At 44.4% G+C, this 244,351-nt stretch overlaps 6 protein-coding genes across 26 annotated transcripts; 3 read left to right on the forward strand and 3 right to left on the reverse strand.

Annotated features, from left to right (window-relative positions):
- Positions 1-25,128: 25,128 nt before the first annotated feature.
- Positions 25,129-155,301, reverse strand: celsr1a (cadherin EGF LAG seven-pass G-type receptor 1a). Of its 18 annotated transcripts, none has more exons than XM_036944454.2 (38): positions 151,456-155,300; positions 101,787-101,955; positions 101,386-101,566; positions 100,779-101,067; positions 98,893-99,115; positions 95,055-95,170; positions 89,005-89,093; positions 81,147-81,227; positions 66,439-66,596; positions 64,994-65,157; positions 64,711-64,836; positions 51,650-51,816; positions 51,365-51,550; positions 51,151-51,264; positions 50,825-50,999; positions 50,307-50,448; positions 49,033-49,153; positions 48,562-48,745; positions 47,719-47,820; positions 46,694-46,788; positions 40,674-40,883; positions 38,995-39,178; positions 38,625-38,774; positions 37,583-37,769; positions 36,787-36,954; positions 36,580-36,706; positions 36,187-36,387; positions 33,722-33,896; positions 32,772-32,884; positions 32,373-32,452; positions 31,954-32,080; positions 31,443-31,568; positions 31,105-31,199; positions 29,616-29,722; positions 29,297-29,455; positions 28,729-28,995; positions 28,256-28,520; positions 25,129-26,444 (listed from the first exon to the last, which is right to left on the reverse strand). In XM_036944454.2, exons 1-38 carry the CDS (start codon positions 155,000-155,002, stop codon positions 26,414-26,416), a joined length of 9,201 nt encoding a protein of 3,066 aa, XP_036800349.2. In that variant the 5' UTR covers positions 155,003-155,300; the 3' UTR covers positions 25,129-26,413. The 18 variants fall into 18 exon arrangements, with proteins under 18 accessions (XP_036800349.2, XP_090056375.1, XP_090056370.1 ...); XM_090200249.1 differs by having other exon boundaries at positions 25,129-26,474; positions 31,150-31,199; positions 37,583-37,766; positions 151,456-155,294; XM_090200244.1 differs by having other exon boundaries at positions 25,129-26,441; positions 37,583-37,766; positions 151,456-155,294.
- On the forward strand, positions 70,016-71,284 carry LOC149978083 (uncharacterized). Its single transcript, XM_090201276.1, has 2 exons — positions 70,016-70,972; positions 71,215-71,284. Exons 1-2 carry the CDS (start codon positions 70,104-70,106, stop codon positions 71,282-71,284), a joined length of 939 nt encoding a protein of 312 aa, XP_090057402.1. The 5' UTR covers positions 70,016-70,103.
- A 2,595-nt stretch (positions 155,302-157,896) lies between the features above and the next one.
- Positions 157,897-167,245, reverse strand: trmu (tRNA 5-methylaminomethyl-2-thiouridylate methyltransferase). Its single transcript, XM_021563385.3, has 11 exons — positions 167,052-167,245; positions 166,710-166,875; positions 165,579-165,685; positions 165,307-165,432; positions 163,546-163,718; positions 160,724-160,777; positions 160,527-160,593; positions 160,295-160,395; positions 160,008-160,152; positions 159,332-159,414; positions 157,897-158,602 (listed from the first exon to the last, which is right to left on the reverse strand). Exons 1-11 carry the CDS (start codon positions 167,131-167,133, stop codon positions 158,456-158,458), a joined length of 1,251 nt encoding a protein of 416 aa, XP_021419060.1. The 5' UTR covers positions 167,134-167,245; the 3' UTR covers positions 157,897-158,455.
- srr (serine racemase) lies at positions 166,609-170,721 on the forward strand. Of its 4 annotated transcripts, none has more exons than XM_021563386.3 (7): positions 166,609-166,758; positions 168,577-168,761; positions 168,936-169,117; positions 169,217-169,347; positions 169,480-169,628; positions 169,803-169,892; positions 170,105-170,721. In XM_021563386.3, exons 1-7 carry the CDS (start codon positions 166,751-166,753, stop codon positions 170,344-170,346), a joined length of 987 nt encoding a protein of 328 aa, XP_021419061.3. In that variant the 5' UTR covers positions 166,609-166,750; the 3' UTR covers positions 170,347-170,721. The 4 variants fall into 4 exon arrangements, with proteins under 4 accessions (XP_021419061.3, XP_090056385.1, XP_021419062.3 ...); XM_090200259.1 differs by having other exon boundaries at positions 166,665-166,758; positions 170,062-170,721; XM_021563387.3 differs by lacking the exon at positions 166,609-166,758 and adding an exon at positions 167,189-167,391.
- A 4,991-nt stretch (positions 170,722-175,712) lies between these two features.
- On the reverse strand, positions 175,713-181,230 carry tprkb (Tp53rk binding protein). Its single transcript, XM_021563390.3, has 4 exons — positions 180,800-181,230; positions 180,560-180,682; positions 180,280-180,456; positions 175,713-175,942 (listed from the first exon to the last, which is right to left on the reverse strand). The coding sequence occupies exons 1-4, from the start codon at positions 180,938-180,940 to the stop codon at positions 175,862-175,864; spliced, it is 522 nt and encodes a 173-aa protein (XP_021419065.2). The 5' UTR covers positions 180,941-181,230; the 3' UTR covers positions 175,713-175,861.
- alg10 (ALG10 alpha-1,2-glucosyltransferase) lies at positions 181,220-184,657 on the forward strand. The gene is made up of 3 exons (XM_021563388.3): positions 181,220-181,623; positions 181,975-182,172; positions 182,637-184,657. Exons 1-3 carry the CDS (start codon positions 181,459-181,461, stop codon positions 183,693-183,695), a joined length of 1,422 nt encoding a protein of 473 aa, XP_021419063.2. The 5' UTR covers positions 181,220-181,458; the 3' UTR covers positions 183,696-184,657.
- Positions 184,658-244,351: the final 59,694 nt, after the last annotated feature.

Below are 244,351 nucleotides of genomic sequence, written 5' to 3' on the forward strand. Positions count from 1 at the left end.
TTTATATATAAACTGCAACAAAACCATTTTTTTATGAAATAACCAAACAGTTGGCAAGTGTGTTTGGAATACAAACCATTGCATGTGTCCACTCAGATGAGCAAGGCAGAAATCTAAACATCCATCATCTACAGAAATGAGCTCCAAAACAATGTATAAGGCGTTTGTCCTGTATTACAGTTGTCGCAAAAACTAATGTAGACTAGTCAACATGCAATTGTCACCATACAATGAATGGTCTTCTCTATACTCTCCAGCAGCTGAAAGTAATTTGTTCTATTGTACAGGCTGAGACTTAGAACCCTGTGTCTGTCTGTCTGTTGTCAGTCTGCTGTGAGACAAGGTCTGTGACTCAGTGATGAGACTGTTGATACACTTCATGGCCAAAAGTACACAACATGACCAAAAGTATGTGGAGACCTGCTTGTCAAACATCTCATTCCAAAATCATGAGCATTAATATGGAGTTGATCCCCCTTTGCTGCTATAACAGCCTCCACTCTTTTGGGAAGGTTTTCCACTAGATGTTGGAATATTGCTGTGTGGGCTTGCTTCCATTCAGCCACAAGAGCATTAGTGAGGTCGGGCACTGATGTTGGGTGATTAGGCCTGGGTCGCAGTCTCGTTTCAATTCACCTCAAAGGTGTCCGATGGGGTTGAAGTCAGGGCTCTGTGCAGGCCAATCAAGTTCTTCCACAACGATCTCGACAAACCATTTCTGTATGGACCTTGTTGTGTGCACGGGGGCATTGTCATGCTGAAACAGGAAAGGGCCTTCTCCAACTGTTGCCACAAAGTTGGAAGCACAGAATGGTCTAGAATGTCATTGTATGCTTTAGCGTTAAGATTTCCCTTCACTGAAACTAAGGGGCCAAGCCCGAACCATGAAAAAGAGCCCAAGACCATTATTCCTCCTCACAACACTAGTGGGCCCTATGCATTGGAATAGGTAGCATTCTTGTGGCATCCGCCAAACCCAGATTTGTCCAGATGGTGAAGTAACTTCAAAGATCGCGTTTCCACTGCTCCAGAGTCCAATGGTGGTGAGCTTTACCCCACTCCAGACGACACTTGGCATTGCGCATGGTGATCTTAGGCTTGTGCGCAACTGTTCGGTCATGAACAGCATTTCATGAAGCTCCCGACTAACAGTTCTTGTGCTGACTCGGCAGTTCAGTTCGGTGAGCTTGTGTGGCCTACCACTTCGCGGCTGAGCCGTTGTTGCTCCTAGGCTTTTCCACTTCACAGTAACATCACTTACAGTTGACCGGGGTAGCTCTAGCAGGACAGACACTGACATCCTATGACGGTGCCACGTTGAAAGTCACTGAGCTCTTCGGTAAGGCCATTCTACTGCCAATGTTTGTCTATGGCGATTGCATGGCTGTGTGCTTGATTTTGTACACCTGTCAGCAACGGTGAGGCTGAAATAGCCACATTCACTAATTTGAAGGGGTGTCCACATACACTATATATACAAAAGTATGTGGACACCCCTTCAGTAGGCATATAGACTTACACTGGGGCATGTTCAGCAGGATGCAATGTTTTGGAATGTTCAGATAGTAATATGCTATGTAGAACAAACATGCCTCTCTGACATGTATACTGAGCAGTAATATGAACTCAACATGCAATAATTTCTTTTTTTTTTTTTTTCAAAGAGTTACAGTTCATATAAGGAAATCACTCAATGGAAATAAATAAATTAGGCCCTAATCTATGGATTTCACATGACTGGGCACCCACTCACCCACTGGGGAGCCAGACCCAGCCAATCAGACTGAGCTTTTCCCCACTAACGGGCTTTATTACAGAAATAAATACTCCTCAGTATTTCTTTCCTCAGCTGTCCGGGTGGCTGGTCTCAGACGATCCCGCAGGTGAAGAATCCAGATGTGGAGGTCCTGGGCTGGCATGGTTACACGTGGTCTGCGGTTGTGAGGCCGGTTGGACGTACTGCCAAATTCTCTAAACGCTATTGGAGGTGGCTTATGCTAGAGAAATTAACATTCAATTCTCTGGCAACAGTTTTGGTGGACATTCTTGCAGTCAGCATGCCAATTGCACACTCCCTTAAAACTTGAGTCATCTGTAACATTGTGTTGTGTGACAAAACTGTACATGGCCTTTGCAAGGTGCACCTGTGTAATGATCATGCTGTTTAATAAGTTTCTTGATATGCCACACCTGTCAGGTGGATGGATTATCTTGGCAAATGATAAATACTCAGTGACAGGAATGTACAGATTTGAGATAAATAAACTGTTTTGCGTATGGAACATTTCTGGGATCTTTTATTTCACCACATGTAACATGGGACTTTTGTTCAGTGTTTTGGCCCAGTCCAAAACCAGCCTCCTTCTGTCGCTTGTCTGTCCTGTAAACCTAGATCTGAGAATGGATTGCTAGGTGGAGCTGCTGTAATATTCATGATTTCATGATATGGCTTGCATCCATCTGATCCATTCAGACCAACAAAGTGTCTAGGCGAAGAGGGTTTGATTTTGGACTAGGCAGAAGTCTGGTCTCCCTCTCTCTCTCTTCCTACCCAATCTCTCTCTCTCCACTCTCTCTCTTTACTCTCTCTCCCTCTCTTTTAATGTCCTCCACGAGGTGATGCTCACTTAACAAACATGAAACAGATGGACCCCACTAAAATGTCACTGAGCTGTTCATCATTGCACTGGATGAGCAAAGCAAGCACTGTTTTGCAATTCAAGCATCTTGCAGTAAAACCAATCAGATAAAATGCCAGGTCATCCTCTCACAACACTATCTTACATTGTTAAGTAATACAGCAGATTAAGAGGAAAATTAAAATCAAGACTTAAAAACTTCAATCACCACTGTGCATATGCGTTGTGTTACGTAAATCCACTGAGACCATATTTGAGGTAATTCAATGACCGTCTTACAATATTGTAACACATTTTATTTGACACAATATCGCAGTACTATGACATAAAATCCTGATCCCAAATTTCCCATTGGACATGTAACAGTAGCAGGAGGTATGTTTTGTGGAAACTAAATTATTTTATACCATGGTTTTACAGTAAGTAATCCCTACTCTATTTCTGGCCTAAACACAACTCTCTCTCTTTTATTTATTTATATATATACTGTATATATTATATATATATATATCAGGGCTGAGGCGCCCAAATCCTCCCTCCATGTTATTAAGAAAAGTCCTAATCCCAATTGAGCGTTTTCTAGAGCGTTCATTGCACATGTTGTCTTCTTACGCAATCACAACTAACACACTTTGAGTCAATTATAGAACAGCTTGGAGGGGTTGGTGCTGCTTTAATGATGTAAACACACAATTGTATGAGGGGAAATGAGATTAGACATTTTGTAAGAGATAGAAAGGAGATCAGATATGAATTGATATGCATGTCAATTGTATTTTTGTTTTTTAAAGTTGATTAATTGAATTTTAATTCACTTTCTGAAATGATGGACCTGGACGTAAAGTGACCCCAGCCGTTGATAATGATATTTATTATTTTTTTTTGTATTTTTTTTTTTATCCCTTTTTCTCCCCAATTTCGTAGTATCCAATTGTTGTAGTAGCTACTATCTTGTCTCATCGCTACAACTCCCGTACGGGCTCGGGAGAGACGAAGGTTGAAAGTCATGCGTCCTCCGATACACAACCAACCAAGCCGCTGCTTCTTTAACACAGCGCACATCCAACCCGGAAGCCAGCCGCACCAATGTGCCGGAGGAAACACCGTGCACCTGGCCACCTTGGCTAGTGTACACTGCGCCCAGCCCGCCACAGGAGTCGCTGGTGCGCGATGAGACAAGGACACCCCTACCGACCAAGCCCTCCCTAACCCGGGCGACGCTAGGCCAATTGTGCGTCGCTCCACGGACCTCCCGGTCGCGGCCGGTTACGACAGAGCCTGGGCGCGAACCCAGGACTCTGATGGCACAGCCCTTAACCACTGCTCCACCCGGGAGGCCCTGATAATGATATTTGATATATCGATATCCTATTTCTATATCTTATGAGTTGACATTCATTTCACTTTTCACATTGTGAATTTTACAAAAAATCGAATGAGTTGTGTGTTTCTTTTAGGCTTATCTTGGGCTGACATTTTTGATAGACATGTAATTCTCTCTCAGACAAGGTGAGAATTCCCTGTCAAGAAGAGAACTTACACAAGCCACTGGGGAATCCACGCCCGCCTACTTTTTCTTTCTCTTCTACCCCAGTAGCTGGATGCCGCTCTGGTTTGGTGGAAGTGTCGCCGCCATGATGGGTCTGTCCGCAGCCGACTGGCCGGTACTTTGCAGGGATCCCTACCCAAAAGGGTCTCCAAGATGGCGTAGCAGTTCAGACGTCTTTGTCTTGTCCTGTCCCGTGTGTATATATTTTTTCCTTCGTATATATTTTAAATATTTTTAACCTCAGTTTCAACATACTCTCCTGCAACCCGCCTCACCCAATGTGGTATGGATCTGCTATTTTCTATATTTTAGAACCAGAACACCAAACAGAAGCTAGCCAGCTAACTAGCTAGTAGTCAGTTAGCCACTGCTAGCGGTCATCAGCTAGCCTTAGCCCGGTCAAGTCCTGACAGTCTGAACAGCGCGATTCAACCCAGAGCATATCGGACCGCTTTTTCTCCACATCTCCGGATTCCTATCGCAAGCTCTAAACCTTTTCACCTGGATCATCACAGCTAGCTAGCTGCTATCCGAGTGGCTAACGTCTCTGTCCAGAAGCAAGCACCAGTGAGCCTGGAACTAGCCTCGTGCTAGGCCCATCTCCCGGCTAGCTGAAGAGGTCCATCAGCCACTCCTTGGGCTACAATACATTTATATTTTGCCAATTTGCCTGAACCCCTTTTACTGCCGACACGGAGCCCCGCCGATCCATCACAACTGGTCTACCGTCATAAACAGCCCGAGGGGTATCAACAGGCTCCTCCGTCGCGACGTCCCCTGAAGGCCCACACGCTAGCCTGCTAGCAGCAGCCCGCTAGCTGTCTAGAGCATATCGGACTGTTAGCTGAAGAGGACCATCAGCCAATTTCTTGGGCTACAATACCTATTTTGCCAATTGGCCTGGACCCTTTTACTGCCTACACGGAGCCCTGCCGATCCAACACGACTGGTCTGCCGACGTAACCATCCGAGGGGGCTACATCAGACTCTTCCGTCGCAACGTCCCCCAAAGACCCTTCTGCTAGCCCCGGGCTGCTAGCTGTCTGAATCGCCGTGTCTCCAGCTACCCACTGGTCCCTATGATCACTCGGCTACACGTGCCTCTCCTTAATTTTAATTTGCCTTGTTCATTGCTGTTTTGGTTAGTGATTGTTGTCTTATTTCACTGTAGAGCCACCAGCCCTGCTCAATATTCCTTAGCTAGCCCTTTGTTTCACCTCCCACACATGCGGTGTCCTCACCTGGTTTAATTGATGTCTCTAGAGACAAAACCTCTCTCATTGTCATTCAATGCCTAGGCTTACCTCCACTGTATTCACATCCCACCATACCATTGTCTGTACATTACGCCTTGAATCTATTCTTCCGTGCCCAGAAACCTGCTCCTTTTAATCTCTGTTCCTAACGCACTAGACGACCAGTTCTAATAGCCTTTAGCCGTACCCTTATCCTATTCCTCCTCTGTTCCTCTGGTGATGTAGAGGTTAATCCAGGCCCTGCAGTGCCTAGCTCCACTCCCATTCCCCAGGCACTGTCATTTGTTAACTTCTGTAACTGTAAAAGCCTTGGTTTCATGTATGTTAACATTAGACGCCTCCTCCCTAAGTTTGTTTTATTCACTACTTTAGCACACTCTGCCAACCCGGATGTCCTAGCCGTGTCTGAATCCTGGCTTAGGAAGGCCACCAAAAATGTCCATCCCTAACTATAACATTTTCCGACAAGATAGAACTGCCAAAGGGGGAGGAGTTGCAATCTACTGCAGAGTTCTGTCTTACTTACAGGTCTGTGCCCAAACAATTTGAGCTTCTACTTTTAAAAATCCACCTTTCCAAAAACAAGTCTCTCACCGTTGCCGCTTGTTATAGACCACATTCTGCCCCCAGCTGTGCCCTGGACCCCATGAATTGATTTCCCCCCATCTATCTTCAGAGCTCGTACTGTTAGGTGACCTAAACTAGGACATGCTTAACACCCCGGCCGTCCTACAATCTAAGCTAGATGCCGTCAATCTCACACAAATGTATCAATGAACCTACCAGGTCCAACTCCAAATCCGTAAACACGGGCACCCTCATATATATCCTTCCGACCAACCTGCCCTCTATATACACCTCTGCTGTCTTCAACCAGGATCTCAGCGATCACTGCCTTATTGCCTGCGTCCGTAATGGGTCTGCGGTCAAACGACCACCCCTCATCACTGTCAAACGCTCCCTAAAACACTTCAGCGAGCAGGCCTTTCTAATCGACCTGGCCCGGGTATCCTGGAAGGATATTGACCTCATTCCGTCAGTAGAGGATGCCTGGATATTCTTTAAAAGTGCTTTCCTCACCATCTTAAATAAGCATGCCCCATTCATTTTTTTTTTAACCAAGAACAGATATAGCCCTCTCCAGACCTGACTGCCCTTGACCAGCACAAAAACATCATGTGGCGTACTGCATTAGCATCGAATAGACCCCGTGATATGCAACTTTTCAGGGACGTTTTTCAGGGAAGTTAGGAACCAATACACAGGCAGTTTTTCAAACAGAAATTTGCATCCTGTAGCACAAATTCCCAAAATATCTGGGACACTGTAAAGTCCATGGAGAATAAGAGCACTTCCTCCCAGCTGCCCACTGCACTGAGGCTAGGAAACACTGTCCCCACCGATAAATCCACAATAATTGAGAATTTCAATAAGCATTTTTCTATGGCTGGCCATGCTTTCCACCTGGCTACCCCAACCCCGATCAACAGCCCTGCAACCCCCCCCACAGCAACTTGCCAAAGCCTCCCCATTTCTCCATCACCCAAATCCAGATAGTTGATGTTCTGAAAGCGTTGCAAAATCTGGACCCCCACAAATCAGCTGGGCTAGACAATATGGACCCTCTCTTTCTAAAATTATCCGCCGATATTGTTGCATCCCCTATTACTAGCCTATTCAACTCCCTTTCGTATCGTTTGAGATCCCCAAAGATTGGAAAACTGCCGTGGTCTTCCCCCTCTTCAAAGGGGGAGACACTCCAGACCCAAACTGTTACAGACCTTTATCTATCCTACCCTGCCTTTCTAAGGTCTTCGAAAGCCAAGTTAACAAACAGATCACCAACCATTTCGAATCCCACCGTACCTTTTCCGCTATGCAATCTGGGTCCTGAGCTGGTCATGGGTGCACCTCAGCCACGCTCAAGGTCCTAAACCATATCATAACCGGCATCGATAAAAGACAATACTGTGCAGCCGTATTCATCGACCTGGCCAAGGCTTTCGACTCTGTCAATCACCACATTCTTATCGGCAGACTCAACAGCCTTGGTTTCTCAAATGACTGCCTTGCCTGGTTCACCAACTACTTCTCAAACAGAGTTCCGTGTCAAATCGGAGGGCCTGTTGTCTGGACCTCTGGCAGTCTCTATGGGGGTATCACAGGGTTCAATTCTCGGGCCAACTCTTTTCTCTGTATACATCAATGATGTCGCTCTTGCTGCTGGTGATTCTCTGATCCACCTCTATGCAGACGACACCATTCTGTATACTTCTGGCCCTTCTTTGGAGACTGTGTTAACTAACCTCCAGACAAGATTCAATGCCATACAACTCTCCTTCCATGGCCTCCAACTGCTCATAAATGCAAGTAAAACTAAATGCATGCTCTTCCACCGATCGCTGCCCGAACCTGCCCTCCCGTCCAGCATCACTACTCTGGACGGTTCAGACTTAGAACATGTGGACAGTTACAAATACCTATGTGTCTTGTTAGACTGTAAACTCTCCTTCCTGTAAACTCTCCTAGCCACTATTTCACAAAAATAATCATTCACTCATGCTGCCAAACATAGCCTCATAAAACTGACTGTCCTACCGATCCTTGACTTTGGTGATGTCATTTACAAAATAGCCTCCAAAACTCTACTCAGCAAATTGGATGCAGTCTATCACAGTGCCATCCATTTTGTCACCCAAAGCCCCATATTACTACCCACCACTGTGGCCTGTATGCTCTCATTGGCTGACCCTCGCTTTATGTTCGTCGCCAAACCCACTGGCTCCAGGTCATCTATAAGTCTTTGCTTGGTAAAGCCCCGCCTTATCTCAGCTCACTGGTCACCATAGCAGCACCCACACGTAGCACGCGCTCCAGCAGGTATATTTCACTGCTACTGGATGACTTGGTGGATGTTCGTGTTCTCGTCCTACCAACCATCCATGAAGATATGTCACTCACCGTGGAAGTCATAAACATCAAACTCTGGCAAAGGGGGCCTCCTGGCGGAGGTAAGCCTGGACCAGACACAGACTAGAAACAGCTTCTCCGCCCTAGATCCAGAGGTTCCGGTGCCTTGTTCCCTGGGGGCTTCTGATGCTAGGTTGGATCCTGAGGTACCTGTGCCTTCGTCCTCTGTTCCGTTTCCCTCTCCGGTGGCTTCTAGCTCGGGTTCAGATCCTCAGAGCTCCCCACTTCATCAGACCGCGAGGCCAAAACTACAGCTGGCTTGGGTCCATCGGGCCCCACCACTCTTCGGTCCTCGAGGAGTTTCAGAAACCACTCGAGGCAAAAGAACGGACGGACCTCCTCAGCCATTGCACCAGCTGTTATCATCGGCAGCTCTATGGTAAGAAACATCTTGGTTCCCGTGGTAAAAACCCTGTGCTATCCTGGAGAATGAGTACAGGACATTACAAGGCTGCTTCTGACCGTTCTACGACATCTGCCGGGAGCTGACACTGTCGACTGTCGATAGTCCATGTGGGGTCAAACAACATTAGGAGGGCCAGCTCGGAACTGCTGAAAATTGATTTCAAAGAACTGATTATAGCTCTGAAAGATTCCAGAAAGGTGGCCAATTATTTGTCACATGCCTCGAATACAACAGGTGTAGGTAGACCTTACAGTGAAAGGCTTAGTTACAAGCCCTTAACCAACAATGCAGTTTTAAGAAAAATGTGTTAAGTAAAAAATAGATAAGTAAAAAATAAGAAGTAAAAGTAACAAATAATTAAAGGGCAGCAGTGAAATAACATATAGCGAGGCTATATACAGGGTATTACGGTACATTGTCAATGTGGAGGTTATATACAGGGTATTACGGTACAGAGTCAGTGTGGAGACTATATACAGGAGGTACAGAGTCAATGTGGAGGTTATATACAGGGTATTACGGTACAGAGTCAGTGTGGAGGCTATATACAGGAGGTACAGAGTCAATGTGGAGGTTATATACAGGGGGTACTGGTACAGAGTCAATGTGGAGGCTATATACAGGGTATTACGGTACAGAGTCAATGTTTTTTTTATTTTTTTATTTCACCTTTATTTAACCAGGTAGGCTAGTGAGAACAAGTTCTCATTTGCAACTGCGACCTGGCCAAGATAAAGCATAGCAGTGTGAACAGACAACACAGAGTTACACATGGAGTAAACTATTAACAAGTCAATAACACAGTAGAAAAAAAGGAGAGTCTATATACATTGTGTGCAAAAGGCATGAGGAGGTAGGCGAATAATTACAATTTTGCAGATTAACACTGGAGTGATAAATGATCAGATGGTCATGTACAGGTAGAGATATTGGTGTGCAAAAGAGCAGAAAAGTAAATAAATAAAAACAGTATGGGGATGAGGTAGGTAAAAATGGGTGGGCTATTTACCGATAGACTATGTACAGCTGCAGCGATCGGTTAGCTGCTCAGATAGCAGATGTTTGAAGTTGGTGAGGGAGATAAAAGTCTCCAACTTCAGCGATTTTTGCAATTCGTTCCAGTCACAGGCAGCAGAGAACTGGAACGAAAGGCGGCCAAATGAGGTGTTGGCTTTAGGGATGATCAGTGAGATACACCTGCTGGAGCGCGTGTTACGGGTGGGTGTTGCCATCGTGACCAGTGAACTGAGATAAGGCGGAGCTTTACCTAGCATGGACTTGTAGATGACCTGGAGCCAGTGGGTCTGGTGACGAATATGTAGCGAGGGCCAGCCGACTAGAGCATACAGGTCGCAGTGGTGGGTGGTATAAGGTGCTTTAGTGACAAAACGGATGGCACTGTGATAAACTGCATCCAGTTTGCTGAGAAGAGTTTTGGAAGCAATTTTGTAGATGACATCGACTCTGTACCAGTACCCCCTGTATATAGCCTCCACATTGACTCTGTACCAGTACCCCCTGTATATAGCCTCCACATTGACTCTGTACCAGTACCCCCTGTATATAGCCTCCACATTGACTCTGTACCAGTACCCCCTGTATATAGCCTCCACATTGACTCTGTACCAGTACCCCCTGTATATAGCCTCCACATTGACTCTGTACCAGTACCTGGAGCCAATGTGGAGGTTATATACAGGGTATTATGGTACAGAGTCAATGTGGAGACTATATACAGGGTATTATGGTACAGAGTCAATGTGGAGGCTATATACAGGGGGTACTGGTACAGAGTCAATGTGGAGGTTATATACAGGGTATTATGGTACAGAGTCAATGTGGAGACAATATACAAGGTATTATGGTACAGAGTCAATGTGGAGGCTATATACAGGGGGTACTGGTACAGAGTCAATGTGGAGGCTATATACAGGGTATTACGGTACAGAGTCAATGTGGAGGCTATATACAGGGGGTACTGGTACAGAGTCAATGTGGAGACTATATACAGGGGGTACCGGTACAGAGTCAATGTGGAGGTTATATACAGGGTATTATGGTACAGAGTCAATGTGGAGGTTATATACAGGGGGTACTGGTACAGAGTCAATGTGGAGGCTATATACAGGGGGTACTGGTACAGAGTCAATGTGGAGGCTATATACAGGGGGTACTGGTACAGAGTCAATGTGGAGGCTATATACAGGGGGTACTGGTACAGAGTCAATGTGGAGGCTATATACAGGGGGTACTGGTACAGAGTCAATGTGGAGGCTATATACAGGGGGTACTGGTACAGAGTCAATGTGGAGGCTATATACATGGGGTACTGGTACAGAGTCAATGTGGAGGCTATATACAGGGTATTACGGTACAGAGTCAATGTGGAGGCTATATACAGGGGGTACTGGTACAGAGTCAATGTGGAGACTATATACAGGGGGTACTGGTACAGAGTCAATGTCACCGGTTAGTTGAGGTACTTGAGGTAATATGTACATGTAGGTAGAGTTAGTGACTATGCATAGATATTAAACAGAGAATAGCAGCAGCGTAAAAGGGGGGTGGGGGGCAATGCAAATTGTCTGGGTAGCCATTTGATTAGCTGTTCAGGAGTCTTATGGCTTGGGGGTAGAAGCTGTTGAGAGCCTTTTGGAACTAGACTTGGTGCTCTGGTTCCACTTGCCATGCGGTAACAGAGAGAACAGTCTATGATTAGCTGGAGTTTTTGACAATTTTTAGGGCCTTCCTCTGACACCACCTGGTGTAGAGGTCCTGGATGGCAGGAAGCTTGGCCCCAGTGATGTACTGGGCCGTACGCACTACCCTCTGTAGTGCCTTGCGGTCGGAGGCCAAGCAGTTGCCATACCAGGCAGTGATGCACCCAGTCAGGATACTCTTGATGGTGCAGCTATAGAACTTTTAGAGGATCTGAGGACCCATGCCAAATCTTTTCAGTCTCCTGAGGGGGAATAGGTTTTGTCGTGCCCTCTTCACAGCTGTCTTGGTGTGCTTGGAACATAATAGTTTGTTGATATTGTGGACTCCAAGGAACTTGAAGCTTTGACCTGCTCTACTACAGCCCCGTTGATGAAAATGGGGGCATGCTCGGTCCTCCTTTTCCTGTAGTCCACAATCATCTCCTTTGTCTTGATCACATTGAGGGAGCGGTTGTTGTCCTTGCACCACACGGCAGGTCTCTGACCTCCTCCCTATAGGCTGTCTCATCGTTGTCGTTGAGAGAGTAGCACCCACACCCATTGTTGAGCCATGGGTGTGAAAGATTCATCAGGCTACTGGCATGACACACCTGGCTAACAGATTACTGTAGCTCTGTTGGAATAACTTTTATAGATAACTTTGACACCTTCTAGAAACAGACGATGCTCTACAAGAATGACGGAGTGCATCCAAATCATCTTGGCTCCTGGACTCTGTCCACGCTTTTCAAGGCTGCATTGAGACAATGACTTATCAATGACCCAAGCCCAGATCAGATAATCCCTACCATTGTGTCGCTGAGTTGTCGTAATGCTGCAGGAAATGTACATTATCCCAGTGGGGTTGGCAGTCACAATGTAAGTAGCCTAATTCATGTCCCTCTAACTCCCCTGAATTCCTCTGTCGATCCTACAGATATTGTATACAATAATCATGTGCCTATGAACCAGAGTTATACTATTAGCACTGAGGCGGTTTGTCCTAGTAGGAAGTCCACTGTGTGAAGCCCACCCTGCACTATATGCTCAAACATAAATAACATTGTCATGTCTACTTCTGATAAGCTTCCAAGTAAAAGCAATAAAAACAACCAAGCATCCCAGAGAAGTGCTAGAAATAGCCCACATTAACATTGGACACACCTACTCACTCAAGGCTTTTTCTTTGTTTTTACTATGTTCTACATTGTAGAATAATAGTGAAGACATCAAAACTATGAAATAACACATGTGGAATCATGTAGTAACCAAAAAAAAGAGTTAAACAAATCAAAATATATGTTATATTTGAGATTCTTCAAATAGCCATCCTTTGCTTTGATGACAGCTTTGCACACCCTTGGCATTCTCTCAACCAGCTTCTCCTGGAATGCTTTTCCTACAGTCTTGGAGGAGTTCCCACATATGCTGAGCACTTGTTGGCTGCTTTTCCTTCACTCTGAGGTCCAACTCCTCCCAAACCATCTCAATTGGGTTGAGGTTGCGTGATTGTGGAGGCCAGGTCATCTGACGCAGCACTCCATCACTCTCCTTCTTGGTCAAATAGCCCTTATTCAGCCTAGAGGTGTGTTGGGTCATTGTCCTGTTGAAAAACAAATGATAGTCCCACTAAGCGCAAACCAGATGGGATGGCGTATTGCTGAAGAATGCTGTGGTAGCCATGATGGTTATGTGTGTCTTGATTTTTTTTTTTAAACAACAAGTGTCATCAGCAAAGCATCCCCACGCCATCACACCTCCTCCACGCTTCACGGTGGGAACCACACATGTGGAGATCCTCCGTTCACCTACTCTTCGTCTCACAAAGACAAGGCCGGTTAGAACAAACAATTTGGACTCATCAAAGAACAGATTTCCACCGGTATACTGTCCATTGCTCATGTTCCTTGGCCCAAGCAAGACTCTTCTTCTTATTGGAGTCCTTTAGTAGTGGTTTCTTTGCAGCAATTTGACCATGAAGGCCTGATTCACACAGTCTCCAATGGACAGTTGATGTTGAGATGTGTCTGTTACTTGAACTCTATGAAGCATTTATTTGGGCTGCAATCTGAGGCTGGTAACTCTAATTAACTTAACTCTGGTTCTTCCTCTTCTGTGGCGGTCTTCATGAGAGCCAGTTTCATCATAGCACATTATGTTTTTTGCGACTGCATTTGAAGAAACGTTCAGAGTTGAGTGCTGAAGCGCGTATTGCTTAAAAATTGTCTGTCTGTTACAGAAGTTCCAAACTGCCACTGGAAGCAACACCAGCACAATAACTCTTCGTTGGGAGCTTCATGAAATGGGTTTCCATGGCCGAGCATCCACACACGGCTGGGGGGGGGTGTAAAGCTCGCCACCGTTGGATCACACTTCACCATCTGGCAATCCTATGGACAAATCTGGGTTTGGTGGATGCCAGGAGAATGCTACCTTCCCAAATGCATAGTGCCAACTGTAAAGTTTGGTGGAGGAGTAATAATGTCCTGGGGCTGTTTTTCATGGTTCGGGCTATGCACCTTCGTTCCAGTGAAGGGAAATAATACTGCTCCAGCATACAATGATATTCTAGACGATTCTGTGCTTCCAACTTTGTGGCAACAGTTTGGAGAAAGTCCTTCTCTGTTTCAGCATGACAATGCCCTCGTCCACAAACCGAGGTCCATACTTAAATGGTTTGTCGAAATCAGTGTGGAAGAACTTGACTGGTCTGCACAAACATTTTGGAATGAGATATTCGACGAGCACGTGTCCACATACTTTTGGTCATGTAATGTAACTGCCTTAATGTTGCTGTACCCCAGGAAGAGTTGCTGCTGCCTTGGCAACCTTAATGAATGTAAATAGATTGTAAGATGTCAAGAGGATGGTGTGCAGAGATGGTTGAGTTTAGATCAGGGGTGTCCAACTCCGCATTCGGGCTTCAACGAGGTCGAGTCCCTGTCTATCTTCTGAAAACACCTGAAACAGTACCTCGTCAAAGAGCATCTTAAATGATACCCCCCCCCCCCCCCCCAAAAAAAAAAAAATATATATATATAATCCACAATGTCACTGACTGTTTAGCTTTAATTTCTGTGATTTAGACAGATGGATACAGTCAGAAATTGTATAAATGTATCTCCATTCTAGAGACTTTCCATTTGGTCTTTTTTTATATCTTGTTTTAGCTCAAACCACCTGTGGGCCAGATTGATCCCCCTCGCGTATGTTTGACACCCCTCGCTTAGAGGCAGAGGAAAGTAAAGAAGAAAGAGGTGGCAGGGGTGACTTTTTTAATTTCAGTGACACTAAGTGTGCGTGTGTGTGTGTTTGCGTGTGTGTAGTCTAGACTTCACACACGCCAGAGAAAATCCTAAAAGGGAGCCCTTAGTCCAGATTTAAGACAATTAGAGCCCTTACCCCTACCCATCAGCCCTGGTATCTATTGTTGCAGGGCAGGTGAGATGAATGTATCTGCAATAGAATGTACTTGTTGTGATACTATTTCACAACCAATAGATGGCAGTGTAGGATCATTGTCATGGACTTTTTTGAGCCGACAAGGAGGACAGTTTGCTGAAGTCTGTGTATCTGCTGTATGGCACTGTCTTCCAGTGGTGCCACCATGGGCCCGCCTACAGGAAGATGAATTACTAAAATGATAACAGTGCCTGAGAGATACTCAGGTGGGGCAGAGATAATTTAGAGAGGAAAGGTCAGTGCCAGTCTTCTGAGGAGGCTAAAGTGTCTCCTCTTGAACCCCCAACGATACACAAGGAGTGTGATTATACAGTGAACATATTATTCTGAAGAGTATTAAATAAAAGGAGTATTGGCTGATTGTTCATCTCAGACCGAAAAACACTCTGACATTTTGTACATTTTTTTTTTTTATCACGACTTCGAGAGCACAACATCTTGAGATTTATAAAGCTCTTGGTCTCAGGTGCCCCCAAGACTACCTCTATCCTTAACACCCCTCATTACTACCTGCACGCATCCTCACCTGTCTTTGTCCCACACCAGCTCTGTCACCTGAGGTAGAGCCTGTTGTCACTGGGCTGACTGACGTTCCCTCACTTTCCCTCACACAACGTACTGTACTTATTAGTGTGCCTTGCTTCAGCAAGACCATTCTAGCATTTCCACTTACTTCGTACTAATTGTGCCTTGCTAAGTGTGGTCCAGGTAAGTGTGGCCTTGCTATATATCTTGTTGGAATTACTTAGTAAAAAAATAAAATAATTCAAAATGAGATACTAAGTCGTTCCAACGAGATCGTAAGTCGTTCAGACGAGATAATTCCAAGAGTTCAATTCTTTTTTGGGGGGGTGGGGTGGACTTCAGGGCTTCTGTAGTAGACACAAATCTGCCGGGGAAGAGGATGGAGTTGGTCTTGTGTCTGGTGAAGAAGAGTAAGGGGTGGTCTGCATTGAGGCAGTACCTCTTTTTAGGATAACGTGATCTGCTTCGCATTAACCCCACTACATGTGTCAGCTTTTGTTCGGTTCATCCCAGACAGGTTTGCCTTGTCCTTGTCAAACATGTTAGTCACGTCTAGTTGAGACAGATGCTCCCTCAATTGGTTGTCCTCAACTTTAAAGACATCCTTCAGCGACGTTTTACTGTTGAAAAGCGATATCCCAAATATGAATACAGCAAAGTACACACACTAAAGGGTAAAAAAATACATTTTATACCAAAATATATATATTTTTGGCAAACTTCAAGAAGTAGAGCATTGAAGGAGTTGGTCTGATGGGAATAATTAGTGTCATTGGCCTCCCCCCTTGAGGAACAATAGACAAGCAATATAGAAGAAAAAAGGAAAGCCCTGGACCTATTGAGATGTCTTTAAAAAAAAAAAGTAAATCAGGTGTTAAATTAGGTGAAAGAGTGAATTTAGGAAGGTTGACGGTGACCTTAGTGTCGGCATCCATGTTTCTCCTGTCTGTCCACTAGTTAATTTTCTCTGGTGTCAGCTCTTTTTCCAGCTTTGACATAAGAATGGAAGAGACCACTTATAATAGAACAGGTTACCTTCAGAAAGTATTGACACCCATTCACTTTTACCACATTTTGTTGTGTTACAAAGTGGGAATAAAATGGATTTAATTGTCATTCATTTTTGTCAACGATCTATACAAAATAAATTTTTTGTTGTTGTTGTTATTAATGGAAAATAAAACACTAATACTATATATTACATTTATTCAACCCCCTGAATCAATTTGTGTTAGAATCACCTTTGGCAGCAACCACAATTGTGAGTCTTTCTGGGTAAGTCTTTAACAGGTTTGCACACATTATTCTTTTACAAATTCTTTAAACTCTGTCAAGTTGGTTGTTGGTCATTGCTAGCCAGCCATTTTCAAGTCTTGCCATTGATTTTCAAAACCGTAACTAAGCCACTCAGGAACATTCAATGTCATCTTGGTAAGCTCATGTTGAAATGTTGAATTTGTCTCCCAGAGTCTGTTGGAAAGCAGACTGCTGATGACAATCAAATCAAATCTTATTTGTCACATACACATGGTTAGCAGATGTTAATGCGAGTGTAGCGAAATGCTTGTGGTTCTAGTTCTGAAAATGCAGTAATAACCAACGAGTAATCTAAGCTAACAATTTTACACAAGTGTAAAGGGATGAAGAATATGTACATAAAGATATTTGAATGACTGATGGTCCAGAACAGCATAGGCAAGATGCAGTAGATGGTATCAAGTACAGTATATACATATGAGATGAGTAATGTAGGGTATGTAAACATTACATTAAGTGGTATTGTTTAAAGTGGCTAGCCACAATTCTTCAGCCTCCTGAGGTTGGCGCTGCTGCACCTTCTTCACCACGCTGTCTGTGTGGGTGGACCAATTCAGTTTGTCCGTGATGTGTACGCCGAGGAACTTAAAACTTACTACCTTCTCCACTACTGTCCCGTCGATGTGGATAGGGGGGTACCCATAACATGGCCCTTGAATGTTTTGGTACACCTACTGGATAGCTCTTCTTTGTCCACACCCATTCAGCACCATTCACATCTTCTTAAGCCTTAGCTCAACCCATCTCTTTAAGTATTCACGTAAGGCCATGTGTTAAACAGTGTAAGGTAGTGTAGTCAACAACCAAAGATGTCAAGTGTGAAAGTGATGTAGTAGCAAAAATCCACTTTATCTAGTCCAATAAATGACCCGTAATCACCCCAACTAGATTCAATGTTATCTATCTTTTTTTAACATTAGGCTATAACTAGAAATGCAAATGGTTTCTACACAGATCCTATACGTAATGTTAGCTAGCGAGCCAGCTAACGTTAGCTAGCCAGCTAACAGTACGCTTTAAACTTGCAATGAAAACAACTTTACAAGCATACCCATAACATGATGTGGCCACCACCATGCTTGACATATGAAGTGGTAGGTACTCAGTGATGTGTTGTGTTGGATTTGCTCTAAACATAATTCTTTGTATTCAGGACAAAAAGTTACATTGTTTTGAAGTATTTCAAACAGTATGCATGTTTTAGAGTATTTTTTTATCCTGTACAAGCTTCATTCTTCTCACTCTGTCAGGTGCCTTCGTAAATATTCCTCCAGTGTGTTAGAGTGCGCTCTGGGTAATTTGTGAATTCAGAGCGTTGTCTGTTTGCTAATCCAGAACACATACTGGACGCGCTGGCTGAAGAGAACGGTTGATCCAAGCCTTCTGATCTTACAACGGCAGTCAAGCACCCAAGCTAGCTGGCTAATTGACACATTTAACTAGTTGAACTCTATAGATGTTGTAAGGCTCTATACTTTCAGTATAAAGTCGTTGACGGAGTTGTACTTGGAGGTTATCAATCTTCAGTAGTGGTTTTATTAATGTTCTGTCTTCTATGTCAGTATAGGCTAACGGGAAGGTTCTGTACCTTTAGTAGTGGGGTCATTTGAAATGCCAATATACAGGATTTCAGATGTTTATTCTCTATTCCAGTGCTGCTTAAAGGGATAACACTCACCTGGTTGATTTTAAATGGATGGTCAGAGGTACGAGCACTGGAGAATGTACGTAACTAAGTTGCTTTAAAGTACAGAGCATTCACAAGAACCAGTCTGGTCATTTTGTTGACATTTCCTGGTTTAACAATCTTTCATTTTTATCTGTGGACAAACAATTACTTTTTGAGCGGGGAAACAGCTAACTTCCTGTATTTCAAAACATTTTGTCATTAGGCTAAAAGAATGTTGCCGTTTTAAAGCTAATTTCCTGCAATTCTACATATTTTGCCATGAGCAGAGCTCATCTCATGCCATTCCTCACAATATGCCATGAGGATGAAAGCACATTTTGCAGTTCATGTTGTCCTTATGACATGTTCATATGCTATCTGTGGGGGGGGGAGGGGGGGACCCTAACGAACATTGATTTTAAATCAATGATTGTAGGGGACGAATCGACCTGTTCTGAATATTGGGGGGCACATCCCCCCGTGGCTATTTTTCCTATGAAATTAGGAAATACTTTATTTCAGTTGTACGGAATAATTGTCTCATAGATAAATCGCTCCGAGACTGCTCAAAAAGTAGGACAAAGTTGTTCTGATGATAATACCCACCAGAGGGCAAAACATATCTTGAAACACTTCGGTAGCAAGCTTTTAAGGTAACACTAGCTTTTAGGGAGCGGAGATGAGGTCATGGTTGCAATTGAGATCAGCTGTGCGGATGAATTTAGCACATATTTATGTTTAACAAGAGATCTGCTGGTGATAATTTAGTGGCCATCGATGGTTACAATAGGCCCATAGAGTACTTCACACGCTACAATAAAACAATAAGCTCAACTGGACACCTAAATGAGGCAGTGAATGAACTGAGAAAGCACGCAGGGCATTCTACACAATAAAAAAAGCTAACTCAAATTGAAATTCAAATTTGGCTAAAACTAATTGAATGTGTCATTGAACCATTTGCACTTTATGCAGCGAGGAGTGGGTTTCCACTTGTAAAACAAGATTTCACCGACTGGGACAAACACCCCATGGAAATCCTGCACGCAGTTCTGTAAGATTCTCCTAAATGTCCAGAGGAAAACTACAAACAATGCATGCAGGGCAGAACATTTGAAAATCAATTAGCCTATACTTTAAATGCCCGGATGTCATCAGAGAGGCTCCCGAGTGGCGCAGTGGTCTAAGGCACTGCATTTCGGTGCTAGAGGCGTCACTACAGACCCTGGTTCGATTCCAAGCTGTATCACAACCGGCTGTGATTGGGAGTCCCATAGGGCAGTGCACAACTGGCCCAGCGTCGTCTGGGTTAGGGTCTGGCCGGGGTAGGCTGTCATTGTAAAAATGAATTTGTTCTTAATTAACTGACTTGCCTAGTTAAATAAAGAGAGGAATAGGCAAAGCGAGAGGATTTACACTGTCCGCATGAGACAAACCCTTTTTTGTATGGAGGTCTATGAGAGCGTGTCAAATTAGCATAGGCTTATTTGATTGAATAGAAGTTTGATAATGTTTAGGCTGTTACAAATGTACTGATATAAGTGGATGCATGTGGCATTTGTGAAAACGGACTAAAGCTGTGCCTGTTGTTCCACAGGAGTATCTGCCCTCTCATTGGCTAGAATGGCCCCACCTGATCTCGCCTGCTTTCAATCAATTGAGGACGTATATTTCCATTGTCAGAGAAGTCGCTTGGCTGTCAGAGGTGGGACCAAGTCTTTGTTTTACAAGTCACAAGTAAGTCTCAAGTCTTAGCACTCAAGTCCCAAGACAGGCAAGTCCGAGTCAAGTCTCAAGTCAAGACCGACAAGTCAAGTCTCAAGTCCTAAACTGACTTTCGAGTCCTAGACAAGTCATAATGTGCTCTTCACCAAATTTAATACCATTTCATATTTTTAATTTTAACAAGAATAATAGTTAGTATATTAAATTTACACAAATCATGAATGCTTTTAAAAATATCTACAGTATATTTATTTTCCAAATAAACTTTATCTCCATGGAAAACATGGGTAGCCATGAGAGAGACATCAATATGACAAAAACTAAATATTGTAGTGCTCTCTCTCTCCAGATATACTCTAGACACCTAAAATAATCCTGCCATAAAGTTACAATCATTTGCTAAAATGTACATCAAAACAACTGCTACTGAACTTCAAGTAGGCCTACAATTTGAACCCTTTCCTGATAGTCTGAAAAATATACAGATCCCAAAGATGGGAGATAAAACCTGCACTGCACCATACCCTCGACTATCGAGGATCGCTACGGGGCGGAATCGGGCGATGTAGGCATGTACACAATCGCCCAATCTTAACACACCCCTGTGTGGGGTTACAGTACAGTATGTCAATGGTTTTAGGAACAGCAGCTACCAGTTGTAGCTCAATTTTAGGTGCCAAGATTAGGTGCATCTTTCCAAGGGCTCCGTCTGAATTCACCCGCCGACGTTCCTCTGCAGTGTTGCCAACTCCTCAGTAAGGAATTGGCTGTCCAAAAAGTCGCTAAATGATGCCATCACCTAATTTGCATAATTGGCCATGTGCATGTAATTGTGATGGATGCTGTAGGAAAGAGGAGTAACGTCCTGGGAGAGACAAAAAGTGAGTAAAAAACACCCTAAATATGTTTAGAACAACAAATGAACTTTCTTCTGTAATTATTGTTTTTTTAATGTCACAATTCCAGCCCTCCTTGATTGGGGGCTTGAGACCAGCAAAAGTGACCCAAAACAGAGTTACTTATTTTAAAAAAAAATTTTTGGGCGGAGTTACTTATTTTTTGGGGGGGTGGAGTTACTTCTTTTTTAATTCTTTTTATTACATTTTTTTTTGTTTAGTTTTCTTAATTTGGTTTGGTTTTTACCCTTATGGTCCACTTAGGAGCCTACGACAAGTCACAGTAAAACATGAACGTTTTTAACCATAATTTTTTTTGTATACAATCTAAATGGACCAAAAAGAGACAATAGAAAAAACTGTCAGTGGCAATGTGAGAAAATGATGATAACCTAGCCTGGCCCTGATTCAGGTTAATTGTTTTTTTAAAATGTAAGCCAGGGCGGGCTTCCCGCATGCGCGATTCATTTGCAGTCTGAACGAGGAGGGGTGAACATCTCCAGCTCTGACTGCAGCTGGGAGGAACTGCTGCTCGAGGACTGGGCTGCCTGTGAGTGCTTCGGGACATGGGTGGGGCCATGCTCGTTGAGAAGAGTAAGAACGATACGTGCTTTCGCGTCAGTCTCCAATAACACCAGAAAAAGTCGCTGAATTTGTCGCTAGTCTCTTTTTTGAAAATGTGTCGCTAGAGGGGTCTGAATACTCGCTAAATATAGCGACAAAGTCGCTAAGTTGGCAACACTGTAGTCCTCTGCACTGCCATGCGCATTTTTTTTAAATCTGCTGGCACAATTTGATTGGCTGCTGTCCAATTCAAACTGTATCTGTTAAATGAAGAGTTGATGCGCTGCACACTTTTTTAAATAGCATTATTTTTCATATTTGGGCTTGGGGAGGGTATCAAGTCCGTTCAAGTCAAAAGGCCCAAATCCAAGTTGTCACAAGTCATTGGTGTTAAAGTCAAAGTTGAGTTGCAAGTTTTGATTTTGTCAAGTCGAGTCTAAAATCATCACATTGGCAAGTCGAGTCTGACTCGAGTCCAAGGCATGCGACTCCAGTCCACACATCTGTTATTTTGTCATTATTACAGATCATCTTTGACGTCGTCTTTTCATCTAGTAGAATTCACCGCACACTGGTGAGGAAGAAAATAGCTTTTCACACCCATGTGTGTGTTCGACAACAGCTGATAATCCGAATAATGTACGAATAACGGGGAACAAGCGCTATTTGGGCATTCGATGGGCCCGTTCTTCTGCCCTAGCGTTGAAGACGCAAACCAAGTATTACTACGCCTGGATAAGTATTTTACGTTTCAGTTTACCACATATGTTGTATCAATCTGTCAATCGATGATATATTGCGCATTCAATTGGCACGTTCCTCTGCCCAGGCGTTGGTGACTCATGCCAGATCTTGCATCGCCTGAATATGTATTTTACGTATCCGATTATCACATATTTTATAGCAATCTTGTCAGTCGATGATGTGGCATGCAACCATTGGTTTACGCACGCAATGTCTGAGCAGAGGAAAGTGACTAATTACGCATTCTCAAATGGATGAGTAGTATGTTGATATTAGTTGCTTTTTTTGCTAAATAGTACCTTCTATGCGCACAAAAAGTGTGTTTCTCTCAAATTTTGAGCACAAATTTGTTTACATCCCTGTTAGTGAGCATTTTCTCCTTTGCCAAGATAATTCATCCACCTGACAGGTGTGGCATATCAAGAAGCTGATTAAACAGCATGATCATTACACACAGGTGCACCTTGTGCTGGGAACAATAAGGTCACTCTAAAATGTCAATGTTGTGAACAGTGTCCCATGATGGATGTTGGGTTATGGTATGGGCAGGCATAAGCTATGGACAAGAAACACGATTGCATTTTATAGATGTCAATTGAATGCACAGAGATTCATTGCCGAGATCCTGAGGCCCATTGTTGTGCCATTCATCCACCGCCATCAACTCAGGCCCCATCTGTACACAATTCCTGGAAGCTGATCTGTACACAATTCCTGGAAGCTGAACATGTCCCAGTTCTTCCATGGCCTGCATGCTCACCAACCAGTGAGCATGTTTGGGATGCTCTGGATCGACATGTACGACAGCGTGTTCCAGTTCCCGCCAATATCCAGCAACTTTGCACACAGCCATTGAAGAGGAGTGGGACAACATTCCACAGACCAGAATCAACAGCCTGATCAACTCCATGCGAAGGCGATGTCGCGCTGGAGCTGAAATACCCAAAGCTGAAAAGGGCGAGGCGCTTGCCTTGGAATTCAGGTCTGAGATGATGTGGATAATTCTGCCTGCTTTTTAGTTGGGTTATAAAGTACACGAGCAGAATGTGTGATGTCACATGTTTAATAAAACGCGTGGCTTTACTTTAAAGTGGCAATCAGCAATTGAAACCAACAACACATGGTTTCCCAGCCTGTTTCGGTAAAAATGTAACCACTCAAATTCATATACAGAGCTACGGATGCAAAGACTGACCATCTATGGTATCGAAATTGTAGTTTTAACCATGGCATGAGGCTATACAGTCAGTGTTTGTTTAAATGTACAATGTTTATAAACATTGGAGAAAAACAAGCTTATATTTTGGGTTCTCATGGAGTGTGACAGTTGAACTAAGCTCATGAGGCATTTACAAGTTATATTCTTCAAGAATCAATGCGTACATATCATTAACTCACAGGTGTATTTAGCAACAGTAAATGCCCCTTTAAAGGGTGCTGTGAGTGTCACCATTTAGGTCAGGGCCAGGGGTTTTCCCTGACCTCCTCACCTGGTAAGGAACAACTCTGGGTCATAGTTAAAAGTCTATATAACTAGGAACCCGTTTTTTTCTTTCTGGGTCAGGGCCCGTTTTCACAAGGTGTCTCAGAGCAGGAGTGCTGATCTAGGCTCAGGTGCTCCCCGTCCTCTGAAGCTAAGCAGGGTTGGTCCCTGGATGGGAGACCAGATACTGCTGGAAGGGGTGTTGGAGGGCCAGTAGGAGGCACTCTTTCCTCTGGTAATATTTTTTATAATGCCCCAGTTCAGTGATTGGGGACATTTCCATGTGTAGGGTTCCACCTTTCGGATGGGACGTTAAACAGGTGTCCTGTCTCTCTGTGGTCACTAAAAATAAAGATCCCATGGCATTTATCGTAAGAGTAAGGGTGTTAACCCCGGTGTCCTGGCTAAATTCCCAATCTGGCCCTCATACCATCATGGCCACATAATCATCCCCAGCTTCTCCTAATTAATCTCCACTCCCCTGTAACTATTCCCCAGGTCATTGGTAAATGAGAAAGTGTTCTCAGTTAACTGAGTAAAATAAAATCCATATAACCCATTATGATATAAAATACAAAACTGATCCAAGATCAGCTATCCTAAGACGCTTTGTGAATACGGGGTCTGGTCTCAATCAGGACACATTCCTGCTCCTCCTCCTTGTCATCATCAATACTCATTGCTTAAACCTCAGGTCACCTACTCCATAAACGTTGAGCCATTTGTCCGAGAACGACTAAGAAAGTGTGATAAAATACCTAAACTCTTTATCAGGGTGTCAGGAAAAACTCAACGCACTTCAGAAATGTCTCTTCTATTACACACTGACTTTGCCCCTGTCAAGTGGATAACACAGTGTGTGTGTGTGTGTGTGTGAGTGAGTGAGAGAAAGTACGGTACCCCAGAAGGGTCACACACAGCAGGACCGGTAAGCACCATTGTTTCATAAAGGATTAGCCCTGGACCTCAGTCACTGTCTGGACTTTGGACCCCACAGCAGACAGTCCATCAGCCAGCCAGACACACACTCCCAGTTGTGCCTGGCACAGCACAGGACAGTATCAAGGAGTGTAAAGAGACAATACATTCCTTGGACAGTGTAATGATATACAGGGAGTCATTGAAGACATAGCTACACTACCTTTTTAAGGAAAATAAATCCATTCAAAGTACATCTCTTTTCTTTCCTCCGTTACCTCGTTCACAGTTATCCTCATTTCACAGTTTTATCTCCCTCAAGGGTATTTCTTTTCTTTATTTTGTAATGTGTCTGAGGTCGGAATTCAGACTGCTTTAAAAATAATTCAACATGTCCTCTTTAATTTTACAGTTACAATCATCGTTTTTTCCCCCAGTGTCTTGAAACCATAAAAATAAATATACATATGTTACAAAACAATTCCAGTGTCTTTGATCGTACAAAAAAAAATGACATTTTGTACAGTGCCGATCACATGATAGGAAGTGCTGTAAAGGTATTACTTATGTAGTGGTTAGCTTGACATTAGAGACTCCATACCATATATGTACTGCAGTGGTTCTTTACCTACTTTGGTAAGCAGAATAATGGGTGTGTGCTGCTGACCTGTGTTCAAATGTTTTCTTTAAATACTAAAAAATATTTTTTTTTTGGGGGGGGGGGGGGCATTGGGATGGGTATGGTTTGCACAGTGATAAGGCACAGGTTTGCTAGTCTGAGCCACAGAATAACATGTCCTATTACAGGGTGGGATTTCTCCACAATCAGAAAGGGATTCTAGAATTGTTGTTTTTACAAAAGCATTTTCTTTTCAATTTACAAACATGTATTTTTGTCTCTCATCCATGATGACACAGTTCAAATACAAAATATAGAATTTTTTGTTGTTGAAATATCTACATATTAATTACACTCTAAACACACTGGGTGAAAGGCTATATTCCTCTTTCTATGGGTAGCTTGGAGGAACAGGGCACATGGTAAGTCTCTGAGTTTCTCCTGAACTTCCTGTAGGCCTCTATAGGATTTGTAGTCTTGGAAGTCTTTCTCTGGACTACAACTGACTGTACCAGCACACAGTGGTCATATATCCATATCTGTATCAGCCCTGAGGCTCTTGAGTCTCTGTCCAACCAATGCGAGCCACTCATTCTGGGGGATGGACTCTTTCTTCACCTCCTCTTTAGTGGTTTGGCACAGGAGGTTACATTAGTCCTGTAGGTAGGACCTCCTCCTTTACTTGGTTTAGTCTGACACATACATTCCCTTGTCTTTAGTTCAGTTCGGCAGGTGTGGCTCTAAAGGAATACTGCTCTCCTTAGGAGATGAAGGTGAGAGGTCAAGGGTGAGAGGTCACTTCTCCATTGCACATAGGCATGAAACCTTCTCTCTTTTTCTTTATGCCTATCCTTTTCCCACCTCTATTTTCTCCTTTACTTTCTTGTTTTCTCCTCTTTTCCTTTTCATTGTCCTTTCTTCTGTTGTTCCTTTACTCTCCTCTACTCCAGAAAGAGGTCATCTTTTCTCCTCTCATAAGGGCAGAGAGACTCTGGTTTTCCTGCTGGGTCAGATTGAAGTTTCATTACTGCCGCTGTTCCGGGGAGAGAGAGAAAGGGATGGAGGGAAGGATAGAGGGAGGGGAGGGAGGGAAGGATAGAGGGAGAGAGAGAAAGGGATGGAGGGAAGGATAGAGGGGAGGGAGGGAAGGATAGAGGGAGGGGAGGGAAGGATAGAGGGAGGGGAAGGAAGGATAGAGGGAGGGGAGGGAAGGATAGAGCGAGGGGAGGGAGGGAAGGATAGAGGGAGGGAAGGATAGAGGGAGGGGAGGGAAGGATAGAGGGAGGGGAGGGAAGGATAGAGGGAGGGGAGGGAAGGATAGAGGGAGGGAGGGAAGGATAGAGGAAGGGAGGGAAGGATAGAGGAAGGGGAGGGAAGGATAGAGGGAGGGGAGGGAAGGATAGAGGGAGGGAGGGAAGGATTGAGGGAGGGGAGGGAGGGAAGGATAGAGGGAGGGGAGGATAGATGGGGGGGAGGATAGAGGGAGGGGAGGGGAGGATGGAGGGGAGGATAGAGGAAGGGAAGGATAGAGGGAGGGGAGGGAAGGATAGAGGGAGGGAAGGATAGAGGGAGGGGAGGGAAGGATAGAGGGAGGGAGGGAGGGAAGGATAGAGGGAGGGAGGGAAGGATAGAGGGAGGGGAGGGAAGGATAGAGGGAGGGGAGGGAAGGATAGAGGGAGGGAGGGAAGGATTGAGGGAGGGGAGGGAGGGAAGGATAGAGGGAGGGGAGGATAGAGGGGGGGAGGATAGAGGGAGGGGAGGGGAGGATGGAGGGGAGGATAGAGGAAGGGAAGGATAGAGGGAGGGGAGGGAAGGATAGAGGAAGGGGAGGATAGAAGGAGGGAAGGGAAGAATAGAGGGAGGGGAAGGAATGATAGAGGGAGGGGAAGGAAGGATAGAGGGAGGGGAGGGAAGGATAGAGAGAGGGAGGGAAGGATAGAGGGAGGGGAGGGAAGGATAGAGGGAGGGGAGGGAAGGATAGAGGGAGGGAGGGAAGGATAGAGGGAGGGGAGGGAAGGATATAGGGGATAAGGATAGAGGGAGGGGAGGATAGAGGAAGGGGAGGATAGATGGAGGGGAGGGAAGGATAGAGGGAGGGGAGGGAAGGATAGAGGGAGGGGAGGGGAGGATACAGGGAGGGGAGGGGAGGATACAGGGAGGGGAGGGAAGGATAGAGGGAGGGGAGGGAAGGATACAGGGAGGGGAGGGAAGGATAGAGGGAGGGGAGGGAAGGATAGAGGGAAGGATAGAGGGAGGGGAGGGAAGGATAGAGGGAGGGGAGGGAAGGATAGAGGGAGGGGAGGGAAGGATAGAGGGAGGGGAGGGAAGGATAGAGGGAGGGGAGAGAAGGATAGAGGGAAGGATAGAGGGAGGGGAGAGAAGGATAGAGGGAGGGAGGGGAGGATAGAGGGAGGGGAGGGGAGGGGAGACATGCTGGGTTAGATGTGTGCAGGTAGGGATGCAGGCTAACACCACTAGACAGTGTACAACCACGTGCAGCATTCATATGTGGGATGGGAACTTTCATTCATACGGTACATATAGACAACAGCGAAATATGTCCTCATGTAAAAACTTCACCTAATACATGCAGGTCAGCATCAATAGCCTCCATGATCAGCAGATACATGTCTTAATGAAATAACATTCAGATGCAGTCTGACATAAAGAAACTAATCTTCATCCTTCACTATTTAGGCTAAAAGGAATCATTCATCACTTTACGCCGAGTGACACTACATTCTCTGTTCCATTGAAAAACACCACACACAAGAATTACACTATGACATCATCATCACGTGACTACCCACTCACTCCGAGTCTGATTCGTGGCCTCCGTTGGTCGTCATCGCCTTCATGCTCATAGCCACGCCCCCATTCTGTGGTAATTGTGGCCGTGGGGCAAGCGGCGGCTTGATGATTGCGCTGTTGCCCACAGAGACAGGGTGCACCCCGTCGTTGGAGGCCACGGAGGGGGTCTTGGATGGAGGGTTGTAGTCACTCAGCTTCTCACGCAGCCGGTTCTTCATGTTCTTGTCGGTCAAGGGAGGAGGGTACGTGATCTTGTTCTTCAGGATGCCTGAGATGGGGGAAAATACAGAATCTTTTTACATTTCTTTTAGGTGTAATAACAAAGCTTTCACAAATCCATAAAGACTCAGTTACAGGGCCAATGTAGTGTATGCCTGGATGAATGAGTGAATGAACAAACAAACGAGTGAGTGAATGAACAAACACACAAACCAAAAAAATAAACAAATAAAAGATGTAATGTCTCCATCTCTCACCCTTCTTGGGCTCAGGCTGGTGGGTGCCCAGGCTGGGAGGCCCATTGGAGGGTAGACTGAGAGGTCCATTCTCCCTAGTGGGGGTCTCCCTGCCCTGGGGTGTCTCTCCTCTCTCTCCTACGTGGTTGTGTTTGTTCTCCTGGTGCAGCTCCACGTTCACCTTGGTCTCCACCCTCAGACGTTCTACACCCCCAGGATCCTCGCTGTCACTGGCTGTCATCGCCTCCTTGGGCCAGTGAGGCCTCACATGATTGGACACTGCTTCCACTAGGGTCAGAGGAAGAAGAAACATGAGCCAATCAGTATTTTGGTTGTAGGTAGTACTACCATACCACAGTACAATAATAAATAATGTTGATAACACTGTTGATAACATGGTATAATGCACTATAATCCAGCTCTAATTCTAATACTTATGTCATCTTACCAGTGAGTCATTAAGAATGAATAAAAAGCTAAATGAGAGAAACTGCAGTGCTTTCTGAGCAGTGAGACCATGGACGTTCCGGGTAACTGATAGGTTCCCGGTTAGGGTGAGCTGTGTTTTGGATGAGAAATGGATGGCTACCTTTGATGCTGGACCCTTTAGGTGTGCTGTGTAGAGGCGGTCTCTCGTTGTTCCACTTGGGCTTGATGTCCATGTCATCATCTTCGCTGTCCGAAGAGTGAGACGAGGCATAGGAAGAGCTGTGTTCGTCGACAGACAACTCACTGTCCGAGTCCGAGTCTGAGAGCGAGAGAGACCAAAAGACAAAAGGGAGAGAAAGAGCAACACATGAAGGCATTATGCAGACACGCAGCTCACTGCTGTGAAGACGACACAACATCTCCATCAACTCTTCTAACAAGGACAGTATGACGGAGTTTTGAACCGGATCACGGCTTACCGTCTCCTCCTTTAGTGCCGTTCCTATGGAACAGAGGTCCGTCCAGGTCAGTGTGACCTGCGTTAGCTGTCCCTGACGATACACTGTGCTTCTGGCCAGAGTCACCCCTACATCAGAGAGCAGGCCAAACACAGGTTAGTTACACAGCTAGGTGGAATCACGTTGGAGCCTTTCAACTTACAGTAGAGCTGCAGAAGAACTGATGACGAAATTCATTTTTTATTTTACTTTATACCCCTTTTTCCTCCCCAATTTCGTGATATTCAATTGGTAGTTACAGTCTTGTCCCATCGCTGCAACAAGAGTCATACCTTTTCCAAACTCTTATAGATTGAGACATTAGCCAGAGGGCCTACAACAATATTGTACTGTACCTAACCTGTCTGATGCCTTCTGATCTAAGAGTTAGGCTTGCTGGAGCCTAGCTGACTGCCAGAGGCCAGCTGTGTTTGTCTGAAATATTCTACCAGGTACTGTATATACCTCCCTCCTCCAGCCAGACACTCCCCACCTGCTGGGCTTAGCACTAGTTGACCTGTGTGTGTGTGTGCGCTTGTGTGTGCGCGTAGGTGTGTCGTCTCTTTTTGTATGCTTGCGTGGTTGACAAACTGCTGTGTTAAGCTGAGCCATGCTTTGCCTGCATGCGCATGAAATAGTATTCAGCAAGGTAGAAAAACAGTCACAAAACCACAGGGGGGGAGAGAGAGAGAGAGACACCGAGAGAGAGAGACAGAGAGAGAGACAGAGGGAGAGAGACAGAGGGAGAGAGAGAGCGAGAGACAGGGCTCAGAGGTGCTGCGGAGGCTGCTACTAGGGTTAGTGTGGAGAGAGAGAAAGAGAGAGAGAAAGAGAGAGAGAGAAAGAGAGAGAGATGGCTCAGAGGTGCTGTGGAGGCTGCTACTAGGGTTAGTGTGGAGAGAGAGAAAGAGAGAGAGAAAGAGAGAGAGATGGCTCAGAGGTGCTGTGGAGGCTGCTACTAGGGTTAGTGTGGAGAGAGAGAGAGAGAGATTGAGAGAGACAGGGCTCAGAGGTGCTGCGGAGGCTGCTACTAGGGTTAGTGTGGAGAGAGAGAGAGAGAGATTGAGAGAGACAGGGCTCAGAGGTCCTGCGGAGGCTGCTACTAGGGTTAGTGTGTGGAGAGAGAGAGATTGAGAGAGACAGGGCTCAGAGATGCTGTGGCGGCTGCTACTAGGGTTAGTGTGGAGAGAGAGAGAGATTGAGAGAGACAGGGCTCAGAGATGCTGTGGAGGCTGCTACTAGGGTTAGTGTGGAGAGAGAGAGAGATTGAGAGAGACAGGGCTCAGAGATGCTGTGGAGGCTGCTACTAGGGTTAGTGTAGAGAGAGAGAGATGACTCAGAGATCAAAAGAGTAACAGAGAAAAAAGAGAGATCCAGACTGAGACAGGACAGACAGTTGCCATAGTCATGCGGCAGCCACCGTGCTAGCTGAGTGTGTAAAGGGAGGTAGCTGCTGTGGCTTTTGGCTGACCTGACGGTACTCTCCAGAGAAACAGCGGACTCCGCAATGGCTGACCTGTACAGAGGACCGTCCTCAGTGTACGTGTTGTTACAGTTCAGAGACCGCTGGAGGGAGGAATGGAGGAAGGGGGGGTTGGTTAGGAGGGAGGGAGGGAGTGAGTGAGTGAGTGAGTGAGTGAGTGAGTGAGTGAGTGAGTGAGTGAGTGAGTGAGTGAGTGAGTGAGTGAGTGAGTGAGGGAGGGAGGGAGGGAGGGAGGGAGGGAGGGAGGAGAAAGAAACCAGTCAGTACTAGACAGTCAAGACATCTGTTCATCTCTTATGTGTGTGTTTATCCGTGTGTACACTCACGGTGAGTAGAGATGCTCTGGTAGTGCTGGACTCATCCGGTGAAGCCTTCTTCCCGGTAAAGACATTCTTCAGATTCTTCCTAACTTCTTTATTAAAGATCACATGGAAGAAGAAGATGAAGATGCCCTATAAGGAGACAGAGAGAGAGGGGGTCAGTGAAAGCCTTTACCAAAAATCCATTCTCTTCACTTATATTAGGCCAGGGCCTGCATTCACATATTGTCTCAGAGTAGGAGTGCTGATCTAGGATCAGCCTCCCCCCCGGCAATGTAATCTTATTCATTATGATCTAAAAGGCAAAACTGATCGTAGATCAGTATGCCTACTCTGAGATGCTTTATGAATGCAGGCCCTGGCCTAATATCAGAGAAAATAATGGATTGTGTAAAAACTGGTGATCACTGGTGTACAGTAAGGCTGAGAGTTTTAGCTGAGAGTGCAGTGAATGACAGTGGACTGTACAGCCTGGCCCGTGACCTTTAATCCTGAGGCCCTGTCCCTGACCCCTCACCTGCAGACAACTGAAGATGGCGAACAGGTAGTGGAAGGTCATGACGTCACTGTTGACGGCCATGAGGCCCAACAGCCAGGTGGCGCTGATGAGCAATAGGAGCAGGAAGGCCATCCTCAGAGCAGGACTATGTAGGGGGAGGGAGGTAGGGGGAGAGACTCAGATTATAACACACACACACACAACATAAAACACACATGCACACACTCATACACACCCACACAGTCGCGCGTCCACAGACACACACGTAAATCCTACTAATAGACTGTTCGTGTAACATAGGTGTAGCTCAACAATGGAATGTAGAGAATGGGCTTTGATATCCTTCACCTCAAGTGTGTGTGTGTGTGTGTGTGTGTGGGCGCGTGCGTATGTGTGTGTTGGTGCCCTGCGCGTGTAAGTTATGAGTGTTAACTCACATGGCTCCAGACTTCTGGAAGGACCTCTGCCTGCGTCCACAGGATGCCTTGGCTGCCAGTACAAAGATGACGATGTTGACCTGAGAGAGAGGAGCGAGACAAGCCTTGGAACCATGGCAGACAACAGGGTAATTCACTTCCAGCCAACAACAGATACACTCAAGACCTCGAACTGCAAATCACGCGTTAACACAGGCATTTCATTCACTAAGGAATTAGAGAGGGAGAGCGAGCAAAGGAAGGACAACAACAAAAGGGAAGGGCGAGGAGAGAAGAACGAGCAGAGAAAGAAAGAACGAACGAACGTAACATTGAAAAGAAACATGCACAGTAAGTTAAACATTTATCGCCATTAGAGGTTTAAAAAAAAAAAAGGCACCATTTATCTCAGGCACTCACCAGGACGACTACAGAGATGGGCCCTGCGAAGCTCCAGATGAGGGTGTCGTGGACAGAGAGCCAGCAGAAGTCTGGGTTCCCATAGCCCTGAGGGTCAAGACCCACTGCCAGACCTGAGGGGAGAACCAGAGAAACACATCAACACTGTGTTAGCTACAGGCCTACTGTGAAGTATGAGCATCACCTGCACTGGGACAATAATACAGTTGCACTGTGCAGGAATTATTTCTTCACTCAAATGCAGAGAAAAATAAGCCAGTGGCACCTGTTAGAAGTAGACGCATTGGGCGATTACTGATGGGAGAAGAGAATAGCAGAGGAAGACTAGAAAGCCTGAGCATGGTTCATCCACGAACGATATTGCAGGTCAAGCAAAGCATGCTGGGGAACGGCGCTTTCTTTCTTCGTTCAAATCCATAGATGTACACAGAGGCTTCATAAAACACCTCACTGCAGTGCACAACGGTGTAAACAGGTCTACGCTGGTATTATCCACGAGAGAAGAGCGGAGGCTGGGCTGGGTTAGGGACTTATTCTCTCCCCGGGCTTTGTGAGTGTGCCAGGGTGGAAGGTGATAGCATTATGGGCCGACTGGCATCAGCAGACACAGGTCTAATCACCTAGAGGAAGTCTTCAGGACAGTAGGGGACATATAGCGCTGGAGTCTACTACTGGACAGAGACTTCAGGAAGTCCCCCTCTCGCTTCCTCGCTCTCTCCCTCATATTATCGGGCTTTTCCTACTGCTCTCTCTCTCTCCCCTCCCAAGTTTCCCACGGGGATCAAAGGTTCCTCAAGGGGAGGCAGGCGAGGCGCAGACAAGGCGGCCTCTCACTCAGAGGTGTGACTAGGTTCGTTTACCTGGAATTGGGGTGACGGAGTTTAAGTGTGTGAGTGTGTGTGAGTGCATGTGCGTCTGTGTGTGTGCATACATTGTGTGTGTGTCCTCACCTGTGATGATTGCAGGTATGCCCCAGCCCATGGCGTAGTAGAACCTCATGTGACCGTGGTTGATGTTCCGGACCTCCGTCAGCATGCGGTAGATGTGGAGGCCCTCCACAAACATCCAGGCAAACGTACACATGTAGAAGTAGTGGAGCAGGATGGCGATCACCGTACACACAAACTGCAGACAGGGAGTCATAGAGGGACGAGGTCAGAGGTCACCCGGGACATCCATTTCAATCACACGAGAACCACTAATCCAAGATCCCAGTCCCATGCTACAGCACTGGCCACACTACACTGAGGGTACAAAAACGTGAAGAACACCTTCCTAACGGAGCTTTGCCTTGCCCATTCACTCTCTGAATGGCACACATGCACAGTCCATCTGGTCATAATCCTTCTTTAACCTGTGCCCCCCCCCCCCCCTTCATTCTACGCTGATTGAAGTGGATTTAACAAGGGGACATCAATAAGGGATCATCGCTTTCACCTGGTCAGTCTGTGTCAAGGAGCGAGCAGGGGTTCATAATATTTTGTACACTCAGTGTACAGCCCAGAGTGGGTCTCTCTCTCTATCTCCCTCCCTCCAACTCTCTCTACTTTTCTTTATCTCCCTCCATCCCTTGTTCCAGGAAGAATGCAGTGTTCTTGGGAATCTCCCAGTAGGTAGGGGAGGGACAGAGCTAGATCACAGTCTACAGAGCAGAGGGTCATCAATCTAACAGGAGATGCTCAGGGCTGTGACTGACGACAGCATTCCACAGCACTGACGCACGCATACACGCACGCACGCAGCTAGGCTTCTAACTTCAGAAACACAGAGGGTGAGTCAGTGAGTAAGTGTTGTTCGTTACTAATGTTGTAACAGTACAGCCAGAAGAGGACTGACCACCCCTCAGATCCTGGTTCCTCTCTAGGTTTCTTCCTAGGTTCCTGCCTTCTAGGGAGTTTTTCCTAGCCACTATGCTTTTGCCTCTGCATTGCTTGCTCTTTGAGGTTTTAGGCTGGGTATTTGTAAAGCTTCTGATATGAAAGAAGTCGATTTGAATTTGATTTGAACAGTAACAGAGTCTATGGAGACAGACTCAGACCTGTATGTCTGTCTGTGACAGGGTCTACTGCCCTGAGGCTCAAACAGTCAGGCACCAGTAACAGCATGTCTCTATTATCACAGGCCTGGAGGGACAGCAGGCCTGTGTGTGTGTGTGTGTGTGTGTGTGTGTGTGTGTGTGTGTGTGTGTGTGTTAGTGTCTGTGTGTGTGTGTGTGTGCGCACAGGCGTGTGTGTTGTGCAATACAGTTCAGAGTAAATTGCATCAATGTACTTAAATGTATGTCAAAATACACTATTAGATTACTTGCCTATAGGCAAACCTTTATAATGCCCTTACCAGGTAAAGGAATCACATGCTATGTGAATACACAGTATCAGACATCTCAGAATGCCTTAAATAGAGTATCTACTGTTCGACAACAGAGAGATGGTTAGTCCCATCCAGAACAGTAAATCCCTTAGCTCTAACGCTATTAGTGAAGCAACAGATGTACAATCTAGAAAAATCTAGCAGACAAAGACAAACTCTCAGGTGGAAGCGATCCCTGTAAGCTCCTGTCAGCAGCAGTACCTGAATGGCTGCAGGAAAACAAATAGCAGCTATTTACCAGAAACCTCTAACCGGAGTGAACCTGAAACGGAAATCCCTGCTTTATCCCTTAACCTACCTGAAAACACACCCCCTTACAGGAATAGGACAAATACTGTAGATGTTGGGGAGGAGTGTGTGTGTGTGTGTGTGTGGGGGGGGGGGGGGGACGTGGGAGGGGTGTGCCTGTGTAGATAATGAACGTGGGTTGTTTGTGTGTTTTAAACATTGCAATGTGATTTTGATCAAAAAAGAGAAACCTGTGCAGGCAGACACAGACTTCCCCGTAATGATGAAGTAGCGCATGAGTCTTTTCTCAGCTCAACAACGACGACGAATTCCCATAACGCCAAGGAGAAAATGGCTGCAGGGCTGTATCCCCGGGGTTATCCCAGGTGATCCCTGCCATTTGTAGGCAAAATGTGGGGACTAAAGAACTACATTGTAACTGTGAATACAATGGAAAGCACACCTGTGCTCCAAGCAGAGATAACAGAGGTGCTAGTGTACTTCTAACACTTAAGCGTCAGAATCAGGAGTGCTACCAAGCAACCAACATCTTTTTCATTCATATCCAGATAGTCACAAATGCTAAACATTCCAAACTGCAGGAGTTTCAAGGTCAGGGTCCCTTAAGTTTTCAGTCACTGAGTTTTCAGTCTTGTTGATGGGTCAGAGGTTAGAGTTCAGGGGTTAGAGGTCAGGGTCCTGGTTAGAGGTCACAATTTGGCTTCCTTAGTTCCGTTCATCTCACCAGGTTGTCAGTCTGGTCAGTTCGTCAGGGTTAGAGTAAGAGGTCAGGGGTCATAGGTTAAATGTTCCTCACTGGGTTGTCAGTCTGGTTGATGCCGATGAGGAAGACGAGCTCGGAAAAGAAGAGTGCCGCCACCAGGTTCTTGTGGATGCTGTGGAGGTTAGAGCGTAGCTTCCTGAGTAGAGCCAGCAGGATGAAGGTGAGGAGCAGGGCTACCAGGGAGGCTGACACCGTGGTGTAGGTCACAATCTTTAGGGGTAACACGTCACCATGCTAGGGGAGGAAGAGGAGAGAAAGGGGCAGAGGGGTGAGAAAGAGAGAGGGGGGGGGTAAAGATCATTATCATACTTGATAGCAGCAAACAGTGAGAGGACATGAACTACCCCCCCCCCCCCCCCCCCCCTACTGCTGTAGTGTATCCTGCCCATAGCAATAGTTCTGTACAGTATATCTCTATGAGCCTACCTCTCTCTTGGAGATGTCCATGAGCACAGCGAAGCTGGCCATGTGGTCACACTGACAGCTGATGTGTGTGTTGTTCCTGTTCAGCAGCTCACATCCCTTGGACGACCAGCCCCCCGTACCACCAATCCTACACACACACACAGAGGACAGACAATGAATACCATGTAAAGAGTGTGGTGTGTGTGCGCATGTGTGTGTAGTACTCACGCAATGGAGTGATTCCAGAACACACACACAGGTTTGGTCCTCTCCTCTGTCTCCAGTAGTGTGTACGCCAGTGTGATGGGGGGGTCAAGGGGGGAGGAGAGGGGAGAACCCTCGCTGTATACCAACGTGCTTACTATAGGGGTGTTGATCACTGGACGGTTGGGCAGCCTGCACACACACACACACACACACACGACAAGGATGAACGGACACACTTATTTTGATAGCTTTTGAAGTAATGTTTACGCACGTATGACCGCACGCACGCAAGCAAACACTCCTTTTCGGGAGTTCCCAAAATATACATTCTCGGCTGTTTGTGGCCGCTTGGCAACCAGCCAAATAGTGATTTCTGAGTCCTTCTAGTACCAGTGCAGCAGCTATCACATACACACACGGCGCTAAATCTTATAATCTGCCAACCAAACTGTTCCAAACTCTGCCTTATATGTGTGTTACATTTCTAACGACGTGTTTGTATCATATATAGAGTTTTGAGTGGTCCAAAGGTATACAGTGACAGGCTCAGACAGCATGGCAATGATGTGAGACAAACACCCACAGTACGCCGGGGCAATAATCAGACCTAAAGTAAACAGTGGTTTGTGCCAACGCAAATACAGTTGCCATATCTGTTGCCACGTTTGAGTCATTTATGAGATATGTTAGGTCTTTATTATGATGGCTAGATTAGCTACGTAGAAATTGATAAAAAGGCAGTGTCTGGTTATGTCAGATTTGATGAAAGACTGAAGTAAAGCGTAGTAAAATGTAGTAAAGTGTTGCCCTTGGTTACCTGAGGCTCCTACGGTCCGGGTCGTATCTCTCAGGGAGGAGCTGACCCAACGACCTAAACACTATCACCACGGCAACAGGCAGGGGGGCGGCGGACTCGACATGGCGGCGTCTCTTATTGGAATGGGTGTGATCCTCTTCAGGGGCGCCGGTGTGAGAGGGCTCGACGCTGGGGCTGGGATCGACTACTAGAGAGTGAGAGTAAGAGTGTGAAAGAGACAACCTAAAACACCTATTTAAGTCCTTACTACAAAGTAGATTGGGACCCACTGATGCATGAAACGAAGATAAGTGATATAAAGAATCATTGTAAAAAGCTTTGGAGCACATTAAACGGAATTTGGGGGAAAAAGGCACTCAGCTCCATCATTTATTGAATCAGCTGGCTCATTCATCACAAAATCCACTGATATAACTACTTTGATGTTTTTTTCATTGGTAAAATGATCAAACTTAGACATGCCAACAACTATTTTTGAACCTACGCATATTTGACCAAATTATGAAAGACAAGCATGGCGATTTTGAATTCCGTAAAGTGAGTGTGGAAGAGGTGAAACAATTATTGTTGTCTATCTCTCCTGGCTCAAAGTAGAGAAGAGATTGACTTCATCCCTACTTGTATTTGTGAGAAGTATTGACATGTTGAACTACTGAACTACTGACACACAGCTCGAACACCCACACATACCCCACAAGACATGTCACAAGAAGTCTCTTCACAGTCCCCAAGTCCAGAACAGACTATGGTCATGTTTTTTTTTATTGTATAGAACTGCCTTAATATTGCTGAGAAGAGTAGTTCCTGCCTTGGCAGCAGCCAATGGGGATCCATAATAAATATGAATACAAATCACGGCCGATTCATTTTGTGTCTTGGTAAGAGACTGGGTCTACGCGACTGCTTAAGCTGGACTTCAAGCACTCTGTTAAACTGGTAGGTCACTGACAAATCCCAAAGGTTTTGATGGATTACAGCCCAAAAGAGTTTGTACAGTTTGCAGCAGTCCAGGTCCAGCGGTAGTGTGAGCAGACGACTGTACCTTTGTCGGGGACCTCCTGGGGCCTCGTGTTGAACTGTGGGAAACGGACAGAGGACGTGAGGTCTTTGGTGTAGTACTCCTGGATCTCATGGAAGCGAGGGAATGAGGCCCGCCCAGGGACAGACGTGTCCAGGTAATCAACGACAATGACTAAGGAGAGAGAAAGAACCACACGTCGAGACCAGCTCATTATCAGATAAGGGTGAGATATTAGAATTGCACTGCATGAAAGTGGAACTTGACTGCAGTTTACCCAGAGACAAATTACCAATGGAATATTTGTTCTAATTCTGTGTTAGGGAGTTAGGAATCTGCTCCTCGACTCTCTGAAATCCTCTCTTCATTGGTCTGTAAATGTGTCTTCACTCACTCATGTTGTCAGTGACGATGGTGAATGGTTTGAGGTAGGTCTTCCTCATGTTCTGTGCCAGGGTGTTGGTGTAATCCTCAAAGTGGCGCAGCAGATGGGCGGTGCCCCCCTCAGAGCGCTGGATCTGCTCCCAGTGGTCTCTGGTGCCAGGGTCTAGGATGGCACTGCCCGCTCTCACCAGATTCTGAAGGGTTTAACAATACGGAGCAGGACGGTCAGACAGTAAGCCGCTTTGAATGTGGGCACAGCTCAAACTCTGTCACTCCTGTCTAAGTCCTAGAGTAGCAGACGTTACCTGCTCAAGTAGGCCTATATAAGATAGGTGACCTAAAATATGTACAGCCTACAGAGAAATGCCATAACATAATGTGGAGATGTTAAATAGCTCATCTTTTTGGAGATTAGAATTCATATTGCAGGTTGACGTTTATTGTCACGAGTCTTTCCCTGCAGCCAGAACGGTTTTCCGCAAAGTCAAAATTGTTTATATTGTCAAAAAATGTATGAAAACCAAAAAAAGGCTTACTTTAAGTTTAGGGTTAGGCATTAGGGTCAGCAGTGTGGTCAAGGTTATGTTTAAAATCAGATTATAGGAATGTGTGACTGTGCCAGCTAGTGACCACTCTGCAGAGCTGCCTCCAGGTCTAAATACATTCCAGCCTGTGTTCCCATTGGCCAGGTCAGCTTCCCCTGTTAGTGACCACTCTGCAGAGCTGCCTCCAGGTCTAAATACATTCCAGCCTGCGTTCCCATTGGCCAGGTCAGCTTCTCCTGTTAGTGACTACTCTGCAGAGCTGCCTCCAGGTCTAAATACATTCCAGCCTGCGTTCCCATTGGCCAGGTCAGCTTCCCCTGTTAGTGACCACTCTGCAGAGCTGCCTCCAGGTCTAAATACATTCCAGCCTGCGTTCCCATTGGCCAGGTCAGCTTCCCCAGTTAGTGACCACTCTGCAGAGCTGCCTCCAGGTCTAAATACATTCCAGCCTGCGTTCCCATTGGCCAGGTCAGCTTCCCCTGTTAGTGACTACTCTGCAGAGCTGCCTCCAGGTCTAAATACATTCCAGCCTGCGTTCCCATTGGCCAGGTCAGCTTCCCCAGTTAGTGACCACTCTGCAGAGCTGCCTCCAGGTCTAAATACATTCCAGCCTGCGTTCCCATTGGCCAGGTCAGCTTCCCCTGTTAGTGACCACTCTGCAGAGCTGCCTCCAGGTCTAAATACATTCCAGCCTGCGTTCCCATTGGCCAGGTCAGCTTCCCCTGTTAGTGACTACTCTGCAGAGCTGCCTCCAGGTCTAAATACATTCCAGCCTGCGTTCCCATTGGCCAGGTCAGCTTCCCCTGTTAGTGACTACTCTGCAGAGCTGCCTCCAGGTCTAAATACATTCCAGCCTGCGTTCCCATTGGCCAGGTCAGCTTCCCCTGTTAGTGGAACTGGAAGAGAGCCAGAGGAGGGCAGTATTCCTCCAGTCTTCCCAGTGTAACCGAACCCACCCAGTTTAGAATCCTGAATAATGCACTGGTAATGCACCTAATGCCCTGCTGTCTGACACAACAGACAACTAGCGCACGGTCCCTGAGAGAAATACCGCGCATACAAAAACACATCTTTAGAAAAAAATACAAATATTGCAATTAGCCAGTTTGCAGTCAGCAAACTTGCAACGTTATATACTCTTGACCTCGTTGAACTCTGCGTCTCTCGTGGCCGTGAGATCGAAGCCTGTCTGCTGACTCTCGTACTGGAGGACCCTGGTCAGCAGCTGAAACGCTGTCTTCACATCGTTGCCGTAGTAGCTGTCCATGTGGTTGGTGGCGTTGTGGAGCAGGCGGACGATAGCGTTGGCGCGCTCGCGGTCCATCCTGGACACGTTACGATGCATCTCCTCATTCTGGAGGGACGGAGGGGAAGAGAAGGAGGTCAAGAATACAGAGAGATACTGGAGACAGTTACAACTATATGGACTGTCTGTGGTAGGTTGGTAATAATAGATGAATCCTAACCAGCGGTGAAAGTAGATTTAATTTCTTACCAGTACGGGACACCCAAGCACGCGCACCTATTAATTTCATATATGATCTCTGTGGTCCTAGTAGCCTGGGGCAAAAAAGTATTTAGTCAGCCACCAATTGTGCAAGTTCTCCCACTTAAAAAGATGAGAGGCCTGTAATTTTCATCATAGGTACACTTCAACTATGACAAACAAAATGAGAAAAAAAATCCAGAAAATCACATTGTAGGATTTTTAATGAATTTATTTGCAAATTATGGTGGAAAATAAGTATTTGGTCACCTACAAACAAGCAAGATTTCTGGCTCTCACAGACCTGTAACTTCTTCTTTAAGAGGCTCCTCTGTCCTCCACTCGTTACCTGTATTAATGGCACCTGTTTGAACTTGTTATCAGTATAAAAGACACCTGTCCACAACCTCAAACAGTCACACTCAAAACTCCACTATGGCCAAGACCAAAGAGCTGTCAAAGGACACCAGAAACAAAATTGTAGACCTGCACCAGGCTGGGAAGACTGAATCTGCAATAGGTAAGCAGCTTGGTTTGAAGATATCAACTGTGGGAGCAATTATTAGGAAATGGAAGACATACTAGACCACTGATAATGTCCCTCGATCTGGGGCTCCACGCAAGATCTCACCCGTGGGGTCAAAATGATCACAAGAACGGTGAGCAAAAATCCCAGAACCACACGGGGGGACCTAGTGAATGACCTGCCGAGAGCTGGGACCAAAGTAACAAAGCCTACCATCAGTAACACACTACGCCGCCAGGGACTCAAATCCTGCAGTGCCAGACGTGTCCCCCTGCTTAAGCCAGTACATGTCCAGGACCGTCTGAAGTTTGCTAGAGAGTATATGGATGATCCAGAAGAAGATTGGGAGAATGTCATATGGTCAGATGAAACCAAAATATAACTTTTTGGTAAAAACTCAACTTGTCGTGTTTGGAGGACAAAGAATGCTGAATTGCATCCAAAGAACATCATACCTACTGTGAAGCATGGGGGTGGAAACATCATGCTTTGGGGCTGTTTTTATGCAAAGGCCCCAGGACGACTGATCCGTGTAAAGGAAAGAATGAATGGGACCATGTATCGTGAGATTGAGTGAAAACCTCCTTCCATCAATCAGCAAGGGCATTGAAGATGAAACGTGGCTGGGTCTTTCAGCATGACAATGATCCCAAACACACCGCCCGGGCAACGAAGGAGTGGCTTCGTAAGAAGCATTTCAAGGTCCTGGAGTGGCCTAGCCAGTCTCCAGATCTCAACCCCATAGAAAATATTTGGAGGGAGTTGAAAGTCCGTGTTGCCCAACAACAGCCCCTAAACATCACTGCTCTAGAGGAGATCTGCATGGAGGAATGGGTCAAAATACCAGCAACAGTGTGTGAAAACCTTGTGAAGACTTACAGAAAACGTTTGACCTCTGTCATTGCCAACAAAGGGTATATAACAAAGTATTGAGATAAACTTTTGTTATTGACCAAATACTTATTTTCCACCATAATTTGCAAATAAATTCATAGAAAATCCTACAATGTGATTTTCTGGATTTTTTTTTCTCATTTTGTCTGTCATAGTTGAAGTGTACCTATGATGAAAATTACAGGCCTCTCTCATGCACAATTGGTGGCTGACTAAATACTTTTTTGCCCCACTGTATATATCACTTTTAACATGCAACACCTTTTAACACAGGCAGGGCATGGGTTTCAAGTTTGAGGAAGCACATTTTCACCATAAACATGCACCTTTGTAATTTTATTGAACCTTTATTTAACTAGGCACGTCAGTTAAGAACAAATTCTTATTTACAGTGACGTCCTACCCCAGCCAAAACCAGATGACGCTGGGCCAATTGTGCGCTGACCAATCAGGGCCGGATGTGACTTAGCCTGGATTCGAACCAGGTACTGCAGTGATGCCTCTTGTACTGAGATGCAGTGCCTTAGACCACTGCGCCACTCGAGAGCCCCAATAAAGCATTCCATGCATCCTCGCATTCGAAGACTTATGTGATGATTTTATTGGATAGTCATTATTTAGGCTAATAATATAACTCAATCACTGTTCGGGAAAAAAAAGACTGTTCAATGCAGCGGGTAGTGACGTAGAGCAGGCCTAGGATAGAAGCTATAGGGCTATCAGATACATTTTCATGTTGGCCTTTATATAAACACATTTCAAGCAATTCTACTACACTTTATATGACTGGAGACTTTTTTTAACAGGGTAGCCTACTGTGCTGACATTGACAAACGGATGAATAAACACGATGTTGTGGGATCCATATAAACGGCCTACGAAAAGAGGGAGACACAAATACAATATGACGTGCATCTAACCCGGCGGAATTTATTTTGTCCAAAAACAAAACAAAAAGTGGCATTGGCGCATTGATAAAGACCGAGACTCACCGGAGATATGGCCGATGTTCTCCGCTAGTGCCAATGAGACAGGCTTACTGTTCTCTCAATTAAGTTTAGAATTTTGATAACTAAAAGACAGATTGGAGCCTTCTCGTTGTCCTCTCTTTACAGCAATAGCCATTTGCTTCCCAAACAGCTTTTCCACGATTGTGTTTTTAAGTATTACGATATGCCTGGCTGAGTCTGTCTGGTTTTCACTGACATTCACAACTCAACAATCATATATTTGGTATTTGCCGTGTGCGCTCCCCAATTGCGGGCCCCTCTGACTGTAGGACCAAAAAAGAAGCTAACGATCCTCTGTAGCCAAAACATTGCTTTCTAGTGTAGTAGCCTATTGTTTATTTATTTATTTGTAGACATAAATAAGCTAATTAGGCTTTTTAATTGGCAATTTAATTGACTTTAGGGAAAGCTGCCCCTAGCCTTGTGGACATTCCACCTATGCCTTTTAATGTGGCATAAACACAACCAGTCATGATGTTTTCACCTGATTGTCAATCAACCACTTAACAAAGGCGCTCTCCTGTAGGCTCCCCACACATGTTCCTCCTCTCACAAAATAGTTCCAGCATCCAAACCCCAACAGTGCACTGTGCACCTGCAATTTGATGAATTGAAAGAGACTGTTACAGAACACCTACATGTATTGTAATGACATTCTGGGATTGTCATTAGGCCTACACGTGTAGCCTGAATGGATGTCCACTGTTATTAACGGGCACTTTGGTCTCAGCCACTAGTCTGCACTGCTCGGTCTCAGCCACTCGTCTTTACTGCTCGGTCTCAGCCACTCATCTTTACTGCTCGGTCTCAGCCACTCGTCTTTACTGCTCGGTGTCAGCCACTAGTCTTTACTGCTCGGTCTCAGCCACTCGTCTTTACTGCTCGGTCTCAGCCACTAGTCTTTACTGCTCGGTCTCAGCCACTAGTCTTTACTGCTCGGTCTCAGCCACTAGTCTGCACTGCTCGGTCTCAGCCACTCGTCTTTACTGCTCGGCCTCAGCCACTAGTCTGCACTGCTCGGTGTCAGCCACTAGTCTGCACTGCTCGGTGTCAGCCACTAGTCTGCACTGCTCGGTCTCAGCCACTCATCTTTACTGCTTGGTCTCAGCCACTCGTCTTTACTGCTCGGTCTCAGCCACTAGTCTGCACTGCTCGGTGTCAGCCACTAGTCTGCACTGCTCAGTCTCAGCCACTCATCTTTACTGCTCGGTCTCAGCCACTCGTCTTTACTGCTCGCTCTCAGCCACTCATCTGCACTGCTCGGTGTCAGCCACTCGTCTTTACTGCTCGGTCTCAGCCACTAGTCTGCACTGCTCGGTGTCAGCCACTAGTCTGCACTGCTCGGTCTCAGCCACTCGTCTGCACTGCTCGGTCTCAGCCACTCATCTTTACTGCTCGGTCTCAGCCACTAGTCTGCACTGCTCGGTGTCAGCCACTAGTCTGCACTGCTCGGTCTCAGCCACTCGTCTGCACTGCTCGGTCTCAGCCACTCATCTTTACTGCTCGGTGTCAGCCACTAGTCTGCACTGCTCGGTCTCAGCCACTCATCTTTACTGCTCGGTGTCAGCCACTAGTCTGCACTGCTCGGTCTCAGCCACTCGTCTGCACTGCTCGGTCTCAGCCACTAGTCTGCACTGCTCGGTCTCAGCCACTAGTCTGCACTGCTCGGTCTCAGTCACTCGTCTGCACTGCTCGGTCTCAGCCACTCATCTTTACTGCTCGGTCTCAGCCACTTGTCTGCACTGCTCGGTCTCAGCCACTAGTCTGCACTGCTCGGTCTCAGCCACTCGTCTGCACTGCTCGGTCTCAGCCACTAGTCTGCACTGCTCGGTCTCAGCCACTAGTCTGCACTGCTCGGTCTCAGTCACTCGTCTGCACTGCTCGGTCTCAGCCACTCATCTTTACTGCTCGGTCTCAGCCACTTGTCTGCACTGCTCGGTCTCAGCCACTAGTCTGCACTGCTCGGTCTTAGCCACTAGTCTGCACTGCTCGGTCTCAGCCACTTGTCTGCACTGCTCGGTCTCAGCCACTAGTCTGCACTGCTCGGTCTCAGCCACTCGTCTGCACTGCTCGGTCTCAGCCACTAGTCTGCACTGCTCGGTCTCAGCCACTAGTCTGCACTGCTCGGTCTCAGTCACTCGTCTGCACTGCTCGGTCTCAGCCACTCATCTTTACTGCTCGGTCTCAGCCACTTGTCTGCACTGCTCGGTCTCAGCCACTAGTCTGCACTGCTCGGTCTCAGCCACTCGTCTGCACTGCTCGGTCTCAGCCACTCGTCTGCACTGCTAGGTGTCAGCCACTCGTCTGCACTGCTCGGTCTCAGCCACTCGTCTGCACTGCTCGGTGTCAGCCACTCGTCTTTACTGCTCGGCCTCAGCCACTAGTCTGCACTGCTCGGTGTCAGCCACTAGTCTGCACTGCTCGGCCTCAGCCACTCGTCTTTACTGCTCGGTGTCAGCCACTCGTCTTTACTGCTCGGTCTCAGCCACTCGTCTGCACTGCTCGGTCTCAGCCACTCGTCTGCACTGCTAGGTGTCAGCCACTCGTCTGCACTGCTCGGTCTCAGCCACTCGTCTGCACTGCTCGGTGTCAGCCACTCGTCTGCACTGCTCGGTGTCAGCTACTCATCTTTACTGCTCGGTCTCAGCCACTCGTCTGCACTGCTCGGTCTCAGCCACTCGTCTGCACTGCTCGGTCTCAGCCACTCGTCTGCACTGCTCGGTCTCAGCCACTCGTCTGCACTGCTCGGTGTCAGCCACTCGTCTGCACTGCTCGGTGTCAGCCACTCGTCTGCACTGCTCGGTGTCAGCTACTCATCTTTACTGCTCGGTCTCAGCCACTAATTTGTGCCTTGTCCTCGCGCGTCTTGACCTTTCATCTCCACTTTTGCAAAATGTAAGTGTTCTCATTAAACCATAATGCAATTTGCAAATGTTCCATGTGGCTGACATTCAGTAATGTTAAATAGTGGTATTTAGCCTATAGTTTTACCGGGTACGGCGTACCGCCACAATGTATTTAGCCTATACTTTTACCGAGTACGCCGTAACCTCCACGATGTATTTTGCCGGGACGCTGTATAGGCTTACTTCCACCACTGAACTCTCAGATTTGCGTAAGTGACTCTGAATTGTGTATCATCTTTCAGTGGGAGATTTGCAAGTTACGAAAGAGCTGTGTACATGCACATCTGTAGCTAGAACAGGTCTCTGTGTGAGTGAACTATGGATAAGATCGAGCATACGCACCATCTTCATGAGCTGGGTGAAGGAGACTGTGGTACAGTTGAAGAGTTCAGGAGGCAGCCAGCCCTTCTCATCGTTGCAGTGGCGGATAGCAGTTCCTACAGTGAGAAAGTAAACGAGTTGGGTGATCGCGGTACTTACAGTAAGAAAAGCAAAAACAAAAAGGAGGAGAAGAGGAATATTGGGGGGAGAAATAATTCAACCGTCTCTTCCTAGCGCCAGGCGGCTGCTACACATGGGTAGAAATGGGGAGTTACTCGATATAATAAATGAGATGAAAGCACAATCTAAATGCCAACTCATTACCATTCATTCCAAACAAGCGTTCAACAGAGAAAAGAGTTTACGGTTAGAACTGACAGGACCGTTGGTTGATGTGAGCCAAGCCGTGTCACCCAATAAAAACGGCCCAAGAGTGTCCAGCGGGGCAACAAAGGGTTTCCGTGGTGACAAGGGTAACTAAAGGGGGTAACTAGGGAGGTTATTGTGGTTTAATGGGAGCAGGTCAGCGATGTTACGTCTTGGCCCTGCCCATATTGTCTCTACTGCTAAGGCTCTATGTGAAGCAGGAAACACACACACACACACACACACACACACACACACACACAAACACAAACACACACACACACACACGGCTCTGTGGTATTATGAATGTGTCTCCAAGCAGACGTTGTCAAGTCTTCTTCACAAGGCCCGGTGTTTGTCTCTGTCTCCGGCTGCTGCCCTCCAGAGACAGAGTTTCACGAACACCATTGGCCAATGACAAGTCTCAAAAGGCCCCGATAGACCAATGAGAGGGCCTCGTCCGTGTGCTGTGTGAATGAGTTCCTTCCACAGAAAGGTGTTAGGAACAGCAGAAGGCCTTGAACTAAGGGACACCACAGTACATAACCTTCATTCTCCACCCATAAAATCTTTACTATGAATAAAATACCTTGAAGCATTTGATATCTGTACGAATTGGTCTGAGTTATTGTGACTGTTCCTGCTATGATAAGAGCTGTGTAGCGTGCAGAGGAACTCACCGATAGATCCTTTGGGACAGTTCATGGCTGCAGGACGGCCAAATTTGGTCTTGGGCCACCAGATCCCTTGGTCGAAGGCCTTGGGACAGCCCTCGTACACCACTGAGAGACGAGAGGGGACAGATGGCACACAGTTAGAAGTGGCCCCTATAAACCCTAACCACTGACACTGGGTCAGATGTTTTGTGATCCCCTTATAGTTTTCTGGTTGGCAGTGAGGTTTGTGTAATCTGATCCTAGACCAACTTCTGCCGTGGGCTGCATTACACATATCTAACACGCCCAAGAAACACTACTGCTAACGACTCTTCCGAGGTTTTCAAAACAGCCAAACAGGCCAGCAATTATATCAATAATCCTACACGAGTGGTTACGCAACGATACAAAATGATTCACATGATTTAATTAATTAAGTAGCCTAATCCTAAACAAAACCAGGTTAAGACTTGCATGCGTGTTGTTATGGCTCCCTAAGTAATGCAGTCTGTTTATGTGCTGTACTGTATACACACCCAAGTGCTTATATCCTAAGTGACCATAATTGTAACTCTTTGAAGACCTTTTATACAGTAGCCACAAGGTTGGGTTGAAGCACTTAGGTGACAGATATGGTATGGGGACCGTGGTTCTTTACTGATGCTAGATGCGAGATCTAAAAGAGGGAAGGCCTTGAACCAGGAATCCTTCCTTCCTCCAGTCCTTGGCGTTATATAACTGATCTGACAATGATCACATCAAGGAAGGAAGGACAGAAGAAAGGAGAGACAGAATGCCCTCACAGGCTCTCAAGATCGCATTTAGGAGTATCAAACACTTGCATGTGTACCATTTCCTTCCACATACCCTCACAACCGGTGGCGGTGACCTCAGCGAAGGGGTTGTCACAGCGGTTACATTGTTGTCCGATGACCCCGGCTTTACAGGGGCACTGTCCGGTGTGGGGGTCACAAGTACGGGAGTGGGCCCCTAGAGGGAAGCACTCACAGGGGTAACAGGTGTCCTCATCTTTGGGCTGGTAGTAGTTATCCTGGGGAGGGGAGAAGATGGGGGAAAGTTAGCAATTAGCACCTTCCGCTACGGTCAGCTTACTTAAGCCTACAACATACAGCCTTGGTTGATTCGGGACCTATTTTGGGAGTTGTGGTCAATTCCTACTAGGTTTGCATTGGTTTACAACCGGGGGTCTTCAAGAGAAAAGCTAGTTAGATTCATCTTAGGGCCACAGAAAACTCAAAAGGCATAGGGAGGGTCCACAACACATTTGAGAAACGCTGCATTAGCCTGTGAGAAGAGTGACCGTGATTATCTTCTTACCTTGCAGCGACACTCTCCACTGGTCTTGTTACAGTCAGGGTCGAACCCTTTGCTGACGTCACAGTGGCAGGGGCCACACATGGGGTTCCCCCACCAGCCCCGAGGACACGGCTTCTCAACCCTGACACGTCACACAATAACAACACATTTAGTCGAGTTTAGCACATAACGAATGGAAATCAAATGGGGGGGGGGAAGAAAGATAGAAAGGAGACTGCATTTATCCTTCACATCACATATACCTGCTCTATAACAATATCGCTTAACAACAAAAATGCATTCAACTGCATCACAAATCTAGAATAAACCTTCTATCCCTTGGAAGAGAGACACTTTCATGTCTCTGAGCTGATGGAGGGGTAAGATAGGAGGTTCTGATAGGGGCAGGGTAGTCAGTAGCAGAATAGCAGTGCAGGTGGAGACCAAACACCTATGGAGGAGCACTGAAGCATGAGGGGTTCCCACATCCTGCCTTAGACAGGAGGTCAAAGGTCAGTGGGTAAAGAATTGAAATCCAATCTACCACCCAGGGGAATAGTCAGGAGTACAGTATGTTGCTGGCTACTGCTACATAACTACAGTCCTACAGGTACCAGTTATGGCCAGAACCTATTATAGCCAAGCCTGAGGCTCGGCTTACCGATATATATGGCACACACACACTCACACCCGCTACCGACCCCGTTTGCATTTAAACCACACACACACACACACACACACACACACACACACACACACACACACACACACACACACACACACACACACACACACACACACACACACACACACACACGTTACAAGACCCAGTTAATGTCTGGAACAACACACAGTGGTTTCATCTAACCCTCAGGCTCCTGACTCTCACGCCAGATTCCTGCTCTAATCAAAGGCAGATCTGGGATCAGTTTTGGAAGAAGAAAAAAAAATCCCCCAGAGAGCTCAGATCACAGGTCTGGGAACAGCCACATCTGGGGTTCATTACCAGCAGTCTTACACCGGGTGCTTGAGAAGGACTGTTTTGAGGTAAGGCCAGTAAAAGTAGAGGCTGTTGCCAGGCAGATGAAGAGTGAGGCGCATTTTTGTGAAAGACAGAGAGGAAGGTAAGGGAGCAGAGGCTGATTAGGCTAACATAAAAACAAATCGGATGTTGTGTTGATATCGGAGGCATGTGAATGTGTGTTTCCCCCTGCACTGTGGAGCCAAGCCAGGACACACACACACACACGTACACACACTTACACAGGCAGTTGCACAAAGCGGCCAGGTCTTACTTGTTTTGGCAGTACTGTCCGTAGTAGTTCTGTCCACACTCGCAGGTGTAGCCATGGGAGGAGCTAGGCTTGCGGACGCAGGTGGACACGTGCTCGCAGGGGTTGAGGTGACACGCGTCAACACACTCCCTCCCAAAGTACCCTGGGAAAGGACACGGGTCACGGAGAGAAGAGAGAGAGACATCTGGTCAGCAGGTCTTCAACAACATGGCAGACTAATACACAGTCACACAAAACTCAGAGTTAAAGCTGAAGACTACGAAACAACCTTCCCATGGTGAATATCCTTCACCATTCAGACGCAGGTGTGTGTGTGTGTATGTGGGTATGAGTGTGTTACCTGGATCGCAGACGCAGGTGTGTGTGTGTCTACTACAGTGTGTGTGTGTGTGTGTGTGTGTGTGTGTGCGCCCGTACGTGGGTATGAGTGTGTTACCTGGATCGCAGACGCAGGTGTGTGTATGTCTACTACAGTGTGTGTGTGTATGTGCGTCCGTACGTGGGTATGAGTGTGTTACCTGGGTCGCAGACGCAGGTGTGCGCGCTCCAGTCGTCGCTGCAGTGGCTGTTCTCAGGGCAGATGTTGGAGTCACAGGGGTCGGCCAGGTCACAGCCGTCCTCTACATGAATCTTAAAGCCCAGCAGCATGTTCACATTGACCACGTTGGTGGACGTCTCACCCATGCGCACACCCTGTGGGGAAAGAACACACCCTCTCCATTAAGTCCCAGAGTCGCAGGTACACACACTCCGGAGACAGGTAGGTGTACACATACAGTGGGCTACAGTACTTGATGTTGTGGAGAATAATGTCATCCAGGCGTGGTTTACTGTTAAAACGTACCTGTATGCATCCGGTGAAGCCCTCGTGGACGTGGTTCCCCTCTCCTGGTAATCCTCCCAGATACAGAGCCCTCAGCCTCAGACCTGGCAGCTCGTTGCCAATCTCCACAGACCTCTGGAGACACGCAGACACACACAGAGTGTAAGATTTTCTGCGTGTACGTATGTGTGGGTTCGTGTCTGTGTCTCGGGTGTGCATGCGTTCGGCTCAGTACCTCGTACAGCCCGTAGTCCAGTGACACCAGGGCCATGTACTTGATGTCCTTGCCGTCTTTGACGCTCTGCAGCTCCACAAGGACATGGTGCCACTCCCCATCGTTCACCCGGACTTGAGGGAAGCCCAGCAACGCTACCCGCTCGGATCCCAGAAACACCTCAAACCTCACGTACTGATCACTTATCTGAGGGGAGGGTGGGCGGAGAGAGAGAGAGAGAGAGACAATTACAACATTACCTGCTCGCTCTGTTATCGTCGTCATTGTGTGCGTACAATAACTCACCAGTAGATTGACAGTAGAGAAGTCTCCAGCGGTAGCCCGCATCAGCGTGCCTGTGCCTTGCCTCGTCCGGAACATCAGGCCCATGTACCAGGGCACAGCGATGGTGACGTCGAGGTCACTCCACGACACCAGGGCCTGGCCGTCAAAGTGCTGCGGAGACGGCATCACTAGAGGAGGAGAACAATACCGATGAGAATACGCATAATATGTGTAATAACCACTGCTGTTAAGGCCAAGTCGCGTGTCAAACACATCACCTGCTTTGTAGGGCTGGGAATTGCCAGGGACCTCATGATAAGATATTATCATTATGATACTTAGGTGTCCGATGCGATATGTATTGTGATTCTCACGATTGTGCTGTGATTCTATACTGCGGTTTGTGCCGCGATTTGATGTCCCAAGTCTATTGCTCTCTATACGTCTGCTGCAGAGAGATGAGAGGACATGAGAAAATGTGTTCTGATCAGTCAAAGGAAATACAAGTGCTTGAAAAGACGTCGGCTCGCTATTCGAAAAGAAGAGAACAAGCTATAGGGTGAAAAATACCGGAGTTTTTGGCGCAGGTACAGTCGGATAGCGCTAGCTCGCGCTATCTAGCAAACAAACAAAAACATGAGTATTTTTACATGTCGATAACCCGGAGTCAAATTATTCGATATAACATCGTCCAAAAACAATATCTCGATATGCAACTGTATCCATTTTCCCACCCCATCGTTAATGCGTAGTATGTCGGACATACAGATTGGTTCTTACATTTGTGTATTCTTCCAGGGAGAATAATTAGAGTAGCTAATCCACCCCTCCGTGTCTAATTCAGCTACAAGACATCAATTACTGTCAATTACCTTGTTTCATACAGGACACTAATCCTTCTTTGACAAACATGCCCACAGTGCAACACACCACACTCCAGAGCACCCACTAGCCCTGCGGCCAAACAGATGTTGTACTCAGTCAGTCAGTATAACAGTACGTCTGTCAGCATAGCCTAGGTTTTTCCCTACGAGACAACTGAAGCGCTAAGCTCTCTCGATCTCCCTCTTCTCTGCAGGGCACATATTTCTACTGAGTACACACACACACACACACACCTGACAAAAACACACAGTCAGAAGATGCTGGGGGACTAGCTCCTGAACCGCTGCCCTCTCTCGGTCTCTTTTTTCCACATGATATATCGCTCATTCGCAGTGCCTGGAAAGAGTCAAAAGATTTCAATGATGCATAAGACAACAACACCAAAGATAGTTTGGAGTTGAATTCCTTCAATATACAGTTCATAAGACAGTGGAGAGTGGAGGGCAAACCACCAGCCACCAGCTCACACGAAACCGTCACACTAACCTAAACACACAGGTCAACTAAACCGCAACATATGTCCAACCCCACAGAATGTGTCTGGGAAATCGTGAACTACAAAATCGACTGTCTCGTCCTGCTTCCCTTGCTGCGCCTCTACAGTACCACTGATATGTCTATGGTGTCCCTTGCCGCTCTAAAAGTGATATGATATCTATCATGGGTGCTGTCTGTAACCTTGATATAACGTCTATGGTTTCTACTTTCGACACAAGCTTGTCAACAAGTAGTGGAGCAGCCAAACCCTCCGTGTCCCAACTATAGATACTCAATCTGCTGCCTGGCACCACTACACAGCTACCTCATCCAGCCATCCAGCCCAGACTAGGTGGAGATAGTTAAACAAATATCCACGTCTGTGTGTTTTCTAATTGTTCGGGAAGCAGGCCCTAGAGGTTAAATCAAAGCCATCTGCTTACTGTTTCATAACTCAGTACGACTATTGCCCACAGTCATATTGTAGAATTCATTTCGCTCAGGTAAAAATAACAATATATTTGGCAAGTGTTCTGGTTCTATTGCCTTGGCCTTGGTTAGTTTCCCAAATAAAGACATTGACATAATGCTGACACACAGGCGCACAACATAGTCGCAAACTACAGCTTCCCGTGATGACTTAGCGTGAGATCTCGCTGTGTGCGAGACAGGACTGGCACAGAGTGAGTCACTTACTTGAACCCTTTCAGCGGAACACACACACACACACACACTATTTCAGCAACCCCTCTCCTGGCCTTACACAAGACCTGACCACAAAACCAGTAAACCACTGTCATACATACAGCGCTATCATTAGGCCTGTTAGACACACACACACACACCCCCCCACCCCATCCATCCATCCCTAGTGAGGGATATGAGCAACAGAACAGTCAGGATCAAAACAGGGCAAGCTGTAACAGTGTAACCACACACTGACACATCCATCAGCACCAGAGTATATAGGACTGTTATGACTGCTAGTGTATACACACATTACAGGAGCTCTGTGGTCTGCTCCATGTAAACAATCTGGCTCAACAACAACGGAGCAACCACAGGGTCCGCGTGTGTGTTCCCGTCTCTTGATCCCCAGCAATGATATGAGTCAGAGTTGGTCTTTGTCTCATTAGTGAAATAGACAACAGCTCTTCAGGCTAAGTTCTTAGTTTGACTATTATATGAACATCTAGCTGCTGCAGATCCTCAGGTCCTCTAATAGCAGCTGAACCATCGAGAGCATCTGGTTGCGCCACCGCCTGGTTTGGCAACTGCTCGGCATCTGACCGTAAGTTGCTACAGAGGGTAGTGTGTACGACCCAGTACATCACTGGGGCCAAGCTTCCTGACATCCAGGATCTATATGCGGTGTCAGAGGAAGGCCCCCCCCAAAATGTCAAAGACTCCAGTCACCCAAGTCATAGACCGTTCTCTCTGCTACCGCACGGCAAGCGGTACCGGAACACCAAGTCTAGGACCAAAAGGCTCATTAACATCTCCTACCCCCAAGCCATAAGACTGCTGATCATCTAATCAAATGGCCACCCTGAATAATTACATTGACCCCCCCCCCCTTTGTTTTTACACTGCTGCTATTCGCCGTTTATTATCTATATGTAGTCACTTTACAAATGACCTTGACTATACTGTACCCCCGCACAATGACTCTGTATCAGTACCCCCTGTATATAGACTCTACATTGACTCTGTATCGGTACCCCCTGTATTTAGTCTCCACATTGACTCTGTACCGGTACCCCCTGTATATAGCCTCCACATTGACTCTGTACCATAACACCCTGTATATAACCTCCACATTGACTCTGTACCGTAACACCCTGTATATAACCTCCACATTGACTCTGTACCAGTACCCCCTGTATATAACCTCCACATTGACTCTGTACCGTAACACCCTGTATATAACCTCCACATTGACTCTGTACCGTAACACCCTGTATATAACCTCCACATTGACTCTGTACCAGTACCCCCTGTATATAGCCTCCACATTGACTCTGTACCAGTACCCCCTGTATATAACCTCCACATTGACTCTGTACCGTAACACCCTGTATATAACCTCCACATTGACTCTGTACCAGTACCCCCTGTATATAACCTCCACATTGACTCTGTACCGTAACACCCTGTATATAACCTCCACATTGACTCTGTACCGTAACACCCTGTATATAACCTCCACATTGACTCTGTACCGTAACACCCTGTATATAACCTCCACATTGACTCTGTACCAGTACCCCCTGTATATAGCCTCCACATTGACTCTGTACCAGTACCCCCTGTATATAACCTCCACATTGACTCTGTACCGTAACACCCTGTATATAACCTCCACATTGACTCTGTACCAGTACCCCCTGTATATAACCTCCACATTGACTCTGTACCGTAACACCCTGTATATAACCTCCACATTGACTCTGTACCAGTACCCCCTGTATATAGCCTCCACATTGACTCTGTACCGTAACACCCTGTATATAACCTCCACATTGACTCTATACCAGTACCCCCTGTATATAGCCTCCACATTGACTCTGTACCAGTACCCCCTGTATATAGCCTCCACATTGACTCTGTACCAGTACCCCCTGTATATAACCTCCACATTGACTCTGTACCGTAACCCCCTGTATATAGCCTCCACATTGACTCTGTACCGTAACCCCCTGTATATAACCTCCACATTGACTCTGTACCGTAACCCCCTGTATATAGCCTCCACATTGACTCTGTACCAGTGCCCCCTGTATATAACCTCCACATTGACTCTGTACCAGTGCCCCCTGTATATAGCCTCCACATTGACTCTGTACCAGTACCCCCTGTATATAACCTCCACATTGACTCTGTACCAGTACCCCCTGTATATAGCCTCCACATTGACTCTGTACCAGTACCCCTGTATATAACCTCCACATTGACTCTGTACCAGTACCCCCTGTATATAACCTCCACATTGACTCTGTACCAGTACCCCCTGTATATAACCTCCACATTGACTCTGTACCGTAACACCCTGTATATAACCTCCACATTGACTCTGTACCAGTACCCCCTGTATATAGCCTCCACATTGACTCTGTACCGTAACACCCTGTATATAACCTCCACATTGACTCTATACCAGTACCCCCTGTATATAGCCTCCACATTGACTCTGTACCAGTACCCCCTGTATATAGCCTCCACATTGACTCTGTACCAGTACCCCCTGTATATAACCTCCACATTGACTCTGTACCGTAACCCCCTGTATATAGCCTCCAGATTGACTCTGTACCGTAACCCCCTGTATATAACCTCCACATTGACTCTGTACCGTAACCCCCTGTATATAGCCTCCACATTGACTCTGTACCAGTGCCCCCTGTATATAACCTCCACATTGACTCTGTACCAGTGCCCCCTGTATATAGCCTCCACATTGACTCTGTACCAGTACCCCCTGTATATAACCTCCACATTGACTCTGTACCAGTACCCCCTGTATATAGCCTCCACATTGACTCTGTACCAGTACCCCCTGTATATAACCTCCACATTGACTCTGTACCAGTACCCCCTGTATATAACCTCCACATTGACTCTGTACCAGTACCCCCTGTATATAACCTCCACATTGACTCTGTACCAGTACCCCCTGTATATAACCTCCACATTGACTCTGTACCAGTACCCCCTGTATATAACCTCCACATTGACTCTGTACCAGTACCCCCTGTATATAACCTCCACATTGACTCTGTACCAGTACCCCCTGTATATAACCTCCACATTGACTCTGTACCAGTACGCCCTGTATATAACCTCCACATTGACTCTGTACCAGTACCCCCTGTATATAACCTCCACATTGACTCTGTACCAGTACCCCCTGTATATAACCTCCACATTGACTCTGTACCAGTACCCCCTGTATATAACCTCCACATTGACTCTGTACCAGTGCCCCCTGTATATAACCTCCACATTGACTCTGTACCAGTACCCCCTGTATATAACCTCCACATTGACTCTGTACCAGTACCCCCTGTATATAACCTCCACATTGACTCTGTACCAGTACCCCCTGTATATAACCTCCACATTGACTCTGTACCAGTGCCCCCTGTATATAACCTCCACATTGACTCTGTACCAGTACCCCCTGTATATAACCTCCACATTGACTCTGTACCAGTACCCCCTGTATATAACCTCCACATTGACTCTGTACCGTAACCCCCTGTATATAGCCTCCACATTGACTCTGTACCGTAACCCCCTGTATATAACCTCCACATTGACTCTGTACCGTAACCCCCTGTATATAGCCTCCACATTGACTCTGTACCAGTGCCCCCTGTATATAACCTCCACATTGACTCTGTACCAGTGCCCCCTGTATATAGCCTCCACATTGACTCTGTACCAGTACCCCCTGTATATAACCTCCACATTGACTCTGTACCAGTACCCCCTGTATATAGCCTCCACATTGACTCTGTACCAGTACCCCCTGTATATAACCTCCACATTGACTCTGTACCAGTACCCCCTGTATATAACCTCCACATTGACTCTGTACCAGTACCCCCTGTATATAACCTCCACATTGACTCTGTACCGTAACACCCTGTATATAACCTCCACATTGACTCTGTACCAGTACCCCCTGTATATAGCCTCCACATTGACTCTGTACCGTAACACCCTGTATATAACCTCCACATTGACTCTATACCAGTACCCCCTGTATATAGCCTCCACATTGACTCTGTACCAGTACCCCCTGTATATAGCCTCCACATTGACTCTGTACCAGTACCCCCTGTATATAACCTCCACATTGACTCTGTACCGTAACACCCTGTATATAACCTCCACATTGACTCTGTACCAGTACCCCCTGTATATAACCTCCACATTGACTCTGTACCGTAACACCCTGTATATAACCTCCACATTGACTCTGTACCGTAACACCCTGTATATAACCTCCACATTGACTCTGTACCAGTACCCCCTGTATATAGCCTCCACATTGACTCTGTACCAGTACCCCCTGTATATAACCTCCACATTGACTCTGTACCGTAACACCCTGTATATAACCTCCACATTGACTCTGTACCAGTACCCCCTGTATATAACCTCCACATTGACTCTGTACCGTAACACCCTGTATATAACCTCCACATTGACTCTGTACCGTAACACCCTGTATATAACCTCCACATTGACTCTGTACCGTAACACCCTGTATATAACCTCCACATTGACTCTGTACCAGTACCCCCTGTATATAGCCTCCACATTGACTCTGTACCAGTACCCCCTGTATATAACCTCCACATTGACTCTGTACCGTAACACCCTGTATATAACCTCCACATTGACTCTGTACCAGTACCCCCTGTATATAACCTCCACATTGACTCTGTACCGTAACACCCTGTATATAACCTCCACATTGACTCTGTACCAGTACCCCCTGTATATAGCCTCCACATTGACTCTGTACCGTAACACCCTGTATATAACCTCCACATTGACTCTATACCAGTACCCCCTGTATATAGCCTCCACATTGACTCTGTACCAGTACCCCCTGTATATAGCCTCCACATTGACTCTGTACCAGTACCCCCTGTATATAACCTCCACATTGACTCTGTACCGTAACCCCCTGTATATAGCCTCCACATTGACTCTGTACCGTAACCCCCTGTATATAACCTCCACATTGACTCTGTACCGTAACCCCCTGTATATAGCCTCCACATTGACTCTGTACCAGTGCCCCCTGTATATAACCTCCACATTGACTCTGTACCAGTGCCCCCTGTATATAGCCTCCACATTGACTCTGTACCAGTACCCCCTGTATATAACCTCCACATTGACTCTGTACCAGTACCCCCTGTATATAGCCTCCACATTGACTCTGTACCAGTACCCCTGTATATAACCTCCACATTGACTCTGTACCAGTACCCCCTGTATATAACCTCCACATTGACTCTGTACCAGTACCCCCTGTATATAACCTCCACATTGACTCTGTACCGTAACACCCTGTATATAACCTCCACATTGACTCTGTACCAGTACCCCCTGTATATAGCCTCCACATTGACTCTGTACCGTAACACCCTGTATATAACCTCCACATTGACTCTATACCAGTACCCCCTGTATATAGCCTCCACATTGACTCTGTACCAGTACCCCCTGTATATAGCCTCCACATTGACTCTGTACCAGTACCCCCTGTATATAACCTCCACATTGACTCTGTACCGTAACCCCCTGTATATAGCCTCCAGATTGACTCTGTACCGTAACCCCCTGTATATAACCTCCACATTGACTCTGTACCGTAACCCCCTGTATATAGCCTCCACATTGACTCTGTACCAGTGCCCCCTGTATATAACCTCCACATTGACTCTGTACCAGTGCCCCCTGTATATAGCCTCCACATTGACTCTGTACCAGTACCCCCTGTATATAACCTCCACATTGACTCTGTACCAGTACCCCCTGTATATAGCCTCCACATTGACTCTGTACCAGTACCCCCTGTATATAACCTCCACATTGACTCTGTACCAGTACCCCCTGTATATAACCTCCACATTGACTCTGTACCAGTACCCCCTGTATATAACCTCCACATTGACTCTGTACCAGTACCCCCTGTATATAACCTCCACATTGACTCTGTACCAGTACCCCCTGTATATAACCTCCACATTGACTCTGTACCAGTACCCCCTGTATATAACCTCCACATTGACTCTGTACCAGTACCCCCTGTATATAACCTCCACATTGACTCTGTACCAGTACGCCCTGTATATAACCTCCACATTGACTCTGTACCAGTACCCCCTGTATATAACCTCCACATTGACTCTGTACCAGTACCCCCTGTATATAACCTCCACATTGACTCTGTACCAGTACCCCCTGTATATAACCTCCACATTGACTCTGTACCAGTGCCCCCTGTATATAACCTCCACATTGACTCTGTACCAGTACCCCCTGTATATAACCTCCACATTGACTCTGTACCAGTACCCCCTGTATATAACCTCCACATTGACTCTGTACCAGTACCCCCTGTATATAACCTGCACATTGACTCTGTACCAGTGCCCCCTGTATATAACCTCCACATTGACTCTGTACCAGTACCCCCTGTATATAACCTCCACATTGACTCTGTACCAGTACCCCCTGTATATAACCTCCACATTGACTCTGTACCGTAACCCCCTGTATATAGCCTCCACATTGACTCTGTACCGTAACCCCCTGTATATAACCTCCACATTGACTCTGTACCGTAACCCCCTGTATATAGCCTCCACATTGACTCTGTACCAGTGCCCCCTGTATATAACCTCCACATTGACTCTGTACCAGTGCCCCCTGTATATAGCCTCCACATTGACTCTGTACCAGTACCCACTGTATATAACCTCCACATTGACTCTGTACCAGTACCCCCTGTATATAGCCTCCACATTGACTCTGTACCAGTACCCCCTGTATATAACCTCCACATTGACTCTGTACCAGTACCCCCTGTATATAACCTCCACATTGACTCTGTACCAGTACCCCCTGTATATAACCTCCACATTGACTCTGTACCGTAACACCCTGTATATAACCTCCACATTGACTCTGTACCAGTACCCCCTGTATATAGCCTCCACATTGACTCTGTACCGTAACACCCTGTATATAACCTCCACATTGACTCTATACCAGTACCCCCTGTATATAGCCTCCACATTGACTCTGTACCAGTACCCCCTGTATATAGCCTCCACATTGACTCTGTACCAGTACCCCCTGTATATAACCTCCACATTGACTCTGTACCGTAACCCCCTGTATATAGCCTCCAGATTGACTCTGTACCGTAACCCCCTGTATATAACCTCCACATTGACTCTGTACCGTAACCCCCTGTATATAGCCTCCACATTGACTCTGTACCAGTGCCCCCTGTATATAACCTCCACATTGACTCTGTACCAGTGCCCCCTGTATATAGCCTCCACATTGACTCTGTACCAGTACCCCCTGTATATAACCTCCACATTGACTCTGTACCAGTACCCCCTGTATATAGCCTCCACATTGACTCTGTACCAGTACCCCCTGTATATAACCTCCACATTGACTCTGTACCAGTACCCCCTGTATATAACCTCCACATTGACTCTGTACCAGTACCCCCTGTATATAACCTCCACATTGACTCTGTACCAGTACCCCCTGTATATAACCTCCACATTGACTCTGTACCAGTACCCCCTGTATATAACCTCCACATTGACTCTGTACCAGTACCCCCTGTATATAACCTCCACATTGACTCTGTACCAGTACGCCCTGTATATAACCTCCACATTGACTCTGTACCAGTACCCCCTGTATATAACCTCCACATTGACTCTGTACCAGTACCCCCTGTATATAACCTCCACATTGACTCTGTACCAGTACCCCCTGTATATAACCTCCACATTGACTCTGTACCAGTGCCCCCTGTATATAACCTCCACATTGACTCTGTACCAGTACCCCCTGTATATAACCTCCACATTGACTCTGTACCAGTACCCCCTGTATATAACCTCCACATTGACTCTGTACCAGTACCCCCTGTATATAACCTCCACATTGACTCTGTACCAGTGCCCCCTGTATATAACCTCCACATTGACTCTGTACCAGTACCCCCTGTATATAACCTCCACATTGACTCTGTACCAGTACCCCCTGTATATAACCTCCACATTGACTCTGTACCAGTGCCCCCTGTATATAACCTCCACATTGACTCTGTACCAGTACCCCCTGTATATAACCTCCACATTGACTCTGTACCAGTACCCCCTGTATATAACCTCCACATTGACTCTGTACCAGTGCCCCCTGTATATAACCTCCACATTGACTCTGTACCAGTGCCCCCTGTATATAACCTCCACATTGACTCTGTACCAGTGCCCCCTGTATATAACCTCCACATTGACTCTGTACCAGTGCCCCCTGTATATAACCTCCACATTGACTCTGTAAAAGTACCCCCTGTATATAACCTCCACATTGACTCTGTAGCAGTACCCCCTGTATATAACCTCCACATTGACTCTGTACCAGTGCCCCCTGTATATAACCTCCACATTGACTCTGTACCAGTACCCCCTGTATATAACCTCCACATTGACTCTGTACCAGTACCCCCTGTATATAACCTCCACATTGACTCTGTACCAGTACCCCCTGTATATAACCTCCACATTGACTCTGTACCAGTGCCCCCTGTATATAACCTCCACATTGACTCTGTACCAGTACCCCCTGTATATAACCTCCACATTGACTCTGTACCAGTACCCCCTGTATATAACCTCCACATTGACTCTGTACCAGTGCCCCCTGTATATAACCTCCACATTGACTCTGTACCAGTGCCCCCTGTATATAACCTCCACATTGACTCTGTACCAGTGCCCCCTGTATATAACCTCCACATTGACTCTGTACCAGTACCCCCTGTATATAACCTCCACATTGACTCTGTACCAGTGCCCCCTGTATATAACCTCCACATTGACTCTGTACCAGTGCCCCCTGTATATAACCTCCACATTGACTCTGTACCAGTGCCCCCTGTATATAACCTCCACATTGACTCTGTACCAGTGCCCCCTGTATATAACCTCCACATTGACTCTGTACCAGTGCCCCCTGTATATAACCTCTACATTGACTCTGTACCAGTGCCCCCTGTATATAACCTCCACATTGACTCTGTACCAGTGCCCCCTGTATATAACCTCCACATTGACTCTGTACCAGTGCCCCCTGTATATAACCTCCACATTGACTCTGTACCAGTGCCCCCTGTATATAACCTCCACATTGACTCTGTACCAGTGCCCCCTGTATATAACCTCCACATTGACTCTGTACCAGTGCCCCCTGTATATAACCTCCACATTGACTCTGTACCAGTGCCCCCTGTATATAACCTCCACATTGACTCTGTACCAGTGCCCCCTGTATATAACCTCCACATTGACTCTGTACCAGTGCCCCCTGTATATAACCTCCACATTGACTCTGTACCAGTGCCCCCTGTATATAACCTCCACATTGACTCTGTACCAGTGCCCCCTGTATATAACCTCCACATTGACTCTGTACCAGTGCCCCCTGTATATAACCTCCACATTGACTCTGTACCAGTGCCCCCTGTATATAACCTCCACATTGACTCTGTACCAGTGCCCCCTGTATATAACCTCCACATTGACTCTGTACCAGTGCCCCCTGTATATAACCTCCACATTGACTCTGTACCAGTGCCCCCTGTATATAACCTCTACATTGACTCTGTACCAGTACCCCCTGTATATAACCTCCACATTGACTCTGTACCAGTGCCCCCTGTATATAACCTCCACATTGACTCTGTACCAGTGCCCCCTGTATATAACCTCCACATTGACTCTGTACCAGTGCCCCCTGTATATAACCTCCACATTGACTCTGTACCAGTGCCCCCTGTATATAACCTCCACATTGACTCTGTACCAGTGCCCCCTGTATATAACCTCCACATTGACTCTGTACCAGTGCCCCCTGTATATAACCTCCACATTGACTCTGTACCAGTGCCCCCTGTATATAACCTCCACATTGACTCTGTACCAGTGCCCCCTGTATATAGCCTCCACATTGACTCTGTACCAGTGCCCCCTGTATATAACCTCCACATTGACTCTGTACCAGTGCCCCCTGTATAGAGCCTCGTTATTGTTATGTACATTTATTGTGTTACTTTTTGATTGATTCTTTTTTTAAACTTTATTTAGTAAATATTTTGTCATCTCTATTTATTAAACTGCACTGTTGGTTAAGGGCTTGTAAGTAAGCATTTCACTGTAATACACCTGTTGTATTCGGCGCATGTGACAAATAACATTTGATTTGATTTGCATAGCACGTGTACGAGTCAGTAATGACCAGTCAACTCAGATTCCTGTTGGATATCTATCCGTAGATACACTTCCTTCACACACACACTCACACCCTGCTTGATCGCTATCTAAAAAAGACACTTGCTTCACACACACACACACACACACACCTTGCTTGATCGCTATCTGAAAATACACTTCCTTCACACACACACACACGCTTTCACACCCTGCTTGATCGCTATCTGAAAAGACACTTCCTTCACAGGAAGCTAAGCCACATTAACTCCAGTGTCCTTCCTCACTTCCTTATGCAATCAACTGTAACACAAACAAGTCCTTCTCACACTGACGCATACAGATGTCGACCCAGATATTCAAAATGAGGGACCCTCACTGTAACATGCACGGCTGCAGGTCCTTATGCCATCTTGAAACACACGTAACAGTATTGCTTCCGTCCTTCTCCTTGCCCCAACCTGGGCTCGAACCAGGGACCCTCTGAACACATTGACAACAGTCACCCACAAAGCACTGTAACCTATCGCTCAAACAAAAGCCGTGGCCCTTGCACAGCAAGGGAAACAACTGCTTCTAGGTCTCGGAGCAATTGACGTCACTGATTGAACACTACTAGCGTGCACCGCTAACTAGTTAGCCATTTCACATCAGCTACACACACACCCTCACCTTGTTCACAGTTCTTGCCCCCGTAGCCCAGAGGACAGTCACAGCTGTAGGTGTTCCACTTGTTGACACACACTCCTCTGTTCTGACACAAATCCTTAGTACAGAAGTTCCTCTTGGCAGGACAACCTACACGGGTCATAATAGATGTCAATCAGTAGCAGTATACAAACAACACAGTTAACCTGAGTAAAGATGAACACAACTATATGTATCTATGAATGAATGAATGAATAGTTCGGCTGTTCACTCGCCGAACAGCGAGTGAACAAACAAAGGTTGTTACCTGCAGTGGTTCCGTTGTTAGCGATGAAGCTGGCCATGTCGGTGGGTTGGCTGTCGATGCTCAGGTTCCTCATGCAGCCCACAAAGTCTCTGTTCCTCACAGGGAAGTCCTCGGGCAGGTTGGGAACACCCCCCAGCAGCAGCGGCCCTGTCAGGTCCAATGATCTGCAGGGGAGAGTACAGGAAACTGGGTCAGAACGGAATCAAAATGGCACTTGTAGCTCAGAGTTCATCTAATGCTTTTGGATCCAAAATGGCGCCCCAGTCCCCATAGGATTAGGAGCTAAAGATGCACCAACACAGTGCCAACTGATGGGTAATGGACTTAAGTGAAAACGAAAATCACACTCTATATTGAACTCCCTTTCTTTCAAATGAATGCAATGACAGGACCAACATTTCAATACACAGTGCCTGTGACAGACACCAAAGGGTTCCTCAAAGGTTCTTACGTTTCCCAAAGGGGTCTACTCCAGGCTCCTGGTGGTGTGAGTAGTATGGTTACCCTGCAAAAGGTTATTTGTCACAGGCCTTGTTGACTGTAAGGACAAAGCCACTGTAACCCAGCGAGCTAGCTTGATTCATTCCTCATCCTCTAACACGACAGCAGCCCAGAAGACTTAGCAGGCAGCAAAGACGCAGGCTTACACACAAGCCTCTAAACATCAAACGACCCAGGGGTTTAACGTGAATTATTGTGACGCAATACCAACGCATAACATAAAAAAAAAAAAAGATCAATTTGAATACGGCAAAAGTGCAACGTCATATGGCCCCAAAAAACGCCACATGAACTTGTGTGATGTTCCACAAAGTATGTGTTGAACGACTGTTGCCTCTCACTTCAGGAGAAGCAACTAGGGTGAGGTCTGACCGACAGACAGGTAAAAAAAGATAGGTGTGTGTGCGCGCACGCGTGGTAACTTTCACCTAAAAGCCCGGGTGTCGACCTCAAGAGTCAAACCACATTATTTACTGTGGAAGAGCTCTGAGCCAATCATATTGGAGCGACCGGTTCTAAAAGAATGCAGCCTCATTACCTCGTTCCTTTGATGTGTTTTTCTCCTTTTCCTAAATGTGTTCTAGCTCGCTGCCTTGCCTAACGTCCCTAATTTGAAAAGGATCTTGGTTTCAGATACAGAAACAATTAGTTGCTGTAGGGAGCGTCTGAAAGATAGAATGGTAAACGTTGAGCCGTGTTAGGCTGTGTAAGAGGCTATGTCTGAGAGATTTGTCTGAAAACTGAGAGCATGTCAATCCTGAGAGATTAAGAGAGTGAAAAGGCAAGGTAATCTGGTGTAATGAAGGTGACTGGAAATCAGTCCTGCAGTTACAACACTGACTCCTTAGCCTAACACATATTAGTCTCACTAATGGTAGTGGAAAGAACCTGAAGACAGAGGGGGAGGGAGAGAGGGAGACAGAGAGAGAGAGAGAGACACTCACTTTTTCTGTCCGGTCTGGGTGCCCTGGGCAGCACAGGAGTAATTGCTGATCTGGTTGCCAAAGCGAACTGCCATGGCGATGTCACAGTCGTCCACAGCAACCACAGCCACCTTCTCACCCGAGGGCCCATGGGGGATCCCCAGACGACCAATGTTGGGCTGGAACACAGAGGTCATAGGTCACATGATTATTACAGGAAGTAAAAACAACATACATCATTAATGGAAGAATGAAGTTGCCCTTCTTTTAAAAATAATGTTTTACTCATTCTTTACTGTTTGGAAACAGTTTTCATTCTAAAGATTGCATGAAACTTAAACAGTAAAAAGCTATTAGGTTAACTAGGTCATAACAGACACTGATTAGAGCAATTCCCCTGATTAAGGGCTCTGGCCTATGAATGTTGATCTGAGAGAAATGAAGATCAGTTTAGAAAATCGGATTAAACTCCTTGGGTTTAATCGCTGTGTAAAAGCTCATTTGCTGAACTATTTCCTCTAACAAAAGCCAAGCAGTGGTCTTGTGTGAAAAGACCAGTATTTTCTCACAGTGTATTTACTCCACAGCTTGGCCTGAGACCACAGATTAGTTGATTACCTATCTCTCTCCCTGGAAAACAGTAAAGAGGTAAAGGAAAAGGGGGATACCTAGTCAGTCGTACAACTGAATGCTTTCAACTGAAAAGTGTCTTACGCATTTAACCCAACCCCTCTGAATCAGAGAGGTGTGTCTTCCACATTTAACCCAACCCCTCTGAATCAGAGAGGTGTGTCTTCCACATTTAACCCAACCCCTCTGAATCAGAGAGGTGTGTCTTCCACATTTAACCCAACCCCTCTGAATCAGAGAGGTGTGTCTTCCACATTTAACCCAACCCCTCTGAATCAGAGAGGTGTGTCTTCCACATTTAACCCAACCCCTCTGAATCAGAGAGGTGTGTCTTCCACATTTAACCCAACCCCTCTGAATCAGAGAGGTGTGTCTTCCACATTTAACCCAACCCCTCTGAATCAGAGAGGTGTGTCTTCCACATTTAACCCAACCCCTCTGAATCAGAGAGGTGTGTCTTCCACATTTAACCCAACCCCTCTGAATCAGAGAGGTGAGGGGGGCTGCCATAGTCGACATCTACCCGTACAATAACTAACTACAGATCACAACTCAGATGAAGAGTAAAGAACTTGCCCCTACAATAACTAACTACAGATCACAACTCAGATGAAGAGTAAAGAACTTGCCCCTACAATAACTAACTACAGATGAAGAGTAAAGAACTTGCCCCTACAATAACTAACTACAGATCACAACTCAGATGAAGAGTAAAGAACTTGCCCCTACAATAACTATCTACAGATCACAACTCAGATGAAGAGTAAAGAACTTGCCCCTACAATAACTATATACAGATCACAACTCAGATGAAGAGTAAAGAACTTGCCCCTACAATAACTATCTACAGATCACAACTCAGATGAAGAGTAAAGAACTTGCCCCTACAATAACTAACGACAGATCACAACTCAGATGAAGAGTAAAGAACTTGCCCCTACAATAACTAACTACAGATCACAACTCAGATGAAGAGTAAAGAACTTGCCCCTACAATAACTAACTACAGATCACAATTCAGATGAAGAGTAAAGAACTTGCCCCTACAATAACTAACTACAGATCACAACTCAGATGAAGAGTAAAGAACTTGCCCCTACAATAACTAACTACAGATCACAATGCAGATGACCACAGAGTTCACAGAAGATAGGAAAGGTTTTAATCCTGGGTGCCTAAAGACTGGGCTAGAAGAGAGGGAGAGAATGAGAGGGGGAGAATGAGAGGGAGGGAATGAGGGGGAGGGAGGGAATGAGAGGGGAAGAATGAGAGGGAATGAGAGGGAGGGAGGGAATGAGAGATGAGAGGGGGAGAATGAGAGGGAGGGAGGGAGGGAATGCGAGGGGGAGAATAAGAGGGAGGGAATGAGAGGGGGAGAATAAGAGGGAGGGAATGAGAGGGGGAGAATAAGAGGGGGAGGGAATGAGAAGGGCATAATAAGAGGGAGGGAATGAGAGGGAGGGAATGAGAGGGGGAGAATGAGAGGGGGAGAATAAGAGGGGGAGGGAATGAGAAGGGCATAATAAGAGGGAGGGAATGAGAGGGGGGAATGAGAGGGGGAGAATGAGAGAGAAAGAAAGAAAAATAGATTGAGGGGCTGGCAGTGTTTATCACACACAGTTTATCAGTGACAAATAACTTTAAAGCAACAGGACACTATGGTGGGCAGACAGACGGTGGGAGGGAAGAAATACAGAAACAGAGACGATAGTTAAAAATAGAAAGAAGTGGAAAGAGAAAAAATATGAGAGAAAAACAAGAGAAAGTGTGAGCGAAACAGAGGATGAGCTCCATTTTAGGTCAGAGCGGTACTAGGGTGGCACATTTACCAGGACACAAAAACCTCTATCAGCACTATCACTACCCCACCTTCAAAACACTTGAACATTTTCCACATAAAGACTACAGTGTGCTTCTGACCTTGTTACACTCTCTCCCTAGTATTTCTCTAACAGAGTGGTCTTTCCCTCTCTTTCTCACACACACACACACAGACACACACATACGCAGGGTTTAACAGGGACAGTGTGTGTCTAGCAGTGAGGGTATTTGATCCCTTTCCTGTGGAGGATGGGCTGTTGAATGGCAGGCAGACGTGGTCCAGGAGCTGGAGCAGATCCAGGAGAAAGTCCAGGAGCAGATCCAGGAGCAGGTCCAGGAGCAGATCCAGGAGCAAGTCCAGGAGCAGATCCAGGAGCAGATCCAGGAGCAAGTTCAGGAGCAGATCCGGGAGCAGGAGCAAGTCCAGGAGCAGGAGCAAGTCCAGGAGCAGATCCAGGAGTAGGTCCAGGAGCAGGTCCAGGAGCAGGTCCAGGAGCAGATCCGGGAGCAGGAGCAGATCCAGGTGCAGGTCCAGGTCCAGGAGCAGAAGCAGATCCAGGAGCAGGAGCAAGTCCCGGAGCAGGAGCAGATCCAGGAGCAGGAACAGACCCAGGAGCAGATCCAGGAGCAGGTGCATGTCTAGGAGCAGGTGCAGGTCCAGGAGCAAATCCAGGAGCAGATCCAGGAGCAGATCCTCCAGTATTTATGCTGCAGTAGTTTGTGTCGGGGGGCTAGGGTCAGTTTGTTATATCTGGAGTACTTCTCCTGTCTTATCCGGTGTCCTGTGTGAATTTAAGTATGCTCTCTCTAATTCTCTCTTTCTTTCTCTCTCTCGGAGGACCTGAGCCCTAGGACCATGCCCCAGGACTACCTGGCATGATGACTGCCTGCTGTCCCCAGTCCACCTGGCCGTGCTGCTGCTCCAGTTTCAATTGTTCTGCCTGTGATTATTATTATTTGACCATGCTGGTCATTTATGAACATTTGAACATCTTGGCCATGTTCTGTTATAATCTCCACCCGGCACAGCTAGAAGAAGACTGGCCACCACTCATAGCCTGGTTCCTCTCTAGGTTTCTTCCTAGGTTTGGCCTTTTTAGGGAGTTTTTCCTAGCCACCGTGCTTCTACACCTGCATTGCTTGCTGTTTGTCGTTTTAGGCTGGGTTTCTGTACAGCACTTTGAGATATCAGCTGATGCACGAAGGGCTATATAAATAAATTTGATTTGAAGCAGATGCAGGTCCAGGAGCAGGTCCAGGAGCAGATCCAGGTGCAGGTCCAGGAGCAGGTCCAGGAGCAGAAGCAGGTCCAGGAGAAGCAGATCCAGGAGCAAGTCCAGGAGCAGCTGCAGGAGCAGGTCCAGGAGCAGAAGCAGATCCAGGAGCAGGTGCAGGTCCAGGAGCAGATCCAGGAGCAAGCCCGGGAGCAGGTCCAGGAGCAGATCCAGGAGCAGGAGCAAGTCCAGGAGCAGGAGCGGATCCAGGAGCAGGAGCAAATCCAGGAGCAAGTCCAGGAGCAGATCCAGGAGCAGGAGCAGATCCAGGAGCAGGTCCAGGAGCAGATCCAGGAGCAGGAGCAAGTCCAGGAGCAGGAGCGGATCCAGGAGCAGGTCCAGGAGCAGGAGCAGATCCAGGAGCAGATCCAGGAGCAGGAGCAAATCCAGGAGCAGAACCAGGAGCAGATCCAGGAGCAAGTCCAGGAGCAGAAGCAGATCCAGAAGCAGGTGCAGGTCCAGGAGCAGATCCAGGAGCAAGTCCAGGAGCAGATCCAGGTGCAGGTCCAGGAGCAGAAGCAGATCCAGAAGCAAGTCCAGGAGCAGGAGCGGATCCAGGAGCAGGTCCAGGAGCAGGAGCAGATCCAGGAGCAGATCCAGGAGCAGGAGCAAATCCAGGAGCAGAACCAGGAGCAGATCCAGGAGCAATTCCAGGAGCAGAAGCAGATCCAGAAGCAGGTGCAGGTCCAGGAGCAGATCCAGGAGCAAGTCCAGGAGCAGATCCAGGTGCAGGTCCAGGAGCAGAAGCAGATCCAGAAGCAAGTCCAGGAGCAGATCCAGGAGCAGATCCAGGAGCAAGTCAAGGAGCAGATCCAGGAGCAGATCCTCCAGTATTTATGCTGCAGTAGTTTATGTGTCGGGGGTTAGGGTCAGTTTGTTATATCTGGAGTACTTCTCCTGTCTTATCCGGTGTCCTGTGTGAATTTAAGTATGCTCTCGCTAATTCTCTCTTTCTCTCTCTCGGAGGACCTGAACCCTAGGACCATGCCTCAGGACTACCTGGCATGATGACTCCTTGCTGTCCGCAGTCCACCTGGCCGTGCTGCTGCTCCAGTTTCAACTGTTCTGCCAGGAGCAGAGTCCAGGAGCAGAAGCAGATCCAGGAGCAGGAGCAGGTCCAGGAGCAGGCCATCGAGGGATAGCTCTCAGACAACACACCCCTAACTGTGTCTGACTGTCTACAAATTCATGAAGAGCAGCTTTTCAAAGTACAAAAGCTTAAAAAAGTGTAATTCACACAGGCCTGGTCTGAGGACGTCAGTCACTTTAGGTTACTTTTCTTTGCAGTGTGACCTCAACTGAAACTCCTAGATATTCCCTGGCTCATAGAGGGAGACAGAAAGGGAACAGAGACAGAGAATGTAGGTAAATTCTAACTATTTTGTCTGTAATGTCTTTTTCATTGTGTGTGGGAACCTAGTAAGGCTAGCTGTCGCCATTAGCGCCGAGCTAACGGGGATCCTAATAAAAGTGTATAAAAGAGAGAGCGAGAGTAAAGACAGTGATAGACGGAGAGAGAGAGAGCGAGAGAGAGAGAGGTAGGAAATACAGAGGGTGAAAGCATTGAGCTTTTAAGTAGAGGTAGCAGGCTCAGCGGGCGGCGGGCGTTTCTTGCGGTTGAGCCAACTTCTCTTGGTACCGCGTACAGCTCAGTACCACGCAATACCCTGGTCTGCACACACACTGGGTCAACCTGTGGAGAGTCATAACTCTGGCTGGCCAGGCCTGATTTAAGAGCTGGCTGGCTATGCCCTGAACGCACCAGTAGAACTCTACTCGTTTGATTTACTAGAAGAGCTGGAATAGAGAGCTAAGCACCACGGCTCTCTGTTCTAATCTCTTTATCAGAGAGCAGAGAGAGGGAAAGTAGTAGCAAGTACACCGTTACTGCCAAATGTGCACATATACACATGAACACACGAACGCAAGCAAGCACGCATTCTCACACACACAACCACACACACACACACACACACACACACACACACACACACACACACACACACACACACACACACACACACACACACACACACACACACACACACACATAAATAATGACTTCCTTGCATTGCCACATAACCATGAGAAAAGATCGATATTCGATAAGAAACAGTTGCCAGAGTTAGATGCCTGTCATTCCTCCATGTCTCAACATCAAGGAAGGTCTGTGCTAAGTGAATGAGTGTAAGTGAACGAGAGAAAATTTGAATGGATAATGAACATAACCTTGTTGGCTGTGTAGGTGAAGTGTCTGCTGAATGACCATAGACGTCTAGTGGATGTTGTAGTGGATGTAGCCAGCTCCCCATTGGCAGGCCAGATCAATGGTTCTCAGGGTAAAGTGTCAATGGTCTACAGTATTGGCCTCCTAAGCAGACACTCACACGCTCTGGTGTCCCAAATGGCACCCTATTTCAAGAACTACTTTCAGCCAATGTAGAGCTCTGGTTAAAAGTAGTGCAGGGCACTACATAGGGAATAGTGTGCCATTTGGGATGCAAGTGTCTCACTGTCTCAACGCAATCACTCTCATGCTTAGCAGAAGACCTTCTCCCACTCTCCGTGTCAGCCTAGTGACATTGTATGATTAACAAGACGAGGGGTGAAGCCACTCCCTTGGCACGCAGAGCGGCACATCAATAGTGACGCACACAAACACACAGTCACTCACTGAAACCCCACTCTAGACTTGGCTTGGCACACCAGGCCTCTCTGTATGCATTGGCAGCAACACACACTCAGCGGCAGTGGATTTAAAAAGAGTTGAATGTGTGTGTTTATGACCAGAGGGCCCCCGGGAGGGCTGTGTTTGGGCAGGTACAATATGATATCCTCTTTACAGTTACCTTCAGAACAGAAACATAAATACATAATTGAGGTGCATCCGGTTTTCATTCTTGAGATGTTTCTACGACTTGACTGGAGTCCACCTGGGGTAAATTCAATTGATTGGACATGATTTGGAAAGGCACACACCTCTCTATATAAGGTCCCACAGTTGACAGTGCATGTCAGGGCAAAAACCAAGCCATGAGGTCGAAGGAATTGTCCACAGAGCTCCGAGACAGGATTGTGTCGAGGCACAGATCTGGGGAAGGGTACCAAAAAATGTCTGCAGCATTGAAGGTCCCCAAGAACACAGTGGCCTCCATCATTCTTAAATGGAAGAAGTTTGGAACCACCAAGACTCTTCGTAGAGATGGCCGCCTGGCCAAACTGAGCAATCGGGGGAGAAAGGCCTTGGTCAGGGAGGTGACCAGGAACCCATTGGTCTCTCTGACAGAGCTCCAGTGTTCCTCTGTGGAGATGGGAGAGCCTTCCAGACGGACAATTATCTCTGCAGCACTCCACCAAGCAGGCCTTTATGGTAGAGTGGCCAGACGGAAGCTACTCCTCATTAAAAGTGACATGACAGCCCGCTTGGAGTTTGCCAAATTGCAGCTAAAGGACCCTCGGACCATGAGAAACAAGATTCTCTGTTCTGATGAAACCAGGACTGAACTCTTTGGCCTGAATGCCAAGCGGCACGTCTGGAGGAAACTTGGCACAACTCATCCCCTTGCCAATACCATCCCTACGGTGAAGCACGGTGGTGGCAGCATTATGCTGTGGGGATGTTTTTCAGCGGCAGGGACTGGGAGACAAGTCAGGATCGAGGGAAAGATGAACAGAGAAAAGTACAGAGAGATCATTGATGAAAACCTGCTCCAGAGTGCTCAGGACCTCAGACAGGGGCAAAGGTTCACCTTCCAACAGGACAACGACCCTAAGCACATAGCCAAGACAACGCAGGAGTGGCTTTGGGAGAAGTCTCAATGTCCTTGAGTGGCCCGGCCAGAGCCTGGAACCCGATCGAACATCTCTGGAGAGACCTGAGAACAGCTATGCAGCGACGCATTCAACCTGACAGAGCTTGAGAGGATCTGCAGAGAAGAATGGGAGAAACTTCCCAAATACAGGTGTTACAAGCTTGTAACATCATACCCAAGAAGACTCGAGACTGTAATCGCTGTCAAAGGGTCTTCAACAAAGTACTGAGTAAAGGGTCTGAATACCTACGTAAATGTGATATTTCAGTTTTTTATAAATGAGCGAACATAGATATTGTTTAGGGGGCATTACGGCCACACAAGGGGGATGCCACCGGGAAATTCGAGGCCTGGTCAGAATATTATAACGTGATTGACAAATTGTGAATGATAGACGGATGAAGTGCGTGCAGCCTGCACAAGAAACAAAGCAGAACTCATGCCTTTCATGAAACATCATTAGAGTAGCATCATGCAGCCTTAGAATGTATTAAAAATCAAGACATTATAGCCCAACGTTTGTATCACAACTAAAGATGAATAAATCACTCTAAATGAAGTATAAAGAAGGACCAGTTTCTTTGTTAACTGCTCAACACAGAATAGCTGCATGTGCGCACTCCCTCTGAAATAATTTGGAGAAAATGTCCTTTCAATTATATTCAGCTATGTTCCATAGCATCATAATACTATAAGATAATGCCACGGAATTCTAATCAAATCTTGTCTTCTAAATTAATTAGTGTAGCCCACAGCCATATGGCATAGCCAGATCAGGACCTAACATAAGGACAACTCAGAATATCCTATTCTATTCTTCTGAAATAAGCTTTTCAATAGACCTGTCTAAAATAAATCATAGATTTATTACGATTGTGTTGGCTATATTACATGGATTTATTAGAATAAAAAAAAAATTGATGTTGCAAAGTTCTGCATCAGTGGCTTGTAGGCGATGCGTGGAAACCAGGAGATGTTAAATGCATTTATGTTAATTAACGGTGGCAATTACTGTGAGACCAGCAGTTCTTTGCTTGAGAATCACCGACTGACAAAATGTCATGACCACCACAGCCCTACCCAGGACGTTATATAATTAAGCAATAAAGCCCGAGGAGGTGTGGTATATGGCCAATATACCACGGATAAGGGTTGTTCTTACACAACACGGAGTGCCTGGATACAGCCATCAACCGTGGTATATTGGCCATATACCACAAACCCCCGAGATGCCTTATTGCTATTATAAACTGGTTACCAACATAACTAGGGCAGTAAATATGTAATTTTGCATCATACCAGGGATTTGTCTGCCATTGACATTAGGGATGTACTGATATGACATTTTTGGCAGATACCGATATTAAAACTGTTAGCGGCATTTTAAGCATTCTAGTAGAGTTAAATAGTTCACACACACACACAAAATGTATATTGTTGGCATTTACGAATGTCCCCATTACCAGTAAAACATAATCAAAACCTATTTATTTCACTTATTTGCTGTGCTGTTTCATTGTTCATTTGTTGACTTGTTGACTGCTCGATCCACACAGCAGACATTGTGGGCTAGGTTAGGAATGCTGTGTTTCACGTGTAGTGATATATTGTTAGTGGCGTTATTATGTAATTTACCTACGTTATACAGGTATGCACGTCAGCTTTGACATCAGTCTTGCACATCAGCGTTAAACTAGGCATTGGGCCGATGTTGGCATTTTTAGCTATTTTCGTCCGATTCCGATATGCTTACCGATATATCTTGCATCCCCCCCCCCAAAAAAAATATATCTATTAATAATAATAAAAGCATTTTAAAAATTCAACCACGCCGACAGGGGGGCCGACCACGTATGGTGAAATCAGAGGTGATATATGTATTGCAGCAGGTTATAGACATTATGCAGGTATTCAATTTATAATGAGAACCCGCCTCTGTCTCAGTGCCAATCTCCCCCGGGACCTGGCAGGTGCCTACCTGTACCTGGGTGCCCCCTAGGGTCCCATGGTAACCACAGACATCCCTCTTTCCTGTCTAGTAACCTTAAAGGGGCAATCTTCTGTTCAAACAATAACAACGCTGTCACCCCGTCACTGATATGGTAAATAGCTGAGGGTTGGGGCTGGAGAAATGTTACCAATCTCAAATGCAGATTGACCCTTTAAATGCCTATGATGGTTTTTCACCTCTGAACCACTTTGTTGAGTTAGCCAATGTGAGTGGTGGTGACAGCAGGCTACTGTATTACCACAGCAGACGTTCTTCAACAGAAGCTAGTAGTTAGTAAAACCACACAGAGTGGAGGATATGTGTGACTCAGTCGTTCATTGTGTTCCCCTATGTCCTCAGCCATGCAGGGCTGGTAGTGCAGCTGTTTTATCACCAGATTGTGTATATTGCATGGTATGTTCTAGAGAGAGCGAGAGAGAGAAACTGATGCAGGTCCAGATGTGGTATATGGGGGTCTGCAGCAGCTGTGCTCTAAACTCACACACAATGAAATCCCACTAAATACTCGGAGGTCCAGGATAGGGGTCCGATATGAGTCTGACGTATGAGCTGGGGATAAAATGACCATTTACCACACACACACACACACACACTTCCCCAATACAGCTCCAAGAAATACAGTAGACATTTGACTAACTCCTGTGTGAAATAATGTCGCCCTTTGTATGGAATGGGACTTTCAATGTAGGCCTAGGCCCTATACAGCTTCAACAGAGTTTCTGATCCCCTGACTAAAAGTGGACTTTGGCTCACAGACAGGGCCCCCTTTCCCTCTCTCTCTCTCTGGGGTGTTGACAATTCTGCCGTTCATCTCCTAGCTCGTCTCTGGGGACGATAGCCTAGCTGGTGCCATAGCAACGCACCTGATCCATACGGCAACCAACAAAGAGGAAAAGGTCAGAGAACACAAGCAACACAGACAGGCAGACAGACAGGCAGACAGACAAGCAGACAGAGAGACAGGTAGACATACAGGCAGACAGACAGACAGGCAGACAGACAGGCAGACAGGCAGGCAGACAGACAAGCAGACAGAGAGACAGGTAGACATACAGGCAGACAGACAGGCAGACAGGCAGACAGACAGACATACAGACAGGCAGACAGGCAAACAGACAGACAGGCAGACAGACAGACAGACATACAGACAGACAGGCAAACAGACAGGCATACAGACAGGCATACAGACAGGCAAACAGACAGACACACACACACACACACATCTCTTCTCGCCACCTCTGTGTGAACCAAATAACTCTCTCGCTCTGTGTACTTGTTTTCAGCTCTAAAGTCAGCACAGGCAAACACTCCATGTTATGGCCTTTATAATTTTTATATATTCTAGTCATTTAGCAGTTAGTGCATTGATCTTGAAATAGCTAGGTGGGACAATCACATAGGTCAGTATATTTCCCTCAAAGTAGCTTTCAGCAAAGTCAGTGGTAGTAGGGGGGAAAAAGTCAAGTGTGAGTGTTAGTTAACGAAATGCAAAGTTTTTATGTGTTTTACCACTCAGTCTGCCTTGCAGCACAGTAGGTAGGGTATAAGGTTACTGACTGAGGCCTGATCTGACGCCTACAGAGCCTTACAGAGCTGACAACACAGGAAACACTGCAGTAACTACCCCAAAACAGCCCTAGGACTGAACACTGATTAACTAACATTATCTTTTCATCCTATTACACCACTCTACCTGTCTGTCTGTCTGTCTGTCTGACAAGCACATGACAACTTTACTACCCGGGAGGGAGGCTAAGGCCAGTGGTGGATGCATCAGATTACAAACAAAAGAGAAAAGACAACTCTGAAAAGAAAATCCATCCACTTTATGAGGACTTGTCATACAGCTAATGTCATAACTGGGATCCTTCCAGGAGTACACTTTGAGTCACAAGGCAGTGCTAGAGCCGTGGAGTGGGAGGGTGCGTGTGATGTCGAGTGTGTGTGTGTGTGGATCAGTCTACCTTCGCTGTGTCACAAAAACACCCAAAGACAACAGGGAATGAGGAAACCCTGGACTTTAGATTGGACGGGAATCTTCAACAATCAGGAGGCTCCAAACCCCCACAGAGCTCCAATCTGAACGGGGTACGCCGATGGTGGCGCTCCTGTGGCCATACAGCGGCATGGGGCTGTCGGTTGAACGTCGCAAAAACGATGGTCATCTGATCCTCTGACTGAAACACCCGCATTCTTTATCTCAGACTCACCGCTTGTCATCGTAGCACACTTGAAATATCCTGGAAGCGTCCTCTCAGAAGACTGCAACATCCACCAGGACACCCAGAATCGGGTCAAACAGGAACCTACACACCAAAGTGGCAGTCTACCAGGCAGTGTGTGTATCTACACTCTTTTATGGATGTGAAACATGGATCGTCTACAGCCGACACTTAAAATGCCTCCAATGCATTTTGGAAAAGGTTTCCTGGCAGGACCGTGTTCCTCGCTCAGAGATCCTACAGAGAACCAACTGCAGGAGCATCGAGGCGTAACATCACACACCGCCAGCTTAGACGGCTCGGGCCATGCCATCGACAGAAAAGACATGTGACCAGGCCTGCCCCAGAATCAACGGGACAGGCCTGTGTGTGCTCTGTCTGTGGCAGAGAGTGTGCGTGAGACAGTCCTCAGCAAACCCACAAGCAGCAGTGGAAGTCATCATGGGATACGATGGACTACCTCAAGTGTGTGTGTGTGTGTGTGTCAGGCCCGCGCTGCAGGAAGTTGCTAGCGGAGGAGAGGAAAGGGTGAGCGGGGGTATTTTCATAATGAAGGAAGTCGGTAGTCGAAGGCTCTGACAAGACTTGGGTTTTACTGAGGAAACGCAATCGCCTCTCTCTCGCCCTCTCTTTCTCTCTCTCATTCCAAATTCCAGAATTTTTGGAAAAGCTGCATCTCCTGCCATCCTTTGGTTTGTGTGCTCCTACGGAAGGAGGGGAAATGCAAATGCTTAATGTGTGTGTATGCGTTTGGTCTGGTGTGTATGTGTGTCTATGGTGTGTGGGTTAGGGCGTCCGTGTAGCTGTAACGTCCCAATGTGTTCTTAGACCATTACCTCACCTACCCTCTGGCACTGTAAACCTAGAGCTGTCAATTATTCATACACGCATGCATGCGCGCGCACACACACACACACTCAAAACCACACACTAGAGCTGGGACGATAAAATTATTGACAGCGACCAAACCAATCACTTATCGCAGGCATTTTGCTGATATTGTTCATTGTGATAAGGATTTTAAAAAAGGATTTAAAAAAATAAACTGTGGACAACATTATAAACATATCTTTCTATTTATTGTTATCACATCAATTCAGGCAATTTTTACACACACACACACACACACACACACACACACACACACACACACACACACACACACACACACACACACACACACACACAGAGGATATACAATGGGTAACAATGTTGCACTCTCTCCTACAGGACATGGGGCGGACGTTCAACCCTATATGTTACCCTGATGCCATCTCTATAACACACACACATATATCAATGCTCTGCTCTTTCTCTGGGCGATGCCAGATGGACAGCAATATTGTCCTCTGAATACCTTGAGCCGAACAATAGGAATAGGAAACCTTCAGATACAGAGTTTCTCTCTATCCCGCGAATCCCGCGACCCGTTATCGGGAATCTGGAGCTAGTTGGAATATCTGTGAGATTACTGTCTTACTACAAACTCCCCACTGTGGGTGTGAAAGGCTACTGCAATACATGTTTTATTCAAGCCTAGGAGTACTGAAAGCATCAAACACCCATAAGAATGTCTGGCAGTGAATGCTGTAACACATTAACACAGCCTATGAGTAAGAGAAATGGACAGAGTGAGTAAAGGAGGAAAGGGAGAGAGAGAGAGAGAGGGGAGTAAAAGACAGAGGCAGGTGCCAGGTGTTTACAGCACTAATAATACATCTCTTCTTGTCGCCCTCCCTCTCATTCGCTCTCCCTCCCTAGTTCTCTTTCTCCTGACCACGTTCTCCCTCCTCACTCTCTAACATGGAGTCGTGCTACATGAGCTGCATGGAATCTCTGGCTCCCTCATTGACAAACAGCAATTGGTCTGGAATAGGACACAGGGACCCCTACTCAGGCAAACCGGCAACCAAGGGACCCCCCACCATCATATGTTAGAACACAATGTCTTGTCTTATCATCAGGTGAATGGTAAAGAGAAGTAATCAACATTTTCAAATGAATAGCTTTGGTAGATCGCTTACGATTATTTTGATCTGCTGATATTAAAGACATGCTCTGGAACTTTGAACTTCAATGTGTCAATGTGTAGTTCATACATGGATAATCAATGAGCAAAATTACTGTCTTACCTCAATTAGCCACGAAATACTTAGTTTGAGAACGACTGTTTAGCTCAAAGCTGTGCTGCGCCATTTCCCCTACATTTTCCCCCACATGGGCCCAGACCCCAAGCAATTCGAGCAAGATGCACACATAGCAGAGTGAGAGAGCAATGACGAGGTGTACGTACGTGATGCAATACTCAATTTTCGGGTACCAAGCTTGACTTGTGAGAGCTACTTTCAGAACTACTGGCTAAAAAAGTATATAACAATACCGGAGAATCTCTTTAATCCCACTGCTCCCATTTGCTGCCGTGGTCATATGACCAGCCCTATTAGAGAAAATAGTGTCAGCGGGGAACGAGATCCCTTTCTGCGTGTCAGGGCAATTCTGACTGGTGATTGGCTGAAATCTGGTGCGTGAAATCCCATGGTGCTCGGCGCACCTGCAAGATTCCCTGTAGGTGGTTGAGAGGCAGAGATGTTGACGAACACAAACGCGCAGGTTTAATGGGTGAGCATTGTGTTTTCAGCGAAGGAAAATGTAGCTACAGTAAAATGAATGAGAATCAAACGGAAACCTGCGGCAAAGAAGTGAAGTAACTCTGTTAAAGAATGAAGTCTGTAAAAGACATGCAAACCTTTGAGACATCTCGACAACATGTTGGATAACACACTGTGGACTAGAACCAAGCTAACCATAGAAACACCGCAAGACTAGACCACGACTAGAGCCAGACCAGAGACCAGACTAGAGCCCGACTAACCCCAAGACTAGTACTACCACCAGTACTTGCAGTACTGGAACTCACACCAGTACTAGAGCTAAGACACGAGAGGCCATGCTACTGTACCTCCTTGTGTGTCAGCTCCAGCCAGGCAGTATAAAGAGGGACCCCCAGCACCCCACTGGACCCCAGCAGGTGCAGGCTGTCCTGGGTAGACCATGGGAGAGAGAGGGGTGTGTTAGATCCGTTAAGATCTGCAACTAGTGTATGTGTGTGTGTGGACTAACAGCACCAACAGTACATCTTCTAGTCTAGTGTAAGCGTGTGTGTTTGTCTGTGTCTGCGTGAGAATGTATGCAAGTTTGATGTATGTATGCAAGTCTGCTCATTTAGATCTCAGTGACTGGATTATTCTGCATGTTCTCGGCTCGGCACAGATATAAATGGTCTTACTAAAAGTTCCTATACAACTCCAGGTATTACATCAGCCTCTACACTTCTAGAGAACCACAAATATTATCTCCCTACAAAACCAATGGCTATGGCAGGTATGACTCCCATTTTAAAATACACAGTTTAGCTCACTCAGAGTTTATGATCATGAGTCCAGCTGTGAACACTCCCCTAAGAGATATAGATACTGGCTTTAACCTAAAAGACATACATATAACCCCTCAGACATTTAGGGATCCTCACCCCCCCATAACGCCCACCCCAGAGTCCAGTTATCCGTTGGGGGATAAATCTCACTGTGAGTGCATGGATCATCCCCACTACCACACTTCCCCTCTGTCATCTCTCTGCACTGTTTGCATAGAAAAGATCCGTCGTAGAGCAGAGACACACAGAGAAACAGAGACATGACACTAGCTCCTCTGTTTGGTAGAGCTAGCATGGCTGAATTAATAAGAGAAAGCTGTTGGGAGGGTGAGTTGTCTGTACACTGTATTGTGCTGTGAGAATGACCCAGCAGGAGGTCCTGTGAGGCTAGACCTGTTTGTTTAGCCTGGTCCCAGATCTGCTAATACAGTGTACAGCCAACTCGTATGGTCACTGCCGTGCTACTACTTGTGGTTCTAGGCCAGTGGTTCCCAACCAGGGGTACTAGGACCCCTGGGGTACTTGGCCTATCCACAGGGGGTACTTGACAAGACTCATGAGCCCATAGGCCTACTGATAAAATGAGAGGGTACTTCAGGGGTACTCCTGGCAGAGCAAAATTTCATTGGTGGTAAAATTCCATGTGACTGCTGGGTCACGGTAATCTCCTCTTATGCACTCTGGACATGGGTTGGTAGTACCCGACTGGCTAACAACCATCGGGTCTCTAATGGGCTGGTACTCAGGGCTCCATTGTCCCTCTAACCACTCTGACATCACATCAAGCACATCAAAATTGTGCCACGCTTTTAAAACTCACCTCGCTGTGATTGATCAAACAAAGAAATTCAACAACAGGTTTAAACTGAGTGGAAAACATGTTTGCTGTTTCAAAGCCTAACACAACTAAATGAACAGCGCTTTGGTTTTTTTTAATACTTTTTACCCAATTGGTAGTTACAGTTTTGTTCCATCACTGCAACTCCTGTTGCATTAATAGGCTGACCCATTGCCTTTTAGCGACAGAATATCTTACCACAGTGCGTTTCCATCTCGTCCGCTCTCTCCTTCACTTATATCCCGAGCGTGCAGAGAGAGAGGGGCTGTCAGTTAAATGAAATAGATGTTACTATCGATGTTCCCGAAAACAGATTTCACTAGGTTTCCCAAATGAAGCACTGGGTAGCTTCAGGAACAGGGTTGAAGAGCCCATGGCATACAGGGTTTGGGCGGGAATATCACCTCTCACGTAGCGGGAGGATGCATGCACCTCAAACAGTGGTTGATGGGTGGAGTGAAATAACAGGAGTAGCCTACCTGGCATGATGGGAAAAAAACAACTGGTGGGAAAGGAGCCTCCATTCACTATTAGAGTGCATACAGATTACATCTCCCCCCCCGGTATGTGCGGCCTGCGGCAAGGAACAGAGCGCAAGCTTTTTCTGCGACTTTCTCAAATCCTCAACAGCCCGAAGGCTCATCATGCAGAGCCCATATATGTGTTGATTTCTAAGTCATTCTAAGGTTTGTATCATTCACAACTAAAGTTGCCAAGTAACTCTAAATCTAGTATATAGGACCTGTTTCAAATGATCACTTTTACGCTCAACATAGCCACTTCATATGCGGACTCTCTCTCTGGAAGGGGAAAAATATCCTTTCTATTTTATGCAGCTAAGTTCAGTTATATTCTTCTTACTATAAATCATATAATATAAAATAATGGCACGGGACTTGTCTACTAAATGAACACGGCTACAGCCTACCTGGCTTAATAAAGCCTCGTATCTATAAAGGCCATGTTATTACCATCTCCTTCAGTCAGAGTATGAGTTTTAGATGAGGGCTTCGATGCAGCAGTGTGATTAGCTATTAGAGCTAGCTAGGCCTGTCTGTGTCTGGGAATGTGGCTAATAGAGCATGTTATACTGCAAAATGTAAATAACGTCATGTCCTCTAGACTACTCTGTCCAGACCACAACTATTAACAAGTCTGACACTAGGCCCAGACATAGACCCCTTTACAAATAAACACACAGACATACACACACTTGTCGACCTCTTGTCCTTAATGAACATTCATTATTCAACATAGTGCCTAAAGTCATCCATCATAAGACAAAGCCTGCCTGCCTGCAGCCTGTCGCCGCTTCATCCAGTGGTCTACAACAGAAAAGAGAAGAACAGAAATACACCACAGTGATCCAACATACTTCCTCCCCAGACAATCCTCCTTCTGAGAGATGACGTGACGTCACTTCCTGCTTCATTATCATCAAAACCTGAACAGTCCAAGAATATCCCTTTCTCTCTGTGTGTTTCCTTTTTAGCTCTGAGTGTGTGTGTGTGTGTGTGTGTGTGTGTGTGTGTGTGTGTGTGTGTGTGTGTGTGTGTGTGTGTGTGTGTCTCTTGTGCCAACTCCTCTTGCTGTCCTTGAGACATCGCTACTCCACATCCAAAATAAATTGGGAATTTCTGTCTTCTATTGTGTGAAATCTTCAATAGGGAGGCCGCCCCCGCCCTGCATGAGTCTAAGCACCACACACACCACCGTAAATCACCAAGCACAATGCAAGTGTGTCTGTTACCATGGTGGCCCAATGCCCCTCATAGCCCATCCCCTTGCGGCCTCTGACCTATGGTTTGAGGAGAAAGGGGAGCAGACTGTTAGTGGCTGTTTGGGGTGACTGGGCCCCTCCACTCTGATATGGACAACCCTTAATCAAACCGGTGCCTTGAGAAGCCTCGAGTAGGCCATAAAAATATCCTAGGCTGAGTCCCAAATGGCACCGCATTCCCAGCAAAGTGCACTACGTTTGACCAGAGCTCTGTGTATGGAATAGGATGTCACGGTGGAACGCAGACATTGGGAATCCCTTTATGAGTCCTCCAAGGCTCTGAAGTAGAAAGTGATAGGTCTTCTGAGCTTAGTCTGGCTTTAGATGAAGGCCTGGATCCTATCTGGACTGTCGGGACCAGGTTTGGCTGTTCTCAATGTGACTGGGGTGAGGTATAACATAAAGGTGACAGCGTGCCTGGCTGCAGTAGCCTCTTCCTGGACAGCAAGGTTATTATAGTGTTTTTATATTCGTTTTTTATTTCTATTCTTTTTTCTATTCTTTTTTAAATTTTTACTTTCCATTCAGATTCTCTTTTTTATTGAGTTTTAGTTGCATTAAAATATTTAGATGTATTGTTTAAATGTAGTTTTAGGAGTAGAAAGCATGCTAGGCTAGTTTTTAGTGATTTATTTGTGCCACTTCTTGCAATTGGGGCAGTAATACATAGGGTGATTTGCTAGGTCATAGGTTAGGTGAGGTTGAATTATTAGGTCAATCTCAACGTGACTTGGATTTATTAAAAGGAATGGCCTGAGACTGGTGCAAAATAGATGTTGGAAGGAAAATGTATTTTGCGTAGGTTTACAACAATCCAGCGCTTTTTAACTTTAGTAGTACATGTAAGAAGAATCAAGTTAGCTACCTAGCTGATTTTTTTGCTAATGATAGTGATCAAAGATTGTGTATACACTGACAAGATACTGGACTGACCGCTCTAACAATGGGAATAATATCGGCAAAGGCATGAGGAGGTTGGATCAGGTGGAGACATTCTAGCCAATGAGAGAGCAGATAAGCATGTGAACAACAGGCACAACTCTGATATAAAATAGTTTTCTCAAAGCTGCCGGAATACCATGTGCGCCCACTTATATCAAAGCAACCTAAACATTAGTGCTATTTGATCGAATAAGCCTCGCGTAGCAAATGAGCAATTACATATTGTGTTGATTCGACCCTCTCTCATTGACCTCCAAACTAAAAAAGGAGGAGATCTGCATGGAGGAATGGGTCAAAATACCAGCAAGTGTGTGAAAACCTTGTGAAGACTTACAGAAAACGTTTGACCTCTGTCATGGCCAACAAAGGGTATATAACAAAGTATTAAGATAAACTTTTGTTATGACCAAATACTTATTTTCCACCATAATTTGCAAATAAATTCATAAAAAATCCTACAATGTGATTTTCTGGATTTCTTTTTCTCATTTTGTCTGTCATAGTTGAAGTGTACATATGATGAAAATTACAGGCCTCTCATCTTTTTAAGTGGGAGAACTTGCACAATTGGTGGCTGACTAAATACTTTTTTGCCCCACTGTATGTGTGTGTGTGTGTGCTAGAGGCTTTTCCACCCAACATGCATACATAAAAGGAATGTAAACGTAGACCGGTTCTGAATGAACCCGAGAACAGTTAGACCTGTTTCAAATAGGCCTGTGGAAAAGCAGACCCAAACATACCTCTCATATCCGAGAGTAGAAAGAGAGAGAGAAGCAGCCAGCTCCATCAATAAATTAGAGATATTGGCCAAATGATAAACACAATTTTTTATTTTACTTTTCGCCCTTTTCCTGACCAATTTCGTGATACAGTCTTGTCCCATCGCTACAACTCCCGTACGGACTCGGGAGAGGCGAAGGCGTCCTCCAAAACACGACCCTGCTAAGCAGCACTGCAATTTGACACACTGCTCGCTTAACCCGGAAGCCAGCCGCACCAATGTGCCGGAGGAAACACGGTCCAGCTGGTGACCGGGTCAGCTTGCAGTCGCCCGGCCCGCCACAAGGAGGCTAGAGCGTGATGGGACAAGGAAGCCAAACTCTCCCCTAACCCGGACGACGCTGTGCCAATATGGCGTCGCCTCATGGGTCTCCCACTCACTTCCGGGTATGGCACAACCCGGGATCGAACCCAGGACTGTATTGATGCCTCGTGCACTGCGGTGCAGCACCTTAGACCTCTGCGCCACTCGGGAGACCCACCAAATGATCAACTTACATGTCCTTAAAAACTGCCTATAACAAATAAAACAAAAAAACAACTAGTTGTGTTTCGATGTGTAGCATATTCAAAGCTTTATAGCCTATTGTTATATAGATTTTTACTCTCCTAAATCAATAATTGTCCACCTTACGCTGTTGGAGATTAAGCGGTTGGAGATTTGAGCGATAAATGCGTCAGGGCATTGCATGAATATTGGCCTAGGCGTCAACTGTATGATATTAATATAAATATATATATATATTTATATATAAAGTAAGAGAAGCTTAAGCCTAGCCCTAGAGAGATGGAGAAAAAGACAGAGATATTCCGGCACAATGTTCCCAACACAGACATGTATTTCTTTATACTTTTCAGATAGACTACTACTGCTATAAAGAAATAGGAAGCTAATTTGTACATTTTCAATGGGAGTATTTGTTTTATAAAGACAAGCATTATATTGTTAGATTAAAGGCGTAACTCTGGTAGGTCTAAAACATTCTTCGTCAACTTCAACTTGTTGGAGTGCTGGTGTGTGTTATAATAACCATAGCCTACCACAACCAAAAATGTACAAAAATGACTTCACTTTATTAGGGTAATATCAAAAGTAAGTCGACATTGTTTATAGGGGAAATACGAACAGGTTAATATGTTTCATAATTCAATTAGGATTTGCATCTCGCCCTCTTCAGTTTGAACTTCTCACGGTTTGACTGAGAGTAGCCCTACCGGTAATTCCATTATATTGCGGCAAACACAACATTACAGCTGGAACTTCATTTAGCCAACAAAAATGTCTCGACAAAAATGAAACAAAACGCTTTTTGCAAACACTATTTAAAGAACTGGTTTAGATTCTTAAATAGGCCTGCAATAATAATAATAATAATAATAATAATAATGATATATAATCATATTAATGATAAAACTAATTATAATAAATACATAAATAAATAAAAGTTAGAAAATTGCATCAAACCTGAATAGCGAGTTGCACACAGTCCATTAAGGCCGTGCCAATGATCTTCTCATCTTTGTCCACTACAGTATTACAACTTGTCCCCGAGGACATTCTTCTTGATTTTACTTCAATGGAAAAGGCCTTTCACTGGCTCTCTCCTCAGCAGCAGGCGCACACGAGGCGAGCAGCCTGAATCTGTTTCAGCTGGACATACGCTGTGCGTTTTATTGAGTTGCAATTGGCTGACACATAACGAGCTTGCCCAGTTCTCATCACCTCACACACATTCAGTTAAAAGGAGGACGTGTCCAATCGGGTCCAGTCTGTAATACATTTTTTGTTGCACATACCCGAGACCCATAGCAATGATATCAGACCTGACCCAGATCCAAGACAAAAGTCACAATTTAGGAACCGCTTGGGTCCAGGGTCGGATCTCGAAATTTTGGGTCTATTGGATCCGTGAAGACTTCTAGTGTGTGCACGTGTGTGTGTGTACTTGTGGGCTCGCTCATGCGTGTGTGTGTGTTAGCGCTCACTCATGTGTCTGTGTGAGCGATTGTGTTTGTTTTACGCTGCCGACAGAACACTAGTAGCATAGGTTCAGTCCTGGGAGAAACTAAACGAGCAAGAAAGAGGAGGGATTTGGTTTAGAAACAGGAAATCTGTCCAGACTGGCAATAGCATGGAAATTCATCTCCCCTGTTTCCATGGTACTTTACCCCCAATACAACACACAGAACAATAAGAACCAACACAGGTCTGAAACCTGTTAGGAGGTCGGCCAATCACAATGCAGTATTTGACGTCTGCTACACCGGGTTAGGGAAGCCAGGAAAGTAGGAGTCAAAGACAGGCAGGAAATAAAGAAACCTGTGTCTTTCGTGACAAAAATGGACGAGGCTATTCTGAAACTTCAACATTAGGCACATGCCTTCCAGTTGACATGTGCTTTTCTGGAAACCGGTTGGGAAAGAGTCTAAAAGTCGGCGCTAAGAAGCTCTCACATGTTCAGAGAAGCATAGTCTACAACATACGGTTGAGGTAGGGAGTAGACCTGTATGCAGAGATGGATAGAGCTGAGATGTTGTCTGTCTGCTGTTGTCGTTCAATAGGCCCGAGGCCATGGGAAGTTTGTGGAAAAATAACACCCAGCAATTGACTGCCGTATAAGTCTAATATGCGATTACCTTTGGTGGTGAATTTGATCTGTGATATGAAATAATCCTCCTTAAGATTGGCTTATAGAAAGAGCGTGGGAAAACCACAGTTTCCCTCTGGTTTGAGCAGTTCACATGTAATACAATTAAGATGAACTCTGACACACACATGGCTCATAAGATCTTTCTGATACAATCATGTTCTTTATGGTCCCACTTTATTTCAATAATCCAGAATAAAAGGTGGTCAACATATCAACAGACTATCAAACCAGGTTATCCGAGTAGGTGAGTGACTTGGACAGATATGCAGATTTCTCCATTGGGGTGTCTTCTTGCATTTCTGTCTTCAACATATGTTTACTGTTTCTATGTACAGCAACAAACAAGCCAGACGAGACAGACAAGATAAACACGGTGTAGCCGTGCCTTACCTTGTTGTAGTAGTGCAGCTGGACAGAGTGCCACTGGCCGTCACTGACCCCACCGGGAACAAAGGGATGGACCACGGTCTTAGTCTCGCCTGGAGGAGGGGGAGAGAGTGGCGGGGAGAGAGGGAAAGAGAGAAAGAGGGAGAGAGGAAAGATAGGAAAGACAAGAGCGGTGAAAAGAGGTTGTGGTTAAATACAATGCCATATTGTCTGTCGAATGTACGTAACCTTGTATGCCAGTGCCTTGCGAAAGTTTTCGGCCCCCTTGAACTTTGCGACCTTTTGCCACATTTCAGGCTTCAAACATAAAGATATAAAACTGTATTTTTTTGTGAAGAATCAACAACAAGTGGGACACAATCATGAAGTGGAACGACATTTATTGGATATTTCAAACTTTTTTAACAAATCAAAAACAGAAAAATTGGGTGTGCAAAATTCTTCAGCCCCTTTACTTTCAGTGCAGCAAACTCTCTCCAGAAGTTCAGTGAGGATCTCTGAATGATCCAATGTTGACCTAAATGACTAATGATGATAAATACAATCCACCTGTGTGTAATCAAGTCTCCGTATAAATGCACCTGCACTGTGATAGTCTCAGAGGTCCGTTAAAAGCGCAGAGAGCATCATGAAGAACAAGAAACACACCAGGCAGGTCCGAGATACTGTTGTGAAGAAGTTTAAAGCCGGATTTAAAGCGATAATATTGAAATGGAAGGAGTATCAGACCACTGCAAATCTACCAAGACCTGGCCGTCCCTCTAAACTTTCAGCTCATACAAGGAGAAGACTGATCAGAGATGCAGCCAAGAGGCCCATGATCACTCTGGATGAACTGCAGAGATCTACAGCTGAGGTGGGAGACTCTGTCCATAGGACAACAATCAGTTGTATATTGCACAAATCTGGCCTTTATGGAAGAGTGGCAAGAAGAAAGCCATTTCTTAAAGATATCCATAAAAAGTGTTGTTTAAAGTTTGCCACAAGCCACCTGGGAGACACACCAAACATGTGGAAGAAGGTGCTCTGGTCAGATGAAACCAAAATTGAACTTTTTGGCAACAATGCAAAACGTTATGTTTGGCGTAAAAGCAACACAGCTCATCACCCTGAACACACCATCCCCACTGTCAAACATGGTGGTGGCAGCATCATGGTTTGGGCCTGCTTTTCTTCAGCAGGGACAGGGAAGATGGTTAAAATTGATGGGAAGATGGATGGAGCCAAATATACAGGACCATTCTGGAAGAAAACCTGATGGAGTCTGCAAAAGACCTGAGACTGGGACGGAGATTTGTCTTCCAACAAGACAATGATCCAAAACATAAAGCAAACATAAATCAAAAATAAACATATCCAGGTGTTAGAATGGCCAAGTCAAAGTCCAGACCTGAATCCAATCGAGAATCTGTGGAAAGAACTGAAAACTGCTGTTCACAAAAGCTCTCCATCCAACCTCACTGAGCTCGAGCTGTTTTGCAAGGAGGAATGTGAAAAAATGTAATCGCAGCAAAAGGTGGCGCTACAAAGTATTAACTTAAGGGGGCTGAATACTTTTGCACGCCGAATTTTTCAGTTTTTGATTTGTTAAAAAAGTTTGAAATATCCAATAAATGTCGTTCCACTTCATGATTGTGTCCCACTTGTTGTTGATTCTTCACAAAAAAATACAGTTTGATATCTTTATGATTGAAGCCTGAAATGTGGCAAAAGGTCGCAAAGTTCAAGGGGGCTGAATACTTTCGCAAGGCACTGTAGGCTCTACTTTAAAAGGAAGGATAAATGTCAGAGAGTATATGCTTTACAACATGCATGTCAGAGTTAAAAATCAATGGAAGGAAAACCATTTCTCTTACATGAAAGTCCAACATGGAGAAATAAAAACACAGCCAGGCTCACAAAGCCAGTCAGCTCACACAGTTGTCATAAATCACACTCACTGTAAGAACACCAGGGTTTTCCAACCATATCAATGGTTCTCGTTCACAATGTCGGCAGAGCAACAATCACACCAGATTTACCCAGGGCTTTACTGACTGTTTACCAAGGGCAGGAGTCTCTCAGGAAGAATTTACCCACAAACTCAGGCAACAGTAATGCAACACTGTAGCTGTGTTACAGAGTCATTAGTCATGGTGTTTAGTGTGTCTTTATAAAAAATAAAAAACTCAATTACTTCTGCAGTCCCACGTTGCCCTTTCTTGCTGACTGTGTGGTATGAAATCCAAGGCTCTCTAGACATAGGCAGTGAGCCACACTCAGCGCAGTGGATTCAACAACAAGAGCTGTGTTTGTTTGCGTGCATACAATTGAAGTCAGAGGTTTACATACAGCTTAGCCAAATACATTTAATCTCAGTTTTTCACAATTCCTGACATTTAATTCTGGTGAAAATCCCTTGTCTTAGGTCAGTTACGACAACAATAGGAGAGAAAATTTATAATTTCAGCGTTTATTTCTTTCATCACATTCCCAGTGGGTCAGAAGTTTACATACACTCAAATGGTATTTGATAGCATTGCCTTTAAATTGTTTAACTTGGAAACAAACATTTCGGGTAGCCTTCCACAAGCTTTCCTCAATAAGTTGGGTTAATTTTGGCCCATTCCTCCTGACAGAGCTGGTCTAACTAAGTCAGGATTGGAGGCCTCCTTGCTCGCACATTTTCTATAGGATTGAGGTCAGGGCTTTGTGATGGCCACTCCAATACCTTGACTTTGTGGTCCTTAAGCCATTTTGCCACAACTTTGGAAGTATGCTTGGGGTCATTGTCCATTTGGAAGACACATTTGTGACCAAGCTTTAACTGAGGTCTTGAGATGTTGCTTCAGTATATCCACATCATTTTCATTCCTCATGATTCTATCTATTTTGTGAAGTAGACCAGTCCCTCCTGCAGCAAAGCACCCCCACAACATGATGCTGCCACCCCTGTGATTCACGGTTGGGATGGTGTTCTTCGGTTTGCAAGCCTCCCATTTTTCCTCCAAACAGGGATGGTCATTATGGCCAAACACTTCTATTTTCGTTAATTCAGCCCAGAGGAAATTTCTCCAAAAAGTACAATTTTTGTCCCCATGTGCAGTTGCAAACCGTAGTCTGGCTTTTTTAATGGCGATTTTGGAGCAGTGGCTTCTTCCTTGCTGAGCGGCCTTTCAGGTTATGTCGATATAAAACTTGCTTGGACTGTGGATATAGATACTTTTGTACCCGTTTCCTCCAGCATCGTCATAAGGTCCTTTGCTGTTGTTCTGGGATTGATATGCTCTTTTCGCACCTAAGTACGTTCATCTCTAGGAGACAGAATGCATCTCCTTCCTGAGCGGTATGACGGCTACATGGGCCCATGGTGTTTATACTTGCGTACTATTGTTTGTACAGATGAATTTGGTACCTTCAGGCGTTTGGAAATTGCTCCCAATGATGAACCAGACTTGTGGAATTCTACAATTTTCATCTGAGGTCTTGGCTGATTTCTTTTGATTTTCCCATGATGTCAAGCAAAGAGGCACTGAGTTTGAAGGTAGGCCTTGAAATACATCCACAGGTACACCTCCAATTTACTCAAATTATATCAATTAGCCTATCAGAAGCTTCTAACGCCTTGACAACACTTTCTCAAATTTTCCAAGCTGTTTAAAGGCACAGACAACTTGGTGTATGTAAACTTCTGACCCACTGGAATTGTGATACAGTGAATTATAAGTGAAATAATCTGTCTGTAAACAACTGTTGGAAAAATGACTTGTATCATGCACAAGGTTTTCCTATTTTGTTGCATTACAACCTGGAATTAAAATAGATTTTTTGGGGGTTTGTATCATTTGATTTACACAACATGCCTACCACTTTGAAAATGCAAAATATTTTTTATTGTGAAATAAACAAGAAATAAGACAAATAAACAGGAAATAAACACCCCCAAAGTCAATACTTTATAGAGCCACCTTTTGTAGCAATTACAGCTGCAAGTCTCTTGGGGTATGTCTCTATAAGCTTGGCAGATCTAGCCACTGGGATTTTTGCCCATTCAAGGCAAAACTGCTCCAGCTCCTTCAAGTTGGATGGGTTCCGCTGGTGAACAGCAATCTTTAAGTCATACCACAGATTCTCAATTGGATTGAGGTCTGGGCTTTGACTAGGCCATTCCAAGACATTTAAATGTTTCCCCCTTAAACCACTAGAGCGTCGCTTTAGCAGTATGCTTAGGGTCATTGTCCTGCTGGAAGGTGAACCTCCGTCCCAGTCTCAAATCTCTAGAAGACAAAAAGGTTTCCCTCAAAAATGTCCCAGTATTTAGCACCATCCATCATTCCTTCAATTCTGACCAGTTTCCCAGTCCCTGCCGACGAAAAACATCCCCACAGCATGATGCTACCACCACCATGCTTCACTGTGTTCTCAGGGTGATGAGATGTGTTGGGTTTGTGCCAGACATAGCATTTTCCTTGAAGGCCAAAAAACTAAATTATAGTCTAATCTGACTCTGACTAGACTTCTTCCATATGTTTGGGGAGTCTCTCACATGCCTTTTGGCAAACACCAAATGTGTTTGCAAAATGTTTTCTTTAAGCAATTGCTTTTTTCTGGCCACTCTTCCCAGCTCTGTGGAGTGTACGGCTTAAAGTGGTCCTATGGACAGATACTCTAATCTCTGCTGTGGAGCTTTGCAGCTCCTACAGAGTTATCTTTTGTCTCTTTGTTGCCTCTCTGATTATTGCTGTGGTGCTATATTATTTAAATTTTTAAAAATTTTACCCCCTTTTCATGGTATCCAATTGTTAGTAGTTACAATCTTGTCTCATCGCTACAAGCATCCAACCCGGAAGCCAGCCACACCAATGTGTCGGAGGAAACACCATGCACCTGGCGACCTGGTTAGCGTGCACTGCGCCCGGCCCGCCACAGGAGTCGCTAGTGCGCGATGAGACAAGGATATCCCTACCGGCCAAACCTTCCCTAAACCGGACGATGCTAGGCAAATTGTGCGTCGCCCCACAGACCTCCCGGCCGCGGCCGGCTGCGACAGAGTCTCTGGTGGCACAGCTTGCACTGCGATGCAGTGCAGACCACTGCGCCACAGTGCAGACCACTGCGCCACCCGGGAGGCCCCATTCTTTCCATTTTTTTATTATGGATTTAATGGTGCTCCGTGGGATGTTCAAAGTTTGGATTTTTTTTTATAATCCAACCCTGATCTGTACTTCTCCACAACTTTGTCTGTGACCTGTTTGGAGAGCTCCTTGATCTTCATGGTGTCGCTTGCTTGTTGGTTCCCCTTGCTTAGTGGTGTTGTAGACTCTGGGGCCTTTTGGAACAGGTGTGTATATACTGACATCATGTGACACTTAAATAAAGTCCACTTGTGTGCAATCTAACTAATTATGTGACTTCTGAAGGTAATTGGTTGCACCAGATCTTATTTAGGGGCTTCATCGCAAAGGGGGTGAATACATTTGCACGCATCACTTTTCCATGTTTTACTTTTTAGATTTTTTTGAATAAGTTATTTTTTCATTTCACTTCACCAATTTGTCCATTACATGAAATCCATTACATTAAATCCAAATAAAAATCTATTTAAATTACAGGTTGTAATGCAATAAAATAGGAAAAACGCCAAGGGGGATGAATACTTTTGTAAGGCACTGTAGGTCTTCATGGCTCGTTAAGTGCCTATACTGTCATGAATCAGTCTGCTCAGGCTCTGTCAGGGGGAAGCAGCTGCTCGCTGACCACAGTAAAACACTCAGCCCTTTCACACAGCCAAATCCAATGCATCTCTAGGTGTAACTGCACAGCAGCATAGCCAGACAATGGAGAGGACACATTCTAATGAAATCCTGTAACTGTTTGTTTCACACTGGTCAAGGAGTTCAGCTGATAAGAGTGTTTACCAAGCGGTTTGTGAAAGCCACATTCATGATATCCTTACAGCGGAGTTGATTAAGCAAGCTATCGGCTAGTGTTGATACAAGCAACTCGTAAGTCATTTTCCAGCTCTTTGTGCGAGCATGATTATTTGCACTGTGGACACGCTGCCGCCCTCTCACCTGCAGAGAAGGTGAGTTGGATCTGTTCCTCGATAATCTCCAAGGCGATAAAGTCGTGTTTCTCGTTAAATCTCCCATTGTACAGCAGCAGGGCATTCCTCTCTCTGGTGGCAAACCTGGGGACAAGATGGACACAGGGTCAACCTTCTATTGTCAAACCCACATTTGGTGCCAAAATGGCACCCATTCAAATCCTATCTCTCAAACATAGTTAGCCAAACTTTTTTTGTGTGAACAATAATTCATTAGGTTTTTACAGTATGTGGCATAGTTAGACAAACTCTGTCACAGACTCTGTGTATCTAACCCAAACTGCCATATAAGATACACTATATAAACAAAAGTATGTGGACACCCCTTCAAATTAGTGGATTGCCGACAGGTGTAGAAAATCAAGCACACAGTCATGTAATCTCCATAAACAAACATTGGCAGTAGAATGGCCTTACTGAAGAGCTCAGTGACTTTCAACATAGGATGCCACCTTTCCAACAATTCAGTTTGTCAAACGTATGTCCTGCTAGAGCTGCCCGGGTCAACTTTGAGTGCTGTTATTGTGAAGTGGAAACGTCTAGGAGCAACAAAGGCTCAGCCGTGAAGTGGTAGCTCACCGAACTGCCGAGTCAGCACAAGAACTGTTCGTCGGGAGCTTCATGAAATGCTGTTCATGGCCGAGCAGCTGCACACAAGCCAAAGATCACCATGCGCAATGCCAAGCGTCTGCTGGAGTGGTCTAAAGCTCACAGAAGGGGACCGGTGAGTGCTGAAGCACGTACCCCGTAAAAATCGACTGTCCTCGGTTGCACTGTCTCTGGAAGCAACATCAGTACAAGAACCATTCGTCATTCGTCGGGAGCTTCATGAAATGGGTTCCCATGGCCTCAACCCCAATGAACACCTTTGGGATGAATTGCAAAGCCTACTGCGAGCAAGGCCTAATCGCCCAACATTTGTGCCCGACCTCACGAATGACCTTGTGGCTGAATGGAAGTAAGTCCCTGCAGCAATGTTCCAACATCTAGTGAAAAGCCTTCACAGAAAAGTGAAGGCTGTTATAGCAGCAAAGGGGGGACAAAATCCATATTCATTCCCGTGATTTTGAAATGAGATGTTCGACCAGCAGGTGTCCACACACTTTTGGTCATGTAGTGTATATGAGAGGTGGGATTTGGGGTTGGAGAGGTGTGTAAGGAGTGAGAAACTCCTGAGGAAGAAAAGAGGAAGAGAGACTTGAAGGAGAATAAGAAAGTGTTCGGTAAGACCAGTGGTCTAGAGTCAGGAAGGAGGAAGTAGATGCCCTGCCCTGGTGGCCCATCTCCCTGTTAACCCCTGCCATAGTACAGTGCCTTGCAAAAGTATTCATCACCCTTGGCATTTTTCCTATTTTGTTGCATTACAACCTGTAATTTAAATGAATTTTTATTCGGATTTCATGTAACGGACATTAACAAAATAGTTTGTTTAAAAAAAAGTCTAAAAAATTAAAAACGGAAAAGTGTTGCATGCATATGTATTCACCCCCTTTGCTATGAAGCCCCTAAATAAGATCTGGTACAACCAATTACCTTCAGAAGTCACATAATAAAGTCCACCTGTGTGCAATCTAAGTGTCACATGATCTCAGTATACACCTGTTCTGAAAGGCCCCAGAGTCTACAAGGCGCACCACCAAGCAAGCAGCACCATGAAGACCAAAGAGCTCTCCAAACAGGTCAGGGACAAAGTTGTGGAGAAGTACAGATCAGGGTTGGATTATTAAAAAATATCAGAAACTTTAAACATCCCACGGAGCACCTATAAATCCATTATTGAGCAATTGAAAGAAAATGGCACTACAACAAACCTGCCAAGAGAGGGCCGCCCACCAAAACTCACGGACCAGGCAAGGAGGGCATTAATCAGAGAGGCAACAAAGAGACCAAAGATAACCCTGAAGGAGCTGCAAAGCTCCACAGCGGAGACTGGAGTATCTGTCCATAGGACCACTTTAAGCGGTACACTCCACAGAGCTGGGCTTTACGGAAGAATGGCCAGAAAAAAGCAATTGCTTAAAAAAAAAAATAAGCAAACACGTTTGGTGTTCGCCAAAATGCATGTGGGAAACTCTAGTTAAAGGTACTCTAGTCAGATGAGACTAAAATTGAACTTTTTGGCCATCAAGGAAAATGCTAGCACAAACCCAATAACTCTCATCACCCTGAGAACATCATCCCTACAGTGAGGCATTGTGGTGGCAGAATCATGCTGTGGGGATGTTTTTCCATCGGCAGGGACTGGGAAACTGGTCAGAATTGAAGGAATGATAGATGGTGCTAAATACAGGGAAATTCTTGAGGAAACCTGTTTCAGTCTTCCAGAGATTTGAGACTGGGACGGAAGTTCACCTTCCAGCAGGACAATTACCCGAAGCATACTGCTAAAGCAACACTTGAGTGGTTTAAGGGGAAACATTTAAACATCTTGGAATGGCCTAGTCAAAGCCCAGACCGCAATCCCATTGAGAATCTGTGGTACGACTTCAAGATTTCTGTATACCACTAGAACCCATCCAACTTGAAGGAGCTGGAGCAGTTTTGCCTTGAAGAATGGGCAAAAATCCCAGTGGCTAGATCAGCCAAGCTTATAGAGACATACCCCAAGATACTTGCAGCTGTGATTGCTGCGAAAGGTGGCTCTACAAAGTATTGACTTTGGGGGGGTGAATAGTAATGCACGCTCAAGTTTTCATTTCTTTTGTCTTATTTCTTGTCTGTTTCACAATAAAACATATTTTGCATCTTCAAAGTGGTAGTAGGCATGTTGTGTAAATCAAATGATACAAACTCCCCAAAAATCTATTTTAATTCCAGGTTGTAATGCAAGGGGGGTGAATACTTTTGCAAGCCACTGTATGTGTGTGTGTGTGTGTGTGTGTGTGTGTGTGTGTGTGTGTCATCCTGCATGCGTGCTATAAGGGGCACAGAGGGCACGAGAGTCAGACACCAGATACCAGCATGGCAGTGGGAGGTGTGGAGGGGTAGCAGGGGGGGGCAGGGGGGCAGGAAGACACAGCCGATAAAAGAAAACAGTGATAAGAGTACCTCATCACAGGACTCTTCCTGTTTTCACCCTGTTCTACCGCTTCTCACCGACACACTCTGCTTTTCACATCCACCCACTTTTATGATCCTCACCCCACCTAGAACTTCAAATGGGACTAGCAACAGATTTGACACAATATTTACACTACGGTGCAAGTGCACTAGTTTTGATCAGAGCCACATAAGGGCTGCCACATAGAATGCAGTTTACTAAATTTATGGGCTGTTTGAGAGACAAAGAACTCTGCATTCCCATTTCTGTGTTCCTGCCTTGACTATGAAAGGTGTTATAGATAATTTTCCTCTACGGCTGTTTCAACAGATAAGAGCGTGCACACACACACACACACACCCCCCCCCCCCCCCCCCCGTGAGCTCCGAAACAATAAAGATGTCTCTACATGCCCCACTGAACTGGTATACTGAACTGAGCTAAGTGTGTGTTTGTTTGTGCAACCCTCCCTGTACCCAAATTACGGTTTACTGCACACACGCAAACATGTACAGTAGACATGTCGCTCTGTTAACACATGACCAACGGAAACAGGATGCACCTCAGCTCAATTTCGAGTCTCCTCGCAAAGGGACTGAATACTTATGCAAATAAGGTTGCTGAGGTTTGTTATTTATGGAATCCATTTTAGAGTAAGGCTGTAACGGAGCAAAATGTGGAAAAAGTCGATACATTCCAAAAGGCACTGTAGATGGGGAGAGATACAGAGAGGGAGAGAGAGAGTAGATAGTTTCCAAGTACTCACATGAACGAGACAGTAAAGTGGAACCTCTGCCGCAGTCCTCTGAAGGTGATGAAGGACTGACCAGGGAAAGACCTGGTGGTCATCTCACAGTAAGGCTTCTCGTACTCTCCCGGGGGACACTGGCACATAAACCCCCCCACCAGCAGGTCCACACATTTCCCCCCGTTCTTACACACCCCCGGGACACACCGCCCCGACCGGGCGTTCACCTCACAGTGCTCACCTGGGGAGAGAGTAAGGTTTAAGAGTGATATACCCACCCGGTCAGACACGCAAGAAGTCATATCCAGAGACTGCATTCCCATTTCCCATTTCTGAGAGACAGGAGACACTGTTTCTATATTGCTCTGCTGAATGGTTCTCATGGAGAATCTAATAATAATAATTATAATAGGTCACATACACCAGATAGGTGCTGTGAAATGTGTTTTTTTTTTACAGGGTCAGCCATTGTAGTACGGCGCCCCAGGAGCAAATTAGGGTTACAGACACTAACTACTGGTCTGGACATCACATCACCACCACAGACACACAGCTTAGTTTCCCACTGACAGACTGTCTGTCTATGAGACCACAGGAAACTGGCTGACTTGCTCAAGTTTGCAGGCCATCTTCAAGTCCATCAGTTTCCTTATCTAAGATGGCCGCCAACCATCGCCGTCAACTCCAGCTCCAGTGTTGTGTCAACCATCATCCCGCCAAGATCTGTCTAGGAGGGGAGGGGAACAGCCAGGTATGTGTGGGATGGAGGGGGGCGCAGGACCCTGTCTGGACCCTGGTAATGACTCTTCTCTCTGTGGTATAATCCATTTTCCGAGGAGAATTAGGAGGATCTGTTTCCCTGTAATGCGGGAATAATGTGGAAACCCAAGGCGGACACAGTAGGCCCCGCTGTCATCGGCCACATAATGGCTCCTAACTAGCTGAGGTCGAACTGTGACCTTCAAAGACTAGACCCCCCATTGGAGGAGAGGAAGGGTGGAGTGTGGTATAATGAGGTAATTACAGCTGATAAGGAAGTGAAGGAGGGAAATAGGAAAGTAGTGGCGGGGTTGTCATTATATTCTACCGGGCCCCATTGCAGGGACAGAGAGACGGAGAGATGTGGTATCACTATCAGATGAAAGCTCCCGTTCAGTTGACCTGCTGGGGCTCCCGAGTGGCGCAGCGGTCTAAAGTGCTACAGACCCTGGTTCGATTCCAGGCTGTATCCCAACCGGCTGTGATTGGGAGTCCCACAATTGGCCCAGCGTCGTCCGGGTTAGGGTTTGGCCGGGGTAGGCCGTCATTGGAAATAAGGATTTGTTCTGAACTGACTTGCCTAGTTAAATAAAGGTTAAATAAAATAAATAAAAACCAGCAAACTCCATGAAAAAGTCCTAAGTGCACCTGATAGCTCCGCCCCTCGACCATCACTCAGACACAAAGACAGTGACAGGAGTTGGGCCTACTGTAGAGTGTACCTGGGGCTGCCAGCTAGACAGCATTCCAGCCTCGTCGCAAACATAAATCACATTGAGACAGACCATTTAGTAAAGGGGTCATTTGTAGTTGATAGATCATCAGTGGGTTGGTGCATCCTGCTGCTGGCCAACACCAGAGTTGATCTGGAGCCAAAGTGACTGCCATGAAATGTGTGCCTCACCCAAACTGGAAGCTACACTCTGATGGTGGCTGGGGTGACTTACCAGACAGTACCTACATACAATTTAAATCTCTTAAAGACCTAGGAAAGTATTACCCTGGTCCCAGAACCTTTTGTGCTACGTTGCCAACTACTGTGGCCATGTTCGCACCATTTCCAAGACAGCACAACAGGTCAGGGAACAGGCTAGCAAGGATGATACTGTACACAATCAACTCCTTCACTGAGTGGAGCCACTGACCAGTGAAGTCTTCCTGACACTCGCATGTATAGCCTCCTTCTCGGCTGCGACACTTCCCGTTGTTCCTGCAGGGTCCTGAGTAGCAGAGGTCTATCTCCGTCTCACAGTAGTCCCCGGTGAAGCCTGCAGGACAGCGGCAGCGCAGACCGTTGATGGGGTGGATGGGCCGGAACAGCACCGTGTCGGAGGAGATGAAGGGCGGGGAGCTGTCAAACTTCAGCACAGACACACACTTCATATAGTTCTCACACGGCTCCCTCAGGCAGATGTTGTCGTCGAAGGGAAGCACCTGGAACGGATACAATTCATTAGAAAATTGCTCAAATCCAGAAACTGAAATGGGCAACAGAGATGGTTGGTTTTCGGTCTTTCCTTCGAATCAGTGGCTGACTTAGATCGGGAAAACCTGAGTCGTGTTCATTACGGCACACCGTAGCTAAACTTTTCAAAACCACAACAAAACATTTATTATTGGACAAGTTCGGATAGTACCTCCCTGATCATTTTCTTCAATTTGGGGCCAACTGTACATGACCCAGTTGTCCAGGAGTGGGTAGGCAGGGGTCAATTTGGGATTCATTCAAAGAACCTGTTGTGAGTAAGTTACCTGTTGTGATGATATTAGTCGGAGCAGGGTGCGGTTCAGATAGATCTGCTCCTGCAGCTCCTCGGAGGGGAAGTACCTCCCCGGGGGACCCCCTGGCTGCAGCGCCGAGAAGGTCACGTTGAGGATGGCGCCACGAACGTCTGTGTCGTTCTGAATGTTGAACACAAAGACGGCCTGGCGGCTGGTGGAGAGTAGAGAGTCTTATGATCATACAGAGCAGAAGTGCTGTGGCAGCAACAGAATGCTACACGTACCTCCATGGAGTAGAAGCTAAGGTTGCAACACTTCAATAACTTCCCCAAAAATTCCCAGGTTAGACAGAAATCCCGGTTCCGAGGGTTATTATTCCCTCTTGATACCGAGACTCTTCCAACCAGGTTTTCTGGGAGCAGACACATTACCTGGTGGAGAGCACGGCTGCCACACCTTCCAGGAAGAGGGACAGCAGAGGGGACAGGAAGCGCTCCTGAGACATGTTCTCCAGGCGCACTGTGATGCTGTTGGTCAACATGTCGTCTGTGATTATGGTGACCCGCAGGGTGCACAATGCTGTGACCCGATGGATACCATCTGGGGAGGGGGAGGAGAGGGGGGGGTTAAATGGATGAACTACAGAGCAGAGCAACAGTTGAAAGACGGATCAGAACTAATGTACATAATTGAAGCCATGAAGCTTTGTTAAGATTTGTTGAGCGTTTTGTAGAATATAGAAGTGATCCTCATCTAAGTGGATGTATTGCAGAGTAGTCGAGTCAACCACAGTTCAACCACACCAAACACATGAAGATTGGTGTTAAACTTTGTTGAATAGTTCATAAATGAGCCCAATTTGTTAAAACTGTCCCGATCATAGACATTAAATCAACTAGACAGAGTCACTGGCAGGCATATAATCATTTGAATAAATAACCTGTCCTGTCAATCACAGCAAAATGTCGGCATTTCTCTCCCTCTTGTCCAGGAACACACTTTAATTACCTACTGTAAATATCTCAATCCTAATGGAACCTTCTCAGAGGAGATCTCTTGCGCATCCCAAATGGCACCCTATTCCCTATATAGTGTACGACTTTAGACCAAGGCCCACGTTGCTCTGGACAGAAGCACAGCACTCGATAGGGAATATAGTGCAATTTGGGACGCAGACCCAAGAGTGTGAACACCAACACTTCCCGCAAACGAGAGACGTGTGCTGCTCACAGCGATTTCCTGACAAATATTATGTTACAGTGAGACTTGGGAAGGACTGGCTTCCAGTGTCCTGAGTCTCTGCCAGCGTTCTCTCTCTGTGCAGAGCTTAGCAGCTGCACTTGTTTGTCATGCCACGGTTCTCTATCGACAACGGTAGATTGAATTAATTAGGTGTCATTGTGATTCCACCTGATTCAAAGCCACTCCTAAGTAATTAAACAACTCTGATCTCGTTTCAACTTGTGGAACAACTGCAAACTGCTCAGTTCTTCTATCCCATATGTCATATGGACTGAGTGTACAAAATAATCTTTGAATCTTGAGACAATTGCGATATGGATTGTGTGTGTGTGTGTGTGTGTGTGTGCCGCTCGGAGGGTGAACGGGCAAGACAAAAGCTGAAGTGCCTTTGATTAGAGTGTGGTAGGAGATGCCAGACGCACCGATTGTGTCAAGAACTGCAATGGCTGCTGGGTTTTTCATGCTCAACAGTTTCCTGTGTGTATCAAGAATGGTCCACCACCCAAAGGACATCCAGCCAACTTAACATAACTGTGGGAAGCATTGGAGTCAACATGGGCCAGCATCCCTGTGGAACGCTTTCAACACCTTGTAGAGTCCATGACCAGACGAACTGAGGCTGTTCTGAAGGCAAAAGGGGGGTTTGGTGTACTCCGTGTAGAGCCCATAGGCCTAGACCCATTCGTTATAACGCTGGGTTATAGGAAGAGAGCTGACACTGCTAACTCTTAACTGATCCATACAAAGTCTACAGGGCTGATCCATAGAAAGTCTACAGGGCTGATCCATACAAAGTCTACAGGGCTGATCCATACAAAGTCTACAGGGCTGATCCATACAAAGTCTACAGGGCTGATCCATACAAAGTCTACAGGGCTGATCCATACAAAGTCTACAGGGCTGATCCATTCAAAGTCTACAGGGCTGATCCATACAAAGTCTACAGGGCTGATCCATACAAAGTCTACAGTGCTGATCCATACAAAGTCTACAGGGCTGATCCATACAAAGTCTACAGGGCTGATCCATACAAAGTCTACAGGGCTGATCCATACAAAGTCTACAGGGCTGATCCATACAAAGTCTACAGGGCTGATCCATACAAAGTCTACAGGGCTGATCCATAGAAAGTCTACAGGGCTGATCCATAGAAAGTCTACAGGGCTGATCCATACAAAGTCTACAGGGCTGATCCATACAAAGTCTACAGGGCTGATCCATACAAAGTCTACAGGGCTGATCCATACAAAGTCTACAGGGCTGATCCATACAAAGTCTACAGGGCTGATCCATACAAAGTCTACAGGGCTGATCCATACAAAGTCTACAGGGCTGATCCATACAAAGTCTACAGGGCTGATCCATACAAAGTCTACAGGGCTGATCCATACAAAGTCTACAGGGCTGATCCATACAAAGTCTACAGGGCTGATCCATACAAAGTCTACAGGGCTGATCCATACAAAGTTTACAGGGCTGATCCATACAAAGTCTACAGGGCTAGGCTATTTGTTCAACACCAAGCATACAAAGAGTCTACAGGGTTCTAATACTGTGGTTTCTGGGATGTAGGAGGAGAGTTGCCAACAGGTGGCTGCAGCAGTTGAAATACTGTTGAAACGTCTCCGAGTGGCCGATCGGGTTGCAGGAGTCTTGTTGAGTCAATGTGTATGCGTGCGTGAGAGAGACGGCTGAGCGGCAGGTGCCTTGTCAGTCACTCTCCCCAAAATTAGGTCATTTCTCAGGACCCCTACACCCCTCTCTAGCCCCGCCTCCCCCCCTTCCTATATTCCCTCTCCTCTCCCTCCCCCGTCAGTGCCTCTGTTCATCAGACTGCCTCACACTGTTTATCAGACTGGGTGCTGATACCGTTGTCTCCTCACAGCCTCCACCTCCTCCTCCTCTTCACTAAAAGTGTTGCCCAGTGTGTCATCATTATCAGACAGAGAAGAGCAAGACGACCTGCTTTCCACTCTGTTACACCCACAGTCACCACATACTTCTAGAGAATAACACACAAAAAGCACCCCCCCCCCCCCCATGTGGTCATACACACACACACACACGTTCCCTTAGTTCACCGTAGAGAGAGGGTGCTCTACTAGCACAGAGAGTATCTGTTACACTAGACATCCATCACAGAGTAGTCTACCCAAGTTGTCTACTCCCCCACCTGTCCCCTCTGCCTGTCTGTCCGCGCAACACAGTCAGTACATATGGTGGTCCAGAAGCTAATTGAAACACAAACACATATGCAAGCAGGGATGGTTGGACAAACGCGTACACACACACACACACACACACACACACACTACAGGAAGCAGGTGTAAGAGGTTCCAGTCACCTGTTCAGTGTTAACATTAAGCAGCAGGTCCAGACAGTAGCTGTTGGCACTCAGCTTAAGACAACAGTAGCACTCTAAACCCTTCGCTGTTGAGAGTACAGCTCAAACCATCCCGACTGTGCTTGACAAAACGTTTCATCACCTGCTCTCCGGGTCCTCAAAAGGCAAATCTAAGCTATTCACTCACTGAGTAAACTGACCAGGAACGAGGCCTACTTTATTGGCCATGAAGTACAAGCGCACAGGTCCTGCCTCTCTAAGTGACTAACTACATAGAGCCACTGAACCCTAAACTGTTCCCCACACACAATGCTGAGGGAACGAGGGTTGACAACAGGCCATTAACAGGGGAGGACCAGGTTAAATACAGGGAGAGTTTTCCAGGAGGAAAACTGTCCCGTGGCATCCCAAGAGAAATGCTATTTATACCCCCCCAGCTGTTCTTTTCGGGGTCAATGATAGGGCAACACACACACGTACACACAGGGTGTCCCTGGGCAGATCACTGCCAGTCATCCCAGGGCGTGTCATATTCAGACGCCATGGAAACAGGAGTTCTCCGAGGGTAAATAGCACTGCATGAGTGACATGGGAGACGACAGGACCCACTCCATAGTGATATAAAACACCACACACTACATTACAAAGATGCCGTTTACAAGTATATCGGAGTGGGTGAAATACCCCGATGAAGGTCTACGGAGTCTGAGACATTGGTGAAATAAGATCCATTACATTCGTGGGACGCATCAAGATCAACAGTGTGCTACAGTTTTCTTTAGTGTTCCGTGTGTGTTACAATTACGATATGCCAAGCATTTATGAACTTGTAATAACCATTAAGATGACATGAGACGAATATAGTCGTGCTAAAGTAAATAAACAGGTGTATTGTCCAAACAATAAAAAACTCACAGCGTGTCACTCGTTGTTTTATTAGTCATCTCAGTATACTGCCCGCGCTGCAACAGTGAATGAATCATATATATGATGATTGAATTGTGTGTAATCTGTTTTCCATAGACGCAGGTCTAGTCAACAACCACTCCCCGGATCCTTAAGCATCAGTGGGAGAAACTCAAAACTCACTTTACATCAGTGCATCTTGTTTATGAGGCAGGAGGTGCTAATAAGGCTGTTAACAGATTGTGGGACAGTGATATGCATGACACCAGTCAGTCTCTGTAGTTTATAGGCCTAGCCATCTATGATTTCATTTTTTACATTTGATTTAACTCAGCAAGTCAGTTAAGAACAAATTCTTATTTACAATGACGGCCTACACCGGCCAAACCCGGGACGACGCCGGGCCAATTGTGCGCCGCCCTATGGGACTCCCAATCACGGCCGGATGTGATGCAGCCTGGATTCCAACCAGGGACTATAGTGACGCCTCTTGCACTGAGATGCAGTGCCTTAGACCGCTGCGCCACTCTGGATGGAGCCGGACACTGGGACATTCCACCAAGGTTCCCATCTGTCACAGTGAGTGACAACAACACCCTTGTCTATATCACTAACTGCCCCACCCACCCATTCTGGAGATCAATGACACTGCTGTTACTATCTGTCTGTGGTCTGTGACTGACAGAGTGTGGCCATCATGATGGGGGGGTAAATTATTTTTCAACTCACAATTTAGGAAGCACGTTTAAACGTTTGTAATGAATTGAAAAATCCGCATAGAATCAACAGGTGATTTTCAATTCATTAGACTGAATAAAAAAACGAACCAGAGCCCAACCCTGGTGACCACAACCCTGGTGACCACAACCCTGGAAACCACAACCCTGGAGACCACAACCCTGGAGACCACAACCCTGGAGACCACAACCCTGGTGACCACAACCCTGGTGACCACAACCCTGCTGACCACAACCCTGCTGACCACAACCCTGGTGACCACCCACACCGTCCAACAACAACAGCAGTGTTTTCACAGATAACGGAAGAAGCAAACGGCAGACGTCTCATCTGTACGACAGGCGACAGGTTCTCCTCGCAAACCTGTCAACCCCACCCGTGTGAGACAGAGGGGGGATTCAGACCCCCCCCCCCTACAGCGGGAAGAGAGTGGTATGTTCCGCTCCTAAATCACTATGACAGGGGAAAGAAGGAAAGGACAACCCCTGCATTCCACACAAAGACCAATCCTTCCCTGCATTGGTTTGTTTGCAGTGGAAATGTGATTATTTTAATCATTTTGACATTTACCACAGTCAAGTAGGATGGTAATACGAGGAATAGTGTTTAATCCTTGAAGAAAGCCAACCATTATAACAACAGACATTCTAGATGGCAGTGATTTTTATTTGACTGGCAACCATCTTTTATTGCGCAATAACATTTTAAAGGTACAGCGACCAATGAAAACTGAGCCCTATTTAGCAGGTGCTGAGAAAACACCACAAAGCGACCCCTTTCTCTCTCCGAACATTCAAATATTTGAACCACAACAATGACTCCAAACCGACTGTACCTCGACCAATAGGTGTCTAGAGAGATATCAGCTCCCCTCTTCCCTGTGACACACCTAACCGCCCCTGGCCTATCAGGCACAGAGCAAACCAACAGGTTGTTTGACTGTCGAGTCAATCCCACACATTCACTAACAGTTTGGCTTTCTCAACAATCTGCCGAAGAACGTGCAAATCCCTCTCTCTCTCTCACGCAGACAATCACACTAGAATCTATCCATCTATTACTCAGGAATTCAATATGCATGGCACGAGATGATAGGTTAGGGAAATGAATAGATGAGAAAGTGAAGGAAAGGTTCTTCTTAGTGGTTGCCAAGCGGATGTATATTATGCGCGGAGAGGAAACGAGAGCAGGGATACAATGAAACTGTAGCTGACAGAGATAATCACTGCAGATGACTGGGGACGACTGGGACCTCCCTGAGACAGACAGCTGTGCATCTGTCTCTCCCTACACACATCAATCACGTCTCCCACACAACTGCCACAGGCATCAAATCGGGAGGACAGGAGATACTGACACCACGGCATATCATTGTAATGCCATTACCAACTGTCACTACTAGAGCTCCAACCTCTCTGTCGACAGACATATCATTGTAATGCCATTATCAACTGTCACTACTAGAGCTCCAACCTCTCTGTCGACAGACATATCATTGTAATGCCATTATCAACTGTCACTACTAGAGCTCGAACCTCTCTGTTGACAGACATATCATTGTAGTGCCATTATCAACTGTCACTACTAGAGCTCCAACCTCTCTGTCGACAGACATATCATTGTAATGCCATTACCAACTGTCACTACTAGAGCTCCAACCTCTCTGTCGACAGACATATCATTGTAATGCCATTATCAACTGTCACTACTAGAGCTCAAACCTCTCTGTCGACAAGCATATCATTGTAGTGCCATTATCAACTGTCACTACTAGAGCTCCAACCTCTCTGTCGACAGACATATCATTGTAATGCCATTACCAACTGTCACTACTAGAGCTCCAACCTCTCTGTTGACAGACATATCATTGTAATGCCATTACCAACTGTCACTACTAGAGCTCCAACCTCTCTGTCGACAGATATCATTGTAATGCCATTACCAACTGTCACTACTAGAGCTCCAACCTCTCTGTCGACAGACATATCATTGTAATGCCATTATCAACTGTCACTACTAGAGCTCCAACCTCTCTGTCAACAGACATATCATTGTAATGCCATTATCAACTGTCACTACTAGAGCTCGAACCTCTCTGTCGACAAACATATCATTGTAGTGCCATTATCAACTGTCACTACTAGAGCTCCAACCTCTCTGTCGACAGACATATCATTGTAATGCCATTATCAACTGTCACTACTAGAGCTCCAACCTCTCTGTCGACAGACATATCATTGTAATGCCATTAACAACTGTCACTACTAGAGCTCCAACCTCTCTGTTGACAGACATATCATTGTAATGCCATTATCAACTGTCACTACTAGAGCTCCAACCTCTCTGTTGACAGACATATCATTGTAATGCCATTATCAACTGTCACTACTAGAGCTCCAACCTCTCTGTCGACAGACATATCATTGTAATGCCATTACCAACTGTCACTACTAGAGCTCCAACCTCTCTGTTGACAGACATATCATTGTAATGCCATTACCAACTGTCACTACTAGAGCTCCAACCTCTCTGTCGACAGACATATCATTGTAATGCCATTATCAACTGTCACTACTAGAGCTCCAACCTCTCTGTCGACAGACATATCATTGTAATGCCATTACCAACTGTCACTACTAGAGCTCCAACCTCTCTGTCGACAGACAACTAGGATGTGACTTTATCACGATGATAGCACGTTCGTGTTTCAATATAGGCCACATGTCAGGCATAGATAGTCGGAACCTTGGCTGTGAGTCTGAGCAGTGGCCCTTTAAATGAACCCGTGTTCCGGGATCAATGGTTAACTGTACAGGAATGTGTAGAGTGACTGGGTTCACTGAGAAACCCTGGCAGGTTTACAGACCCCAGACCTGAAGTTAGACAACTAGGAGAAATGTGCAGCTCATCTATCCGTTTTTGGACTATCCCAAATGGTACACCTGTCCCTATATATTGCACAACATAGGGAATAGGGTGCCATTTGGGATGTAGCGCATAGTCCAAAAACGGACAGATGAGCTGCAGATTTTTCCTAGTTGTCTAACTTCAGGTCTGGGGTCTGTAAACCCGCTCATATTCCCCTTCACCAGGAATGAATTGTGCAAAGTCAGCAGAGAGTCGTCAGTGTCAACTGTAAATCCTCCACTGGCAGTCCATTCAGGTAAAGGAGGAGATAGTCTGCTACCTATCCTCGCTCATCCCGTCCTCCCTCCCTCTCTTCGCCCATCACCATCGCTCCCTACCTTTAACGGTCTCTGTCTGTCTGTACCTGTGTCTCATCCCTGTCTGTCCAGCAGGCCCGGTGGACTCTACACCCAGAAGCCTTTATCTCACAGGATTAGTGTTTATGTACGTCTGGCTGCAGCTTTGATCTGCTCTGGCCTGGAGACAGGCACACGGATTGCGCCTCAAATGGCACCCTTTGCCCTTTGTAGTGCAATACTGTTGACCAGGGCCCATAGGGGATCTAGTCAAAGGTAGTGCACTATATAGGGAATAGGGTGCCACTTGGAACTCAAACATGGACATACCTGAGAATAAATATGTCTGGGGAGATGAGAGGGGCTTTCACTGAGTGCTTCCAGACACACTGGCAGTAATAGACTAGAGGAGATGAATGGAGAGGAGGAGAGCTTCTGGCCACTACTCCTCTTCTGAGGCTGCCAAGGGTAGTGTCCAGAAGCATACTCTGCCATATTCTGTCTATCCGCAACTCTGCGGCTCTGGCTGTTTTGGAAGCGCTGGTGATGATGTCACAGAGGTGTCCTCCTATCCCACTAGACGAGCGAAATTCACCTCATGTCATAACTCAGACACACGTACACAAAAAACACACACGGCTGTCCCAGCAAAATCCCACTCGACACCTGCATCTTTCCCTCTTCTTCCTCTCCTACGCTAAAACCCCAAAGTCAGGTGTGCGTTAACGAGGATTAATGCGCTCGCACTTGGCCAGTCAGTCACTCAACCGTAGTTGTGAGGAGAGGAGAGAGGCAAGCAGGTAGAGAAACAAAAGACTCCTTTCACCCCGGGATGAGATGAGTGGGGCTAACAGGGAATAACATCCCTTCGACAGCACTGGAACAGGTGGGATTACAACACAGGAACAGGAAATCATTCAATTCTTCCAGAGTGATCATGAAATACAACCATGACGCCCTGTTCCAAATCAAATCCAATCTAATGTTATTTGTCACATGCTTTGTCAACAACAGGTATAGACCAACAGTGTAATGCTTACTTATGGGCCCTTCGCAACAATGCAAAGAGAAAGAAAATAGAGAAATGGTAGAAAAGTAAAACACAATTAGTAACGATAACTGGGCTATATAGACAGGGTACCAGTACTGAGTCGATGTGCAGGGGCACGAGGTAATTGAGGTAGATATGTACATAACTTCAGTGCCTTCAGAAAGTATTCACACCCTTTTAACTTCTTCCAGATTTAGTTGTGTTACAAAGTGGGAATAAAATGGATTTAATTGTCGTTTTTTTTTGTTGTCAACGATCTACACACAATCATCTTTAATGTCAGAGTGGTAGAAAAGTGCAATTTTTTTATTTTTTATTATGGAAAATCAACACCCAGAGTCAATAGATGTTAGAATCACCTTTGGCAGTGATTACAGCTGTCTCTAATAGCTTTTCACACCTGGATTGTACAATATTTGCCCATTATTCTTTTTTAAATTCTTTAAACTCTTTCAAGTTGGTTGATCATTGCTAGACAGCCATTGTCAAGTCTTGTCATAGATATTCAAGCTGATTGAAGTCAAAACAGTAACTAGGCCACTAAGGAACATTGAATGTCGTCTTGGTAAGCAACTCCAGTGTAAATTCGGCCTCGTGTTTTAGGTTATTGTCTTGCTGAAAGGTGAATTTATCTCCTAGTGTATGTTGGAAAGCAGACAAAATCAGATTTTCCTCTAGGATTTTGCCTGTACCTAGCTCTATTACGTTTCTTTTTTATCCTAAAAACCTCCCTACGCTTTGCTGATGAAAAACATACTCATAACATGACGCAGCCACCACCATGCTTGAAAATATGAAGAGTGGTACTTAGTGATGTGTTGTGTTAGCCACAAACACAACGCTTTGTATTCAGTACAAAAACATGATTTATTTGCTACACTTTTTACAGTATTACTTTAGTGCCTTATTTAAAAATAGGTTACATGTTTTGGAATACTTTTGTTTTGTACAGGCTTCCCTATTTATTTCACTCTGTCATGCAGGTTTAGTATTGTGGAGTAACTGCAATGTTGTTGATCCATCCTAATTGTTGTCCTATCACAGACATTAAACTCTGCAACTGTTTTAAAGTCCCCATTGGCCTCATGATGAAATCCCTGAGCGGTTTCCTTCCTCTCCAGCAACTGAGTTAGGAAGGACGACTGTATCTTTGTAGTGACTGGGTGTATTGACACACCATCCAAAGTGTAATTGATAACACTATTGATAACCATCTTTGCGAGGCATTGGAAAACCGCCCTGGATTTTGTGGTAGAATCTGTGCTTGAAATTCACTACTCAACTGAGGGACCTTACAGATAATTGTATGTGTGGGATACAGAGACGGAATAGTCAATCACAAATCATGTTAACCACTATTACTGCATACAGAGTGAATCCATGCAACTTACTATATGACTTTACTCTTGAAGTGATTTAGGCTCGCCATAACAAAGGGGTTGAATACTTATTGACTCAAGACATTTCAGCTTATAATTTATTATTCATTTGTAAAATATTCTGAAAATAAAATTCACCTGTGTCATTATGGGGTACTGTGTGTAGATCGGTGACACATAATCTCAATTTAATCCACGCTAAATTCAGGCTGTAACCCAACAAAATGTGGAAAAGGTCAAGGGGTGTGAATACTCTCTGAAGGCACTGTAGGAACAACGTTATAGACCCTTCTCCTGTTACCAAGCCATACCCCTATCTCAGGCTGCGTGCTGCTTGCATTTTAACCTGTGGTCGACCCCATTTAAGGCCAGACCCAGAGAGAAGAAAAGAGCCACTGTTACAGCAAGATGACTACTAAAATTAGTACAAATGAAGGACTAACAGTTTGATTTGCTATTCAGCTGTTGTTACTCCATCGTATCCACAATAGGCTAGTCTAGGCCATTGTCCCTTATCTCGCAGCTAGGGGCTGCTCAACGAGCTGTTACACTGGACCTGAGATTCTAAACATAGATAGAACAGAGTGCTTTGCTGCTAGTTGCCCCTGTTGACACCATAGGCCTTGGTGGCTGAAAGCTGGAATTGCATTACAAGGTATATTAGATTAAGGACCCAAGGGAGAGAAGGAGAGAGAGGGGGAAAGAGTGGATAGTGTCATGTTCATTGTCTATTAAATTAGCTGGGATTAATTCGCCGGGTGTCATGAGACGTTCATCTGCTGTGAGGACAGAGACCGAGACTAGAGCCTGATGGCTAGGGGTGTATATCTACATTACAGGTATACAGTCACACGATGGATCACTGAAGGGTCTTGTCCAGCAGCCGGCTCTCTCTCTCTCTCTCTCTCTCTCTGTTATTTCCTTCTCTTATCTCTCTGTATTTCCTAGCAATTACCCTGGGGACGAGGTCACGGGTGGCTACAGGGTCCTATTTCTTCATCGGGGCTGATTAACGTCCCAAATCCGTAGCAATCAAAGTGACATATACTGTCTTGATTGATTTTCACCGCTGATTTCTACTTAGCGGTTAACTCTGAAACTCGGCATCTCTCCCCCTCTCTCCAACCCTCCGTTCTCTCTCCTCTAATTGAGTGCCGGCTCTCCCATTTCCTCTCATTATAAGGTCAGAGGTCATCATATCCAGGTGTCTACTACTCGTCACCAAATGGAAAGGTAGACGTGGCCCATAGGCACTGATCTAGGACTCGTTGTACCCTCCCCCAATATTAACCGTAGCGATTCGTTAGGGAAAGTGCAAGACTGACCTCGGATCAGTTTCTAGAGGCAACTTATTCCTACTCCTCTCCAGACTGGTGGAGGAAAGGGGGGAGGGGAAAGGGAGGGGTATTAGAGATAAGGGGAGGAGATGTTGATTAGAAAGAGGGAAAGGAGGGAAGAGATGGGGGAGGAACCAGAAGGGGTATGTCAAGAACAGATCAAGGGAGGGGTTAAGGCGTCCGCAGGCTTCCCAGAGGAAACTGTTCGCAATATTTTGTGACATTTTTGTTCGCTTTGGACTTCAGTAAGGTTTTTTCGTCTGTTCGGGCAAGCCGAAGTCGGTAGCCGAAGTCTACGCCCCTTTGTGATTGGTCAACAGTAGGGATTCTTCAATAAAGTCTTTCTCATTCCAATGAGAGACGACTCGTGTTCATGCACATTTTTTCCCAGAGTGTCTGTCGCGTACAGAGACGCACACTTACGCTGTAAGAATAGTGACCACAGCAACTACACAGCCACCAAGGGCTGACCTAAATACTGCTCTGTAGCCAGGGCCTTGGAGCATGGCCAGACAGAGAGAGGAGAGAGCGAGAGAGGGGGAGAGAGGGGGAGAGAGGAGAGTATGAAGAGAGAGATACAATATGTAAAGAAAGAGAGATGGGCGAGAGAGATAGGAGACGCACCAGGGTTTGACCTCGGTTCTGTGATTACATGTTCCTGACAAGATAAAACCCCATCACACATGACTTTATCTGCCTTAACTGCTGTAGTCAATCAGTGACAATAGGGATTCGCTTTCATCATACTTCCCCACTCAGAATATATCACAGTAGAGCTAGAAAGAGAGAGAGAGTGTGAAGAAAGAGAGAGAGAGATACAGTATGTAGAGAGACAGACAGAGATGGAGGATGCACCAGGGTTTGACCTAGGTTCTGTGATGATTACATGTTCCTGACAAGACCCCATTATCCATGACTTGATCTGCTGTAGTCAACTTATCTGCTGTAGTCAATCAGTGACAAAATATATTTCCCTGCTCAGCTAGCTTTGCTTTCTCCTTTTAGCTGGATATGAGTACAGACCACCACAAGCTAGAGGTCGACCGATTATGATTTTCCAACGCCGATACCGATTATTGGAGGACCCCAAAAAAAGCTGATACCGATTAATCAGATGATTTTTTCAATTGATTTGTAATAATGACAATTACAACAATACTGAATGAACACTTATTTTAACTTAATATAATACATCAATAAAATCAATTTAGCCTCAAATAAATCATGAAACATGTTCAATTTGGTTTAAATAATGCAAAAACAAAGTAAAAGTAAAAGTGCAATATGTGCCATGTATGAAAGCTAACGTTTAAGTTCCTTGCTCAGAACATGAGAACATATGAAAGCTGGTGGTTCCTTTTAACATGAGTCTTCAATATTCCCAGGTAAGAAGTTATAGGTTGTAGTTATTATAGGAATAATAGGACTATTTCTCTCTATACCATTTGTATTTCATTAACCTTTGACTATTGGATGTTCTTACAGGCACTTTAGTATTGCCAGTGTAACAGTATAGCTTCCGTCCCTCTCCTCACTCCTCCCTGGGCTCGAACCAGGAACAAAACGACAACAGCCACCCTCGAAGCAGCGTTACCCATGCAGAGCAATGGGAACAACTACTCCAAGTCTCAGAGCGAGTGAAGTTTGAAACGCTATTTGCGCACACCCCGCTAACTAGCTAGTCATTTCACATCGATTACATCAGCCTAATCTCGAAAGTTGAAAGTCATAAACAGCGCAATGCTTGAAGCATTGCGAAGAGCTGCTGGCAAAACGTACGAAAGTGCTGTTTGAATGAATGCTTACGAGCCTGCTGGTGCCTACCATCGCTCAGTCAGACTGCTCTATCAAATCATACTTAATTATAACATAATAACACACATAAATACGAGCCTTAGGTTATTAATATGGTCAAATCCGGAAACTATCATCTCGAAAACAAGACGTTTATTCTTTCAGTGAAATACGGAACCGTTCCGTATTTCATCCATAAGTCTAAATATTCCTGTTACATTGCACAACCTTCAATGTTATGTCATAATTACGTAAACTTCTGGCAAATTAGTTCGCAACGAGCCAGGCGGCCCAAACTGTTGCATATACCCTGACTCTGCGTGCAATGAACGCAAGAGAAGTGACACAATTTCACCTGGTTAATATTGCTTTCTAACCTGGATTTCTTTTAGCTAAATATGCAGGTTTAAAATATATATACTTCTGTGTATTGATTTTAAGAAAGGCATTGATGTTTATGGTTAGGTACAGTTGTGCAACGATTGTGCTTTTTTCACAAATGCGCTTTTGTTAAATCATCCCCCGTTTGGCGAAGTTGTCTGTCTTTGTTAGGAAGAAATAGTCTTCACACAGTTCGCAACGAGCCAGGCGGCCCAAACTGCTGCATATACCCTGACTCTGCAAGAGAAGTGACACCATTTCCCTAGTTAAAATAAATTCATTTTAGCAGGGAATATTAACTAAATAAGCAGGTTTAAAAATATATACTTGTGTATTGATTTTAAGAAAGGCATTGGTGTTTATGGTTAGGTAAACGTCGGAGCAACGACAGTCCTTATTCACGAATGCGCACCGCATCGATTATATGCAACACAGGACACGCTAGATAAACTAGTAATATCATCAACCATGTGTGGTTAACTGGTTATTATGATTTATTGATTGTTTTTTGTAAGGTAAGTTTAATGCTAGCTAGCAACTTACCTTGGCTTCTTACTGCATTCGCGTAACAGGCAGTCAGTCTTCTTGTGGAGTGCAATATAAGGCAAGTGGTTAGAGCGTTGGACTAGTTAACCGTAAGGTTGCAAGATTGAATCCCCGAGTTGACAAGGTAAAAATCTGTGGTTCTGCCCCTGAACAAGGCAGTTAACCCACCGTTCCTAGGCCGTCATTGAAAATAAGAATGTGTTCTTAACTGACTTGCCTAGTTAAATAAAGGTGTAAAAATAAAAAATGTAAAAAATACCGGTGTCCAAAAATACCGATTTCCGAATTATGAAAATTTGAAAATCGGCCCTAATTAATCGGCTATTCCGATTAATCGGTCAACCTCTAACACAAACCCTGCATCACACTAGAGATAGAGGGAGAGAGCGAGAGGAAGAGAGAACAAGTGATAAGAGAGGAGGAGTGTGGAGGGATAATGGGAAAGAGAGAGAGAAATGGAGAGAGAAGAGGGAAGGAGCTCTTCAATAACGGTGTTTAGAAAGTAAAATAAACCATATCTGTGATATCTAAGATGTGGAAAAGGTTTTCTGTGGCTTGCTACTGCACTGTGAGATTGAAGAGGGTGTATGAGATGAGGAGATAGCTCTGTCTGTCTGGGTGATAAACTCACTCAGCAACACAACACAATGACGAAACCACCCTACCAAATCAAAACAACACACAAAACACGTCAACAATGAAGCATAGTCAATCAGACCTGTCCAAACTACGTATATATCATATCGTTTTGACAATATTGCAATATTATTTTTGCGCTAGTTGGCTGTAACTATACAAACACGTCAGTATTTTTCCTCCACAGCTTGTTCTCCACCTTCTTTTTAAATAGGGAGCCAATAGCTATAGACCTCCCAGCTGAAGCACATCTGTGTTCTACAGCAGCAGGCAACCTCTCTCTCTCTCTCTCTCTCTCTCTCTCTCTCTCTCTCTCTCTCTCTCTCTCTCTCTCTCTCTCTCTCTCTCTCTCTCTCTCTCTCTCTCTCTCTCTCTCTCTCTCTCTCTCTCTCTCTCTCTCTCTCTCTCTCTCTCTCTCTCTCTCTCTCTCTCTCTCTCTCTCTCTCTCTCTCTCTCTCTCTCTCTCTCTCTCTCTCTCTCTCTCTCTCTCTCTCTCTCTCTCTCTCTCTCTCTCTCTCTCTCTCTCTCTCTCTCTCTCTCCTTGTCCCTCTCTCTCCCTCTCTCTCTCCATCTCCCGGTCTCCTTGTCCCTCTCTCTCTCCATCTCTCTCTCTCGTGCCCTCCCTCCCCCTCCCTTTAGACTGGTATGGCTGCAGCACCCATAGACTGACGTCCCAGTGTAACTCTCAGTGTAACTCTTTCTCAGACATACTCTCTTATTAATATCCTCCGCAGACACACACAGATATTCCACAGAAATTGTGTTCATCTGTAAGAGAGATTAAGGAATGCTCTTTTATATGTGCAGATCTGTCTTGGCGTGCGTGTGTGTGGAGGAGGAGGGGATTTTGTGTGTGTGTGTGCGCGTGCATAGTGCTCTCCGAGTACGTTTACATACACACTATTAATTCAATATTAAACTGATTATGGCATTAGTCATGTTACGCCGCTTATCTTAAATTCCTTCTTTTGCGGGAACGAAGTGATTTCGGGAAAGACAAAGTATTCATCTTGGAAATCGTTTTTTACAAACAAAATGTCAAATGTCAGAACTCTTGAATCACATTAGTCTTCACACAAATAACACGGTCGCCGTGGCAGAACGTTTATTTAGATTGGTGATTCTCTGTATTAATCAAAGTCCCATCGGGTAGGCTGATTTCAGACGTGTCCATGGAAACGGTTGGTTCTTCTTGCAAAGCAGATAAATGTGTAAATCAAACTATTATATTCATCTGACTATTCACAGTGGTGGTATTACTTTGGGCATGTAAACACACTCCCTGGAAAGAGTCTGAAGGCAATCCCTTGTTCCTCGACACTTAAGGTGTTACGGTAGAGTAGCAGGGTTAGCCCCCTTTGTCACCAGACAGGTAAACTGGGGTCTGCTCTGCACGGTGCTCAGTTAGAATCTGCACCGTTACTATGTACACCACGGAGATTACAACACAGAGATCCATCGAGGTCAACACGTCTAGGTAGCTTGCCGTCCTACGGCACTTATGACATATTTCGGCAGCACAATAACTGTAAACTATTTGGAAGTACTTCTAAATATGTAATATAAGAGCTATTTCCCCCCCTTCTCGGAAGTATCTCTCGCTATCATGAGGGGGTGTGGCAGGGTGAGGTCATTGGTTCCACAGCCACAGGCGGCCATAACTCTGTGCGTCTTCTCTCGCTCGTCACGACGCCCTCCTCCCTCCATTTTGTCAACAATTAATTTCCTTCTACGATAAAGCGGTCGTCGACAGTAACGCCACACAGGTAGACAGTCAACATGCTGCAACACGGCTCCTAGAACTGTAATAACAGTGTGTATGTCCGTGCGTGCAGCCTGCGTCTTTTAATGAGCACTGAAGGTATTTTACATCTCTCTGAGTGAAGCGTGGCGAGGACAGAACCATAACTCATTGCCAGCAGAATGAAATGCCTCTATCTCTGAGGAGAGAACAGTTGTGTGATGTGATGATGTGAAGTAGAATGGGGGGGGGGGGGTCGTCCCTCCAGGCGCGTTACTGAAGTCATACAGTCATTTACTATTTCCCCTTAACCCCGCACTGTGTAGGGAGGGAGGGATTGTGATGGGAGTCAATGCTGAGACCAAGGTCTATTTACCACCTGAGCCCTGTTGAGCGCAATACACACACACATCCATATAGACATTAAAACACATTAAGAGAAAAACACAAGTCAGTGGAATTCCTCATGTCCCTAGACAGTCTCTTATCCCTCGCAGAGAAAAAGGAGGAGAGGAGACTGGGGAGGACTGGAGAAGGCTGAAGGCCTCTCCACTCATCCCTCCATTCCTGCTCTCCCTGTCATCCCTCATTACCACCCACAATGCACTGCTGCTTAACAGCTCCCCTGAGTAGAGGATGGGGGGGGTGGGGGGGTTCCCCTCTATTCCTTTACTTTCACAACCACATTCTCTCATTTCAAAAGAATCTCCTGGTGAGCCAGGGATTATTCACCTTCAGTCAAGCAGAAAGCTTCATTTCACTCTGAAAAAGACCACAATTACATGCCATTCCACTGCAATAAAACAGCAGCCCTCGTAATATTCAGTTAACCACTCTATTCTTCGGTGAAAACACTTGCAAGTACATGTTCCAGAAGCCTTTAGTGTTAGTTGACTGGTGTTTCAGTCTAGAGCCTACCTCTTCAACCACGAGGAGCCCTGCATTTCTCTATCGCCCTTTCTCCCGCACACACGCACGCACCCCATCTCTCTCCACACATGTATGCCGTTTGGCTTACACACACTCCTCCATCCGTCTCATTAATGGGACTACAAATGTGTTCATCTGGGGCCTGGGCCCTTTACACATGTCCATTTCACACTTGTACGGGTAACCCACTTATACATGCAGTGAAACAGGACAAATATCAGCCTCCACTATTTGATCTTTGTGGATTTGCGCCTCAGACGTGTTGTGGAGTGGAGCTCAGAGACCAGAGTGGAAGGATTGGGTAATGGAGAGCACCTGGCCTAGTCTGCCTGCCTGCCTCTGTAGATTTCCCCTGATCTGCCTCTCTCCCTGCCTAATCTCTCTCTCCTCTGAAACCCCAGTGTGGTGGGCTGGGCCGGTACAGCTTTGTTTCTTTGGACCAGAGGGGGTAGTAAAACCGAGGGGAACCAGAACAGAACAAGGCACGGTGGAGGAGGAGATGTTAGTTACCTTCCTGCTACTGAGGAATTCAAGGTTTTACAGCCCTGGTCCTGGGCAGCAGACAGAGAGAGAGAGAGAGAGAGAGAGAGCGGGCAGAGCCTATTTTAATTAAGCCAAAACTCAATGAAAATATCAATAACTCAACCAAGAGGAGCAACAGGTGGGCCTGAGACTACTGCCCATTAACTCATCTGGCTCGGGATCAATGGATCAATGACACAAGTCGACTCACAAGGCCGATCGCAGACTGGTAGCTTTGGAGTGGATGTCAAGGGTGCATGCTTCTGCATTTGCTTTCACTTGCCTTTTAATGTGTGTTCTAGTTTGTACAGGAACATGCTACATTTGTGCAGAGAAGTGTAATATTTGAGTTGCGGCATTGGTTTTATTTTGGACAGGCGGCATGTATGGATAAGAATCCCCATGTGAAGTTATGTCCGTAAATCTACTGTAGTCTGATAATTATCAGGTTAAGAATCCCCCTTGACAGTTTTAAACATCCGGAAATTGATCGATGATTTACAGTTGAAACCCTTTCTACGAGATGACAGCGTCTCGGAGCTAGCCTCGCAGTGGCAGGCAGCTAAAGACGTCTCGCATAGGGTAGGGGGGAAGGTTTCCACCATAACTAACTAGGTATGAAAACTACAATAACACCATCCTTTTTGAACCGCAGTCATTTGTCCCAGTTTGCTTTGTTTTGCTTCCCTCAGAAATGCGACAGGAGACATGAAGAGAGGAATGGGAGGTATGTCTCGAGCCTCTACACATCCTCACGGCTTTCAGGTAGCTATGTGCTCTAGTGGGTCGCAATGTTGTTACTATCAAGGGCTTGATAAATCCCTTTTGGAGAGCGGCAAACCCGGAGGTGAGCATCTCGGTCTTTCCTCAGCTGGTTAGAGTAGCCTGACATTACAGAGTAACAGGATATACCACATTAGAGCATCAGGCACAGTAACTGGTGTGCATACTAGTTCATATATATATATTTTTGGGGCGGCAGGGTAGCCTAGTGGTTAGAGCGTTGGACTAGTAACCGGAAGGTTGCGAGTTCAAACCCCCGAGCTGACAAGGTACAAATCTGTCGTTCTGCCCCTGAACAGGCAGTTAACCCACTGTTCCCAGGCCGTCATTGAAAATAAGAATTTGTTCTTAACTGACTTGCCTGGTTAAATAAAGGTAAAATAAAATAAATAAAAAAATAAATATAGTCATGGTTTGTTTATCAACGATTTGCTACTGATGACTCTTCCCATTAAATTAAACGCCTGAGTGATGTCCGGTCACTGATCCCGACCGCCATTATGGAGTGGCTTGACTAAGATCCACACCGATACTTCTATTACTAAGCCTTTGCTTTGCACGTTGTTAGGTTGTACCCAGGGAATGTCTGTGGGGTTACAGCATGCTTTAGCGACAGTGCGGGGGGGGGGGGGGGGTACACGGACGACAGAGGCCACCTCTCTAGCTGTGTGTTGGTAACAGCTGTGAAAATGCCTCCACTCCTCCTCAGAATACGCCTGCACGCCCCGGCTCTACTTTTACACATTTACACAAGGCCCTGCGTCGCCCGGGCAACCCTTTCTTGGCTTTGTCGAAAAGAGCCAATCATCCGCGGGCGCGTAACTAAGCCTCCTGTTTGTCAGTAACTGGGACAGACAATGCCTGTAACTTGACTCTGGTCCAACGAAGAGGGAGGGGGGGGAGAACGGGAGGAGGGGGGGGGGGGTAGCGAAAGAGAGAGAAAGAGAGTAGGAGAAAAGAGGAAGGCAAAGGGACAGTAAGCAAGCCAAGAAAGCAAGGGAGCGTGAGTGGGAACGGCAAGAGAAAGAGAAGGCAGGAGAAATTAAGGAAAAGGAGAAGGAGAGTGCTAGCTACCTCGAGGATTTACCTCAGATTTAATGACAGTGGAACTGATACTCCGGACCAGTCTTATTAGGACATGCGCTGGCGGGTGGTTCCTAAACAGCACAGCCAAGGAAGGGCTCCGCCTGTAAGGAGGCGTTTGATCCGTTCGGACAATAGTCAACGTTAGCTGGGCTATGTGTTAGGGTTAAGTGGTTTGGTCACTAAATGAGACGGGTGGGACAGGAGAGTATTTGGTAATGCTATCTCCTAAAGAGATAGACGGTAGTCATATCTGGCAGACCCATACAGACTAGCAAAGGACTTCAACAGACAGCGGGGTAAGGGTCGTTGGGGGTGGGAGTTGGCGTTTAAGGGGCAGGGGGGCCTGGTGGTGCATGGCTGGCCCGTGTGAGAGCGTGGTCACAGCTCACTGGTTCTCTCGCCCAGCTGTTGAATAGGGCCATTTGACTAATGCCCCCACCCAGCCCGTGATCTCCTCTGTAATGATCTAATAACCTGCCTCTGTTCTGTTCATCCTCAGCTGGCAATATACCCCATGCTCACCCTAGCTTACCTCTATTCCCTATGCATGTACCCCATGCATGTACCCCATGCTAGCCCTAGCCTACCTCTATTCCCTATGCATGTACCCCATGCTCACCCTAGCCTACCTCTATTCCCTATGCATGTACCCCATGCTCACCCTAGCCTACCTCTATTCCCTATGCATGTACCCCATGCTCACCCTAGCCTACCTCTATTCCCTATGCATGTACCCCATGCTCACCCTAGCCTACCTCTATTCCCTATGCATGTACCCCATGCTCACCCTAGCCTACCTCTATTCCCTATGCATGTACCGTGTGTCCAGTTGGCTCTCCTGTCTGGCCCTATGGCATGGGAGGGCGCTACCGTGTGTCTGTGTGAAAGGGACCCAAGTGCTGCTTCCGGGCTCTTGTGATGCCGGCTGATATGCCCATTGCTTTTCAATATATTTCTAATCATTTTCCAGTCAACATTGTCCTCCAAGAGTCCAGACTCAAGAGCAGCTGACTATCTCTGGCCCATCTAGTGACTTTGACACAGTGCTAGTGAGACAGAGCCAGCCCCCCCCCCCCTACTGTCCTCCAGTCACACAGACCAGCAGGGGGGCACTACACTGTGATACACCCAGCGCGAGGCTCTTTCACTGGCCACAGCCACAATAGACCCCGGGCAGGAGCCCCACTCCACCCCAAAATGACCCTAAGAGAGGCTTCTGGTTGCTATAGAGATAACCCAGTGGGCACCAAAAAATCCTGCAAAGGCTTTGGGAATAAGTGAGAGAAGAAGAGAGGAAGAAATTAAAGAGAGCGAGAGAGCGAGAGAGAGACCGAGAGAGAGAGAGAGAGAGAGAGAGAGAGAGAGAGAGACAGAGAAAGGGAGAGCGAGAGCGAGAATCTAGTCAATAGCTCCACTTCCCAGCTGTATATATGTAGGCCTGTGTCAGTGTAATGCAGGCCCACACTGTACTGTCATCACTACAATACTAGAGCATTTACACTACCAGTCCCAGCCGTGCTTTCCTGCTTCAGTACCATGAGATATGTTCATACCAACCTCTGTTCCCCCTGAAGACATAACCACAACACCCAATTAAACCTGCAACCCAATGGGAACTATGTCTGTCCACAGTATAGCACTTGCTAAACAAGCATATCCATGCTGTTTTTACTCACACCAGATCGCAGCAGGTACATAAGGTCCTAACCCTCTCACACACACCACACACACACACGTTGTTGACTTACGAAAGAAAGGTGTATATGTAACAGTTTCTAGGCTGTGTGGCAACAGGCCAGTTAAAGGAAGTGACGAAGTTCACCCTGTGTGTGGTGTGTTTCTCAGTTAAAAGGCTAAAGACACAGCCAGGCACTCCCAACAGCTACAACACACCTTTACTGAGCAAACCTTCACTCAACAGGGCTGTGGAATGGCTACGGGAGGAACGCTTGGGGGACAGAGAGAGATACCGCAGTCATCTCGTCTGCCACACAACTGAACTGTATGTACATTGCGACAGGACAGACTCCCCAGTGACTGGTCAGAACTTCTGGCTCCACATGAGCGCTAGCGCCGTCCGACTGCAGCTCAGTCTCAGCTCAGGACAGTGCACTCTATTGCAGACTTGTTTACCTAATATCATTACACACTACTACAGTATTATAGGACAGCAAAAGCTTACTAGCTTATTAATACCATACTATTTCATTGAGTGAAAATGAATAGGCTGGAAATATTGTGGTGATACGTGTGTGAAAGCCATCCTGCCCAAGCCTGTGTGGTGATAGATGAGGATAAGGGGGTCAGTGAGTATGTGAGGCATCCCGGTATGGCAACTGTCATCACCCGAGTGGACGTATCTCATTCCTCACATCCCCCAACTTGGGAGCGGGACCCAGGACCGAGCTCAGGACCCCTGCAGGGCCCAGCTCCATACCCAGAGAGGGGCACAGCCAGGTGGAAACAGACCTGCTCTAGACGTTACAGTTTAGACATTTAGCAGGCAATCTTATTCAGGGCGACTTCTCCGAGTCGGGGTTCGGGGATTCCAACAGTCAATCTTTCGGGTTACTGGCCTAGCGCTCTTAAACGCTAGGCTACTTGCCTGCCCGTAGACCAGCCCATGAATCATGCCCTGCCTCATACCCTGAGCCCAGAGTGGGGAACAGCCTGAGGGGAAAAAGGCTTAGACCCTAGACCCTTACGGAGACCCATTTAACTGGGGCCTAGCAAGACCACATCTATTCAGGACCCGGAAGCGAAAATGTGACATTTCATTACAGAGGGTAATTAGGCTCCATTCACTCGCATTGTCCTGCCGGCCGTTACAATGTGTGTGAATAATAACACGGTCTAACAGCGTAGGCTAATGGCTGGGACTACTGGGGCTTTGACAAAAAAACAACCCCTTCCCCTAGATCCATTGTCAATGTATTTACCTTGGGTCTACATTATCAGAGGATCCGTTTCAAAAGTCCCACTATTTTACTGCAAGAAGAGAGGATTGAGATTGCAGAGGAATCCCTGTTTGTGACTTTCCTGGGATATAGGCCTCGTTCGCTAAGATAATTAAGATGATACAGTTAAGAGATGAGGACCCTCCTTTTCCGTCTGTGGAATCTCAAGGCCACACAGTGAAACGTTCACACAGTTGTGTTGGCAAAGGGGGAAACATTAGGCCTGACGGAGACAGCTAGACAACAGAGAGATAACACTCCACAGACAACAGGACAGGATCAATGTTCCTATCGAGAACTGGGTGGTGGGAACTGCTCTGAAAAAAAAACAGACTTGGACATTCACTTTGGATTCTAATAGTTAAACAGAAGGACGATAGACAAGTAGCGTGCGTGAGTGCGTGCGTGCGTAACAGCAGCTGATGTCCATGCTGATAAGACTCTCCTGCCACTGTCCAGTAGGCCAGGCCCTGGTCTAGTTGACTTCTAGGGTCAAAGGTAAAAGCCCCATCAGTAGTAGGGTCATCCTGGAATCGGTGACCTCCCTACCTCAGTCCAGAGACAAACCCAGCTGACAGGGATCATAAATCCACACCAAATCAATAGATCAATGAATCAACAAGTGCATTAATACGGACACACACCGTCTCATCTCACCACGACAGAAAAGTTTGTCTTTGAAAATGAACAGGCTTTCAAGGGTAACCGTGACAGCAGTGGCACTAGACTGGGTTCCATTCAATGGATCTCAGTGGACGTTTGGCTGCTGGGAACACTACTGGATGGCAATCTATGAGTGGTGTGAATGTCTATGGTGAGACAGTGAGAGGCTGTATCAGTGGAGTAGGCTAGATGTCTGCCTGTTATCAGTGAATCACTCTGCGAGTGAGTACAGTTGGCCAGCGGCCTGCACGGTTGCACTGAGGGTTGAGGGCAGTCCTCTGGCTGGCATTCTGCCGTTAGCTAGCCTGGTCCTGCCAACTAACCCCGATAAACGCCCTCCCTTCCCCCGTGACTCTCCCTTCCTATCTCTTCAGTACCTATCCTCCCTCTAACAAGAGAGGCAGATACACCAGAGCTTTTTTCTGTATTTCTCATACTCCACTGACACACACCCCAAAATGCACACACACACACACACACAACACTGCAAAGCTGCATGTCCAAACCCTTGAAACTAGTTTATCTTGGGGGGACTTTGGATAAAAGGTTTGAGACTGGGTCAGTAGTGTTCCAGGGAGAGGAGAGAATAACGGCAGGTATATAATTTACCACTAGTGATAATGGGGGAAAACATCTATACAGTTACATATCGCAATATTATATCTATACTTCACCTACAAGTATACAAAAAGAAGATTGTTTTTTCTAGATAGTGTTATCTTGCACTATTTAACTGTACCTGCGCCAAAACGCCTGTATTTTTCATATGTTTTGCTTTGAGTAATTATTTCCATGACTGATCAGAACATTTTCTCATGTCCTCTCATCTCACTGCAACAGACATATAGTGAGCAATAGATTTGGAACATCAAAAAGCAATAAAATGGCAGAATATAGAATCGTGAGAATCACAATACATATCATATTGGGACCTTAAGTATCGGGATAATTTAGTATCGTGAGGTCGCTGGCATTTCCCAACCCGACTTAGCAGATGGATCTGAAACCAACAGAGGATCCCATTGTAGGTCTAATCCCAAAATGGGGCAGGTTCCTCCCACCCACGCGCACAACTTTACACTAAATTGAATTGAAGACGCTAGGGAGGCGAGTGGAATGTTTTAACTATGCAGTGTTAAGGTGGGAAGAATCTTTGGGGGAACTGAAACTTGACATTAACACACACACACACACCACACCACACACACACATACACACACAGTAGGAAGGGGTCATGAACTGAATACCTCCATCATGTTGTGTAAGGTAACACGGAGGTAGCCTGACACCTTTACAATAGAGAGGACAAACTCAATCCAGCTGTGTTCTCCTGTCCGCTCCTCTCTCGCTTTCAGACATTAGCCCGGAGGGGTTTAATAAAACACAAGACTTCAACTAATTCAATACACATCTTATTCAGGGCCTTTACTATGCTTAGGGAAGGGATAAAGCTGATGTAGGTAGGAGCTATAGGGGTGACTTGTGTTCTGCCAGGGAACATTGTTATTGCTCTGTTCTGACATTAGGAAGGGCTGTCAGACATCAGATGGATGGTAAAATAATACCCAGATGATTGTGTGTTAAGGGGAGGGGGGATATGTTGTCATGGGGGGGGGGGGTGCAGACATGAGTGACAGGGATATGATTTATTCTATGGGCCATGGACCAGTTCATTCCATAGAAAAAAAAGGTACGGAGCATTTGGGAGAGTTTTTATAAATGGTATAATCCCATTATTAGAGATGTGAGTGACTGGTTTTGGGGTTTCATTTCTCTCTCTGAGCGAAGGCCATGCACCAACAAGTTGATTTAAACACTCCTCTAACCATTACCTTTAAGGACCAGGATTAGCTAGACTGACAGGCGTTCTCCAAAGGGCCCCCTTAATACCTGTCGTGCTACCATTCAGACACATCACGCACGCAATTCCATGTGTGTCCATTGTACATCACAGAAAAATGTGTATATGGAGAGGATTGGGTGCTGATATATGCAGTGCTACAGGAGGTACAGCTAGGGCCATTCCAGCCTCAGTGACGTTGAATAGGATCAACAGGCAGGCAAACAGGAAAGCATATGAGAGTCTAACTTTGGAGAGAGGGATTTTGCCCCGCAGAGGGTACACACAAGCGCGCAGGAACGAACACACGCACACGTGCAAGAAACACCTCGGAATGAGTAGGTGTGTCCAAACTTTTGGTACTGTACAGTACCAGTCATCAGTTTTAGAACACCTACTCATTCAAGGGGTTTTCTTTATTTTCTATTTTCTACATTGTAGAATAACAGTGAAGACATCAAACTATGAAATAACACACATGGAATCATGTAGTAACGAAAATAAAGTGTTAAACAAATCAAAATATATTTTATATTTGAGATTCTTCAAAATAGCCACCCTGCCTCGATGACAGCTTTGCACACTCTTGGCATTCTCTCAACCAGCTTCACCTGGAATGATTCCACAGTCTTTAAGGAGTTCCCACATATGCTGAGCACTTTTTTGCTGCTTTTCCTTCACTCTGCAGTCCGACTCATCCCAAACCATCTCAATTTGGTTGAAGTCGGGGGATTGTGGAGGCCAGGTCATCTGATGCAGCACTCCATCGCTCTCCTTCTTGGTAAAATACCCCTTACACAGCCTGGAGGTGTGTTGGATCATTGTCCTGTTAACAAACAAATGATAGTCCCACTAAGCCAAAACCAGATGGGATGGCGTATCGCTGCAGATTGCTGTGGTAGCCATGCTGGTTAAGTGTGCCTTGAATTCTAAATAAATCACAGACAGAGTCATCAGCAAAGCACCCCCACACCATCACACCTCTTCCTCCATGCTTCACGATGGGAACCACACATGCAGAGATCATCTGTTCATCTACTCTGCGTCTCACAAATACATGGTGGTTGGAACCAAAAATCTTTCATTTGGACTCCAGACCAAAGGACACATTTCCACCGGTCTAATGTCCATTGCTTGTGTTTCTTGGCCCAAGCAAGTCTCTTCATCTTATCGGTGTCATTTAGTCATAGTTTCGTTGCAGAAATTTGACCATGAAGGCCTGATTCACATTGTCTCCTCTGAGCAGTTGATGTTGAGATGTGTCTGTTACTTGAACTCTATGAAGCATTTATTTGGGCTGCAATTTCTGCGGCTGGTAACTCTAATGAACTTATCCTCTGCAGCAGAGGTAACTCTGGGTCTTCCTTTCCTATGGGGATCCTCATGAGAGCCAGTTTATCATAGCACTTGATGGTTTTTGCGACTGCACTTTAAAAGTTCTTGAAATGTTCAGTGTTGACTGATCTTCATGTCTTAAAGTAATGATGGACTGACGTTTCTCTTTGCTTATTTGGGATGTTCTTGACATAATATGGACTTGGTCTTTTACCAAATAGGTCTGTCTCCTGTAAACCACCCCTAACTTGTCACAACACAACTGATTGACTCAAATGCATTGACAAGGAAAGAAATTCTACAAATGAACCTGGTTGAGAGAATGCCAAGAGTTTAACACTTGATTTGTTTAACACTTTTTTGGTTACTACATATGTGTTATTTCATAGTTTAAATGTCTTCACTGTTATTCTACAATGTTAGAAAATAGTAAAAATAAAGAGAAACCCTTGAAGAGTAGGTGTTCTAAAACTTTGGACCGGTTGTGTAGATGTTACTGCTTGACTTTTGACTGGTACTGTATATCTACAGAAATAAGACAGCATGTGCTTCTGTTGCCTGTTTGAGTGTTTGTTTACAGTTTTTTACAATCTCTTACACACTAAAAGTGGTAATTGAGGCACGCCCAGTGAAACCATTAACTCATGTACCTAATCTTCAGACCAAGTCTGCAAAACTGCAAGTACATTATCTACTTTACAATCAGTTTGCAATTGTAAAACACACTTTTTGCAAAACACAGTTCTCTACTTTAGACACATCATTCAAAACTAACAGGTCTTGTGTTTCATTTGGAAAACTGCCATTCCAAATGCCACACTCATTTACCGACTACCTACACCCAGTGCTCACGTGTGAAAACACTTATAACTAATTTCTTCACTTAGAAATCAGAGCTTGAGCACTATAAATAGGCTTCAGGTTGGTTTTCTTGGTTTGGACAACAATGGAGGCCAATTTTGGAGAGAGGGTTAGAGGAAGAGGAGTGAGCGTAAGAGGGGGACGAGGACAAGGAGGAGGCCTGTGGTGACATTGAAGAGGGGGCATGCCAGGGCTGGATACGCCACTCCAGAAGCTACTTCCCCCGCTGTTTAGTCAGAGATAACATAGCTTGCGATGTTGATGAGGTGCTGTGGCCAGACCTAAATAAGAGACAGGACGCACCCTAATAGTTTAACTTACTTAGGCCTATATTTCAATATATAGGCTACTGTATCAATCAATCATTCATTCGTTCATGCCACCACACAGCATACGAGATATTAATGCTTTGAAATGCAATCAAGCATTTTAGATTTAAAATTAAATAAAAAAGGGAGCTTTGAATAATTAGCCTAAACAATAATTCACGAATGCATGCAACTGTTTTCAGTCTGCTGTACTAAATGCTTTATATATTATTTATTTTTCTTTGTTAGAACAGACTCTCTGGCACACATTTTTTTTGTGTTGTTCATACCGTTCCAAATGGTCAGAATCACGCAACGCTTGATGTTCCCACAACTAAGTCAAATGTCTTCCACAGATCTGACTTTCCCTCCTGAGCAACCAGTAAACATTCAGCGTTTCAAGTTTATTTTTCCCGTCCTCTGCATCTATTTTGCTGTCACGTGTTATGGTCTTCGGACTTTGTTATAATCAATTTATTGATGTGATTACGATAAGCTATAGGTCAGGCCCTATTGGTCACATGCATGCGATGCTAGCATGTTTCACGTAAAGAGAGCAAGGTTGTTGTTTTTTTGTACCTTTATTTAACTAGGCAAGTCAGTTAAGAACAAATTCTTATTTACAATGACGGCCTACCGGGGAACAGTGAGTTAACTGCCTTGTTCAGGAGCAGAACGACAGATTTTTACCTTGTCAGCTCGGGGATTCGATCCAGCAACGTTTCGGTTACTGGCCCAACGCTCTACCCACCAGGCTACCGCCCCAAAAGGAATAGGTTGTAGGAATAGGGAATGTATTTACTAAACCAATAAGGGATTTCAGTAACGGAACTTTTCAAATCAGAAACAAGTAATTAACTAAATGTCTGAAATGATGTTGCAGGTTCAGCACGGACAGCGCAATAAACACTTGCTGTGCTGTGGTGCCTTTTCGCTGCAGTAGGGAGGAGAGCGATACAACGTGCGCCAGTCACACAGGCACTCGCTGTCATTTGTTTTTACACAGTGTGACCATCGGGCTCTTTCTTGAGCCATTTGGGTCTTAATTATTTAATCAAACAGTGTGCTTAATCAAAGCATAAGACAAGCTAAGTGCATACGTAGTTGGTTTTATTCAAAAAAAGAGTGTGTCTGCCTATGTATGCAAAAATATGTTTAAACATTTCGACCAATCGATTGGTCGAAAGAACAGAACGTTTTTTTTTTAGTCTGGGACCGCCCTAACGCAAACACAAACAAATGAATACACGCATGCAGCACACACACCACACGCACAAACACACACCCGCACGCATGCACACACACAAACAGACACATACACACAACACATCCAGACCCCGTCACTCATTGCCCTTGTCACACCCTGATCTGTTTCACCTGTCCTCATTATTGTCGCAAATTTTCCCCAGTGTATTTATCCCTGTGTTTCCTGTCTCTCTCTGCCAGTTCGTCTTGTATGTTTAGTCAAGTCAACCAGTGTGTTTTTCCCTGTGCTCCTTTTCTATTCTCTTTTGCCAGTCTTCCCGGTTCTGACCCCTGCCTCACTCTGGACTACTCTCCCGCCAGCCTGATCATCCTACCTGCCCTGACCTTTAATACGCCTGCCCTTCGGTAGCTATTGGCCTCTGAACTGGTTTTGATCTTTTGCCTGTCCACGACCATTCTCTTGCCTACTTTTGGATGAATAAACATTTTAAGACTCCAACCATCTGCCTCCTGTGTCTACATCTGGGTCTCGCCTTGTGCCCTGATAAGACGGAGCACAACAGCTTCAAGTTCCACCCCCCTCTCTTAACATTCCTGTAGTTGGTCACTGTAGAGCCAACACATGTAATGTCACAGTGTTGTGCCATTGGCTGAACAAGATGCTTTTCCAGCCCCTTGGTGTGAAGGACAAAGACCTCTATTGTTTGGTAAGAGAGTGGGGAGAGGAGACAGAGTGGCAGGTGTGTCGTGTTACACTCAAATATGTCCCCTCCAGTCCGGCTAGAGCTGAGTGTCCTGCAGCATGTTGGCCCTGTCAGAGGGATGTGACTGTGTGTGTGTGTGTGTGTGTGTGTGTGTGTGTGTGTGTGTGTGTGTGTGTGTGCATGTGTGTCCATCGTGTCAGAGGGGAAGTGCTCGGGTGATAGAGAGAGCAGGAGGTTCCAGACCTCCACCTTAACCCGCCTCACCACAGGTGAGAGAGGGGAAGGGACACCTGTCAGAGAGCTATGTATCAATAGAACAAGTACACACCCCCCCCCCCCTTACCCCTCTGTCTACCTCCCTCTACCACTGTGCTCAGAGCAGAAGTGTTGGCTAGCAAACAACCTCACTATAATCCTTGTGTAAACGTTGACAGACCTGCTGGAGAGAGCGAGAGCTTAGAGCAGGAGAGAAGAGGGGACCAGCCTACAAGGATTATATCATTTCTCATCTGTAACACACCCTTAGCACACCTATAGAACACACCTATAGAAATCACTCCCATGCTGACAATGATTTCCTGTATTAGACAAAAGACCTTGACGTGAATGTACAAGACGGTTTATGGCAGTAAGAGGGGATGGTACAGTGCCTTCAGAAAGTATTCATGCCCCATGACTTTTTTGTTGTGTTACAGCCTGAATTCAAAATGGATTAAATATATATTTAATTTATATTTTCTCCCCCACCTACAGTCGTGGCCAAAAGTTTTGAGAATGACACAGATATACATTTTCACAAAGTCTGCTGCCTCAGTTTGTATGATGGCAATTTGCATATACTCCAGAATGTTATGAAGAGTGATCAGATGAATTGCAATTAATTGCAAAGTCCCTCTTTGCCATGCAAATTAACTGAATCCCCCAAAAACACTTTCACTGCATTTCAGCCCTGCCACAAAAGGGCCAGCTGACATCATGTCAGTGATTCTCTCGTTAACACAGGTGTGAGTGTTGACGAGGACAAGGCTGGAGATCACTCTGTCATGCTGATTGAGTTAGAATAACAGACATCCTCCGAGAGCAACTTCTCCCAACCATCCAGGAACAGTTTGGTGACGAACAATGCCTTTTCCAGCATGATGGAGCACCTTGCCATAAGGCAAAAGTGATAACTAAGTGGCTCAGAGAACAAAACATCGATATTTTGGGTCCATGGCCAGGAAACTCCCCAGAACTTAATCCCATTGAGAACTTGTGGTCAATCCTCAAGAGGCGGGTGGACAAACAAAAACCCAGAAATTCTGACAAACTCCAAGCGTTGATTATGCAAGAATGGGCTGCTTTCAGTCAGGATGTGGCCCAGAAGTTAATTGACAGCATGCCAGGGCAGATTACAGAGGTCTTGAAAAAGAACGGTCAACAATGCAATTATAGACTCTTTACATCAACGTCATGTAATTGTCAATAAAAGCCTTTGACACTTATGAAATGCTTGTAATTATACTTCAGTATTCCATAGTAACATCTGACAAAAATATCTAAAGACACTGAAGCAGCAAACTTTGTGGAAATTAATATTTGTGTCATTCTCAACACTTTTGGCCACGACTGTACACACAATACCCCATAATAACAAATGGAAATGAAAAATGAAATACAGAAATATCTCATTTACATAAGTATTCACACAATACCTTTGGCAATGATTACAGCTGTAAGTCCTTCTGGGTAAGTCTCTTAAGAGCTTTGCACACGTGGCTTGTACAATATTTGCAAAAAAAAAATGTTTTATTCTTCAAGCTCTGTCAAGTTGGTTGTTGATCATTGCTAGACAGCTATTTTCAAGTCTTGCCATAGATTAACAAGGCTACTTAGGAACATTCAATGTCATCTTGGTAAACAAGTCCAGTGTATATTTGGCCTTGTGTTTTAGGTTATTGACCTGCTGAAAGGTGAATTTGTATCCCAGTGTCTTAGAAAGCAGACTGAACTAGGTTTTCCTCTAGGATTTTGCCTGTGCTTAACTCTATTGCGTCTCTTTTTATCCTAAAAAACTCCCTAGTCCTTGCCGATGACAAGCCTACCCATAGCATGACGCAGCCACCACCATGGTTGAAAATATGAAGAGTGGTACTCAGTGATGTGTTGGTGAAATCCCTGAGCAGTTTTCTTCCTCTCTGGCAACTGAGTTAGAAAGGACGGCTGTATCTTTGTAGTGACCTGGTTTATTGATACACCTTCCAAAGTGTAATTAATAACTTCACCATGCTCAATAGACACACCCATAATATAGACACACTCTACGTGTTTTAATAAAATCAACTATATGCATTGAGCTTGTCTGATGCTTTACGCTTACAGTTTGATGAAATAAGCCAAATGCCTAAAGAGGGCACCAGAGATCTAGATTATTTTTTAAACTTAACCTGACCCAACTATTCTCCTCCCACTCATGCAACTGCAACTTCTCTCATGTGGAATGACCATTTCTACCGATCTGCGTGCCAGTTATGATTTTCATATGCACATTTCATGAAAGTTTCATTTAAATTTGACATCATTGTCATGTGGTTAATCAAAATTCTCTCCAAATCTAAATTAAAATGATACAAACCTAACCTTGCCAACTATATAAAAATAGTCTACATAAAGCCAACAAATTAAAACATTGCAGCCTGCAGGTAGAAAATATCCTGATAAAAATAAATGTCCTATAAATCCCATTGTCTCCACATGACCGGTCTGCAACAAACTTGAAACATTGTATCAACTATTAACTTGTGTCCGGTGAAGCTTGCGCTAGCAAACTTGCAACATGGAATAAAATATTCTGGGCCATCAGTTTCCCGCGCCAGTGAACTCGGGACAGACACAGCTCTGGGCTATTTGCACAAGGGATAAGAAGCAGTGCTGACTTGGGTTGGAGCTCACCAGCACCTCACATTTACTACTGCTAGAGCTCCTGTTCCTCTGATAGAGTATTAGCTCTAAAGTACTGTGGAGCTCCTGTTCCTCTGATAGAGTATTAGCTCTAAAGTATTGTGGAGCTCCTGTTCCTCTGATAGAGTATTAGCTCTAAAGTATTGTGGAGCTCCTGCACCTACATATAAACAGTACCAGCATTATAAATGAGTACCAGAACTTATTTCAGTCCAAGTCAAGCACTGATAAGAAGTTATCAGGTAGGACTCTTTTATGACGTTCCCATTGGATCAGAGCAGGACATTTTTCCCTTTCGAAAGGGAGAGAGCTGGAAAGATGTTTCAAACACATTGGGGAACTATTGTCATTCTCAATGGATGTAAAAACAGACTTTGTTTGCTTGCCGTTTGAGGTGAAGAAAACATTCCTTTGAGAAGCTCCACAGGTCATGAGTAGTGGTGTGTTAAGCCAATCAAAAACACTATCAGATCCTCAAATGGGCACATTTATTAGCCTACATTTGAGCGCAGGCTCGATAGCCCATTGACCTACTTCTATACGTGCACGTCTTCATTCAACATTGACAGGAGGGCTCCAAACAAGAGACAATGACTAAATTGACAAAACTTGTAAATGGAATGAAATAAACCAAAACGCGTTTCTCTCAAGTGTAACATAGGTTGTGCACTCTGCAAACAATGTGTCCACTCCGACAACGGGAAGACTGGAATAATAATATTGAATGCATTAAGAGAAATTACCGTAACCAAAGTAACAAACATGGTAGAAATTATAGGAATTAAGGCTAAATGTAGTACTGATGATATATGTAATGGGAAATTGATATACACTAACAATCAAACGCAAACAATTCACACAATGAAACAATGAACGTGCACAAATTGGCGGGAGAGAAGAGAAGTGCATTGTGCGTCTGGGCACATGGTCAATCCGACGTCTGCATTGGCCATGCAGAGTTTACGGTGATACGGCCTCAGCAGAAGTCAGGGCATTCACACTTCTTGCGCTTCGCGGAGCAGTGCAGAGATTTTGTCAAGGAAGTGAGACTGTGTTTTCTACAGGATGTACCGCCCCCACCTACTTTCAACCAATCATGTAAATGCAGAGCTATATAAAATTTGTGAGGCACACGGCGATGCGGGTGGAGATCTCGATTTGGCCTCTGCATGCCTCTGAAGGCTGTGCAATTGCGTCACACCCTCCATATGGCTTAAATTGGCCTTTAGTCTAGGCCTCCACAATGGATTAGTTCACTGAAATAGGCGCAAATATATAAATATGTTACTGTTTGACTAAAACAATCTCGGTCGACCAACAGCCTAAGACCAAACAATCAATCGACCAGTCGTCTAATTGGGGTCAGCCTTAGTGGGGCACAGAGACGAAGTAGTTATTTTAAAATCATGTTAACACTATCATTGCACACATAGTGAGTCCATGCAACTTATGTGACTTGTTAAGCACATTTTTACTCTTGAACTTATTTAGACTTTCCATAACAAAAGGGTTGAATTGACTCAACACACTCCAGCCCTTCATTTTTTATTCATTTGTAAACAATTCAAAAAAAAAAAAAATTATACTTTGACATTATGGGGTGTTGTGTGTAGGCCAGAGACACAAAATCTCTAAACCATTTTAAATTCAGGCTGTAGCACAACAAAATGTGGAAAAAGTCAAGGGGTGTGAATACTTTCTGAAGTGGGCAGAATAAATCCCTTTTACGCAGGGGTCCAGTTTCTAAGACAACAGGTAATACCTAACCCATATGGAATATCAATCTCTTCAAATCCACTCAGAAATGATTTGAAATCAAACATACCTCTGGACTTACTTCCAATCAAAACCCGCTCCAGAACAGGAATGCTTTCATCACTTCTAGGTTAGACTTCTGCAATGCTCTACTCTCCAGCTACCCGGGTAAAGCACTAAATAAAGTTCAGTTAATGCTAAACACAGCCACTAGAATCTTGACTAGAACCAAAAAATGTCATCATATTACTACACGTACGCTATGGTCACAAGACGCAGGCCTCCTTACTGTCCCTAGAATTTCTAAGCAAACAGCTGAAGGCAGGGCTTTCTCCTGCTGAAGGCAGGGCTTTCTCCTTTCTCCTATTCTCCCATTTTTATGGAATGTGAGAGACGCAGACTCGGTCTCAACCTTTAAGTCTTTATTGAAGACTCATCTCTTCAGTGGGTCATATGATTGAGTTTAGTCTGGCCAAGGAGTGTGAAGGTGAACGGAAAGGCACTGGAGCAGCGGCCTTGCTGTCTCTGCCTGGCCGGTTCCCCTCTCTCCACTGGGATTCTCTGCCTCTAACCCTATTACAGGGAACGAGTCACTGGCTTACTGGAGCTCTTCTATGCCATCCCTAGGAGGGGTGCATCACTTGAATTGGTTGAGTAACTGACGTGATCATCCTGTCCGGATTGGCGCCCCCCCTTGGGTTGTGCCATGGGGGAGATCTTTGTGGTCTATACTCGGCCTTGTCTCAGGATGGTAAGTTGGTGGTTGAAGATCTCTCTCCCTCTCTCCCTCCCTCCCTCCCTGAGCCCATGCCTCAGGACAACCCGGCCTGATGACTCCTTGCTGTCCCCAGTCCACCTGGTCGTGCTGCTGCTCCAGTTTCAACTGTTCTGCCTGCGGCTATGGAACCCTGACCTGTTCACCGGGCGTGTTACCTGTCCCAGACCTGCAGTTTTCAACTCTCTAGAGACAGCAGGAGTGGTAGAGATACTCTGAATGATCGGCTACTCCTGAGGTGCTAACCTATTGCACCCTCGACAACCACTGTGATTATTATTATTTGACCCTGCTGGTCATCTATGAATATTTGAACATCTTGGCCATGTACTGTTATAATCTCCACCCGGCACAGCCAGAAGAGGACTGGCTACCCGCCATGGCCAGGTTCCTCTCTAGGTTTCTTCCAAGGTTCTGGCCTTTCTAGGGAGTTTTTCCTAGCCACCGTGCTTCTACACCTACATTGCTTGCTGTTTGGGGTTTGAGGCTGGGTTTCTGTACAGCACTTTGTGATATCAGCTGATGTAAGAAGGGCCATTTGATTGAATTTGATTGAATAGATCTAATTTAATTGATTACAAATTAAAACGTCACTGTCGAAAGTGTAAAAGTAGTGGTAATAAAACATCCCTAGCCTGCATATTCTGTTAGGCACTCCATCCATAGCTAGACTGCATGGAATCCATACCAGCGCTGCCTGCCCTGAGGGTAGTGCTGTCCTAACCAGACAGGACCAGACTATAGATCACCTTTACTCCTAGGCCTGTAATTTACCATCTGTCGAGACCCTTTAAAGCTACACTCTGGGATTATTTTCCTAGCAAAATGGCACAACATTTTAAACGACCATTAAACAGGCACCCAGATGTCAGGGTGCAGAGATGGACACAGAGGAGAGATGTGGCAGATCCACCTGGTAGTACACTAGTTCCACTTCAAACTCCTAGCCCACACACACAAACACTGGGCAGTAGCCAGCCAGCCTCTCTGCTGGTCCACTGAGCCCTAAGGGTTGGTAAATGCTGATACAGCCCTGCGGAAAGCACTGGCTGGCTTCTGTACATGTAAAGACCAGACACGCACAGAGAAACCAATGAGCGTTGCTGAAATACCAGAGACGATAAGACGCCAAGAAAATCCCCCTATCTTTATAATGAATTGCCTGTACACTAATCAAAGGGGATTAGGGTATAAATGAATGGCATCGATAAATCAAAACTAGCTGTATGAGGTGATTGAGGGAATCTGTGTTCCTGCAGTGTCCCTGGATCGCCCTTTCTCAGATACTCCTCTCTTTTCCTATCCTTCCCCCTTTCCTGTCCTCCTTCAGAACTAAGCTTATACCACATCCACACGTTTCTGAGTCTAGCCTCCAACAATCTCAGTCACCTCGACACGCACCAATGACAGAAACACACACCCACCACCCACCCACCCGAGTGAGTGTGCAAGATTAAACATGAATCAAATTCCTTTCCCGCTCATTGAACAGGGAGAGAGACACAGCTTACCCAGTTCATACTGTTGTTTCAGCTTAATTGCTGTTCACGAATCACAGTCCTCTCTTCTCTTTCTCCCTCTGTCTCTTCTGTTGTAGGAGAACAGAGAAGCCTAGGGTGGAGTCAAGCCCAAAGTCATGGAATTACTACAGGAGAATCAGAGGATATCTATCCTGGGCCACGACAGTCGATGCCCTTGCTTTCTAGAGCGTTGAAGTGTATTGAACAAACCGACTTAGCTAGGCCACATTACATGTGAAACTGGAGAAGAAACGCAATATAAATGCCGGATCAGAAGAAAAAAAAGCTATATACAAATAAATACAATTAATCTCTTCTCAGAAGCTGTCAAAGTATACTAGATATATTGCATTCGGGAAGTACTCAAACCACTTGACTTTTTCCACATTTTGTTATGTTACAGCCTTATTCTAAAATGGGTTCAATTATATTTTTCAATCAATCTACACACAATAGCAAACAAGATTTTAGCGATTTTAGCAGAAATACCTTATTTTAGAGTCATTAAAACTCGTTTTTCAACCACTCCACAAATGTCTTGTTAACAAACTAGATTTGGCAAGTCAGTTAGGATATCTACTAAGTAATTTTTCCAACAATTGTTTACAGACAGATTATTTCACGTATAATTCACTGTATTACAATTCCAGTGGGCCAAAAGATTACATACACTAAGTTGACTGTGCCTTTAAACAGCTCGGAAAATTCCAGAAAATTATGTCATGGCTTTAGAAGCTTCTAATAGGCTAATTGGCATCATTTGAGTCAATTGGAGGTGTACCTGTGGATGTATTTCAACACGTACCTTCAAACTCAGTGCCTCTTTGCTTGACATCATGGGAAAATCAAAAGAAATCAACCAAGCCTCAGAAAAAATTGTAGACCTACACAAGTCTGGTTCATCCTTGGGAGCAATTTCCAAATGACAGAAAGGTACCACGTTCATCTGTACAAACAATAATACGCAAGTATAAACACCACGCAGTCCCCATACCGCTCAGGAAGGAAACGCATTCGGTCTCCTAGAGATGAACCTCCTTTTTGCGAAAAGTGCAAATCAATCCCAGAACAACAGCAAAGTACCTTGTGAAGATGCTGGAGGAAACAGGTACAAAAGTATCTATATCCACAGTAAAACGAGTCCTATATCGACATAACCTGAAAGGCCGCTCAGCAAGGAAGAAGCAACTGCTCCAAAACGGCCATAATAAAGCCAGACTACGGTTTGAAACTGCACATGGGGACAAAGATCGTACTTTTTGGAGAAATGTCCTCTGGTCTGATGAAACAAAAATAGAACTGTTTGGCCATAATGGCCATCGTTATGTTTGGAGGAAAAAGGGGGAGACTTGCAAGCCGAAGAACACCATCCCAACCGTGAAGCACAGGGGTGGCAGCATCGTGTTGTGGGGGTGCTTTGCTACAGGAGGGACTGGTGCACTTCACAAAATAGATGGCATCATGAGGCAGGACAATTATGTGGATATATTGAAAAAACATCTCAAGACATCAGTCAGGAAGTTAAAGCTTGGTCACAAATGTGTCTTCCAAATGGACAATGACCCCAAGCATACTTCCAAAGTTGTGGCAAAATGGCTTAAGGACCACAAAGTCAAGGTATTGGCGTGGCCATCACAAAGCCCTGACCTCAATCCTATAGAAAATGTGTAGGCAGAACTGAAAAAGCTTGTGCGAGCAAGGAGGCCTACAAACCTGACTCAGTTACACCAGCTCTGTCAGGAGGAATGGGACAAAATTAACCTAACTTATTGTGGGAAGCTTGTGGAAGGCTACCTGAAACGACCCAAGTTAAACAATTTAAAGCCAATGCTACCAAATACTAATTGAGTGCATGTAAACTTCTGACCCACTGGGAATGTGATGAAAGAAATAAAAGCTGAAATAAATCATTCTCTCTACTATTATTCTGACATTTCACATTCTTAAAATAAAGTGGTGATCCTAACTGACCAAAGACAGGGAATTTTTACCAGGATTGAGTTTAAATGTATTTGGCTAAACTGTATGTAAACCTCTGACTTCAACTGTAAGTATTCAGACTCTTTGCTATGAGACTCGAAATTGAGCTTAGGTGCACCATGTTTCCATTCCTGAGATGTTTCTACAGCTTGACTGGAGTACAACTGTGGTAAATTCAATTGATTGAACATGATTTGGAAATCATGTCTATATAAAGATCCCACCGTTGACCGTGCATGTCAGAGCAAAAACTAAGCTATGAGGTCGAAGGAATTGTCCGTAGACCTCCGACACAGGATTGTTTCGAGCCATAGATCTGGGGAAGGGTACCAAAAAATGTCTGCAGCATTGAAGGTCCCCAACAACATAGTGGCCTCCATCACTCTTAAATGGAAGAAGTTTGGAACCACCAAGACTCTTCCTAGAGCTGGCCGCCCGGCCAAACTGAGTAATCGGGGGAGAAGGGCCTTGGTCAGGGAGGTGAACAAGAATCCGATGGTCACTCTGACAGAGCGCCAGAGTTCCTCTGTGGAGATGGGACAACCACCAGAAGGACAACAATCTCTGCAGCACTCCACCAATCAGGCCTTTATGGTAGAGTGGTCAGACGGAAGGCACTCCTCAGTAAAAGGCACACGCCAGCCCACTTGGAGTTTGCCAAAAGGCACTTGAAGGACTCTCAGGCCATGAGAAACAAGGTTCTCTGGTCTGATAAAAGCTAGATTGAACTCTTTGGCCTGAATGCCAAGCGTCACATCTGGAGGAAACCTGGGACCAACCCTATTATGAAGCATAGGGGTGGCAGCATCATGCTGTGGGGATGTTTTATAGCGGCTGGGACTGGGAGACTAGTCAGGATCGAGGGAAAGATGAACGGAGCAAACTACAGAGAGATCATTGATGAAAACCTGCTTCAGAGCACTCAGGACCTCAGACTGGGGCGAAAGTCTCTGAATGTCCTTGAGTGGCCCAGCCAGAGCCTGGACTTGAACCCAATCTAACATCTCTGGAGTCTTTAAAATAGCTGTGCTGCGATGCTCCCCATCCAACCTGACAGAGCTTGAGAGGATCTGCAGAGAAGAATGGGAGAAACTCCCCAAATACAGGTGTGCCAAGCTTGTTGCGTCATGCTGTAATCGCTTCCAAAGGTGCTTCAACAAAGTACTGAATAAAGGGTCTGAATAATTATGTAAATGTAATATTTACATATGTTTTTGCTTTGTCATTATGGGTTATTGTGTGTAGATTGTTGAGGGAAAAAAACAATTTAATACATTTTAGAATGAGGCTGTGACGTAACAAAATGTGGAAAAGGGGGTCTGAATACTTTCTGAATGCATTATACTTATTTGGTTCTGTTTAAGTTAATCAAATGTAATATTGTAACGATGAAATACGAGGATTGAAATACTCTAGGCTTGGTCCCAACCCGCGAGTTATGGGGAGCTTTATTTCTTCCCTTGGCTGCTGTGGGGATTCTAGGCATAGCCTGGTGTCTGTGAGTTTCAGAGCAATGTGCCTGTGTGTGTGAGACCCAGACTGTTCCTGTAATCTAATAACAGTTTCTATAGACACCAAGGACAGACATAGCCTCCAAACCAGGTTTTAATACAATTACAATGTTTCTTTATTGAAACATTCTAATTGTATTAAAACCTCACCACCCACCACCGCCCCCCCTTAAAATAAAACACCAAAATATATCCTGTACTGCATACATGTACCATACTCACCTTTCCCTCTGCCACACGATACAAAACACCACATATCACAATAACAAACAGAAAACTCAACTTCTATAACCGTATATCCAATACATCTTCCCCAGCTGTACAGGCAGCCCCCCAACACACCACATCTCCTGAAACATATCCACACTTTTTTATTTTATAGAACTCAAATTCTAACCTAAGGCACGCAGAGACCATCCCATTAAATAATAGTAAAGGGTCTGCTATTCCCCCACCTTGTTATCCAAATAGCCAACTTTGCCTGGGCAAACAGAAAATTCAACAAAACACATTTGGCCTTTTCCTTATTTGAATACCTGTACCCCATTATAAACATCCCAACAGTAAAACCCACCCCCAACCTCTCACACAGACATTCCAACAGAGACATTAATGGCATTAACCTGGTGCACACAGAAAACACATGAATCACAGTGTTCTCTCGTAACACAGAAAGGACACCCCAGCCCGACTCCTGGTTCAACCCGTGCCAACCAGCTGTGGCCAGGGCTCCATGTGGAACCCTCCACTGGAGGTCCCCTGACCTCTTTGGTGCTGGGGGCTTGTAGAGCCCCCTCCATCTAAAACCCACCATACTCTCCTCCCCACATACCCCCTGCCACTGATGTGCCTTCACTCCTGGTAGGCTCCTAATGTTCCTCACCTTGATACAGAGGTTGTAGAGGGCTTTACCTACCACCTCCTCAAACTCCCCCAGGCTCGGAGTGTTAGATTTGAACATGTCCTCCAGACCCCCTTGCCAGTCCCCAGTCTCTGCCGTCACCTGCCGTGGCAGAAACATTGGTGGCCCCTCCCCCTTCGGTCGCTCAAACACCCCCCTTACCGGCTCAGACAGTGCCTCCTGGACCTCCTCCAGGAATCTCTCCAGCAGCCTAAGAGTCATTCCTGTTTGTTGTGCCAGGACTTCCAGGGGTTTCCACCCCTCCTTTTCCAGCAGTCGCAGGTCACCCAGCCTTAGTAAGCCCGCTACCATCAGTCGCCTCTGCAGGGTGGCCGACTGAACCCGATCTCAAAAGAATGGCTGGGTTGTGGAAGATAGGCTCCTCCCACACCCACAGCCCAGGCTCCACACCCCCTTCTCATGTTGACCTTGGAAGCTGCCAGGCCCTCAGCAACTGCCAGGCCCTCAGCACTGCAGAGTAAAAATCCCAACCCTAATCCGCCAGCTCACCTCAGCAGTCCACATGCTGGTTCCCTTCAGCCAACATCAGTATTGTTCAGCAGTCTCTGCACCGCCTATAGTCGGAAAGCAGCCACCCTTCTCTCCAGTTCCACCAGGCCCTGTCCTCCTTCGTGGACGGTCATGTACAACACTGCTGCCCACAGCCAGTGATAGCCCGACCAGAAAAAGCCGACCAGCTTGCGTTGCAGGTCTGCGAGCAGTTGAGGACAGACAGTTTACACCCATGCCTGTCCAGCACACTCCCTGCAGTCTCCTGCTTGGCAGGCCGATAAAAGGCTCAATGGCTAGTGTATATAACTGCCCCGATAGAGGGCATCCTTTCTAATGCCCCGTCTCACCCAGACTGGCCTGCTGAGCCACCCTCCCACCTTGACCATACATGATGCCCCAGCATACAACAGCTTCACACAGGTCAAAAAACTTCCCAAACCCAAACATCACATTAAACAGATACTCATGGTCCACTCAATCAAAAGCCTTCTCTTGATCTAAAGAGACGTCCAAAGTTCACATTAGAACCTCTCGACAAGTCCAACATGTCCCTGATTAAGAACAAGTTGTCCGTAATTGAGCGTCCCGGTGCACAATATGTTTGGTCCTTATGTACTATCGAGTCCAAATGGGACTTCAGTCTGTCAGAGAGGACGTTGGCAAATATCTTGTGGCCCGCACAGAGCAATGCCCCGGGCCTCCAGTTCACACAAGTCCACTTTTTGGGCAGGAGAGTCAGAGCCGCACGACGGCAGCTCATCGGCAAATCTCCCCAGAATTTTTTTTTTTTTGAAAACTCCACTGGGAGTCCATCAACCCCCAGTGCACGACCGGGGGACATCTGAGTTACTGCGTCTGCCAGTTCATGGGACAACAGAGGAATGTCCATTTCATCCCTCTGTGCCAGAGAGAGCTTTAGGGAGTTATGCGAACAAGACCTGAGCATTCATAGGATCACACATTTCTGCCCTATACAACTCAGTATATAACTCCACAGTTCGCTCCCGCATCTCTCCCACCACAGAGGTCACCCGCCCATCAGACAGCCGTAGACAATGCATACCCTTGGCTTCACTGCTCTGTCTTTCCAAACCAAAGAAGAAGGAGCTGGGAGCATCCATCTCCTTGATACTCTCCTAGCCTCTGAGGATGAGAGAGCTTTATACTGTTGACAGAAAAGACGAATTTGGACTTTCCCCACATCCCACCATTGACTCAGAGACTCATTCTCCTCTCTTCGCTGACCCTACCTTTCCCAAAAGGTCTGGAAACCTAAGCAAAAAGTGGAATCTTGTAAGAGCTTTACATTAAACTTCCAATAGGAGGCCTACCTGGGCCCTGGCGAAATAGACAGCCAAGCCATGGTTATGTGGTGATCTGAAAAACCCACCTGGAGAATGGTAGCACCCAACAGCCTATTGCTCTGATTCCTGGACAAGTAAAAACGTTGAAGTCGGGCTGCACTCACCCTAGCCCCAAAGACCTTCACCCATGTATACTGTCTTGTGTTGGGCTGCACTCACCCTAGCCCCAAAGACCTTCACCCATGTATACTGTCTTGTGTCAGGATGTCTAGTTCTCCAAACATCCACTAGGTCGAACAGATTTATTATGTCCCTTAACACTCCCACTGACACTGAATGAGGCTCTTCCCCATTTCTGTCTTTCGTAAAAATCCATTGTACAGTTCCAGTCCCCGCCGACCACCAGCGTCTCCTCAGGAGCTACCTGTGAGGGTTCCTGTCTAAGACACCCAAATAGATCCCCCCCTCTCTCCCCCTGTGTTAGGCGCATAAACATTTATAAAGACAAAACCCATGTTGTTAATTTCTGCTTTTACAACAAGCAGCCTACCCACCGCCTTTGAGCAAAGTTTTACAGACAGACCCAGTAAAAAAAGGACTCAGCCTGCCACCCCTGCACTAAAATGTGTCCCATGGCTCAACATACTTGCCCCTTTCCACCAGAGCCCACAATCAACTTCATTCACCACATCATTGTGTGTCTCCTGCAGAAACAACTGCACTTTTTTTATATTACATTTTCACCCGACACACTCCTCTTTCCCACATCTCTGGCACCATTTACATAGAGCGAGCCTACCCGAAGAGTCTCCATAAGAAGTGGGAGAAAGACAGCAAAGAAAGAGACCAATAGCAAAGCTCAAAAGCCCCAGTGCCAAAAATAAACTATACATCTAAACAGTGTCTGAAGGTAGACCCTTACGCACTGTTGTGACCCACTTCCTCAACCTAAACCGTTTCCTGGGTGAGAGGACAGACACCATGCCCCTAATTTTCCATAGCATGTTGTACTGATATTACAAACTTTCTCGGATCAGAAAAAAAGGCTTCAAGGATAACTTTTTTCCCCTTGGTCTCATTCAGGCACCTTGTCAGTTCCCTAAATGTGTACTTTGACCCCTCTGCTTGACTGGTTGTCCGCTCCGGACTCATTGAAGAGGAGTCAGAAAAAAAACCTCATCAACCCCCCCACCCAGCACCAGGCAAAGGTTCCATGGTGCCTTTGACCACACCGGCCTCTCCCCTCCCACCTCCTTTCTTCTCCCCCTTTTTTGACACCCTCCTCCTCCCCTCCAGTCTCTTACACTTCCCCTCAATACTCTACTCATCCACAAGCATAACCTGACTAGACCCAGACTCATCTACACCACCATCCATAGCATGACTAGACCCAGCCTCAGCTACACCACCATCCATAGCATGACTAGACCCAGCCTCAGCTACACCACCATCCTTGGCATGACTAGACCCAGCCTCATCTACACCACCATCTCTAGCCTGACTAGACCCAGCCTCATCTACACCACCATCCATAGAATGACTAGACCAAGCCTCATCTACACCACCATCTCTAGCCTGACTAGACCCAGCCTCATCTACACCACCATCCATAACCTGACTAGACCCAGCCTCATCTACACCACCATCTCTAGCCTGACTAGACCCAGCCTCATCTACACCACCATCCCTGGCATGACTAGACCCAGACCCATCCATAGCATGACTAGACCCAGCCTCATCTACACCACCATCCCTGGCATGACTAGACCCAGCCTCTGCTGTCTGCATCTCATTGCCCCCTGCGTGTTGACCTCGATATCCCCCACTGGCGCTTGTACCCTCACCTTGTCTACGGCCTTTATGTTGTCATGCAAAGCTCTTATGCCCCAAATCCCCACACTCAAAACACCATAGACTATCTGTGCTGGCAAACTCTGCATAGAGCCCCTCCCCATGCCTCACTTTAAAATGCACATTTAACTGTTGCTCATTGTTGTTCAGAAACATAAACACTTGCCTCCGGAACGAAACAACGTGCTTAATGGCATCTGCCTGAAAGCCTGTTGACAGTACACGAAAACCGCTAGCATACTTACCAAAACGACTCAGCTCTTTCCTGATTTGATCATCCGTAATAAACAGAGGCAAATTTGCAACAACCACCTTTGTCGAAATGGAAGAGGCAGAATTGGCACCAACACACCCCTTACAAATATTGCACTAGCAATTAGCCTACCAACCAAATTTGCTCTTTTCATGAACACAACCACAGCTTTGTTCATTCTGGAAGCGGAATGTATAAATTCAGCTCCTACCTATTTTCCGACTGCGAGCAGAACCCTCTTTAACTCCATTCTCAGGAACACACCTGAATCCATGCCGTATCGACAGCATCTCCTCCGCGCTAGGCTGAGAAGCCATCGCGCACACGACACCTTCCAAACCCCAGGAAATTAACTCTGTCCTCTTCCACCCTAACTTTGAAAAAAACTGTGGATTCCACTAAAACAAATAGTGCATTAACCTTCCACCATAGAAAATAACATTGAAAGAAAGACCAAGAACAGAATCAAGAAAAGAAGATAGGGCAGAGCCCTCTACACCAAACACTCAAACTCCCAGCATGCACTGAGAGAGAAAGAGAGAAAGAGAGAAAGAGAGAGAGAGAGAGAGAGAGAGAGAGAGAGATTATAGAGAGTTATAGAAGGAAGGGAGGACAAGAGGGGAGAGAGAAGGTTGTAATGTCTTAGGAATGACCAGGGAGTTGCTTTGCTAATATCAGTTACTTTCAGTGCCAAGACTAATATACCACCACATCACGCGAATAAACATGTAAACACAATCTGGTCTATAAATAGTGGATGACTTACATCACACGAAATGTCAACAAAACCATCAATCTCATAACAGACAGATCCAATCTGTCATGTGTCTATCTTCATTCTAAACTAAAGCCTGGTCCAAGATCGGTGTGTGCTGTATAGCCAACACTTATGGTCACAAGGAGTTGGCAGTACAACACAAACAGATCTGGGACCAGGCCAATGTTGCTCTAGGCAGCACCTGTATAGGTAGTGAGTCATCTCTACGAGCCTCTCCGGACATTGTTAGGACATCCATCAGAGTTAGGGGTCAGAGGTTGTGTGTAGACAAAGGAAGGAGCTCCGCCACACCAATAACCCCCTCTCTCTGTTGCAGCTGGTTGAGTGCAGTCAGTGGCAGCAGTGGTAGTATTGTGACAGGTAGGGCTGGGATACACACTGGCACAACTGGACAGGGGGCACACTCTCCTCTTTCCCCACACACACACACACACATCTCCTTACTTTAGTCCTTTCCTTTAGCAAACCTCTTGTAAGACGTATTCAGCACCTAACATACTAAAACATCTCAACTTATTATCGTATTCATGCTGCTGCAGTAGAGACCTCATGTGAATCAAATTAAACCTCTTAGGTTCCTCCAGAAATCTGACTACTATGGGACTTACATGAAACGGTAAACCTCTTCTGGGTGCTATGGAGAGAAACCTCAGAGAAAGTGAGATAAAAAGAGAGAGAGCAAGAGGAAGAGAAAATGAGACTGTAGAGAGAACGAGAGATGGGGAGAGAAAACTACGTAGCTCCTACAGAGTGGGGTCGAGGGCCAAACCTAGGCGGCGCGAGCTAAAAGGCCCCCAGGGAGAACGAAGGAGTGGGTGCATGTAGCGGCACACTGCAAGCTCTCCCTCCCTTCGCCCCGCCCTCCTTACCTCCAAAAGAAGAAAGAGAGAGAGAGAGAGAGAGAGAGAGAGGCCAAGTGGAAATGATGATTTAGCACCAATCACTCCAAATCATTATTAAGGTACATCTCACAAAGTTGGCCTACAGAAGAGTAACACCATCCATCCCTCGTCTCTATTATGCCCAGAGGGCCACACAAACAGACAGCTTATATAACACAGACAGAACTCTGTATACTGGGCCTTAGAAATACTTTAGGTATCAGGACCGAAGCCTGAGGAGATAGTCATTAGACAGTCAACATTAGATAGTCAAGTCAATGGCTCTTCTTTTATTAAGACTATGGTGAATAAAACGAGAGAGCTAAATTCGGAGGGAAAAGCTTGCTGAATGTTGAGCTAGCCAGATAAGAGATATTGCATTACAGTGGGAACACTCAGCCCCTACCATGCCTCATCGGTGTTGTTCTAAGGGGAGAGACAGAGTGGTGTTGTGACTAGAATGTTAACCTGTGTTATCTGGGGGATATCTGACAGGCTGCTGGCCTTTCAGGGAGGTTAGATAAACCATTTCAATCCCTTTCTGTTGGTAGAATAAAACACCTGTTCTGTTCTTGCCCTGTTTTTGAGAAATACAATTTGGTCAATTTAAACAGATTTTGAGAGCTGGGTGAATTGTGGGTGAACTGGGTGAATTGACAGAAAGAGACATCTTAGATAGATATCTAATTCAAACAATGTTCAATTTCACACATCAGTAGCCACCCCTACTATGCCCATCTCTGTGCCCAGGAGATCAAATTTAACTAATAATATCATTGTTCTTAGGAACAAACATTTGTTTCCTAATATTGGGCCTTCATTTTCCAACAAAAAGCTCTGAATGAATTTGAGCCATGTCATTATCTCACAGAGAAAGAGAGAGAAGGGCTAGTGTTTCATTAATGAAGGAAGCCAGGAGCAGGCTGTTGGTGTCTGTCTCAGTCTGGTCTCCTGTTGTCCCTAGACTCCCCTGGGCCTGGGGTTGAGAGGTCAGAGCACCAGTGTTAATGGTTACCTAACATTTGACATCACGGTGTGTCTAGAGTAGTGAGGAGGGAGGTCGGGGGTCGGAATGTTTGTGTAAGATGCATTATTCTGATGGTGTGATGGAGGGGGCAGGGGTGCCCCTCGAGGGACAGCAGGGGGTCAGCATTGTCAAGGAGATCTCAAGAGTCCCAATTGTTATCGGCGAATGCGAAAGAAGGTCCACTAGTGACCACGAGCCTCTGGACAGACAGTCTTTTGTTACACCGAAAAAGACAAGTCACCGAGATAACTAATTATGAGAGAGGTTGAGAAGGAAAGGCATAGGGAGGTTTCATTCTTGGTAAATAGAAAGAGATGGATTGAGAGAGTGAGAGCGAGACTTAAGGTGCTGGGCAGTTTGCCATATCGGGGAACTTGATTTGAAAGAAAAGCCTTCACAATGACACAAACAGCTGTCAATATGACAATTCTCTCATGGGGATAGGATGCCTCTCTCCCACTTACTGCCTCAAACAAGTCAATACGAAGGCCTGTATAACATCAATGCTCTATATTACAGTTGAAATAACCTCTACCACAGTGTCTCTGTGAGGGTGTGAGCTATGGGTGTTTGGATTAGTGTAATGTGTCATTTAACAGAACAAAGTATACTGCTGTATAAGAGGACATCTTTCACCCAAATTCTTTCTGCGTGACTTACCGACAAATGCAGATAACCCATCTTACTTTTATTACACTAAACTGTATGGGCTGTACAACACAATCAGCAAAAAAAGGACTCCTCGTTTTAACCGAAATTGCAGCAAAATCACCCAGCACGACCTGCTGACTAAGGCTATGTAAAGCACGGAGAACTATTTCTGTGCGTGAATGCGTGAGACAGACTTTGCCCCAGTTTTGATCATCACATTTAGCCATTCCTGCTAACCTAAGTGAAAAAAGGGGCCAACACAAGCTGTTCACTTCTAAGGTGAGTTTCTTGAAGAAGGCGTGCTATAATGTTGATATGTGCAAACCGCATTTCTGCAGTGAAAAAAACAACATTGGTTCAAAAATAAGAGCACCTGGTATAATAGCACCTTTTATGAACCCAGGCAACCACCACAATACAGTATCACAGAAACAGTATAAAACGGTAGAACCAGACACTTACACCTTCCAACTACCACTCACTAAACATATACAGCACTTCGGCTAGGGCCTAAGCTCTGCGTTGCTTCCATAGAACACGCAGTCAACTACACATAGTTCCAGACGATAGATATAATATCTATTTTCTCTCTCACATATATTTCTTACACTTATTCCACTCTGCAAGCAGCAAACTATTTCAGTTGACCGGAAAGAGCGGAAAACCCAAAATAGCTTACTTTCAAATGCTTCTTCACTTCATTTCATTCAACTCTCGGGTCATACCAGACCACGCAAATCACCACTGAGATAGCCATCTTGAATAAATTATTTTGCTTACTCATTCAACTCTGCCAGCAGGAAAATAGGCCTTTTTTACACCTCTAAATACAAGTCCAGAAGAATATGATTTATGAACAAGGCGTTTTCTTTAGGTAATAAGACAGGTAATTATAGTTAATAATAATAATAAGACATGGTAATAAGCGGATCACCCGTTTGCATGTATACATTTGAGGTGCTCTTACCTGAGACAGAGACAGTCATGGGGGCCTCTAGAGGTCTGTTGTTATCCAGGTCTCTGCTGAGCTTCAGTTCCCCCGTGACTGCATTCAGCACTAGCAGGTTCAGCTCATTCCCCGACTCAAAACTGTAGTGGAGTTTATCCGACACGTCTGGGTCATGGGCAGGTACCTTCCCGATTATCCCTGAGGGGAAACTATTGGACTTGTTGGTCACATAGTTGTTGAAGATAATCTCAAAGTTCTGCAGAACCGGGTCGTTGTCATTGATGTCGACTAAACGGATGTGGACTGTGGCCCGGCTGACGAGCGGAGCGGATGTGGCCTGGACCACAATAACGTACTCGGTTCTGGACTCGTAGTCGAGGTCCGTGAGGGCGGTGAGATCGCCTTTGAAGATGTCCAGCTTGAAGACCTCTGGGATGTTCCCCTCTACGATCTGGTACATGATCTGAGCGTTGGTTCCCTCATCTGGGTCGGTGGCGCTGATCCGAGCCACGACGGAACCGACGGGGCTGTTCTCCTCCACGTAGATAAACAGTTCGTCCTTCTCGAACACGGGCGCATTGTCGTTGATATCCAGCACAGACACCTGGATGTCCACCGCTGCTTTGAGAGGAGGAATCCCCTTATCCACAGCGAAGGCCTTCAGGGTATACACAGGCACGTTCTCTCTGTCTAACTTCCTGGCTGTTCTGATGATGCCAGAGTAGGGCTCGATGAAGAAGTCCCCCTCCCCGTCATCTCCACCCTGGAAGGTGTAGCTCAGCCTGCCGTTGGACCCGGAGTCCCTGTCGGAGGCAGATATCTGGAGCACGCTGGTGTAAACGGGTGCGTCCTCAAATACAGTCCCCTGATACATGTCCCGTAGGAACTGAGGTGTGTTGTCGTTGGCATCCAGGATTATTATCTCCACATAGGTCGTATCGGACTTCTGAGGAATGCCATTGTCCCTGGCGACGATGGCTAGCGTGTACGACGCCTGGTCCTCGTAGTCTATCTCCATCTGGGTGGTGATGGCGCCCGTGTCGGGGTCGATCTTAAACTGGGGGACGTTGTCCTCCATGATGTACGTGATGCGAGCGTTTTCACCCGTGTCTTCGTCGGTGGCGCTGATGATGACCACAATGGACCCCACGGGCCGGTCCTCGCTAATCATCACCTGGTAGTTGGCGCTCTGGAACACGGGACGGTGTGTGTTGGCGTCCGTGACGTTGATGAACACCTGTGCCATGTCAAAACGTGTGCCGTCCGAAGCAGTTACCGTCAGGACGTACTGGCGCTCCTGTTTGTAGTCTAAGGGTAACGCCAAGGTGATGAGCCCGCCTCCACTCTGACTGGTGATGGCAAAACGATTCCTGGTGTTTCCGCTAGAGATCTGATAGGTTACCACACTATTTACATCCCTGTCAACGGCTGTCACTGTCAACACACTGGTCCCCACCACAGCATCCTCATTAATCTTCAGAGAATACACCTTCTCTGTGAAGGTCGGGATGTTGTCGTTCACATCTAGGACCGTGATGCTCACGCTGGCTGAGGATGACATTGCAGGCGTCCCACAATCCCTTGCTTCCATGCCGAAGGTATAGAACTCGGTGGTTTCCCTGTCGAGCTCCGTGGCGACCGTGATCCACCCAGTGCTATTGTTGATGGTGAAGGGGAAACCAGGGGAGGTGTCGGTGAGATGGTACTCCAGACGGGCGTTATCCCCAGAATCAGCATCTATAGCCTGGATGTGGATTACTGAGTAGCCAATGGCCACATTCTCCAGCACAGTGGATTGAAACGGCGTGCTGACGAACATAGGAGCGTTATCATTTACGTCAACCACCTGGACCACCACCATCCCAGTCCCGTTGATCAACGGAGGCCTGCCACCATCCTGAGCTTTAATCCGTAAATTATACTCCCTAATCATCTCGTAATCCAGGGGATTAATGACATCGATGACCCCAGTGGGAGAGTGGATGTAGAACTGTCCCTTTACATTGCCACTGATGATGCTGTAGTGGACCTTAGCATTGTTCCCCTCATCTTTGTCCGTGGCCTGAACTTGGGTGACTTTAGAGTTGACGGCCACGTTCTCAGGGATTTGGACCACGTAACGTTTCTCACTGAACTGGGGGTAGTTGTCGTTCTCGTCCTCTACAGAGATGTTGACGGTGGCCGTGGCGCTCCGGGGTTCAGGGTCTTTCCCCTGGTCGTTGGCTTCCACGATCAGCTGGTACTGGGACATGGTCTCTCTGTCGGGCCGCTCTCTGATCCTCACTAGCCCGTGGCGCGGGTCGATCTCAAAACCCGCGTTCACTCCGTCGCCGTTGACGATTTTATAGACCATGTTGGCGTTGGAGGGTGCGTCTCCGTCGGTGGCTCTTATGGTCATGACCTCAAAGCCCACCTCTACATTCTCCCGTATGGTTACCCGGTATTCAGTCTGCTCGAACACCGGCCCGTGGTCGTTGGTGTCGCTGACCGTCACGGTGAGGTAAGACGTGGCTGAGCGCCGCGGGGAGCCGTTGTCTGTTACCATTACTTTGAAGACGTGTGTGTCTTTGACCTCTCTGTCTAAAGGCTGCACTGTTGTAATAGCACCTGTCTGAGGGTTTATTACAAAAAAGTCGTTGGATCTGCTGTCAAAGAGGGCCTCCATTCCATACTCTATTCTACCGGCCTCTCCATCATCCGGATCAGTGGCCTTCAGTGTGATGACGCGGGTCCCTGATGGTTCATTCTCGGGAACAGACACCTGGTAGTTGGGGAGCTGAAACTGGGGAGGTGTGTTCACATTTCTCCGTTTTCGGTGGTTCCATTTGCCAGGCACAATCTGGGTGGTGTGTGATGATGATAACTGCCCATGGGTCTCTCCCTCAACCACCGTCACCAACCGCAAACTCACGCGCACGGAGACGCGGACGCTCCGGTCACTCAGAGCACGCAGTGTACAATGCAAATGCACCTCTCCGTGTCCCAAACAGTAGTCTTCGTCCAGCAATAGATTGCCATGTTTAAAAACTGCTCTCAAGTCTTTCCCAGTAGTACATGAGGAGGCAGAAAAATTGGTATTTCGCGTAAAGGCAGGCAAAAGTTTTGTTACATTCACAAGCAAATTACCTGCGGATAAGCAGGAAGTTGCTTCCAGTTTGGAAAGGTAACTGATGTGAATGTCGAGTTTACCTATTGTGCTCTTTCTCTTGTATTTGATAAAACAGTCTTGTCCGTGTACAAATGTATTGAAATGTGTCAAAACAAAATTTTCAGACGTCAACGACCCTATCCTGATATAGACAGGCACCGGGTTCATCAATAAACGCACACAATCCACTTTTCGGTACACACGGAGAGCTCCTTCTTGCCATTCCACTTGTAAAAAGTTCTGAATGTATTTAGGAGTTAAAGTCCTGTCGATTTTGTAAGTCCAACCGGGCCCCAGGGACAAATTTGCCAAAACGGTCCCAGTTTGTAACGTCTCCGAAAGGTGTAGCTCGAAACATCCCAGCAAGGGCACATTGAATAGAACACAAACCCAGATCCAATACATCGGTAATTCCATGGTTTTAAACTCCAACAAATCCCATTCAATTTAATCGAAACATCTCCACCAAAGCATTAACTATCCCTCTCCCTTTTTCTTTTATCCTTCATGGTGAAGATTTAAAGTGGAAACGACACTTATTATCCATAGTATCCACGGAGCGCAGTCACATGAATCTACGAGCAAAGTTTTAAATGACGACAAAATGGCTCCACCGCTCCCCCTCCTCTGAGAGCTGATTAACATAGACCTGCTGTGTTCGGCTCACCCGGACACTTTCGCAGGGGATCTTTCTCATGGACATTCGGAAGTGTCCTGAGCTGTTGACGAATGCGCATTCGGACCATTGCCATGACAATAGAGAGCTTGTTACCACGCGCGTTGTGTGTTTGAGGACCACTAGAACTTTGTTATGAAACTAGTTTGGTGTTATTCAAACTTTCCCCGATGTTTAGAGATTAAAGTTGTGTATTGTGTTTGTCACCTGGGGAAAATGGTACATTAGCACACAACCATCTATTGGAAAAGGTTATTATTAAGCTATTTGGACAATGAATCGCTATTGTCATGGTTAGTAGTCTAGAGCTCAACATTTGCATATCAATTCTGAATAAATAGTTGAAAATAATTGATTGATTTAGATTTGGCCCATGTGCTTGGATTTGTATTATGGAGTTATATTATACACATTTATGGTCAGTTTATGGATGATCTATTTTCAGAATATGCATAACTCTCCAGATCATCCATTGAAATTAGATTATAATCCATAGCTTCCTCCATCCTACCATTTATGTTGGTATCCATGTCAATGTAGCCTTGTTTAACGAAAAAAGTGTCCGTTGCACCTATTTGTAATGAATGCCGCTTTAGTTCATTCCAGTGGCGATTTTAGCATGTACATCTTGGTGGGGCAAAAAAACAAAGTGGTATGCATGCCAGCTAAACCAATACACAACACACCACTAAACAATACAATGAACTGCACTATAAGGGTGACAAACTGCGCCCAGAAACTGTTAGGGCCTACATGTTTTATTTGAACCGTTATTTAACTAGGCAAGTCAGTTAAGAACAAATTCTTATCTACAATGACGACCTACACATAAAGCTGTCCCAACACCTTACCACTGCTACACCTGTCTATCATGGAGCCTTGTCTGGCAGCGACACAGTTCACTCAGCCTCATTTACTGTCTTTAAAAAAAAAAAACACGTAGCTGGTATGGCTGACTTGCTTAAACAAATGTGGTTTCTAATACCAATTGACATTTACAAACTATGGCGACAAGCAGATAAGAGGCAATCCGTCATTTCAAATAAGACATTAATGAGCGGGCTAGGATGGACGTAGCCAATATAACTATTTGTTTAACACTTTTCAAATGTACAGCGACAGAATTCAGAACATGGGCCGTTCTTACAGTGTTCACCAAGTCAGAACCATAGGATAAATAAGGGGGACATATAAGCAGACAATGAAAGCTCTTACAAAATTCAATGATTACATTTCTCTTAAATGGGTTATATGCACCAAAGTCTCAACAGTAGGGGAAATTAAGAGGGGTAAATAGACCAAATTATTAGGGTGAGGCACATGGCCTACTAACAGCTTACTACACATCATACACTTAGTATTACTTTCTTAGCTACAGTATACAGCTCCCTGGCATATTACATCATTTATTCAGCAGCATACAAGATATTTTTGGATTTACCTTGTGCTGTGCTCACTTGAACAGGAAGGTGGCACAGTTGTCCTTCGTGGGCAAATTTTGTCATCAAAGTCTGGCATTCTCTGGATTTATGGTGCTTTCAAGACAACTGGGAACTCTGGAAAAAAACAAGGTCGAATCATGATGACGTCATTGATCTTCAGGTCGTAGCTCTAGAAAGAGGCCCGAGTTCCTGACTTTCAATTCCGAGTTGGATGACCATTCAAAGCGTATTTCCAGTCCGAGCTTTTTTCTGGAACTCCCAGTTGTCTTTGAAGTCAAGATTTAGCAGTTTCGAGTTAACGGTTTCTTTTTAGCTAAAAATGTGGGTTTCAAAACAGGCCCTGAATAACAGGTTGCTACTGATTCAATCACAACTTTTGGCGAATTGTAGGTTTTAATCCCATGGATATCACATCACCAAGGTATGCATGAAACTAAATAATGCATAACCTGCAAAGCCATTGAACAGGTACAGGTAACGACCAAAATAAAGAAAACACCAACATAAAGTGTCTTAAAAGGGGGTTGGGCCACCACGAGCCAGAATTACTTCAATGCACCTTGGCATAGATTCTACAAGAGTCTGGAACTCTATTGGAGGAATGCGATACCATTCTTCCATAAGAAATTCCATAAATTGGTGTTTTGTAGATGGTGGTGGAAAACACTGTCTCAAGCACCACTCCAGAATCTCCCATAAGTGTTCAATTGGGTTGAGATCTGGTGACGACCATGGCATATGGTTTACATCATTTTCATCAAACCATTGTGATTACTCATGCACTGTGGATGGGGGCATTGTCATCCTATAGGGGCATAGCCATGGCAGCCAAAATAATGTGCTCCCCAGCATGTAATACACCCTAACTAAGCATAATGGGATGTTAATTGCTTAATTAACTCAGGAACCACAACATACTTTGTATCCTAAATTTACTCCAGTGTTTCCATTATTTTGGTAGTTACCTGTACATTCCACCTTGTATAACATACATTAAGTTAATTTAACCACCAGAAACAGTGCATAGGCAAAGTATAGGTTAAGTATAAATTGTACGTCTTCGCCCCCTTGTGGCTAGGGAGGAAGAGGACGTGAAACAGTAGCCACAGAGGTTATAGTGAAGTGACGCATACTTTAGCTGGATTTCTTCAGTGAGGTTTTCTGCTGGCCACAAAAATGCAAGAAATCACTTATAATTTAAAACAATCGTAAGTTTAATCACTTGCTCTTCAGTTCTGAATTCAAGTTATTCTCTATTTACATATTGCATATTTTGTAGTAGTTGAAAAGAATGCAGTTCAATCCAAAATGTGTTTAGGTGAAATGGCACCAAAGGAACAGGCACTCGACTTGTTTGGATTTTCACAAAAGCCATACATTTTTTAATATGCATTTCACATTTTGTAATAATCTGTCCAAATAAATAAATTAGACAATGAATTACCATGTGCATGATTGTACACAGTCCACACTATCAAATAATGATGTACATCACAAGTAACCTAATAGGAAGAAGTATCAACTGAGGGCAACAGTACAGAGGAAGTTTGAGTGTGTGTTTTATGACGAGTGGACAGGTCCGAAAGCATGATCAGTGTGCTCTTCTGTTCTTTAGTAGAGGTTCAGAGAATGGGGTAAGGCTTGTGGAAGTACAGTAGTCTTGTCCACTGAAGTCTGCAATGTAAGGTTAGGTCCATATCGACAGTGGATAGGCCTGGGCTTAGGTCTGTTTCTAGGAAGACTCTCTCAGGCTCAGCTGACTGGTTCCGGAGTCCTCTCCTTGGCCACAGGGGCTTCCTTCATGCGGTCTCGCCCCTGTTGGAGAGTGTGCTCTGTGGGGCCCAGACGGACGATCTTCCCACTTCCCAGGCACTCATCCCCCTTGTACAGCACTGCAAACTGGGGGAGATGAGCGAAGTGAATATGGAGAAATTAGAAGGGAGGGTAGTGATGAGCAGGCATTGACGGAAGCTTTGACGCAAGGCTATTCAGTCAATGTTGAGGTAGATGAGACGGGCACAGAAAATTGATGTTAGTGGGAGACATTAATGCTGAATATTAACTCCTAGTCCCTCTGAACTAACCTCCACATTTGAGCGCATACACACACCACTATTCTCTATCGCTTCATCTACCCTCACTCTGGCCTCGAGCCCAGAGCTCCAAGACAAACGCGCCTCAGCCATATTGTTCTCTCAGAGCAGTGGGTTATGGGATAGCGCATGAAGAAAGGGGGGTAATCCAAGCGTGGACAAGGCTCTTTGTACCCTGACTAGAGTCTGGAGTAATCCCTGTCAGAGAAACCAGAGACGCACTGGAGCAGCTGGCTACGTTTGTTGGGCCTATGATAGGCCTTTGTTAGCTAGCTAATCAGGATCTTAAGGAATAACACACTGGGACTAACACACCAGCTCAACTAAAACCACTGTAATGGTTCATGGGTTGGCTTTACTCTTAAAAGCTGACCTAACGACAATAAATCAATTTGAAAATGGCCTAAAGAAATGTTACTCATAGTTAAAATTCTTCTGAGAACAAAACATCCCTAGAAAGTAATGAAACCAACTGCCCAAACTCTGAAAAGGGTGAGACAGGTGGCTTACTATGTGTAGGAAACAGAGAGCTTACCTGTCCTGGTGTGAGTGCTCTGATCGGCTGAGACAGCATGATCCACACAGAGCCATCCATGTTCAAGGTCACAGTGCAAGGGGCTGGAGATAAACAACCTCACTATGTTATTAACATGTTACTAACACATTAACATGTCACTAACACTTTTGAAGTGTACATTTTTGACTCAATAAAGCTGTTTTTTTAAGCCGTATGGGAGGTAACGGTATTGTTATTTCCCCCCCAACTTTGTCATATCCAATTACGATTGGATGGGTCCAGGAGAGGCGAAGGTCGAGTCATGCGTCCTCTGAAACATGACCCGCCAAATCGTGCTCCTTATAACACCCGCCCGCATAACCCGTTAACCAGGAAACACCATTCAACTGATGACCGAAGTCAGCCTGCAGGCACCCGGGCCCACCACAAGGAGACGCTAGAGCACGATAAGCAAAGTAAAGCCCCCCAGCCAAACCCTCCCTTAACCCTGATGACGCTTGACCAATTTTGCGCCGCCCTGTGGGACTCCCGGTCACGGCAGGTTGTGACACAGCCTGGGATTGAACCTGGGTCTGTAGTGACGCTGCGACTGCGATGCAGTGCATTAGACCGCTGCGCCACTCGGAAGGTAAAGGTATTGTTAATGACACATCCTTACAAATTGTGTCTGGCCCTAACTTGTTATTTCACTCACTGAGAGGCATCTGGTGGATGAAGCGGAAGTGACACTCCATCATCTTAGTCTGGATCAGCTCAGTGGGAGGGTCCTCCGTTATCCAATGGAAACGATCTGTTCGTACCGTGTCTCTGAATAGAGCCGGGTGATTGGTGGTTGGACCCTGATGTTAGGGAGTTTAGAATCAGAATCCCATTGAGAATCAACAGCAAGGAGGTGGGAGATCTGCCTGTATTGTAGTTGGGCCGGTTGTTTAGGACAAAATTAGGTATAACAGTATTGAAGAGGTAGAAACCATTCCTTACCACAAACACTTCTCCAGTAGTAATGTCTTTGTCCACAACAAACCATGCATCCCTCTGCCCACCAATCCTAGCCCTTTGGCCTAGTGTCAGGGTGAACCAACCTGAAAGGAAGATGGGGTAGAGAACTAGTAGTTAATGTAAAGGTTTACTATTGGAAGAGCAGTACTCTTACAAGGATAGTGGGACAAGCACTACCATAGAAGATACCACTGAGGATATCACACAGCATTACCTTGATGTTCCCCCATGATCTTCCCATCCTCAATGGAGACAAAGTTCCCCGGTTTTGGCTCTAAATACTGACCGAAAAACAGGAATGCAGATATTATCACAAACATGTTTATTTATTACTGTGACCAGTGTATCTCAATAATGAACTTCATACAGTAGTTTTTTTCTTCATACAGTGTGTGTATTTGAATTCCATACCTCTAGAATGAAATCCTCAAATTTCCTTTCTCCAATAAAGCAGATGCCCATACTCTGGAAACAGATGACATTCAGTGTTGCCACACAGTCCAAGAAAAAAATACAACTGACTTCATAAGATGTAATCTATGTCAATACAGTGTAATTAGGGTGTAGGCCAAACAACAACAATGCAATGAAATTATGTTAAACTTTCGTTAATCTGTGGGCAGCTCAGAGAGGAGAGATGATCAATACTTTATCTACACTCCTGTCCGTATGTACTTGGACAGCGAAACTAACATTTTACATTTGGCTCTATACTCCAGCATTTTAGATTTGAGATCAAATGTTTCATATGAGGTGAATGTACAGCATGTCACCTTTTTTTGGGGTGGCTATTTTCATACACATTTATTTTACCGCTGAGAAAGGAAAACACTTGTCCCCACCCCCATGTGAAGAAGTCACAAGTATTTGGACAAATTCACTAATAGTGTATCAATAACAGGGGACATTAGCATTTTTGGGAGGGTGTGACCTTTATTCATGATTTTGGGGGTATGATCGTCATTATTCATGAATGATTATCCGTAATCATGGTAGCATGCACATTAAGACCAGATACCACGCCCTAACAGGCTATTTTTCCCCTTTACTCATATCAGAATGAAACTTTACCAGTTGAAAAGTAAAACATTTTGATTTAAAAATATGCAAATCCTCAATAAATTTAAAACACTTCACACATATGTGTGGACCTCTTGACAAAAATGGTAGCAGGTGAATGTTGAACTTTTGTCGCACACACATCCAGATGATTCTGCATAACATTTTTGCGCAATGACGCTGTTGGTATGATCAAGGCGTATGCATCCGTCATACGTGTGAAATCCAACCTATGCACCACACAGAATGCAGTCCAACTGACTCTGCAACACAATCCTGCAAGTCAAACGCAGCGTTCCATTGGAAATGAATGTACTTCTGGTGTACCAAATGGCAATGACACTGTCGGGGTGACGGAGGCGATATTTTGCATAAAACTTACAGATAAAACGCCACAAGATATCAAAAAAGGCCTTTGGACAAGTCTGGCTATAAGTCCTAAGAACCAGTGTGTGGAATAATGTAAAATGTACCTCCTTTGAAGGCTGAGAAAAAGGTCATTTTGAGAAAATGGCCGATAAAGACAGGCCGGGCAAAGTTGAATTACTGTTTAACGGATGCTGCCCTTTTTCTGCAAAAAAATTAAATAAATAATCAGATGTGTTATTTTTCTGGCAATATATGCAGCGCTTTGTCTATAATGCACTGTCCGCTCTCCCAAGTTGATGCCCAAGAGACCAAACAGCCTCAGATCATGCGCTCAGATCATGTTTGAGACTCAGATTGGACAGTGTAACACACAAGCTCACACCTGCAGGTGACGTGCCGATGTTCAATTTCTCTCTCGTGCCGTCATGGCTGAAGCCAGTGCAAATTCCTACTATTTGTGTGTTCAGGTTAAACGTGGGACGTCGCTCATTATAAACAAACAGTCTTAAATTGATGTTTAATGCATCATTTTCAGATCTATTAGAAGCGATTAATAGATAAAACAACAATGTCATTGAACCAATTGACTGGCCAGAGATCAGGGCAATCATCAGCAAAGACACAGTGCAAGCTGACAGTACTTTGGACAACCAAATTGAAATCAAAATGATGGATGAAATCGAAGTGTGTCAGCTGTATGGTAATTTGCGATTCATAACTTACATTTAAAAAAAGGTACTACCAGGAGTAGTAGGCCAGCCGATAACATCAAGGTGGAATGCGTTTGAAGTGATGCGTCGCTGAGAACAGCTAGCATCTCCAGCAAAGTACATCGCCAGTGGCACGCACACACTTCAAGCAGATCAGCAGCTCCACAATCATGTGATTGACTGTCTCCAAGGTGGGGGCTTTTCGTGGCAGCCAGACGAGACAATTGAAGGAGGATGCGGTGAGCAAAGTTACTGGGCTCGAATTTAGTCAAGCTTGAACTATATACACTACCGATCAAAAGTTTGGGGTCACTTAGAAATGTCCGTGTTCTAGGCCTCCTCTGTCCAGTGTCTGTGTTCTTTTGCCCATCTTAATATTTCCCTTTTATTGGCCAGTCTGAGATATGGGTTTTTCTTTGCAACTCTGCCTAGAAGGCCAGCATCCCGGAGTCGCCTCCTCACTGTTGGCGTTGAGACTGGTGTTTTGCGGGTACAATTTAATGAAGCTGCCCACATAATTGCAGAAGGGTTTTCTAATGATCAATTAGCCTTTTAAAATGATAAACTTGGATTAGCTAACACAACTTGCCATTGGAACACAGGAGTGATGGTTGCTGATAATGGGCCTCTGTACACCTACGTAGATATTCCATAAAAAAATTAGCCGTTTCCAGCTACAATAGTCATTTACAACATTAACAATGTCAACACTGTATTTCTGATACATTTTATTTCTAAGTGAACCCAAATTTTTGAACGGTAGTGTTTCTAATTGTGCATGTTATAAACTACACTTTTTATGATGATGATGATGAGTTATACTCTATGGCTGGATTGATGTATTTTTTCCAAGACTACATTAATTTGGCAGACCTAACTTGATTGACCCTGTTTCTACAAGGCCTAGGTCTGAGAGGCCTAAATCATATTTCCAACCTCATATTAAAGTTGACATTCTGTACATGTCGCCTCATGTGAAATATTTGATCTCAAATCGAAAATGCGGGAGTACAGAGACAAATGTAAATGTTTTTGCTTTAATGCCCAAATACAGTACATACAGAGGGCAGTGAATCGGTCTGTGTGGTTAGTTACCTCTTTCTTCTTCAGGACGTGTTGGAAGCCGGCCTCGGCTGCAATCTTCTTCACGTAGTCTTTGGTGAGTCCCGACAGGGGAAAGACTGTACGCCGCAAAGCATCCTGAGAAATCTGGCTGAGGAAGAATGTCTGGTCCTTAAAACGGTCCGCTCCCTGGTACAACCTCACAGCTTCAACGGAGATAACAAAGGGTTAAAAATCTGAGATACCAATCGAATGACAGCCCTATAATAAATCGGGCCCTATATCAAATATAACCATTGGTGGTACTCATTCAAGTTCCCTGAATTTCTCTACACATATCAAATGTCTACAGGCTTACAGATAAAAGCCTTTCACATATAAAACTCGGTACCCTGGACCGTTTTTGAGAATTCTACAGAACATATTCTGATTTCACAAGGCCTGAAAATAACCGTTTCAGGGTGTGATTAGCAAGACGCACATTCTACACAACGTTAGCGAGCTAGCTTCTTTACAACGGGCAAAAAAGTAGCCACGCGGCAGCGCGAGTCGCGTCACAATACCTGGTACCTAGGTCCTGGATCTTGGACCCGCTACTCACGCAGGTCCAGGTTTCATTTCAACCAGGGTTTGTTTGCATTTCACACATACTTTATAGCGCTGATCAGGGTACCAAACGCTACAGGATCATAAGGGGATACAGTGAGGGAAAAAAGTATTGGATCCCCTGCTGATTTTGTACATTTGCCTACTGACAAAGAAATTATCAGTCTATCATTTTAGTGGTAGGTTTATTTGAACAGTGAGAGACAGAATAACAACAGCAAAAATCCAGAAAAACGCATGGCAAAAATGTTATAAATTGATTTGCATTTTAATGAGGGAAAAAAGTATTTGACCCCTCTGCAAAACATGACTTAGTACTTGGTGGCAAAACCATCTGACCACAACACTTTCATCCAGTTGTCCTCTGAATCATTCAGATGTTCATTGGCAAACTTCAGACGGGCATGTATATGGGCTTTCTTGAGCCGCTGCAGGATTTCAGTCCTTCACGGCGTAGTGTGTTACCAATTGTTTTCTTGGTGACTATGGTCCCAGCTGCCTTGAGATCATTGACAAGATCCTCCCGTGTAGTTCTGGGCTGATTCCTCACCGTTTTCATGATCATTGTAACTCCACGAGGTGAGATCTTGCATGGAGCCCCAGGCCGAGGGTGATTGACAGTTATTTTGTGTTTCTTCCATTTGCGAATAATCGCACCAACTGTTGTCACCTTCTCACCAAGCTGCTTGGCGATGGTCTTGTAGCCCATTCCAGCCTTGTGTAGGTTCTGTGGACAGGTGTCTTTTATACAGGTAACAAACTGAGATTAGGAGCACTCCCTTTAAGAGTGTGCTCCTAATCTCAGCTCGTTACCTGTATAAAAGACACCTGGGAGCCAGAACTCTTTCTGATTGAGAGGGGGGGTCAAATACTTATTTCCCTCATTAAAATGCAAATCAATTTATAACATTTTTGACATGCGTTTTTCTGGATTTTTTTGTTGTTGTTATTCTGTGTCTCACTGTTCAAATAAACCTACCATTGAAAGTATAGACTGATAATTTCTTTGTCAGTGGGCAAACGTACAAAATCAGCAGGGAATCAAATACTTTTTCCCCCTCACTGTATGTGAAAGCGCCCAAAGTCTCCATATTGTTATAGAGGTAAGATTGACATAATAATAATAATAATAAAACGTTGGTATGAGAAAAGCACAGAAAGATGTTGAGTGGAGGTTGTTGTTCTTACGGTTCCGGATCTCAAAGCGGTCTCTGAAGACATGTTTAGGGGGAGGAGCCACATGACTCTGTTGGAAGACATCTTCATCCTCCTGAGATGTCCTGGCATAGTGGCCTGTCGCCATGGCATCAGCTCCTAGGGGGGAAATCAGCAACAACACAATATTGTCTTTTTTTTTTGTACAAGCTCAGTTTCTTTAATGGTACTTGAAGGTCTTAGCATACTCGGATGTTTTTCATAATATAATGCATAGTAATACTGAGCATTATTATGCTACATACCCAAGCCGTTGATGGCATAATTGTAGAAGTGGTTGAATTTGATGTGTTTGTTGCACAGAATGTCTGGATTTGGTGTCCTGCCCTTCTCATATTCCTTCAAAAGATTGCTGAAGAAAGGAGACATTGGTCAGAGATTGAGAAAGAGAGCAATCTGGGGTGGGTGGGTATAATTTGTGGAACGTTCTAACAGGAATCTCTTCCAAAAACATTGTAAATAACAAGGTTGCCATCAAACAACGCACATACAAAGTTGTATAGCGGTAGAATAAGATACCAGGTATCTTGGGGTGGGCTATTTCATAAAGTTTTTCACTCACCACGTTTATGCTGAAAAATGTCTGTCCTCACTCTGGTAGTCTATGAATAAACATTAAGAATACGCTACATGGTGAGTTGATGCCTATTCGGCAGATAGTTAGCTAGGTGAATTGATTATGTTACTTTGTATGCGTTGTTTGTTGGCAACCTTGTACTTTACAAAGTTTTTGGAACTGATTCCTATTGGAACATTCCACAAATTATACCCATCCATCTGGGGTATATTCACTATCAGATTCCTGTTGGAACGTTCCACAAATTATACCCATTAATCTGGGGTATATTCACTATCCGATTCCTGTTGGAACGTTCCACAAATTATACCCATCCATCTGGGGTATATTCACTATCAGATTCCTGTTGAAACGTTCCACAAATTATACCCATCCATCTGGGGTATATTCACTATCAGATTCCTGTTGGAACGTTCCACAAATTAGACCCATCCATCTGGGGTATATTCACTATCAGATTCCTGTTGGAACGTTCCACAAATTATACCCATCCATCTGGGGTATATTCACTATCAGATTCTGTTGCAAACGGAAAACGTTTTGCAACGAAAATGTGTGTTTCTATTGGACAAATTCAGATAGGTCGCTTGCCATTTCATTCCATTTTCTCTGTTTGGTTCTTAAACGGTAAACTTTGCAAGACAATGAACACACCCCAGATCTAGCCTTGTGACACCAACCTAATCCCGTGATAACTCACATTATTTCAATTAAGGTGAGTGCAGCTGTCTGCTTAGCCGGGCTACAACTGTTCCAATTATACAGATTTAACAATCATCTAATTAAGGAGGATACCTACGTGAACACTTCGTGCCAGTACTCTTTGACGTAGGACACTTGATGGAAAGGTATGTCCAGATTCTGGCACACTTTGTAGGCATCTTCACAGTCCTTTTCGGATGAACACACCCCATTCTCATCCAGGGAATCCCAGTTCTTCATAAACACTCCAGTAACGTGGTACCCTGTTAATAAAACAAGCCAATTGGAAGACGTGAAACTTACAGTAAACAAGAAACATTAGATATAAAATAAAACATATTCCGTTAACTCATTTTTAAAAAAATGACAGTTTATTTGTATCGTCTCAAGGAGTTTAGCTAACGTTAATGTTGAGTGTTCCAGTGAAGAAACGTCTCACCTCTTCTTCTGAGTAACAAAGCCGTTACAGAGCTGTCAACTCCCCCAGACATCGCGCACACGACATGTCTCACGACACCCATGATTTGTCGCAACTATTTGCCAGGAAAATACGTTTTGAATTGACTAATTCAGGTTACAGCTTAACTTTTTCGGATAGACGCGGCCATTTCTTCGTTCCGTCTCAAAACAATGTCCGACTAGAAACAAGTCGCGTGTGGCTACCTCCAGAATAACTGTAACACTGTGTAAACAACCTGAGCTGTTGAAATTCTGCTCCGTAAATTGGATACAAATCTCGAAAATCCACACATTTGCATATATTTTTCGAAAGTATCAAGGTACGTTGACAAGAATTATACATGTCTCTGATTATATTGACTGTTACACCCGCAAAAGTGGAATATATTGCACAAATGTGTAAATCTGTAGTAACAGTTCCACCATAAAAATGGTGAGATCATTTTGTGTTTCGTGATTTCATTAACGTTACCTCTTCTTGCAAGTATTAACAGAGCAGACGAATGAAACAATATATAATGTGTAATGGTGGAAAGGAGCTAAGCAAGTCATAACTATAATCCTTCTCATCAAATAAAATGTTGTTGGTCACATACACGTGATTAGCAGGGTGTAGCGAAATGCTTGTGCTTTTAGCCCCCGACAGTGCAGTAATATCTTATAAATTACACAACATATACCCAATACACACAAATCCAAGTAGGAATGAATTAAGACTATGTACATATGGACGAGTGATGTCAGAGCGGAACGGACTAAGAGAGTAGATTCGTATAGAATACAGTATATACATATGAGATGAGTAATGCCAGATATGTCAACATTATTAAAGTCACTAGTGTTCCATTCCTTAATAAAGTGGCCAGTGATTCCTAGTTTATGCCTATAGGCAGAAGCCTCTAATGTGCTAGTGATGGCTGTTTAACAGTCTGATGGCCTTGAGATAGAAGCTGTTTTTCAGTCTCTCGGTCCCAGCTTTGATGCACCTGTACTGACCTCGCCTTCTGAATGATAGCGGTGGTGAACAGGCAGTGGCTCGGGTGCTTAAAGTGTCCCGGAGGACGGCTAGTTTGCCTCCGGTAATGCGTTGGGCAGACCGCACCACCCTCTGGAGAGCCTTGCAGTTGCAGGTGGTGCAGTTGCCATACCAGGTGGTAATACAGCCCGACAGGATGCTTTCAATTGTGCATCTGTAAAAGTTTGTAAAGGTTTTAGGTGACACGCCAAATTTCTTTAGCCTCCTGAGGTTGAAGAGGCTCTGTTGCGCCTTCTTCACCACACTGTCTGTGTGGGGGGTCCATTTCAGTTTGTCAGTGATGTGTAAGCCAAGGAACTTGAAGCTGGGGTGCACCCTCTGCTGTTTCCTGAAGTCCACAATCATCTCCTTTGTTTTGTTGATGTTGAGTGAGAGGTTGTTTTCTATGCAAATTAATGACTGGTTTTAGGACAATCCCACCAAAGACTGTTTCGAACCACTTTGATACAACTCTGTGGTTGTCTTCCAGCATGGTGGATGTGCCACTATCAGTGAAAGCCATCACTTTGGATCTGCTAAGAGATGCCAGAGAGACAGTGAGGACCAGTCCTTTGGGAGTCATCAACACTCCTATGATCCCATGGTGCCAAACAACACTACCACTCAACATCCCCTGTAACATCCACATCAAACTGGAGAACATGCAGAGAACTGGTGAGTTTGTGTATGAATTAGATGCCTTAGTCAGACACATTTACATTACTACTGTACAAGTTTCAATTAATAATGTAGGCTGTTTTGTGGTAGATATATCGATAGACATGGTTGATGTTGGACATTGAGAGTGATACAATAACAGCAGTTTCATGTCATTGTGTTAATTGCCAGGTTCGTTTAAGATAAGAGGAGTGGCCAACCAGTTTGCCAGAAGACCAAAAGGAGCCCATTTTGTCACCATGTCTGCAGGGAACTATGGGAAGTCTTTTGCATATGCCTCTAAACACTACGGCTCCAAGGGGAAAGTGGTGATGCCAGAGACAGCCCCTGTATCCAGATCTACACTCATACAAGTCAGGTTCTTGTTTCCAATTGACTGCTTCAGTCTTTAATTGTATCATCTAAAATGACACGTCTGAAAATAACCAAACATATCGGTCCATTCGCTCCAGAAATTTGGATGTGAGGTGGAACGGGTGCCTACAACCTGTCTGATGAACGTGGTGAATCGTTGTGTCCAGGAGGAAAACATGACGTTCCTCCACTCATATGACGACCTGGACCTGATTGCAGGACATGCCAGGTATAGAACAGCCGAACAAGGCAACACAACCAGCTTCCTCTTTTAGAGGGAAAATAAAATGCTGGTCTGTCTCTCGCTGTCTGTCTCTCTCACTCCCCACCCTCTCTCCCTCCCCCTCTCTCTGTGCTGTAGTCTAGGTTTTGAAGTACTGGAGGTGATGCCCCAGCCTGATGTAGTGGTGGTGTGCTGTGGAGGAGGAGGTCTACTGGCTGGGGTGGCTGCTGCCATCAAATTGGCCGGCTGCGAGAAGACAAGGATCTATGGGGTAGAGCCAGAAGGAGGTACATAACACCTGTTGTTTAAATCTCAACAAGACAATATCAGGAAGGGCTTTTTACAACTAAGATACACCACAAATTGACATACATGAACATACACATGGGACAATATACTGAGGGGTTGATATACAGTATGACCATTTTGTTGACCTTCATTTCCTGTCTTTGATTCATTAGCCTGCACCATGTACAAAAGTTTCATCGAGAAGAAGCCTGTAGGCATGGACACCAAGAGCATCGCGTCAGGACTGGCTCCACCTTTTGCAGGTGCAGTACATTGGCTAGACCTAAATAAATCCTAAAAGATCAGGACATAAGAGGGAACAACTGTGTCTTCATCTGGAATGAACCATAGCCAAGCAAATAAATCTGTGAATTGTGCCTTCTTTACCTGTGCTAACTCCCTGATGTGCTCTGTACCATATGTCACGTAAAGGTTAAAGCATCTACCATTGTTAACTGCCTGGTGTGTTGTCCAGGCACCCTGCCCTACGAGCTGTGCCAGCGCTACGTTGAGGAGATCGTACTGGTGAGCGATGAGGAGATAAAGGCTGCCGTGTCTACCCTGTACAGGGCTGGGCTCCTAGTGGAGCCGTCAGGGTCCGCGGCATTCGCAGCCATCGCTAACGACAGAATCCCTGACATTGCTGGGAGGAACGTGGTGGTCATCCTCAGTGGAGGAAACATTGGCAAAGACGAGCTCACTAACTTCCCTGATTGAATATCTAGTTACTTACATACTTAGGAATTGTTCTACTCCTGAAGCATAGGCCACAAACAACAGTTTTCCAGCGTATTTAGTCCCGGGTGATTTGTTCACGTTCTCCTCATGCGTTTCCCCATTGAATATTCACAAAGTTATTATAAAAGTGACTACTACAGAGAATAAATAATGATTATTCCAACCAGTCTGAGTTAGGAGAAATGATGCATTATTATTTTACTACATTGACTGTTACAGAGAAGAAAGAATGACCATTGCTCTAACCAGCTAAAGATAGGTGCAAATCATGCATTATTTTTTCTCACTAATACTTTTTATACTGTGAAAGTATCTTTTTGCAAATAAACTATGCAATGTATTCAGTATCAGGAACATATGCTGTGTTTGATCACTGAAATGTCAACAACTCAACTGTGCTCTTTGTTCAACCGAAAGACAAATTCTCATGTCCATACTGCATAGCAATCACTTGATGGGGTGTATACTAGGCACGTAAGAAGCACACATGCCTAGGTAACACTATCAGTGAATCAGAGTTACCAAATAACAAAACTATGAGTAGACCATAACCTCCCACCTACAATGCATTCGGAAAGTATTCAGACCCCTTTATCCACATTTTGTTACTTTCCAGCCTTGTTCTAAAATGGATTACATGTTGTTTTTTCCTCATCAATCTACACACAACACATAATGTCAAAGCGAAACAGGGCGTTAGAAATGTTTTGTACATTTATTAAATGAAAAATAGCAATACCTTATTTACAATAAGTATTCAGATCCTTTGCTATGAGACTCAACATTCAGCTCCGGTGCATCCTGTTTCCATTGATCATCCTTGAGATGTATCTACAACTTGATTGGAGTCCACATGTGTTAAACTCTATTGATTGGAAAGGCACACACCTGTCTATATAAGGTCCCACAGTTGACAGTGCATGTCAGAGCAAAAACCAAGCCATGAGGTCGAAGGAATTGTCCGTAGAGCACCGAGACAGGATTGTGTCGAGGCACAGATCTGGGAAAGGGTACCACAAAATGTCTGCAGCACTGAAAGTCCCAAAAACACAGTGGCCTCCATCATTCTTAAATGGAAGAAGTTTGGAACGACCGACGTCCTAGAGCTGGCCGCCCAGCCAAACTGAGCAATCAGGGGAGAAGGGCCTTGGGAGGTGACCAAGAATACAATGTTCACTCTGACAGAGTTCCTCTGTGGAGATGGGAGAACCTTCCATAAGGACAACCATCTCTACTGCACTCCCCCAATCAGGCCTTTATGGTATAGTGGCCAGACACAGAAGCCATTCCTCAGTAAAAGGCACATGACAGCCTGCTTTGAGTTTGCCAAAAGACACCTAAAGGACTCAGACCATGATAAATAAAATTCTCTGGTCTGATGAAACCAAGATTGAACTCTTTGGCCTGAATGCCAAGTGTCACGCCTGGAGGAAACCTGGCACCATCTGTATGGTGAAGCATGGGGTTGGCAGAGACTGGGAAACTAGTCAGGATCCCGAGAATGATGAACGATGCCAAGTACAGACAGGTCCTTGATGAAAACCAGAATGCTCAGGACAGACTGGGGCGAATGTTTCCCTTCCAACAGGACAATGACCAAGACAACGCAGGAGTGGCTTCGGAAACAAGTCACTAAATGTCCTTGAGTGGCCCAGCCAGAGTCCGGACTTGAACCCAATCGAACATCTTTGGAGAAACCTGAAAATAGCTGTGCAGCAACGCTCCCCATCCAACCTGACAGAGCTGGAGAAGATCTGCAGAGAATAGGAGAAACTCCCCCAATTTTTATTTTTTATTTCACCTTTATTTAACCAGGTAGGCTAGTTGAAAACAAGTTCTCATTTGCAACTGCGACCTGGCCAAGATAAAGCATAGCAGTGTGAACAGACAACACAAAGTTACACATGGAGTAAACAATTAACAAATACAGGTGTGCCAAGCTTGTAGCATCATACCCAAATAGACTAGAGACTGTAATTGCTGCCAAAGGTGCTTCAACAAAGTACTGAGTAAAGGGTCTGAATACTTATGTAAATTCTGTTGTATTTCATATAAATGTACAAAAAAGTTCTGAACCTGTTTTTGCTTTGTCATTATGGGGTAGATTGATGAGCAAAAAAAAAAAAAACTATTTAATCAATTTTAGAATAAGGCTGTAACGTAACAGAATACTTTCCGAATGCACTGTACATCATGATATCTCCTAGAGCTTGAGATTTAGGTCTCAGTGTTTTAGCACACTCCCCTTATCTCCAGACAGCAACACCACTTCTCAATAGCCTCGTTTACACCTTGTGCTAAGATGTGTTTTTTACTATCCGATCAAGCTGATCCAATTACTATCTGATCAAGTTCTGTCACGAACATGTGGTATTAAAATGTGTCTGTTATCTGTCCATTGTGTCTGCATTGTGACCACATTTTCCTGGTCCTTCCAAGTATTAACATTATTTGGGAGATTGTTTAAAAATAATGATTTGAGTGTCATGATTGGACAATTATTGATGCCTTGAGTCAATGGTGTCAATTGCCAATCATTTTACTGGGTGCTATAATGATGAATTAAATGGGTTCACCATATCTGTTGACACTTGTAAAATATCCAGATACAATGGTCATCACTAGTTAGCACAGCTACAAAGTAAGATCCCCACAGCCACAAAGTCTAAATTGGCTACAAAGTCTAAAAATGAGCTTTTTCGTCTTAATTTAACATTAGGCATAAAGTTATCAGTGTGTTTAAGGTTAGGTTTAGGTAGAACATCTAATTTTAAGAAGATAAATTGTAGAAATGGGCAAGGATTATCCATAATTATGACTTTGTGGCTGTGTTAACTAGGGACAACCAGATAAAAACGCGTGTCTGACTACCTCTGGAGGTGGTTAGAGGGCATTACTACACTCAATACGTAGATGCGACTATCAGAACACAATGATTGCATTGAAAAAACAGGTTGGCTGCATTTACAAAAGCAGCCCAATTCTGATATATTTTCCTCTAATTGGTCTTTTGACCAATCCTAGCAGATCTTTTCATATCAGATCTTATTCAGAGCTGATCTGATTGGTCAAAAGACCAATTAGTGAAAAAAGATAGCAGAATTGGTCTGCCTGTGGAAAAGCAGCCGAACAAAGGTCCGCATTAAGGTCTGATTGTGCTCAGATCAGGCTGACCCCCTCAGGAACTGGTTGGGGACGCATTGGGTCCGGCTTTCTTCTCAGTCTGGATACGATCAGGTTACCAAAAGTGCACAAGGTGTGTGATGTCATCAGCATTCACTTTAGCAAATGTAAAACAAAACTAGACGTTGAACTGACATCTGTGCCCAGTGGGTAGGAATGTATTTGCTCCACAACGTTGAAATAAAAAGGTGACTCACACAAGTCTTCAGAAACTTGTGTGAGTCACCTTTTTATTTCAACGTTGTGGAGCAAATACATTCCTACCCACTGGGCACAGATGTCAGTTCAACATCTAGTTTTGTTTTACATTTGCTAAAGTGAATTCAACGTGAAATCAAACAAATATTTCAAACCTATCATTGGATTTAAGTTATAAATTGGGTGAAAAAAATACAACACAGCCCTTAGCCGTGGTATATTGGCCATATACCACAAAACCCTGAGGTGCCTTATTGCTATTATAAACTGGCTGCCAACATAACTAGAGCAGTAAAAATACATGTTTTGTCATACCCGAGGTATACTGATATACCACGGCTGTCATCCAATCAGCATTCATGGCTCTTATAAAATGTTGCCTATGCCACCTCATATTTTGCCTTTGCCACCGTTTGCAATGCTTACTGGCATTTGAATATAGCGCAGCAAAAGGGAATCCGATTCCGGACACAATATGGACAAGGGAGACACATTTAAATGTAGGTGTAGCTGCATGATGTGTTTGTAATTCCATTATCAGAATACAAAAACTGCATTAACTGTCTAGACATGGCCAGAATGATATAACTACAATCAGTTCCCAATGTGTATTTTGATTGTCGACACTTGTCTACAAATGTGGGCACAATCAGAATGTGGACAAAATCAGGAGAAAGTACACGTTAGCACCAGGTATAAATGGAGCTTCTGTAACACACAGGGCTATTGCTGTTCAGCTATGGGACTGGGGACACTGTACAGACTATAGATGGGATGGAGGGGAATCATACTGAACCACGAGGGATCCCAGATGAAAAACTTAGACACCGAAGTGATGCTTTTTTATTTTGAGAAGGATGAACTCTACCAGGAGGTGGGATTGTGTTTTTTTATGTCTATTCTGTTCATATGAGGTAAAAATAAAAAATTGAACAGTATGTTCATATATATTTGATAGAATTATGATTCAACATCTGCATTTGCAGTATTTGAGAAATGAAATGCACAGCATAATTATATATATTATTTACAGTAGTTTGGTCAAATACATCTGTGACATAGTTTCTGATAATTAATTGGTGTTCTTGTCACTATGATTTTTATTTTATTTTTACCTTTATTTCGAAATCCATGTGATTATTTTTGTAGTAAATTTGGATGTCTTTGTTTTCCAACCCTCGAGGCAATCTGCCACGGTTTACGCTCGATCAGACCGACAACTGCCTTGCAGCATTGCGTTTCAGAGGCAGTTTCAGTAGGTTCTGTGTGTTGCATGCATATACTGTCTGTGTGATCGAGGCGTAACAGCAACAGAAGTGCATTCATTTCGAATGGAATGCACTGCAAATGTCTCTTCAACACAATGCTGCAAGGCAAACGGAGCGTTCCCTTAGACATGAATGCACTTCTGGTGTACCAAAATGCAACGACGCTGTCGGTGTGATCAAGGTGTCAGGCTAAATCAATTAATTTAACAGGGTGGTGAAAGTGCACGGTGATGAGATTGACGCTCCTTTCCAATAAATATCCAGGGTCTTATTCTGCTGACATGATGATCGATGCTTGGCTGCCATTTGATAAATACAAATAATTTTGCTAATTTGCCCATAAAAAATCTCATCATGTAGACAATACCCGCACTGTATATGCGAACTGTAGGCTACAGCGCAGTGCCAAGGCCAGAGTGGCCATAACGGTGGGCACGTTCGCTATATAATGCAATTTCTTGACAAAACCATCAGTTGAGTTGAAAATGCGATGGCAATCCATCTACATTTTTTATTGGGTACATGTGAATTTATTGGGTACAATGCAGATTTTAGAGTATTTGCATGAAAATCTGTAGCCAATTGGATGGGAACCTAGCTATAGACACTAACCACTAAGGTTGGTACTCCTACGTATGTCACTTTCTAACCAGATTCAACATGGCTGGTGTGTAAATTAACAAGTCATACAAAAACTAAAAATAAACATGTTTAATAACATATTCGAGGAGGGAAACATTTGATGTATGACATTGTGCAACAACAACATCAATATGAAACGCTCAACAACAACAACAAATGACATAACAGGAAGGGTTCCATTTGCTGCCATGTTTCTTGCTGAGCTACATGACATCTTTGGTTGCCATCCTGCAGACAACAGCATCCAGTAGACACGTATCCTCCTGGGGTGTGGTTTTGTACAGCTGGAGAGAAAAAAAAACAAGAGCATGGTGAGTTAGAAATATGAATTAAAAAGTGTCACTCCACAATGATACAATAGCTTTACAGTACAAAATACAGACTTAAAAAAAAAAAACACACATTGTGGACCAGTCAAAGAGTTGAGGCACTAAAAGCAGTCAGTCAAACATGGTACAATATTTCATTTGGAGTCATTTATAATACATGAAAATCTATACATTATTGCTATCAGTTATTATACATGACATCATTTATATACATGTATGCAGATGCAGTAGATAAAAGGGTGTTTAGGTCCTTAAAAAGAAAAGTCTCCATCGGAGGATAAGGTGGCAGGCTTTGGTGCAATCCTTTACATTATCGTTACCTGATAGAAACACACAATTTACTTTTTTCATGTTTATTCTGGCTTGACAGTTGACTTAATAGATCATTCCTAATGTCGCTGTGTAACCTACAGTAAAGCAAGGCATGAGTTTCTGTTTTAACGGATCCATCGTTGCAAAAAGAACAGACACGTTTATCTAAGGGAGCGTTTGTGTATTGGCGAGTCTCAATCAGGGATGCCAACTGTTGAGGGCCCAAAAAAGTGACACTTTTTTTTGTTGCACTGAAACATGCAAAACTAATTAACTCATTTTAAGTTAGTGAATTAGTTTTACTAATTAAACAACAAAGAAGATGATCTACAAGATCAGTCTCTGTGTGTAAAATAAATAAAAAAGTGGTTAATGTGAATGAAAGTCACAGCTAAAAAATGTGAAGAAAGCAATCCAATGTTATTTGTTGCCTAGACTTACTGCATATGACACTCAAGTCTTGATAAAAAAACAATACACTAATATTGCAGTTAGCCATGGCAGCCTTTATAATAGAAAGTGTGTGACCACACACACAATCTAAATATTGCACTTGGGAAAAAACATCTTAAAGTAAAAATAGAATGAAACAAACAATGCTATTTTTGCTCTATTGTAGTGGCCACTATAGTAGATATTGATCAAGTGCACAAAGCTATGTGTGCAAAAATAACATTTACTGAGTAAAACATTTGATACTCCCCCTCACTCATACAAAAGTGTAATATCAAGTTCGACACAACAAAAGCAATATCTTTGGGCTACACTGCACTGTATTACAGGCTGCAGGAGAGCAGAGATGAGTGGACAAACAGACATGAGTACCCTACACAGACATGGAGGGAACAGAGGGATAAATACACACAATTAAGAGGAGATGTAAACCAGGTGTGCAGGAAAGCAAGACAAAACAAATGGAAAATGAAAAGTGGAGCGGCGATGGCTAGAAGACCGGTGACGTCGACTGCCAAATGCCGCCCGAACAAGGAGAGGGACAGACTTTGGCGGAAGTCGTGACAGACTTTGGCGGAAGTCGTGACAGACTTTGGCGGAAGTCGTGACAGACTTTGGCGGAAGTCGTGACAGACTTTGGCGGAAGTCGTGACAGACTTTGGCGGAAGTCGTGACAGACTTTGGCGGAAGTCTGACAGCCAGGCCCAGCTCCAGCTACACTTGATCCCTGAAACCACTTGTTTAACAAGCAACGCCGCATTTACACCCATTTCTCTCATTCTAAAAATTAACCACATACTGTAGAAAACATTGGTTCACAGATAGTTTGTTAGCTAGTTAACATTTCACACAGATTGCCAGGGTCCAGTAAGCAACTACGGTGTTATAACTTGAGGAACGACAAGGAGTCATATACCAGTTAATACTGTGAATTGGTTAGGTTACTAACGTTAGCTCATCTGATGGTGTAACGTTAGCTAGCTAGCTGTCTGACTTTATTAGTCAGCTAATTTTCACACAATAAACTCAATAATTTGATCAGCTAAATTGGATAATGTTGCTCAACATTTCTCTGGCTAGCTAACGGAGAATTCGATCCAGCTAGCAAGATACTTAACAATGCTAACAATTCCTGTTCCACCACACCTTCTCCCTCACCTCAAACTTTCCAAATGCCATTGTTTTTCGGTTACAGGTCATGAAGTACGCTTCATCACCTTCTCACCCCAGTCTCCGTGGTCAGGCTTCTCACCTACCTCTTCGTTATCGTTCAGGGGATGCGCTGCTGTAACTGGCAAACTGCCTTTCCACACTCTGCTGTCTTTTCAGAGCGAGCGCTGATGCTGTAACTAGCAAGTTGGTTTTCTCTTCTTTCTTCATTCGCATGCTGCATTCTTTTGTAATGTGAACGATTGGCTGAGCCTTGGACACAGCCAGAATTGGTCCAAACAGGCATCACTCACTCGCATACAAACACGCATCACTCGTTTGATTACAGCCAGTAGTGATCCAAAGCCCCCCTCCCAAACTTATTTCATCGGATCTACACTGTAGGTCCCCTATTTTGGATTCAAAACTGCGAATTTCGCCAAAAGGTGACTAGTTTGCATCTCTGCTTAATACCGAGGGGCCACTCCACATCTATATTTCCCAAAAGAGCTTCAGTATTGCTTAGATAGAACTGTACTTAAGCAAGGTTCCATCCCAAAAGTGCATTTAAAAATCAGTTGGTGACACTTTAGTTCTTCACTCTCCAAAAGTGCTAATTGGAAAACATTTCAGTCATTTCTAGAATAAACTGTCAGTATCAGTGAGATGAGTCATATGAATGGAGTTGAAAAAGGCTTTGACAAGGTATAGAAAAAATGTACTTGCAATTGCAACATCACAAGCCCAAAACAAAACATGTTTACAGAGATGTACATTTGGCTAAATCTCTGCCATTTTTTCCAAATACATACAGATATTCAAACTCCTTTACTTTTTCCACATTTTGTTGTGTTACAGCCGTATTCTAAAATGTGTTCAATTGTTTTTTTCCCTCATCAATGACAAAGCAAAAACAGGTTCAGAAATGTTTGCAAATATATTCAAAATAAAAAAACAAATATCGCATTTACATACATATTCAAACCCTTTATTCAGTACTTTGTTTCAACTTTGGCAGTGATTACAGCCTCGAATCGTCTTGGGTATGACGCTACAAGCTTGGCACTCCTGTATTTGGGGAGTTTCTCCCATGCTTCTCTGCAGATCCTCTCAAGCTCTGTCAGGTTGGATGGGGAGCGTCGCTGCACAGCTATTTTTCAGGTCTGTCCAGAGATGTTCAATCGGGTTCAAGTCCGGGCTCTGGCTGGGCCACTCAAGGACATTCAGAGACTTGTCTCGAAGCCACTCCTGCATTGTTTTGTCTGTGTGCTTAGGATCGTTGCCCTGTTGGAAGGTGAACTTTTGCCCCAGTCTGAGGTCCTGAGCACTCTGGAGCAGGTTTTCATCAAGGATCTCTCTGTACTTTGTTCTGTTCATCTTTCCCTCGATCCTGACTAGTCTCCCAGTCCCTGCCACTGAAAAACATCCCCACATCATGATGCTGCCACCACCATGCTTCACCGTAGGGATGGTGCCATGTTTCCTCCATGCCAAAGAGTTCAATGTTGGTTTCATCAGACAGAGAATCTTGTCAAAAGACACCTATCTTTTGGCAAACTCCAAGTGGGCTGTCACGTGCTTTTTACTGAGGAATGGCTTCCGTCTGGCCACTCTACCATAAAGGCCTGATTGGTGGAGTGCTGCAGAAATGATTTTCTTTCTGGAAGGTTCTCCCATCTCCACAAAGGAACTCTGGATCTCTGTCAGAGTGACCATCGGGTTCTTGGTCACCTCCCTGACCAAGGTCCTTCTCCCCAGATTGCTCAGTTTGGCCAGGCGGCCAGCTCTAGGAAGAGTTTTTGCGATTCCAAACTTCTTCAATTTAAGAATGATGGAGGCCACTGTGTGCTTGGGAACTTCTATGCTGCAGAAATGTTTTGGTACCCTTCCCCAGATCTGTGCCTCGCCACAATCCTGTCTCAGAGCTCTACGGACAATTCCTTTGACCTCATGGCTTGGTTTTTGCTCTGACATCCACTGTGGGACCTTATATAGACAGGTGTGTACCTTTCCAAATCATGTCAAATCAATTGAATTTACCCCAGGTGAACTCCAATCAAGTTGTAGGATCTCAAGGATGATCAATTGAAACAGGATGTACCTGTGCTCAATTTTGAGACTCATAGCAAATGGTCTGAATACTTATGAAAACATGGTATTTATGTTTTTGACTTTTAATAAACCTGTTTTCACTTTATTATTATGGGGTATTGTGTGTAGATTGCTGAGGATTTAAAAAAGAAAAACATTTTCGAATAAGGCTGTAACGTAACAAAATGTGGAAAAAGTCAAGGGGTCTGAATACTTTCTGAAGGCACTGTATATATTATATTAGTGTGTGTGTGTGCGTCCAACACTCCAGGAAAAACAAGACCAACCTTTTTGACCTTAGCAGGGTCGGTCAACATGGAGACATCTTCAACTGGGATCTGTTGTCCATCCACCTTGGCAATGATGTCAGTCATGTGCTGCATCTCCTCTTTGAGATGGACTAGAACTATGAGAACAGCACTGTCACTGTCTGACATCCCGAACCTCTTGAAGGCCTCTGAAATCTAAAGGAAAATATATGTCAAAGACATTGGGATGGGATATTACTTTGAAAGGAGTGTCAACATATATGTGTGTGTGTGTGTGATACATTTAGAGGCTACTTACATTATTAGTGGGTGAAAGGTTGTAGATGATTTCGGAATATAAACTCCTTGTCTTCATTTTTCCAGTACTATGTAAATGAACTGCCTTGTTTGCTGCCACTAGCACTTGGAAGGGGTTCACTATCTGCAAACATTTCAAATCATCAGTTTGTGGATCATTAAATCAACTTCAGTCAAGCATTCATACATTACATCAAACCAACATTTCTAGCTAGCTAGCTAGCTAGCTACATTGTCTCACCATAGACGGGTTTATCAAGGCACCATTAATCTTTCCTTCCATGGCATTTTTCCTCAATTCTGCAGCGTTTTTGACATCTTTGAATAGCAACTGAGTTACAGTACGATCAGGAAAGAGTTCCAATTCCTGAGTTGAATACATAACTGAAGAAAAACGAATTTGTGGATAAAAAAAGACTCGAACATTTCAGTTAGACCATCTCACGTGGTTAAAAAAAAGAAATACACAGGGAACAAAAACAAGGTAACACAATTAATCTGAAAGGTTCCGGTTTTACACGACTAAAAATATTTATGCTATACCTAATAATTGTCAATACTTATTATGAAATAAAATATATTAGATATACTCGCATTTTTAAAACGATTGTACGACAGAGAAGCAATTCAATAATTTGTGAAATGATATTGATAGGAACTTAGAATTTTTAAACAGCTTCTGTACGGACTACCTTCCACTGACGGGACCACCAAACTGTCAAAAAATGTAACTCTTCCGTTCGCTTTTTAGCTAGATTAAAATATCTGTATTTTTTGTCATTTTTTATACATTTCATCTGTAGTTAACATGAAATTAAACGTATGTTGCGTACACCATATATAAATATCTAGCTAATTTTAGATTGATTTTCGCGTTCGTTCGGGAATTTCTAGGTGAAGATGGAGAAATTCGAAGGGTACATTTTCACTGCTCTCTGCAGCACCAACTTTTTGGTTTCATGTCTCCTTTTCTCCAAAATAACTCGGGAGCAAAGGGAGCCCTACATGGACGAAATATTTCACGTCCGTCAAGCTCAGAAATACTGCTACGGGAAGTTCAACGAGGTATCATTTTGCTCTGTCAATGAAATTTCCTTGATTTTGTTACATTGTTTGCTTGTCGGATTAACGCAACGCTTGTCCTTGGAATATTGTGACAGAATGCTAGCTAGACTTTTTAACCCCTCTCTAAACCATCTGTGACTATGAACACAGACAGATTACTCTCGCTAGTCATTATTGTGGATACCATGCCTGAATCCTGAAAAGCATTGTAATTCTGCAGTGGTATATAGCCCTATATATAACTAAACCATTTGGCATCTGTCTAGTTTTAATAACATGAACCCTTTTGAATTAAATGCTGTAGTAGAGGCTCTTTAACGGGTACTTATTCCTTTCTCTTTGTTGTTCCAGTGGGACCCAATGATCACCACGCTTCCTGGCCTGTACCTGGCGTCAGTGGGCGTGATCAAGCCAGTGGTGTGGCTCGTGGACCTCACGGGGAAGGTAGTGTGTTCTACCGCAATGCTGCGCTTCATCAACCTCCTCTTCAACTGTGGCATCCTCTACCTGCTCTATCTCATCATCTGCAAGCTCCACCTCAAAGAGAAGGTAATAATGGTATTTAATGGTATTACATGTTATTACATTTATAACATCCCCAAGGGTGGCAAACTCCTGTTCTGGAAAGCTTCAATGTGCGCACTAGCATTTGTGATGTGGTATATTTTTCATTAATTGTGTTTAGTTGGTGTTTTGTTCTGTCAGCTAAATCTGGTTCAGGGAATAATGGTTGGGTATGTTGAGCAATATGTTAGGATTAATTCTGAATCTATGTCAATGTTTAGATTTGTTTAAACTTGGGTGAAAAGGAAGTTAGTGTTGAAATATATTACATTTATATTGTACTAAGCTTTGTTTTTATGTAGACATGGCTTTTGCTCCAGTACAACTTTTACTCACCTTACGCAAATCATTTCGGTATAAATTAAGACCTTGAAAAAAATGATTGAATGCCCTTAAAGCTTCAATTGCATTCATTTTGTTAGTCATAACAACCATGGTTTCTCTTTCAGACTAAGACGGCCTCTCGCAGAGTTCTCTCAGCCCTGTCCCTGTCTACCTTCCCCGTGCTCTACTTCTTCAACTTCCTTTACTACACAGATGCCGGATCTACTTTCTTCATCCTCTTCACGTACCTCATGACCCTGTATGGCTGTCACAAAGCCTCGGCACTCCTCGGCGTCTTCGCCATATTCTTCCGCCAGACAAACATCATCTGGGTGGCGTTCTGTGCCGCCACGGTGGTGGCCAACAAGATGGATGAAACCTGGAGGACGGAACAGTCAAAGAAGAAGGATGACAAGTTGCCCTGTCAGATACCTTTCTCCGTAAGTGGGGTGAAGAGAGTGATGCGTTTCCTGTTGGAATTCCTGACCACAGCCAATCACGTGAAGGCTGTGACGCTAGTCGCGTGGCCGTACATTCTTGTTGCCGTGGGTTTTATCGCGTTCATCGTGTTGAATGATGGGATTGTAATCGGGGACAGAACCAGTCACGAGGCCTGTCTCAACTTCCCTCAGCTCTTCTACTTCTTCTCCTTTGCCCTCTTCTTCTCCATCCCCACGTCGCTGTGCTACCACCGAGCTATCCGCTTCCTCCAGACCCTCAAGAAGCAGCCACTGCTCTACTTAGTGATCACAGGACTCTGCCTGCTCCTAGTGTGGAAGTTCACCTTCGTGCACAAGTACCTCCTGGCTGACAACAGACACTTCCCCTTCTATGTGTGGAAGAGGATCTTCCAGAAGCACGAGGCGGTGCGTTTTGCCCTCATCCCGGCATACGTGTTTGCAGCGTGGAACTTCGTGGACACTCTGAAATCCCGGTCGTTGTTCTGGATCCTGGCGTTCCTGGTGTGTCTGCTGGCGGCCACAGTGCCTCAGAAGCTGCTAGAGTTCAGGTACTTTATTGTTCCGTACCTGCTCTACCGCCTCCACATGCCCCTGCCCTCCCTCACCAGACTGGTGCTGGAGTTCCTGCTCTATACAGCCGTCAACGCAGCCACACTCTACATCTTCGTCAACAAGACTTTTCAATGGCCAAATAGTCCGGCTGTACAGAGGTTTATGTGGTAGCCTGACCTGAACAGGAGGAACCCAGTCATTTGGAAAAACTATAGGTTATACTTTTTCTATTTTAAATGAGTAGGGCCAGGAGTTTTTCCTGTTGTGATGAGATCATACTCAGGAAAAAAAAACATGGCCCAACATGTGAGAGAATGCATTTCATGTGAAGAATACTTTGAAAAGCACAAGACGTTTATAATCTACATTTGAACTGTGATTTGTACATTGAATTCTGTAATTTGGATGGAGGAAGAGGCCAAAAAAATGTAAAAGCCAAATTGTAAAGCAGCAATCTGTGTATTATACTGTATGGTTAAAAAAAAAAGTTTTCTGCAAATGAAGAACATTCATGACTTATCTTAATTTAACTCTATGGTAGAGTTATACGAAATGATGTGGCTCTCTTTGTAAACATATAACATCCCTGACTGTATTCAAATAAATTAATTTGTCTGTATTTCCCTATTCTATACTGGAAATAGCATCCATAAACAATGTAAACAAACATCTGTGTTTACATTCTGCTGCAATATTCTGAAGAGTAAAGCTGTGACATACAATGGGTTAGAATCATCTTTTTTCTTTCTACTGTATTTTAGATTATCTCAATCCTGCCCCCAACTGCGATCCCTTGAATAATGTTCTTGAACTTCTTTGTGTTTCTTGAGTGTGTTTGGTTGCCCTAAAATTGCAGAATCCTTCTCTGTCCTTTAGGCCTAAGATATCATCCAGTCGCTTAACTATTCAAGTCAGTTTATTCAATCATTGTCTTTAATAACACATGTAGATTCTTCAAAAGTAGTGTGTACATTAGCTTCAGAAATGTTTATTTGGTCAGAATTGATTACTTTAAACTGTATTTTCTACCTGCATCGTTACCTGTCTGTTGCTGATCTTTTATTGTCCCTGTATGGCTGTCCCTGGGCTGAAATGATCAAATGAAGTGACGCAATAAAATTATTAATGTCATACTAATATTGTTGAGTACATTTTTGCCGCTTTCATACACCAATTTCACCACAAGGTGGTGGTCTAATAGTTTGTGAATATAAACTCAGCAAAAAAAGAAATGTCCCTTTTTCAGGACCCTGTCTTTCAAAGATAATTCGTAAAAATACAAATAACTTCACAGATCTTCATTGTAAAGGGTTTAAACACTTTCCTGTGCTTGTCCAAAGAACCATAAACAATTAATGAACATGCACCTGTGGAACGGTTGTTAAGACACTAACAGCTTACAGACGGTAGGCAATTAAGGTCACAGTTATGAAAACTTTGGACACAGAAGAGGCCTTTCTACTGACTCTGGGAAAAAAAACAAAAGAAAGATGCCCAGGGTCCCTGTGAACATGCCTTAGGCATGCTGCAATGAGGCATGAGGACTGCAGAAATAAACGTCAATGTCCGTACTGTGAGACACTTAAGACAGTGCTACAGGGAGACAGGACAGACAGCTGTATGTCCTCGCAGTGGCCGACCACATGTAACAACACCTGCACAGGATCGGAACATCCGAACATCACACCCGCGGGACAGGCACAGGATGGCAACAACAACTGCCCGAGTTAAACCAGGAACGCACAATCCCTCCATCAGTGCTCAGACTGTCTGCAATAGGCTGAGAGAGGCTGGACTGATGGCTTGTAGGCCTGTTTTAAGGCAGGTCCTCACCAGACATCACCGGCAATAGCGTTGCCTATGGGCACAAACTCACCGTCGCTGGACCAGACAGGAATGGCAAAAAGTGCTCTTCACTGACGAGTCGCGGTTTTGTCTCACCAGGGGTGATGGTCAGATTCGCGTTTATCGTTGAAGGAATGAGCGTTACACCGAGGCCTGTACTCTGGAGTGGGATTGATTTGGAGGTGGAGGGTCCGTCATGGTCTGGGGCGGTGAGTCACAGCATCATCGGACTGAGCTTGTTGTCATTGCAGGCAATCTCAACGCTGTGCGTTACAGAGAAGACCTCCTCCTCCCTCATGTGGTCCCCTTCCTGCAGGCTCATCCTGACATAAACCTTCCATTATGACAATCCCACCAGCCATACTGCTCATTCTGTGCGTGATTTCCTGCAGGACAGGAATGTTAGTGTTCTGCCATGGCCAGCGAAGTGCCCGGATCTCAATTCCATTGAGCACGTCTGGGACCTGTTGTATCGAGGGTAAAGGCTAGGGACATTCCCCCCTAGAAATGTCCGGGAACTAGCAGGTGCCTTGGTGGGAGAGTGGGGTAACATCTCACAGCAAGAACGGGCAAATCTGGTGCAGTCCATGAGGAAATGCGCTGCAGTACTTATTGCAGCTAGTGGCCACACCAGATACTGACTGTTACTTTTGATTTTGACCCCCCTTTGTTCAGGGACACATTATTCAATTTCTATTAGTCACATGTCTGTGGAACTTGTTCAGTTTATGTCTCAGTTGTTGAATCTTGTTATATTTTTTCAAATATTTACACATGTTAAGTTTGCTGAAAATAAACGTAGTTGACAGTCAGGGAACGTGTTTTGTTGTTGCTGAGTTTACATATGAACTCAATGTTGAATTGTGCACGATTAGCTTGATGGAAAAATATTGCTTTGATAGAATATACAAAAAGGTTTGACAAGAATTATATGAAGTGTGTAAATGGAACTGTATATCAGAATTTGTGACTGGTTGTGAAGAGAAACAAGAATAAACAAGCCTACTGTAAATGAGATATTGATTGTCTTGTAGCTTAAGCTATAACGTTAGTGTTGTGAAGTGCTCTTCCTACCAGCACTGATGTCAATAGAGTAATCAAGTATGCTCTCTACTAGGGTTGTAATGATTCTCCGATATGCATCGGTGCCCGATTCAAGTGTTTAAGATACAACTGCATCTGTCCACGGACACCAAACCGATCCAAATGTAGGTAGCATGCATCGGTCAGAAAATTGATTCAAACATTGTGTATTGCCTGTTCACTAAAAGGTTTTGCTCATGTTACATTCTATATATCTCCAGAAAATACCTCTCATATTTTAAGTCAACGGATGCGTCTTCTCCTTCAGTCTCGAATTGCATGTTACTGTGTCGACAGCCATTGATCTAAAAGTAATGTTACATGCCACACAACCCCAGGCAACTTAATATCAGTAGCCTAGTCAAATTGCGCGACTGTGCCCAGTTTCCCACACTGACCAACGCCAGATAGGCGGCCTTTTCCTGTTCTTGCACAACTGCGCTCCAACTTCAGCATTTAAATGCTGAAATGGCTTGCGTGATATTAGGCTTCATTAGTTGAGTGACAACCTATGTCATTTGCTAGGTTATTATTATTTATGCGCAGTTGAAAATTGTGTTTTACCGAAATAAAGGTAAGCCACTGGAGACAGCTCTCATCTGGCTATCGCTATTTTTTGATATACAAGGAAAAGTTGATCATTTCATGACGAGGACAATAATCATATTTGCGAGGAAAAAACGTAAAAATTGCCAAAACCATTCGATTTTGAAGTGGAGGGTGAAGTCCAAAACTGCGCTATCTATTCATTGGTTTATGTCATATCACTTAATCTGCAAAAAGTACAAGTTCATTTATAGGTAATGGTGATTTCAGAACCAAAGTGTTTTTTTTTAAAAAACAAGCAAAAACCCCTGTCCCTAAATGTGAGAGAATGCATTTCATGTGAAGAATACTTTGAAAAGCACAAGACGTTTATAATGTACATTTGAACTGTGACTTGTACATTGAATTGTCATTTGGATGGAGGAAGAGGCCAAAAAATGTAAAAGCCAAATTGTAAAGCAGATATCTGTGTATTATACTGTATGGTTTAAAAAACTATTTGTTTTCTGCAAATGAAGAACATTCATGACTTCTTCATTTAACTCTATGGTAGAGTTATACGAAATGATGTGGCTCTCTTTGTAAACATACAACATTCCTGACTGTATTTTAGATTATCTCAATCCTGCCCCCAACTGCGATTCCTTGAATAATGTTCTTGAACTTCTTTGTGTTTCTTGAGTGTGGTTGTTAGCCCTAAAATTCCAGAGTCCTTCTCTGTCCTTTAGGCCTAAGATATTAACTATTCAAGTCAATGATTTAATAAACTGTCTTTAATAACAGGGGGTAAAAAAACAGGCTACATTACCCTCCCTAATCTGATATTGGCAGTAGGGTGGTAGCCTCCTTTATGGCTCAACTCAATTTAGTACATACACCATATACATACATCGTTTAACCACACACACACAGAAGTCAGCTCAGACAGATCCAGCTCAGAGAGGCCCAGCTCACGAGCTCCATCGGCAGCATATTTGAATTTAGAATGGAAAATAAACGTGTTTAATGCAACAAATCGTATCGCATTGAACCAAATCGCATCGATGCGAATACACTCAAACTAAAACGTATCCCTCCTGTATCTATCAGAGCCCATGTATCTAGTTACGTATTGAATCGACTTGAAAGGGAACGATGCACATCCTTACGCTCCACCAACCAAACCCGTGGCCCGACTAGAGTATACTCACACTGTTCTCAACATGAGTTCTCTGCTGTTTATATAAGTGCTTTATAATGAGACAGACAGGATGTAACTGGAATTATCATCCAGTGTTGATTACACTATTCAGCCAAAAGTTGCTCGGTTAACAACTAATTAGCATCTTGTTGTTATTGCAATGATAAGCTCCTCATATGAACACACAATGTTATATGCCGTTTTAAGGTTTTGGCTTGGAAGGACCATAAAAGCTCTGTGCAATAAGAATGTGTTATGGACCTATAGTAGCTGTTTTTAATCATGAAAACCAGTTAAGGTTTGTTATTGTTGCAAGTATAACATGTTAGGTGTGTGGGTGGTAGGGGTGTCTGTAGAGGTTTTATCTTTACTCACACCCACACAAATTGCTCCCTATTCTGAGCATTCCCTTTGTGCCCACATAATACACACAGTATTGGTTTTATTAGTCCAGCGGATAAGAACCAACTATATCAGAGATCCTTCCACTTTATGATACAAGTATCAAACTTGGTACACTCATACTGACTACCTCGAGGGACATTTTTAAAGATTGGAGGCAGTCTGGGAAGCATGTCAGTCAACCACGGTGGGCATTTTAATAAAATGACAGCAATTCGGATTTCCTGTTAGAATAAAATAGGGTAAAATCATTCCCAACAATATCAAAATGACTTAGTAATGTTATTTACCCATTAAATAAACCCCACAGATAATATAGATGACACTTCTGATCATAAAATACTCTGAAGACCTTCATGGGGGTCATGTTGAGGTTATTTTGACCATAATTCACCGGCTACAGAAGAAAATTGTGGACTTTGTGATAGAGCCACCACATTTCACACACAGCTGGGGCATGTTTAAATAAGTATTTTTAGCTATTGTGCCATCACAGATTTTGTCCATTACCCACTGCCGGCCATTTCCAACATGTCTGCCAAACAGCTGCATGGGGCCATATTGGACTAGATTAACTTGGTACATACAGCAAAATGATGGCTTAAAATGCTTCAGGGTGTCTTGAAAACACAAGAAATGGTCAAGAAATACGTATCGTTTAAACTTTTTGTAGAAAAGTGTTGAAAACGCTTGCCAAATTAATGCTTTTTGTTCATGTTTTCATGGTTAGTTCCAATAGTTTACATGTAAATACTCTAAAAAGTAATATGGTATTCCCTGAAGTCTACTGATTGCAATGATATATAATGTGATATTCTGTTTTGTGTCATTTTTAAGAAAAATTACAGGAAACCTGTCCGGTACACATCATTTTAGGTAAAATCCCATAGGAATGTATTATGTCCAGCAAAGAGACAGGTAACCCATTTTAACAAAATACTTTTATGATGAGAGCGTTCGGCCAATCGTGAAAGATAATTCTTCTCTTTTCCCCCTATAAAACAAAGTGGATAAAACAAAGCAGATAGCAGAGAAAATGTCTACCATTTACCAGAGCAGTTTTACATATGCAGTTTTAGAAACTGTTCTTCGTTCTTTAACCGTTATGTGGCACCGCAGGAATTTTGATAGTGCACTGGGCTGCGGGCCAGAAGGTTGTGGGTTCGCACTGTGAACAAGAGTAGGGGTGGAAAGATCTCCTTTATGGTAAAAGCATTGCATGAATCGATCATCATACTTGCATGTCAGAGAAAAAAATGTATTTTTTATAAACATTTCATACAATTCTACATAATTTTACATATTAAAGAATCTGTTTTAGCACCACACAAATTACAGAAATTACAAGCTAAGATTGGACAGAGAGATAGGCCTATGTGTTCATCTCATCATATAATGCCAAATCAGTATGTCTTGTTTGCAATGAAACTGTCCCTGTTTGCAAATAATTAAATCTGAGAAGTCATTCGGATTCTGAGCATGGTACTTTCAAAAGTTAAGCCTACCTTTCCAACCCAGACAGAGTAGGCCTACCGACACAAAAAAAATCTAAAACTTTAAATGCTCGCTACTCTGCTTAAAACGTCATTGGGATAGGGGGCAGCATTGGGAAGTTTGGATGAAAAGCGCACCCAAAGTAAATTGCATGTTACTCAGGCCTAGAAGCTAGAATATGCGTATAATTTGCATAGAAAACACTGTAAGGTTTCCAAAACTGTTAAAATAATGTCTGTGAGTATAACAGAACTCATGTGGCAGGCAAAAACCTGACAAAAATCCAACCAGGAAGTGGGAAATCTGAGGTTTGTAGTTTTTTGAAGTGATTGCCTGTCCAATATCCTGTGTCTGTGGGGTCAGATTGCACTTCCTAAGGCTTCCAGTAGATGTCAACAGTCTTTAGAAGTTGTTTCAGGCTTCTATTGTGAAAGGGGAGAGAATAAGAGCACTCAGTATTGGTTCAGCTGGCTCAGCTGAAAGCGGGAGCTCCGTTCCCTTTTTGTCTCCTTCGCTGTAGAAGGTTGTAGCTCAGCCTCTGAATGTCAATGAAACGAAACAACCATATCCCCATATGCACTGGAGTCATGTCTATCCTGGGTATTTCACAGCTTGTTTGAAGCATAAAGCATCGCGGTCCAAAGCGCTTTTATAGATAACTTTAAATAATTGGATCTGGGGGGGGGGGGGTTCTATTAACATATGGGATTTTTTAAAGATGATCATACCATGGATCATTTAGCTATTTCATTTGGAATTTTAAGACCCCTTTAAAGATATAGAAATGTATAAATATTTAATTTGGCCTTTACTACTATTGCCCATAGAAACACACTGATCAACACATTCATAAATGGCCAAAAATACAGTCAAAAAATGTATCTTAAGGAATAAGGTTTTGAAGTGTCTGCCTATATCTAGGAGATATAAGAAAGCTCAGGAAATATATATATTTTTGGGGGGACACATCCTTAACCCCTTATTTTTGTTGGCACAAAACTACCTCAATAGTTGCATTCATTTGTTTGGGTTACCTTCAGATGAGTCCCCTTACACTTATAGGAGAAAACCATTGTGTTCGTGAGAGTCTTGCTTTTCCACAATGGGGTCAAATTAGTTTGTAGGCCAAACCTTCAGATGCTACAGATGTTTTCGTGAAAAGACCGGTTTTCAGGATGTCTCACGTCTGACAAACATTGAGGTAGCTCGGTCGCCTTCCACCACAGATGTGGAAGGCTGACATAGGCGGATGCGGTTGATTGAAGCGCAGCCCATGCAAAAAGAACAGGTCTTAAATTGACAGATTTTGATGGGGGGGGGGGGGTTCTATTATGTTACTTAGATTGACGCGTCCACAGACTCTTAAGGGTGAATTAAAGGTAGGCCTATGGCAAACCCTCACATACCCCCTCAATTCGAGTCTTGGTTTTAACTTAACAGCCCTTCACTGACATGGAGGTAAGATATATTTAAAAAGAGGACATGGTGGGTGGAGGAATTGACCGACAAATCTTTGGATATAACAGGCCATAGCCTAATTTCGTCCGTCAGACAGGCAGGTCTACCACTTATTTCTTAAATAGGAAGAAATAGGCTCCAACACAACACAAAGCCCTCTCGTGGATAGTCAAGTCTAATTAAAATGAAGATGTTTTAAATTAATTAGGACTTTTAGCACCATGAACTGTCCCATTTCCCATTGATTTTGCCCCAGCTGTTACTGCAAGTTTCAGCACCACATTGTAAGTTACAAAAATGTGGCTTATTGTGAGATCAATAACTTTGATGAATACATTACGTGATTTTTTGTTGTTGTTGTCGTTGTAAATCAATTATAGTAGTAGCAAGCTTTCAAAGTTGATCCCCGGTTCTCCTTCTCGTCTTCGGATCTCCTTTTCAAACTGAACAGAATACAGGCTATTCCGCTCAAGATTGTGCATTTTTTGGACTAGGCCTAAATCCCCAGCAAAAAAAATTGGAAGAAGCCTTTGACTCTCCTACTGAACTGCCACTGTATTCCTACACAGTACAGCCATTGGTTAGGCAGCACACAAAAACGTTCTCGTGAACGATCTTGTGAGACATTGAATTGTCGCTCCGGTGGGTTCGAGCCTTGAATGCTGATTGACTGACAGACGTGTTATATCAGACCGTATACCAAGGGTATGACAAAACATTTATTTTTACTGCTCTAATTACATTGGTAACCAGTTTATAATAGCAATGAGGCACCTCGGGGGTTTGTGGTATATGGCCAATATACCACTGTGTCCTAGCACTCAGCGATGCATTGTGCTTAAGAACAGCCCTTAGCCGTGGTACACCCCCCCCCCCCCATGTGTCTTATTGTTTAATTATACTCCGTTTTGCAAAATAACCACCAACCAGCTCCATAGGGCCATATTGGACAGGATTCACATGGCCATATCTCAACAGATAATTGGTACATACAGTCCAATGATGGCTTAACATGTTTGAGGGGGTCTGGAGAACACAATAAAATGGTATGCCATATACTGTATATACATCTTATAAGTATTTTGAGTGTGCAAAGCTGTCATCAAGGCAAAGGGTGGCTACTTTGAAGAATCTAAAATCTTTGTTTAACACTTTTTTGGTTACTACATGATTCCATATGTGTTATTTCATAGTTTTGATGTCTTTACGATTATTCTACAATGTCGAAATTAGTCAAAATAAAGAAAAACCCTTGAATGAGTAGGGTAGTAGTGTCCAAACTTTTGACTGGTACTGCATTTTTACAGTATGTATAACTTTATGAGTTGGATTGCCTGTCTTTGCAATTCATATATTTTCATTTGTGCTCGTTAGCATATTTACCTAGCAGCCTCCATGGAGATTCGCTATTACATGTACTAATTGTGTTAGCATTCTGCTAATCAAATCAAATCTAGCTTTATTCATACAGAACATTTCAGACATGGAATGCAACACAATGTGCTTCACAGGAAAATAATTAATGAAAACAATGAAAATAAAAACAGAAATATTTACCACACAACAACCATAAGAGGATGAAAACAAAATAATTAAAATAAAATAAGACGGCAAATGTGCTTTTATTATTTTTTAAATCCTGTACCCGTTCTGTACTAGGCCATATTACCGTAAATCCCGCGACAAGAGAAAGATGGTTTGAAGACATAAATATCTGGATACTGTCCAACCCGACCTCGAAAGATGAAAATGGATCCAAGGACATGAAGCCATTCAAATAGAACTCTACCTTTTTGAAAGGGATGTATGGGACACGATAGCAAGGATACCATTACTTAATATACAAACACTGTTATATATCCTTCTAATTTGAAATCATTACAAGCATGCTGAAATGTTATCATTTTGAGCAAATTCTTTGGGTTGGATTTAAAAAACATAACGATCCATTTGATTCTATTTTCTACACTACATTTCCACCACATTTCTGCATAAAGTTTAAAGGACACACACATAAGGCATACTTGAGTCATTGTATTGTGTTCTCCACACCACCTCAAATATTTTATGCCACCACTGGGATTTATGTACCAATTATTTATTAAGATATGGCCATGTGAATCCTGTCCAATTAGAACCAATTTGTCTGGTCATTTTGGAAAACTGGTCTTTTAAAATCTGCAATGGCACTACAGCTAGACATCTTAATGTAGTAGTTTACTCACTTTGTGGAAAGATTGAATGGTCTCATCATATTGGGTTACATGTCTCTATGCTGGACATAATGCATTACTATAGGACTTTACCTAGAGTAACGTGTACAGGGCAGGTTTCCTTCAGTTCACACAAAACTTTGTATTGGTTGTATACACATATTTAGCAGATGTTATTGCAGGTGTAGCAAAATGCTTGTATTCTTAACTCAAACAGTGCAGTAATATCTAACAATACACAACAGTAAACACATATCTAAAAAGTAAAAGGATGGAATTAAGAAATACTGAAATATTAGGACAAGCAATGTCGTAGTCCGGAGTATAAATATGTGATGGGATGTACAGACAATATGGACAGCATATCGATAGAATATGTAGTATACAGTTGAAGTCGGAAGTTTACATACACTTAGGTTGGAGTCTTTAAATCTCGTTTTTCAACCACTCCACAAAGTCCTTGTTAACAAACTATAGTTTTGGCATGTCGGTTAGGACATCTACTTTGTGCATGACAAGTAATTTTTACAACAATTGTTTACAGACAAATTATTTCACTTATAATTCACTGTATCACAATTCCAATGTGTCAGAAGTTTACATATACTAAGTTGATTGTGCCTTTAAAGAACCTTGGAAAATTCCAGAAAATTATGTCATGGCTTTAGAATCTTCTGATTGGCTCATTTGAGTCAATTGGAGGTGTACCTGTGGATGTATTTCAAGGCCTACCTTCAAACTCAGTGCCTCTTTGCTTGACATCATGGGAAAATCACGTACCACGTTCATCTGTACAAACAATAATACGCAAGTATAAACACCATGGGACCACGCAGCCGTCATACCGCTCAGGAAGGAGACGAGTTCTGTCTCTTAGAGATGAACCTACTTTGGTGCGAAAAGTGCAAATCAATCCCAGAACAACAGCAAAGGACCTTGTGAAGATGCTGGAGGAAACAGGTACAAAATTATCTACAGTGCCTTGCGAAAGTATTTATTGGATATTTCAAACTTTTTTAACAAATCAAAAACTGAAAAATTGGGCGTGCAAAATTATTCAGCCCCCTTAAGTTAATACTTTGTAGCGCCACCTTTTGCTGCGATTACAGCTGTAAGTCGCTTGGGGTATGTCTCTATCAGTTTTGCACATCGAGAGACTGAAATGTTTTTCCCATTCCTCCTTGCAAAACAGCTCGAGCTCAGTGAGGTTGGATGTGAACAGCAGTTTTCAGTTCTTTCCACAGATTCTCGATTGGATTCAGGTCTGGACTTTGACTTGGCCATTCTAACACCTGGATATGTTTATTTTTGAACCATACCATTGTAGATTTTGCTTTAAGTTTTGGATCATTGTCTTGTTGGAAGACAAATCTCCGTCCCGGTCTCAGGTCTTTTGCAGACTCCATCAGGTTTTCTTCCAGAATGGTCCTGTATTTGGCTCCATCAATCTTCCCATCAATTTTAACCATCTTCCCTGTCACTGCAGAAGAAAAGCAGGCCCAAACCATGATGCTGCCACCACCATGTTTGACAGTGGGGATGGTGTGTTCAGCTGTGTTGCTTTTACGCCAAACATAACGTTTTGCATTTTTGCTAAAAAGTTCAATTTTGGTTTCATCTGACCAGGGCACCTTCTTCCACATGTTTGGTGTGTCTCCCAGGTGGCTTGTGGCAAACTTTAAACAACACTTTTTATGGATATCTTTAAGAAATGGCTTTCTTCTTGCCACTCTTCCATAAAGGCCAGATTTGTGCAATATACAACTGATTGTTGTCCTATGGACAGAGTCTCCCACCTCAGCTGTAGATCTCTGCAGTTCATCCAGAGTGATCATGGGCCTCTTGGCTGCATCTCTGATCAGTCTTCTCCTTGTATGAGCTGAAAGTTTAGAGGGACGGCCAGGTCTTGGTAGATTTGCAGTGGTCTGATACTCCTTCCATTTCAATATTATCGCTTGCACAGTGCTCCTTGGGATGTTTAAAGCATGGGAAATCTTTTGTATCCAAATCCGGCTTTAAACTTCTTCACAACAGTATCTCGGACCTGCCTGGTGTGTTCCTTGTTCTTCATGATGCTCTCTGCGCTTTTAACAGACCTCTGAGACTATCACAGTGCAGGTGCATTTATACGGAGACTTGATTACACACAGGTGGATTGTATTTATCATCATTAGTCATTTAGGTCAACATTGGATCATTCAGAGATCCCCACTGAACTTCTGGAGAGAGTTTGCTGCACTGAAAGTAAAGGGGCTGAATAATTTTGCACGCCCAATTTTTCAGTTTTTGATTTGTTAAAAAAGTTTTAAATATCCAATAAATGTCGTTCCACTTCATGATTGTGTCCCACTTGTTGTTGATTCTTCACAAAAAAATACAATTTTATATCTTTATGTTTGAAGCCTGAAATGTGGCAAAAGGTCGCAAAGTTCAAGGGGGCCGAATACTTTCGCAAGGCACTGTATATCCACAGTAAAACAAGTCCTATATCGACATAACCTGAAAGGCTGCTCAGCAAGAAAGAAGCCACTGCTCCAAAACCACCATAATAAAGCCAGACTACGGTTTGCACTGCACATGGGGACAAAGATTGTACTTTTGAGAAATTTCCTTTGGTCTGATGAAACAAAAATAGAACTGTTTGGCCATAATGACCATCGTTATGTTTGGAGGAAAAATGGGGAGGCTTGCAAGCCGAAGAACACCATCCCAACCATGAAGCACGGGGGTGGCAGCATCATGTTGTGGGGATGCTTTGCTACAGGAGGGACTGGTGCACTTCACAAAATAGATTGCATCATGAGGGAGGAAAATTATGTGGATATATTGAAGCAGCATCTCAAGACCTCAGTCAGGAAGTTAAAGCTTGGTCGCAAATTTGGTCTTCCATATGGACAATGACCCCAAGCATACTTCCAAAATTGTGGCAAGATGTCTTAAAGACAACAAAGTCAAGGTATTGGAGTGGCCATCACAAAACTCTGACCTCAATCCTATAAAAAATGTGTGGGAAGAACTGAAAAAGCGTTTGTGAGAAAGGAGGCCTACAAACCTGACTCAGTTACTCAGTTTAAAAAGTTTTAAATATCCAATAAATGTCGTTCCACTTCATGATTGTGTCCCACTTGTTGTTGATTCTTCACAAAAAAATACAATTTTATATCTTTATGTTTGAAGCCTGAAATGTGGCAAAAGGTCGCAAAGTTCAAGGGGGCCGAATACTTTCGCAAGGCACTGTATATCCACAGTAAAACAAGTCCTATATCGACATAACCTGAAAGGCTGCTCAGCAAGAAAGAAGCCACTGCTCCAAAACCACCATAATAAAGCCAGACTACGGTTTGCACTGCACATGGGGACAAAGATTGTACTTTTGAGAAATTTCCTTTGGTCTGATGAAACAAAAATAGAACTGTTTGGCCATAATGACCATCGTTATGTTTGGAGGAAAAATGGGGAGGCTTGCAAGCCGAAGAACACCATCCCAACCATGAAGCACGGGGGTGGCAGCATCATGTTGTGGGGATGCTTTGCTACAGGAGGGACTGGTGCACTTCACAAAATAGATTGCATCATGAGGGAGGAAAATTATGTGGATATATTGAAGCAGCATCTCAAGACCTCAAACAGGAAGTTAAAGCTTGGTCGCAAATTTGGTCTTCCATATGGACAATGACCCCAAGCATACTTCCAAAATTGTGGCAAGATGTCTTAAAGACAACAAAGTCAAGGTATTGGAGTGGCCATCACAAAACTCTGACCTCAATCCTATAAAAAATGTGTGGGAAGAACTGAAAAAGCGTTTGTGAGAAAGGAGGCCTACAAACCTGACTCAGTTACACCAGCTCTGTCAAGAGGAATTGGCCAAAATTCACCCAACTTATTGTGGGAAGCTTGTGGAAGGCAATCCGAAACGTTTGACCCAAGTTAAAGAATGTAAAGGCAACGCTACCAAATACTAATTGAGTGTATGTAAACTTCTGACCTACTGGGAATGTGATGAAATAAATAAAGCTGAAATAAATAATTCAATCGACTGTTATTATGACATTTCACATTCTTAAAATAAAGTGGTGATCCAAACTGACCTAAGACAGGGAATTTTTACTAGGATTAAATGTCAGGAATTGTGAAAAACTGAGTTTAAATGTATTTGGCTAAGGTATATGTAAACTTCTGACTTCAATGGTATCTGAAGAAAAGTAAACGATGTACAGCAATAGTTAAATGGGATAGGACGTAGAATACAGTATAGACTGTACCCATGAAGTGGGTAAAACTGCATGTAAACATTATTCACTTGACCAGGGTTCGATGACAACCTACATAGGGCAGTAGCCTCTAAGCTGCAAGGCAGAGTATCCGGGCAGAGGCCGGCTAGTGGTGACTAATTAACTTGTTATGGCTGCAGTAGCTTGGATGAAAGGTGCCCAGTGTCAACGTTCTGCTCCTCAGTCCCTGTTGCTAATATATGCATATTATTATTAATATTGGATAGAAAACAGTCTGAAGTTTCTTAAACTGTTTGAATGATGTCTGTGAGTATAACAGAACTCATATGGCAGGCAACAACCTGAGAAGAAATCCAAACAGGAAGCGGAAAATCTGAGGTTTGGTCGATTTCCAACCCAGCCCCAATTGAATACACAGTGGGATATGGATAAAGTTGCACTTCCTAGGGCTTACACTAGATGTCAGCCATTTTTAGAAACTTGAATGAGGCTTCTACTGTGTTGTGGAGCCGGAAGGGAGCTCTTTGAGTCAGTGGTCTGGCAGAGAGCCAGGTCCTGGTCACGCGCATTTCACATGATAGCAACCTGCGTTCCATGGCTTCTCTACAGACATAGGAATTCTCCGGTTGGAACTTTATTGAAGATTTATGATAACATCCTAAAGATTGATTCTATTCTTAGTTTGACAAGTTTCTTCGACCTGTAATATAACTTTTTGAAGTTTTCGTCCGACGTTCGGATGGACCTGCACGAGAGTTTGGATTTGTGTACTAAACGCACTAACAAAAGTAGCTACTTGGACATAAATAATGGACATTATCGAACAAATCAAGCATTTATTGTGGAACTAGGATTCCTGTGAGTGCATTCTGATGAAGATCGTCAAAGGGAATATTTATAATGTGATTTCTGATTTCTGTTGACTCCAACATGGCGGATAATTTTATTTATTTTCTGAGCGCCATCTCACGCTGTGGTGTTTTTACTTTTGAGCGCCGTCTCAGATTATTATATGGTTTGCTTTTTCTGTAAAGTTTTTAAAAAATCTGACACAGCGGTTGCATTAAGGAGAGGTATATCTATATTTCCATGTCTAACAATTGTATTTATCGACATTTATAATGAGTATTTCTGTAAAATGATGTGGCTCTCTGCAATATCACCGGATGTTTTTGGAACTAGTGAAAATAACGCGCCAATGTATACTGAGATTTCTTTATATAAATATGAACTTTATCAAACAAAACATACATGTATTGTGTAACATGAAGTCCTATGAGTGTCATCTGATGAAGATCATCAAAGGTTAGTGATTAATTTAATCTCTATTTCTGCTTTTTGTGACTCCTCTCTTTGGCTGGAAAAATGGCTGAATTATTCTGTGAGCTGGTGGTGACCTAACAATCGTTTGTGGTGCTTTCGCTGTAAAGCCTTTTTGAAATCGGACACTGTGGTGGGTATCCAGATAAAGCACTAAATGAACTTCAGTTAGTGCTACACTCGGCTGCTAGAATCTTGACTAGAACCAAACAATTTGATCATATTACTCCAGTGCTAGCCTCTCTACACTGGCTTCCTGTTAAGGCAAAGGCTGATTTCAAGGTTTTACTGCTAACCTACAAAGCATTACATGGGCTTGCTCCTACCTATCGTTCCGATTTGGTCCTGCTGTACATACCTACTCGTACGCTATGGTCACAAGACGCAGGCCTCCTTACTGTACCTAGAATTTCTAAGCAAACAGCTGGAGGCAGGGCTTTCTCCTATAGAGCTCCATTTTATGTAATGGTCTGCCTATCCATGTGAGTGACGCAGACTCGGTCTCAACCTTTAAGTCTTCATTGAAGACTCATCTCTTCAGTAGGTCCTATGATTGAGTTTAGGCTGGCCCGGGAGTGTGAAGGTGAACGGAAAGGCACTGGAGCAACAAACCGCCCTTGCTGTCTCTGCCTGGCCGGTTCCCCTCTCTCCACTGGGATTCTCTGCCTCTAACCCTATTACAGGGGCTGAGTCACTGGCTTACTGGAGCTCTTCCATGCGATCCCTAGGAGGGGTGCGTCACTTGAGTGGGTTGAGTAACTGACGTGATCTTCCTGTCTGGGTTGGCGCCCCCCCTTGGGTTGTGCCATGGGGCAGATCTTCGTGGGCTAAACTCGGCCTTATCTCAGGATGGTAATTTGGTGGTTGAAGATATCCCTCTAGTGGTGTGGGGGCTGTGCTTTGGCAAAGTGGATGGGGCCCCAGGGTCTCCCGACCCCTCCTGTATTTATGCTGCAGTAGTTTATGTGTCGGGGGCTAGGGTCAGTCTGTTATATCTGGAGTATTTCTCCTGTCTTATCCGGTGTCCTGTGTGAATTTAATTATGCTCTCTCTTTTTCTCTCTCTTTCTTTCTCTCTCTCCAAGGACATGAGCCCTAGGACCATGCCTCAGGACTACCTGGCCTGATGACTACTTGCTGTCCCCAGTCAACCTAGTCGTGGTACTGCTCCAGTTTCAACTGTTCTGCCTGCGGCTATGGAACCCTGACCTGTTCACCAGACGTGCTACCTGTCCCAGACCTGCTGTTTTCAACTGTCTAGAGACAGCAGGCGCGGTAGAGATACCCTGAATGATCAGCTATGAAAAGCCAACTGACATTTTCTCCTGAGGTGCTGACATGTTACACCCTCGACAACCACTGTGATTATTATTATTTGACCCTGCTGGTCATCTATGAATACTTGAACATCTTGGCCATGTACTGTTATAATCTCCAACCGGCACAGCCAGAAGAGGACTGGACACCCCTCATAGCCTGTTTCCTCTCTAGGTTTCTCCCTAGGTTTTGGCCTTTCTAGGGAGATTTTCCTAGCCACCATGCTTCTACACCTGCATTGCTTGCTGTTTAGGGTTTTAGGCTGGGATTCTGTAAAGCACTTTGAGATATCAGCTGATGTATTTGATTTGATTACTGAGATGAACTTGTTAAAGTTGATTTCACCTGCTGACTCTCTTTCAATGCCATTCTCTCTCAATGCCAAACACTTTCACTTGGCCTGATAGGATTTAAAAACAAACTAAAGGTTTGAATGAGCCTGTTTCTTTCCAGTTGTGTGCATCCAATTTAAGAATCAGTTTGTCAACCTATTTTTATTTAAGATGTCTAATTTCCTTATTTTCATTATTTGAGCTGTATTGGTTTAATAGATGAATCCTTATCACCTTTACCTTTTATGTTACACAACTTGTTTATGTCTCTCCTTTGTTGCAGAACCACACACTTGCTGGAAGCCCAATTAAAGGGACAGACGTGTAATTAAAGGGGAATTTACACTCCAACCAACATTTCCATCCAGACCAAAAAGAAAATGGTTTTCTGGCGTGATTAATGCATTGACATGGACTCGGAACATTCCAATTTCATTGTTTCTCTATGAACAATTGTGTGTTTTTTTTTTGTTGTTGTTTTTTTTTCAAACCAGGAAAAATATAACTGAATTTGGGAAGATTTTTTGTTGTTTATGAACTTCTTTTACCTGGTATTTTGACCGAACAGAGCATTACTTTCTGTTGTAAGAATGTGCCTATTTTAAAGAAAAAAAGTGATATTTGCGACATACATACATTTTTCTAAAGTAGCTCTCATGCTAGACAAGGTTGGCGACCCCTGATTTAGTGGGTAGATAACATTGCAGAGTCATTTCTATGTTTGTAATTCATTTACCCTATTTCCTTCCAACAGGAAATCCAAATGGTTGACTGACAGGCTTCCCAGACTGCCGGCAATCTTTAAAACGATCCTTAAGTTATCTAGTATTAGTCTACCAAGTTTGATACTTGTGTCATAAAATGGAACAATTATTTCAAATATCCGCAGGACTATATGCGCTCTGCTTGCTCAGTTGGTTTTCAAAAGTTGTGTGCATTGAGCGTGGGAAATGCACTCAACAAATTAATTTATATTATTATACATATTTACTGTTATGGAAATGGAATGACACTGATGGATTAAAAAGTCAGCGAATGATAACGAGTTATGATGAAATTAAATGATAAAAAGTTCTGCCGGTTTCTTTTATAAAGAACCGTGGCAAATATTTCTCTCAGTGCTCTTTATTCTGGACACTTGGAATTCAGGTACTGCACACAAATATGATGAGCATGTCTTATCATTTCTTCCAGGCACTAAAACACTTGTGTTACTGGAGCTGTGAAATTAATTAACTTTGAGCAGAAAGAAAAGTGGCAACAATTGCCTTCAGGACAAGCGGACAAACACTCGCGGATTCTGGGACGTTAATTAACTTCATAATGTAATCCGGCTCGGTGCTTTAATTGTTCACTGGCGCTGTAAGATTTTGCTCTGAAAGCAGAAAAAAAGATAGAATTGACTCCATTTTCACATCATTAGCAACTTTATCGCTGCCCCAGATACGATCTCTAGATTGACACCTGCTGTGCCACAGGTGTTGCTGCTACAGACTCCCTGAAGGAAAAACAAACATTTAAGAGCTATTTTCTCCTATAACCCTCATTCAAATTAACTGTCATGTAGAATTAAGGTATTACACTCAGAAAAAAGGGTATTTGGGGTTTTATAGAACCTTTTGGTTATCTGGATGAGATTAAAGAACCCTTTACTAAAAAAGGTTATATATATATATATATATATATATATACACTGAACAAAAATATAAACAAACACAGCATTTAATATAAACACAGCATTTAAAGTCCCATGTTTCATGAGCTAAAATAAAAGATCACAGACATTTTTCATAATCACAAAACACTTATTCTTCTAAAATGTTGTGCACAAATTTGTTAACATGCCTGTTAGTGAGCATTTCTCCTTTGCCAAGATAATCCAATCACCTAACAGGTGTGGCATATCAAAAATCTGATTAAACAGCATGATCATTACACAGGAGCACCTTGTGCTGGGGACAATAAAAGGCCACTAACATGTGCAGTTTTGGCACACAACACAATGCCACAGATGTCTCAAGTTGAGGGAGTGTGGAATTGGCATGCTGACTGCAGGACCCTGTCTTTCAAAGATAATTTGTAAAAATACAAATAACTTCACAGATCGTCATTGTAAAGGGTTTAAACACTGTTTCCCATGCTTGTTCAATGAACCATAAACAATTAATGAACATGCACCTGTGGAACGGTCGTTAAGACACTAACAGCTTACAGACGGTAGGCAATTAAGGTCACAGTTATGTAAACTTCGGACACTAAAGAGGCCTTTCTACTGACTCTGAAAAACACCAAAAGAAAGATGCCCAGGGTCCCTGCTCATCTGTGTGAACGTGCCTTAGGCATGCTGCAAGGAGGCATGAGGACTGCAGATGTGGCCAGGGCAATACATTGCAATGTCCGTACTGTGACAGTACTACAGGGAGACAGGACGGACAGCTGATCGATCGTCCTCGCAGTGGCAGGCCACGTGTAACAACACCTGCACAGGATCGGTACATCCGAACATCACACCTAAGGGAAAGGCACAGGATGCCAACAACAAATGAGTTACACCAGGAAGGCACAATCCCTCCATCAGTGCTCAGACTGTCTGCAATAGGCTGTGAGAGGCTGGACTGAGGGCTTGTAGGCCTGTTTTAAGGCAGGTCCTCACCAGACATCACCCGCAACAACGCCGCCTATGAGCACAAACCCACCGTCACTGGACCAGACAGGACTGGCAAAAAGTGCTCTTCACTGACGAGTCACGGTTTTGTCTCACCAGGGGTGATGGTCAGATTCGCTCTTAACATTGAAAAAATTTGCGTTACACCGAGGCCTGTACTCTGGAGCAGGATCGATTTGGAGGTTGAGGGTCCGTCATGGTCTTGGGTGGTGTGTCACAGCATCATCGGACTGAGCTTGTTGTCATTGCAGGCAATCTCAATGCTGTGCCTTACAGGGAACACATCCTCCTCTCTCATGTGGTACCCTTCCTGCAGGCTCATCCTAACATGACCCTCCAGCATGACAATGCCACCACTACTGCTCGTTCTGTGCGTGATTTCCTGCAAGACAGGAATGTCAGTGTTCTGCCATGGCCAGAGAAGTGCCCGGATCTCAAGCCCATTGAGCACGTCTGGGACCTGTTGGATCGGAGGGTGAGGGCTAGGTCCATTCCCCCCAGAAATGTCTGGTAACTTGTAGGTGCTTTGCTGGAAGAGTGGTGTAACATCAACATCAACATCAATGCCTTCCTCTTGCAGGAACTGCTGACACACTCAAGCCACATGAGGTCTTGCATTAGGAGGAACCCAGGGCCAACCGCACCAGCATATGGTCTCACAAGGGGTCTGAGGATCTCATCTCGGTACCTAATGGCAGTCAGGCTACCTCTGGCGAGCACATGGAGGGCTGTGCGGCCCCCCAAAGAAATGCCACTCCACACCATGACTGACCCACCGCCAAACCGGTCATGCTGGAGGATGTTGCAGGCAGCAGAACATTCTCCACGGCGTCTCCAGACTCTGTCACGTCTGTCACGTGCTCAGTGTGAACCTGCTTTCATCTGTGAAGAGCACAGGGCGCCAGTGGCGAATTTGCTAATTTTGGTGTTCTCTGGCAAATGCCAAACATCCTGCACGGTGTTGGGCTGTAAGCACAACCCGCACCTGTGGACGTCAGGCCCTCATACCACCCTCATGGAGTCTGTTTCTGACCGTTTGAGCAGACACATGCACATTTGTGGCCTGCTGGAGGTCATTTTGCAGAGCTCTGGCAGTGCTCCTCCTGCTCCTCCTTGCACAGAGGTAGCGGTCCTGCTGCTGGGTTGTTGCCCTCCTACGGCCTCCTCCATGTCTCCTGATGTACTGGCCTGTCTCCTGGTAGCGCCTCCATGCTCTGGACACTACGCTGACAGACACAGCAAACCTTCTTGCCACAGCTCGCATTGATGTGCCATCCTGGATGAGCTGCACTACCTGAGCCACTTGTGTGGGTTGTAGACTCCGTCTCATGCTACCACTAGAGTGAAAGCACCGCCAACATTCAAAAGTGACCAAAACATCAGCCAGGAAGCATAGGAATTGAGAAGTGGTCTGTGGTCACCACCTGCAAAACCACTCCTTTATTGGGGGTGTCTTGCTAATTGCCTATAATTTCAACCTGTTTATTCCATTTGCTCAACAGCATGTGAAATTTATTGTCAATCAGTGTTGCTTCCTAAGTGGACAGTTTGATTTCACAGAAGTGTGATTGACTTGGAGTTACATTGTGTTGTTTAAGTGTTCCCTTTATTTTTTTGAGCAGTGTATATCTGCTTTGAGGGCTATACCTAGGTGCCTGAGGCTATATCCCAAGCCATGCTGAGAAGAGACAGGAAGACCTGAGGTCTATTTCTTCCCAGCACATCATTGAAGAGGAAGCTCATAAAGACTGCACACAGATGCCACTAATGTAAGACAATTACCTGTGCTGATCCAAATAATCCTGCATGCCAGAGATCAAATCATATCTTTGTATCTGAGACTTAGAGTGTGGAGTGTGGATAGTGGAGACTGAACGGGGACTAGATTGGAACAAGGTGGTTAGATTAGTGAATTTGCCTGTGTATTCTCTCACAGGCAAAAATTAGTGGGTTAGGCTCTGTTCATTTAAGGAGTCCGGCGGGCCCCGTGATGCAAAGCAATATCTGTACCAGGCAAGGACATTATGTAAAAGACTTGGCTGCTAAACTAATGCCATTTCTTCTTATTGTTATCATCACCTTCCAGTGTATTTATGGAACGAGACCTTTCCGTTTGCCTCCTACACTACTGATGTGGCGAACGTCGTTGAGATATTGGATCTGTGTCGCCTTTTGCTTTGTGAGTGTAGATGGTACAGGGAACAATACTGTCTGTGTGAGAGGATATTGCCGGGATCGTCAAGTGGGCTCATATGAAATTGGCAGCAGTTCAGAGTTGTGTGGGAGACATCTTAAAGAGCAAACCTGGGGTGAATGCCTCAGTATTCTTTGTTCATGGCTTTTGTTTTAGATTCTTGGTATGGAGGTTACCCACGCATATACAGTACAGTGAATTTGGAGGGTATTCAGACCTCTTGACTTTTTCCACATTTTGTTGTGTTTCAGCATTATTCTAAAATATATATATATTTTTTAATCCTTATCAATCTATACACAATACCGCATAATGACAAAGCAAAAACAGTTTTTTGGCAGCAAAAAAAATGTAAAAAATGTAAAACTAGAATATCACATATACATAAGTATTCAGACCCTTTACTCAGTACTTTGTTGAAGCACCTTTTGAAGCGATTACAGCCTCGAGTCTACTTGGGTATGATGCTACAAGCTTGGCACACCTGTATTTGGGGGTTTTCTCCTATTCTTTTCTGCAGATCCTCTCAAGCTCTGTTAGGTTGGATGGGAAGCGTTGCTGCACAGCTATTTTCAGGTCTCTCCAGAGATGTTCAACCAGGTTCAAGTCCGGACTCTGGCTGGCCCACTCAAGGACATTCAGAGACTTGTCCCGAAGCCACTCTTGCGTTGTCTTGGCTGTGTCCTTAGGGTCGTTATCCTGTTGTAATGTAAACCTTCGCCGCAGTCTGAGGTCCTGAGTGCTCTGGAGCAGGTTTTCATCACGGATCTCTCTGTACTTTGCTCCATTTATCTTTCCCTCAATCCTGACTAGTCTCCCAGTGTCACACCCTGATCTGTTTCACCTGTCTTTGTTATTGTCTCCACCCCCCTCCAGGTGTTGCCAATCTTCCCCATTATCCCCTGTGTATTTATACCTGTGTTCTCTGTTTGTCCTTTGCCAGTTCATCTTGTTTGTCAAGTCAACCAGCGTTTTTGCGTCTCAGCTCCTGCCTTTCCCAGTCTCTCTTTTTCTCACATTCCTGGTTTTGACCCTTGCCTGTCCTGACTCTGAATCCGCGTGCCTGACCACTCTGCCTGCTCCTGACCCTGCCTGCTGACCTGTACCTTTTCCCCACCTCTGGATTATTGACCTCTACCTACCCTGACCCCTTGACCTGTCTATTGCCTGCCCCTGTTGGATTATTAAACCATTGTTAATTTGACGCTGTCTGCATCTGGGTCTTACCTTCATACCCAGTTCCTGCCGTGGAAAAATATCTCCACAGCTGCCACCACCATGCTTCACTGTGGGGATGGTGCCAGATTTCCTCCAGACATGATGCTTGGCATTCAGGCCAATGCACTCAATCTTGGTTTCATCAGACCAGAGAATCTTGTTTGTACTCTACCATAGAGGTGTGACTGGTGGAGTGGTGCAGAGAAGGTTCTCCCATTTCCACAGAGGAACTCTGGAGCTCTGTTAGAGTGACCATCGGGTTCTTGGTCACCTCTCTGACCAACACCCTTCTCCCCCGATTGCTCAGTTTGGCCAGGTGGCCAGCTCTAGGAAGAGCCTTGCTGGCTCGAAACTTCTTCCATTTAAGAATAATGCCTTTCCAAATGATGTCCAATCAATTGAATTTACCACAGGTGGACTCCAATCAAGTTGTAGAAACATCTCAAGGATGATCGATGGAAACAGGAGGAACCTGAGCTCAATTTCGAGTCTCGTAGCAAAGGGTCTGAATACTTATGTAAATAAGGTGTTTTTCATTTTTTATAAATATGCAAAAATGTCTAAACCTGTTTTCACTTTGTCATTATGGGGTATTGTGTATAGATTGATGAGAAAAACGAAATATTTTATACATTTTAGAATAAGGCTGTAACGTAAATTTTTGGGGGAAAAAATGGAAAGGGATCTGAACACTTTCCGAATTCACTTTATACAAACAGATGTAAGCACACACACACACGTGCATGAACGTGGGCACACACACACAAAAAATGCTCTGTCTCAGGTGGGATGCAGAGCTACAGTGCATTGTAAATAAAGGTCAGTTTGGCGGTGAGCAGCAGTGATGTCATTGTGTTAGAGACTGGGAGAGAGGATCCTATGGTCTCCCTGCCCACTCTCCTCAAGACACTGTCACTGTTGATCCATCAGCCCTGATAACAGACACACACACACACACACACACACACACACACAGACATATTTCACATCTGCACGTGCACACCCCAAAAACACTCACACAACAAGGAGCACACGTGCACACTACTACTTCCTCAGTTCCCCCTTTTTTCATTCCTTGTAGATCCAGCTCTGCTCTGGGCGCTACGTACAGTACATCTGCTTACTGCATCCCTGAATAATACATTGGTCTTCTTCAGCTTTAAATAGGGTGACAACACCACACAGGTCAGACAGGCATGTCTGTAGAGAACTGTTACGTCCCCTGTCATGTTTTATACATCAGACTGGATCACAGGAGAACGCCAGTCTCATTTCTAACCTCATCTGTAAATGTATTTCCTCTTGTTTTCTATTTCCTTGTCATTGAAATATGTGAGCATGTGCTTGCATGTGTGTGTGTGTGTAACTCACTGCTGTGGGACGGTCTGCAGTGCAGAGGCAGCATGTTTCTGAAAACCTGTGAGGACAGCAGTGTCAGTGTTAGGCCATACAGGCTGGTGTGTGTGTGTGTGTGTGTGCGTGTGTTTATGTGTGTGTGAGTGTTTATGTGTGTGTGTGTATGTGTTTATGTGTGTGTGTGTATGTGTTTATGTGTGTGTGTGTATGTGTTTATGTGTGTGTGTATGTGTTTATGTGTGTGTGTATGTGTTTATGTGTGTGTGTGTGTGTGTGTGTGTGTGTGTGTGTGTGTGTGTGTGTGTGTGAGAGAGAGAGAGAAAGAGAGAGAGAGCGATAGAGAGAGGGAGTGTGTGAGAGAGAGAAAGAGAGAGAGAGAGAGACAACAAGCCTTGCCCTAGAAACACCTAAAAATAACCAGGTATGGTAATGTATATTTATTGGCAATTTGAGTCATTGCAAGCTTTTGATCCTTTCCGGATATAGTATTTAGAGAAGCCAACCCACCCAGATGACTATCCAGACAAACAGGCCAGGCATTTACTGCAGCCTAACTGTAGTCTCACTTCTGCTCTGCTTAGCAACTCCGCTATAAAAACAATTACAGTAAATGAGAATATGTGCTATTTACAATTATACAGTGGGTGTTTGGTGGGTAGGCAGAGAAAAACATGTGTTCAGGCATCTTTATCTTAATGATGTATCATATGCTTACTATGCTACCTATCTGAAACTTTAATGCAGAGCTAAAGTGGCTCGGGGCGTGGTCGTGAAGGAAAAAGGAAACCGCACACTGCTCTTGATAGTATCATTGATATTTAATAAGCTTACGTATCGGCCTCACGGCCTTCGTCAGAGCTTTTGTGATTTTTTTTACAAATAAGCACTATTATGCAGACCTAGCCCCACCCACATCCGTTCCACACATCGAAAGGGGTGTGCAGCCCAAGGCAGCCATTTTTTTTTTTTTTCAATTTCAAATGATTTTTGTGTAACAGTTAAGTACTTTACTGTAATAGTTTTCCATTAAAACGGTCAAAAAGAAACAAAATAATAAAATTCAAGCAAGAATTTTGCTAGGACTGTCTGGGAGTGGTCTGAGCGGGAAGGGGTAGGACACCAAAGTAGTGCATTAACCACAATGTTGATCAATCCACCAGAACAGATGGGCCTAATGGGAGGGATATGTAAACTGGAAAGTAGCTTTTATATGCACAGAATTATACTGAACAAAAATATAAACGCAACATTTGCTGAGTTACAGTTCATATAAAGAAATCAGTCAATTGAAAGAAATTCCTTAGGCCTTAATCTATGGATTTCACATGACTGGGAGCCAGGCCCAGCCAATCAGAATGAGTTTTTCCCAACAAAAGGGCTTTATTGCCGACAGAAATACTCCTCCTACCCCCTCTGACGATCCCTCAGGTGAAGAAGCCGGATGTGGAGGTCCTGGACTGGTGTGGTCTGCGGTTGTGAGGCCTGTTGGACGTACTGCCAAATTCTCTAAAATGATTTTGGAAGCGGTTTATGATAGAGAAATGAACATTCAATTATCTGGCAACAGTTCTGGTGGACATTCCTGCAGTAAGCATGCCAATTGCACATTTTTGGCCTTTTATTGTCCCCAGCACAAGGTGCACTTGTATAATGATCAGGCTGTTTAATCAGCTTGTTGATATGCCACAACTGTCAGGTGGATGGATTATCTTGACAAAAGATAAAATGCTCACTAACAGGGTTGTAAACAAATTTGTGCACAACATTTGAGATAAATAAATACGCTTTTTTGTGTGTATGGAACATTTCTGGGATCTTTTATTTCAGCTCATGAAACATGGGACCAACACTTTACATGTTGCATTTATATTATTGTTCAGTGTATATGAGCAACAAATATTCCATTTTATTTGGAATGGCAAGCCAGACAAAATTAAGCTGGTCTATTTATATAATGAATATGTCACACCCTGATCTGTTTCACCTGTCTTTGTGCTTGTCTCCACCCCTCTCCAGGTGTCACCCATCTGCCCCATTATCCCCTGTGTATTTATACCTGTATTCTCTGTTTGTCTGTTGCCAGTTTGTCTTGTCAGGTCAGGTCTTACCAGCGTGCTTTCACGTCTTCCTGTTTCTCAAGTTCTGTTTCCTAGTTTTTCCCGGTTCTGACCATTCTGCCTGCCCTGACCCTGAGCCTGCCTGCCGTCCTGGACCTCCCTGATTCTGACTTGAACCTCTGCCTGTCCTCGACCTGCCCTTTGCCTGCCCTGTGTTTGTAATAAATGATCTGAGAACTGTACTATCCGCCTCCCGTGTCTGCATCTGGGTCATATCCTGAATCATGATAGAATATGAATTCGGTGGGCAGAAGTTATTAAATATTAAAGCACTTGCAGGCCGCCCCAACTGGTGGCCCGCAGGTGTTTTTATTTGGTCCCCCAAGTTTTCTGAGAAAAATAACAATAATAATGTTTTCAATTTTTTTTTCTCTCCATTGCTGGACACAATAGACTGTAAAAACACTAGCAAATCAGCTCCAAGTGATTTTAATTTTAGAAATTCCCAAGTTCAACTATTCCCACGCATAATATCGAGACACTGATCGCGTACAAATATCAAATCAAATCAAATTTTATTGGTCACATACACATGGTTAGCAGATGTTAATGTGAGTGTAGCGAAATGCTTGTGCTTCTAGTTCCGACAGTGCAGTAATATCTAACAAGTAACCTAACAAATATAAGCAGGCTTGAAATTAAACATCTGTTTGGCCTTCTTGTGGTCAATTTGCAGTCTGTTGTAATCGGCCCGAGGCTGAATCTAGTTGATGATCACTGCAATAAAGCCTTCAGTCATACAAAAGCTATACTTAAATCCAAACTGTTTAACCCTGTGTAGTCTACTGAGAAGTATCTGCTATCACACATTGACAACCTTTTTGTGGGTTTAGCTGGGGGGTCTAAAGTTCAGCTAAATGTACCTCTGCCAAGCAGGTGGATGAAAAGCTGCTGATTGTCGTGACACACAAGGGGCTCTTTGGGTACTATCATCTACAGTTTGGAATCACAAGTGTGCCAGAGCTGTTCCAGAGGGTTATGGACCAAATCCTGAATGGATTGCCAGGGGGAAAATGCTACCTGGACGACATCATAGTTACTGGAAAGGACAGAGGGCCTTCTCAAGATCATGGATGCGACCTTGAAGGACTGTAGGACTACGGACTGCGAGTTCATAAGTAGACATTTGCATTCTTCCGATCATTGGTTGAATACCTCGGGCACGTCCTCATCGCCACGGTCACGGCTATCTTGCGCGTCTCAGCACCTCAGATGTCCGCCAACTACGTTCTTTCCTGGGGTTACTGAACTACTACGTACACTTTATCCCGAGCTTAGCGACAAAGCCGAAGCCGCTGCATCAGTTGCTTCGTCAAACATGGAAATACACAGAACAATGCGAGGAAGGATTCGTAAAAACCAAGGAAACACTCCTGAAATCTGAGGCATTGACACACTTTGACCAGTCATTGCCCATCCAACTAGCTTGTGATACTCGTCCATATGGTGTGGGAGCAGTTGTGTCCCATGTCATGACTTCCGGTGATGAGAAGCGGATCACTTTCGTATCAAGGACATTGAACAAAGCATAAAGTTACTACACATAGATAGAACAAGAATCCCTTAGCAACGTTTTTGGAGTACGTACGTTTCCCCAGTATCTGAGTAGGAGGAAGTTCATCCTTCTTACAGATCCTCGTCCGCTGATGACCATCTTTGGACGGCACACTGGGATTTCATTACTTACTGCAAGCAGAATTAAAAATTGGCCTTTGTTAATGTCAGCACACATCTAGGACATCAAGTACCGCAAGTAAAAACTGCAACGCAGATAGACTTTCCAGGTTTCCACTACCTATTGTCAAGCCAAGTGGATATCTTCTACTTAGCACCAGTCACTTTCAACACAAGTGCAGAGAAACAACAGAAACGACCTAGTGTTATCTGAAGTGACACACACAAGCCTAAGACCACCATGTGTAATGCCAAGCGTCAGATGGAGAGGTGTAAAGCTCGCCGCCATTGGACTCTGGAGCAGTGGAAACGTGTTCTCTCGAGTGATGAATCACGCTTCACCATCTGTCAGTCCAATGGGCAAATCTGGGTTTAGTGGATGCCAGGAGAACGCTACCTGTGCTAATGCATTGTGCCAACTGAAAAGTTTGCTGTAGGAAGAATAATGGTCTGGGGCTGTTTTTTCATGGTTTGGGCTAGTTCCAATGAAGGAGAATCTTAATGCTACAGCATACAATGACATTCTAGACGATTCTGTGCTTCCAACTTTTTGGCGTAGGCCCTTTTCTGTTTCCGCATGACAAGTCCCTCGCGCACAAAGCAAGGTCCATACGGAAATGATTTGTCGAAATCGGCGTGGAAGTGCTCGACTGGCCTGCACAGAGCCGGGACCTCAAACCCATCGAACACCTTAAGGATGAATTGGAATGCCGAGACAGGCCTAATCGCCAAACATCAGTCCCTACCTCACTAATGCTCGTGGCGGAATGGAAGCACTTCCCCGCAGCAATGTTCCAACAGTGGAAAGCCTTCCCAGAAGAGTGGAGGCTCTTATAGTAGCAATGTTCCAACAGTGGAAAGCCTTCCCAGAAGAGTGGAGGCTCTTATAGCAGCAAAGGGAGGACCGACTACATATCACTGCCCATGATTTTGGAATGAGGTGTTTGACGAGCAAGTGTCCACATACTTTTGGTCACATAATTGATCATTCTGCCGTCATTGGGGAAACCGGTGTTGCAGCAGCTACACTCGGGTCATAGTGGAATGGTTTGCATGAAGGAAATCGAACAAAGCTACTTCTTGCGGCCTGGATGGAAGTGTTGAGGAGAAATCAAAAACATGTCCCTCGTTCCAAAAAGTTCTGCAACGTACCTCAACTTGTACCCCTTCAACCTTTGGATTGGCTGGAGGAGGTGTGGCAACGCATACACGTCGACATTGCATGTACATTCGAAGACAGAATGTTTGCCGTGGTCGTGGATACTCGTAGCAAGTGGCCAGAGGTTGCCATCACGAGGTCTACTACTGCAGAGAAGACCTTGGAGAAGTGTTTAGTCGGCTTAGCTCGCCACTCCAACTGGTTACTGACAACGGACCGCAGTTAGTGTCCCAAGAAATGGCCACGTTCCTAGAGGTGAATGGCGTACAGTACATCAGGTCTGCACCATATGATCCATCTACCAACGGGCTGGCGGTGAGGTTCGTGCAGACCACGAAGCATAGCTAGGAACTACCTTAAAAGGACCAAAGGATGTTCCTGCTACGGTCTTCGTCAGACTGGTCCTGTGTCCTACACTGTTTAGACTGCAGAGGATGTCACCTGGAAATGGCACACAGATCATTTACTGTTGAGTAAAGCAACACTGACAGAACCACCAGTCACGAGTGGTCCAGAACTGTTACTGGGTGACGCCCTAACCCAGCAGTCATCACCTAGGGGCTCACAGTCACCTTCTCACGACTGCTGTTCATCATTTATGTAGGAGGGGAGGAGTTATGTCTTGGGATTGTGCCGCAGATTATCATGTGGGTTTGCATGTGTTGAGATGCGCACAATCTAGATAAATGGTTGAACGATTCCTGTATCCCATCATTATTGAATTGTTATAAAGGCGTGGTTATGAAACACACGAGACATAACACTTGTAACCTCGGTTCTATGAACTAACCGGCGCATTCAGTGGAAAGAACAAGGATTGGGGAGGACAAAATAGATCACTGGAATATTGGGGGGGGGGGGGGGGGGGGGGAGACATGTCCTCCTCACCTTACAGGTCAACTGCACCTACAGGTTCGAGGAACTGATTGGTTGGTAGGCATGCTAGCTAACTTTCCCCAGAACCACACATTTGTAGTCAAACTTTTTTGTGTTATCCTGAATGATTTAAAATGCTGGGTTAACCATCAGCTGGTTAACACTGAGCTGTGCGCCTTCCTCCACACACCTCACCAAGGCACGTCTGTCTGGATGTGCAATTGGCCTTTTTTTTGTACATGTTCCATTTAAAGGCAAGTCAGTTAAGAACAAATTCTTAATTTCAATGACGGCCTAGGAACAGTGGGTTAACTGCCTGTTCAGGGGCAGAACGACAGATTTGTACCTTGTCAGCTCGTAGATTCGAACTTGCAACCTTTCGGTTACTAGTCCAACGCTCTAACCACTAGGCTACCCTGCCGCACCTATACCTTCATAGAAAGGTCAGCTGGTGTGGCTGACATGGTATAGCCAGACATAGTGATTCACTGAATCACTGAAGCCCCCGCACACAGATGCATGCAAACACAACAGCACATACGACACACACACACGACACACACACACTCCATTGCCAGGTGAGTCATGTGAGCCCAGCAATCACCATCGGTTGGTAGCCACCCAGTGGGATGATGATACAGTGTCCCCATGGAGGACAGATACACAGAGGCAAAATTATGTGGCTCAGCTGCTGTGATGGAGGTGTGTGTAGAGTGTGGAATAATAATGTTGGGTCTGGTACAGTCATACAAAAGGATGATTTTGGGTCTGGTACAATCATACACAGGATGATTTTGGGTCTGGTACAGTCATACACAGGAAGAGGCTGCACAGGACAGAGCGTTGGCTGTCCCTCTCTTCATACTGGAAACAATTGGGGAGAAGTTCTTTGCCTTGCCGGTAAAAGTTGCTTATGTACTTGCTCATCAGTTCCGACAATATCTCCAGTTCTGTTCTATCTTGCATGGTTATTGGAGAGTGTGCGTGCAAGTAAGTCTGTGTTAGTGTCAGTCTGTGTGTGTGTGTGTGTGTGTGCTTTTGCATGCATGTGATGTGTCTCTGGGTGTGTAGCTAATCTCTGTAGCGTGCAGAGGCTGTGCTCCCTCCTGCCTGTCTCTCTCTCTGCTCCCCTCAGGCTGTGTGTCTGGATTTGATCAGAAGCTCCTTAACTACTCTCACAGCATCACAGCTCTGGAAGGGGTACTGGAGGAGATGCACTGTTATAGCAGTTCGGTTGATTTCCCAGACCCAGATTTAGCTAAGAGATTCACCATTGAGCATAGTTTTTAAGTCAATATGTAAAACTAATCTTGATCCTTACACCTTAAATCTAAACCTAAAGAGCTCACCCTAGCCTCAACCCTAAGCCTAAGCCTAGCTTCATGCCCACACCCCGGTTTAACCCTAACACGTAGATCACACTTACAGCGTCATTGCATTTTGGTACACCAGAATTACATTCATTTCCAATGAAGCGCTGCGTTTGCCTTCCAGCATTAAGTTGCGATGCGTTCGGTGTGGTTCATATGTTGGTTCAATCGAAGGTATGCGTCAAACTGTGTGCGTAGACGGCTTGACAGAAATGATAGCAGAAGGTGAATTTTGAACTTCTGTTGCACACATAGCCAGATGATGCTGCAAACTATTTTGAGCAATAACGCTGTCGGTGTGTTCGAAGTGTAACCCTCAACCACAACCCTAACCCCCCACCCTAGCTTGATGTCTACATCCCTGTTAAACCCTAGCCTCAAACACAACCCTAACCCCCCCACCCTAGCTTGATGTCTACATCCCTGTTAAACCCTAGCCTCAACCACAACCCTAACCCCCCCACCCTAGCTCGATGTCTACATCCCTGTTAAACCCTAGCCTCAAACACAACCCTAACTTCACGACCACACCTCGGTTCAACCATACTCCTAGCCATAACCATAACCACAACCCTAACCAAACCCTTCACGGTAAAAAAAAGCCAACTTAACCAATTGAGGACAAGAATTTTAGCTAAAGTGTTTAAGTTTGTTTACTCAACAAACTCTGCTCAAAGTGAGCTGCATTTGAAAAAGCTTGAGTGAAATGAAAATGACATGCTCGACTTTGGAAGGCAACACTACAAAAAGCCAAATGAGTTCAAAAGGACGATAATATTAGCTATTGTTTCAAGTTTGTTTACCCACTCAAATTACCCACTCAAAACCACGCCCATCATTATATTTCCCAGTATGCTCTATTGCAAGTAGATTTTCAGAATTGTTTGTTTCAATACCTGTGTTTTTACATTGATTGGTTTGTTGTTAATCTTACGCTACACAAACATAAATAACAATTTATTCTAAACTAATCCAATCTGTTAGTAGCTGTATTTATTGCACACATTAATGAGATGGGAGTTCCAGTTTATATGACTCAGGTAGTCTCAACAATTAATCTCCCCTACCCCGGAATTCATTCTCAATGCAGGTTGCAGAAGATGAAAAGCTCCCAATTGTTGGCTACATAGTAAATGTCGCTAGCTAGCTAGAGTTTATGTTAGCTGGTAGCTTCTTGACTTCACGAATTTCATAAAATAACCAGTGGCGTATAGTCGAGGCCATATGCAACCAAAAATCTACTTTATTTCTCATTATTTCAATTCACAAGATGGAATGAACACGCATGTCAGCCATAGACAATTGAGCCTCGGCTATTCTTGAGCTTGAACATTGGATATGATGCAACTCGAGCACAACACAGGTAGTAGAGCAGCTTTCATTGATTTCAAAAGAAGCATTCCCTCAATGGCTGATGGCAATGCCGGACACCCGATGTATGTAGTGTAGCAGGACCATTAGGATGTAAATAGGCCCTCAAAGAAAGGCCTTATGGTATACACTACCAGTGAACAATTTGAACACACCGACTCATTCAAGGGTTTTTCTTTATTTGTACTATTTTCTACACTGTATAATAATAGTGAAGACATCAACACTATGAAATAACACATATAGAATCATGTCGATATCCAAAAAGTGTTAAACAAATCAATATATTTTATATTTGAGATTCTTAAGTAGCCACCCCTTGCCTTGAAATGTTGCACACTCTTGGAATTCTCTCAACCAGCTTCACTTGGAATGCTTTTCTAACAGCTGAGCACTTGTTGGCTGCTTTTCCTTCACTCTGCAGTCCAACTCATCCCAAACCATCTCAATTGGGTTGAGGTCGGGTGATTGTGGAGGCCAGGTCATCTGATGCAGCACTCCATCACTCTCCTTCTAGGTCAAATAGCCCTTACACTGCCTGGATGTGTGTTGAGTCATTGTCCTGTATAAAAGCAAATTATAGTGCCACTAAGCGCAAACCAGATGGGATGGCATATTGCTGCAATTAACCATGCTGGTTAAGTGTTGAATTCTAAATAAATCACAGACAGTTTCACCAGCAAAGCACCCTCACACTATCACACCGCCTCTTACATGCTTCACGTTGGGAACCACACATGCGGAGATCATCCGTTCACCTACTCTGCGTCTCACAAAGACACGGCGGTTGGAACTAAAAATCTCAAATTTGGACTCATCAGACCAAGGACAGATTTCCACCGGTCTAATGTTAATCTTATTAAATACTGGTAAAACACACATACATAATAGCTGTCACCTTATTGCAGTGACTATTAGTTCCCTTCAGTTTGTAACGTACATTTTGCATCGCGTCCGTGTGGTTGTTCCGGAGGGTCGCTCGCGATAGTGGATCATATTAGGCTAGCACATTACAAGTTGCGCAATCATTTTGGACATGTTGCCTATTGGACTCATACATAGCAGTTGAAACCTGGAGCCTGGCGCACAGTTCACCATGACTGGACCGTTGTGAATAGTGAGGATTAGGGTAGATTTATAGGACTATTGTTCAACCCCTAAAAGAGGGCCCAGATGTCCGACTTTGATCGCTTTAAGGTGATGAAAGCCAAAACTTCTTTCACCTAACAATATTTCATGGATTGAAAAACTTTCAGGATGAATCAGATTGCTTTCTTCCAATGATCCCTATTCCTAGTAAATTTGTCTAAATAAAGATGCACTATGCAGAAATAATTTCCTTGTTGCTCAAGTTATAATAGTTTGCCTAATTTCCATATATATGTGACAAAACAAGCAAATATAGTGTAGAGAATCATTGTGTCATCTAAACCACTGTTAAATATCTTTTCCATAACCAAAAATATTGTATTTTCAGCTGTTTGAAGCTGGTGTACAAAACCGAAAGTAAAAGACACAAAAACAAAACTTGAGAACGTGAGGCATAGAAATAGCACACTTAGAACAGATCTACCGCTTCTTAGTCTTGCTTTCAATGAGAATGACAGCTCTATACAGTGGCAAAAAAGTATGTGAACCCTTTGGAAATACCTGGATTTCTGCATAAATTGGTCATAAAATTTGATCTGATCTTCATCAAGGTCACAACAATAGACAAACACAGTCTGCTTAAACTAACAACATGCAAACAATTATACACTTTCATGTCTTTATTGAACACACAGTGTAAACATTCAAAGTGCAGGGTGGGAAAAGTATGTGAACCCTTGGATTTATTAATAACTTGTTGACCCTCCTTTGGCAGCAATAACCTCAACCAAACGTTTCCTGTAGTTGCGGATCAGACCTGCACAACGGTCAGGATGAATTTTGGACCATTCTTCTTTACAAAACTGTTTCAGTTCAGCAATATTCTTGGGATGTCTGGAGTGAACTGCTCTCTTGAGGTCATGCCACAGCATCTCAATCGGGTTTAGGTCAGGACTCTGACTGGGACACTCCAGAAGGCGTATTTTCTTCTGTTGAAGCCATTTTGTTGTTGATTTACTTCTGTGTTTAATGTCGTTGTCCTGTTGCTTCACCCAACTTCTGTTGAGCTTCAACTGGCGGACAGATAGCCTAACATTCTCCAGCAAAATATCTTGATAAATTTGGGAATTCATTTTTCCATCGATGATAGCATGCTGTCCAGGCCCTGAGGCAGTAAAGCAACCCCAAACCACAATGCTCCTTCCACCATACTTTACAGTTGGGATGAGGTTTTGATGTTGGTGTGCTGTGCCTTTTTTTCTCTCAACACATAGTGTTGTGTGTTCCTTCCACACAACTCAACTGTAGTTTCATCTGTCCACAGAACATTTAGCCAACAACACTGTGGAACATCCAGGTGCACTTTTGCAAACTTCAAACGTGATGTAATGTTTTTTTTGGACAGCAGTGGCTTCTTCCGTTGTGTCCTCCCATGAATACCATTCTTGTTGAGTGTTTTACGTACCGTAGACTCGTCAACAGAGATGTTAGCATGTTCCATAGATTTCTGTAAGTCTTTAGCTGACACTCTAGGATTCTTCTTAACCTCATTGAGCATTCGGCGCTGTGCTCTTGCAGTCATCTTTGCAGGACGGCCACTCCTAGGGAGAGTAGCGACAGTCTCCAACAGTTTCCACTTTCTCCATTTATAGACAATGTGTCTTACTGTGGACTTATCAAGGCTTGTAGAGGTACTTTTGTAACCCTTTCCAGTTTTATGCAAGTCAACAATTCTTAATCTTAGGTCTTCTGAGATCTCTTTTGTTCGAGGCATGGTTCACATCAGGCAATGCTTCTTGTGAATAGCAAACTCAAATTTTGTGAGTGTTTTTTTATAGGGCAAGGCAGCTCTAACCAACATCTCCAATGTCGTCTCATTGATTGGACTCCAGGTTAGCTGACTCCAATTAGCTTTTTAGTCACATACATTTTCAAACCTACACTGTGAATGTTTAAACGATGTATTCAATATAGACAAGAAAAATACAATAATTTGCATGTTATTAGTTTAAGCACACTGTGTTTGTCTATTGTTGTGACTTAGATGAAGATCAAATTTGATGACCAATTTATGCAGAAATCCAGGTAATTCCAAAGGGTCCACATACTTTTTCTTGTCACTTTAACTCACATTTCTATGAGAATTTGGTCGGGTTGCCCAAAAAGCTACATATTGCAACTTTAAAAGGTACACTGTATTTAAAGGAATGGCTTTAGCGAATTGTATTGAAAACCATATTGAATGAAAACCCAGCAAATGGGAGGGTTTTCAGCGACTGAATTACATTTATTCAGTGTGTGCAAGGGAGCCACACCTGCAAAGTCAGTTACACACACGCATACAATAAGTCTGGATTCCAACTACTGAGAAATGCTTAAATAAAAAAAGTGTATAAAATGAATAGATTTTCTAAGTCTGAATCAGGCACTAAGACACTCACTTGGTGAAGGCTACGGGAGTGAATGTAACGGCTCTCGTTTGTAGAGAGAGACCGAGGCGCAGCGTGGTAGGCGTACATCGTTATTTTATCGATGACACCAAAAAACAACAAAAACGAAAGCGCACAGTTCTGTCAGGTACAGACACCAAACAAGATCCCACAAAACCCAAAAGGAAAATGACAACTTATATTGGGAACCACACACACGGCCAAAAACAAAAAAATAGAAAACATAGACTTTCCCACCCGAGTCCCACCCTGACCTAACCAAACATAGAGAATAAAAAGTATCTCTAAGGTCAGGGCGTGACACTGAAAGACATTGAATACAACAACCATGTCTGTCACTAATAAAATACAGTCATTGGTGGAAAGTACAATTCACTTGAAAGGCACACTGGAAAATATGCAAATAAGGTAGATTTTAGGTTGAGTGAACATACAATTCAACATGAGAATGTGTGTTGGTTCATTTATGTGCCCAAATGTTGAGCAAACACACAATCCTATTGTAGCTGGTTGCCTTACAATTTTATATGTTTAATCAACAACATATTTTTTTTTACAGTGTAGCTTCATTTCCACATCCCAATTCAACCCTGACCTTAGCCACAACCCTAACCCTAGCTTCATGTCCACATCCCGGTTAAACCTTAACCCTAGCCTCAACCACAACCCTAACCCAAATGTCCACACACTGGCTCAACCCTACTCCCAGCCATACCCACATCCCTAACCCTAGCCAAAACCTTACCATACCCTACCAAGAATCAATAACATGAGACGGTTATGGAAACCCAGGTTTACATGCATCTGAAATAGCACCCTATTACCTCAGTAGAGCCCCGGGGGACAGAGTGCCATTCCACACAAAGACATGGCCACCCAAACAGCAGAAGGTCAGATTTTTAGAAAGCGATAAAAAAAAAAATCCCCATCTGACCTTTTCCAATCATCGTTGGGGCGGCAGGGTAGCCTAGTGGTTAGAGCGTTGGACTAGTAACCGGAAGGTTGCGAGTTCAAACCCCCGAGCTGACAAGGTACAAATCTGTCGTTCTGCCCCTGAACAGGCAGTTAACCCACTGTTCCCAGGCCGTCATTGAAAATAAGAATTTGTTCTTAACTGACTTGCCTGGTTAAATAAAGGTAAAATAAATAAAAAAATAAAAAGATCAAATTATTACAATAACGACTTAATGAATTAATGCATTATTTCCCGTCCACTGTGCAAGGAATGTATAATTACCATAATGAGAAATAAGCTTGTATGTATTTTACTGTGTGATGTCTCTGTGCTTCCAGGTACACACAGCAGGACTCATGTTTATGAATACACAGGCTTTTGGAAAAGGGAGACATGAATATGCACAGATATGAATTAAAGAATGCCTCGATATGAATTAAAGAATGCCTCTGGTATAGGGAACACAGTTAATTGTGTTGACGCTTGCACGGCGCAAATTGAATAAGCCACATATTGTAATTACTTACATGTGCTCTTAGTATTCAGAAGAATGTATAGTGCTGTCATTTAGTTCAGAAGCCAGGTGCTATTTTTGTCCACATTACTACGCAGTATGCATACTGTTCTCTCCTATAGACTAGTGACTGCTGTCCATGGTGCTGAAATTGTAACATGTCTATGCGGCTTCCTATCGAATCAAGGATAGGCGTTCTGTGGTGCCAGGGCATATAGCTTTCGCTAAGCCAAACATTTCACAAAGTTATAAACAGTGTCATAACGCTGCCATTTAGAATGTTGACTGGTGGCAGTAATGTTCAGTAATTACTTGTTACTTGTTCAGTAATTAAAGTTGGAAATTCAAACATTTCAGATTGTAAAATACATTTTTGATGCAATGGCATACTAATCAGCTACCAATAGATTTTTGTTTTACAATGGTCCTGTATACCTTACCTGAACCTGCATAACATGAGCCGTCCTCGCGCTCTCTCCCAGCGTGGATAGAAAGTTGTTGTATGGGAAACCAGTCTATCAATGCCAAATTATACAGTCAGTCCACCCTCAAAACACTAGCTTGCTAGGGATTGTTTAATCATGCAGTGTAGCCTACTATCTATACACTGTGGGGCTATTTAGATGCTTGAATATGTTGAACTCTGTGTTTTGTCTGGCTAATAGCCTACACAAATGGACTGCAATTGAAGGAAAATTAAATACAATTAAATCCACCTTGAGAGACTCCCCTTGTCTCCTGAAGTCCTCCTTGCTTATTCTCTCTCTGTGTGTCTCTTTTTCTCTTTCTTTCTCTGAGAGAAAAGTGTTTTCTGTATCTGTGCTTGTCTCTCCATTTCTTTCTACGTAGAGGCCTATAGCAGCTACAGTATGCGACTGTGTGCAAATGCCAGATTGTGGCCCGACTGTTTTCTATGCTGAGTATTGCCAATCCAGACAGTCTTACCCGAGGCATTGTGCGTTGTAAGTGCAATGCGCTGCACACAATTTTAACATAGTCTTGAATGACGCATGCCAAGATATACCAGAAATCGGGGACTGTTCATATTGTAACCATGCAACTCAATCGCCAGTTCACTAGTATGAACAAAATTGCAAACAGCTTTTTTTGTTGTTCAAGCCCTGAAGAATTGTTGTTGTCCCCAAAGATGATAACTGCATCTGCCAATATGTTGCCTGTCCAGAATCCAGACAACCTGTTCCTAGATCTTCCTATACAGTTAGTATTTTTCTGTAACGTGTTGAGGCCGGCAATTAATGAGAATGAGAGGCTCAATTAAATATGTTACAGAACTGCTGTATTTGAAGCTCCACTCCCCTCTGCCTAGTTTCCCTGACATTGCTACGGCATTGCGACAAATCACACCGTTTTTTTACCACCCCTGTAGATGTCGCTTCTGCAGAGAGATCATTTTCTAACTACCCAAGAAGCAGTAGGCTATTGGTCTGATATGCTCTGTTGTCATAACCTTAACCATGACATTTGTTCACAGATATCCCCTTACTTTCAATCAGTTTAATGTTTTCGTTTTCAAGGCCTGAGGCACATTTTCAGTCACATTCTTGAAGCACAAGAAACAAACACTTAGCTTCCTAGTACACATGGAAGCTAAAATATTTCTGAATGACTTTTTGGAGGTTTACTGTAAAGAGTGACTTATTACATAACAAAACAACTTGACATTGATGACAGGCTCCTGGGCCCCCCGCCCTGTGGGTGCTGCTGGGGTGTCCAGTACGGTAGTGGTCATGTTCATGTTGATCAATCAAGGGCACTACTCCTGCTTAAATAGTAACTTAATAGACCAGGTATAACTGATCATCCATCTCCTGTGAGAGAGAGTGTATGTGTGTCCATGGAAGTGTACTGTATGTGTGTGTTGACAGTCAGTGGCTCTTGTTAACTAGCCTACTGGTTTTGCTGCACTCATTATGTCTAGGGGTCTTAGGCCTAGTTACCTGGTCTGTAACTTGATTTAAGATCTGTGAGAAGGGCCCATGTTAACCAAGACCTTTGGGATGTCCCTACCCTGTGGAAGTTAACATTGAAAATGGTTAAGATAATGGTTAAGGTTAGGGTTATGGGTTAGGGTAGGGACGTCCCAATTGGCATCAACTGTGCCATCTAAATTAACCTAACCTATTCCCTAACACTCTGTAGAGAATGATCTCCCCAGTCATAGATACGGGAAGTAGGGGTGCTGAGGGTGCTGTAGCACCCCCTAGTAAAAATAAATGATATAAACAGTACCAGTCAAAAATATTATTCTTTATTTTTACTATTTTCTACATTGTAGAATAATAGTGAAGACATCAAAATGATGAAATAACACATATGGAATCAAAGAAAGTGTTAAACAAATCAAAATATATTTTATTTGCCTTGATGACAGCTTTGTACACCCTTGGCATTCTCTCAACCAGCTTCATGAGGTAGTCACCTGGAATGCATTTCAATTAACAGGTGTGCCTTGTTAAAAGTTAATTTGTGGAATTTCTTTCCTTCTTAATGCGCTTCAGCCAATCAGTTGTATTGTAACAAGGAAGGGGAGGTATACAGAAGATAGCCCTATTTGGTAAAAGACCAAGTCCATATTATGGCAAGAACAGCACAAATAAGCAAAGAGAAATGACAGCCCATCAGAACTCGCCTTTAAGTGCAGTCGCAAATATATGGCGCCCGAAGAAATGGCAGCAGTTTTACGGGCGTCTAACCAATTGTGATATTATGTGACACGAGCCTACCAGACGAGCTAAATTCCTTCTATGCCTGCTTCGAGGCAAGTAACACTGAGGCATACATGAGAGCATCAGCTGTTCCGGACGACTGTGTGATCATGCTCTCCGTAGCCAACGTGAGTAAGACCTTTAAACAGGTCAACATTCAAAAGGCCGCGGGGCCAGATGGATTACCAGGACGTATGCTCAGGGCATGTGCTGACCAACTGGCAGGTGTCTTCACTGAGATTTTCAACATGTCCCTGATTGAGTCTGTAATACCAACATGTTTCAAGCAGACCACCATAGTCCCTGTGCCCAAGAACACGAAGGCAACCTGCCTATATGACTACAGACCCGTAGCCATGAAGTGCTTTGAATGGCTGGTAATGGCGCACATCAACACAATTATTCCAGAAACCCTAGACCCACTCCAATTTGCATACCACCCAAACAGATCCACAGATGATGTAATCTCTATTGCACTCCACACTGCCCTTTCCCACCTGGACAAAAGGAACACCTATGTGAGAATGCTATTCATTGACTACAGCTCAGCGTTCAACCCCATAGTACCTTCAAAACTCATCACTCAGCAAAGGATCCTGGGACTAAACACTTCCCTCTGTAACTGGATCCTGGACTTCCTGACGGGCCACCCCCAGGTGGTGCGGGTAGGTAGCAACACATCTGTCACGTTGATCCTCAACGCGGGAGCCCCTCAGGGGTGTGTGCTCAGTCCCCTCCTGTACTCCCTGTTCACCCATGACTGCGTGGCCAGGTACGACTCCAAAACCAAGTTTGCAGACGACACAGTAGTGGTAGGCCTGATCACCGATAACGATGAGACAGCCTATAGGGAGGAGGTCAGTGACCTGTCCTGGTTTTTCCAGAATAACAACCTATCCCTCAATGTAACCAAGACTAAGGAGATGATTGTGGACTACAGGAAAAGGAGGACCGAGCACGCCCCCATTCTCATCGACAGGGCTGTAGTGGAGCAGGTTGAGAGCTTCAAGTTCCTTGGTGTCCACTTCACCAACAAGCTATACTGGTCCAAACACACCAAGGCAGTAGAGAAGAGGGCACAACAAAGCCTATTCCTCCTCAGGAAACTAAAAAGATTTGGCATGGGTCCTTAGAACCTCAAAAGCTTCTACAGCTGCAACATCGAGAGAATCCTGGCTGGCTCATCACTGCCTGGTACGGCAACTGCTTGGCCTCAGGCCGCAAGGCACTACAGAGGGTAGTATGTATGGCCCAGCCATCCAGGACCTCTACACCAGGCGGTGTCAGAAGAAGATCCTAAAAATTGTCAAAGACCCCACCCCAGTCATAGCCTGTTCTCCCAACTACCGCATGGCAAGCGGTACCCGAGTGCCAAGTCTAGGTCCAAAAGGCTTCTCAACAGCGTTTACCCCCAAGCCATAAGACTCCTGAACAGGTAAATCAAATGGCTACCCGGAATATTTTGCATTGTGTGTGTCGTCGTTGTCGTCCTCCCAACCCCTCTTTACGCTGCTGCTACTCTTCGTGTACCATATATGCATAGTCACTTTAACTATACATTCATGTACATACTGCCTCAATTAGCCTGACTAACCGGTGCCCCCGCACATTGGCTAACCGGGCTATCTGCATTGTGTCCCGCCGCCCACCAACCCGTCTTTTACGCTCCTGCTACTCTCTGTTTATCATCTATGCATAGTCACTTTAACCATACCTACATGTACATGCTACCTCAATTAGCCCGACTAACCGGTGCCTGTATGTAGCCTCGCTCACAACTGTTATTATTCACTGTCTTTTTACTGTTGGTTTTTATTTCCTCACTTATCTATTGTTCACTTAATACCTATTTTTTACTTAAAAATGTAGCTGTTGGTTAGGGCCTGTAAGTAAGCATTTCACTGTAAGGTTGAATTTGACGCACGTGACAAATACACTTTGATTTGAAAAAGCATGAAGCGCTATGATGAATCTGGCTCTCATGAGGACCGCCACAGGAAGGGAAGACCCAGAGTTACCTCTGCTGTTCAGGCCTTCATGAATTTAAAACAATAGCTGTTGATGACTTCGCAAATGCTATATAGTCCTAAATGGCATCATTGATGATATGACTTAGAAAGTATGGTCATTTCATTTGATCTGTTAACCTACCCTTTGTAATGACTTTGATAGCAACAGTGAATCTATTTAGTCAGTAAGCGATCTCTCAAAAATTATTCTCACGATAGCACATAGGTAGTTGTCATTGACAAATATCAAAGCTAAGCAGGGCTGCCATTCATCAAAACACTGGATGGGAGACCAAACAGATAGCTGTAGATAGATTAACTCTCCAGTAGGAGGTGTTGCCCTGCCTAAAGTTGTTTTTCTTATAGTTGATGTGGGGTTGAAGAACTGAGACCCTAGAGACACACACAAGCACACACACGCAGATAAACATATACGGGGTGAGAGAGAGAGAGAAAGAGAGGGAGAGAGATTAAGGGAGAGAGAGAGAAAGAGAGACCAGCGATAGATAGATAGCACCCTCGAGATACAGATTTGAATTGAATTTAATTGTGAGCCGTACAATGAGCCCCATGTGAGAATGTGCCTTGTGGTGGGTCTTGGACAGTAATGCAGACCGTTGGAAGATAAAGAGAGTGCTGACCAGCAATATAGGGAACAGACAGACACACACACAGGCTCAAGCTCACATTTATACTATTGCACCAAATGATTTGCAGCACTAGTTCTCGGGGAATGGAAATCCCACCATATTCAGAGTTTACTTAAAAACTTACAGCAGATACAAAGCGTGTTTTGGAAAGTTCAAGTACCCTTTCAAAGACACAAGACACATTCTCATAGGGATAGTAAAGCTCACTTGAGGACTCTCCCTCAATCACATTTAACCAAAAGTATTTATAAATCCCCTTTTACGTCAGCAGATGTCAGAAAGTGCTTATACAGAAACCCTGCCGACAAAAAAGAGCAAGCAATGCAGATGTAGAAGCACGGTGGCCAGGGAAAACTTCCTGTTTCTATAAATAGCCTCTTAGATATTTAATATTCAGTCGTTGATCAGGGCCCCTGTGTGTGTCTCTCTGATTTGTATCTCTGGAGCAGAGGCTTGGGCCTTGATTCAATCAGATCAAACACTTGCCAGCAATAGCAGACACCTTGATTAGCGGATGTTTCGGCGGTATCAGCGGTGGAACTGTGTTGGAGCCGTGACATCGGTGAACAGTTGTTCTTGCACCATTGTCAGGAAGTCATACCCGCCCCACTCGAGTTAATATTCAAAGCGGGAAATTGTAGGCTATATAGAAATAATTATGCTCAAATGTTTAAATTATTCAACAAAATAGTAAGGGGTTTCTATCATCCCAATGGAGGTGTAGATTACATCTCACATTCCAGTGTTTAACTTGTCAACAAGGCTGCATGGGATTTCTGTTAATGCAACCAATGGCAGTGTTCACTTGTGGATTTGACAACTCTAATGCAGTTCCAACGCCGCTATGCAGATGTCGGCTAAAGCAGATCTGATTGAATAGAGCTCATGGTCATACAGCCGGGAGATAAATATAGCTAGTATTTATAGCATCTACCTCCCTCTGCAGCAGCGAACTGGAAAGAGCAAACCAACACACAGATGGACTTACACTCACGAACACATGCACACAGACAGGCACGCGCGCACACACACACACACACACACACACACACACACACACACACAATCTGACCTTGGGATGCTAGAGTGGGGGACGAAGAGTAGAGTCATTCTGTCCTCTGCAGCTGTTGCTGCTGTTCACACCAGGTGAGTCTCTCCACCTCCTATAAAGTTCCACATGGCTCCTCTGCTTTCTTTCTAGCTGAAATCCCACATGGGTTTTCTGGTTTAGTTTATTTCTGGTGTCTTGTACTATTGTTTTAGAAGCAGCCTATACATTACAGTATTTTTGATAAATTAGAGAAAAAAAAACTATATTGCATCCATTATCATATAACAAAATCCCTCTTCACAGGCAATGCAGTAGGGAATACAACAACTTGACACCTTGGCCTAGCTATTAAATATTATTTGTCAACACAAGAAGGATTGACAGGCAAGATGGTGTCAGGTGGTCTCTAGGCAACCTGAGGGAAATTACAGGCTAACAAGCTTTACAGTAAATAAAGCCTCGCCTCCAGAGGAAACTACCCACTGGGCACTGATTCAGTTTATTAGCTATGCATAGTCACTTTACCCCAACCTACATGTACAAATTACCTTGACTAACCTGTACCCCCATACATTGACTTGGTACCGGTACCCCCTGTATATAGTCGCGTTATTATTTTGTTATTTAATTAATGGTGTTACTTTTAATTTTTACTTTAGTTTATTTAGTAAATATTTTCTGAACTCTATTTCTTGAACTGCATTGTCGGTTTAGGTCTTGTAAGTTAGCATTTCACTGTGAAGTCTACCTGTTGTATTCAGGGCATGTGACAAATACAATTTGATTTGATCTAGTTTTGATTTACATTTGGCTGAGTTGTCATATCTTTTTTTTAGCCCTTTTTCTCCCCAATTTTGTGGTATCCAATTGCTAGTAGCTACTATCTTGTCTCATCACTACAACTCCCGTACTCGCTCGGGAGAGACGAAGGTTGAAACTCGTGTGTCCTCTGATACACAACCCAACCAAGCCGCACTGCTTCTTAACACAGCGCGCATCCAACCCAGCCGCACCAATGTTTCAAGCAGACCCCCATAGTCCCCATGCCCAAGAACCTCAAGGTAACCTGCCTACGCAGGGTATCCAAGTGGTTAGAGCGTTGGGCTAGTAACCGGAAGGTTGCAAGTTCAAATCCCCGAGCTGACAAGGTACAAATCTGTCGTTCTGCCCCTGAACAGGCAGTTAACCCACTGTTCCTAGGCCATCATTGAAAATAAGAATTTGTTTTTAACTGACTTGCCTGGTTAAATAAAGGTAAAATTAAAAAATGTTAAAAAACATGACTATCATCCTGTAGTACTCACATCTATAGCCATGAAATACTTTGAAAGGCTGGTCATGGCTCACTTCAACAGCTTCATCCCAGACAACCTCTACCCATCCCAATTCGCATAGGCCCCGATTCCAAACCAAGTTAAGTGTGTGCAAATGCAACGTTATTCCCTTGTTATGCACTTCTCAAAAAAAAGTTCTTATATCTCCTAGACATATGACAGACACTTCAAAATCATATGATACATTTTTTGACTGTCTTTTTGCCATTTATGAATGTGTTATTCAATACGTTTCTATGGGCTATAGTAGTAAAGACCAAATTCAATATTTTATCAACTAATTGTTTTATATTTTTGGGGGATACCTAAAGGGGTCCTATAACTCTAAATCAAATAGCTAAATTATCCATGCTATGACCATCTTAAAACAATTCCATATGTTAGCAAGTCAGACATTTCTGAGTTTCCTACTTGAGCCTAGCACTTGAATTCAGTTCATAACCAAGAGGGAAGTGGGAATTTACACATATGACTGAGAAAGATCCACTTGATAGGACCTACAACTGGTAAGTTACTAGTGGGAAACTCATCTACCATCCTGAGCTCCCACTTCTCCCACATGCTGACCTTTGACATCACCAACTAAGGAAATTACCTTTATAACAGCATTTTCAGCAGTTAAATGCAACAATAAAACATTGTTCCCTAAAAATCTATCTATTAATATGATTTTTGAACAGAATAATTTGTTTACAAGCATGATATCTGTACTTTTAGATTATGATTTACGCAGCTTAGCCAATCAGCGTTTCTCAACGAGTTCAAAGCATGTGAATACATCCAACTGGTATTTTACAACTTCACAACTGATAAATTCTCACCTCCCATATGGTTACTAATGTAGCATTAAACTGAATGTATGGAGTAGAAAAATGTACCATTGTAGTAGATTATTTGCACATGTATCCTAAAAGGTACCAACCAGTGCCATGTGAGTTCCTATTTGTACCTCTAAAAGGTACCTTATGTGTACCTTTGACCTTTTTGTACACCAGGGAACAACACTGTACCATAAGACAGTTACACCTTCGACACTGCCAGTACACCAGCTATGCTAAGCCAGTCCTTTTCTGGCTGTGCCGGGTGGAGATTATAACAGAACATGGCCAAAATGTACAAATGTTGAATCTAGGCATTCATGTCAAGTGTTCCTGAGCACTGCTACTTTTTTTGTTGGTGTTGTCAGATAATCGCTCAATTATTGACTTGATTCCGGGCAACTTTTAGCAAAGTGGAGAACTGTATTCTTGCCAATAAATCTGTGGCGGATCTTTCTCATTGCCACAGACCTGATGGCAAAGCAGGATATAAGGTTGCTGGAATCTAAGAGGTTGTGAGTTCAAATCCAGAGTATGGTTGTGTCCCATGTGTGCAAACCATGTTGGAATCGATTACATTTAAGTTCCCGTCAATTCAAAGAGTAAATCAAATTCCACTTCCTAATTTTCCGGTATTGAAAAGCTGCGAAAATAATTGGAATCAGAACTTCTGTGTTCTTCTGTTTTTGTTGTTGTGTATTTACTGACAAAATAAAGTTTAGCTGTAGAAAAACAAAAAAGTTGTTTTGACTATTTTCATGAGTGGATTACTCAAATTGATGGCGCCAACTGACTTTTTGGGATATAAAGAAGGATTTATCTAACAAAATGACCATGCATGTTTTAGCTGGGACCATTTGAGTTGCAAATCAGAGACATTTTCAAAAAGTAAGTGAATATTTAATCACTATTTCTGATTTTATGAAGCCTGTGCTGGTAAAAAAAAAAAAATTGATATGGGGCGCCGTCCTCAAACCATTTTTATGATTATTCATTTGAATTGCGTGCCCTCCAGTTTCACCAGAAGTTGGTCGACAGGTGTCCCACTGGTGGGACGCCTAGCCCTAAGAAGTTCTTGCAGGGATAGGCACACTCGATTATCTTAATTATAGGCTAACTCTACTTTCTCTGTTTCCTATTTCTATCATGTTAAATATTAGTCACTATCAGTATCGACTGTTGGTAGGCCTAATAACACATTCAACTGCAAATTTACTCTTAGTCCTCCTCAGTTGTAATAGGAAACATTATCATTCCAATTAATTACATTGTTTCGTTCACCTTCATTTGCTTCATCCATAAACGCAGTCACGACCATGTGGTTGCTGCTGAGGATCATTAGTAACAGTTGATAATATAAGAAAATGGCTTGTAGGCAAATTAAGCCATAACAGTTTGAATCTGACGCATGGAGCAATAGTTGGCCATTTCATCACACAGTTTCATGGTTAATGCATCATCAAGTTTGCTGTCACACGATGGCGGTAGGACTGATCACAGACGATGATGAGGCAGCCTATAGGGAGGAGGTCAGGGACCTGGCAGTGTGGGGCCAGGACAACAACCTCTCCCTCAACTTCAACAAGACAATGGCGCTGATCGTGGACTACAGGAAACAGAGGGGCGAGCATGCCCACAGCTGGTTAAGAGCTTAAAGTTCCTCAGTGTCCACATCATTAAGGAATTAACATGGTCCACACACCCACACAGTTGTGAAGAGGACACAACAGCCCCTCTTCCCCCTCAGGAGGCTAAAAAATATCTGGCATGGGCCCTCAGATTCATAAAAAGTTCTACAGCTGCACCATTGAGAGCATCTTGACTGCCTGCCTCACTACATGGTACCGCAACCGCAAGGCACCCGACTGCAAGGCACTACAGAGGGTGGTGAGTACGGCCCAGTACATCACTGGAGCTGAGCTCCATGCCATCCAGGACCTCCATACCAGGCGGTGTCAGAGAAAGGCCCAAAAATGTTCATACTCCAGCCACCAAGCCATAGACTGTTCTTTCTGCTACCGCATGCCAAATGGTACCAGTGCACCAAGTCTGGAACCAACAGGACCCTGAACAGCTTCTACCTCCAAGCCATAAGACTGTTTAACAAAGCTGCTAAATAGCTAATCAAATGGCTACCCGGACTACCTGCATTGATCATTTTTGAATGAACTCTCTTGCACTGACTCTATGCAGACACTGGTCTCTATCCACACACTCACACATACTTACACTGAGTGACACCCCAACACACACACACACAACATCAGTTATGTATAGCCTAGTGTTGTGACAGAAGAGGAAAAGTGATGGGGTTTATTTAGGCCTATAGGGGTTTGCATGTCTGTAATGTTTAGAAACAGTTAGGAAACGTGTTGTTGTAGGCTATCATGATTCCATGCTTGGTATTGTAAAGAACGCAATAGTATGTTTGTTTGACTCTAGGCCTTGGATGTGTTTTCAATAGCCTACAACAACACGTTTCCCAAATCTTTTCAGTTTCCTGAGGGGGAAAAGGCATTCACAACTTTCTTGGTGTGTTTGGACCATGATAGTTTGTTGGTGATGTGGACACCAAGGAATTTGAAACTCTCGACTCGCTCCACTACAGCCCCGTCGATGTGAAAGGGGATGTGTTCAGCCCTCCTTTTCCTGTAGTCCACGATCATCTCCTTTGTCTTGTCCATGTTGAGGGAGAGGTTGTTGTCCTGGCACCACACTACCAGGTCTCTGACCTCTTCCCTCTCGCTGATCAGGCCAACCACCGCTGTGTAGTCAGCAAACTTAATGATGGTGTTGGAGTCGTGCTTGGCCACACAGTCATGGGTGAGGGAGTACACGAGGGTACTAAGTACGCACCCGAGGGGATCCCGTGTTGAGGATCAGCGTGGCAGATGTGTTGTTACCTACCCTTACCACCTGGGGGCGGCCCGTCAGGAAGTCCAGGATCCAGTTGCAGAGAGAGGTGTTTAGTCCCAGGTTCCTTAGCTTAGCGATGAGCTGTATTCAATCAACAGCATTCTCACATTCCTTTTGTCCAGGTAGGAAAGGGCAGTGTGGAGTGAGATTGAGATTGCGTCATCTGTGGATCTGTTGGGGCAGTATACGAATTGGAGTGGGTCTAGGGTTTCCGTGATGATGGTGTTGATGTGAGCCATGACCAGCCTTTCAAAGCACTTGAGTGCTATGGGGCGGAAGGCATTTAGGTAAGTTAACTTCACTTTCTTGGGCACAGGGACTATGGTGGTCTGTTTGAAACATGTATGTATTACAGACTCGGTCAGGGAGTTGAAAATGTTGAAAATGTCAGTGAAGACACCTGTCAGTTGGTCCATGCATGCTCGGAGTACACATCTTGCTCATGTTGGCTACAGAGAGCATGATCATAAAAGGCATTTAGCCCGTCTGGTAGGTTGACGGCTGGGTTTCCCTTTGTAGTCGGTAATAGTTTACAAACCCTGCTACATCTGATGAGCATCAGATCCGGTTTAGTAGGATTCAATCTTAGTCCTGAATTGACGCATTGCCTGTTTGATGGTTCATCGGAGGGCAGAGCGGGATTTCTTCTAAGTGTCCGGATTAGTGTCCCGCTTCTTGAAAGCAGCAGCTCTAGCCTTTTGCACGGTACAGATGTTGCCTGTAATCCATGGCTTCTGGTTGGGATATGTACGTATGGTCACTGTAGGGACGACATTGTCGATGCACTTATTAATGAAGCCGGTGACTGATCCAATACCATTGGATCAATCCCAGAACATATTCCAGTCTGTGCTAGCAAAACATTCCTGTAGCGTAGCATCCGCGTCACCTGACCACTTCCGTATTGAGCGAGTCACTGGTACTTCCTGCTTTAGATTTTGCTTGTAAGCAGGAATCAGGAGGATATACTTATGTTCAAATTTGCCAAACGGTGGGTGAGGGAGAGCTTTTTAAGTATCTCTGTGTGTGGAGTAAAGGTGGTCTAGGTTATTTTCCTCTGGTTGCACATTTGACATGCTGGTAGAAATGAGGTAAAACGTATTTATGTTTCCCTGCATTAAAGTGCCCGGCCACTAGAAGCGCCACTTCTGGATGAGCCTGGTCTTGTTTGCTTATGGCCTTATACAGCTTGTTGTGTGCGGTCTTTGTGCCAGCGTCAGTTTGTGGTGGTAAATAGACGGCTACAAAAAATATTTTCAGTCGTAAAGACACGGTAGCATCAACATTATGTACAAAATAAGTTACAAACAAAGGGAAAACACACAAAGTAGTACAATTGGTTTGAGGCCCATAAAACGGCGCCATTCTTCATAATTGCCTATATCAAGAATGAATATCATTTAAGATGAATGTTCTGCACACATTTCCTTATCTATTTCAATCAATTCCTCTTGTTCCACCATATCATTCTTTCCCAAAAGATCAGAAATATACTCTCAAATGTTATTTGGAGCTAAATAAAACCAAGTCTTAGACTTTTTCTTCTTTATTTGCCCTATGACAGAGGGGGGTTGCAACTTCCAAACTTACAGTGGTATTGGATTGCACAGCTCTCCAAGAAACCATACTTACCCTGGCTGCAGACTAAAATGATGACCACAAAGAAGAATCCTACTAATCCCTTTGTTAAAAACACCCTAACTATGGCAATTCCACACCTGGTAAAAAAATGACTTGGGGTTTAAAGAATGGGCAAGAAAAGGGATTGTTAAAGTGATGGACTTGCAGTGCCTTGCAAAAGTATTCACCCCCCTTGGCATTTTTTCCTATTTTGTTGCATTACAACCTGTAATTTAAATGGATTTTTATTTGGATGATAATGGACAAACACAAAATAGTCCAAATTGGTGAAGTGAAATTTTAAAATTAACTTGTTAAAAAAAATATATATAAAAAAACCGGAAAAGTGTTGCGTACATCTGTATTCACCCCCTTTGCTATGAATCCCCTAAATAAGATCTGGTGCAACCAATTACCTTCTGAAGTTAGATAATTAGTTAAATAAAGTCCACCTGTGTGCAATCTAAGTGTCACATGATCGGTCACATGATCTCACAAACGTTTTGGAGCTCAGTACTGCACTATCTTTGAGATGATCTCTACCCAAATACCACTAATCCCTAAACGTTGCATCTTAAATCTTTACCCAGAGAATATCTCTTTACATAGGAGAGAAAATAAAATGGTTGACCTCTTGTCTGTTACACGCTTGACGCTAAATTGCTCTCCACTGGAAGTAAGTCAGTTCCCCCTCACTTGGTCATTGGTTATTTCTGTAATGGTTGATTGTCCTATTTGGAACTAATATTTATACTCTATGTGTAAAAGAAAATACATACAGTACCAGTCAAAGGTTTGGATACACCTACTCATTCAAGGGTTTTCCTTTATTTTACTTTTTTTTTTAACATTGTGGAAAAGTAGTGAAGACAACAAAACCTTGAAACAACCCATATGGAATCATGTAGTAACCAAAAGAGTGTTGAAAAAAAATCTACACATATTTGAGATTTGAGATTCTTCAAAGTAGCCGATGACAGCTTTGCCCACTCTTGGCATTCTCTCAACGAGCTACTTAAAAAGTTAATTTGTGGAATTTCTTTCCATCTTTATGCGTTTGAGCCAATCAGATGTGTTGTGACAAGGTAGGGATGGTATTCAGAAGATAGCCCTATTTGGTAAAAGACCAAATCCATATTATGGCAAGAACAGCTCAAATAAGCAAAGAGAAACGACAGTCCATCATTACTTTAAGACACGGTCAGTCAATGCGGAAAATTTCTAGAATTTTGAAAGTTTCTTCAAGTGCAGTCACAAAAACCATCAAGCGCTATGATGAAACTGGCTCTCATGAGGACCGACACAGGAAAGGAAGTTACCTCTGCTGCAGAGGATAAGTTCATTAGAGTTACCAGCCTCAGATTGCAGTTCCCACAATTACCCGACCTTAACCCAATTGAGATGGTTTGGGATGAGTTGGATTGCAGAGTGAAGGAAAAGCAGCCAACAAGTGCTCAGCATATGTGGGAACTCCTTCAAGACTTTGAAGACTCTCAAATATATTTTGATTTGTTTAACACTTTTTTGCTTACTACCTGATTCCATATGTGTTATTTCATAGCTTTGATGTCTTCACTATAATTTTACAATGCAGAAAATATTAAAAATAAAGAAAATCCCTTGAATGACTAGGTGTCCAAACTTTGACTGGTAAATACACATATACAGTATATACTATACACATTCTAGCTCTGTGTACACGATTCAGGTCCAATCCCAAAGCCTTCCTCTCCATCAGCTCTCCATAGCACCTCGAGCTATTATGCATTAGGGGGCGCTATTAACATTTTGGGATGAAAAACGTTCCCGTTTTATACAAGATATTTAGTCACGAAAAGATGCTCGACTATGCACAGTGTTGTTAACAAAAGGCTAAGCTTGTGTTTGAATATATTTATTTCATTTCATTTGCGATTTTCATGAGGAAATGTTTCTAGGGGCATTTATGTCCGTTGCGTTATGCTAATGCATTTGAGACTATGATTACGCTCCCGGATACGGGTTTGCTCGTCGCAAGAGGTTTTAATTTGTGGTGAAGTTAATTATTATTTCCTGAAAACTATTTCATATCTCAATGTTCATCCTAAATGTGCCTACAAGGATTTAGACATTTCCACAAGTGTCATTTCACAATAATGTGGATTGATAGTACATTTATTAAGTCTATTTAAATGAACACCCAGGATCGGATGTTACTGTCCTATTTGAGGAATTTATTTTGGTATAATTTCTGCTGTATGTACAATGTTGTAATAAGCCCAATTTATTGGAAAACTTTATATGTAAAGCTGAATAGGCCTTCCTAATGGGGTCATAACAGATTGATATATTGTCATCTAACTGACACCAAGACAAGATTTGTGGACAATTCAATTGCCATCTGTCATTGTTATGTATGCATGTGTTCAAGCCCTCTTGCACCTGTGCATGTCTGAATACCATAAATGTACTAGACAGACAGCTCTGGCATGACTAGACAAGCATGTTTCCTAATCATGAATCATTAAAACAACTTTATCCACTGTTTGACATTAACATTACTTAATGTTCTATTGACCTTTGGCACATCCTAGCTTTATGAGATCTGCTGGCCAAAGTCAATCCAGTCCCTGCTTCTCCTCTCCTTCAGTTAAGGTTTCCATTAATCTCTTCTGCTCTTTTAAAATAATAGAGGAGAGAGAGAAAGAGAGAGCATGAGAGAGTAGAAACAGAGGGGAAGAGGTGAAGCGAGAAGACTTACTCCACCCAAAATCTGTTCGCTTGAGATAAGCAGACCAAGTGGTGGTCTATGAGAGGTTTTCGAATTATGCAAACCTTATTTGATCGAACATAAGTGTCATAATGTTTAGGCGGTTACATATAACTGATATAAATGGATGCATGCGGCATTTTGGCAACTTTGATTAAAACAACACGCATCTCATTGGATAGAATGGTCCCACCTGATCTCGCCTCTACCTGCCTGCCTCCCATCTTTGAGGACATGCATTTCCATTGTTAGAGCGGTCACTCGACTAGCTTGCCAATATGATAGATCATCTTTGGTAGAGACAGTTGTCTGTGAGGAAGGCTTTGGTTCTGTAGCTCCTGTCTAATTAGTTGACTGCCACACTGTGACACTGTGTCTCCCTGCCTGACACCCTCTAGTCCAGGTGTAGGCAACTTGATTCAGCCACAGGCTGCACTAGTCATTATGAAGTGGAAAGGCGGAGCGGAGCTGGTCGTTTTGTGTTTTATTAGGTTAGCGTTTTATTTCACTGCTAAAGGTATCCGAGCACAGACAATAACAGCAGCATACAGAGCGACCCCAACCCTGACCTGAGTTAACCTCGGACTTATGAGGAAGTAGAAAGCCCATCCCTTCGTGATAGGCGGGCATGGTTTCTACCACTACACAGATAGGACAACCCTGACCTCTGACACAAGGAAGTACAAATAGCCTTCATCTCTGATAGGGGGTGTGGTTTGTTTTGCTACACCAGCAGCTCAAACCTGACTCTGTCCAGACATTCCTCACTCAGACCCAGCCATTACACCCACCGCAACTGAGGCGAGAGTTGTTGCTTGACAACTTGGATGTGTTTTATGCTGTGTAATTACTATGAATCTCCCAAAGACGACCTCTAAATTACTTCCTCTACTCACTCCTGGTTGTAAATAAGTTTACACCAGGGTAGTTACTATCAAATTAAGTGATTCATTGAATAGGTAGGTATGTTCAAGATGGCGTCGGGGGGGGGGGGGGGGGGGGCTGCTACTATTTTTTATTTTTTTTGCGTTGTTCGTAACTTGTTTTGTACATAATGTTGCTGCTACCGTCTCTTATGACTGAAAAGAGCTTCTGGACATCAGAACCGGGATTACTCACCTCAGATTGGACGAAGAGTTCATCTTCAATGAGTCGGATGCGAGGGATATACTACAGACACCACACCAGGCCCAGATCCCAGTGATTCGCTAGAAAAGGAAACGTAGGTTTCAGGACTAAGATCGAATCGTACTACACCGGCTCCGACGCTTGTCAGATGTGGCAGGGCTTGCAAACTATTACAGACTACAAAGGGGAGCACAGCCGAGGGCTGCCCAGTGACATGAGCCTGCCAGACCAGCTAATTAACTTCTATGCTCTCTTCGAGGCAAGTAATACTGAAAGGTGCATGAGAGCATCAGCTGTTCCGAACGACTGATCACGCTCTCCGCAGCCAATGTGAGTGACAAGTCAACATTCACAAGGCCGCAGGGCCAGACAGACCACCAGGACGTGTACTCGGTGAATGCTCTGACCAACTGGCAAGTGTCTTCACTGACATTTTCAACCTCTACCTGTCGGAGTCTGTAATACCAACATGTTTCAAGCAGACCACGAGCAGACTCACATCACCATTATCCCAGAAACCCTAGACCCACTCCAATTTGGATTCCACACCAACAGAGCCACAGATGATCAAATCAAATCAAATTGTGTTGGTCACATACACATGGTTAGCAGATGTTAATGTGAGTGTAGTGAAATGCTTATGCTTCTAACTCTGTAATATCTGACAAGTAATCTAACAATTCCCCAACAACTACCTAATACACACAAATCTAAAGTGGTGAATGATAATATGTACATAACAATATATGGATGAGCGATGGCGGAGCGGCATAGGCAAGGTGCAATATATGGTATAAAATACAGTATATAAATATAATATGAGTAATGTAAGAGATGTAAATATTATTAAAGTGGTATTAAAGTGGCATTGTTTAAAGCGACTAGTGATCGATTTATTAAAGTGGCCAGTGATTGGGTCTCAATGTAGGCAACAGTCTCTCTGAGTTAGTGATTGCTGTTTAGCAGTCTGATGGCCTTAAGATAGAAGCCGTTTTTCAGTCTCTCGGTCCCAGCTTTGATCCACCTGTACTGACCTCGCCTTCTGGATGGTAGCGGTGTGAACAGGCAGTGGCTCAGGGGGTTGTTGTCCTTGATTTGTTTTGGCCTTCCTGTGACATCGGGTGCTGTAGGTGTCATGGAGGGCAGGTAGTTTGCCCCCGGTAATGCGCACCACCCTCTGAAGAGCCTCGGGGTTGAGGGCGGTGCAGTTGCCATACCAGGCTGTGACACAGGCCGACAGGATGCTCTCGATTGTGCATCTGTAAAGGTTTGTCAGGGTTTTGGGTGACAAGCCAAAATTCTTCAGCCTCCTGAGGTTGAAGAGGCGCTGTTGTGCCTTCTTCACTGTTGCGCCTTCTTCACCACACTGTCTGTGTGGGTGGACCATTTCCATTTGAAATGGAGATGTTGTTCCCTACCTTCACCACCTGAGGGCAGCCCATCAGAAAGTCCAGGACCCAATTCTGCACGTTGAGGCCCAGGGCCTCCAGCTTGATGATGAGCTTGGATGGTATTATGGTGTTGAATGCTGAGCTGTAGTCAATGAACAGCAGTCTTACATGGGTATTCCTCTTGTCCAGATGGGAAAGGGCAGTGTGATGGCGATTGCATCGTCTGTGGACCTGTTGGGGCAGTACGCAAACTGAAGTGGGTCTAGGGTGGCCGGTAAGGTGGAGGTGATATGATCCTTGACATATCAAAATACTTAACAGCAGGTATTTTGCATGTAAGTTTAACTTTAAAAAGATTGGAATGAATTACCCAAAGAGTGTAAAGTGCACTTCATGATGACAAAAGTGAGTGCCACGGGGCGGTAGTCATTTAGTTCAGTTATCTTTTTATCTTGGGTACAGGAACAATGGTGGCCATCTTGAAGCATGTGGGGATAGCAGACTGAGATAGGGAGCCAACCAGCTGGTCTGCGCATGCTCTGAGGACGCTGCTAGGGATGCCATCTAGGCCTTAGTCTTGCGAGGGTTAATACTTTTAAATGCAGGCCTTGTTAGCGGGCTGCGATGGTGGCACTGTATTATCCTCAAAACAGGCATAGAAGGTGTTTAGTTTGTCTGAGGGTGACGTCGGTGTCCGTGACGTGGCTGGTTCTCTTGTATTCCGTGATTTCCTGTCGACCCTGCCACATATGTTTTGTGTCTGTGGAGTGTGATCTTTATTGCACTCCACACTGCCCTTTCCCACCTGGACAAAAATAACACCTATGTGAGAATGGCATTCATTGACCACAGCTCAGCGTTCAACACCACAGTGCCCTCAAAGCTCATCACTAAGCTAAGGGCCCTGAGACTAAACACCTCCCTCTGCAACTGGATCCTGGACTTCCTGACGGGCTGCCCCCAGGTGGTAAGGGTAGGTAACAACACATCCACCACGCTGATCCTCAACATGGGGGCCCCTCAGGGGTTTGCGCTAAGTCCCCTCCTGTACTCCCTGTTCACGCATGACTGCACAGCCAGGCACAACACCAACACCATCATTATGTTTGCTGATAACACAACAGTGGTAGGCCTGATCACCGACAACGATGAGACAGCCTATAGGGAGGAGGTCAGAAACATGACCGTATGGTGCCAGGACAACAACCACTCCCTAAATGTGATCAAAACAAAGGAGATGATTGTGGAACACAGGAAAATGAGGACTGAGCAAGCCCCCATTCCCATCGACAGGGCTGTAGTGGAGCAGGTTGAGAGCTTCAAGTTCCTTGGCGTCAACATCACCAACAAACTAACATGGTCCAAACACACCAAGACAGTCATGAAGAGGGCACGACAAAACCTATTCCCCCTCAGGAGACTGAAAATATTTGGCATGGGTCTTCTGATCCTCAAAAGGTTTTACAGCTGCACCATCGAGAGCATCCTGACGGGTAGCATCACTGTCTGGTATGGCAACTGCTCGGCCTCCGACCGCAAGGCACTACAGAGGGTAGTGCGTACGGCCCAGTACATCGCCGGGTCCAAGCTACCTGCCATCCAGGACCTCTATACCAGGCAGTGTCAGAGGAAGGCCCTAAAATTGGTCAAAGACTCCAGCTACCCTAGTCATAGACTGTTCTCTCTGCTATATCACGGCAAGCGTTACCAGAGCACCAAGTCTAGGTCCAAGAGGTTTCTAAACAGCTTCTACTTTCTAGCTTCTATAAGACTCCTGAACAGCTAATCAAATGGCTACCCAGACTATTTACAATGCCCCCACCCCGCTGCTACTCTGCGTTATTACCTATGCACCTAGCCATTTTAATAACTCTACCTACATAGACATATTGACTCTGTACCGGTACCCCCTATATATTGCTTTAGCTATTTGTTATTCTTATCTCTTACTTTCTTAGGGGAATTTTCTTAACTGCGTTGTTGGTTCAGTAAGCATTTTACTGTAAGGTCTACCTGTTGTATTCGACCAGTGTGACAAATACAATTTGATAGTACTCATAACAAATTAGTTGAGTTAGTTGAGCTAAATCACAAACACTGTCAAGGCAAAAATAAACATCTCATGAAAATGTCCAAGTTCAATGCCTTCTTCGTGACATGGAAAAGCTGCATCCCGTAATAAAGAACGCAGCATGCAGGGTATCCTATATTAAGAGTGTCTTCTCTAGCTGTTGACTTCATTAAATGCACCACAGTTTATCATCAAAAGTGAATTGCCATGCCGGAATCTGTTGAGTCCTCTAATTAACGAGAAGACACTCCATGCTGCAGTTTTACTGTTCAACTCCTCAAAAACAATATTACAGATACATGCTGAGTGTGACTCTTTGTTAGCTCTAATTGGCTAAAGCTCTGTGTGTGTGTGTGTGTGTGTGTGTGTGTGTGTGTGTGTGTGTGTGTGTGTGTGTGAGAGAGAATATTTTTGGCTGCATTTATACAGGCAGCCATATACTAACTTCAAACGAGAACACTTAGGATGGACCAAAAACATGTTGGAGAGATGAGTATCCATGTGAACAGATTGAAAGGTTATAATGAGTGGGAGCTTCAAGAAATAGAGCTAATTAGTCGTGGGTGGCATTGAAAACATATTAAAAAGGTTTTCAACAAGGTTTAAAATACATACATACATACATACATACATACATACATACATACATACATACATACATACATACATACATACATACATACATACATACATACATACATACATACATACATACATACATACATACATACATACATACATACATACATACATACATACATACATACATACATACATACATACATACATACATACATACATACATACATACATACATACATACATACATACATACATACATACATACACACATACATACATACATACATACATACATACATACATACATACATACATACATACATACATACATACATACATACATACATATTACGATTTTGCTCCGACGTGTTAACGCGTACGTGTTGCATGTAAGCATCTAGACCAGTGGTCACCAACTGGTCGATCTCCAGGGCATTCCTAGTCGATCACCAAACATTTCTGTAAAAAAAGTTTTTAAATAAAGCCTTACGTTTCCTTACGGTTTGAGCTGTTGGCGGTAGGTGCATTTGATTCAGCAACCCTAGCACTTGGAAGGCAAAGTGTTCCCATTTTGAACAATTGTATGTGTCTGAAAGTAGAATTCGGCAGGCCCACAGAGCAAATCATTGGCCTCCCCGCGGGCCAATCAGATAGCTCTGATGGCCGTGTTCGCACAGTGATTTCTCGTGTTTCTCACACCAGAAAAGAGAAGCCTCGAACACACAGAAAAAGTTGATATTGTGAGATTTAGAAACGTTTAAAACCATGACTAGAGAGAGAGACTCAACGAATATAGGAGAAAGCTGCTGTTTTTTGTGTAAGTTCATGTTTAAGTTGTCATCCAGTACTGTCAACACTTTGTTCAACAGTTTTCTAAGCAATAAAATGTGGGTTCTCCCTACTATAGTATAACAAAGTGTTTTGATAAGCTTGCATTGTTGTTATTTGCGGCCATAGCCGCGGGAAGTAGGGGTGGTGCAACACCGAATGATCTGAAAAAAATAAAACATTGAAAAGAAAATCACAAACGTAGCGCACTGGGCCTTTACTAGTCCTGTATTAGCAGACTGATATTACTTAGCTCGGGCAGCAACAAAAAAAGGGACCCTCCTCCACTCCAACAAATAATTCCCAGCACCCCTTACAGTTGATCCCGCTCTCCTCTTCGGCTGAACATCAGATGCAGGCCATTAGTCCAGTAACAAATCAAAAGCAAATGATTATGCTCATTCAGCTGTGCCTCCCACGTAACACAACAAACGATCTATACCTGTGTGATCAGATACCTAAAATGTTTAAGTACAATTTCAGAACGGTCTCAAAATAACAACGCAGTAGATCTCCGCTTGCATT

This window comes from Oncorhynchus mykiss, chromosome 15 (assembly GCF_057628025.1).
Source record: "Oncorhynchus mykiss isolate SJ-2025 chromosome 15, ASM5762802v1, whole genome shotgun sequence".
Classification (NCBI taxonomy): domain Eukaryota; kingdom Metazoa; phylum Chordata; class Actinopteri; order Salmoniformes; family Salmonidae; genus Oncorhynchus; species Oncorhynchus mykiss.

Excerpts from the sequence above, each read along its gene's own strand:
- LOC149978083 (XM_090201276.1), top strand. The coding sequence starts at position 70,104 with ATGCAGGTCCAGGAGCAGGTCCAGGAGCAGATCCAGGTGCAGGTCCAG. Across the intron at positions 70,973-71,214 it reads ATCCAGGAGCAGATCCTCCA|GAGCAGAGTCCAGGAGCAGA; the intron begins GTATTTATGCTG and ends CTGTTCTGCCAG.
- celsr1a (XM_036944454.2), bottom strand. The coding sequence starts at position 155,002 with ATGGAATTACCGATGTATTGGATCTGGGTTTGTGTTCTATTCAATGTG. Across the intron at positions 101,567-101,786 it reads GCAGCCGTGCTCTCCACCAG|CCGCCAGGCCGTCTTTGTGT; the intron begins GTAATGTGTCTG and ends ACTCTCCACCAG. Across the intron at positions 28,521-28,728 it reads CCAGCCTGAGCCCAAGAAGG|GCATCCTGAAGAACAAGATC; the intron begins GTGAGAGATGGA and ends CCCCCATCTCAG.
- srr (XM_021563386.3), top strand. Across the intron at positions 168,762-168,935 it reads GGAGAACATGCAGAGAACTG|GTTCGTTTAAGATAAGAGGA; the intron begins GTGAGTTTGTGT and ends GTTAATTGCCAG. Across the intron at positions 169,348-169,479 it reads CTGATTGCAGGACATGCCAG|TCTAGGTTTTGAAGTACTGG; the intron begins GTATAGAACAGC and ends TCTGTGCTGTAG.
- trmu (XM_021563385.3), bottom strand. The coding sequence starts at position 167,133 with ATGGGTGTCGTGAGACATGTCGTGTGCGCGATGTCTGGGGGAGTTGAC. Across the intron at positions 165,433-165,578 it reads TTATGCCATCAACGGCTTGG|GAGCTGATGCCATGGCGACA; the intron begins GTATGTAGCATA and ends TTTCCCCCCTAG. Across the intron at positions 160,594-160,723 it reads TTGAGGATTTCATTCTAGAG|TATTTAGAGCCAAAACCGGG; the intron begins GTATGGAATTCA and ends TTTTTCGGTCAG.
- tprkb (XM_021563390.3), bottom strand. The coding sequence starts at position 180,940 with ATGTATTCAACTCAGGAATTGGAACTCTTTCCTGATCGTACTGTAACT. Across the intron at positions 180,683-180,799 it reads CCTTGATAAACCCGTCTATG|ATAGTGAACCCCTTCCAAGT; the intron begins GTGAGACAATGT and ends AAATGTTTGCAG. Across the intron at positions 180,457-180,559 it reads ACCTTTCACCCACTAATAAT|ATTTCAGAGGCCTTCAAGAG; the intron begins GTAAGTAGCCTC and ends ATTTTCCTTTAG.
- alg10 (XM_021563388.3), top strand. The coding sequence starts at position 181,459 with ATGGAGAAATTCGAAGGGTACATTTTCACTGCTCTCTGCAGCACCAAC. Across the intron at positions 181,624-181,974 it reads GCTACGGGAAGTTCAACGAG|TGGGACCCAATGATCACCAC; the intron begins GTATCATTTTGC and ends TTGTTGTTCCAG. Across the intron at positions 182,173-182,636 it reads AGCTCCACCTCAAAGAGAAG|ACTAAGACGGCCTCTCGCAG; the intron begins GTAATAATGGTA and ends TTTCTCTTTCAG.